The 288,358-nt window shown below is 46.5% G+C and overlaps 2 protein-coding genes and 1 long non-coding RNA gene across 8 annotated transcripts; 1 reads left to right on the top strand and 2 right to left on the bottom strand.

The window, feature by feature from the left end:
- Nucleotides 1-15,792: 15,792 nt before the first annotated feature.
- On the bottom strand, nucleotides 15,793-56,470 carry LOC142571327 (transmembrane protein 164). Its single transcript, XM_075679591.1, has 6 exons — nucleotides 56,336-56,470; nucleotides 53,071-53,192; nucleotides 52,240-52,398; nucleotides 51,174-51,473; nucleotides 35,674-35,911; nucleotides 15,793-23,455 (listed from the first exon to the last, which is right to left on the bottom strand). Exons 2-5 carry the CDS (start codon nucleotides 53,143-53,145, stop codon nucleotides 35,702-35,704), a joined length of 744 nt encoding a protein of 247 aa, XP_075535706.1. The 5' UTR covers nucleotides 53,146-53,192; nucleotides 56,336-56,470; the 3' UTR covers nucleotides 15,793-23,455; nucleotides 35,674-35,701.
- Nucleotides 56,471-60,027: 3,557 nt separating this feature from the next.
- On the top strand, nucleotides 60,028-210,776 carry LOC142571328 (uncharacterized). 6 transcript variants are annotated; one of them, XM_075679595.1, is made up of 18 exons: nucleotides 60,028-60,262; nucleotides 96,202-96,239; nucleotides 96,301-96,335; nucleotides 103,670-103,794; nucleotides 108,610-108,711; nucleotides 110,671-110,741; nucleotides 116,442-116,464; nucleotides 120,446-120,522; nucleotides 128,070-128,109; nucleotides 128,168-128,242; nucleotides 132,309-134,159; nucleotides 163,072-163,682; nucleotides 164,640-165,333; nucleotides 167,694-167,882; nucleotides 169,755-169,904; nucleotides 194,707-194,790; nucleotides 208,309-208,378; nucleotides 209,373-209,416. In XM_075679595.1, the coding sequence occupies exons 1-17, from the start codon at nucleotides 60,215-60,217 to the stop codon at nucleotides 208,374-208,376; spliced, it is 4,281 nt and encodes a 1,426-aa protein (XP_075535710.1). In that variant the 5' UTR covers nucleotides 60,028-60,214; the 3' UTR covers nucleotides 208,377-208,378; nucleotides 209,373-209,416. The 6 variants fall into 6 exon arrangements, with proteins under 6 accessions (XP_075535710.1, XP_075535709.1, XP_075535711.1 ...); XM_075679594.1 differs by lacking the exons at nucleotides 208,309-208,378; nucleotides 209,373-209,416 and adding an exon at nucleotides 209,160-209,309; XM_075679596.1 differs by lacking the exons at nucleotides 208,309-208,378; nucleotides 209,373-209,416 and adding an exon at nucleotides 199,934-200,869.
- Nucleotides 210,777-238,272: 27,496 nt separating this feature from the next.
- On the bottom strand, nucleotides 238,273-239,412 carry LOC142571329 (uncharacterized). The gene is made up of 2 exons (XR_012825852.1): nucleotides 239,348-239,412; nucleotides 238,273-239,178 (listed from the first exon to the last, which is right to left on the bottom strand). It is a non-coding gene; the product is annotated as an uncharacterized LOC142571329 (long non-coding RNA).
- Nucleotides 239,413-288,358: the final 48,946 nt, after the last annotated feature.

The raw sequence follows: 288,358 nt of genomic DNA on the forward strand, positions 1-288,358 counted from the left end.
TTTTAACGAATGATGGACACACTCTTTCATGACCTCAAGTGGTCCATCTGTATTTGTTACTTAGATGACGCCTTGATTTTTGCTCCTGCATTCGCCACGTACCTGGGGTGCCTCTCGCACATTCTTTCTGCTTTTCTCAATGCTGGCCTTCAAATTCATTCTTCTAAATGCCACTTCGGACGCAGTCAAATTACTATCCTCGGTTATCTTGTTGATTCATCTGTTGCGCGCCCAGACCCGGGCAAAGTTCGTGCCGTACGGATGCTTCCCGTGCCAAATGTGCTAAATATATCCGGAGCTTCGTGGGCCTGTGCTCGTACTTCCGCCGCCGCATGCACAATTTTGCGGAGGTCACCCACCCTCTGCTCTTGTGAAGGCAGACGTTTCATTTTCTTGGGGTCCTGAACAAGCAACTGCCTACTCGGAGTTTATCTCTCTCTTAACATTTCCATTTCTTCTTGCGCACTCCGACCAGACTGCTCCAACAGGAGTCCGCACTGATGCCAGTGGTCATGGAATCGGTGCCTGTTTTTGCGAACGTCAACGACGCCACGACCACGTCATTGCCTGCGCCAGCTGTCTGCTTTCTGCAGATGAGTGCAATTAGTTCATTACTGAACGTGAGTGCTTTGCACTTCTCTAGGCAGTGGCAAAATCTCGCCCTTACCTGTATGGTCGGCCCTTTACATTCACGAAAGACCTCCATGCGCTCTGCTGGCTTTCGTCCCTCAAAGACCCTACCGGTCACCTAGGTCACTGGGCGCTACGCCTACAGGAATACTTGTACACGGTTGCTTGTGCCAGTTTACACCAACATGCCAACTGCTAGTACTACCACCTAGACGATGCTCCTGATGTTCCTGTGTGCTATGCTTCTGCTTCTGCATTTTCGCTATGTGCTTCGCTGACCTCGCTACCGAAGAGTGCTGAGATCCGTTATACGTGGCATCATGTACAAGCTCACATCTAGATCATGTGATCCTTCTCTTGTTGATCCTTCTGTCCAAGCTGTACGATCTACCAACTTTTCGTCACTTCGGGGAATCAGTACGTACGACCGTGTCCGGCAACGATTCTTACGGCCTGGTCTGTACCGATCGGCCCGCCGCTACGTCGCTTCTTGTGAGTTGCGTCAACTACAGAAGAAGCCATCTGTTCTCGCTGATGGTTTACTCCTACCTCTTGGCAATCCTACCGAACCCTTTTATAGCGTTGGTGTAGGACTGTTGGCCCCTTTCCCCACATCTTGCTGATGCAACAAATGGACTGCCGTCGCAACTGATTCTACAACTTGGTTCGGGTTCACCAGAGCCCTTCCAACAGACGTAGCCTACTTCCTCTTGCACAACATCATGTTCACCACGGCGCTTCTCGTCAACTTCTTACCGACAGGGGTCGCTCCTTCCTCTCTACAGTTGTGGTCTACTTGCTCCGCTCCTGTTCTACCAAACATAAACTTCGTACAGCATCCCACCCTCAGACGAACGATCTTAGGGGGCGGCTTATTCGATCAATAACGGACAAGCTCTCCATGTGTGTTTCTGAAAACCATCTTGATTCAGATATTGCTATCACTTTTGTCACATTCGCCTACAATTAATCACGCTACGACACTATAGGTTACTCGCCATTTTATTCCTTGTACGGCCGAGATCCAGTATTGCCTTTTTACAATACTGCCTACTACTCAAGAGCCCGTGTTTCAGTATACCCGCCATGTAATTGCTCGAGCCCAAGAAACATGCCTAGTTGCTCAACGTCGCCTTTGTGCTTCTTAGAAAACGCAGAAAAGCATTTGTGACATTAGTCACCGGGACGCCGATTATGTTCCCAGGGATCTTGTCCTTCGGCGATCTCCCAGCCGCCGCTTCGGCCGCTCGAAAAAACTAATGTCCCGCTATTCCGGCCTTACCGGGTCCTTTGTCAGGTAAGCGACGTAACCTATGATGTCTCTCCGACCGCACCTACTACTCGCTCCATCCAGGCATCCCATGACGCCGTACTTGTCGGCTGCCTAAAACTCTACTAGTCCGTTTCAGCATAAAAATCAGCGGAATGGCGCTTCCATGCCAGGTGGAAATACGTTACACAGTTCTGCACAACGCTGAGGAAGATGAGCAGGAGCTTGGGACTGAAGAAGACAATGCTTCAGAAACTAGACTGCAGTAATTGTCTTTGCCAATTACTGTAAATTACTCCTGATTCTGTAACTTACAAAAAATTAAATTATGGAGCTTTACCTGCCAAAACCACCATCTGATTATGAGGCACGCCATAGTGGAGGACTCAGGAAAATTTCGACCACCTGGGATTCTTCAACGTACACCAAAATCTAAGTACAAGGGTGTTTTCGCATTTTTACCCCCATCGAATTGCGGCCCCCATACTGTAAGTACGCTACCCGTCTTGCTTCTTCTTTCAGCAATAATATTCTAAATCGAACCTAACCGGAAGCTTTAGCTCCTACATGGGAAATGAACAATGGTTTCTTCTCACAATCACTGCACCGAAATTAATTAGTTATGTTGAACTCACAAGAGACCGTTAAAATGAGATTGCAGAAACCATGAATTTTTATTTAACTTCCACTTTTTTAAATTCTGAAAATATGCGAAATTTAAAGAAACGCTACCTGAAGTATACAACCCCGCACCTCACCAACAAAAAATAATGTTGCAATTCTCTAAGCTGCACCTAATATTTCATTTATTGCGGACGAAAATGATATAACATATGCCACCCTTAAGTACACCACTAATTCCTGAATGTGGAATTCGCAAAACCTTGACAAGCATTGTAACAACCTCACATACATCATAAATTCATACGTCAAACTTGCCCGATTGAGCTGCTCCAATATAGAGATGTGATACCAGTTTTTGATGCTAACAAGCGGATTTCTAAACTTCGTACTTCTATTCTTTTTTCAGATTTACTGATTTCCGACGTCTTGTCAATACTTCTATATGGCCTAAATCAAAATTATTTCTGCTGCAATCACTGATTTAACGTTCTCTCTTAAATGCTACACGTTCTCTCTTAAATGCAACAATTCTCATTCAGGTCATTGAGCTGTTTTCGCACAAAATCATGCCTTTTACATGTATTTGAGCGGCCGGCATCGAAGATAGGCCCTAGCTAAAGCTTCCTCTTATTCAATCATTCCGGTTCTACCGGAAACCCACGAAACACAAAGCTGACTATATGGAAGCCCACGGCTGCAGTGGTGTACAAATAATAGGAAAATACAACGAAGGAAACCAAAGGGAAGCTTTGCGGGAGCCATTATCTCGGCCAGACATCTCACACGGAATGCCAACGAGCTGTCTGGCAAGGTGTCTAACAAAATCGTCGATTCATTGCCAGTCGGGCAAGTAGCAGATAAGGCCGATACTTGAGCGCGCTCGTTTTCAAGTACCGAGGTGAAGCAACAGTCTCAGGGTGCGCTTCTTTTTATTATGTTTTCTTTTGTTGTGCGTCATGGCATACGTCACGGCGCGAATTTCAAATCATTAAGGTGGATACGCCACGTGGTGGCGAAAAAGGAAACCAAACGCTTGTCCAGAATTCCTGGGTATGTCTCCAAAGGCTATCAGGGGACACAAGATTGGCGAAAAAGAAATTGAAGTCGCCCCCGAGACAGTTCCTTCAGTAGTTCTGGACGACAGAGTTGAGATAGGTGAAATCCGGAACTATTTCACCGATGATAGCTGGGCCGCGCACACTGCAACAATTACTCAGAAGCGTAATCATAGTTTGTGGACATGTAGTGCACGTCGGCAAAGGGTTCATGATAACGCCACTGGGTGTGACGCGTGCCTGAAGTGGCTGCACTTTAAATGTGTGTCTGTCACATCCACGCCAAAAAGTAAGGTGTGGTTTTGTCGGAATTGTGTGAAATTTTCGAAATTATACAAAGCTTTCTTAATATGGGCGTGTTCAGATTACGCTAATCAAAGTCCCATTACCATTGTTTTGTTTTCTATATAATTTCATATGTGATAGGCGAATATGTTGACACAAAGGAATAATTCTTAGCTCTGCATGAAACGCTATAGTTTTCTTGGGAAAACGTTTTATATGACAAGAAATGGAGCATGCCATTTTTGCGATTTAGCAAAGTTACAAGTCTCGGGCCCTCCTGCATGCACAATTTTTTTTTCATGCTTGAGTATTTTCTAATGTAAGCCTAACAACTTGTATTGTTTCAAACACTACGTAATATTTCATTTGTTGTCTTCTTATTCTGGGAAAAAATCCTAAACATTTCTCCACGAGCTACGCGCTACGATGAAGCCACTTTTCAGCCCAACCTTCACGCAAGATGTATCGAGATTTGATCACTGATCGCTGAGAAAATATTCATGCGCAACAAAAATGTATCGTGTATGCAGGAGGGCCCCAAACATGGAACTTAGCGAAATCGCAACGCTATTCTCCAACTTTGTCATATACGATCATGGTCATGGGACCTCGATCACCGTTCTTATATCAACATGTCCATATATATGTTCGTATTTTTGTCATATGTCAATGTGGTTAAACAGCCGGACCCCGTCTCTGTAGTGTGTTAAAGTGCCGGGCCCCGTCACTGCAGTGCATATGTTAAAGTGCCGGCCCCCGTCACTGTAGTGTAGATGTTAAAGTACCAGGCCCCGTCACTGTAGTGCAGATGTTAAAGTACCGGGACCCGTCACTGTAGTCACTACCTTTACTTTATGTAAGTATGCGTCAGTTGCGACGACGAGTGCCTTCGGCTTCAATCCGTAATTACTTCCGAAACAACCCTCCTCTTGGTTGCGAAAATCCTTCATTTTAGCATCCTAAACAAGTGGACACCGCACAACTTGAGTGATGAACAGGTCGTTGAAGACTGCGCGAGACGTTGCAAACTGGAAGCGCACGCCGTCTGCTACAAATGTCATCTTATAGAACCGTCCGCTCGAGCTCAACGTCACTGCTCAAGGCGCTCCGCCATTGGTTGCCGATCTCTCCGCTCGCGAATTTTTCCAAATGTTGGGATCGTGTTCGCAGCGGCGTGCGCCGCTCGGAAAACAGTGGGCGCGCCCACGCGGCGGACGCCGCGCCGTTTCTGGCCCAAAATCGTTTGCATGTGAAACAGGCTGAAATATACCGCGGAACATGAGCATTTAACAGCACACAAGCAACCATTGTTGCGTGGACGCTATCAAAGCTGTTCAAAAATAATTTCGTTATAGACTTCGGCCCCTACGGCGACCGTGATGTGCCGTCGCGACGATTTTTTTTCTTTTAAATTCTCAGGACGTTTCAACATTATTGCTCAAGTTTCTTCGGACTGTATGTTTATCGGTATTCTCAGCGGGCGATTTCCCGCTGCTTCTCTTTCGTAATCCGGTGCGTTAGTTCATAACACAGACATGACCATATGTGTCATGCCTCTTTTTTAATGCGCTTCTTACCGCTCCCTTTCCATTCCAGTGAACTTGCCAGTATCTAGCATCGACAAGTTCATAGACCAAACCGTCGCTGCATTAGCCGGGCAGCGAACGCGGGCGAGTCTCAGTCTCTTCTACTCACCGAACATCGCAGTCCCAGCGCCGTAGCAGAAATCTTGCTGGCGTCTGTGCTTGCTGCATACCCGAGTTGTAGCCGGTGGCTGTCTGCCGGTTCTAAGTGTTCCGGGTGAAGCTTCACGCAGCTTCTTGTTCTGCGGCTACGTGTGAATAAGGCTGACACTGGGCTCCGTTGCGTATGTCTGGCACTGCGGCACCGAGCAGTAGCCTACCATGCTGCACGCCTCCAAAGGCAGCCACTACCTATCATAGTGATTTCAAATGTTGTCAAGCAGACACCCAAGGCGGGAAAGCCTCACCACTTAATCAGAACCGCAGCGCAGGTGGGACTATAAACTTTCGTTATCAGCTCGCTTCGGCGCTTCCGAACAGCCGACGCGCCCGCTGTGTCCACTGTTAGATACAGAACCGTTTCCTGAGCCTACGTCGAGTTCACCAGACCACATCGAATCGCACCACAGCTAATTAAGGAGCGCAGAAGCACGGATACCACATTCCCGAGGCGCGGCACGTGCAAACAAGTTGGCGGCCCCCACCTTGTGTGCCACAGGTGGAGCTATTCACTGCTTGACTCTTCCCGAAAGTGAAGCGAGAGCCTGGCACTGTTCCAGGTAATTTGGGTCCAAGAGGCAAGACGGTTGTAATGCACCGTGAAACCCTGGCAGCGTCGCCCCCATCCGCCTATTGTAACGGCGCATTGCAAGTCAGCAAGGCAAGACCGCAGGGAGAAGTAAGCCCTCGGACAATTGGGGACCAAGCAGCGACCCTCTCCGCCGGGTGTGACACCATCGCACAGGTGCCTACCATTGGCCGAAAATGACGACACCTGAGCGGGCTCGCCGATTGGCCAAACGTGACGTGTCTTCGAGACACCGAAGGGCTTAAAAAGACACAGGCCGGGAGCGGCAAGAGAGCATTCCTAGAGCATTCCTTGATTCATCTCTTTCGAGCTTCTTGCCACAGGCCGCAGCGTCCAAGTTGCTGCCGGCCCGTAATGACTTTTATGACTGTTAATTTCTCGGTCGTCTCACTGTAAATAATGTAAATAAACCTTCCAAGTTTTTCATCCCAACGTCCCCCTCAACTCCAACACCACGTGATCCCTCATGCCACGTCAAGCCGACTCCAATACGAAGCGGCTTGCCTGACTACCGTGTTTACTCAGGGCTTCTAACGGCGTCGGGAAAACTAATAATATTTTCACTGAATAGCAAAATAAATGTTCAGAAATTGATTCCCCAGCAAAATTCGCCGAGGGCCAACCATCAGGAGGTGCTCAGCGGATCTCTGGTAGGTCGGTATGAAGAGCTTAATTGGACCAAGCTTGGCATGATAATTCACCCGTATTTCGTACCTGTCGGTTCCAAATGTTCTTTCTGTTCAGTTTGGTTTACCTCAGGACATTTATCTTTGCAGTAGTGAAGCGGTGCATAACATTCATGCAGAAAAAGAATGCATCATTTCTAATAGCTTCATTCTTTCATCTACGTATTTGCTTGTGAAACAAGCAATGTGATCTCTTCTAGTGTGTAAACGAGCGGACAAATGCTCTCATTTGTGATCTTAATAATACTTTAGCTGTTGACATGCATTGTAGTTAGGCAGACATCAATCTTACGGAGAGTAACAATATTTATTTACCATGCTGCTTAAGCACCCTAGAACAAACAGTGAACATTTGCTTGTGTTCTGTAGTCACAAACCATTACAATGTATATGTCACACCTTTCCGCATTTTATATTGTAAAATTGTGCTTACTCAATTTCTGATGCAGTCAAAATTTCTGTTCCAGACATGCAGCAATGAGGACGGCACCAGTATAAAGCAACACACTCCGTGCACTAAACAGATGCTGCTGCCTGCTACAACAAGGTCATTGTGTGGATTTTGGCTGCTACTACAAAGTAACGCCTGGTTCAGAAATAAATACGCTTGATATATGCTGTATTGGCTTGCTAGTCTTGAGATACATGTCATTTGTTTGTAGCAGATGATATGAATGTTCGTTCATGTTTACAGTTGAGCATAATTAGTTCGAATATAAAAGAAAACACTACATGAGTTTGAATAATGTCTGCTGTATCTCATGTGTCACTGTTCTGCCCCAACAGAGTCTGTGCCAAGTGCATCTTGGTTATCACAGGAGCCCCCATCTACACCAACAGGAAGGGGCTGGAGCTGAATTCGCAAGCCTTTACACCACGAACAAAGAAGCCATTCCAGAATTATTTGGATGAGATATCAAGTCTACGGACAATTGTGTCAAGTGTGAAAAGAGCCTTCGCCATCATTACACCAGCACGGATATTGGCCGAGTCATCCAGGTACCTAGACAACAAAAATTATTTGTCTTCAGATGTACCCGAGACCTCTGAACAAGCACAGACGACGCTGGCCAAAAGAGCTCCGTCAGCTTGCCCTTCCTTCGTGAGCTTCCTGGCCTTGCCAAATTCCATTAGTGCGAAGTATAATTTTTTTCAATGAATGCAAGCTTTTTCATACCACATTCTTGTTAGAGATCATTCCTCTTCCTCGTACAAACATTAAAGGTCAACCAATTTTTTGCTCATACTTATTACCGGTCACTGTTTAGAAGCATAACATTTCTGTAGCAGTATTTTCTTGTGTACGTTGCCATGTGCAATTCCTCTCCTGAAATAGCTGATGCAGCATTGGCGGATGTCTCTTGCATTAGCCTTTACACTGTGTGCTATGCAGCATTTAACCTTTCTTACTGTTTTTGGCTTTCAGTGCTTGCAAGGTAGAGCGGCTTCTTTCTTGAATGCAAGCTTTCTCATTGCCATATTTATTTCCTAGTCTCATTCAGGATTCCTATTCTTGCTCGACAGCCTGTGTTCTTGCGCAAGCTACATTGAAGTGATTGATTGCAGAATCTGGTTTCACTGCTGTCTGACTTGGTACTTGTCACTGTCTTACGTTTCTCGTATGTGGGAGCCTGGTCAGTTGCATTGGGAAACAGTCTCTAGGGGCAAGCACCTGCTCCTATAGTCCGCACAGTGACATAGACTGCGAACTGACACACACCGTGGTTGGTGCTCCCCGTTCCGTCCTTTCCTGCTGCGGCTGTGTGCAAATTTTGCTTGGCAAATCATGGACTTCCTCGGCCATGATTTGGCATCAACAGAGACTCTCATACATGATCACATGGTTCTAAGTGTATGAAGTTGATATCCACATCTGTGGAAAGGCCTGCAAAAGTGGCTGCAAAATGGTGATGCCCACAAAACCGACCATGTCCATATTTAGAGAATGTGGGGCACCAAGTATGAGTTACACATTAGTGGTATGCGAAAGAACAAAAAGAAATGTGCAGGTTGGAACAGAGGCAACGCTAAAATGCCGGGCACTTCACGTGACTGTGTTGGCTGCGGCAGCAGATGCTTGCATCACCCGATTGCTTCTCAATGGAAGTTGCTCATCTTCAACGGCGACTGTCGGTGGAAACACGTGGGACACACTGTCCAATCTGCTTGCGCTGCTGGTTGTTGCTTGTTACCAGACTACCATGTGCGACGAAGGCAAGCACTATGCCTACAGACGGACGGTTGAAGGTGCCGCAAGCGACCCGTGTGCGAGTATGCTCACTGTTGTCATCGTAGGTGGATCGTAGTCAATGTATAGTGTATAGTGCCAATCTATAGATTGTGGGGACCCCTTTTGGACCCCTGTCTCCTGTTCACGCGCGACTTGGGCCATTTGCCCGCGCGATCGCTGGGGACACGCAGTTCCAAGCCTTATTTTGGATAGCGTACAATCACCGCAGCCGCTGGCGCCGGCGCGACGCGGAGCCTGCTGAATGCGCTCACAGCTCACGTTACGCCGCGCGTAAGAACAGTGCCTGAGGAGCGGGCCCCTCTCGCCCTCTTTTCGGCTTCTCTCTCCTTCAGCATCGGAGGTGTGCGGGCGCTTTCGCCCGGAGAGATTGACTTTCGGTGCTCTTGGCTGTCGGACGTGCGGACCCTCTTAGTCCCGCGCCCCTCTGAGCAAGGCGGCCCCCTTTTGTGTGGCGAACCTGCTCGGAAGAGCCAGCGTGGCGGAGCAGACTTCCCGGGAGCTTTCACCCGTAGTCTGCGACTGCCACTCCAGTGCTGTATTCCTGTACTCGCATTTTGTACATAGCAGGGAATAAACCCCCATTCGTTGGTGCCATGGCTGGGGTCGTCTCTATGCCTTGCCGGTGAGTCAGCGAACCCGCCGCGGCGCCCCTTTGCGTGCGCTGCGGAGTGGGGACGAGCTACGTGTCTCTTTAGACCTTAGCTAGCCGGGTACGGGCACGTTAGCCCGAAGCCCCACAAGATTGAGCGTCATGGTAGAGTATGCTGAAGTGATTTTATTGCAGAGTCTTGCTTCTATGCTGTCCCACTTGGTCATGGTTGATGTGTTACATTTCTCAGATGTGGCAGCCTTGTCGTTTGGGCAATGACCTCTTGCGGTAAGCATGTGCTCCTGCAGTCCGCACAGCGACACAGACTCCCTGTTTACATGTGGGTAAACACATGTGGGTAAAGTGTGCTTGTGGCCTTCTTCGGCCGCTATTTCGCATGAACAGAGACTATCATAGAGGATATACATGGTTTGAAGTGTATGAAGTTGATATCCACATGGGTGGAAAGGCCTGCAAAAGTGGCTGCAAAATGGTGATTCCCACAAAATAGACCATGTGCATATTGAGAGCAGGTGGGGCACCAAGTGTGAGCGACACATTAGCGGCCACTGAAAGAACAAAAAAGAATGTGCAGGTATGAAAGGAGGTAATGCTAGAATGCCGGGTAATTCATGTTGCTGTGTTAGCTATGGCAGCAGGTGCCTGCGTCACCCGATTGATTAGCAGTGCAAGTTACGGCAACTGTCAATGCAAACATGTGGGGCACTGTCCAATCTGCTTGTGCTGCCGGTTGTCACTCATTACTAGACTGCCATGTGCGACGTAGGCAAGCACTGTGCCTGAGGTCGGATAGCTGAACGTGCTGTAAGCGACCTGTAGTGTGTGAATGCCCACTGTTGTCATGTGGGTCTTAGCCAATGTACAGTGTATTGTCTGAACCTTACGCGGTGATGGAATGCCCACTCTCATTTGATAATCATCACCGTGTTATGTTTCAAGGATGTGGCGACCTGGTCAGCTGCATGGCCAACAGTCTCTCGAGGTAACCATCTGCTCCTGCAGTCCACACAGCGACAAAGACTCCCAATTTACGTGCACCGTAATTGGTGCTCTCCCCGTTCGACCTTTCCTGCTGCAGCAGCAGGCAAATTATGCTTGTGGGCCTTCATCGGCCGTGATGTGGCGTGAACGAACACGTGATTACATGGTCCGAAGTGTATGAAGTTGATAGCCAAATGGTTGGAAAGGCCTGCAAAAGTGGCTGCAAAATGGTGATGCCCATGTTGAGAACGTGAGGCACCAAGTATGAGTTACACATTACCAGCCCCCGAAAGAACAAAAAGAAACATGCAGGTTGGAAAGGAGGTAACGCTAAAATGCCGGGTAGTCCATGTCCAACGCAAGTGTCCAGGCCCCCGCATCCGACCACAACAACATAGCGACCACAACCAAGTGGGGCAGCAAAACCAGATTCTGCAATCAATCACTTCAGTGCAGCTTGTGCAAAGACCCAGGCTATCGAGGAAGAGGAGCAATCATCAACAAGTCTAGGAATATGGAAAATGAGAAAGCTTGCATTCAAGAGAGAAGCCACTCTGCTCTGCAAACATTGAAGGCTAAAAACATCAAGAAAAGTAAAGTGGTTCATAGCACAGGGTGCGTAGGTTAATGCAAGACGCATGCCGACGCTGCATCAGCTATTTCAGGAGAGGAATTGTGCACAACAACATACACTAGGAGATACTGCTACAGATATGGTACGCTACCAGATTGGTATTAAGTATCACCGAAGAACCGGTTGACCTTTATGTTTGGATGAGGATGAATGATCTCTAATGAGAATGTAAATAGAAAAAAAATTACACTTGGCACAAATGGAATTGACATGGCCAGGAAGCTGACTAAGAGTAAACTGACAGAACTCTTTTGGTCACGAACTATTTTGGCCAGCGTTGTCAGTGCTTGGTCAGAAGTTGCAGGTGCATCTGAACACGAAGAATTTCTAGAAAGTCCTTTTTGAGTTACCTGGATGACTTAGCCAAATGTCTGTGCTGGTGGAATGGTGGCTGAAGCTCTTTTCAGTCTTGACACAGTCCTCTGCAGACTTTCTTCAGACTTCTGCAGACTTTTTTTCTGTTTGCGCTTCTTTGTTCATTGTGTAAAAGCCTTGCAAATTTGGCTCCAGCCCCTTCCTGTTGGTGTAGATGGGAGCTCCTGTGATGACCAAGATGTGCTTGGCATAGACTCTGTTGGGGCAGAACAGTGACACATGAGATACAGCACAGATTAGCCAAACTCACGCAGTGTTTTCTTTTATGTTCGAACCAATTATACTGAAACATAAATTTGAAAGAACATTCATATCTGCTGCAAACAAATGACATGTATCTCAACACTAGGAAGCCAATACAGCATATATCAAGCATTATTTATTTCTGAACCAGGTGTTGTTTAACTTGGAGTAGCAGCCAAAGACCACACAATGACCTTGTTGTAGCAGGCAGCAGCTTCTGTTTAGTGCGTGGAGTGTGTTGCTTTATACTGGTGCCGTCCTCATTACTGCATGTCTGGAACAGAAATTTTGACTGCATTAGAAATTGAAAAAGCTCAATTTTGCAATATGAAATGCAATAAGGTGTGACATATATATTGTAATGGTTTGCGACTACAGAACACATGGAAATGTACACTGTCTGTTCTAGGGTGCTTAAGCAGCATGTTAAATAAATATTGCTATTATTGTCCATAAAATTGATGTCTGCCTAACTACAATGCAAAGATACTGCTACAGATAGGTGTATTTCCTAAAAATCAAGTTGTTGAAGTTAGCACATTGTGGTGTTGTCTCCCTTCCGTCCTTGTTTGCTGGCACTAAATATGCTTTCAGTTTACCAACACGCCCAACAAATGGCAATACAATACATGTCAACAGCTGAAGTATTATTAAAATCACAAATGAGAACATTTATGCGCTCATTTATACACTAGAAGAGATCACACTGCTGGTTCTACAAGCAAATGCCAACTGTTTAATACATTAAATTCTGTACTTTCACTTCATTTTACCAAAGGATTATTCGGTTTTGTGGACGAAAGAAGTTGCCGGCGGACTCGAAAAACAGCTTTATGTGTATATTGATAAGGCTACTCAGTCACCTATGGCCACGGCTACAATGAGATGAAAAATGCGATGCGCGTTCCGATATCGGTCTCTTTCTTTTCTGATTGTGTGTGTATGACAACAGCCTTGCAAGCAAAGGTTTATTTAGGAAACAGCAACGGTGGATGACTGCATATATGTAATGCAGAATCTAGTTCGTTAACATGTCTCCGCCTGTAAGTTAATGAGACGAATACTATGTAACGGTTCAAGCAGCGGTGTTAAATGACTCACCATTATTGCCGTTGTCAGCCGCTGCAGAATCCAGTAAGCACCCGAAGTAATTCTACTATGCTGATTTTATTAGCAGCACCGTGCGCTCGATTTTTTCGCCCTCTGTGGCCATTTTTTTAACTTGAGAGTGTGCTACCCATAGTTTGTACAAAAATTTTTGTAGGAAACTCTATGGCGATACCCCTGGTCGGATCAGGCAGCATTAACGGGGAAGGAACTGGCAAGAGGCGGGCGCGTAGGTGGTGGCTGTTTGGGGTAGCTTTTGACGGGAAGAAGCGTTGCAATGGATCGGCGCAGTTCGCATGCTTTCTATGGCACTGCGCTTGTTCGTGAGAAATGAACATTTCCAGCCTGCTGATTTTCATCTCCTACAAACCTTCACATTTACACCTAAGTCACACATATCGTCTACGCTATTAGATTAAAAAGACGGTGCCGAATACAACAACACACGAAGAAGGGGACACGAGACAAGCACGTAGTCTCGTGTCCCCTTCTTCGTGTGTTGTTGTATTCGGCGCCGTCTTTGCAATCATGTTTAACCAACTAGCCCACCAACACATGCTCAGTGACGCTATTAGAGCTTATCTTTTGTAGCGTTAATGTGGAAGGAGAGCGCATAAAGCTGTGTTTCTTTGTTTGGAGAGCTCTTCTGTGCTTTTCGATATGTTGAAATTGACATGTTGGTAGCGCGGCCTAAATTCGATGCCTTGTAGTCTTTGTAGCTGCACTTAAAGGGCCCCTGAAACGGTTCGGGCAAATTTTGTAGACGCGTAGGGTACAGCTTAAGTAGAATGCTCGCACCACAATATAAGTGAAGCATTACGTATTAATGGAACTACTAGTGATTACAAGTTACCCTCCTCCCTAGCCATGCTTTTCCTCCTCAACTCGTTCGCCGATCGCTCGGCGCTAAGCTCCGCCTTCACTGGTTCTGCATCACGATGCGACGTCACATCGTCCACTTCCGGTTGTTTTGGAGTCCGCCCACACAAAACCTCTCCGCTAGTTGCTTCGCCACCGACCCCAAGCGAGAGCTATCGAAGCAGTGTGCGTTGCGAGCATTCTGTCACAGAAAGTTGAACGTCTCTCGTATTCTGGTAAGCACACACTGGCTGAACGTTTCGACGGAACGGTGGAGGCATAAACTCAAGCTGATGAAGAAACTTTAGTGTAGACGTTTGTGAGCTGCCTGATCGGTCTCCACGGTCCAGCCACCCGTGGCGCAGAGCTTAACCAGCCAAAGAAAGAGCCAATATTGCTCTAAGTGTAAAACATTCTAAACATTTACAAAAACAATGTGTTAACGATTACACTCCTGTGACAAATTTACACCAGCAGCAAAGAAGAATACATTTTGTTACTGCTACCGTGTCTGGTTGAGCTTTATGCCACCAGGTGGCTGCACCGTGCAGACCAGTCACATTTGCGCTTCTGTTCATTCCATGAAACGACATGCAAGGGGACATGGCCAGGCCCAGTCCCCTTGCGCTTGCGTTTACCCTAATGCCGGAATCGCGAAACACTACGGCGTTAGTAATCTTCCGGTGTAAATTGACGGCCGCAATCGCACAAATCCTGGCGCCGATCGGATAGCGGCAGTCTGATGCGCAGCAGCCAGACCGCTCGTCTACTGGCTTAGCAGAGGGACACGATGTCGCAGCTTGACATATTGCCAGTTGCTATGTTTGCAGTCCACAACGTAACAAAGTCAAATCATAGCGCTCGCGAAAATACAGACCGACACTGACGGCGGAGCTCTCGTCAAAGACGGAGCACATTGTAACACAAGCAGATGACACTTGCTGTGTGCCGGAAGTGCTTAAGTGCACTGAAAAATTGTTCTTGTGCATTCCCTTTATGTTATTCTTTCTATACAAACAAATTAATAACATTCCAATTATTACGAACATCATTTGTTTACCATAAAGTTGGAAAAATTATCGATGACGCGCCCTGGTCAGCCAATCGGATAGCTCGCCCCACTGATGTCATATAGGTGATTTGCATCATATGGGTAGGGGCGGCTTAAAATTACGCCACGCAGTGTGCTGCAATCGGCAGCGATGTGCATATTTAAAACCTTATAATAAATTACACGCTTTACGCGGAGAACTTACATGCGTCAATTAATGATCAGGAGGACCTACTCTAACGACTCAGTACATTTGTATAAAATCGTCAAAACTGTTTCAGGGTCCCTTTAATGTGCAAGAGTTCGCATGCCAAAGCTAGTCGTGCAAGCGAATTAAGACGATGTGGGTGCATTATGATATGCATGAAGCACCGATGTGTGCATGCAGTGTCCGTAGCATACTTTATATACCGTGCGCACGATGTAAGTCCGTTGCAGTCGTGGTGACCCGCGCAACATAATTTGAAGGCGAAATTCGCCTCGCTGGCGTAACACTTTTGCGACGCTTATTTTGAGGCTAAATAACGTGAGACTGCGTTTGCATGTGCGATACGTATTTAGTGGTTGTCATGAAAAAGTCGTGGCTTTGTCAGAACATGTTCAGAAGTACAATGTTTATGAGTTATTGTGAGGCCACAAAGCATCTGGTCCAATATTCACCACTTAAGCAATAGTTACACATGTCCCATTTCTGAAACTTAGGTAGTACATGTCTACATTTCAGATACCAGCTAGAGCAGGACCATAGCAGAATCAGTCAATTGTGACCTGGCTACACATTTTCAAGTACCCATACAAGACTGTTGTTAATTCACATTTTATTTTTGGCACAACCACCGATCTACCATCGCAGCATTCCACAACAAAGTATTTTAATTTCGGTTGTTTGTATCTAAATAGTTCAATAAAATTCAACAAAAAATGAACTGTAGTGATAATTTGTAATGAATTAAATAGCAAATTATACAGGGTGTATATTCTTACGTCATTTTTTAAAGATTACTGTTGCGGGTAGCAGCATTTCGCTTCTTCATCTGGGGTTACATTTAACAGGTGGACATTACTTTCGAAATGAGTAGTAGTGAATAAGTTGCTAACTGACAAAATCGTGCCAATTCTCCTTTTCATTAATAATTTTAGTGCGCATGTTGCAATGATGGAAATGAGTCCGTTAACATGCAGGACCTTTTCAGTTGGAACCAACCAGTTTCAAGATAGTATACGTCCAAGCATACGGCAAAAATGCATTGGTGTCACAGCTATTTTCTTGCTGCACTGCAAATATATGCAATTCTCGAGGAAAGTATCAGGACACCGACTCTGACTTCGTACTGGGGGCGAGCTCCACCACTGGAAAAGCTGCCGCCACCGTCGGTGTGACGTGGAATGAGGGATCACGTGGATACAGTGGCCGCGTCGGCTGCTTCGGAAGCGCCGAAGCGAGCTGAAAACGAAAGTAAAGTCCCTCCTGCGCCGCGGTTCTAATTAAGTGGCGAGGCTTTACCGCCTTGGGTGTCTGCTTGACAACATTTTAAAGTACTATAATATGTATTGGCTGCCTTTGGAGGCGTGCAGCGTGGTAGGCTACAGCTCGGTGCCGCAGTGCCGGGCGTTTGCAACGGAGCCCGGTGTCAGCCTTATTCACACATAGCGGCAGGGCAAGGAGCTGCGTGAAGCTTGGCTGGCGAAACTTAGAACCGGCAGACAGCCATCGGCTACAACTCGGGTATGCAGCAAGCACAGGTGCGAGGAATATTTCTGCTACGGCGCCGGGACTGCGCGATGTTCGGTAAGTAGCAGAAAACGCGCACTGAGGCGCTTGTCCGCGTCCGCTGCCCGGCTAATGTCATGACGCTTTATTATGTCTATGAACTTGTTGATACTAGATTCTGGCAAGTTCACTAGAATGGAAAGGGAGCGGCAAAAAGCGCATTAAAAAAAGGCATGGCACATATGGTCCTGTCTGTGTTATGAATTAATGTACTGGATTACGAAAAAGAAGCAGAGGGAAATCGCACGCTGAGAAGACCGATAAACATACAGTGCGACGCAACTTGAGAAATAATATTGAAAAAGAATTTTGAAGACAAGAAAAGATTGAATTGTCACGACAGCTCATCACGGGCGTCGAAGTCTTAACAACGAAATTATTTTTTAACAGTTCTGATAACGTTCACGCAACAATGGTTGCTTGGTTGCTGTCAAATGCTCATATGCTGCGGCCTGAAGCTCACGGCACGGTGCGAAAATGCGCTCACAGCGAAAGCAAAACATCGTGCACGGACATGCATGCAGACACGCAGTCAGTCGTTGCGAACCCGTGCGATCGCTGCATTGAGGCTTCATTTTGTTATGCTCCATTTGGTTATACAGACAGCCCACTATAAGAACATATTTCACATAGTTTACTCTCAGCGCTTGCCTACTTTTCAAGCAAGAAGCCGGTTCGGGAGACTCCACCGCGGCGACCGCGCGTAGTGGCGTTCACTCTACGTATTCGGTAAAGAGATAGCATCTGTAAACGATTCTGTGCTTTCATTTGCCCAATATTAGTATATCGGCAGTCAAAAACTTTCGTCATTTTGAGAGTACCTACGTAAATGTCCGGGACGGCTGCCGCGTGGTGCTTTTATTGAGCGCTGCAAGCGAAACCTATGAGGTGCGCGCTGTGTGTTCCCTCATACCACGCAAGGGAGGCGCTTGCAACAGATGGCGACTCCGTAACTCCTCGCCGCCAATATTTTGAAATTGGTGCTAGTTACGACTGAATAGGTCCAGCACGTTGACGGCCTCTAATTCCGCCATTACAGCATGTGTCGTAACGCGATAAATTAAAATTATAGTTAGCGTGATTTTTTCAATTAAATTCTTCTGCACTTGCAGCTTATCTAGAATGTAATGTCCATCACTTAAGGTGTAGGAACAGAAGGCCCATAAAGAATTGCCATTTATTTATCAGGTCACTGCGTTGATGTCGCGGCTACCATTGTCAAGCTTATATGCCTGATGGTACTAGTAAAATCTCGTTCCCCCGCGGGGCTCCACAAGTATTGTCCACTACACGGCTCCACACCCCCTAGCGATGAAGGCACTGCCATTGAGTGGTTTAAGAAAGGGCACTGCCAGTCTAGATGAGCTTGCTTCAAGCGGTCGGTTGAAACTGTCTCTTCACGTCCGCTGACAAGAATTGTGGAAAACTTGACGTCACACTTGAGGAATTGGAAGGGACTGTGGTAAGGAGTTTGTAAAGGAGCGCGAGTAGCATCGTGATGGATAAATACGCGACTGCTATGAAGAGGGGCTCGTAAACACTTCTGCGGTCATTACGAAGCAGCGGTGGTATAACAGTGGCCATTTTAATGCGAAGGCGATCGGCGTAAGACTGTAGGTCAGCAGATGACGGTTCTGAGGCGAAAGAGCTCATCGGGTATGCGAAGTGTTGTGCCGGAAACGAGTTCTGCTGAGGAATACTGTGCATCTGCTTTCAGAGCTGTGCAAGGACCTAGCAGAACCAAAGGCAGGCGCTCTGTCTATGGAATCATGGAGTCATGGGCACAAAGTGCTGCTTTCTGTTGACAGCAGAAGCGTTCTACCATGTCATTGGAACTTGGGTGATAAAGCTGTTGTTTGTATGTGCATTACACCCAGAAGACGGGAGAGATCTTGAAAGAGGGACGAGCCAAATCATCTTCCTCTGTCTATCGTCATGGTGTGTGGTACACCATAACGAGAAATCCAGGTAGTTAAGATGGCCTGAACTACAGACTCTGCAGTAATGCGAGAGAGTGGCATTGCTTCAGGTCACCGTGCGAAGTGGTCGATACGAATTAGTATGTATCGTTGGTTCAAGGACGGTGGTAGCGGACCAACGATATCGATGTGAACATGGCCGAAACGAACGTCTGGTGGTGGAAAATGACAAGCCGCACTCATAGTGTGTCGCCTGACTTTGGCGCGCTGGCATTGTATGCATGCCCAAGCCCAGCTACGTACGTCAGCGTTCATACGTGGCCACAGATAGAGGGAAGTGGTGAGACCTTGTGTGGCACATACTCCAGGGTGCGATACGGAGTGTAGTGCGTCAAAAACTTGCTACCGAAATTGTTGTGGAACGTACGGTCGAGGACGACCCGTAGAGATGTCGCACATCCCTGTGACGTTGCAGCCAGGCAGTAAGATATCTTCAAAGCACAGAGAATCGTATCAGTTTGAAGTTCACGGTCTGTGCGTTGAGCGGTAGCGAGGCGGACGAAGTCAATGCCGGAACAATTTACTTGGCTTGCATTTATATGGATCCGTGACAGAGCATCAGCAACGGGATTATCGGCACCACTGATATGCCGAATATTAGTAGTTAATTCGGAGATATATGCAAGCTGGCGAATTTCGCATGCAAGGTGCAAGGAACTGTTGCAGGTAATATCATAAATGAGTGGTTTGTGGTAAGTGAGAATAAAGAATTGACGACCTTCGAAGTTTTGACGGAAGTGGCAAACTGCGAGGTAGAGTCCTAGCAATTCGCGACTGCAAGTGCTGTACTGGTTTTCTTGCGGTGTCAGCTTCCTTGAAAAGAAAGATATAGGCTGCCATGTCTTGCCAACTAGCTGTTGAAACACGGCACCAACAGCTATGTCAGAGGCATCTACCATAACGGGCATTGGAGCATCTGGTTGCAGGTGTGCCAGTATAATGGTAGCAAGCTTAAGGGCGTTCTTGGCAGAGATAAAAACAGATTCAGTAGCATTAGCCCACGATATAGGTGTGCTAGCTCATGTTGTGCCAGAGAGTAGAATGTGCAGAAGCTGCAAAATTGATGCACAACGAGGAATGAAACAGCAATAGTAACTGACGAGGCCTAGAAATACCTGTAGTTGCTTGGTGGAAGACGGACAAGGGAAATCTCCAATGGCTCGGACATGGAATGGGACAGCTTGGAGGCCATGCTCGTCTACTCGATGGCCCAGGAAATCGAGAAAAGCAACGCCAAACTCACTCTTCGAGATGTCTACAACCAGGGCATATTGAGGGAGGCATCCAAACACGTTGCGTAGGTAAGATTCGTCCTCCACAGCAGAGCGACTGAATACAAGAATGTCGTCTAAATATACGAAGCAACAAGTCCGGCCATGGAGAACTTGATCGATGAACCGTTGAAATGTTTGAGCGGCATTATGGAGGCTGAATGGCATGTGCACGTATTCAAACATGCCAAAAGGGGCAATGATCTCGGTTTTAGGAATGTCGGAAGGCTCAACAGGAATCTGGTGGTACGCTTTTACTAGATCCACCTTGCTAAATATGCAGAGATCATGAAGCAATGCAGTGAAATCATGGATGTGGAGTATAGGGTACCTATTGGGGAATTGCCACTTTGTTTAAGGCGCAGTAACCACCACACGGCCGCCAATCACCCTTCTTCTAGGGCACCATGTGTAAAGCTGATAGCCAAGGGCTAGCGGAAGGACAAACGAAGCCCAACTCAAGCATGTGTTCGAATTCTTGCTTTGTAATTTTCAGACGGTCTCGTGCTAAGCGGCCAGGTCGGGTGTATACTGGTGGTCCTTTAGTCACAATGTGGTGCGTGGCGTTGTGCACTATTGGACGATCTGGCGAGACTGGTTCGAACAGCTCTGGAAATTCCAGCAGGATGGTAGACCACGGTTTCAGCACCTGGGTGTGTGCTTGTACGAGATGCAAAGGTGGTGCAGACGTGGTGATGCCTAGGTATGTTGAGGAGTCAAGAAAGGTGGCAGTGGCGAAGGTCGATGAGAAGGTTAAACTTCTACAGGAAGTAACTTGGTAGATGTATACAGTCGTGATGTGGCATCACGTCCAAGGTCACCAACTTGTGGGAACAGAAGGCCCACAAAGAACTGCCATTTATTCATCAGGTGACTGCATTGATGTCGCGGCTACCATTGTCGAGCCTTTAAGCCTGATGGCACTAGTTCAGTCTCTTCTTTTTCCACCGCGGGGCTTTACAAGTACTACGAACGTAACCCTGTTGAAGGAGCAGAACACGCTGGTATCTGCGACTAAAGGCCTTAAGAAATCGATACAAGAGAAAGCGCCCGTTATACGTGACTCAAAAAAGAAAAAGAAGAAAACCTAAAGCTGAATCCGACAAAAGAACGCTGGCCGCGGACAAGCCATGCTGTTGCCGTCATGGGGAAGTCGCCGGCCCGTGTCAGCCCAACGCAGTCATGATAGTTCAACCGGTGGTCATGACGACCGCCTGCCAGGGGTCGGCAAATTGGCTGGCCACGTGCAATAACGAAGCTTGGCCCGACCCAGATGGCCGAAATCGGGCCGTCTACTATTTACTTGTGTCAGCCCGATCTTCTGTCGAGCTCTTTTCTTTCTTTCTTTTTTTTGCTTGGGATTCAGCCGAAGAACTTGGGCGCTTTATTACGAGCTGCGGACGCATCGCAAATGCTCTCCGGCCTCGGATAGACGGTCGGTGAGCTAGGCTTACACCGTCTCCTAGCGATCGCAAGTTCGTCTGGCATGCTCGTTCACTTCGGTCGGCGCCAATGAAATCAAATGTATTGCAATTTAAGCGTGACATAAATGTGTACACGTTGTGCCGACTAACATTGAGCTTCATTATACGAGCTGCAAGCGATCGTGTCGCAAGCGCCACTAGTGTCAGATTCGACGGCCAAGCAAGCTATGCCTGCCAGCTCCTAGCCATTGGCGGCTGTCAGCAGAGCTGACACAACGAATGTGGCCTTGCCGAAACACGTCTACGGCATTCGCATAGACGTGTTTACATTGTCGTTTGTTTAAAACGAAAGAGCTGAGCAAATACGTTTGCTTTCACTTTCTGTGCGAAGCTACGCAGCATTCCGAGCTTCCACACAGGGACGCCGGTTCTGGACGGAGCTACGCGCCGCTCGCTTATTCGTACTATGTGTCCTGAATCGTCATATGCAGAAAGCCGGACACGATGCTCTGTACGAGCGATCGCACGCAAAATTGCCCCATGTGCCTCGCGCTTAAATCAGTGAGACTGACAGTGTTCTTTGAAAACTTCATAATAATTAATTTCGTGTTATTTATTAGAAGTTGGGTGGAGTTTTATTAGACGAGAAAATAAAGATCAAAGTCTCACTTGAATTTCGCGCCGAAACTCCAGTGCCGGTACATCAGTGTGACGTAACGAATTAAGAAGTTTCTCGCACTTTGGCTGCTGTAGCTCGGTACGAGTTCTTGAAACTTGCCAAGTTCAGTTTTGGCTCTTTCAGAACACAGTGTAATCAATTTTTAGTGATATAGTGTTGACTAAGCAAATGCCTTCACAAATCGTGACGTCACGATGAGCTGTCGAGGAGCTTGAGATTGCTGTCACAGAGTGCTGGTTGTGCATCGTTTTTCGTCTGTCTCGATGGAGCAATGGAGTGAGTTCGCTGTCTGGAGCCATGCAAACTGAGGCAGCGGCTGAAAGTAGGCATTTTGAGCAGAGATGGCTTGTGTTACACATATTCCCTGTCCCCTAAACTTCACCAAGACAGATGCTGTGGCTAGAGGGATCGCAATTGCGGTCACCATTGCTGTCAGGTGTGCTGACCAGTCAACTTCGCATTAACCGGTGAAAGCCAAGATGGAAAGAAAAAACTTCGGGCCCGTAGAAATGTATGGGTGCTGGCCGGGGCCTTACGTCGAGATCGAATTACCTGGGATCAAATTAATTAACATACAACAGTTGTTGAAATCAAGTGTGCCAAGCACTGCAAACACACAACACTGTTTCTATGTCACAAGAGAATATGCTGCTTTACACCAAACGTGATTTCAATTTATATAACACCTTTATTGACTAGAGAACTTCTTATGTGAATTTATAAAACAGGTATATGTTAACGATAAAAAATGTTAACTTTTCATAACTCTATGCTTAAGATATCCCCATAACGCTTAGCTACCTGTCGCTAACACAAGAAATTATTATCTTCTGACAATGTACACACACAAGGGAATGGCACACAAAATTACATTGATGCAGCATGGCTACCCACCACAATCACCTGCACTGCTCATCAAAACAATGTGGATGGAGAACATCCACAGCAGCTCAGGTTATACTGGCCCCATTAGCACCATTGGAATCACTTTCACTTTAGCTTTCCATACTTGTCGTGTTCTCATATCTATTCAAAAACATTGCAGTGTAGCTGCCAACTTTGCCTATTGAGCATACAGGTGCTATTTTGCACAAGGCTGTAGGTTTCATAGGGCAATATTTGCCATAGATGTGACAATTGCTAGTTCACCCGTGGCAACACTAGTTAGGCTTAAACTACATGGCCAACTTCTAAACTAGGCAGCTATCAGCAGTGGAGCATGAGAGCTGCTAGGTAATGCAGTGCCTTTTCTCAGCTGCCTCTCCCATGGTTCTTAGCAACTGAGCACTGTTGGTGCTGGCCTTGGAGCAGCCACAGCAGCAGGCCTGGGTAGCACGCACCTGCAATGTGGGTGCACATCATCTTCAGATTACAAATCCACATGCAAAAGCCACTTGTGCAAAAAAACGGGAAGTGGACCTTTTAAACAGAAATATCTTCGACAGATTCTCTGGAGAGAAGATGTAACAAAATGTGATCACAAGGTTGACCGGCGAGAATGGTCAAGAGCATTTTAGAGCAAATTCAGAAGCAGCTGTCTTCACTGGAGGTTTTACCACTCGATGCAGTTGTCAGGCTTCATATACAGTATAACAACCAATAAGCTAGGTGCTGGTTTAGGTTTCAGTTCTGTTCAGGTGGAGTTCACATAAACAGCATTATGTTAAACAAGCTTGTTAAGGCAGCAGTCCCATGGCGGCCATGTTGAACAGGGTAGTAGTTTGACCACCAGTTTTTCAAGAAAAGAAATGTGCTGCTTTCTTGTATTTAACGTTAAGTAATGCAAATGAATTTGACATCCTCCAGTGTTCTACATCTGCAGGCTTGGAGTGACACCTGACACCAGTAAAATATGCTAAGAGCGAGTGGGGCTATACTAATCCAGGTACAACCAAATTAGGAAGGCCCACTAAGCTTGAACAAAGACACTCCCTCACCAGAACAGGAATTGGTCTCCCTGGTGCAGTATTCTGCCACTACCTCCCTGATGATTCCTACAATTAACCCATGGCCCTTAGTCCCCTGCAGCTGCAGAGCACCTGGCCAAGGCAGCAGTCAGACCTGTAACGCAGCAAAGGGTGCTAAGAATCTCTGGGTCTGGACAGGCCACCAATGAAAACTGACCCTGCCAATCTTTAACAGTCGAACTCTGTCGAGTAAGGCTCTTTGAGGAACTATCAGACGTTGTTTGGGATATCATCGGCTTTAGTGAGATTAGAACAGGTGATGCTTACACACTGCTGAAAAACAGCCATGTCCTCTGCTATAGAGGTCTCCCAGATAAGAAGCAATAAGGAGTAGGATTCCTAATCCATAAGGACACAGCGGGCAACATTGACGAATTCTACAGCATTAATGAGAGGGTAGCAGTAGTTGTAATCAAACTTAATAAGAGGTATAGATTAAAGGTATTACTCAGTATACTGTAGTAATGGGCGACCTCAATGCAAAAGTGAGGAAAAAGCAGGCTGGTGAACAAACAATTGGCAACTATGGTGTTGATTCTAGAAATGCGAGAGATGCTGGTAGAATTTGCAGAAAGGAATAAGCTGACAATAATGAACACCTTTTTCAGGAAGCATAGCAACAGAAAGGTAACCGAGAAATACGCAGAGTACGATCAGTCTCTCTATATGGCTCTCATAGATTACGAAAAGCCATTTAATTCAGTAGAGATACCAGCAATCATAGAGGCATTGCGTAATCAAGGAGTATGGATCGCTTACGTAAATACCTTGGAAAATATCTACAGAGATTCCACAGCTACCCTAATTCTACACAAGTAGGAAAATACCTACAAAGAAAGGGATCAGACAGGGAGACACAATCTCTCCAATGCTATTCACTGCGTGTTTGGAAGAAGTATTCAAGCTACTAAACTGGGAAGGCTTAGAAGTAAGGATCAACGGCGGATACCTCAGCAACCTTCGCTTTGCCGATGACATTGTTCTATTCAGCAACACTGCACACGAGTTACAACAAATTATTGAGGACCTTAACAGGGAGAGTGTAAGAGTGGGGTTTAAGATTAATATGCAGAAGAGAAAGATAATTATGAATAACCGGGCAAGAGAACAAGCGTTCAGGATCACCAGTCAGCCTCTAGAGTCTGTGAAGGAGTATGTTTACATATAGTCGGGTAAAACTTTAGAAAAATGGGGAGGCCCCGCCCAGATGAACAAAGCGCAACAGCTGATTGCCTCAGCAAGTAAAATAGTCCCGCTCAAAAAGCTGTGCTTCTAAATCTCGTAATTCTCAGTATAAATAAAGACTTTTGTATTTCGATGACTGCTTTGGTAGAGCTCTCGTGGTTGGAATGCTACACACAGCACATGCCGGCTCACGAGAGAAAAATAACTCAGTGCCTCCTACAATGCTGCGTATAGTCTCCTTTTGGCTGACAGACAGCTGGCAGACATTGTCAGCTCCTGACTGGAAGCTTACCATTATCATTGAAAAGGAAGGTGTACAATCAGTGCATTTTACCAGTGCTGACATATGGGGCAGAGACTTGCAAGACTGACAAAGAAGCTTGAGAACAAGCTAAGGACCGCGCAAAGACCGATGGAACAAAGATTGCTAGGTTTAAGAGACAGAAAGAGAGCGGTTTGGATCAGAGAGCAAACAGGTATAGACGATATCCTAATTGACATCAAGAGGAAAAGATGGAGCTGGGCAGGTGATGTAATGCGCCGGTTAGATAACCGTTGGACCATTAGGGTTACAGAATGGGTACCAAGAGAAGGAAAACGCAATCAAGGATGACAAAAGACTAGATGGAGCGATGAAATTAGGAAATTCGCGGGCGCTAGTTGGAATCGGATGCGCAGGACAGGGGTAATTGGAGATCGCAGGGAGAGGCCTTCACCCTGCAGTGGGCATAAAACAGGCTGATGATGATGATGCTGATGATGATGGATACCTACCAAAAAATGTTTTTCTATTGAAACGTGCACAACACATCAAGTATAAGCGTAACCGATGAAAAGAAAAAATATTTCTGGGGACTTTTTCAGCAACAGAAGGGAGACACCAGGCAGAAAACTGGTAGTGGACCTTACCCCAAGCCACCTATTGCTTCATCTGGAATTTGTGCAGCCAGCTCTCGTCATATGTGCACATAAATGCACATTTCATTTGCTTTGCATCACATGTGTGACACCACTGCAGCTGGAGATTTTGCGTCAGTATGTCTCCTCTGACCATGCCTTCAATAGGAAGCCAGTCATGTGCCAAATTTCTTCCTCGTTCTCTGTTCCAGCTCTAAACCAACAAATGACACTTGCTGCATGTGAGTGAGTTTTGGCCAAAGAAATTCATCCAGAAACATCGTACTCAATAATGAAACTCGGAAAGAAAACAATAGGCTTTTTTTTTTTTTTCGGAGTATGTTGCCTGCAGGCAACACTCGTCAATAAAGGGTTAAAACTCGCCCGTTGTGCAGCACTCTGAGAAGCTTCCATTCAGTCAGCGTCACGTGGCAGGCAGTCAGAGGCGGACAACAGAGAAGTCGTTCTTCTGTGCTTTTATAACTACAATCAAACGCTTATACAGTCGAACCCACTTATAACGATACCAGTTTTAACAGTGAGAAGCTGCTGCACCGTCAAATTTTGTAAGTTTTGCATGGTGAAATAAGCCATTTACTACAATGCCCCTATGACGCATTATCGGTTATAACGATGAAGGCTGGCTGCTCGGTGTCCGAGCCGAAAAGTAGTGAAATGCGAAATCCTTGAAAAGAGAAAAGGGAAACGAGAAATTCGAGCCACTGCACAATGGCCTGCTGCTCGAACGGCCACCACACGCTCATTTTCCAGCCTTCTCCGCGTGCCTTTCTCTCGTTGCCCTTCCATGCCTCCAAACACGAATGGGCTATGCACATATCTCTATACTGCGCCACCCTCCAAAACACGAATGGACCACGCCAACTGCGCTGCTCTCATCTTGCTCGCTGGCTCCTCATTCAGCACAGTTCTGCAAACAGTCCTGTGTTCGTCTTTTACGTCGAAATCGTTCCTGGCCACGTGGTGTCTCAGCCTCTTTTGACTCGCCGCCGAGACGGAAGATGACTGACCTGCCCGCTGATAATCGGCAATGCACAATGTTGCTGGTGAAACGAAAGCGCACGGCTGTAGATTTGGAAACTAAGTATACTAAGTGGTTTTAACCGATGAGGCGATTGTTGCAAACGTGCTTGCATCGGATAGAGATGGCAACGACGGCAGCGATGACCCGGTAGGGCAGGCTGCCTCAACGTTGTCCTCACAGGAGGATCACCGATGATTCAGTCTCTCTAGGGCTTCGTTTTTACGAGGAACCTTTTGCTGCACTACGTGGAGCACCTGGATGCCTTGGAGAAGGATGTCGGCAAGGCTGATGGACATATGGTTTTCTCGTGCAATGCAGTGTGACGTTATGTGGCGAGACGTTTGTGGCGATCTTGCCTCTGCGTTTCTTCTGAATTTCTCAAGCTGACAGGCTGCCGCGGCAACCTCCTCGCATTTTTGAAAAGGCCCCTTTTGGGCCCACTAAAGCGCTGCCTCGGCAGTGCTCGCGTATCGCTTGCCACCCGTGACCCCTCTTTGCAGTTGTAGCAGTGGCATTCTTTAACGCCGACAGACGCAGCTTGTTAAGCGTGATCGGAGCACCCAGGAAGCAGTTAAACGAGTGAGCACAATCAGCAGCTGGATGGAGGAAGGTGGTTGAGATATAGTGGGGAGGGGCACTGGTCTCCCCACCATTATAGTTTGCTAAGATCAGCTCTGCCATCCGCCTATTTTGATTTTTTCGTGCAACCTGGTTTTAACAATTATCGGTTATAATAATGGAATATTCATGGCATTTGAAAATTGTTATAAGTGGGTTTGACTGTACAACAAAGTGACCTGCATAATGAAGGATTGCTTATGTCCTGCTGGAATTACAATCTTTCCTATGCATTATAAATGCCCCTAAAATGAAGACCACTGCAACGAATTTGCCTGTGCAAAGAACTAATTTAGGCGAACCCAACGACTTATTTGTTGCTTTACAATGAATGTCACTGCTCTCTGCAGATACCGCTTAGCTGCACCCCTACCTGACGAGCACACCGATGTCAGCGAGTGCCACAGTCCTGCCACACTTCTGCAGCAAATCACTCAATTCCTGCACTGCTGGTAGCAGAGCCGCACATGTGACGGTTGGCAAATACGTCGCAGTGATGATGTAATCGTAACTGGCAACCGACATTTTCAAAGGTGTCTGGAGCTTTTGAAAGAATGCAAATGTCAGCGAAAGCAACAGTGATAAAGAGCCTGTAAACAAACTAAGAATACTGACGGCAAAGGAAGTGATGGCGGGATTTCAGAACTTGCAGCACCCTGCATCGTTTCGCCGCGGAGCATGCCATGAACCTCAGTGCAATAAGGTCAGCTATGGTAGCATGTTCGGTGTCAAAAAGGGTATGGTATGAATAACTTTATTGGGTCCTGAAGGTCAATCCTAGGTTGACGCGGGCCGCTCCCACGTTGGGACTGTCAGGTCGAGCCCTTGAGCCACATCGCGGGCCTTCTGGACTGCCTGTAATTGGTCAGAGTGATTCACTGTGTAGCATTTGCCGGGGTGCACAAAAAGTTAGCTACTCACTTTACTATATCTCTCTTACATTCATGTTAAATAAAATATTTTCTCCTGTTGAACGTGCTTAGCCTGCTCTATCGAGGGCCGTATGGTGTGTAATTTTTTACAACGAAATGACCTGTATGATGAAAGATCTTGTAGGTCTCAAGCACTTTGTTATAAGCATGCTTGAGTAGTTGCCTGGTGTGATCCTAAGCTGGTAGCTGCACTGACTGCATGTGGTGAAACAGAACTGGTTGTACGTGCAATAGTGAAAAGCACGTTTTGGATGAAGATGTGTGTCCTTTGCCACAACTACATTGCGAAGGAAGTCACGAGGCCTTCGCCGCTGCAGGCGCTAATCAGTCACGAGATGATGAGAACCGCTGTTTTTGAACTGCTCTTGAGCAATATAGAAGCAGGATTTGCTGATTCATTTAGTAAATAAAAGTGTAACGATATAGTAAGCATTTGAGTAAAACTTGTTGCAGAGCGAGTTGGTTGAGAACTGATGAATACATTGTTTCGCTAACAGGAAAATGAAGACTTAGGAGGGCAAGTAAGAAACGATAGGTCAAGCGCTGACAGTGTCCTAGACAAAGGGCCAAAGTATAGCCATGAGCCACGTATACCAGCCCATGAACTTTTGGCCTTAAATAGATGCATAAAAAAATCAGCACTCGACCTATAGTTTCTTACTTGCCCTCCTAAGTCTTTATTTTCCTGTTAGTGCAACAATGTATTCATTAGTAAGCATTTGTTTATTGTTTTTTTGATGCCCCCAATAATTCTGCCATGGCCTCTAAGATTTGCGCACGTCAGCTGGTTTTCGTCCGGTCGCCCCAGTTGTATGGAGAGAGCGTAATTTCAGAGGTGGGCGTGGCTGGCTCTTCCTCCATGCCGCGGCACTCACAACAGAGGCATCGGGGAGGCTTTCGGGTGCTATAGTACTGTTGCCGCAGCTTGGATGAGGCGAGAAGGGAATGTTCTTGCACTGGTTTATGATTTTTTACTGATTTGTAAATGACAGTTAAAGGTGTACGAAGGTCAAAGTGCATGCTGGAGCCTATTTTCTTAAATGGTCAATTTTTTTTCTGCAGACATACACTCACTACATTCAAGTGAGTACGTAGAAGTCAAATGTCTCTGCAGAAGATTGTCATGTGCTGAGAACACATTATACTTAGAAATTTGCGGGTTATATATATGTACTTCAGAATAATGGCTAGCCGGGCTTGTTGGTACGAACACATTCTTTAGCAAACAGCGCATATAATGGGACACAAAAAAGAGGCACACGACGCAGGCGCTGTGTCGGCTGTGTCGTGTGCCTCTTTTCTGCATCCCGTTATTCGCGCTGTTTACTAAAGAATATATAGATGTGTTTAGCATTTTGTGAGCCAGTTTCAAAGCTGGCTCACCAAAGCAGCCAGTTATAAAATAGTTTCACCAGCTGGTATCAGCACTTGCTTTCATCTGTGTATTTCACCACCGTGATATGGCGTGAAGCAAGACGTAGCAGGAGCCGCCTACAGAAACCTGCCGCAATCACCAGTGTACTTAGACTGATGTGCACGTGAGAGAACCCCGAGTGATCAGAATTATTTCGGAACTCTGCGCTAAAGCGTGCCTCATAATCATACAGTATTGTTCATTTGCCCATACACCCAGAATATCGTATTGCAATAGCGATTATAAGAACACTCCAGGCAGCGACATCAACATTTCCTTTCAATTACGCTGAACACATTCGAACAAGGCAACAGCACAAACGCTGCAGCATGTGCATGTTACATAGAAAGAAGGTATAGCGCACACTGACGCTAACTGAACTGACCAAACTCGGCACTCAGCACCGAACATGCTTGCTTCTTGCGATGTCATCGGCGCTCAGTGCCGCCAGGTGCAGCAATACCTGAACGTCCTCACCTCACCTTCGTGAGGAGTGTCAGGAATTGCCGGACCCTGAGGTGCCGGCGGTGAAAGTGAAAGCTATGCTTGTATTGTGCACAATGCTTAGCACTCGCCTGTGAGGCTTCCCACATTTCCTTTCCAAACTCCCTCTGTCATGCCGCAGAGGCACGAAATGTGGACACACACTTTTAAGAGCAAGACAAGAAGCACTGGGCAGTGATGGCAGTGAAAGTGGCCGTACGTTTTGCCTGAGTGTTGTCACTGCTGCGACGGCTCCCTACTGGTGCTACAGGCGTGTACGTAAACCTCATATATGTGTGTGTGTGTACGCGTGTGTGTGAAGGAATGGGAAGTTCAGAATATACGCGGGAACATTGTGCTGCCGATAATGCGGTGGTCACGCAGTTCCATCATAGGCCCTTTCCCTCGATACAGTCATTAGAAAAATGGTGCGCGGCGCTTGGATTATAAAGCGTTGACGTTGCCGCTGCCACAACAATTTTAGCGATGCCTTCTTCTTCCAATTCACCATATAGTCAGAAAATAATTGAAACATTAATTTCTTGCTTAACACTCACTCGGACTAAGACTCACCAAAATTCTGCTCAGCCAGCCTCACACTCACGGGTCAGTGTAAGTTTGAGTCAGCCACTCATAAGTGACTTTGCTGACCTATGCCATACTTACTGTCCACTTCCCTTTGAGCTTGATGCTTTCGTTCACAAGGTTGCGGTGACAATAAATTCAAATGAGGATAAAGCACCCTCTCCAGAATTCCTATCTCGAGATGGCATCGAACCAGATGGCTGGCGTGACCAGTTTCCCTATGAAGTTCTTTCCGATGGCAATTGGAATTGTAAAGAGTGGGCTCATTCCTGCAGCCTGGCAGCAGATACTATTTGCTTTCGATAAGCTTCCAGAAACGCATACAGAATGCAAAGGACATAAACTTGCGTACACATTAACAATAATGCAAATATTAAATATGAGGCCGTAAGCAATGAGCGGGTGTCAGGAGTCAGAATGCTTTAATATCTTTCAGAGCTGCCAGCCTTCATTGCACAGCGACCTATGAAGGCGACAGCTGACGAATCCCAATGGCTTTAGCGTTCAAACGAGCTTCTTACAACACAGAAAGCAGCCCTGCTTGGGTGTCCGTACCTCATCAATATCTGTACGTGGTCAAATAATAAGGTGACGTTTCGCGGGATGTGGACCACATAGTCTCAGTGACCACAATTGGCCCAATTTCCAACCAGATATCTCTTGAGCAAAGAAGGATGCCAGAATACCCCTGTTACTTCCCACATCACAATATTTTATGCTGCGAAGAAGCAGACATGAATAAAATAACGTAATACTAACACAGACAAAAAGGTATACCCTTACAACGATCTAATTTCAGAAAACTGAGCAGTTGCTGTGTTTTCTTAGTAAATTAGGCCGAAATAAATGCATTTGGAAGATCTGGGCACTGCTCCTTCCCCTTGATTGTGAAAATGCTCCGCAAAACACAAAAATAAGCCAATGCGCACAATGATATCTCACGCAGTCTGCCTTGTACCAGGGCAGCCGCTGGCGCCATACGCTTCAGCTGACAGCGCCCCCTCAGGGTAGCCAAACAAGCATGCAGCATTACATCTTTTTGCTGGGGAGTGCAGCGAATGGGACGGCCAGAGCAAAACAAGCTGGCGAACGCAAATCTCAGTGGCCATGATTCTACATTCGGTCGATTAGGACACTTTTTTGGGTCCCGTGAAATCTAAATTAATGATGTTTTACTGCATATCGAATGTGGCAATGAACGGGAGTTCGATACATGTGCAGTACAGCACTACACTTTTGTATGGGATTTCCAAGGAGATGTTAGATGGGTTTGATATAGGCAATAATTCTACATGTCCGGGTCTGCTATACAGCTAAACATAGATATAATGAAGTCAGTAAAATCAGTACATTACTTCGTCATATCAAAATTCTGTTATACTGAAATTCAACCTTTCATGCAAATAAGTACAGTCGCCAATACCTTTTTCTTACATGGAAGGGGGGGGGCATGAAAATTCTGCATTATCGGGCAATCGGAAAAAACAAATTTCAAAGACAAAAGAAAGTTAATTTCTTTGAATTTGACAGTCAGGGACCAAAGATGCAGTTTCATCCGTGTCAACAATATCTTCGCATCGGCGCTACAAGGCAAAGCCTGGGAAGCTTTCATGTCCACTCCACTGCCGCCGCTGCTGATGGTGTTGCCCGCAGTAGGATGACACTCTTAGAGGACTGATCTCCACACAGTCTGATAAATGCAGCATCAAAACCCGTTAGACGTCACAAAGAAAGCTTCACTTTAACATTGCCTGAAAGAGAGGTGATGGGTGAAGATACATTGTTCACTGCCACCATGTTTGTTGCAAATTTGCGACACTGCACGCGTGTCATGTCCGAGAAATCGAGCAAGATCTGGTTTGGCACTCTAAATTTCAGTAACAATATATTCATTGTTTCTAGTATTGGTTCTACGAGTAAAAAGCTGCAGTTTGGCCCAAAAGAAACTGGCATTGATTAACAATAGCAATGTAGTAGACAACTAATGAAGGTTCATAGTTTATCGTCTGTATAAATTGCAGTAAACATCCGCTTACTAATTAAATAACAAGCATGGTGGCATGCATGCCCAGGCAAACATGAACAGATCTCATTCTATGACCGTAAACTATCTCTGTCACAATGCTGGTGTGTTGAAGAGCACAGGTAGAAGAGAGGGAACACTTTGTCTGGCTCCCTCTTCAACGTGTCTGCAAAACTAGAGATTATGTGACCTCCAACACTAAATGCACGGGAAGACAGTACATTACCACCAACATAGGGCTCGCAGGCAGCGTATACGCCTAGCTGTGCAGTGCGCAGTGATGACCAGGGTAGAGGAGGGGAGATGTGCAGTGGCAGTGAAAGTTCATTATATTGAAATCGCATATAAACACACTTTGTTATATGGGGTTCAATATACATAATGTTCTAAGGAAAAGAAGTTATAAAAAGTTAAATACTTTGCTATATCGAGAATTTAATAACATTGAGGTTTAACTATATACTGAATCGACTGTAGTTTAGATATACAGTCGAACCCAGTTACATATATCAAACTCGCAAAAAGCACCTAGCAGTTCGATATAGAGCATAATTTGATATAAGCCTGCTAAATAATTGGATGTCATAAAAGCACATACCATTTATAAAACTATTTTATTGATGAAGCTAGCTTAGTTTCGCATAAATTAGTCCTGCATTTTTTTCTGCTTCGGCAATTTCGCTGCTTGCGATGCAAGCACTTCCCCACATTGTCAAAAGGAGTCTGAGCAGCTGAGGCCGCAACATTCCGCATTCGCGCAGAAGCACCGGAATAGTGCGAGTGCACCAATCACTTTGGAGAATGTGGGCAAAGGACTGTCGTTGCTTTCCTCATTGTGCCCACTTTCACTTGTGCTCGGTACGATGTTGGCGATGTAGTCTTCGTTTTCGGGCTCTCCTGTGGTCGCGACATCATCATCTGCACTCACTAACTCATCCACCCTTGATTCGTTAACAGCTTCCAGAAATTCTGACAGCTCACTCCAAACATCGGCAACACCGGCAATGGCTTCATCGCATTCATCAGAATTTAGTCATCACCGAGCACGTGGAAACCGGCACATATGAAGAACCACTTGTACACGGCCGTGCGTATGCGTCGGGCGCCACGGGCACCGGGTTACGAGTTTGGTCGCTTTAGCCCTAATCGTGCCGAGAGTGCTCCTCCGAATCTTGCTCACTGCGGGGACATCCGACTTCTCATCGCGTTCGACCCGATTTATGATTTCAAGCTTCACAACGAAAGGCGAATTCTGCCGCTTCATCACAGCAACACTGTGGGAGAAGGCCCACAAGGCGCAAATACAATGAACCAGAAAAATTGGCAGTGGCTTAGCTCGGCTCTGCCAGAATATATGTAGCGAAAGCTAAGGCATAGCATGGTTAGCCTTGGCTAATCTTGATTGCAAGTCCAGGTTAGTTGGGTTATCTAGCTAGGTTGCGGCGTTTAGGCAGTCGTTCAGCACACTGTTTGTCTGTTTCCTGGGCAATTTGTTTCCTCTTCATTTCACTCCGATGTCGATTGCAGGCCTCCTCCTGCTTATCAATTGTCGCTGTCCATACTGCCGCCTCAACTGTGGTTGCGGCGCACGCGAGCTCTCCTTTTCAATCTTCTGACATGTTATCAGGCATGCGACGCAGTTGGTGACGCGAGCGGAGCCGAGCGCAACGACGAGGAATGTGGTGTGACGTCATACCAAACGGCGGCGGCGGAAAGGCATGGTACTGCGCAGCAGTGGAACACTTGTGGCTCGGTGCTACTAGTGGCGCACGCGCAGTAGTGCCTAGGGAGCGAGAGAGAGAGAGAAATATCTGCAGCGAGGCGCGCATTGTGACGTCATGCGCCTCCTCGGAGCACTCCCACGGCGAAATCGCAAGTTCGCAGCCAGTAAAGCTTTCACTTCAAAAGCAGTGACACAACTTGCACTTTCGCCATCTTGCAAGATGAAAGCACAAGAGCCTCTGATTGGTTGTCTGAGCAAGCGCTGCGGGTGGGCCAGGCTGCGGGTGGGCCCGAGCAGCCCGAGGCAGCGCAGTCAGGGTAAGGAGAGCGGTTGGATGGAGCTGCGCCGCCGGGGTTTCCCTGCTACCGCAAGGGAAAGCCAACTTCTGGGGGCACTTTTCCGCCACTTGACAATCTATATATCGGGAGTCACTGCTATTTTTGTTTAATGTAAGCGCAATTTTTGCTATATATGCTCAATGTAACTATACTGTGACCAGAAATTGATCGATATACAAAATAATTCAATGTAAATGAGTTCAATATAGTTGGTTGCGACTGTATCACCAAAAGCAAGCTAATGGGCCCATAATGTTGGCATTTTTACCCATCACTGGTACACTTAAGTTATGAGGCATTGTGTATAAAGGGTCGCAAGTGTCAACTGCCCACAACATCAGCAACACCCACCTTGAGAATTGCCGCTGAGGTAGTCCCTCTAAGAGGAATGCTTGTGGTCCTGTCCTGTGCTGCAGCAGATGCGCAGCCTGGTGACACGCAGCAGCCAGGCACACACAGTTGTGTACAGCTTGCCTGCCACCAGCACCAGCAAGAACTGGTGGGCCAGTGCCCACAGCCGGTAATGGGGGCCATAAAAAGGGTCTGACACCGCCGGGCACAGCATGCTGTTCAGGTTCACTTCAGTCACCTGCACATGCTTCAGTGCATGAACAGCCTGCACACACTGCTCTAACACTCCACTATTTATACTTTAGTGCAGAAAAATCTAAGGCTTAGTGTCCTCCTACCAGATAATAGAATGTCATGTTCACGAAGGAGATGATTTACTACACAGTCACTTACATTGAAGCATGCAAAATGTCAGTTTGGAACAGTTACTTGTCTCAATTTGTGCCGTCTTGCTGAAACTCTGCGCGATGCACGATAATGATGATGGTCACCCCCATTGGTGTCATGGAGAGGACAGATGGATGAACACCGCAATAACTGCCGTCACAAACTCCCATTTGTGGCAGAATCTATCAGCTTCTACAAAATGACACAGGTGAGCACACCTTCCTTTCCCTCATCGCAGCCTTGCAAGCTAGAGTCATTTGTTTTCACAATTTTTTTTATGACTGCTCTCATGTCGCATCTCAAGCCTCATATTGTTTGACACATGAGCAATTCTTCCACCACCTCTGTGCCAAAATGTGCAACAAAGCTCACTGCTAACGAACACTTAAATTATCCCACTGTTTTAGCTCGGCACAATCATATTACTTTGTGCTGTCATGATCATGTTCATTAGGCATGTGACTTCTATTGACCCTTTTCATGGAGCAGTTTGTTCTAGAGAAATGAGATGGTGCTTTTGGCAGCGCACCGCACGTAGCCTCAGCAACAGCTCACGAACACAAAATCATTACCGCTTTTACCTTGAGTCTGTGTGATCAGCTGTTGTGTATGCAACTGAGTCTCCCCTAAGGCACTATGCTCCAATTGTGCAGCAAATTGTGGACTAATAAGATGTGTTCAGTAGCTGGCTGCAAAAATAGTGACTGGCATATTAAGGGGCCCCTGAAATGGTTCAGACAAATTTTGTAGAGGCGTAGGGTACAGCTAAAGTTAATAATTTGCACCACAATTTGTGCGAAACGTCTCATATTAAGAGAGCTACGAACAATTACAAGTTACCCTCCTCCATACTCATGCATTTTCTCCTCAACTCGTTCGCTGAGTGATCGGGGCTAAGTTCCGCATTCACTGGCTCTGCGTCATGATGGCACGTCGTGTCGTCGACTTCCAGTTCTCTAGGAGCGAGTGCACAAAGCCTCTCCAAACTCTCCGCCAGCTGCTTGGCAGTCGACCCCAAGCAAAAGCCATCGTAGCAGTGTGCGTTGCGAGCATTCTGTCGTAGCGCCAAACGTGTCTGGTATTCCGGTAACGACAGGCAAGCTGGGCATTTCGACGGAACGGTGAAGGCATAAACTCAAGCTGATGGAGGAACTTTAGCGTAGACGTACCAGATCGGTCTCAACGGTCCAGCCACCCGTTGGTGCAGAGCTTAACAAGCCAAACAATGAGATAATATTGCTCTAACCAAGCGTAAAAGATCTTAAACATTTACAAAAACAATGTGTTAACGATTACATACATGCGAAAAATTTGCACCAGCTGCAAAGAAGAATACATTTCGTTACTGCTATACTGTGTGGTTGAGCTCTGTGCCACCAGGTGGCTGCACCGTGCAGACCATTCACATTTGTGCTTCTGCTCATCCTGTGAACGACACAGTCAAACGGCCAGGCCCCGTTTCCTTGCGCTTGCGCTTACCCTAATACTGGACTCGTGAAACGCTATTGCATTAGTAACCTTCCGGTGTGAAGTGATGGCCGTAAACGCGCAAATCCTGGCGCTGATTGGATAGCGGCAGTCCGATGCACTGCAGCCAGTCCGCTCATCTGCTGCCTTGCAGAAAGACATAATGTCACAGCTTGATATATTGCCAGTCGCTACGTTTGCAGTCCACAATGCAACAAAGTCGAATCATAGTGCTCGTGAAAAGACTGAGACCGACTCTGACCGCGAAGCTCTCGTCAAAATGGAGGGCGTTGTAACACAAGCAGACAAAGCTTGCTGTGTGCCGGAAGTGTTGTTTGTGTGTGCCTGGACATGTGAGGAGTGTTATTGTGTATGATGTATCATCATCATCATCAGCAGCAGCCCGGTTACACCCACTGCAGGGCAAAGGCCTCTCCCATACTTCTCCAACTACTCCGGTAATGTACTAATTGTGGCCATGTTGTCCCTGCAAACTTCTTAATCTCATCCGCCCACCTAACTTTCTGCCATCCCCTGCTACGCTTCCTTTCCCTTGGAATCCAGTCCGTAACCCTTAATGACCATCGGCTATCTCCCCTCCTCATTACATGTCCTGCCCATGCCCCATTTCTTTTTCTTGATTTCAACTAAGATGTCATTAACTCGCATTTGCTCCCTCACCCAATCATCTCTTTTCTTATCCCTTAACATTACACCCATCATTCTTCTTTCCATAGCTCGTTGCGTCGTCCTCAATTTAAGTAGAACCCTTTTCGTAATCCTGCAGGTTTCTGCCCCGTACATGAGTACTGGTAAGACAAAATCGTCTCAGGGGAATGGAAGGAATTTGTGTGACCAAAATCACAAACCACTGCTACACAAGGACAGCTTGTGTTGCCGGCCCTTCGTGATGCATGACTTTCCTCGAGGATAAAAAACTTCACTCATCTGCCAGCGTTGTATTGCTAACCTCAAAAGAAGGGACTTCAGCCCCACGTCAGCAAGTGTGGTTGCCGCTTGTTAAACAATGACAAATGGAGTAGCACCACTTCCTGTCCCAGTAGGTTTCACGAGCATTATCTACACACATCTACGCCAACTGGCAAACAGCCACTCTACTGCCAATGTATCAAAAATAAGTGAACAGGCGCCCACTTGAGCATATGCACACTGTATATGCACAATAAATGACGTACTACACCAACAGCACACGATTGGTCGAAGCTGAATGTTTCGTGACGGTCCACAAGAGTAAGCTAGCTACTAACGATAATACCTCTATGCTACAAAGTATTACATTGTACAGAACAGCTAGCGGAAAATCTATCGGAACTGAGCACACCCGCGGGCAATTAGCAGAAAATAATCAGATAGTGACTGCACTGAGGAACTTTACTGAGTCAGAAACACGACAAGCCACTGCTTCAAAGTACCTGCCAAATAAAGAATGAAGCGCAAAACACACTGATCCTGATTCAATACATAAGTGGCAAGTGTGGATAGCTTGGAACACATATTTAGCTCTGCATTTAGAACAAGCACCATATACGCTGCTCGTGCCGTTTGGACATAGCTTAATCAGCTCCGAAAGCCCTTTTACGTGTTCTCTGAATCTGTGGCCAAAGCTACGTGTCATCCACCCTGTCACTGTCTACGGCGTCTCCCAAAACAGAGGTTTGCAAAGCTGCACCAGCATCATACACATCCACTGTAAACATGGAGGCAATGGAGGCAGCTAAGGGAAGCAATGGACATGCCACCACGTGACGAAACATGGCAGCGCCCACGGGATTGCCGCAAGAAAGACCAATATTCACCTACCTCGATTACAACATGAAATATCTAGTCATACCTTTTATTTTTCTGCAAAATCAACTATCTTCACTCCAGTAATTAATGTGTAACGTGATTGGCATCATCTGGCCGAGCCATCAAAGGGCTCGATGAAATCTCATCGTTAATGTTTTTTCTCTTGTACTGCAACTTTGATATTTGAAATCCTGTGGATCTTACTGCTCAATTTTGACATTCTTACCGTTAAGCCATGCATTACACTGATGCTTATCCCAGTTTTCTGAAGATGCTGCAAGCAAAGCTGCATGCGGCTGCTTGTTCCACATGGTCCCTCTCTCGAGACAGCCTTCACCCAGGTTCCAAACAGTGCTAAAATACCAGGTGCACCATGCAAACACTTTTCAAGGAGAATCAGGCGTTCAAACTTATGTAGCTGCTACACAGGTGAGTGGACAGCTTTTTGCCTAACGTAAACTGGCTCCACACCCTGGTGGCCGCTGCAGTTTCATATAAAAAATCAACAGTACTGAATAGAACACTATTACATTATGGGTGAAAAATGGAAATCATGTACAACGTCCTTAACCCTTTGTCACATCCTTTTGGAAAAGGCATTCCCCCAGGATCACATGTTTTTTTTTTATTGCAGATTTGCATTCGCTATAGCAACTTATTTCAAGAAAAAACAAGGCAATATTTCTTTAGGTAACAATAAAGTGAGAACATTTTTGCAATGAGTATAGTTTTATACATGGGTTATTGTAAAATACATAGACAAAATAGCATAAGCAATTTTTTGCACATGTAATAAAATGTAATAACCTCCCTAATGAAATGATCTCCACAATGAAATGGCCCTCAGTCCCCAGTGGCTGCGGAGCACCTGACCAAGGCGGTGGTCAGACTTGCAACGCAGCAGAGGGTGCCAAGAATATCTGGGTCCGGACAGGCCACCAATGAAAACTGACCCTTGCAATGTTTAACACCCAAACCCTCTCAAGTGAAGCAAGCTTAGCAGGACTCTTTGAAGAACTACGAGACATTGGTTGGGATATTATCGGCCTTAGTGAGATTAGAAGATCTGGTGAGGCTTACACATTGTTGAATAACGGCCATGTCCTCTGCTATAGAGGTCTCCCGGATAAGAAGCAATACGGGGTAGGATTCCTAATTCATAAAGACATAGCGGGCAACATTGACGAATTCCACATCTTCAACGAGAAAGTAGCAGTAGTCATAATCAAACTGTTATCGCTCAGTGCAGGATGAGTCTACATGTATCGGAAGTTTCTAGAATGTTATCGATGCTTCTATCCGCTATTTGTTGTCGCCGAACCTTGTGTAATCTGATTTCATTTCATTTCATTTATTGAACCCTCAGGGCCAAAGGCATTAAAGAGGGGAGTGGTTACAAAACAGAAATACATAAATAAATACAATGCATGTTACAGAACAAGTATTATCATCTTCCTGTTATACAATGTTAGCTAGCGCAGAACGAAAATGCTGGTTATCAATTATGTCAACTATATCTGCGGGAAGGCGGTTCCATTCGCGTGATGTGCGAGGCAAGAAAGACTGAAATGCAGTTTTAGTGTTACATGTTTCAATGCCAACTTTGTGACGATGGTCAATGCGATTTGACACGTATCTGGGGGACGAAATGAGGAAATCGCATAGCATGGGGTGATGGTATAGTTTATGAAAAAGGCTCAAACGAATTGTCTGCCGGCGGGATGCTAGAAGACGTAAAGAAAGATTAGCTTTCATGCTTGTTACACTTGCGGTACGGTTAAAGTTAGACAGGATAAAGCGAGCAGCGTTATTTTGAACCAGCTCAAGTAAAGTTATCAGTTTTTCATGATGCGGATCCCATATCGCGGCGGCATATTCCAAATTAGAACGTATTAGTGTTTTATAAAGCAGTAATTTCACAGAAGATGGAGTTTTGGAAAAGTTACGGCGCACGTAGCCCAACATGCGGTTAGCTTTGTTAGTAATGTATTCAATATGGCGCGTCCAGTTAAGGTCAGTAGAAATATGAACACCCAGGTATTTATATGAAGTAACCGCTTCTAACGCAACATTATTTAGGTAGTATACAGGCGGAGAGTAAGTGCATAATTTTGCACTTATTAGTATTAAGTTCCATAAGCCATTCATTACTCCAAAGAGAAATGTTAGAGAGGTCACGCTGAAGACTGTTAGCATTGTCGGGGGATTTTATTTCGCGGAAAACAACACAGTCATCAGCAAACAAAAGAATGTTAGATGATACAATGGAAGGGAGATCCATTGATGTAAATAAGAAATAAAAGGGGTCCAAGCACTGACCCTTGTGGCACGCCCGAGTAAACTTCGCTGAAAGGTGAGTTCAAATTATTAGCGTAAACTAACTGCGATCGGTTAAGAAGAAAGTATTCAATCCATTTCAGAACATTGTAGTCGATATTCAGTTGGGTTAGCTTTAAAAATAATAAGCGGTGACATACCTTGTCAAATGCTTTCGAGTAATCTAGGAAAATGCAGTCAGCTTCTGATGCGCGATCTAAAATATGGTGAAGTTTGATAGTGAAACTGGCAAGTTGTGTTTCGCAAGAAAATGACCTATGAAAACCATGCTGTGCGGGTGTAAAAAATGAATTAGACTCGAGAAAGTTCACAAGGTTAGTGAAGATTACATGTTCTAATAGTTTGCAACAAGTACTAGTGAGCGAGATGAGGCGATAATTTATAGGGGATGTTCTATTTCCTGACTTGAATAATGGAACCACCTTCCCGACTTTCCATTGTGTTGGCAGAGTGGAACTATCGAGAGTCTCCTGAAATAACTTTGTTAGTATTAAGGAACTGTACCCAATTGTATATTTTAAAAATTTAGCATGAATGCAGTCAAAACCGGGCGATGAATGAAATTTTAGGACATCAATAAGTTTAGCAACGCCAGATGAATCGATGAAAATTTGAGGCATAGTTGGGAAATTATACCGGAGTGGAACGGGATGTTTGGTGTTTGATGTGCGCGAGAAGTTGAGAACAAAGGTTTCGTTAAGTTCTGATGTGCATAAATGAGCCGGAATAGGGTCACCTGAAGCGTCAGTTAAGTTGATAGATTCTTCGGTATGCGGGTTGATGACGTGCCAAAATTTTTTAATGTTGGTAGATAGCATCGATGGTAAAGTGTTAGAGAGTAAGTTATCTTTTGCTTGCTTAAGCGCAGTTACATACGCATCAGCGGCAGTCTTGTATGCGTCCCAGTGTGCGTTACATTGTGATAGCCTGGCTGTACGATAACGGCGCTTTTTTCTGTTAGATAGGAGTCTTATATGGGCGGTATACCATGGGGCTTGAGGATTAGAAGTGATGGTGCGTCTTGGAACATATTTTTGAGTTAGTTCGTGAACTTTGGCAGTGAACATATCCCAGTTAGCTTGCACAGAGCGTTCTTTAAAGTTTCTGAAGAAGTTTTGAGTAAAAACTGATAATTCATTGTTAATGGCATCGAAGTCTGCTCTAATATAATATAATCTAGTATGGTCTTTTTCTTTCTTGCAGGTTTAGGACAGGCAGTGTTAATGTTGAAAATGAGCAAAGAGTGATCACTTATGTTAGGTAAATAGGTGATGGCTGAAGCAAAGTCGGCTCGATTGGTTAGGATCAAATCTAAAGTGTTGGCTGTGTTGACAGAGATTCTGGTAGCGTTAGTGACTAATTGGGTAAGTGAAAAAACAGTGCATAAATCAAGAAAATCGCTGGCATCGGATGAAAATGGAGATAGGGTGGGAGGCTGGGTAAACCAAGAAATATTCGGAAAGTTAAAATCACCTAGTAAAAACAAGGAAGCCGATGGAAATCTGGTGTGTATTATGTTAAGTTCAACATGAAGGTCGTTAATAAACGAGCGTGGAGAAGAAGGAGGACGATAGCATACGCTGAATATTATTTTCTGATGGTCACAAGTAACTGATGCACAGACAGTTTCCAAGACGCTATTAGTGTAGATGCATGATGACGGTATGTCTTTCGAAATAGCAAGGAGTACGCCGCCTCCCCGTTGATTAGTTCGGTCATTGCGATATATACTGCGAAGCGGTGTGCGTTGTGTAGGGATGCGCGACTCTCGCGCGTCCCCTGATATGTTTTTCCCGCATGGCGCATCTTCTGTAATCCGGCTTCTGTAATCGCCGCGTGGCCTGCGTGATGCCCGCGGCGGTCGATGTGGTTGAGGCGCAGTGCGAGAGATGGCGCGAGTGTTGCGCTGCTAACGCCGCCTCACGGCGGGGTTACTTGGGGGCGCAGGGGAGGACGGGCTCTTTCCCGGCGGGTCGGGGAACAGCGTGGACGTCCCGCACGCCGACCCATGCTTCTGTGAGACCGCCTCGCGTGGCTGCCTTCGAATGCGCCACGGTTCGCGTGACAGTATGCGCGAACGACCAGGCGTTGGGATCCAGCATGGGGCGAACATATTCGCTCGCTATCCGGTCGTGGTGAGTCGGACTTCTAGATTTGTCGCGCGCCCATCGGCATGTTTTGTGGATAGCAACTCGGCTAGCAGGCATTGATCTATGAAAGGTGCAATAAATGCCCTTGTGATTGTTTGCACTACTGTGTTGTCGTTCCTTTGTCCCAAGAGCATGGAGGAGAACCCCACAGTTGTGAAAGAGTTCGTTATCGTGAATTTGAGATGATAGCCAAGTTTCAGTAAGTGCGATGATATGTGCAGAACAGGTGTCGATTGCCGATGAAAGAGAAAGAGAAGTTTTCTTATTCAAGATACTTCTGATGTTAGTATACAGAATCGTAACATCAGATGGCAATGATGAATGACCACTGCTCCTCTCGCGCCCCTAGGACGCCTCATGTGACGAAGCGCTTGATCCTTGGGGCACGTGTTCGGATGGCTGTTCGATTTCATCGATTGTGTCGTTATAAGGATTGTACGTGAAGAATTTGCCGCGTATGTATAGCTTATTGTAGCGAAGGCGAAATTTGGGTGATCCCGAATGGCCAATTCCAAATTCGGTAAGTTTCCGTCTCGCAGTTCGAGTGGCGGGTGAAAAATCTTCGCTTATTGAAATTTTGTGTTCCTTGAAATCATTGCGATGTGATAGGATTAGTTCTTTTATTTTGTAGTTGGTAAACTTCGCAATGATGGGTCTGCATTTATTAGTGGAAAATATCCCTAAACGATGAACACGCTGAAATGGGTCGTTTGGTGGCGAGTCAAGAACCTTCATTAGTGCAATGGTCAGTGTGCTTTCAGTTTGTTGCCAAGTTTCAGAAGAATCTGTTAGTCCATGGAAAATCAAATTATCGCGGCGTGACCTGTCCTCCATATCATCTAGGCGCTTTCGTAAAAATTTATTTTGTGAAGTTAAGCTTTCAATACATTCTTGCATGCCTGCAAACTCATGGCTGAAGGTATCAAGAACTTTCCCTTTCTCTTCTAGTTCATGCGGACGCTTATGAACGTCAAGTGATTTTTGTTTCGATGCTTTTCTGCCCAGCCTTAATGAATTTAATGTCTGCGGTCAGCTCATGTTGTGCCTTCGAACTTTGTAATGAGCGGGAGTGAACATCTTTGAGCAGTTGAAAAATTACGGTCATCTGTTCTGCAGGGTCTTCAGGGAGTGATTCAATTTCTAATAGGGATTTGGATCGAGTGGTGGGGCCGGGGTTCGTTTCTATGTCGCCGGAGCACAAGAGTAGGAAAGCCATAGAAAAGCAATCATGCACAGTTTCACACAGCACCCCTGGGCATGGGAACAGCAATAAGCAGATGTTATCGCTTTTTTTAGCGTACAAGGAAAACGTACACACCTGCATCGGAGCAAAGCGAAAATCAGGAGCCATGCTTCTTGCAATGTTCCCGTGCCCGCTGAATCCGAGGACGGAGTGGCCACAGCTTAAATTCTTGCGGCGATGATGCAGTCGTCGATGGGGTTGAACGGCCGAAGGCGAACGATTCCATCGGAAGCGCAGGGATGAAATATTTGTTGAAGCGACCACAGTCAGGCAGTGGCGGTGGTAGCATCTCAGCTGATGGGCATGAGGGAGATAGCGATTCCGGTATCAGCCAGGTGAAGAAGAGCGTCAGCGTAACCTGCATCGGAGCAAAGCGAAAATCAGGAGCCATGCTTCTTGCAATGTTCCCGTGCCCACTGAATCCGAGGACGGAGTGGCCACAGCTTAAATTCCTTGCGGGCGATGATGCAGTCGTCGATGGGGTTGAACGGCCGAAGGCGAACGATTCCATCGGAAGCGCAGGGATGAAATATTTGTTGAAGGGACCACAGTCAGGCAGTGGCGGTGGTAGCATCTGAGCTGATGGGCATGAGGGAGATATCGATTCCGGTATCAGCCAGGTGAAGAAGAGCATCAGCGTAACCTGCATCGGAGCAAAGCGAAAATCAGGAGCCATGCTTCTTGCAATGTTCCCGTGCCCACGCATGGGAACATTGCATGTATGCACGATGCGACTGGTGTAGAACTTTGTGGAAGGCACGCGGGTCCCAACGGTTACTCTGGAACATTCGACGACTGATCTACAAAAGCCGACGCGCTTGACCCGTTGATCAGATTTTAACGATCACCGACTGTGTTCGCCGTTGTCACCATTCTTTAAGTGTAGCCTGTTCTTATGGGCACAGGTTCGCCCAATAAAAGTTAGTTTCGTCTTTCACAGTATTGCTACTGTGTTCTTCATATGTCACTCCACGTGACAATAGCGAGGCGAACGCTACTGATCATTGCTCACCATTACATAGCGTTTGGAAAAGGGCAGCACCAAGCCCAAAAGATGATGCGTCTGCTGAAAGAATCATTGGAAATATAGGGCCATATGATTAGCAGAGCAAATTAGGGCCTTCAGCGTTTCAAAGGCCGTGTTCTGAGCAGGGCCCCAAACCCATTCGGTATCTTTTGTCAACAGCCCCCTCAGAGGAGCCGTTATATATGGCAAGTGTGGCAAAAAATTGTCCAAGATGATTCGCCATGCCCGGAACACTGCATAACTCTGTTACGTTACCTGGAGGCTCCAGTTCTTTTACAGCATCTATCTTTGCCCGGTCAGGTTGTACACCATCTCCGGAGATTGTCAAAAAAGATTTCGTTTACACCAAAAACACACTTCGCTTTGTTTAAGGTGGCGTTCTGAACCAATCTAGCTAGAACATTTGTCAGCCTTGAGTCGTGCTGCTTTTTAGTGTCACCGAACACAAGAATGTTGTCCATCAGTTTAACTGCACCAGAGAAGCCCTCCAACATTTCAATGATGCACTTTTGGAAATAGTCAGGCGCTGATGTAATTCTAAAAGGCAACCTCATAAAACAGTAGAGCCCAAATGGTATTATAAATGTGGTTAACTCCTCCGAGTCCTTGGCGAATCGAACCTGATGAAAGATTGAATTTGCTACTTTTCAGAACAACAAGCTAACGAACCTAGCACTTCATCGACCGTAGGTAGCGTGAACCTTTCTCTTAAAACTGATTTGTTTACCTGTGCCAAGTCAATGTATACCTCGATGTCTCCTGAAGGTTTTACATCTGGCACAATACCAGCGCACCAGTCGGTTGGCCCGTCAACTTTGCGTATAACACCCATTCCCTCCATTTTCTCAATTTCTTTTTTCACCTGGTCTCTCCGTGGAATCAGTATCCAGCGTGGTGCACACATAGCAAAAGAAATGGCTTCCGACTTCAGTCTGATGCGATACTCGCCTGACATTGTGCCGAGGCTGCTGAAAGCTTGCGAGAGGAAGGCCTCGTAATTAGTGTGCTTGCTTAAGGGCTCCAAGAACTTAATTAGCCCTAATGCTTCAAGAGCTGGCAAACAGAGAAGAATATGGTGCAAAGGGCTGACGACATAGTATGCTTGATGAGAAGATTTTCCCTCCCATTGAACTTCTGCCTCAAATTTGCCCAAAACATTCAGGTGAGCCCCACTTGCACCAGTCAGAACCTCACCTACCTTCCATAGACTAGAGGGTAAGAGTGGAAAAGATGGCGGTACTACAGAAACTTTAGCACCCGTATCCACCTTAGCAAAAACTGGTACGTTGTTAATTTTTACTTGAAGGAATCGCGACTGTGCTAAAGTGTCCCGTGATACCGCAGCTGTGGCATTTCTGTGCCATCACTGGGCAGGCAGCCCTGGCGTGCACGTTGCCGCCACAGAAGCTGCAGCATTCATCCCGACGTGCTGGACCTTTGTTTCTGAAGACTTTCCTCTGCTGTTTCTTCTGATCACCCGCGGCGTTAATGCCAACCTCGCCGCACTCCAGAGACAAGGAACCGTTGTTGATGCCTTTGTTAAGCATTGTGACTGCACTGGTCCCACGGCGATTACCTAGCACTTACATGTGGTGCAAAGGAAAAAAAAAAAAAGCAAATGGCAGCAGCTGTGCGCTCCGAATACCGAGTTTCAATCGCTCAGCACTGTACATTTCCGACACTGCTTTGTTATGGTCTAGTTGTTCTACCATTAATAAAGGAGCCATTCATAAGCAAGAGCATCATGTCCTATGTGAATTATGTACCTGTCTTCGCCTCCTCAAGTGTAACGGCTCCGGAGCTTGGGCACCAAAGGCAAGCACTCAGATTTGCAGTCATCATTTTGCCGTATTATCAGTGCATCAGTCTCCTTTCTAGAGTGCACTTTTGCTTCTCGCGCTTCCCAATATGGTTGTGTCTGGCACATGACCGTTTGCTGTGCATCAACGGCGAATGCAAACGCACCGGCGTGTTCACACTCGCCACCACCAATGGCTCTCGCAGCGCTAGGCTGTGTGAAATGGGCCATGAGTGAAGATTGGGCTAGTTTCTAAGACATTAAGAATGGTGAAGCATTAAAAAGATAAAAACGTTACAACAGACAGAAAATGGGAACTTACTGACACATGTGCGATAGGTGTAGCAGCTCAAGAAACAAAAAAGGGAGATGTATGCCTCCTTTCTTGGCCCATAATTTCCGCGCTCTTCCTCTGTTTACATGATTAAATACGTGACAATGTTAACATGCACAGCAAAATAACATCTGGAATATAACTGCTGGAGTTCCACATCTTAGCTTACCACAGTGAACTCTGTTCATAGGTAGAAATCTGCATCACAATTTGTACAATTTTTTGCTTTATATATTACGTGATGCCATGAATGTGGCCTGCCTTGTACAAGTAGCAACCTCTCTCAAAAGCAAGCACGTGAAAATGCGTCTTCCAGTATGCCAGGCCTCAAAACCTGCAGTGCGAAATCGCTGGAAGCACTGTGAGCGCCTCGTCGTCTGCTTGACATGCCAGTGCTCTGGACCACTGCCGTTCATGGCGCTGTCCGCCTCTGGTGTGCCACGGGAGCCTTACGATGGCCACCCAGAGCCTCGATAAATCCGTTTTCATGAAAGTGAAGGGGCGGCAGCAGATTAAGAATTTTTTTTCTAGAAGTCACGAAACATTAGAGCACCTCCAGAACGATGCTAGGCAGTGGTTCATACTGAAAAGGTGAATTTTTTCATACGTTCAGTTGCCAGCAGGACCATTTGGGATTAGTTTCTGCCACCTTACATATATGGCAATGACCCTCAAAGGGTTAACGCATGCACTTGACGCATATGTTGCTGGCACCCTCGTGTATTTTGCATGGCCTGGCAAGAGATTTTTTTGGCAGTTCAGCCGCACTCTGTCCCACTATCTGTACTCGTGTGTTTGGGCGTTAGTGCTGTGTTTCCAATTTTCCTCTGCTTAGCATCTGCCCTGTATGGTGCAGCGTTTGCCATGTGTTTGCCATGTTGGAAGAAAACCACCTTTAAACTCTTGTGCACTACAGTACACTTCTGCTAATTAGACTCCGGTTAATTCGATTCCAACCAAAGGTGCCAGCCGGTGCTCATGCACTTCTATGGACTCATATGTTCGTTATTTCAATCCTAAAATTTGAATTTTCCAGGTAATTCAAACTTGACCAGTCCATATGCCCGCATTGGGGTCACTCAAAGGGGTGACCTCAATAACAATTACTTGTGGCAGCATCTGTCTCGGCAAAGCTTCGGGGACTGTGAATGCATTGAACACACGTCGTCTTCCGTCGAAAATGGAAATTTTCGGCCTGCCCTAGGAAGGTCTTCAAGCAAGAATGGTAGCTCATTGATGTCTGATTACAGTACTTACCTGATTGGGCCGAAAACTGCCTGCGCAGTGAAATCAGATACGAAACCAAAACTGCCTTCGCGGCATTTATATGCTTTACCACATAACATGTTTTTATTGCAGGGAGGCTGACTTCGAAAACTGTGCGGCAAAGCTGACTTTAGAAACCCGGCCACCATTCTGAAAAATTGAGTACGCATTACATTTCTAGTCTGGTTAGGAGCTTTCAGCAATTTCTATGTTAGTTTTCTACTTTGTATAAATATGAAGTGGGTGCACGCTTGATTCGGACGCATGTTAAACTCAAGTAAGTACTGCGAAATTAACGAGCAGTGTGTTTTGGCATATTTTTCTGCATCTTGCTTAATTCGCCCCGCCGAATAATTCGCTAAAGTTCGTCGGTCCTGTCAGAGTCGAACTAATGGAAGTTGACTGTACTTTTGCCATGGCTTGGATTCCACTGCTTCTTCGAGATAATAAATAATTTCCTTCAATCACCTTGCCTCAAATGATTCCTTGTTCAATGCCTTAACATAAACAATCTGTGAATGTCTGCAGCTCACTGATTTCAGACAGACGCTGCAGCACCACCTTGACAGCTGTTGGAGCTGCCCACGCTGTATCAACTTCATAACAGATGGCTAGTCAGAAATGTTTGCATGGCCTGCTCTGCTGCACAAGATGTTAAACACAGGCCGGCAGAATAAGCAAACACTCATTCACCAATATCTCTTGTAGGTTATTTACTCACTCAGGTTCACGCCCACTCACTAACACTCCATGTCACCCTTGCGAAACGAGTGCACAGTGAGAATGAGTCGGCGTACCCACGAATGAGCACGCCAACCTATGATGTTGGTGAGAAATATGGTATATAATGATAATCATATGAGAACACACTGATGGCACATACACCCATGCACACTATAAAGCTATTCACAATTTCTCATTAAGCCCTGCAGTTTTCAAGTTTTCATGTCAGGAGATAGCCAGCTCGAAAGCCTGCAAATGAAAAAATCACACGGGCCATGATTGGGAACCTTGCCTCATTCTACTTAGATCCTCTTGAATTCAAGGCAATATGATTGCGACAAGGCACTTGTCCTGTTGTACTAAGTTACACATGGCAGTGGTCACCAGCTGCATGCAAGGTGAACCCAGCATGCATGGTGAACACAAAATGAGATGTAGTGAACATAAACAAAATATGGTTAAACAATTAGAAAGTTTTGAAACAGTAAATTGTACTTTTATGTTTCTCGCAACCTATTTCTATGCTGAGCTAAAATCTCAGTTCTTCATTACATCAGTAATACCTTATCTCCCATCTTGTCAAATGCTCTAGTCAGTTGTTTCTTTAAGGGCTGTGCTAGGGTATAGTACCATGGTAAAACCTCCGTTAGTTTGATTCCTTTTTTCCTTCGGTACTATTCACCATTCGCTTCATACCTAACTGCCATTAATTAGCCACATGCTGGTGAGCTATAGGGATGTTCAGCCTCATGGTGGACCAGGCACGACAAAAAGCATGAGCCACCAAGTATGGCTCCATAAAAGGTTTTGCCAGCTAGAGCAAATCTTGACCAATCTTCCAACTCTGTTTTGGTAAATATGTCATCAGCTTTGAGCATTTTGTAAGCTAATCAATGCCGAGAAAAAAAATTATTCTTTTTTTCCATTGGAGGATTAACTTGAGTGTTCGCAGTACGCACCAGTGCCAGCGCTTGCAGGACAAGGAAGTGGTAGAGGTACTGCAGCGCCAGGCTGAGCAGCCCCCAACTGAGGTCAGCCAGGGGCTCGGTGCTAAACACGCCACCCAGCCGCATGAGGTAGCAGGGCACGGCCAACATCAGTCCATGCTGCACCCAGTACACCTCTTGTTCCAGCGGCAGCAGCCGCGTGTTCAGCACCGGAAACAGAAGTGCCAGCAGGGGACCATTCAGCCAATGGATGTGCACTCGAAACAGCACCGTCAGCAGGCAAGACGTGGGAGGTGCCGCCAGCATTACTATCTGAAACAGGCAACACTGAAATGTAGGTTCTCCACCACCCGTATGGCAGCATTCAGAGCGAGGGCTTGGCAGCAGGGGGAGCACAAAGAAAACACAGTGGCTAAAATCAAAACTCAAGCACTTCAGCTCTCAAGTCTTTATATCTAATATTTTGCCTGGGAAAAACATTTCGCTGATTCTGTCTAATGTCCCAAAACCACACTGTTGTGGAGGGCTCCAAGTACATTTTTACCACCTAGGAATCGTTATTGTGCACATAAAGCATTCTTCTTGCATTCCACCCTCATCAGAAAATGGCTGGCAATTTCATCTGTAAACTTGAGCTAAAGCACTGGAACACCACAGCGACTGAATAAAAAAAAAATTATGGTTTTTTACGTGCCAAAACCAGAATCTGATTATGCGGCATGCCATAGCAGGGGACTCCGGAAATTTGGACCGCCTGGAGTTCTTTAACGTACACCTATATTTAAGTACACAGACCTCGTGCTTAGCAGCGCAACACCATGGCCACTAAGCAACATTGGTGGGTGCCACTGAATTAAGGAAAATGTGTACTCAGCAGTAGTATTTAATTTACCTAGCCTTATATAAAAATTGCCTACACCCTCAAAGACCCTACAGGTGACACCGTGCTTACACAATGGACTCCATGCTCTCCCATATTTGCATTAGCCGTGACAAAGGCAGCCCAAATTTAACAAGTGCAGCTGAGCTCCACAGGAAGCAGTGCAGCAGCAAAGAGCTTGTGGCAGGCGCTCTGCACCTGTAGCATGGTGATGATGTGGCAGGGGTTGAGAATGTAGATGACGGTGCGCGAAGCAAACTTGAAGCCAAGTTCCATGCCAAACACCAAACAGAGCAGCACCAGCAGACACCGCTTGCCCCCACGATCTTCGCGCACAACTTTTGGCGCTGGAGGCACCTGCACATGAACATCCCTTCTGCTTGGCAATGCCATCGTCATACAGGAACTATCTCTGAAACCTGCAGCAAAAAACTTCTACAGCTTTAAACAGCACAGCAGACTGAGTCATGTATATCATTCGCTGATATAAAAAAATATTTGAGTGAACTTTGCGTTGCTGTACCTGAGTAAGATATTGCCAGCTGACACTCAGATTCATATGCATATAAAAAATGCACAGCCCACACTGGCAAAATCGAAAAGGCTCTCAAAAATATTGCCACAGTGTACGCATGCTCATGGTAAATGTTTTGAAAAAATATAATCCTTTCATCCTGCCCGTTGGAAATTTAGTTCAACACATTTCCAGTGCATTCAGCATCATTAAAAGATCACCAACAAAAAATTTCCAGCTTTCAACAATTGAGCAACTGCTATTTAATTACTTTGTACAATAAGTTATCACCCACAGAATATTGCTGGTGAAACTTACCGAGAAATTATTTTAAATAAGAGTTTTAAAACCAAGCCGACTGCTGCCTTTAAACTGCAGCACCTTGCAACATCGACATCAACTTTATGCGTGCTAGCCTCTCTCCGACATTCCACAAGAGCTGCTGATGTTCGATGGGGATGCTCAAATGCACGGACCAGGATGGAAAAATTCCCCTTGCCTGCTGAGCTGCTCACCTGACTGTTTTTTTGGCTCCGTGCTCTCCCGTGTGCACCCTTGTCACACGTGGGACCCAAAGAGGTCCCAGGCATAAGGGTAAGAACAGATGTTTTACATCGAAGCTGTCTATGGCTAGGATCTGGAAAAAAATTTGTCCGAGATGTTGACAAATAGCCTAGTCACGTGGTACACAGCAGCGAGGCGTGAGCAAGCGCTACTGCATCGCCTCTCTGCAGTGGAGCATGTGATGCCATGTCACACCTTCACATTTGCGAGCTGGTGACTGAAGGTCAAACGCACGTCGAGACTGACCGTGGGAGTTGTACCTGGAGGAGTAGAGCTTTCACTCTAAAACAGTACACCGGAGCGATGAACACTGTTGGCCAAACGCTAGTCTATGACGATCCATGTCAAAACATCAGTGTATATGTATAAAGCAATTATTATTATTATTATTATTATTAAAAAGAAAAATTTTAAATTTAGGCAATTAGATTTTTTTAATAAACAAAAAATTTATTTAAAAAGAAAAGGATGAAACAAACAACACAGTTACACAAGTTTGTGCCTTTGAAAAATCATGGGGTCTTACGTGCCGAAACCACTTTCTGATTATGAGGCACGCCGTAGTGGGGGACTCCGAAAATTTGGACCACCTGGGTTTCTTTAACGTGCACCCAAAATCTAAGTACACAGGTGTTTTTGCATTTCGCCCCCATCAAAATGCGGCCGCCGTGGCCGGGTTTCAATCCCGCGACCTTGTGCTTAGCAGCCCAACACCATAGCCACTAAGCAACCACGGCGGGTTGAGTTTGTGCCTTTATTCAACCGACATAGCATAACCATCATATAGAATTGAATATAGCTACCAAGCAATACAGCTTCGCTGGCCTTCCATCTTCACATGGTGGAAGGGCTCTGAATTTATTTCCCACACTTTTGCCCTCCAAAGTAGCAGCACAGGCGTTGCACAAGGATGGGCATTACATTAGTAAATATGGTACTTTTTAAGTGCACTATCCTTGGAGAACAGCGAGCCACTTTGGAAATGTACAAATAAAAATTGGTTGAAGCACATATGGCAGGCATTGGCAGTTTATCCTTGAAAAGAAGAGTGCACAGTCATCGCATAGTACCAACTTTTAGGTATGGTTCCGGGTTTTCAATTACTCCTACGAGATTCGAAAAACACTTCCTGGTAAAAAGACAATTTGGATTCATCCGAAAACCACCAGATTATCAGGGCCCTCAGCAGTGACCATAATAGGGCGCAGTAACAACATTTGCAGGAGTGAGTGAAAAGCTCAAGGCATTTGTTGTGACAGCGAACTCCCCAAAGAACTTGCTGATCAGGTTGAGTCCCTATAAAAACATATAGAAATGATCTGCTCTCCACAAGTACAGAACTAGAAGCTCAGGCTACATATTTACATGACTTTCACTGTCTTCTTGCCGAATGCCTACAGTTGATGCTAAGCTAATGCAATGGTGCATCTTTGACAAACTTTGCAAAGGGCACAGACTGCACGCTTGACATCTTGGGCGAGGAGAAGCTCTGTGAAGTCATTAAGAGATGCTGTTGCAGAAAAGTGGAGCTTTACCGTGCAGCAGAACACTTAACATGACTTGCGGTATACAATAAAGTCACTCTACTAGTACCGCACTCTAATTATTATTATTATTTTATTATTATAAATAATGAAACCAAAGATGAAGGCAAAAATGCACATTCAACACTTATGAGCAGTTGTTCTCTGTCATTCTACCACTGCGGTATGCGTACGTTCTTCGCAAGGGAGTTCACAGAATACAGTCAAACCTGGATATATTGTACCCACATATAACAAATTATTGTGCGCGTCGAACAGCTGTAAAATCCCCTTGGAAATTCTTGTACAAAATTTTTATTTTATTTATTATAGCAATGCAAATTACCTATATATTGAACTTTTTTGTGATCCCCTTCAGATTCGATATATCCAGGTTCGATTGTATCAGGTGCACACTATTAGAGAAATCCTTGAGCCCCTAGTTTTCTCATCGTTTCATACACTTGGCAGGATCTACTGGCTTTTAATATATCCAGTGCGAATGTTGAAAGGGTAATGTTGGTGTTTAGTTTTGTAAAGTAGAAAGAGTGCTGCACAATGACAGGCTCCAACATACATAAATATGCATGTACATATTATAGTAAGTTACAATGGTGATAAACCCCGACACTGTAACTGTTGACTGTAAATGTAAAAAAAAAAAAAAGAACAGGCAGAAAGGTTTATGTGGCTGTACTGTCTTTTCCTCTTTCCAGTCAAGGCTATTCTTGAGGTATGGGGAAGCTGAAAGGCAAATAACAGTCAAAAAGTCGAGAAACATCGAATTTTATTGTGCCTTAAAAGAGATCTCTAATAAACTTGAAGTATAATCTCAAAAATGCAAAACCTTATTTATGGGGAAGATAAGGAAGGACAAGATTAGGAAGATAACAAAAAAAGGCTTGAGAGAAAGCTATGAACCGTGCAACAAACAATGTAATGGAAAATGATAGGCATAATCTTAAGAGGAACCGAGCCTGTGTGAGCAAACATGTGTAGCTGCATTGATATTCAGGTTGCGATTAAGAGATGGAGTCGAGTATGGAAGGCAGACATGGTGCGATTAAATTTGCAGGCATCGTATTGAGTCAGCTGATGCAAGGCAGGTGCAGTAGTAGGAGATCGTTGGGAGTGCGCTTGGTCCTGCCGTGAACATTAAAAAAACAGGCTGATCTGATTTCGCACAGTGTTCCAACGCCTGATGACGGCCATCTCCGCAAGCGATCAACTTTTGAGCCCAACGAGGAAAGAAAGAGCAAGCAGAGGAAAATGTGCAGTAGGTAGTAGTTCTTTAACGAAAGAGACAAAACATTCGATCGTTCTATGCAGATGCCGAACTCTTTATCCCGGTCATTACTGGCTTTTTATATGTGCAGCATGCGTGACACAAATGAACAAATTACAGAAATCAGCCATGGACACCTGTTTTTTGGCGCTACCACTTGTGGAAATTTTCCATTCTTTCAGCGCGTGATCACTGCTATCGAGGAGGAAGTGGTTTATGTGAGGAATAATAACTCTCACACACAGTTCTCGACTGGCCGACTGTGGTGACAACGCAGTCGGCCGCGCCAATGCGCGAAAATGAACGCACTCGCAATGGAATCGTATTATCGACTTTGATCCATCATAGGTGCACTGATCCTGGCTTGGTCGATGGGCCAACAGTTCATTTGCCAACAAACGGACCCACCTGCAGACGCCGCCAGCTCCACAGCGCTAGTGCCGTAGCCCAGAGCACAGCGAGCAGCGTTTCCCAGAGGCGCCTCCGGGTGGATACGAATTGGGCGCACTCGGGCCCGCCGTTGCCTGCCAAGCTGTGGTTGACACCCGCGTATGCCCACCCGGAAACGGCGAACAACGACGAGGATGCAGCAGTGCCTAAAGTGCACGGTTCAGTTTGATCGTTCGCCATGCCGTTCATGATTGCACAAATTCGACACTTGTTTCACCACCTCGAGTGAAAGCCCCGTGAAGTTGCCCAAACTTGTCACGACCCAAGAAATGCGAAAACCACGGTAACTACGACCACCGGTACAACTCCAACATTCATGGAGGAAAAAAAGCCATGCCATAGCCATGCGTTATGACATTTTCCTCACGTCAATCTCGGAGGCTGCAACGCTTCATGCTTTCGGCACTTTCGGCTATTTTTGACGCCCGCTACTGCCACCCACAGAGCCGATTCCTGATTGTTGATATTCAGTAACGTAAACTTCATAACATTTCCTACATTCATTTTTTCTTTTCCTTCCAAAGCAACTTCAGGAGAGGAGGTGGAAAAACTTTATTTTCGTCAGATGTCTCTTGAATTTATCATCATCATCAGCAGCCTATTTTATGTTCACAGGACGAAGGCATAGCACAGAACCACGGCATAGCACAGAAACGTAGAAGTGCGTTTCCATTGAGCGGCCGTGACAGAACACTCTTTATTCTATGGGCAGAGTAGGCACCATAGAGCATAGAGTTTGAAACTCTGTGGTAGGCACCTTGCCAAGCGCGACGCCAATCCGAAGTCACAATATACCGGCATTCCCATGCATGCACGCATGCACTATCACGGCCGCTCAATGGAAACGCACTTGGTGCGGCCCGTCGCGTAGCGCCGGTTTTACTGGGCGAGGGCGTGATGCGAGAGTTTACCGTTTCCGCCGTCGGGGCGCCACTGCTCCAGGACGCTTTGCAGGAGGAAGAGCGCCCGAGCGCCGCAGAGCCAGTGGGTCTCACGCGTCGCAGCGGGTTTCTTTATGATATACGACTGCCCTACTGGTTCTGCGCACGTGTGTGATCGTGTACGGTGTGAACAGACGTTAGTACAGACGGTGCCATGCCGCGCAACTGCTGTGTGCCGCTGTGCAGCACCAACGCAAGGAAAGATCCGACGATACGATATTATGAATTTCCGTGCGATCCTCAACGGCGGGCAGCATGGTTGAAGAACATGGTTTCGCCATGTTTGGCGAAAACAGCCGTTAAACTTCCCATTCAGGATGGTGAAACTTGTCTTGTCAGCTGCCATCTCATCTGCAGCCAGTGAGCTCTCGAGTGAGCTTGAATTCATCACTATGTGGAGTGAGCTTGTAGCTGATAGCTGATTGCGTATACCTGGCCGGCTACGTTGCACGTGCATGTGAGGAAAAGGTGCAGTTGTTCTACAAGTTAAAAAAATTGGATTAGGCGTGCATTCTTTTGTCCTTTGTTTAAGCGACTAATTCACACACACACACACATATACATACACACACACACACACACACATATATATATATATATATTGAGGTATGTCTGTGGCTGATTTCATTACGAATATATATTAGATTATGTTCTTTTAGTACCGTTTTTCAAGCTAAATTTTTATGCTCGTCTTCAGGTGGCTTGTAATTCCTGCAAACTCCTTTTTCATGCAGCGAGGCCAGCTGAAGCAATTTATAGATTGATCCGCAACGTTGATGATGGATGGCTAAGGTACCCAACAATAGAAGCAGTTGGCCTGTGTAAGCTTGTATGCACCTTCGTCACCAAGGTCATGAAGTGCTCAGACGTGAGACGAACCAGCAGGCTATGCAACAACTTGATGTCAGCACTATACTTCCTCATTTCACACAATTTCCGGCGCTGACTTCTGAAAAAGAGGATCGCAACCACGCTGAGGACCTCTGCAGAGTATTTTTGAGCAAGCTCATAAGACTATTGTTGACGAACAGGGCTAGCAGCCTGAATTCGACAGTTGAAAAAATTTTGCTTACACATAAACCTCTCTCGAGGAAAGTTCTGCGCTTGTAACGCTTTCAGCTTCTGTGTACATGAACTTTGAAATGAAAAGAAAAACTGGACTCGACCTACTGACTTCTGGCTTTATTGTTTTCTTTCCGACCATTGATGTAGGCTAGTAGTGCCCATTTGCAAAATATTTCCCGCATATACCCGTGAACCGGCTGAACTATATAATGCAGTACATTTCTGCATGTCCAGAAACGTAAAACAGCGTTAATCATCGGCTCTAATTGTGGACCAGACTGATCAGAGTTCGGACTTCTTAAAACGAGCATTTTATGCTAACCAACTAATTATATGCAACAACTTAGCGGATAACCGACTTCGTGTGTGTCGAACGCTCGAAGAAGCGCACCTAACATAGGTGACTTCCTACACAAACTGTCGCTGACAACTGCAGCGATGCTGACGTACTGCTATCAGTAGCAAATCGCCAGTTGACATTAACATTCATATTTTGTGAAACACCGCTACACAGCTCTTCATCGGAACAAATCAAGCGCTGACCGCGCGGCCGCGGCGGGCGGCGCACAGCTCTCCCCCCGCAACTGTCCCGGAGCAGTGGCGCTGCGGCGGTGGCGACGGGAACTAGGCGCGTCACGCCTCTCTTGGCCGACGCGACAGGCCGCACGAAGTGCGTTCCATTGAGCGGCCGTGCCACCACAGCGCAGCAGTGCCAGATTTCCCTCTAGGTAATATAGTGAGAAACTCTATGGCTTAATGGTTTCAATAGTATCAGGCTTCTGTGCTAGAGTCCCTGTGTTCGAATCCTGCCATCGGGCAATGTTAATGATGTTTATTTAATTATTTATTACGCAATACACTGTTGAAAATGACGAGTTTACGAAGTCACAAATCTGTTTGAAGCCAAAAAGACGAAGTTTAGGCAAATCCATGTACTTCCCGTAATTCCCGTGCTGGAACAGCCATAGAGTTTCCTACGGGAACATACCGGAACAACCGCTCCCATTGCAGCTCCCATAGACCATAGACACTAGCGCCAGAGTTCTCTCTAGTAATTTTTGGCCAGCGATAGGTGTAATCTTTGTGGGGCGGGAGGCATAGAGTTTCCTGCGGGAGGGACCCTCGACCACATAATATGGGAATGTCCATACTCTCCTAGGGAACGCACAAAATAGGTAGTAGAGACACCTGGGAGACCCTGCTGCGCATCTCGGACTTTGAGCTCCAGCTCCGGCTCGTCCAACTGGCTGAAGAGGCTGGGACACAAAACCTCCAAGCCTGCATCTGAGGCGGCGGCACTCGCCCCCTGACCTGCGTGTTGGGGGGTGGGTAGAACACCTTATCCATTGGAAAATAAAGTTTATTCTATCTATCTGTAGGAAACTCTATGGCGTCGGAGACCCTACACCAACTGCATGAAGCTTGGACAAACGCTTCATTCTACTGTATCTGGTTCGTTCTACTGTATCTACTGTGCTCGGTGGCGGAAACAGTAATTTTATTCCCCACCAACGTGTTGTGAATAAAACGGAGAAGCAGCGACGGAGACGGCGTAAGTGACGCATGAACAATAATGCATTGAGCAGACGACAGCGACTAGGCGATGGCAGCGCTACCGCAATTTCAGCGTTTTCTTTTCATCACTTTCGACGCTTGCCATGGCGTGTGCTGGAGGACTCCTTCTTTTACGCTCCAATCATAATCCGTCTCCGTCACGGTCAATGGCGGCACAGCTCACGGGATAATTGTAAACAAATACCACGTGCGTGGTGACTAACGTATAAATGTTCACTAGTATTTGGTGTTTAGTGCGCAAGTGTGGAAATACGCAATGGACAAGTCGCACGGCAATTGCGAGTGTTGTGAAAAATGGTATAAGGTGAGTCGCAGCTACATTCGGACTACGCATGCAATGCGCACATATCGCATGAAACGCCCAGCCAACGTACCGGGAGGTTAACCTAAATGTAAGAGTTAAACACGGACAATGTCAGCATTTATACTAGCTGTAGTTAATGTTAGAAAGCCTTGTAAAATTGGTCAGGACGCCGTGGAATGCCACTATATATAGCGGCCGGCGCAGATGCCAGGGACTCGTCAAACTGACTTCATTAGTCGCCGTGTCTTTTGGTTTCGGCCTCTGTTCTAGCTTAGTAGTAGTATTGTGCTAGGATATAGACGTGATCCACAGCACACACACACAAAAAGAAATGGACGACGACAGTGGTACGTTAATTGTTGCTGGGATTTTGGTAGTAAACTCTCTAGTACAGCGTTTCGTAGAGCGTCTGCCTGCGTTCACTGAGCAGCATGGAACAACGTTTGATCGGTAGCGAGCAGCCTATTGGTTTTTGAGTGTTTAGAAAATTCATATTATGCTCCACAGACGGTGAACATAACTAAGCACACTAGCCGTTCAATGTATACAGTGCCCTAGCTGCGTTTATATTCTTACTACTTTAAGAGAAAACTGTGCTTATTTATCATTATTGTGGTGGAACAAAAAACGAGGGACGGACAGAAGTAACATAGACAGGCGCTCCCCACGTTGCTTCTGTCGTCCCTCGTCTTTTGCTGCGCAACAATTATGGTAATTAATCATGCACTAACTAGCCCAGCAGCGGGTTTTACTTAGTCCTTACCTTGCTTTCTTCTTGCTCGAACTCAACATTGTTTTTTATTCTCGTTCTTGTCTTGTTGATTGCCTGGTTCGCTAGAAAAATAAGAAATAAATGGAAACAAGGAAGAGAGAAAACTCATTTCTATTGGAGTGGTGGTGGTCGTTTTACTGACTCATAAGTCCGGACGAGCCAGGCAAGGAATGATGTGAATTGTTTTTTGTTGAATGACACAGGCAAAAAAAGAAAAGAAAGAAAGAAAGAAATCTTGCTGCGAATATCTGCCAGAAACAAAGCAGCGATAAGCGTAAAACCTCCTTCTGAAGTCATTACACACATATCGCACTTCAAGGTTGGAAAAAATAGAGAACTGTGCAGTGGGGAGTATTTACTAAGATGAAAGCAAAACAGCAGTCCACAAGCTGAACATTGTGGCACATTAATGAACACGAGTAATGACTGTGACTACGTAGAGCCGCTGCACAGGAGCACAATGAATAAGCAACAATGACATACTAATATGTACAATATGTGAGAGAGGTTAACGTTCCTACAAAAACGTGGCACAACTGTGTGCATTCTTTTTTTGCAACTGCAACAGTTGTAAATGCTAAAGAAAAGCAGTTTAAGACAAAATTGTTTTTCTAGAGTGAGCTAAAGAGCAGCAGTGGACATCAGAATTTCTGCAATAATTGGTAATACAGTTGTTAAAATATAACTAATTACTAAATTTGACTGGAAATAAGTGCTTGAAATCTGTAGTGAAGTCCAGTTTATATGAGAGTCAATCAAATGAAAACTGCAAATGTTTAAAAAATTTATTAATTGTACACACACGGCACAAAGCTGTATTACCTTTCAATATAACCTCCCCCATGCTCAGTGCAAGTTTGCCAGCACTTACAGAGTGCCTGTATTCCCGTAGAAAATAATTCATTTGGGAGTGTGCGCAGCCATTCGTGAACCGCGTGGCATACCTCTTCATCAGAATCAAACTTCTTTCATCGCTTAGGGCAAGGTCTGGTGAGTGTGGTGGATGTGGAATACACTCAAATTAGGTTTGTCATTGTCGCAACTGTTGCACAGGATTGTCATGTTGCAACAGAAAATGTGCAGGCAACAATCCACAGAATTTTGATTTCATTGCAGGCCGAAGATTATTTTTTTAGGAGGTCATAGTACGATTCACTAGTGCTGTTGGTCTCTCGCAATGTGTGGTGCTCCAAGATGATGCCTTTTTTTCCCCGAAAGAGCGTAACCTTCCCTTTTGATGGCTGTGTTCGGTCCTTTTGTGGTTTGGGTGATGAGGAATGCTGCCATTTCTTATCCGCTCTCTTGTTTTTTGATTGGTGGTAGCGAACCCATGTTTCATCCCCAGTGACGCTTCTTGCAAGGAAGGCATCTTCTTGTTCAACATGCTGCAGAAGTTGTTCACACGTCTCAACACGGCGCTGTTTCAATTCAGGAGTCAGCTGCTGGGGTGCCCATCTTGCAGACAACTTGTGAAATCTGAGAACACCATGTGGTATGCTGAACCATGACTCATGCTTACAATTGCTGCAATGTCATCCAGTGCCACTCGGTGGTTTTCCATCGCAACGGCTTCAATGGCTGAATGTTTTCTGGAGTCGCAATGAGGTGTATCTGACCTGGTTGTCGGCCAGAAATGTCACAACCTTTGCGAATTTGTGACTCCATTTGTAGACTTGCCACTATGGCACACATGCATTACCATGCTAGGCCTTCACTATACGATGAATAGGCTTCACACCTTCACTGTGCAGAAAGTGAATAACACAACTCTGTTCCTGTCTGGTGCAAGTTGCTAGTGGGGCAGCCATTTTTACACTTATTCTGTGCCGGTGTTTCTGCACCTGTGCGATGCTGCCACCGATGCACTGTTAGGAACATGTCTGCCCATAGACGCTGACTATAAGGGGGCTCCAGGGCCCACGCCCCCTCTGAAAAACCTCCGGTGAAGCCGAAGCCTGCGCCACCCCCACACACATAAACACCTAAAATGTTATTGCCAGAGTTCTGCCACCCATATCATTTGAGGTTTCTGTTGAGTTGCGTCGACCTTTTCACTTAAAATTTTACTGTGGCTAATAGCTTACTGCATCATTGTTGGCGCGGTTAGCACAGATTTTAATTCATACATTGCTTTATTTCTGCAAATCCTGACAAGCGCATTAGAAGTATCAGCGGTGGCTGCCTCATCCATATTTCTCATTTCAACGTTGTTTTAAATTTCCACTGTAAACACCCATGCACATATATAATATATTTAAATATACACACAGGACAAAGCTTATTATATTTTTAAAGGAGGAGGAGGTAGCCAATTAAAAATTATTTCTCAAGGTATGGATAGCCTATGTCTAGAGAATGAATATGTTGCTGTATGTTCACCTCGCTTCAAATTGCTTTGCGTGCTTTTTTGACGCAGCAAAACCTGCAGACTTCGGTGGCCCCTTTGGCCGAGTCTTTTATCAACGGCGTGTGAAATGCACACAAATGATATGTGTCTCAGTATTGCTTCTCCTTTCAGTAAGCAGTTCTAACTAAACACTAAAAAAAATCCTCTTCTAATAATTTACAACATATATTAGGGATGAAAATGTCGTCACTTGCATGCAGAAGTCTAATAGTAATTTTTTTCATTACTGATATTTAATTAGGTAATTGTAATTAATTGTATAACTCGAGACATAATATCCTAATTATCAAAATGTCAATGAGGCCTTTCAGATGGGTTACTGTATATGTTCAGTATAGCCGACTTAAACAAACAAATCGAAGAGCACTGCAAAACCTTGAGCAAGCAACAGTGGGAGGAAGTCTGCAACGCCGCGGATGGCCAACTCCACAATGGAAGTATGTGGCGACTGCTGAGGCACCTGCTGGGCGAAACCCAATACAAATCCAAGCAAAGAGCCGACATGCAGAGACTTCTGCACAAAGCAAAAGGGGTGGCGAGCGAGAAGCAAATTGTCATGAAACTCTGCGACAAGTACCTCCCGCAACGACCGACGGTTGAGCACGGCCGGTACACTGGCAGTCCTAGTCCCAAGTTAGATGAAGACTTCAGTGAGGCGGAAATCAGAACGGCACTCCAAGGACTCAACGACAAGTCAGCCCCAGGACCGGACAGCGTTAACAACAAAATGCTCAAAAACCTAGACGACAAATCTGTCACCAAACTCACGGGCTATAATAACAAGTTCTGGAGAGAAGGCCGCATCCTGGAGCAGTGGAAGAGGTCCAAGGCTATCCTCATACCCAAGCACGGAAAGCCGTTGAGTTTGGAGAACCTACGCCCAATCTCTCTCACGTCGTGCGTGGGTAAGGTCTTGGAACACGCCTTCCTGAACCGTATCAACAGCCATCTAGAAAAGAGGGAAGCCTACCCCCACACCATGATAGGCTTCCGATCCCGCCTGTCCACGCAGGACATCATGTTACAACTAAAGAACCAGATACTTGACGACAAGACAAGAAACACCAGAGCCATCCTAGGACTAGACCTGGAGAAAGCATTCGGCAACATCGCTCACGAGTCGATCCTTAAACAAGTGGCTAATCTGAACCTGGGGGAAAGGGCCTACAACTACGTGAGGGATTTTCTGAACGATCGCAAAGCCATCCTGACGGTTGGCGACCTCGAGTCCAAAAAACGAACGTAGGGAAGTGCAGGTAGCCCCCAGGGCTCAGTTATATCTCCGCTCCTTTTCAACTTAGTCATGCTGGGTCTCCCCAGCAAACTACGGGAAATCGAAGGAATCCACCACGCTATATACGTGGACGATATAACGATTTGGGCGGATCGCGGCAGTGATGGGCAAATTGAACACGCACTACAAATGGTCATTCACAAAGTCAAAGAGTACCTCCAAGAAATGGGCCTCAAATGCTCCCCGAGCAAGTCCGAACTACTCCTTTATCGGCCCACGCGCAGAGGCATGCCACCAAGGAGCTACACAGGACCCCGGGAGTACGAGGAAATCGGCCTGTACACCCAAGACAGAAACGCAATCCCCAAAGTAAACAAGATCAAAATCCTCGGAATGATCATTGAGGCCAACAGAGCTAACGGCGAAACCGTGAGGAAGATCGAACGCAAAGTCACCAGCGCCACGAGACTCATAAAGAGAATAACTCAATAGACATGCAGGCATGAAGGAAGAAAACGTCATTCGACTGATCCACTCATTCATTGTCAGCCTACGTAGCCGCCTACCACAACTGGTACGTCGTGGAAAAGAACAAGATCAACACGCTCATAAGGAAAACGTACAAGATAGCCCTGGGCCTCCTGGAATGGACGAGCCCCAAGCTCCTGGCTCAGCCGGGCATACACAACACCCTAGAGGAAATAGCCGAAGCACAACGCATCTCGCAGCTCGAACGCCTGTCGACCACCACGACGGGAAGGTACATTATGAACACGCTCGGCATAACGTACCACAACCAGCACAGCCAGAAAATTCAAATCCCCAACAAAATCAGAGAGACATTATGGTGGCAACCATCCCAAGAAACGTGCACCCTGATTACAACCGAGGTAGAAGAAAGGCAAGAGCCGAGGCTCTGCTCCGTTCATTCGGCAGGGAGAGAAACACGCGCTTTGTCGACGCAGCCGAATATGCGAACGGCCAAAAATACACCGCTGTAGTCATAGACGCAGAGTCAAAAACCAGAACCACATGCAGTGTATACACCAAACACTCGGAAATAGCGGAGGAAGTAGCAATTACGCTGGCACTCACAGAACAGGAATGTGAAGTCATACTAAGTGACTCGCAAACGGCAGTAAAGAATTACGCCAAAGGTCGAATTTCCAAGGAAGCCCTGTCCATTCTGGCCAAAGTGGGCAGATCCAAAACCGCGAGCTCGAGGATCATATGGTTCCCCGTGCACGTCACCACGTAAGGTGACGCGCTCCCGAACTTAAATGAGACGGCGCACCGGAAGGCGCGAGACATGATCCGCTGCGCCGAACAGGGGAATGCCTCTCGCACGATAGCGAACGCTTCTTGAGCAGAACGGGACAGGCTCACCAGATACTTAGAACGACAGAAAGCTGAGCTAGTTGGTAAGGATTCATTATGCAAAAAAGAGGTGTGTGTTTGTGTGTGTGTTAGTGTGTTGTTTTATTCGGCGCCGTCTTTGTAATCCGTAAACCAGCTTAAGCGACTTGATGTGTTGTTTCTTGGACCGCCGTGTTGTAAGCGAAGGTTACGTACAGCAGAACGGCATCTCAGGTCTTGTGTTCGACATTGACGTACATTGCTAGCATGTCGGCAATGGTTTTGTTCAGGTGCTCCATGAGACCATTCGTCTGCGAGTGGTAGGCAGTTGTCCTCCTGTGGCTTGTCTGGCTGTATTGCAGAATGGCTTGGGTGAGCTCTGCTGTAAAGGACGTTCCTCTGTCGGTGATGAGGACTTCTGGGGCACTATGTCGCAGCAGGATGTTCTTGTCGAAAAGTTTCGCCACTTCGGCTGCGCTTCCTTTCGGTAGAGCTTTAGTTTCAGCGAAGCGGGTGAGATAGTCTGTCGCCACGACGATCCACTTATTTCCGGATGTTGATGTCGGAAACGGTCCCAACAAATCCATCCCGATCTGCTGAAATGGTCGGCAAGGAGGTTCAATCGGCTGTAGTAATCCTGCTGGCCTTGTCAGTGGTGTCTTGCGTCGCTGACAGTCTCGGCATGTCTTGACGTAATGGGCAACGTCGGTGGTCAGATGCGGCCAGTAATACCTTTCCTGTATCCTCGACAGCGTCCAGGAGAATCCGAGGTGCCCAGTGGTTGGATCGTTGCGTAGTGCGTGCAGTACTTCTGGACGCAGCACTAATGGAACAACAAGAAGGTAGTTGGCGCGAACTGGCGAGAAGTTCTTCATGAGCAGGTTGTTTTGTAGTGGGAACGAAGACAATTTGCACCTAAATGCCCTTGGGGCAACGTCTGTGTTCCCTTCCAAATATTTGACGAGGCGTTTTAGCTCCGGGTCTGCTCGTTGCAGTTTATTGAAATCTTCCACGCTTATTATTCCAAGGAAGGCGTCATCCTCGTCATCTTGTGGCGGGGATCGATGGAGGCGCGTGATAGGCAGTCGGCCTCAGAGTGTTTTCGTCCGGACTTGTAGATTACCGTGACGCCGTGTTCTTGCAGTCTAAGGCTCCACCGCGCCAGCCGTTCTGAAGGGTCCTTTAAGTTAGCTAGCCAACACAACACGTGGTGGTCGCTGACCACATTGAATGGCCTGCCATATAGGTAAGGGCGGAATTTTGCTGTAGCCCAAATGATGGCGAGGCATTCCTTTTCAGTCGTAGAATAATTGCCTTCCGCTTTTGACAGTGACCGGCTAGCATAAGATATCACCCTTCAAGTCCGTCTTTCCTCTGGACTAGGACGGCACCGAGGTCTAGGCTACTGGCATCAGTGTGGATTTCGGTATCGGCGTCGTCGTCAAAATGTGCAAGTACCGACGGAGACTGCATGCGTCGTCTGAGTTTTTGAAATGCGTCGGCCTGCGGCATTTCCCACTTGAACTCGAAATCACATTTGGTTCGATGTGTTAGTGGCTCCGCGATGCGCGAAAAGGAGCGCCTATAGTAGGCACACATGCCAAGGAATCTATGCAGTGCCTTCTTGTCGATGGGCTGCGGGAACTTTTCGATCGCAGTTGTCTTCTGCGGGTTGGGGCGAACTCCAGATTTCCTGATGATGTGGCCTAGAAACAGAAGCTCATTGTAAGCGAAGCGGCACTTTTCCAGCTTCAGAGTAAGCCCTGATGACTTGATGGCCTTTAGTACTGTCACAAGCTGCCTAAGGTGATCGTCGAAATTTCCGGCGAAGACAACGACGTCATCCAAGTAAACAAGACACGTCTTCCACTTCAATCCTGCTAAAACCTTGTCCATCAAGCACTGGAATGTTGCAGGCTCCGAGCACAGTCCAAATGGCATAACCTTGAACTCATAGAGGCCATCTGGCGTGATGAAGGCAGTCTTTTCACGATTCCTTTTGTCGACTTCTATTTGCCAGTAGCCAGACTTGAGGTCCATCGAGGAGAAGTATTTAGCGTTGCAGAGCCGATCCAATGCGTCGTCTAACCGTGGGAGGGGGTATACGTCCTTCTTCGTAATCTTGTTCAGTCGACGATAATTGACGCAGAAACGAAGGGTTCCGTCGTTTTTCTTCACTAAGACAACAGGAGGCGCCCACGGACTTTTCTACGGCTGGATGATGTCGTTGCGCAGCATTTTGTCGACTTGTTGTCTTATAGCTTCGCATACTCGCTTCGAAACTCGGTAAGGGTTCTGGTGGAGTGGTCGAGTGCACTCTCGGTTATTATGCGATGCTTTGCGACTGGTGTTTGTGAAATCCTCAATGACATCGAAAAGCAGTCTTTGTATCATCGAAGCAGTGTTCTGAGCTGTTGCTGCTTAACGATGGGGAGACTTGGATTTATGTCGAAGTCTGGCTCGGGAACTACGGTCGTCGGGGTAGATGCGGCAGAATCCGAGAGGAAAAACGCATTGCTAGTCTCCAGGATTTCCTCGATGTATGCGATTGTCATGCCCTTGTTGATGTGCTTGAACTCCTGGCTGAAGTTTGTCAGCAACACTTTCGTGTTTCCTCCGCGCAGTCGAGCGATCCCTCTTGCGACGCAAATTTCACGGTCAAGTCGTAGACTTTGGTCACCCTCGATGATGCCTTTTATTATGTCGTCGAGGTAGTCTCTTCGTAGTCTTTGTAGGCAGCGGAGGATCTTCGTCAGTTTGACGAACAGCAACCGCACCTCTATCGGTTGCGGCTTTTAGTTTTCCGAATATGGGCTCACGGACCGGCCCCGGGTTGGGCCAGTGTGTGCACGGCGCTGCGGCGACAGGTAACGGCTTGGTGACGGTGAACGAGACAGTCGTTGAGGGCGCCACTGAGTAGTGGTGAGGCAGTCGGCGATGTCACAAGGGCGTTCTCCTTCTCTCGGGTGCGTTGACAGCGAAGCCTCGCAATCCCAGGTCGCGGTATGGGCATCGGCGGTACACAGGGCCGGCTTCGCCGCCGTGATAGCAGAGTGGGTGGTGGTTGGGGGATGCTAAATGTCCGTCTTCCTTGCGTATGTGCGCTGGGTGGGCGTGCTGGCGGCGGTGGACGACGGATATGTGGTGTTACAGGGCCCTGGCGTGGTCGTGGAGGGGGACCTTGACGGCGTGCGACGGTGGCGTAGGTCATCGCTTCTGCCTGGGGCTGCGGTAATTGAGGTTGCACCTCAGGAACTCCAAGCGATCACTGAACCTCATCTTTCACGATGTGAACGATGGAGGCCACTTGAGGCTGCGACGAAGGCAAGACCTTGTGCAGTTCTTCGTGCACAATGGCCCTGATGGTCTCTTGGAGATCACCGGAGCCCAGTGCTTGGATGGCGTATTGAGGCATCAGCACTTGGCGGTTATATTGCTAAGTGCGCATTTCTAAAGTTTTCTTTATCGTCGTTGCCTCTGTCAGGAACTCAGCTACCGTCTTCAGTGGGTTTTGGATTAGTCTGGCGAAAAGTTCCTGCTTTACACCTCGCATCAGGAAACGCACTTTTTTCTCTTTGGACATTTCCGGGTCAGCGTGCCGGCAGAGACGGGTTGTCTCTTCTGTGAAGATGCTGATGGTCTCATTGGGTAGTTGGCCTCAGGTTTCCAGCATAACTTTGGCCCTTTCTTTTCAGACAATACTCATGAACATCCTCAGGAAGTTACTGCGGAACAGGTCTCATGTTACAAGGGTCGACTCCCAGTTCTCGAGCCAACTCCTCGCGGAATCTTCCACTGAGAAGTACACGTGTCGTCGCTTATCGTCAGAGGTCCAGTTATTGAAGGTCAAGATCCTTTCAAAGGTTTCGAGCCAGGTTTCCGGATCCTCCGACATAGCTCCACGGAAGGTAGGGGACTTTCTGGGTTGTTGAAGTATGATGGGTTACACTGGGGCTGCCATTGTGGTTGTCTTGGCCACAATCATCTTGGTCTTCTCAGGTAGAAGTCCGTGCTCTGGGGGCAACTGTTGTAGAAGGTGAACACATGCTGACGCAACGACCGCTGTGACTGTGAAGAGTGTGCGGAGTGGTGGATGAGAGCACGTGACAAAAATCAGTATGCCCGCTGCATTGCAGTGAAGCATGTCTTCTCCTCTGCAGGTGTGCGTTCTGGCGGTGCCCGAAGCATACCGTGGACTTATTTTTGTTCTAGCAATACTACTGGTCGGGCGCTTTGTCTATAAATAATCGCAATTGCTATATGGCGTCACCTCACAGCTCCGAATGGCTGTCGTTTAGTCGGGGTTGTGGTAAAATAGGGATCTGGAATTGCCGCATAGAACCCCAAATCTTCGTATTAAGCGGGTTGGCCTAGGCCGCTGGTTCGAATTATCTGGTCAAATTTACAATGGAAAATACGGGACCGCAGAAAACCTTCGAATTATCCGGGATTTCGAATTAACGAGGTTGTAGAGGATCTGATTCCGGCGCCGGTGCCGTGAATGTCTGCACAACGAGCGGATGTTTATGTTTGCGGTGCCCAGTTGCTCTCAAAGTTCGCTCTCTCCTCTCTGCGCGCGTCTGTCTATAGCGGACGCATTTCGCTCCCCTATAGCCTGGTGACCCGGACGTAGCAAGCACATGCGAAAACCGTGTCCAAGAGAAGCTGCTTGCAGCAACTCCTCAACGCGGAAGAACTTGGTGATCGCCGACTGTCGCAGCTATTACATTGGATGCGACAGCTACTCGGCGACCATACCCAAGACTCCGAGAGTCCACTATTGCGTGAGCTATTTCTGCAATGCTTGCCCGAGACACTTGTGGTTTTGGCAGGTGCGAATGATATGCCTCTTGAAAAATTGGCAGAGCTCGCGGACCGCGTCAATGACTACTCTGGCGCAAGCATCGTGGTGTCCTTGACCACTGTCACATCAGACGTCGAGGCCTGGCAATTTCGCCTTGAGGAGAAAATTGACAGGCTGATGGACACCGTGGCAGCAATGCAGATGGATACGCCTCGTCGCTCACCACTGGCTAGGGGTGGCTCACGTTCGCGTTCCCGTTCCTGCCCAAGACACACTTCCAATGGCTTCTGCTGGTGCCACACCAGGTTCGGCGCCAGTGCTGCAAAATGTCGACAGCCTTGTCGCTGGCAGGGAAACGTAGAAGCGAGCCACTAATGGCGGCGCGTGACTCAACCACTACGCGAAACCGCCTATTCTACATCACAGACAGGATCGCAGGACATCGCTTTCTTGTGGACACTGGTGCAGAGGTGAGCGTCATTCCTGCCTCCCGCCACGACTGACACTGTTGCCCGAGGATGGCACCTTTGCAAGCTGTGAATACATCCCCAATCGCAACATATGGCCAATGCTCCCTCACCATTAACCTGGGCTTGTGTTGCATATTTCGGTGGATTTTCATTCTCGTCGACGTGCGCTTCACCATAGTAGGTGCGGACTTTCTTACCCATTTCAGTTTGAACGTGAATCTCTGCTCCCGTCAACTTGTGGACTGTACGACCAGCCTCTCTATGCAAGGTATCCTCGCACCGCTGTCCGCCTCTATGCAAGCAGCTTCACATTTGCCATCATCAGAATTTGCCTCTATCGTCAGTGAATTTCCTGAACTTACCAAACCTAGCAACCTGGAACTTCCGGTGCGACACACTGTGACACACCACATCGTCACCACGGGTCCTCCAGCGTCCTGCAAGCCACGACGTCTTGCTGGAGACCGCCTCGCCACAGCTCGCAGAGAATTTGACCACATGCTGCAGTTAGGCATAATCCACCAATCGTCAAGCAGCTGGTCATCTGCCCTGCACATGGTGCCCAAGTGTGACCTTGGAGATTGGCGCCCAAGTGGAGACTATCGTGCATTGAATGCCCCCACCGCCCCCGACCGGTACCCGCTTCCGCACGTTCATGACTTTTCTGCCACTCTTGCTGGAACAACCATATTTAGCAAGATTGACCTAGTCGAGGCATATCATCAAATTCCTGTGGAACCAGTGGACATACCGAAGACTGCCATCACAACACCTTTTGGCCTATTCGAGTACGTCCGCATGCCTTTCGGGTTATGGAATGCAGGCCAGACTTTTGAATGTTTCATCAATGAAGTCATACGTGGTCTGCACTTCGTTGTCGCCTATCTTGATGATCTGCTGGTGGCAAGTTCTTCACCAGAGCAACACGCTGACCATCTGTAGTTGCTTTTTTCGCGACTCCAGGAACATGGCTTGACTATCAACACAGCCAAATGTGTCTTTGGTGTTCACAGCGTAGAATTTCTTGGACACCTTGTCACACCTGAAGGAATCAAGCCATTGGACAGGAAGGTTCAAGCTCTGTGAATTTCTCGGGCTTCTGAACTTCCACCGTCGGTTCCTGCCTAATATCGCCCGCATAATTCTACCTCTGACAGACATGCTGAAGGCTCCAAAGGCACCATCTGTGATCTTGGAGTGGACATCCGAAGCAGACGCCACCTTGCAAGAATTCAAGAATGCCCTCGCACACGCCACCCTCCTAGTGCATACCCTAACTGATGCGCCCATGCGGCTCATCACCGACGCCTCCTCCAGTGCCGTCGGTGCAGTTCTGCAACAATTCCAGCAGAATTTGTGGTGTCCACTCGGTTTCTTTAGCAGAAGATGAAGCCGGCAGAAACTCGATACAGCACTTTTGACCGCGAACTCCTGGCTGTACGTCTACCTTGGCATTCGCCACTTTTTCGAAGGTACCGTGTTCCATGTACTGACGGATCATAAGCCACTGACATTCGCTTTCCGTGGAAACCATAGCACACACACATCCCAGCAAATTCAGCATCTGCATTTTATCTCCGAATTCACGGTCGACCTACGTTAATCGAAGGACCCGTTAATGCGGCTGCCGATGCCCTGTCACGTGTTGACACGTTTTCCACTGCTGCTGTGGACTTCGAGATCATTGCAGAGGCACAACATTCTGACATCGAGCTGCGTGACCTGCGTGCAAGGTCCATATCTCTCTCGTTTGCTGAGGTGCCACTGCTGTTCTCCTCCGGTACGATTGTCTGCGACATGTCAACAGGCTGTGCCCGTCCATTTGTGCCTTCCTCGCACCGTCGTCAAGTCTTTGGCAAAATACATGGCTCGAGCCATCCTGGTGTTTGCACCACTCAGCGCCTCATCACCTCCCGTTATGTGTGGCCCGGCATCAATGCAGATGTCCGCCACTGGGCTCGAGAATGTCAGCGCTGCCAACATGCAAAAACGACCCACCACACCAAGTCACCACTTCAACCCTTCCGTCCGCCTGACTCCCGCTTTGACCACATTCACATCGACATTGTCGGTCCGCTGCCTTCATCGTGTGGTAAACGATACATCCTCACCTGCGTTAACCGCTACACGTGCTGGCCTGAAGCATTTCACGTAGTACACAATATTACGGCGTCCACCGTGGCGTCCATTTTCATAGCCGGTTGGATATCTCGTTTCAGCTGCCCCAGCGTGGTAACAACCGACCGCGAACGACAGTTTGAAAGTGAGCTCTTCAGAGCGTTAACAAGCATCCTCGGTATCCGCTACATCCACACAACTGCATACCATCCGTCAGCAAATGGAATGGTGGAAAGGCTTCACCGCCAGTTAAAAGCCGCCCTCATCGCCCGCGACGCACGGGTCAACGACCTGCTGCTAGTTCTACTAGGCATTCGGTCGGAGATAAAAGAGGACCTCGGGTGTACTGCTGCCGAAATGGTCTACGGGACGACACTACGTCTACCCGGTGAATTCTTCGCAACACCTGCAGTCCCCAACCTCTTGCCTCCTGCCTGCGTTGAGCAAATTTGGTCGCTCTTTGAGTGCTTGCGACCAACATCAGCTCGACAGCCCCCCACTTACGACGTTTTCGTAAGCAAAGACATAGCTGCCTCAACTCACGTTTTTGTGCGCTGTGAAGGCATCCGGCCCGCCCTCAATGCACCACGATGGCCCGTTCGAAGTGCTACAGCGCGGAGAAAAGACTTTTACTGTTTTTGTGAACAGCCATACGTGAAAACGTGATTGCAATCGACCGTGTGAAATCCGCGCACGTGGCAAACTTGTGTGTTTGTCTTGCACTCCCCACACCTTCCCCGCCCGATTCTCCCCCATCCGTACCCTGCCCCGTGAGTAAACACGTGTCCTGGGCATCAGCGTGACAACAGCGACCTTTGTATCAAAGGGGGGGGGGGAAGCCCTGTAGAGGATCCGATTCTGGCGCCGCAGCCATGATGGTCTGCACAACGAGGGGATGTTTATGTTTGCGGCGCCCACCTCGTTGGCGTGGAAGGCATGTGCACTAAATAAAGACACAGTTTCACCGCCGCTCGGCTGCTCGCCGGTTGCTCTCAAAGTTCGTTCTCTTCTCTCTGCGCGCGTCTGTCTATAGCGGACCTCTATAGAGGTTTTACTGTATATATATATATATATATATATATATATATATATATATATATATATATATATATATATATATATATATATATATATGGTGGACCGATCTTCATCAGGATTTACAAAAGAAATGGCAGTTCGGCCCTGGTAGCAAAGACACCAGAGCGGGTGCCCGGTCGTTCTCAGATACATCAAACCGAGAGGGACAGTAGTGACAGTGATTGACTTTCTCTCGCCGCTTTGGCAGATTTACAGCTGCCTTTGGCAACTATGCAGGGCAAGAGGAAGGCGGAGTCCCATGTATGTAGAGCAAGGAGGTCAGTGAGAGAAAAAAGAAAAGAAAAACACACAGAAGGAGGGAGACATAAGTCGGAGAGTGAAGGGGGCGGGAAGTAGCGGCAGCTAGGTTCCCGTTGACCCAAGGCAAGAAGGGAGAAAACGGTTGCTGCGCAGCACCGGTGCACGTACTGCCATTGTAGCGGGACAGAGAGCAAGTTGAATTGGGTGGTGGGGGGGGGGGGGCACAATAGAGAAGGGACCCAGAAGGAAGACAAAAGAGCGGCAACTTGTGGAAAGAAACACAGTGTCACAGTACATATATACAAGGCACGGCCCGTTCCGGCAACTCTGTGGTCCAGCTACGGTGCGAAAAAAATATATAGTTCCAAAAAGAATATATGCGTGGAATTCGTGAAGCAATTGCGCCCCTGGGCTTAGGTTTAGGGAGCCGAGTTAAAGAGCCTCCTTGTGGTCCAGGTTTTGAACGTTTAACCGACAACTGACATCAAGTCAGCTCGTGTGGATTCCAAGAAGGGGCAATAGGTCACTCAGAATGACCACTTATCAGGGTGCACGAAACTGGATTTATATTAGTGTTCCGCTCGCCCCCTTGAGGTGCATGCGGAGGGACGAGCAAGCAGTGGCCAGCGTCTCAATTTTAGAGTACAGAACATGTATTCGCGCTTCCCATGCACTCTCACAGCATATCCCGGAGGTATGTCAGCCGCCCCGGACTCTCATTAATTCCTTTAGCGTACGTTCCAAATTTATGGATGATAAAAGATTCTCTCTGCTCGTGTGCACGCGTGTGTTGGAAACCAGACTGCAAGAGCACAACGCTCACGCGTTCAAAGGAGTGATCTGGCAGTCGAACGTGCCTGGAGAAGGATAAATTCGGGAGACTTTTCACATGCGCACGGTGATTGTTGAATCGCAGGCGGAAAGGGGTCTCTGTTTGACCGATATATTCCTGCTTACACACCTCGCATTGAATTTTGTGCACGACAGTACTGGAATCACAGTCAAGATTTTCGTTAATTTTATATACGAAGGACGAGTTCGATGCCTCAGCCATGTCTGTTGTTGTCATGTGACGGCATACCTTGCAAGGAAGTTTCCCACACGGTCGACAGCCCTTGGGCGTGTTTGACTTCTGTGTCCTTGCCCTGACTAACAAATCCCTTAAATTTTTGTTTCTTCTATACACAACCCGAGGCGGCCGCTTGAAGATAGTAGCGAGTCGGATGCTCTGTTTCATGATGTTGAAATGGCGGTTGAGAATGGCATTCACCCGCAAAGCACTGGTAGTGTATGTGAGGACCAAGTTTCTACACATTTGAGGACCAAGCTTTTTTTGCTACACATTTGTGGTTTTCTAATTGGTAGCTCTTGACATGGATTGTATTCTGTCCTTGGGGCTTAGTTTAATGCTATGAGGTACTTGAACAAGGCAGCATTTTAGGACCCTTACTATTTTTAATGTACATCAACGACCTGCCTACTAACATATCTTCTTCCATCCGTTTTTTTGCTAACGATTGCATAATTTGCCGTACCATTAATTATGTCAATGACCACATTGCACTTCAATACGACCTCAAAAATGTTTCTGATTGGTGTAGTACCTGGCAAAGGCATCTTAATGAATCTAAATGTTACAACTCTTTTAGCCGTAAGCATGTCAATTCTAAGTCACCTACTTTCTAAACCACTCTCAGGTCTCGGAAGCATCTTCATATAAATATCTCGGGAGTTCACCTCGCTTCTAACCTGTCCTGGGCATCCCATGTCACCGCCATTTGTGCCAAAGCCTCATGAACTTTGGGGTATTTACGAAGAAACATAAGAAACGCCCCAACCAGAATCCAGAAGCTTGCATATGCAACATTTGTCCGACCTCAACTAGAATTTGCAAGCCCTGTGTGGTCGCCTCATCAAAAATATCTAATCAATGTACTAGAAGCCGTACAGAACAAAGCAGCACATTTTATTTCTTGCGATTATAACTGTTCTCATAGCATAACTGAGATTAAACAGAATAATGACATCATTTCACTTGAAACTCGCCATTGAATCGCACTTCTCTGTTTGTTTCACAAGTACATTTATGGTAATAGGCTGTCTGCGCTACCTCTCGAAAAGCCCTTGCGCATGTCAAAACACCTCCATAACAATTTCAGTTACTCGCGCATTTTCGGTCACACATTAACCTTCAACAGCTCTCGCTTCCACGTGCCATTTCTCTGTGGAATGATTTGCCCAATAATATCGCTTTCTTAACAAACCATGATTCCTTCCACAACCAAATCAGCAGTTATCTTTCAATTACGCCCTTTTAATCTGTTCACCGACTTAATGCTTTTCATTGTTATTTCTCAGTTGCATTCTGGTTTGTACTGTGCATCAGTTACATCTTGAAAGTATGCTGTATCCCTTGCGTTTCAATGCTTTGTATTAGAAATGTATGAGAAGTGCCACTTGCTACATAATATGTTTACTAGCTCTTATAGTACTGTTTCTGTTTATGCCCCCCCTTACATTATGCTCCTACAAGGGGCCTGTAAGGTCTTTGTATAAAAAATAATAATATAGTCGTTGCTCCATAGTTTTCCTTCCTACAAGAGAATTTTATTTTGTAGTTTTCAATATGAGCACACCATGTGAGGGTGGCATTGCAACATCTATCGTGTGTTAATGGATACACACGTATCTTTACGAATCAGATCATGCTGTGTGCAGTCGAGGTTTAATTTTGTTGTCATTCATTGGAACACATGAGAACCATCTTGAAATAGCTCCCATTGTGCACTATTTCAAGATAGTTCTCATGTGAAAATACCAACTAGCCCAACATTCAACTTTTTATTGAAACACATGTTCACAGAAAGCTTGATTTGATGTGGAAAACTGGTTAAGACAATGCTTATTTTAAAAAGAAGTTTTAGGGCTTGCATCTACTAACATCTACAGTTTTCAGAAAGCACCCGTCACGATGGCTTAGTGGCTGTGGCATTGCACTGCCGAGCACAAGGTCGTGGGATCGAATTTCGGCTTGCACTTCGAAGGGGGCGAAATGCAAAAACGCCTGTGTCCCACGAAATGGGGGCACGTTAGATTGCCTGGTGTTCAAAATTAATCCGGAGTGCCCTGGCATGCCTCATAATCAGATCGTGGTTTTGGCAGGTAAAACCCCACAATTCATTCGCAGTTTTAAGAGAAGCTGTCACTTCCTGCTCTTTCATTATTTTAAAGTTTTGTAAGAACATCTCGTTTTCTCTTCGTAATTAAGTGTCTTTGTTTGTCTGGTTCACCAAGAAAAGTAAAACCATTGTTGCGTGCACACCTCATCATTAGAGGAGGCACAGACTAGACTGTTTTCACTGCCAGTCGGCAAGTCCAGGAAAACCAGGCAGACAACAGTTTTTATTGAATGATGTTAATCTGAAGATATAGTCCTGTTAAAAAGCCAAAGCTGTGGTGTAGAAATGCTCTCATTGAGGAACTGCGTATTTGTTGTAAAGGAAAAGTCATGGTAACATTATTAGTCCTCAAGCTTTTCACAGAAATTGCTGATAATTATAAGAATGAGCCATCAATTTTGAAACTACTGAAAGGGGGTTTATTAAGGTTGGACGGCAGGCAGAAGGGATCGCACGACGAGCACAGCAAAGATAGTCTCAGCCGGCAGGAATAGTTCACGATCTGTGATCGCACCTGCCTCCCAGGCAGTGTCCCACTGCTGCTTGCATTGCTTTATCCCCACTACAGTACCCCGGCGGTGAACGGAAGCCATCCTGGCGACTCAAGGATACGTGAGAATAAGGGGGTCAGGTTATGGCTGCTCACGTAAACCACCTGGTGGCCAAAACAATGTTTGTCGGAGGGTGGGTTGATCGGCTCAGTAACATAGGTGACGGTAGATAGGCACTTGGTGACGTGATACAGGCCTTGTTGCTTGGGGGCAAACTTAGGAGTCAGGCCAGAGGAATGAAATGGTGTGCAGAGCCAGACGAGGGAGCCGACGGCGAAAGCTTGTTCAGTCAAATTGTGGTCATGGTGATCTTTTTGGAGGGCTTGGTTGTCCGAAGTAACAGAGCAGGCCAGCTGCCGACACTCTTAAGCATATTGAGCCATTCCAGAAACTGGGCTGAATTCGGAGGCGTCTGGACGATACGGCAAAATAGTGTAAAGTTTGGTGCATGGTTCGCGGCCATATAAAAGAAAGAATGGGGAAAGCCTGTTGTCGACTGTGTCACGGTATTATATGTGTAAGTGTCAAAGGGAAGAACGACGTCCCAGTCAAAGTGGTCAGAAGTAATGTACATGGACAGCATGTGTCCCAGCTTGCGGTTAAAGCACTCCGTTCATGGGTCTGCGGGTGGTAGGCTGTAGATGTGCGGTGAACTGTACGGCAGGAACAAAGGCGCTCCTGTAGGACATTGTATAAAAACACACTCTGTCGCTGAGTAGTTAGCGTGGTGCGCCATGGCGGAGGACGGAATGACGTAAGATGAAGTTCGCAACATCATGAGCACCAGCTGAAGGAAGTGCAGCCGTTTCCGCAATCCGCGTTAGGTGGTCAACAGCGACTATGACCCATCTGTTACCAGTGACAGAGCATGGAAACAGGTCATGAAGATAGATTCCGACATGGTGACGGGGCTTGCAGGACATGGTAAAGGCTGCAGGAGGCCGGGCGAATGGGGAAATGGTTTCTGTCATTGACACAATCGGCAAGACTGAATGTATTTGCGGGCATATGTCACATACCACGCCAGTAATAACGTTGTCATAGCCACTCATATGGTTTCAGCGCACCAGCGTGAGCATGTTGAGGGTCAGCATGATAGTATGCGCTGACATTGGACTGCATGTGGCTAGGCATGACGAGCAGCCAATTACGGCTATCAGGTTGATAGTTTCGATGATATAATAGTTCGTCCAATATCGCAAAATGCGTGGCTTGGTGGCTTAGTGCACGTGGGTGTGCAGAAGTTGGTGGAGTGGAAACAACATTCAGGAAGGAGACGATCCAGGGGTCTTTTCACTCTTCAGAAGGCATGTTTATGGCAGTAAGAGCTGCCAAGGGAAAGGCACCAGTGGAATGCCGTTCTTCAGTAAATTTCACAGGAGATCGGGAGAGTGAATCTGCGTCAGAGTGTTTTCGCCCCGATCGGTACACCACACCACGCGAATGTGAAATTCTTGCAGGCGAAGAGACCAACGTCCAAGGCAATCAGAAGGATCCTTCAGGGATGCCAACCAACACAGTGTGCGATGGTCAGTCACCACATCGAAAGTGTGGCCGTATAAGTGGGTCGAAACTTGCTTATTGCCCACACAATCGTGCGACACTCTTTTTCAGTTACCGAGTAGTTGGATTCCGCCTTGGTGAGGGCACGGCTAGCATAAACGACAACATACTCAGAAAAGCATGGTTTGCGTTGCGCAAGTACTGCACCAAGAGCGACACCGCTGGCATCCGTGTGTAGTTCGGTTGGTGCAGTTGGGTCATAATGGCGCAGAGTGGGTGGTGAGGTAAGCAGATGCCGTAATGTAGGGAAGGTGTCATTGCAGGCTTGAGTTCAATTTGAAAGGTTACCAGGGCCAGCAAGTAGCTTCGTAAGCGGTGCTATGATGGAGGCAAAGTTCTAGACAAAGCAACAAAAATACGAGCATAAGCCCACAAAGCTGCACAGTTCTTTTATGGTGGTTGGCTTAGGAAACTCTGCGACAGCGGGAAGTTTGTCAGGGTCAGGGTTTTGAGACTACATGAACTAGTATGGTGAGCTGGCGAGCCCTGAAGTGACACTTCTTCAGGTTGAGTTAGAGGCTTGTATTGGTAAGGCACTGGAGAATCGTGCGCAGGCGGGTGAGATGTGTAGCGAAATTGGGGGCGAACAGGACTACATCATCTATACAACACAGACATATCTGCCATTTTAGACTGCATAAGATGTCGTCCATCATTCGCTTGAATATTGCAAGCGCATTGTAAAGTGCAAATGGCATGACTGTGAATTCGTACAGACCATCCGGGATGACGAATGCCGTCTTTGGATGATCACACTTGGCCATCGGGACTTGCCAATAACCCGAATGCAGGATGAGTGAAGAGAAGAATTTGGCACCTTGTAGACAATCGAGGGCATCGTCTTTGCGGGGAAGAGTGTAAACATCTTTTCTAGTAATATTGTTGTGATTCTGGTAATCCACACAGAACCTAATCCAACCGCCTTTTTTCTTGGCCAGCACCACGGGGGATGACTAAGGACTACAGGAAGGCTAGATGACTCCATGCTGAAGCATGTCATTAACTTGCTCCGTAATTATATGACGCTCCGCTGATGATACATGGTAGGGACGCTGTCACAAAGGGGCGTTAGTTCCGGTGTCAGTTCTGTGAACAACAGTGCTCGTTCGACCTAACGATGCTTAGTGGAAGTCAAACGAACTTCTGAACTCGTTCAGAAAGGTAAGAAGCTGCGCACATTGATGATCTGAGGCGAGGTTGTTGTTGATGGAAGAAAAAAGTACGTCCGAGGACACGTCAGCGGACGCAAGATGCGGTGTCAACGCATTCATCTCAGGCTTTGGAATTGGCTCGGAGGAATCAGCAGACATGATAACATCATCGACAACTGACTGAATGTGGCCAAGCATCTCATTACGGCGTAATGTGAGAGGGCATCAGGTAGTATCGGAAATAAGTATTCCGACATCCTGGTGAAGGGCTAGGATGGCAATTGGTAGCATGCGTAGTGGCGGTGATTGAATACGTCAGACGGTGTGAACAGAACTGTAGTTTCAGAAAAGGCAGCACAGTAAACAGGAACAACGACGGCAATGAGAGGGGGAAGAGTAGTGTCACCAGCCATGACAAGCTTGTCAACACCAGGCACGGGCACATGGGCAGAAGGGGCATCACGAAACACAGACAGTTCCACTTGAGTGCGAGCACAGTCTATAATGGCACGATGGCAGGATAAGAAATCCCACCCAAGGATTACATCATGTGAACACGAAGTCGACACAGTAAGCTCAATGTTGTACAGTACGTCTCCAATCACAACTTCAGCCATGCAGGCTGCAACCAGATGAATTCGCTGTGCGCTTGCTGTACTGAGGGAAAATGCTGTACGTGGCGTCATCACTTTACGAACAGAGCGGCAAAGTTTCTGACCAATTATGGAGATAGTGGCACCAGTATTGACAAGTGCAAGGATACGTGAGAATAAGACACCTTCAACAAATAGTACTTCAACAAAATTGGTGGGGGACAAGCAAGGACTTACACAGGTTGACGACGATGGAGCTCGTGCCTCTGGGCTGCGGCAGTCAATTTTTTGTCTCAGTGCTGGGTTGGCGACATATAGGTGACAAAGAACGGCGGCGTGGTGAGGGTTAGTGACGGGAAGGGAAGGGCTAAAAGGCAGAGTCAGGCTGGGGGTCTCCGACGTACACATCAAGTGGCGCGTCCTGTGGCGTGTAGTACTGCAGCTGGAAATAATAGTCACGGTATCGGGGTGCACCCGGAACTGCCACGAAGCACTGACAACAATAGTGTTCAACATGACCTGGAATTCCGCAAGCACAGCATATTGATCGGTTGTCAGCAGTGCACCACAGATTTACAATGTGCTGCTGTGCACCAGGGAATAGGGCTGGTGGCTGTCGGAGAGGTTGAGGGCCCAACCCTGGCAGTCCGCGCGTTGCCTGTGCAGTGGCAGCCGCATACATTCTTAGACAAGTGCATACCCTTTGGTGTGTATATTTGCCTCACAACAATAATTGTCATCTGCCTTGCTTGCATTTCCTTTCTTGAAAACTCTGAGCTTGCTACTTTCTTGTGGAGAATGCTCTGTCATGCTGATAATTCGCATGCCGTTCATGACACTTGGAAGTACCGGGCTCACAGTGTTAAGGAACCGAAATGTGGACAAGACAGATGACGATTATTGTTGTGTGGCAAGATACCACCCAAAGGGTGCAATTTTTTTAAGAATGTAAGTGAGTAGTGCGGCAACAGGTGTTGGCTGAGAGCCAAGGCAGGAGCACCTTGGAGAACTGCTCCTGAATAACTTTTATGATAGATGATGCTATTAATTAATTAATTTGTTTATTTATTTCCTCAAAGGTCTCTTGTTGAGACATTACATGAGGGAGAGGGAGGTTAGTGACAAAGAAAGATACTACGAATTACAAAGGCATATTTTCGATGAGCCGCTTGAATGCAAGTGGTTCGATGATAGTGGCAACTTCGGTAGGCAGGCCATTCCAGCCTCATGTTGTGCGCAGAAAAAGTGATTGCTTGAAAGTCACGGTATGGGCTTGTGGGGGATATACTGTGCTAGAGTGACTGGTGCGGGCAATGCGATGTGCTCTTTTTATGTACAGGTTGTCAAAAGGCAAAGAATAGAAAAATTTATGAAAAAGGTTAAGACATGCTATTGTATGGCGTGAGGCTAGAGAGGGTAAGTTTATTTCGGCTTTTAGTGCTGAGATGCTTGAATTGGGTACGAATAAGTCCACAGAATAAATTGCGTCGTGCGGTTCTGAACCGACTCGAGGGTGTTAATAAGGTTATTGTGGTGGGGGTCAAAAATAGCATCGGCATACTCCAGCTTGGGCCACACAAAAAAAAAAAGAAAAGCAAGTTGTGTAATAGAGGGAGGAGCGAGGAAAAGGTTACTGCGTACATAACCTAGAGTACGATTAGCACAATTTATTACGTGGTTAACATGACAGGTCCAAGTTAAGTCACGCAAGATATGCACACCAAGATATTTGAATGAATCAGTTTTTTTAAAATTTATTTATTTATCATACCCTCAGGGCCTTTACGGCATTATAGAGGGGAGTGGTTACAACCAAAACGGGTAAATTCAACAAACAGGAGTTACTAGTGCAGAAAATTATGTATATAAATATGTATAAACAAAACTATTTAACAAATGGCACCTAGATATACAATGTTAGCTAAGGCGTTTGTGAGTACAGGTTGAACAATATGAAGAAAAGGTTCCTAGTTATACAGTGCTAGCTATGGCATTCTTGAATAATAGGTGATCTGCGATAGTGGCTATCGAGGCGGGGAGGTGATTCCACTCACTGGAAGTGCGTGGTACAAATGACTGTAAAAAAGCATTGGATCTGCAAAATGAAATGCCAACCTTATGAATGTGGTCTAGTCTGGGCGATACATACGGAGGCGGAGAAATAAGTTTGTTGCGTAGCAGTGGGTGATGAAATAATTTATGAAAAAGGCACAAACGGAACAATTTTCGACGTGATGACAAGGACGGTAGGTTAAGGCTAGATTTCATGGCACTGATACTCACGGTTCTATTATAGTTAGAAAGAATGAAACAAGTTGAGTTATTCTGAACCATTTCCAGTGAGATGGTTCAGAATGGTTCAGAATGGTTCAGAATGGTTGTTGCAATCTGCATGTTATTGATGCTATAATTGGGCATATCGTAATTACGACGACGATGAGTAGACATTAACACGGTTTTAGCTGCATTTAATGACGTGAGCCAAGTGTCACACCAGTTTTGTATGCGATAGGTCATTTTTTAATGCCAGATAGTCGGTAGGGTTAGTAACTGCTCGAACTGCTCTGCTCTGCTAACTGCTCTGCTGTGAAAAGTTGGATATGAGAAGAAATATTATAAGGCAGGTCATTGATGTATATTAAGAAAAGGAGGGGGCCAAGTACGGTACCTGGAGGTACGCCTGAAAGCACGGGTGTTAAGAATGAAGAGTGTGAGTTAACGTATATGAACTGCTGACGGTTAGTTAAGAACCCTCGAATCCAGCTTAGAACACAAGGATGAATGTTAAGACGGGATAACTTTATTAAGAGACGACCATGGAGGACCTTATCGAACGCTTTTAGAAACCTAAAAATATTGTGTCAGTCGGGATGTTACGACCTAGGTTTAAATGTAAGTCGTGCAAGAAAAGAGCAAGTTGGATGTCACAGGAATAATTTTTGCGGAAACCATGTTGACTTGGGTGAAATAAATTGACGGATGTTAGGAAGTTAGCAAAATGCGAGTATAAAATATGTTCCATTATTTTACAAGACATGCTTGTTATGGAAATAGGGCGGTAGTTATCGGTGATGATCGGCTTCCTTTCTTGAAGACTGGGATGACCTTGCCCACCTGCCAGTCATGTGAAATTGAAGTGCTGTTAAGTGATTCCTGGAATATGAGCGATAAAAACAGGCTACACAAATGTTTAGCATCTTTTAGCACTTTAGCATTGATACCGTCTACTGCTGTAGAAGACTAGCTCTTCAATGATTCAATTACTTTGACGATGCCGATGCGATTGAATGTGATATTTTGCATGAGCGTATACGCGAAGTATGGTGGATTGGGAAAGCCGTCAGGCAATTCACTAGTAAAAAACCGAACTAAATGTTGTGTTAAGAAGATCTGCAACCTCAGTCTCGGGGATCGGGAAGTCCGGAGCTATTTTTAAGTGAAATCTTATTCCGTTGGTTAGGATTAATAGTTTTCCAAAATTGCTTCGGGTTAGTTTGTAGCATAGCTGGTAAAGTGGTAGAAAGAAACTTGTGTTTAGTTTGAGAGGTTAACTTGTCATATTCTTTCTTGGCTGCGTAATACTTCCGCCATGTCGAAGAAGAATTAGGTCGTTTGGCTGATCGAAACAGCCGTTTTTTTATGATTTAGTCGTTAGAGGGATACATTAAGCCATGGTGATGTTCTTTCTGTTATTGTAATGGTGGGGATGTAAAGTCGTATAAGGTGATGCATCTCTGCTTCGAAAATCTGCCACTTCGACTCGAGAGAATTTAATGGAAAGTTAGTGACGAACGTATCGAAGTACTCAGATAATTCTCGGTTCATGCTGACATAGTCCCCTTTATCATAGAGTGTAAGTGTTTTTCGATTTTTTTGTTTGTTTAGTACATTGCAATGAAACGAAATTTGTACTGTCAGTTGGTCGCTCAAACCGGGCAATAAGGTGACAGGGGTAAAGTTATTAGGGTGAGTTGTTAATACAAGATCTAAAACATTGGACAAGTGAGCAGCAACACGCGTTGAGTCAGCGACGAGCTGCGTTAAGCCGAATGCTATACACATGTTTAAGAAATCGCTAGCGGGGCTGCTTTTTGATAATGTAGAGGCAGGATTGGACCAATCAATAGTTGGAAAATTAAAATCACCAAACAGAAGGACAGCACTGTTAGGATATGTTTTTGTTAACATATTTAAGGCTTCATGAAGTGAAGGCGCGAAAGAACTGTCGGCCCTAGGGGACTGCTAGCAAATACAAATCAGAATGTGCAGGTGTTTAGCAACGCATCGAATCCGAATCATTTCCATTTGTGAAGAGAGGTTTACAAGTGAACAATGTAGGTTCTGCTTAGTGGCGATTAATAGACCCCCACTATGCGAGTTATCGGGTCTATCGTTCCGGAAAATGTCAAAATGCGAGAGGTAAGGGAGAATTTCAGTATCATCGATTGATGTGTTAAGCCATGTTTCTGTTAGTAGTAAGACATCGCAAGAAGGTGAACCTATTAGACTGCACAGCGCATCACGCTTGGGAACAACACCTCGAATGTTAGCGAGCAGGAATGATAAAGGCTGACAATTTGGTCTCAATGATGGCTAAAGGTGTTCCTCAATGACCTGGCTAGAAGTCTGGTCGAAGCAGCAGGTTTTTTTACCTGAAATAAGCTTTTCATGTCGCAACTTGTACCGCAATTTACGGGCCCTTCCAAACTCGATGAGGCATTTCTGGGCAAGCCGTGTGTTTGCGGTGAGATCTTGTGCAACGGCATAGCTCGTATCTTTGAACTTCCGAGCCGAAAAAAGGACATGGTCTTTGCTTTTAAAGTGAGTGAACCTAACAATTATAGGCCTGCACTTTCCAGTTTGGAAAGACCCAATGCGATGTGCACGCTCAATATCAGGCGGTTCTATTTGTACATCGAAATATTGTTTACAATGTGCACAAATGTTTTTCTCAGAATCAGACCATGATTCTTTTTGGTTTATCAGCGATGCTGTAAAAACAAGGTTATTTCTTCTAGATCTATTTTCGGTATCGTTTATCCAGGCAGACAGTACACCTATCTGGGCCGTATTTTCGGTGCTTATCTCATGAAATTTGCCCAATTCAATCTGCATGTCGTCGATACCAGCACAGGCTGTCTCAATTTTGTCTAACTGTGCTTTAATTTCACTGAACATTTTATCATGATCAACTAGTTTTTTTTCAATAGACTTTAGTTGTTCTAGCATTACCGTCTGCCCAGATTGCAATTCAAAACATTAAGAATCCCTTTGTCGAGGCTGGGGTTAGATTCGATATCACCAGGTAACATGAGAAGCTTTAACAGCACATGCGCACAATCAAACACAATGGAACAAAAGTGCTATGGGCCCGGCAGCACTAAGATTGCACAGTAGCTACTAGGCTTTGCGTAAAGGCAATAAGAGTTCGTTACCTGCGCCAGGAAGAAGCGTGGAACGGGCCATCGCTAGTTTGCTGCCGGGCCCACTGAAGGGCGCGCAGCTCGGGCGTAGCTTTTTAAGAGAATTCCACGCATTCGCAGAATGCACAGGGTTGGTTCCGGTGTTCAGATGACTGAGTGAATGCCACGATGCTTGCAGATATAGTCGGTGGCCGTGTACAAAGTGCGCGGACCGCGATGTGCTGTCAGTGAGCCGCTGATTTGAAGCCCAGGACGGCTCCACTGGCTCCACCACAATACGCCCGTAGAGCGGAAGTGTTGTGCCTGGACTTAACCTGGCGACATTGCGTAGGCACTTCTGGAGTCAGCAAATTCGACAAACACGAGAGCTGCAGTGCCACTTCCTCATGCACATATTCTTTGATTTGCAACAGTAGCATATTGTGGTCACTACGTATGGTTAAGGTGGTGAGAGAATCGTCTGTTGTTGTCGGCTGGCGAACTAAGACACATTGTTTATGTAGCTCATGAAAGCTGTGGCACAAGGTCGTAAAGTCAAGAATGTCGTGTGGGCCCTTGGTTAGCAACATTTGAAAGTCATCGTTGTCAATACCGTTCAGGGTTTGTTTAATCTTCTCTTGCTTGGTCACAGAAGGATTCAGGGGCTTACATAAGTCCATCACGTCTTCTATGTAGCTAGTAAAATTTTCGCCTTGCTGCTGCACACGTCTGCGGAGGTGCTGTTCGGCGCGAAATTTGCGCACGGCGGGGTGATCGAACACGTTTGCGAAGCATTTCTTGAACACACTCCGTGTATTGAAGTCGGACTCATGGTAGTGGTACCACAGGCTTGCGACATCTTTGAAATAAAACGTGACATTCTGTAGCTCGATGGGTCGTCCCACTTATTGTGGCCGCTCATCTTTTTGAATGTTGCCAACCAATCTTCCACATTGTGGTCATCTGTTCCACTAAAGAAGCGAGGGCCGTGCTGGCGCAGCACGCTGGTTACGAAAACCTGTGGGGATGAAGCGACGACCTGCTGTGTGGTTTTGTCGGGCATTGTTGGGGCAGTTGGTAACGTCTGACTTCAGAGTTCCAGGTTTGAATACCCCACACATCCACCACTTTGAAAGGGAGTTTATTAAGGTAGGACGGCAGGCGGAAGGACAGCACGACTGGCACAGCAAGGACGGGGTCAGTTGGTGTCAACAGCTTGTGATCTGCGCTCGCACCTGCCGTCCAGACAGTATCTCACTGCTGCGTGTGTTGCTTCACCCACACTACACTACACCCGACTAGGGTGTCTAAAGTGGAAGCAATTAGTATGCTAAAAAAGACAGCCTGTGGTGTTCACTAGTTTTGAATAGTACTTATGCAGAACTTGCACATTCAGGGTGACATTTGTGTGTAAACTCTGTATTAATGTGTTGATCTCATGTGCTTGAAATGCTCCATCAGGTGGGGCTGATAGAATAGTGACATTCGTTTCTATTGCACAGTTGAGTTGAAAGCTTCATGCTTCGATATTTTCAAATGCATTTTCCAACTTTTATTAATTTCTGCAAAGTTCTTAGTCTCAATGACCACTTTTAGCCCAACGAAAAGTATCTGACTTTTTCTATTAAATATGGAAAGTTTTATTGTTCTTGCTTAGGTAGTTGCTGGTAATAGCATTTTGATGTTTCACATGTATATTTAAATTCTTTCTGTTAAGGAGCACTGACACAAATTTTCAATCTTATTTTTGTGCTGTTTGATTCCACTGAATACACACCTCTGACTGAGTAATAATGGCAAACATTGCCTTTGAACATATTTTATAATAATTTTAAAGTGTGAGTGGCTGTTTCCAAACTGTAGCACCTCGAGACATTGTCATCAGTACGACATGTTCTGTGGCTTCTTGAGCTCACCAAGAATATCTATAAGCTCTCTGTGTATGCCATAGATTAATATGCTTGTGTGGAGATGCTTCTTCACTCTCCAATGTGCGCCAGCATCATGGTGGCCAATGCACAGTTATTTATTTTACCCCGAGAGTAAAATAAATAACTCTGAGCATGGTGGTGGCTTCATTGCATGGTGCCGCAGTGTTCTTCAAGATGGCATTGCAGCAGCCATATTGTTTGATTAGGTAGTTTCCCTACACAGGGCCGTGACAACAGTGGGTCACTTTCGTTCACAATAGTAGTTGGAATGAGTGGACACCAGGGAAAAGTAGCTGAATTTTCTCGGCTCATTTTGTGTCACAGCGACACATGCGAAAATCTGGGCATTAATGTTTCCATGAATATGTGTGCGCCTGTGATTCTTTCTGTAGGATAGGGGTGCATAATAGCTGCCTGCTTTTTTAGCACTAGTAGAAATTGAAAGTAAGACTACAGATTATTGATTCATACGTTTTGATAAAGGACATGTTTATTGTTGAAAAGGAAAACAGAGAAACAGAAATGACACAGATGGTACTAGGCACAATGATTTCTTTGCACATGTTGTGTACAATAACAACAGGTGCTGCAAAGACAAAAGATCACAATGCCAAATATGGCATTTTAGAAAGTTGTGTTGAATGACTTTTTTATTATGCAGGTACTCTTTATCCCTCAAGAGAAAAGTATATAATAGCTGTGTCTTACCAGTACTCACCTACGGGGCAGAAACCTGGAGGCTTACGAAAAAGGTTCTACTCAAATTGAGGACGACACAACGAGCTATGGAAAGAAGAATGATAGGTGTAACGTTAAGGGATAAGAAAAGAGCAGATTGGGTGAGGGAACAAACGCGAGTTAATGACATCTTAGTTGAAATCAAGAAAAAGAAATGGGCATGGGCAGGACATGTAATGAGGAGGGAAGATAACCGATGGTCATTAAGGGTTACGGACTGGATCCCAAGGGAAGGGAAGCGTAGCAGGGGGCGGCAGAAAGTTAGGTGGGCGGATGAGATTAAGAAGTTTGCAGGGACGGCATGGCCACAATTAGTACATGACCGGGGTTGTTGGAGAAGTATGGGAGAGGCCTTTGCCCTGCAGTGGGCGTAACCAGGCTGATGATGATGATGATGATGATGACTCTTTAGAGTGCATTACATAGAGGTACACAATAGCCAAAGAAAATCAAGCAGTAAGTTCTACAAAACTTTGTTACAGCAAGACAGGAAAAAAGAAAATGCAATCTAAAGCCCAATATACAATGTAGAAGTCAATATGGCCAACCCAGAAGTCATTTCGCATAATATACAACTGGTGTACAAGTAGTGCTCATATAGTGTCAACAAATGGCAAAGTAAAATATCAAGCACAATGTCAGCTAACATCACCTGTACTTGACTTACCATTGAGGGTGGCCAATGGGCAAATTTTGATGTTCACTTTCAATGCTGCTTGCAGGGCTGTCAATTTCTGACATGCTGCTCGGCAGGGGTTCAAATTGAAAACAGTTTGCGTTATCCATAATGGCAGCGATTTCAACTTGCACAAATTGTCAGCCTCACTTGACAATAAGAATGACCATGATTCTGAAGATGAGTACATTGTGCACAGAGTGCGTATCTAGCAGTTGAATTCTGCAACTAATGTGCTCCTCAATGTTGCTAGTTTGTGCGCTTGCGTGATCAAGTGCCTGATCAGCTGCAAGTGGTCATGGCGCTCAGCTAGCTATGTGCTTTGGCACTCTTGTTGGATACAACTTAAGTCTGCAGTGAAGCCCCACCCATGCCCTCATAACCGCCAGTCACTGGTCCTCCGCGAGGCTGCAAATAATTAGTACTTCAAGCTTTTCCTGTTATCTAAATAAGGCGGTAACCACAAAAATAAAATTATAAGTGCATACTTTTATATGTTTTCACTTGTCTGTTATAGCAGAATGGTGAAAGCCTAATTCTTTATTGAACTAAAATAAAATGCTTGCTTCACTGCAACTATTTATTGTCAAGTTTCACTCTAGTTGGCTGGGAAGTTTCACGAGTGTCAGCAGTGAAATGAACTGTACTGTGGGAACTTGAAGAGTGAACTGCTCAGACTCCATACACTTTCTCCGTGTCTGTTGCACACCTCATTGCTTCCGTCAATGAAAAGACTCTTCAAGAACAGCACACGCTCAGGAGGTATCAAGTACGACGCCATTTTGAAATGGTCGCATTACGATGATTTTGTTTGCTTCTGTGATTGGCTGGCAGAGTAACAACCCTGTGCGGTCCGTGTGCCTTGGTTGCCAACTGCTGTTTTTTTAAATTGTATCCTACTATAGTTTCATTATGTGATTATTTGACATGGATCAACTCATTAAAGCATATAAGTCAAAAGCAACAAGTTTACTGTCAATGCTCTCCTAACATAGTAACTGTGAAAGTCAAGGTGCGTTAACAGTGCCTTAACCAGCTCTTAGCTAACAGGGACGGGTCAAAAAAGCAGCGTGTCCTGTCTGTTACTTCCTTGCGTAAATAACCTACCATAATTGAACACTAACTTGCCTGTTTTTCTCCGTGAACATAACTTTTTTATTTATTTGGCATCTGTTGGACCTTGTGAATAGTGAGTTCGTTGTTGCAGTACCAGTACTGTAGGTTTTACCAGTGGTCCATGTTAGATGCATCTTGGAAATTTTTGGCTATATATGAAAAGCGGGAGCAAATGTAAAAGTGTGCAATGTGCATATGTTTCCGTTGTCCAGAGGCAGAACTTCACTAGGTCGTTGAACGAGCAGAGTTGCATGTGACGTGTGACAGTCTATGGAAAGTTGTCATATTAGTGTACTCAAAATAAATATACAGGACCTAATTCCTTTTATTTCAGTCTACATTTCAACAGTATTTTTTGTGCAAATTATTATGACTTCATGCTTGCATCTATTCTTGAAAACAAATCTCATTATTTAAGTCTAAGGTTAAGAGAAAACTTTAACTTGGGGGCTCCTGTATAAATAGATAAGAATGGAGAAATCGTTATTCTCTGCAACCACTGCACCAAATTTGATGAGGTTTGTTGTACTTAAAAGAAAAGGTTAAAATGTAGTGGCTGCATGCAGCAAGCAGGTTTTTTATTTGGGCCATAGATGGTTTTATAAAAATTGTAGAAAACAAGAAAAGGGGAGGGGGGCAGGGCCATGTAACTAGCCATGTAACTCAGCAATGAAAAATAATATGACAATTCTATGAAGTGCACGTAATATTATATATCAAAAGCAGACAAAATTGATGTATTATACACTGCTCTAAAATATACCACTAGTATATGAATGGAAGTGTTGCATAACTCTTGTAAACGTTACAGCAGATTCATGCAAGTTGGAGAGAGAGAGAGAGAGGAAAGGCAGGGAGGTTAACCAGAGGCGAGTTTCTGGTTTGCTACCTTGCACTTGGGGCGGGTGGGGGGGGGGGGGTAATAGGGATTGTAAAGATGACAAAGAGCGAGAAAAGGGAAAGAAAATGAACAAAAAAATGGAAAAGAAAGAAAAAGAAAATGTATAACAGAGAAGGCATTCCAATCACAGGCGTTCACACAGGTGGGTCGATCTCAAGAAGTACAGTAGTGCTTGCATGGCCTTCTGATGTGATGTTAAGCCACGTTGACATTTCAAAATTCTTTCTTCCGACAGATTCTTTCTTCCGACATCCAACTGGTTCAGCACGATGGAAAGCAATTATCTCACTACGGGAATTGGCAAAGAACATGACAAATTGTTTCCGCGTCGCCGCAATTGTCGCATACTGCGGTGTCGGCCATCCCTATGCGCAACGCGTAGGCATTGGTAAACGCGATGCCCAACCATAGCCTACACAAAAGGGTCGCGTCTCTTCGGTGAGGTCTTGGTGGAAGTTGGAGGTTTAAGGTTGGATCCAGGGTGTATAAACGAGCTTGCATACAATGGGATTCATTCCACTCTGACGTAGTGCATTGGTGTGCAAGTAGGCGGAGCATCCTTGCTCCATTTGTCCTAGACAGCGGGATCGATAGGCGGTTGTCTTTTGCATGAGCTGAATGAGCAGCTTGATCGGCATGTTCATTGCTGATAGTAACACAGTGACTTGGTAACCACTGAAAAGTTATTTCATGCCCTTTCTCAGTCAAGTGGTGTATGACCTCTGTGATTGCAAATACCAACTGCTCATGCGGACCATGCCATAAGGCTGACAATAAACACTTTAGTGCCATCTTCTAGTCACAGAAAATCAACCATTTATGTGTTTGTTGGTTCTTCATTAATAAATTGTAGTGCAACTCAAAGCGCTGCGAGTTCTGGTGCCGTCGACGCCGTCAAGTGAGATGTTTTCAACTTTGTAGTGGTGGCTTTTGCTGGAATGACAACAGCTGCGGTAGAGTTCTTTGGCAGGACGGAGCTGCTGGCGTATAGTCGGTGTAATATCGGTACTTCTCATTTAATAGGAGTAAGGTAAGCTGTTTAAGAGCTGACAATGACATAGTATCTGCTTTTTTTTTTGGACGCCAGGTATTGTCAGGTTGATCTTTGGTTGAATGAGGCACCAAAGAGGAATCAAAGGTCTTGAGGCACGAGTGAAGCAAGGTGGTGTAGCCTCACGATGTGAGGACACCGTTCGGCAGAACGAGGCACGTGGTCTCTCCACAGATAGAGAGGCCAGATGTTGGCAATGATTGCGGGCAAGGTGCCTTATGTGCACTCTTAGTGCTTCAGCTGTGATGGGGGTCTTGATGAGGTAGTCTCTGGCAGTTGCAGTAGTTGCCGCCGTTGACGCACTTCGAGGAAGACCTAGACAAATTCTGAGTGTCTCAGTCTGAACACTTTGAATAGTATGTAGGCTTGTTTTACTTGCATTATTCAATGCTGGCAAGCTGTACCATAAAAAGCTGAGTAGAAGCTGAGAAAAAGAATTACCCTATATAGTTGCAGCAAAACGCTTGTGGACATTCCTCAGGTCTTTTCAGCCAAGAACTTGAGAAGGTGACAAATGCCTGTCAACCATTTCTTCATGTACAATACATGAGGGCTCCATGAGATATCCCTGTCAATTATGACACCCAAGATTTGTAAGACCGTACAAGTGGTATCATCTGGCCATTGATTAATACACTGTAGTGCATCATGGGCTTGCATGTAAATGCCACAACTGCACATTTGTCACGGTCTCAGGGTGGTAAACATGACACAAAGAACGTTTGAGTTAGGAAGAGCCTTTATGGGGCATGAGCATAAGAAAAATACTTATGTCCAGAAAGCACTCGTTGCCAACCCAATGGCAAAACGCTAACATACAACAAACTATATACAAAGCTAGTTAATTGAAAATATTGTCTTAAGTCCTCACATACGACGTATTATGAAGTTGAAAATATTTACATAAAGTCTATTGACGTGGCCACGTCACCTCGTCGTCGCTGCTCCTGACGACACTTCATTGGGCCCGCTGATGCGTCGTAGACTTCACGTCGCTGTGTCCGATGTTCGGCCCACGGTTGGCCTGGAGGGTGGAGTGATCTAGGTGCCTGGATTGCCCGGTCAACTCCACAAGCTGCGGATCGTAGCCGCAGGGAATCCGGGAAGCGGCGCCATCAGCCTGTAGCTGCGGCTTCCGGTGGGAGGTCCACTCAGCTCGTGGGTCGTGACCGCGGCAGCTAAAGAACTGCTTCCACTGGGTTGCCGCCGTCTCTGCAATCCACCCGTCCTGTTCGACCTCCAGCCCTTTCTCCTCGCCTTCGTCCCAGAGCGTAGCCAAGCCGCTCCCTTCGGCTTCGTGTCCCTTCTCCCATTGGCCACCTAGCTACGCGTGCACTTTTATGCTTCTTCTTCTGCTTTCATATTGTATTCTTTTTATTCGTATGCTCTTATTTTCTATCTTCTTTTTTCTTTATTTCTGCCACCGACTCCTCATGTCTAGTTTTCTTCTTAACTTCTGCTTTTTATTTTTCTTTCTTTCTTCCTTTATTGGCTTATGACAACATTTATCCGATGAGATCTCCAGGACTTGAAGGCAGAGGTGGAGTGTAGTCTGAGTGGCGGCTTTTTGGAGCCTTGTGCGCAGCTGTAAGTGTGTCTTACCGGATGCCCAAACGCATATGTCGACTGCGTACATTGATAATATAACTGTGTTTGCAAAGTGATCAAGGAGGCCAATCAGCGTGAGGTTAAACAACATAGGGCTCAGTATGCATGTAAGCTGTAAATTGATATATTGTTTATATAGTTTACAGAACTGCAATGTCTGTTTTTGGTGCCAAGTTACGATTTGTAAATTGCACACTTCCATTTTTTAAAAAAATTTTCGGCAATTTCTGTAAAAAATTTCTAAGCAATAAATCAAAATTTCACTAGTATTTAACTATATCTCTCAAATACAAAAAAAGAAATTCATTCAGGTTGGTCTAGGGGCTGTCTTATAATAGCACTTCGACATTTTACATGTGTTTGAATAATAGCACTTCGGCATTTTACATGTGTTTGAATAGGCGATGTCAAAGTTGGCCCTTTGAAAAACTTCCCCTTAAAGACAAACTGCATATCCATTACATTTAGTTAAAATAGTAAATAAAAAATGTTTCTTTTTTTATAAGCCCGGGGAAGTTACCTATAAGGCTTATGAACATGGCTGTTATGTTAAAAGGTGTATTTAGCAGCACTCATTAGCTCTGCAGTTCCATGACAGTAATATGCTCAGGTGGCATGAATGGTGACCGAGAATGAAGTAAGCATAAAACATTGATTGCATTTTAATATATCCACACCTGCTACACTATCTGGGATTTGTGCATGATGCGGCTTTTCAGGCTTGGATCTGCTCCCTATGATTGAATTAATCACTGAAATTTCAGTAATGCCACTTGTTTACTTTTGAGCTGTAATTTTATCATAAGGCATTGCTGAAGTGGGTGGGTGTTTCTCAGGCATTACAGGAATTGCAATTGCCAATTAATTTCACAGGTGGCCCCCAACCTTGGCAAGTCAGCTGCAGAAATGATATGCCTTGACTTGTCGCATTCAATGCTGAACTGTCACTTTATGTTCGCTCTGTTCTCTTCCCACAACAGAAACACATAGTATTGAAGAGAAAGCTTGCTGAAACAAGGTAAGTGCAAGGCCGACCTTTGAGAACCGCAGAGCGCTGATGTCGTCTGCTATTCTCGCAGCCTCCAGATTGGCAGGTTCCTGCAGCTTGATCAGGGTATGTGCAATCGTTTGGAATGGATGCTTCTAATGAAAGTGTAAAATCCTTGATAGTTAGTGCTCATTGTTCAGCATTTGTGATATTTTGCTGCTGAGCATCAAGTTTCAAGGTTGATTTTAGGCATGATGGCCTGTGTGGGATCCCTAGCTGTTAAAAATGATACTGAAGCCCTGCATCGCTTTTGCTTGCTGTCTTAAGCTATTTGTTCAAATTGAGATTTACTTGAGAAAGCAGCCACAGTAGAGATTTTTGCCAGCGGTGTCATGCTAGGAAAAGAATGCAGTAATCATGCAACTTTGGTACTTGCAGAACCTAGGTTCCAGGGCTGCAGTGTTTTGGAATACAAATATCACATCAAGGATGAGTATATATAGGACTTGGGGAGAGTTGGTGAACATTAATTTTGCTTCTCTTGAATAAAGGGATGTAAGCAAACAAGAGGGAAGCGCACAGGACTGATCAACACTGACTTGGCAGTGCTAGGCTGCTTGCTAGTACAGATAGATAAAGAAAGGAGTGGCGACACTGTTCGAGTGTTGCATTATGGTGTATAAACTTGTTATCATTTGGTATCATCATTGCATGGACTTTGCTGCTGGATTGGTGTAAGAAGGGACATGTCATGTAGGTTGACATGGTGTAAATAGGAGAGTAATAAACATCTAGGTTGAAGCTGCATGTGAAAGTACTTGCAAGTTCAGGTCTCTCTTGCACATGTTTTACATGTTATTGCCCTTCAGTCACCACTTGAGGGGCACATTGATATACCCGTGTTAGCCTCAGAGTTTTCTGTGAGTATTAGGAGCCTGCATGCTTTCTGTCTCCTTGGCTCCATGTTGGGTGGGGACAACTGGAATGGCGGACAGCTACTGCAGCGTCCCCCATGGCGTATCCTACGAAGAGCACAACTGGTGTGCCGGTATACAGCAAGTTTTTCATAACTAAGCGCTTTTGCATGATAAAGAGCAGCATTAATATGCATGGCCGCCCTCTCTGACAGTTTATAGTATTACGATATTATCGGTAGATACCCGAGAGACGAGCCGCCGCGAGAACGACAACGAAGTGGGTCTGTGCCCTTGGCACGACAAAATGTCGGCCTGGCGCTCTGGCTCCAGTCCAGTGTAAATAGCTTGTAAATAGCCTCTTCCGTCTGTATCTTTCTACACGTAACATTCTGGTGGAGGTGAGCAATCCCCGTCCTCACCACGGAACTCCGGAGTGGTTGGTACATCGAGCTTTTCACCATGCCTCCCGGTGACGAGACCACCTCTGCAACGACTTCGGCTTGTCCGACTGCTCCCGTCGTCACGGTTGCCCAACATCGCGATCCTGTTGTGTTCTCTGGCCTGGAGGGACAGGACGTTGATGAATGGATCAAGCTATATGAACATGCCAGCGCTAATAACAGGTGGGACCCAACGATCATGCTCGCCAATGTCATCTTTTATCTCGGCAGCACCCCACGTGTGTGGCACCAGACGCATGACGACGAGATAACCAGTTGGAACAATTTCAAAGAAAAGCTCAGGGAACTGTTCGGCGACCCCATTGGCCGCAAGGTTGCCGCGAGAAAGGCTCTTGCGTCTCGTGTTCAGACATCTGCAGAGCCGTACGTTTCATACATCCTCGACGTCTTGGCTCTATGCCGAAAATCTGATGACGCTATGTCTGAAGCTGATAAAGTGTCACATGTCCTAAAAGGCATCGCCGACGATGCTTTCAATTTACTTGTTTTCGGCAACGTCTCGACAATCGACGCCATCATTAAAGAATGCCGTCGCCTTGAACAGGCTAAGAGCCGCCGTATCACACACCACATCACGCAGCTACCCAACACTGCTGCTACGTCGACATGTGAGGGTCGACCACGTCAGGCTACCACCTGTAACGACGTCACCCGTATTGTTCGCCGCGAGCTCAAGGCCGCCTGTCCGCCAGCTTTCGCCGCGACGCCTCCCGATCCGCCACCAACCATGATTGCGATGATTCAGGCCGTAGTGAGACAGGAATTTGAGAACATGGGTCTGAACTCCGTGTGTACAACGTCTCAACCCAACGTTCCCCAGTTCTCTGCCGGCCCTCCTCGTCCCCGACAGTCCTTTTCTGCCATATCTCGCCGCAACCCGTCCGGATGGCGTACCCCTGATGACAGGTCGATCTGCTTGCATTGCTGTCGCATCGGCCACGTCACTCGTCACTGCCGCAACCGATGGCCACCACCTTCTCGGACATGCGCCGCCACTTATTCCCGCACTTTTGGACCTTCTGTTCCCTATACCACCCGCCATAAACCCACTGTTGCTGAAGCCCCTGCTCCGAACCTTTGCTACAGCCGCTCGCCCTCATCTCGACGCCGTCAGTCTCGTTCGCCCCAACCCCGCCGCTTCTCTTCACCACCTATCGCCTCCTGGACCCAGCCGGAAAACTAGGCACTGCAGCTTCTGGAGGTGAAGCTGCGTTGTCGACCCTGCCCTCAAATCCTCTGCTCACGTTACCAACGAACCAAAACCTTCTTGACGTTGACGTTGACGGCTATCCTGTCACTGCACTCATCGTTGCAGGCGCACATCTTTCTATTATGAGTGCTGCCTTCCGATGACGACTCAAAAAGCTTCTCACCCCAGCGTCGGCACGCGTCGTTCACGTTGCGGGTGGCGGTACTGTGCCTATTATCAGCATGTGTACAGCATGAGTCAGCATTGTCGGCCGCCACACCCCTGTCCTCTTCACCGTGATTGCTTATTGCCTCCACGACCTAATTCTCAGCCTCGACTTTCTCTCCGCGCATTCTGCCCTTATTGACTGCTCTGCCAGTACCCTTCGCCTTGAGTTGCTGATTCTCACATAACCTTCTGACGCACCCCAGTACCGCCTACGCCCCACCGGCTTTATTCGCCTGCCGCCAAAATCAATAGCCAATATTGAACTCTTGTCTTCCCCACCAGTCCCTGATGGCGAGTACCTCGTCACTCCTCTGCCCGACATTCCACTACAGTATGACGTTACCGTGCCTCACAGTATACTTACTATTACTGCGAACCGCACTCGCATACCTATCTTTAACTTTGGATTGGCAAAGCAAATTTTGCCGCAAGGTATTTGCCTTGCCAACGTTGATTGTCTCGGCAACCATCACGTGGCAGCGTTATCAACCGATGCTTCTTGCGAGCTTAGCAGGCCCATCATGCCAGCCTCGGCCGCCGATCCCAAGATACAGAAAATGGTTGCGACGGACCTGTTCAGGATGTTCAGGATTTGATCTGTCTGTTGTACACTCAACCACAAAAGTTCACAGACCACAGGATCTCAGAAAACTATCAATTTCTGAGCAGCGTGTAACAGTAGTCAGTAAAAGGGAACATCACAATGTTGTTCACATATACTAATAGGGGCTGTAAATGTGAATACTACGCTGTGTTGTGAGGCTGCGCAGCTATTCAGCTTTTTCTCAGATTTTGTGTTCCATAAAATTTTGTAGTTGACTGTGCGCTAAATCATGTTGCCGCGTCTAATCACAAGGGTTGGCAGTGGCACGGTCAGTTAGCCGCTTCGTAGGAACTTTCCCACCTGGTAAAAAGCTGCGTAAGTTCCTGTTGCCACCTAGGGTACGTGCCACCATTTCATCATACATTTCGGTGATGAAAAGAGTGTTTTTTACCTATGTAAGAAGTCGCTATTTACAGACAAAACACTGGGAAGGCAGGAGATGGAAATTCAAGACGATGAGCAAAACAAAAACAAGGTGAAAGCAGGAGCCAACGTTTCGACAAGTGGACTTGTCTTCTTCAAGGTGACATATGCTTTCCTCGCCACAGTATATATAGGTGGGGTTCTTCTAAAGGGTAGAGGGCGTAAGGCAGGTGGGTTTGGCAAAGAGTGAAAATGTGTTAGCGGCGAGGGTGTCGAAATGAAAATAAAAGAGTGCTGTGCACAAGGCCAGGGACACGGCCGTCTGTCAATCACGTGTCAACGCCCATGTGTCAGCCAGCGTGTCAACGGCATGCACAGCAGCCCTCTATTACCCGTTTTGCTGGTGGTCGTGGGCTATCGTATCTCTGTATTGTGGTTGGAACTAACCAGATCATAATTTTGATGAATGTAAACTCAGTATTCACTATTTTCTATTATTGTATTATTATTATTTTTTTTCACGAGCACTGGTTTTTGCCGCTCCTTCTATCATCTCTTTCAGAGACACGATGGCCCACGACTTCTAGTGAAACAGGTAATAGAGCACGTGCTGGTGGGCGAGTAGGTTATGCATGATTACAACGAAGGTGCAAAATAAAACAATGGACGAAGGAAGGAGACACGAGACAACCATGTAGGTGCCTACGTGGTTGTCTCATGTCTCCTTCCTTCGTCCATTGTTTTATTTGCCGCCTCCGTTGTAATCGGGTAATAGAGAGCTGCCATGCACACCGTTGACATGCCGGCTGACACACGAGCACTGACACGGGATTGACAGATGGCGGTGTCCCTGGCCTTGTGCACAGCGCTCCTTTATCCTCAATTCGACACCCTCGCTGCTAACACACCTTCACTCGTTGCCGCACCCACCTGCACGCCCTCTCCCCTTTAGAAGAACCCCACCTATATATATATATTGTGGCGAGGAAAGCTTATGTCGCCTTGAAGCAGACAAGTTCACTTGTCGAAAAGTTGGCTCCTGCTTTCACCTTGTTCTCGTTTTTCTCATTATATTTGCAGATAAATGTGACATGTGAAGTGCCAAACTGCATTCACTAAATGTTTCTTGCAGCTTTCTATGCGACATGCAAATTAAGATATTTCTTGCAGCTTTTTAAGAAAGATGGCTGTAAATGAAACTAACTTATAGACTTGTTGCTAGTGTCGTTAACATCACAGATTTTTACAGTGTTTCTTTGTTTGAATTGAATTCTTGGGTTTTACATGCCTATAGCACAATTTGATTATGAGGCATGCTGTAGTGAAGTACTGCGACTTAATTTTGACCACCTAATTCTAAGTGTATGAGTGTTTTTGCATTTCACCCTCATCAAAATGCGGCCGCTGTGGCAGGGATCGAAGTCATTGAAGGATTGCAGTCTTTGGAACTACTTTTGTAGGGACCATTTCAGAACTTCTTAGTTGTACATGCATTTGTTAATCTTGCTTATCTATTGAAGTATGATGATGTAGATTGCTTTTGTTGTTGTTGTTGTTGTGCTTGTTTGTGATGCAGAATGTCACAAAGCAGCATTTTTATTTTTTTTATTTTGATATGGGGGGATTTTGTATTATTATGTGTATATGTTGCTGACTGCTGCCTATGTATTAGAGCTGGAACGATGGGCTCGTCAAGCTGCTTATGTAGTGTTTCTCAGTGTTTCTCATGAACTCAATGTTAAATAAACAAATTTTTCCTAGCACTACTGTGACAATGCATTGTTTACAAAATGCGACATTTAGCATTAAGAGGAAGCTTTAGCTCTGGTGCTCCTCTCTAAATACATCTAAAAGGAGAATTCATTTTTATCAGCAGCCAATCCCCCAAATTTGATGCGGTTTGTTCCATTTAAAAGAAAAACTTAAGATCTAGTGACAATTGGTTTTGAATGTTTGATTTAGGTCGTCAATTTGTTATTAAACATTGGCAAAAATTTCAAATTTTCAGAAAATGAAACTATCAAGTTTACAACTCTAACTCAGTAATCAAAGATGATATCACAATTCTGTGAATATTGTCTAATAGTACGTCTAAAGCAGACAGAATTGATGTTACACACGAATCTCAAAAAATTTAGTAATGTGGAAATACAGCTTTTGCAGAACCCTTCTACACAATGTAAGAAAGGAACATAAGATATAAATTGACACATCTAATTTGTCCGCTTTGAATTATCTAATCGATGCTGTTTACAGAACCGCGATATCTGTTTTTGATGCAGAGCTATTCATTTGTAAACTTCGTGCCTCTGTTTTTTGAACTTTCGAATTTTTGAAAATTCTTGTAAGAAAATTCAGCCCCTAAATCAAAATTTTGCTTCCAGTAGTATTTAACTTTCTCTCTCAAATGCAACCAATTTCATTAAAATCGGTCCAATGGTTATCTCAGAAAAGCGTTTGTACATTTTACATGTATTTGATTAGGCCGCGTTGGAATTGGGTCCGAGCTAAAGCTTCGTCTTAAATACGTCTAAAATAAAGGAATTGAGAAATTAGAAGATCTGTTAAAAATCTACGAACATATTTTACGCTAGGAAAGCAGTCCACTTTGGTTACACACTAGGCTCACTTTTCACATATCTTGTTTGCCTTGACACTGTGCACATCATTAGGTTTAAGCTTTTTCCAACTGTTAGCTGGGTGTTGCTCAAAACTGCTTACGTTACAGTGAGCCTGCACATTGGTCTGAAACTGCGAAGTTGTGTGTCTAGCTAGCTGTATTAAAGTAATGCATTGAGCACAACAGCTAGTTTTAAAGAATTTTGTGGGCTCCAATAAACAGCAGATGTCTATTCTGGTTAGTATACAATTCATGCACAAGCTGCCCATGGGAATAGCATGACTCAAAAATGGTACTATTTCGAGATACGCCTTGGCTTGGTGTCGCATGTTTAATGAATGCAACAGATTGCTTCAAATGAAGCTTTTTGAGTACGGCAGAATTGACACAATATCACTATATGCATAACTGCAAAGAGTGTATTGCCCAGTAACATTCTTGAAAGGAAAAGGGGGTTGCCATATTTACAATGCACATGGATGACTACTTGGTGGGCTGCTTCTTGGCATTATTAATTTTCATGATCCACTGTAATTTTGGGGGGAATGTGTTGGAAAATGGTACAGCTTCCAACCATTTCTGAAATGGTTCATGCAGCAGCCATGCATGTTGCTGGAAAAAGACTGGCCGAGCAACTACAGCTCTTTTCGAGCTCATAGCCACAGTGCTAACAGGGATCAGTATTGGCAGGGACTGCTGAGCCAAACCAGTCGAGGTGGCAAGTGTGCCTTTGAGGCATGTCCTTACCCTGCACGAAGGGGGGCAAGAAGGAGAGCATTCAGGCACCCTAGTGAGCATCAGGGTGCCTCAATGCGCACCTCTTTCCCTGCTTCGCAAAGGTTGGCGTTTCTCTGTTTTGCTCCAGCATTTTTATTCCACTCGGAGCAGTCATTATGAAGCTAAAACATCTTTTTTTCCAAACAGCGTTGGCAATTTTTCACACATTTGCTTTCATACCAGTTTTAGGTGCAATGGCTGAGTGCATCGTGTAGATAACTTTTGTGTGCTGTGATGGTGTAGGATTTTCTTCTTACTGAAGGAAAACCTCTGCGTGTTTTGTGCATGATGCCACTTGCAGAGAACAAGAAGCTGAAGGATAAGCTTCGTGACATGCATGAATTGTCACAGACGTTGCGTGCTGATTGCGCGGGTTACCAGAAGGACATGTGTGCCACGCTGGCTGAGCTGAATTCACTCAAGCAGGTCAGTGGATTAGGCCAGGGGCCTGAAGCATGCAGTCCTTGTACGTGCATCTTACATGTAGTATCGACTCTCTGGGCCACCCTCTCACTCGCATCCTTTAGTGGAGCTGCAGATTGCATGCATAGATTAGATGTAGCAGAAGCTTGATGTGGGCGAGTTGGTTTTGCACACTTGATGAAAAGAGCGCTACGAAGACACGGACTAAAAGAACAACATGTACGACGGACAAGGCGCTACTTCCAACTAAATGTTTTTTTGAAGAAACAGGACTTTATAAATAGATACAACCAAGAATGGCCCATTGTGACATCACGACCTCCCTATCTCATTAGAAAAGCTATCTCTTTTTTGGTAAGCGTCACTGAAGGGCAACTAATGCACGTGCCCTCGGTCTTTGCAATGTAAAAAGCTTCTAATATCTCCCGTTCTAGTCTATCTCTAGACTGTGCCAGAAACCTGGTGTCGCGAAGATACGGACGGCAATTGTGACGTTTACAGTGTTCTGCCAGATGGCCCCCCCCGCATTGTTATTTACGGCCCAATTGTGCTCATGCGCCCTTTCATTAAAACACCGTCCGGTTTGACTGATATAAACCTGTTGGCAACTTAGGGGTATCTCATATATGACATTACTTTTGCAAGCAGTGTACTGCGCTGCATGTTTCTTAGAGCATGATTCGGGTTTTGCTTTTGTCATCATAGGGCATATCTTGGCCAGCTTACATGGTGCACTGAAGAGAAGATTGATACTGTGCCTTTGTGCCACCTTCTTGAGGTTGTGGGACACCCTGAGCCAATAAGGAATCGCATGTAATCTCTTCATATCAAATGGCTTGCTTGTGTTAGTGCCCTCTCTTGCCATTTCTCATTTCTCATTTATCAAGCAAGCCATTTGATAGGAAGAGATTACATGTGATGCAGCACAAGCCATGAAAGTAATTGTGCATAGACAAAGATTTACATTTGACGTAATAGTTCCGCAGAAACCCGCAAGGTGGAGAGAAGTAATTAATAAAGGGAAAATGAGACATCCACCCAAACGCAGCTAACTGCTACAAAAGAAACCCATATGGTTTCCTCGAAAGAAAAGCTTCGCACTTGAAGAAAAATTCGTCCTGGTTTGGGACTCGAATCCGGGACTACTGCCTTTCCGGGGCAGCCGCTCTACCATCTGAGCTAACCATGCGGCTAGCAGATGGCAGCACGTATTCAGGCAGCATGGCATGGGCCTTGATTTTACTTTCCAAGTCCTTAAAGATCATCAACTGCAGTTTCTAGACCTGAGGTTAACCTTTGGTAAAATTCATATGTGCTCGAAATATTATCCCAGGTTAGTTAAGCCCATTTTGAACTATAAATCCTGTCATTCTAAGGTAGTGAAGTGGGCTATAGTGAAGACTATCCTAAATGCTGCATTAAAGAAGTCGTATCTTCATATGTCCCAGGCTGCTTTTTCTGATCAGGTAAATCATTTACTGGACGCTGGTTACTCTGAAATTATTATTTCATCTGTGTGTGAAAGTGTGGTTCTTGGCATCAAGAGTATAAATCACCAAGGTGATAAAACTAAATTAGAGGAAAAAAGAAAAAAAAATGCAGTAGTACCATATGTACACAAGTTGACGCACAGGCATAAAAGAGGGTCGGTTCAAGGTACACCAACAATGTGTTTTTCTGCGAAACATAAAATGGGTCGCATATGCCCTTTAGTTAAATAAGGTTCCTGTCAAGTCATGTCATATGCCCTTTACTTGATAATATAATTAAAGATAACAAGCAAAGGGAAAGTGCACTGTCGACCATGTGAACGGTTACATCACTTGTGCTAAGCAGGTTGCATATGCCATTCCTTTATCTTGTGGTAGAGACTGTGTGGGACAAATGGAGCACTGTGTGAATGTTCGAGCATGAGCTATCTCTTGAAGGGTTTGCGCCACTTCGTCTCCCGGAGCATTGCAAGTCGTACAGTTGTTGCCCTACTTAAAAAAAAAAAAGTCATTTATAAACACGCAATCCACTTCACTAGAGAAATCGCTGAGGCTTACAATATAAAGATTAGGGACAAGGCATGTATCGGAGAACTGTCTGTCGCTTTTCATGACAAGGAACTGTATTACCTTTGTCGCTTTTGATTAGGCGTCAGTTGGTCACAGTTGCCTAAAGGTATCTCTGTGTCTCGTGCATGTCATGGTTTATGAACAGGCACCTGTATATATATATGTTATAACCATTTTCAATAAAATATCAATCTCAGTGCCGTGTCGTCGTGTTTACCTTCCTTTTGTCTGTGTCATGCATTGCGCTGTTACGAACCTTACAATGAATCCTAACCAACTGGCCCAACTTACCATTTGATGCAGCCAGGTAAGACTAGAGAAAAACAAAAGAATCTGGAACATGACAAGATGCAGCTTTAACCTGAATTTGAAGCTACATCTTGTTATCGCAGTGTAGGAAAGAAAGGCTAGTCAGAGGAGGAAGCTTGCAACGGTGCTGAGGGTACCACCTACGCAGCAGGAGAATTTTGAAGTTTTATACATTTTCCAGAAAGACTGGTCTGCATCCTGGCCTAATTTTGTGCAAACTCATCGTGTGTATAATAAGCATGTTTAGAAACAATCAGCTTCATTTTTCTTTATTTTTTCATCCTGATGCTGTTTTTACAACTTGTGCACAAAAATTCGTGTACTTAATGTGGCTCAATCTTGGTCAAGTTTCGCATGGATATGCATAAGAATGCATGAAACTAAGAATATCCAGTGTTGCACATTATAAACAAATGCAAATAAGCTCAGAAATTGCTTTTCTGTGTTTTTAAAGAAAACATTCTGTTTATTATTTAAAGCAAACATTCTTTTATCTTGAGTACATTAGTAAAAAAATATTGAAGATTTCTTGATTCATATACAAGATAAAACATGTTTTATTTAAATAATAAACATAGAAAAGTAATTTTTGAGTTTATTTGCAGTTGTTTATGAGGAACAGTACTGGATATCTTTAGAAAACTCTCTTAGGCTTGGTAGGAAGCCCAAACCTTACACGAGAGACCCTTCTTTTCCCACTTCAAGAAATCACGAAAGATAACCACATAGGAGATTCCGAAACTAAAATAAAATTTGAGAATACACTAAACTCTATTAGTACATAAATTACATTCGATTAGCCTTATTATTGACAAAAATGTATCTATGAGGTGTACCTCCCCTTGAAGGTATTTTCTTATGATTGTTTAGAAACCATTTGCAAGTATGGGGTACACAATGAAGTTTCACAGGGCTACTCCGAGAAATGCCTTGCTCAGTGTAAATGTGTAGGGACACCACCCACAATAGGTGGCGTCCACATCCACGATGGCCCTTTCTTAATAGCAAACGCAGATCTTGAAGGCCATGCTTTTGTTGGCTGCATGTGGCATCAGTGGTTATGGGAGCTGGCAACATATCACTGATGTCAGGTTTTGGACACCGCATACAATGTGTGAATGAAACCAGAATATATTGCTCACCCCACATCAAATTCGTTCTGTACAAAGTGTTCCTCATTTGTTTCTGCCCATAAACAATACAGTTCACTGCTGTATCTTCGCCGCATATTGGTGTCGCCCGGCTTCATGTTAATGAACATATGTGTACTCTTGTTCCAAGCCATCCGTCACTGAATATGAATGATTTCTGGTTGCCACTGTTCTTCACTGTATTAATTCTTGCACAGCTAAACACTTGTGAGTTTGCAAGTGTTTGCAATCAAATAATGCATACATTTAATAGGTGGCCACATGGCAAGTCTGTGTTATCGGATTTCCTAATTTGTGAGGGCTGACATAAGCTTTTAGTAAGTAATTCTCAAATGTTACTGATGGCCATCGGTGAAGGAAGCCGTGCCGTGCAGGTGCTCTTCCTTTGGGCTAGTCAAGAAGAAAGAGCAGTCATGCACTCAGGTCTATTACTTATTTGATGGCATGAGACTGACTGCCAGACATACGCATCTTACCTGTCGCACTAACTGTCCAACTGTAATTGCAACAGAACAGTTCCCTGTTTTCACTATTTCTGTGTACCATCACTGCAAATTTATTAGCTGCATACAGATCACCACGCTTTGAATGTCTTGTTTTTGTGCACTCTTTTCTTTTTCTGCATCGGAAGGGTAGCTTGGGAGGTGGTGCGGTGGACTTATGTGTTGCCCACAAAGTAAAACAGGTACGAGCGGCAACTCTACTGTCCCGCAATGCATCTGTTCTAGTTTTCTTCCTAGTTTTCTTTTTTTCTTAATTTTTGTATTTTTAAAATTTTCAGTGTGTTTCTTGCTCTTGTGCCTTGCACGAATCCATGTAATCCCCTTTACTAAATGTACTGTGAAAGGAAGATGTGTCTCATCAGCTAGCATCTCTGCGAATTGCAAGGAGCAAGAGCTGTGCGGGCTGCAGTCATTGAGGCGTGCGTCAATCAGACGACAGATTGGATGTGCAAGCAGGCCTGGGATCACGGCCATGCGCCGTTGCTAGAGCAATGGCAGAGAGACGGTGGTTGTGAGCTGTGCCTGGCCCTGCATCTGCTCCTTCAGAGCACTTTTCCTCCCCCAGTATTTTTCCTCATGCATACCGCTGTCTAGTGGATGCACTGTAAAACGGCACCCAGCAGTATGTGTCCCTTCCAGACAAGCTGAGTCTGTGCTCCTGTCTATCTTACTCTGTGTTCTTGCCTATGTGTGGCCTAAAAGAAGGTGTGGAAAAACTGTGCTATGGTCAGCCTAATCAGTGCACAGCTTGAGCTGACCGGGAACACTGGTGTAAACATGATGCTTCTTGTGCAGCTTTCCAGCAGCCAATGTGCGGAGCTGGCACGCTTGAACCAGGAGCGAGATGAGGCGTACCAGGCACACCAGGTGGCACAGACATCGCTGCATAGTTGCCAGGTGCACTTGACATTTGTGCAGTATATATTTGTCGTATATGCTCATGTAATGGCCGCAGGTATTTTTTTGAGATTTGGGGTGAAAATCGGGGGTGCAGCCATTACAATACGAAAAAAAAAGACACAACATTTTTTTTTTTTCGTAAATGTTTTAGGTGGTACTTGCCTTTATTGAACTATAGTACTCGCTTGTATTGGCTCTGGATATTCTTGGCTGTTCCCATAGCGTGTCACCTGCCACTGACCAGCGATGGCAGTGTCTTGGAAGCAGCTGCTAGATCTCGGAGGCTATGCTTTTGCTACCTGGAGGTGCCGAACGCTCGGCACGGCTGCCTTGTTTTGCCACCAACTAAAGAAAGAAGCTTCGCAACTTCCACTCCATACAACATATAGCATATAACTTCTTAAATATCAATGGTGCAGCCTGTTCACGAGTAATTTGTAAATAAATTTTTTTGGGGGTATTTTTTTTACAAAGTTCTGGGTGTGGCTTTTACATAGGTGCTGCCATTACACGAGTATATATGGTTTGTGCGCATGTTGCTGGTGATGTCGTCGTAGAAACGAACCATGCATGCCTCGCTGTAGTGTTCCAGGGAAAACATGGGGAAGGTGGGAGATGAAATTCAATATGATGAGCAAAACGAGAACAACCATGAAAATAAGGTTAAAGAAATAGCCTGCAAAACTGAAGCGTTTAAAATGTCATTTTCCCCAGAACCATAAGCCAATGGAACAAGCTACCATCCGATGTCGCAATGATTCTATCAAATGATGTATTTTCAAACTGTATACGCCCACTGAAGTAAGATAGTGTTTTTGTGTGTATGTGCGAGTATGACAGCATTCCGGGTATATGTTATGTTTTGCCTGCTTTATTTATTGGTTCTTTGTTTCCTTTTCCCCCCCGCTGTAATGCCTACGGGCGCTGTGGGTATTGTGATAAATAAATAAATAAATAAAAAGGTAGAAGTGGGAGCCAACGTTTTGACAAGTAGACTTGTCTTCTTCAAGGCGACATATGCTTTTCTCAGCACAGCATATATAGGTAGGGGTCTTCTAAAGGGGAGAGGGGGTAAAGAGGGTGGGTGAGGCCGCAACTGGTTTGATATGGACGCCAAAATGTCAATATATGTTTTATTTAAATTGGCGAGTGTATCCTTTCTTCTACTATGACCTTCTCTTGCCATATGATTTCCAGTCTAACCAGTCAAACCCTTGACCTATTCATTATATTAAGGATCCAACTTCAAAATGCATAGTGTTCGATGGACAAGAAGTTATAAAACTTCTTGTCCATAGAGCACTATGCAGGATAAAGATCAACATTGCACGAATTCTCACACTGGATAGGGTGAAAATAAACACAATTGTATGCATCTGCGTTAGTTGTATATAATTTAATAGACACCCTTTTACTTTTCATAGATTCCAACAGAATTTTGCTGAATCTGCAGAATTTTGGGGGTTATTCAAGTGCAAATTTTATTGAGCCAGTAGGTGGCCTTTGTCTTACATTGTCATGGTAACATCTGCAGAGTGTCCACTTATCTACTTGTCTTGGTTGCATATGGAAGTACCCTGAGATTGTTATCAAATGGTCTATAAGTGCTTCAGGTTGCACTTGACCATTTTATGCATGTTTTGGTTCTTGATGAAAAGCTGTTGTACACATGTTTTAGATATGTGAAGTTTCAGCTAAACATCCTTTTTTTTTATTTCTGTGAAACTTGTAAAAGTTATATTTTACCATGTATTACAATTTTTACTAGAATAGTTAAGGGTGCATATTTTGTGCCATTGATTTCCAGTTAGTGAGCTCAAGTTTATGCTCTATGTTTCAGTGCATACATTCAGGGTCTGCTATGGCTTGTGCCTTTACAAAATGCTTTGCTGAATTCATTGCTCAGCACCTGATCAACGGCTGAGACAGGGGTAAATGCAGTGTTTGTGATTTCAGGCCGCCCTGAAGCAGTATGAGGCACTTATCCAACAGCAGCAGAAGGAAGCCAAAAGCAAGGCTTGGCCCAGGTGAGGATCATTCATTCATTCAAATAACTTTATTGATTGCCTTGCGATTTGGTGGGGTGGGCCTGGACGTCGCCTAGGTTTCGGCCAAGTGTTGTTGGCCCTTGGCGGCTTCCTTGGCTCGCTGGACGGCCCAGAGTGTGTGCTGCAGGTCCGAGCTGAGCAATGCAGACTCCCAGTGCGCGGAGGCTGTCGCTGTTTGAAGCTGCATCACCGTTATTGTGTATTACACCCGTACATTCCCATAGGATATGCTCTAGAGTGGCTCTAGAGTTGCAGTGTCTGCACTTGTCAGTCATGTATAAATCTGGGTGTATTAGGTGCACGGTAGCTGAACTCAGATACGATCTGGTTTGTAACTGCCGTTATTTGACAGACTGATTTTTGCTTAAGTTTTGGAAATTTTGTGAAAGAAGTTTCATGAAATTTAGTCATTCGATCTTCCCACTCCCACTCGTTGGTAGTCGGTGAACCTTAAGGGGTTAACTGAGGCTCGGTGTGTAAGCTCTCGACCTATGCGGTGCGCCACCTCATTGCTACCGTCGGGTAGTGCGTGAGCGGGTGTCCAGATGAGACGGACACTTTTGTCGTGGTTATTACCTAATTTTAGTAGTCATAGTGCCCGTAGGGAGATTCGACCGTTGGCAAAGTTTTGTATCGCCGTCTGGGAATCACTGACGATTATGTCTGCTTGTGTTTGTGCTATGGTTAACGCAATAGCTATTTCCTCTGCAGTTTCTATATGTGGCGTGTTGGCTGTAGCGCTTGTTGTGCATTTTCCCTCATAATTTATCACCACTGCTGTGTAGGCGTGCTTGTGTCTGTATCTAGCTGCGTCTACAAATGTGGTGTCCTTGCTGTTACCGAATTTCTTGAGTATATTGCATGCTCTGCTTTCCCACCTACCCTGAGGGTGGGTGGGATGCTTGCAAGGTTTTCTGCACTCAGAAGATGTGTTGCAGCCAGTGTTGGCTCACAGTTCTGATCTGAAATTTGCAACCTCCATTTCTTTTAAATTTAGCATATTTAGTTAATCTTTATTCATTAATATTTTGATAGCCTAAATATAAATTCTGGTACCATGAATCACTACAATTTAACAGCCTCGCTTAAATGCCAATAATTTAATTCTAATTGGCTCGGCAGTTGCCCAAGGACAGTATCTGCATTTCACAACATGTTTGAGCGGAAAGGGTAATCACTAAAGTTTCATCTTTAGGGACACGTCCAGCATGACATCCTCTGTCTCACATTCCGAAGTGCTTGCAGTGTAGCAGCAACTGCAAATCTTGTGCCAATTCACAGTGCTGCTCCGAAAAGAGTTATCCAATAGGGCGTCTTGGGCGCCCAACGCCCAAGACGCCCTGTAGGGTCCTTCAATGAGGAGAGCCAGCAGAGCAAGTGGTGGTTGGTAATTATGCGGGAATGGGGACCAAATAGGTTTGGGTGAAACTTCGCTATCGCCCAAACCAGCGCTAGGCACTCTTGTTCCATGATAGAATAGTTGCGCGCGGCCATGGACAGAAGACGGCTTGCGTAAGTGATAATGCATTCTTGACCATGCTGAATCTGGGCAAGAACAGCACCAATGTTGTGACCACTAGCATCTGCACAGATTTCAGTAGGTGCTGAAGGGTCAAAAGGGGGATAAAATTGGGGAGCTCGTCATGAGTGCTGTGAAGGCTTCGGCCTGCTGCTGTCCCCATGTGAAAGCAACGTCATTCTTTAAAAGCTGTGTGAGAGGGCGAGCAATGTCACAAAAATATTGAACAAAGCGACAAAAGTACGAGCATAAGCCTGTGAAGCTGCGAACGTCCTTAACTGAGCGCGGCACAGGAAAGTCTTGCATGGCTCGAACTTTGGCTGTGTCGGGCTGAATTTCATTGGTGTTTACAAGGTGCCTGAGAACAGTTATTTCATGATGGCCAAAGTGACACTTTGACCAGTTGAACTTAAGTTTCCCAGCATGAAACACAGCAAGGACAGTCGAGAGACGCTCAATGTGGGTTTCAAAAGTAGGAGCAAAAATGATTACAGTGTCGAGATAGCACGGACAGATGGTCCACTTCAAGCCTAGGAGAAGGGTATCCGTCATTCTCTCGAATGTCTCTAGGGCATTGCAAAGCCCGAAGGGCATGATTCTGCATTGAAAAAGTCCATCAGGCATAACAAAGGCTGTCTTCTTGCTATCCTTCTCATCATCAATAGCGATCTGCCAGTAGCAGCAGGCAAAGCGACTTCGCTTTGAATAATGCTGTGCTCTGCAACAGACACGCGGTAGGGGCGGCGATGGACGGGACTTGCATTGCCGATATGAATCACGTGAGTGACTATGGCTGTCTGGCCGAGCGGACGGTCATCGAAATGAAAAATATCGCGGTAAATAAGCCGAATGTGCCTAAGGTCTTCAGTTTGAGCTGGAGAGAGATTGGTAGTGATCATTTTATCGACGTTGTGATAGGGTCACGAAATTGAACGGGAACACGCGACGATAGGGCTTACAGAGGCAGAAGTAGCCGGCATGAGCGGAGATATCTGGTATTCGTGCACAGGTTTCAGACAGGCCACTGTCATGTTACCGGGAAGAGCATGTGCGACAGACCCAAAGTTGAGAGCGGGAAGCCAAGTAGAATTATTGACAATGGTACTTGGGAGCGCCACGCCACGCTGTAGAATAACATCGACAAGCGGAGAGACAATGTAGTTGCCATCAGGAACATGTGGTCAAGCGTTAAAAGGTACAGTATTAGCAGCTTAAGGTGGTAACCAGGTGAATTTGGCAGAACACAGTGACGGATGATGTGCATCACAAAGAAAGCAGCTGTCAGAAGGAAGGTCCAACTGCACAGCACCTGTAGCGTAGTCTATTAGTGCAGATTGGTTCGAAAGAAAGTCCTGCCCTAAAATCAGGTCATGTGGACAGCGCTCTAACACGATAAATAGGATGGTGGTTTGATGGCCGGCAATCGTCACTCATGCTCTACACATGCCGACAACCGGTGGCGTACTACCGTTGGCAACACGTACTGTGCACGGCATGGCGTGCGTGAGGACCTTTCTGAGTCTTTTGCGAAGGGTGGCACTCATTACAGACATCTGCGCACCGGTTTAGACGAGGGAGTTGACTGGGACTCCATCCACCTCAACGTCTAATATACTTCCAAGGGTTGGCAATGTGATCAGAGGATTTGCAGGTCGGGTCGTTGATGCAGCGCCATCTCAGGGAGCTGCACTGACTTAGTTTTCCTGTGGCACGAATGAGGGGGAAGAAGAGCGGCGGGCCTGTGGTGAATGAGACCGACGACTTAGGGGCGATGGTGACTGGCTGCTTTCGAAGGTCATAGGTATGTTGTCAGTATTTGTAGATGAAGGATGCACAGGAAAACGAGGAGCACCTTGATCTGGATGCTCGGACGGGAAGCTCCAGCTAGGGGGTGATGACCAACGACTACGAAATCGGTCTATTGTTCGGTGTTCTCCAGTCGGCCGGGCTACGACGGCGAGTTGGAACCACTTAAAACGGGGAAGCAGTGGTTGAGCGGGGCCGGTCCTGACTGACAGCGGCATCACGAATGGGGCAGAGAGATGGGAGGCCGAAATTTGCCATATCTTGTTTGACATCGGCCTGTATAAGCGAGACAGAACATGCATTGTCTGGGCAATGCTGACAAGGAACGGCGGGAGACGTGGCCTCGAGCTCGTGACGAATTAACTGTGTCAAATATTCTTGTCCAGACCAAGGAGGTCCACGTGGCTGTTCATCATACAAAGACGTCGAAGCTGTATTTGGTAGCCTGCTGAGCTTCTGCGTAATATGGCGACTTTTCATCAGTTCGAAATTGCGGCACTCTTTGATGACTGCATCTACCGAGTCATGGTTCTTACAGATAAGCAGGTTGTATGTGTCATCTGCTATGCTCTTCAGGATGTGGCCAATCTTGTTGGTCTCATTCATGTCTTTGTCAACTTTACGACAGAGCGTGAGGACATCTAGGATATATGCCACATAAGATTCTGTCGACATTTGAGCACAGGTCGATAGCTCCTTTACTGCCAGTTGACGGCCAAAAGGCTTTCCTAAGAGGTCCAAAAGCTTCTGCTTGCAGACGTTATGTCATGTCAGGGGGTCTTGTACCATGCTAGTGCTGTGTCTCGGAGGTAGAATATCACATTCACTAGCATTAGCGTTGGGTCCCACCCATTATTTTTGCTTACATGCTCATACCAGAAAATCCAGTCTTCAACGTCCATACCATCGATGCCATTGAAGGTCCCTGGGTCACGCAGCTGAGACAACACAACAGAGGTCAGAGTCTGCGGCACCAGTTGTGGGCGGTCGGTCATTGTGGCGCTTTGGCTGTCGATCATCATGTCAGGGCTCATGCGACGACCACTGTGGAGCTCCCTATTGGTACCCCGCACGTCCACCAAAATGTCGTGAGGCAGAGACAAGCATGAATGTTGTTTATGGAAGGCAAATGTTGAAGGTACCAACCAGCTGACACCAGAACATGACGGCCGAAGCGCCCCAGCAACAACACTTCTTCGTCATCGTCTCTTGCCAGCACGTCCTGTTCTGCATCGCGACAGTATTCTGTGTCCTAGTCTGTAACATAGTCTGTGTCCCTTCACGCTACAAACCAAGAAAAATGAAATGTTTAATGTGGAAATGTAAATGGAAAGGAGTGAAGTGCGTGCGCATATTTGTGCATATCAAGATTGATATACACAAAAGAATTTGCACTGGACGCCTGATTGGGTTGCTAACATACAGCATGCTATATGGCCATGCTGGCTGTAGTTAGGAATGCATGTGTTGATGATTACAATGAGAAGCTTGTTCGCTACAGCAGAGCAGCGCACCCAGTCATTCATGGTGTCAATTTTGCAACGCTTTGCATCAGCTGCATCCATGGCATCCGTGGCTCCAGTAAATTCACGAAATCAATACTAATGGTCGTAAACATGCTTGTTTACAAAGCATGCTTAGACAAAGTATAAGAATTGACTCACAATCCCATCCCTGCGAAGCTGTTGAAAAACCACCACTACAACTGCTGAGGGTGGTATGCAATGCTTTATTGCTTTAGAGTAATAGTAGTAATGGTAGTTTAAAGTAATAGTAATAATGGGAGTAATCGTAATTTTGACAGCATGCTTCTGCCCATAGTGAGGCTGCTACAATGTTGAAATCAGTTGCTAGGCTGGTTCTTTTATATACGAAAGGCTAGGGACGTCACTCTCCACGTTGCAAGCTGCTGTTGCCGCGGTTGCTTGTGCAGCAGTAATCTTTACTAGGAAACATATGCGGGGAGTGCTATGTGCTTGCCATTGTTATCAGGAGTGCCTCATCATCAATTATGTGGTTTGAATGCTTGTTTTGTGCTTGTTATTGATTGAAAGTATGCCGTTCTGTATGTTGTATGCGTGATTCCAAAGAATGTATGCACTGTTTGCTTCACTTTGCTGAGCGCTTGTATAGCCTCTGCGTTAAGGGGTATGAGACGGTGCATTTTTGCTTGCCTACGGAGGGATGAGTTATTGCATATTTGCTTGCTTACGGGGGTATGAGCCATTGCTGATGATGACAGATGCTTGTTTTGAGCTTGTCCTTTATTTGAACGTACGCTTGCTCATATAGTTGTCAATTAGCCCCAAAACAGTGAAAGCAGCTGTTTACTGTTGGTCCTCTCCACATTGCAGGTCCAAGACCCAGGAAAATCGAGGCAAGTTGGCCCTCACCTTGTGCAGTTGTCCCAGCAGTCGTTTGCTTCTGGCCAGAGCTGTCGAAATAGTGAACTTCTCCAGTGCTTACTTGTCCTGCATGAAAATTGCACGGTCACTGTGCATAAGAACTGATTTCAAGTCAGGTTATCCTTGGGCAGTGATAGCAGGCCTTAAATTGTTACAGGTGCTTTGTGATTTCGATGGAGCTTGTCATGGTGATTTGTCTGTGTGCCAATGGCACAGAATGGTAAAATGTATGAGAGAGCTTTACCCTGATGTATGTATATTCATTGTTGTTACCTTATTGCTGGTATACACTCTATGAAATGTTTACACCCTTTGCACTGCCCCTTCTGCCACACAACAATAATCGTCATCTGTCTTGATGCGTTTCTTTTCTTGAAAACGTCGCGCCCGCTACTTTCCTGTTGGGAATGCTATCATGCTGATAGCGCATGCTGTTCGTTACTGGAAAGTACCGGGCTCGCAGCGTTCAAGAAAGGAAACGCATCTAGGCAGATGACGATTAGTGTTGTGTGGCAGAAGGGGCACTCCAAAGGGTGTAAACATTTCTTAGAGTGTACTGGAGGCCTGAAATAGCAATGCTGTTGGGATGCTGTATTTAGCCACTGCACATCTGATGATGTTCTCAAAAACTGTGGTGCATGCCTTGTTTTTGTCTTCAGTGAGACTACTCATCCAATGAAGGAGCGCTTTTAATGCATAATGATAGAATGCTACATTGTGTAGTGTTGCCTCCATCGATGTTGATTCCTTTGTATATAATAATAATAATAATAATAATAATAATAATAATAATAATAATAATACTTTGACCACCGCTAGGTGGTGGCTGATGAAGAATAAGTGATCACGCACGATAAAACAGAACGACAGAAAGCTGAGCTAGTTGGTAAGGATTCATTATGCAAAGAAGAGGTGAGGTGTGCAGACAGGACACAAGAGTAGAGAAGTGGACAACATGAATGCCAATGCACTCGGCATTCGTATTGTCCACTTCTCTACTCTTGTGTCCTGTCTGCATGCCTCACCTCTTTTTTGCATAACGATAAAACAGATTTAGTGCATGAATAATTGGCGACACGCTTTGTCAAGTACAGTTCTCGTTTCTGCCTCACCCCTTTATTGCTACAATAGTATGGTCGTTGCTCAAATTTGCACTCAGGTGATGCTGTTTTCTGCATGGCCACACCACAAAAAATCAGGCTTTTGCTTCCGTAGAAGGCAAGCCAAAGATGTAAAGTTTTGTGTTTAGTCAACCTTAGCGGCCATATGACGGTCGGAATCAAAAGTTTGCAGAAAAAGTGAACCTTTGGAATTGTGTTCGCGGCAATGATGTTCACGACACGATTTGCACTGACCGAGTCCAGATAACCCATCGTTTCGCGCACAATATATCGTTTGCCATTTTGCATTTGCTTTATGGTGCCTGTAACGGAACCATGAATAAGCCCGAATAGTCGAGCTTATTCAAAATATTTGTTGATGATGCAGACTGGAAAGCCATATAACATTTTTATCTCTTTATTGTTTTCAAAAATATCTTAGAGTTTCTCACTCAGCAGATGATGTGAAAAACTGGCCAACATGCCATGACCAGTATGTCACTCCACATTTATTCTGCGGTGTTCTGCTATCTTAACTGAAGGTTGCCAAAAATGAAAAATTACCAGAGTGTACTATGTGAATGATGTTCACTGTACCATGATGGGTGTTGTTCACTGTGAAAATTTTTCGTTCATTGTGCAGAAATAAGTTTAATTAGCTAAATTTATAAATTTACCTAACCCATGAGATGTCAATGAAAAACTTGTGGGTGACATTGAGAAATGGCCACTAACAGCATTTCAAGTGACAAAGGCTTCGGGAAGACCTTTTTTTAACGAAAAAGAAAGCTAGTGAAATTTTTAAAAAGTAAAAGAAGTACATTGTGACCGTGACGGCGCTTCTGCACATCAAAGATTGCATAAATCTTTATGCAACCCTCATCAAATTTGGGTACTGGGAATGAGTGCCCATGCTTTTTGCTTGACACATCAGTAGTTTTTGGTGCAAATCTTCGGTTCTTATTAAACGTGAGGTAGTACGATCTTGTAACGGCTTTCTTTCCAAACTGTTACAAGACGGTGCACGTTCGTAATATACACAGTGTACTAGATGACGACGTGTACGTCTGAGACCGCTATTATTACTGGCGTGGGGTTACATTGTCATGTGATTTCTTTTCATTTCACGGGCTTCTACTTTTTTTTTTTTCGCTTTTTGTTCTTGTTGGAAAAAAGGAGCACACAAGACCTAGGTTGCTTTGTACACTGGTATCAGTAATTTCTCGACATGTTCTGCAACCTTTGCATTGGCACCTTATTAAATAAGTAAGGTAATTATTGATAGCTCGTATTGGTTTCCCTTGTAGCTTTGTGCTACAGTCAGATCGATGAGAAGTTTTTCCTGTTATGAATTCTTTTCGCCTAGTGGGCTTCCGCAGAACTGATTTGCCGGACCTAATAGTGTTCTGCAATGTAAGATAAAGAGCACCTTTTCTTAATCTGCCTTTATTTCACTCATATTGATCTTTACCATGCTGCTCCAAGATGCTTAATTACTGTTCTGAAACAGACAATTCATGCTCCAAACCTGCTCCAAAGTGCCAAATTTGCTGCTCCCAGAGCTGCTCCAAAACTTCCTTGGCCGCTTCCATTCCTAAAGATGTGAACTACTGGAGAAATTCTTCAAGCGCAGTGACATATGCCTCAGTGTGCCATCACTCGCCCTAGCTGGAAAAGATTGTTCATGTCTAGAACCGTGATTGTGGTGAGAAGTCCAAGTGCGTAACCGTGGTGGATGTAGTGTTCCTCCGTGCTGGCACATGCGCATGGTGGGAACTTGTGGGGTTACGTCAGCAATAATGTCCAGGTAGTTTGGCATACGTCATATGTACTCCTTGTACCTTGTGTATACATTTCTTTCACTGGTTTTTGTCTTGGTTGACCGTGTTCCTACTCTCCCAGGACTTGCAGCTTGAGAAACACCTCGTTTCATGTTCAAAACATGGTTTTGAATTTTCTTCCAAGGTTCAAGATTTGTCTTCTTCATTTTCACTTATCAAGGCAGAGCGGATTGAGCCAGCAAGAGTGGCGGCCGATTCAGAGCTGCCTTTCCTGCAACACTAGCTTTGCAGAAAAGCTCACCCTTATGTGTCCAAAGAAGGTTAGAAAGGCTAACGTATGGGAGGGGCCATAGGTCTGGTGCAGAGGCCAGCAATGGGAAGCGCTCTTTAATGTCAGCAAGGGTGGTGTGTGTCAGCATAGCTGTGTGAATGCAACTGTGCTGGCACACTTTGCATCGGGTCTTTCTTTCTACAGTGGTTCTGTGGATCCTCTGCCTCGCTTATGGCAGGATGTCATTTTTACACTGCTTCCAAGAAGAACAAGAACACCTTGCGCTCAAGTGTTCTGCTCCGATCTCGTGGCTAAGTCACATTGTGGCATTACTTTGTATTATTAACTGCAATGTTATCTTTTTTTTAAATTTTTGGCGCCAACAAAAGTAAACCATTTGTCATCAAATTGTATTCATACAAATATGGTGCATTTTTCATTGCAATGTTGCCTATTACGCATGCTTTCTGACTGTTCCCTAGGTAAGTTTTGCTAGTGGTACAGTCTTTTTGTGCCATGCTGTGAAAAACATACTTAAAATTTGCATCACTTTTTCCCTGTTGTGACCGCTTAATTCTCCCTATCTACTGTAACAGTTTAGAGAGAGTGAGATGTCAGTCTCATTCGGTGCCAGAGGGTTTGCCTCAATATTATTTCACATTTAAATTAAAGGTCTATGCAGCTCTTGATAGTTCAATAAAGTCAGTAAAGTAGCTGTGCATGGTCCCATGTACATCTCGGATCGTGCATGGTGTGGTGCTAAAACATTCCAGTAAAGGCCTCATGATGTTTTGTCTGCAGTATCTGTGCTGGAAAAGAAGCTTCAGGCATACACCCAGCAAGTGAAGCAGGCACGCTCCCAGCGCAAGAAAGCAATGGTACGTTCCGCAACCAGCCTGGCTGCCATGCAATTCCGAGTTATTTCTTTTTCTTCCAGTGTCTAGTGTCAGTGCAAAGCAAAGGAAGGCCTTGATATCTTTCCACTATGCAGTTGGAAAAACAAAGTGAAAAGTCACTTTGGTTATGACTTTGGGCATTGTGTAGGTGTGCTTGTTTGCTGCCTACTGTTATGGTTGCTTGATGCTTAAAAAAACAAGGAGAAGCTGCAGAATTTTGAGCTGGTTTATGATGGCCAGTTTCCTAAAGTTGGCTTCACTGCATGACTTTTCATATTCAGTTATGTCTCAATACATTCCTGTTATTGCACAGGGTGTCTACCAACCGGGAAAACCGGGAATTCTCAGGGATCTTGAGTAGTGTGGAAAAACTCAAGGAATTTGTGCCTCTATCAGGGAAAATTAGCTGTAATATTTTTCAAAGGGTCGAAAGTTGCGGTAATGCTGGCTCGAGTAACAGACGGGAATCGTAATGAATTGTCTTTGACGCCCTGTTGTCAGCTGGAGGAGTTGCCAGTGTACAGTCAATGACCGACTTTCCGGATTCCCGATAATTTGGACGGCTTTGCGGCACGACCACGTACCCCATAGAGTCAATGTATCGGAACATCTGAAATTTCAGATGCAAGAACTCTTCGCCGCCAGATTTTCCGGACGTTTTTCTGTGACCACAGGTCTGAATGGCATTAATCAAAGCCGCCACCGCTGCCATTTTGATTACCTCGCAGCTTCGAACCGGCACTATCGCACGCAGATCCGCTGGCAGCCGTAGCCACCACTGCGGAAATGCTAGGCCTAGATCCTTCGACGTTCGCTATGAAGCTTCTTGCCGTTAGATGCCAGTTTTTTATTGAAAGAATTCGGTGCTGTCAGCAATGGCATGGACTCATGTTTGTGGTATTGGAGATTGGCTTAGAAGCTTGGGAATGCGGTGTGTTGCATAACGCCGGTTCCCGAAAGTCAGCTTCGCTTCTGCACGGAAATGCTACTTGGTGAAGCATATGCAAAAGTATTGCAGTGAAGCATAACAAGCGTGGGAAAGGGCTATTGCCATGGGACAGTATGTATTCCTTAATTATACACGCGCGCACCCGGTATTTCCTGTCACAGTACGAGCATCGATATGCCTAATATGTGTACCGACAAGCCTTCAGGGCGTTTTTGAATGTGCCTGTGGCAGTTTGAGCCCTTAAGGGCAGTAAATCACATGCATTTATTTTTTCCAACTGGCCGATTTTTCGGACGTATTCACGGCCCCTAGGAAGTTCGAAATATCGGACGTGGACTATCCAACTGACCAAGAAGATGCTTCAAATGATCCGTGGAATGAGTGAGTGTCGGAAGGAGGACAAGAACAGAAAGGACCTACGCATTGAGGAATGAACTGGAAAGGAAGCCTGCTGCCGCCGTTTTGAAGGAGCTTGAGTTCAAAAAACAAAGTGTTGGCTGATGCCGAGATGCAGGTGTCCCTCATCCAAACCAAAATAAACTTTTTAAAGCAGTAAAACACAACGCTGGGGCGTGGTGCGCAGGCTCAGAGTATGTCAGGACAGTTGAGATTTACTTAAAGCTTTTGAGAGAGAATCTCAATTGTGACAAAGTGCGGGCCTCAGACCACTGAGCTTGCTATTAGGTGTTAGAAACAGCTCATATTCGAAAATATCTGCTTCTGTATGCATCTCCTTTTAATTCGTATTTGAGAATGTGTGACTCGATTTGCAATTTTTTTTCGAAGACATCTTATTTGCTGTGCATTTTACTAACCCCTCCCTTCTATTCTCTTTTTGAATAACATAAACACTGCTCCTTAGTATTCAAATTAGATTAAGTCGTCTTTTTTAAAATTTTTTTCATATGCTTACTAGAGAGTGACAGCATTGGGCGATATGGTTTCAGCCTGTCTTGACATAAAACATAGTTCTCAATCACTCAGGGAAAACCTGGAAAACTCGGGGAATTTGGAAATGTCAACTTGGTAGACACCTTGTTGCAGTAAAGCATACAAACTCCGCGAAGGCGAATTTGGTTTCATATGCAGTTGTACAGTGCAGGCAATTTTTGGCTCAATTTTCTTGAAAAATAAAAAAGGCATGTTAGAATTGGGTAATTGCCATAATCAGACAATTGTGAGCTACAGTTATTCCTTGAGAATCTTTCTAGGGCATGCTGAAAATAGACGCTGCCAATAAAGGGGTTGCTTGATCTTGAATTGTAGCATGAAGTGACACAGACAGAGACTGGAAGCAGACAGGACGAGCGCTAGTACTTTCTGCTTCTAGTCTTTGTCTGTGTCACTTCGCACTACAATTCAAGATCATGTTACCGTACCAACTCATCCTTTTGCAAAAGGAGTTGCTATTGGGTACCATAGAGGTCAGGTGAGTGCTTGCTGACTGGTCAAGTTCAATTTATCTGGCAAAAGCCAGTTCTACAAATGTTTGTGTGCATAGAAAAACATGGGTGCCAGCCGGAATACAATTATTGAAAAATCGAATTAACCGAAATTGAATTAACAGAAGTCTACCGTATTCAGTCGAACCCGGCTATATTGAACTCGCAAATAAACACCTATCAGTTCGATATAGAGCATAATTCGATATAAGCCTGCTAAAGAATTGGATGTCATAAAAACATATACCATTTATAAAATCACTTTATTGATGAAACTAGCTTAGTTTCCCATGAAATAGCCCTGTATTTTATTCTGCTTGGACAATTTTGCTGCCTGCGACGCTCGCACTTCTTCGCATTGTCTAAAGAGTCCGGAGCAGCTGAGGCCACAACCTTCCGCATTCGCGAAGAAGCACTGGACTAGTGCGAGTACACCAATCACCTCGGAGGAGTTGGACTAAGGACCGTCGTTGCTTTCCTCATTGTGCCCACTTTCACTTGTGCTCGGTACGATGTCGGCAATGTAGTCTTCGTTTTCGGGCTCTCCCTTGGTCGTGACACCATCATCTGCACTCACAAACTTATCGATCATTGATTTGTCAACACCTTCCGGAAATTCTGACAGCTTGCTCCAAACTTCGGCAACACTGGCAACGGCTTTGTCGCATTCATCAGAATTTACAGTCGTCACTGAGCATGCAGAAGCCAGCATGTCTGAAGCAGTTTTGGATCAACCACTTGTACACGGCCGTGTGTACGCGTCGGGTGCCATGTGCACTGGGTCATGAGTTTGACCACTTTAGCCCTAATCTCCCCCTTATTCTTCAAGATCGTGCTGAGAGTGCTCCTTGGAATCTTGCACACTGTGGGGACATCCGACTTCTCATCGCGTTAGACCCGGTTTATGATTTCAAGCTTCACGACAAAAGGCGAATACTGCCGCTTCATCACGGCAACACTGCGGGAGAAGGCCCACAAGGTGCAAACACAATGAACTAGAAAAGCAGCGAGACAACTCGCACTTGCACCGTCTTGCACAGCGAGGGCCCAAGAGCCTCTGATTGGCTGTCTGAGCAAGCGCTGCGGGCGAGCCAGGATCATTTTTTTCAGGGGGGTGTCGACAGATCGCTCGACACAGCGCGGTCCCAGTAGGGAGAACGGTTTGATAGAGCCGCACTGCCGGGTTTTCCCATCACCGCGAGGGAAAGCCAACTTCTAGGAGCACTTTTCCGCCGCTTGACGTTCGATATATCGGGAGTTGCTGCTATTTTGTTCGATGTAAGTGTAACTTTTGCTATGTATACTCATTGTAACTATACCGTGTTCAGAAATAGTTCGATATAAAGAATAATTCAATGTAAACGGGTTCGATATAGTTGCGTTCAACTGTAGTGTAATTTCTGTGCTCTGTTCTCTGTGAACTGCTGGCATGCACGCAGTTTTACTTGCTTTAGTGGCTCAACATTTAGGAATATGTTAATGAAAATCGTGCCACACTTACCAGCCAAGGTGAGCCTTGGCCACCTGGCCTTCCTCCATCTCACTTTAATAATTAACAGTACAGTTGGCTTGGTTGACTTGATGGATGTATGGAACGGGGACATCATGTCACATTGTGCACTGTCCCAATTTCATTTGGATTGGCTTTCATAAACACAGTGACCAGCAGAGCTGAACTGTTGTGAAAATCTGGTAAGAAATGAAAGCACTACTTAGATTATGCAATATGACCATGAAATGCTAAGCTGCCACTCCAACTGCTAAGTAAGGAATTTATTGACAGCTTGCGACACCTTCATCATGGCAAGAGGAAACTATTGATGAAAACGTGCAGTAGCTGTCCTTGCATAAACTTTGTAAGCTTATAAACTTGTGGCATATATTTCTTTGTTTGTTTTAATGTTTCAATATTGTGTTTTTTTTAGATTCAGTTTGACATTTGCTTAGTGAATTTTACTCCTTAGTTAAAATAAATGTCAGGATTGCAGAATTTAATAAGGGAAGCTTTAAATGAAGGCCAACTCGCTAATCAATTCAAGCCTCCATCCTCATGAGACCTATTTCTGTTGTTTGTATATTTATTTATTCAGGTTATATTTATCCAGATTGCTGTCTTTGTTGTGTTGTAGCTGAACCATATAGTCTGACCGTTGGAAAATGTTGCGGATCTGCTGTCTTTGCAGCAGGAGGAGGCTCACATAGCATCCGTTTTGCGAGTCTATGCTCCCTAGGCTTGTCCGCAATATGTGAACAGATGGCCTCAGAGGCCTGCAACTAAGTGTCCTTGCTCAAAAGGTGAGCGTGGCAGTACATAGCATTGGGACAGCAGAATACTAAACTGTTGTTTTGGCAGGGCAGCAGCAGCAATGAAGTTGAGCAGAGTAACCAGTTGGGCATGTTGGTTAGCACAGTAGAAGGCTATTTTTTATTGAAAGTCAGTGCTGCGTCTGTTTACTTTGTGTGCCTCCTTTCTCTCTGTTGGTTCCCGCGCTGTAGCCTTCTACTAGCAGCAGCAAGCAACAACCACAAGCGTGTTAAAGGGGCAGTTGAAAAACCCCGGTAAAAGAGCATAGACTGGGAAAACATTCTTTGTTTTTATTCGTTTGACAGAACATGGTTTATTACCACTGGAGAAAATGACAGGCCCTTTCTTGAATTTCATGCCACAAGCTTTGCACAGGTGCGTCAGTGTGATGTGACATATTTCGGCATATTTTCTCATATTTGGGCTGCTTTGGTGCTGCAAAATCTTATTGAAACCTGCTAGGTTGAGTCCGTTAGAATGCTATGCAATCGATCTTAACGGACATCTTCAGGGTGTCTACACCAACCGGGAAAACCGGGGAGATATTGAATAGTCTGGAAATTCTCAGGGAAAACTCGGGGAATAATGCCTCTGTCAGGGAAAATTAGCTGTAATTTTATTAAAGGGAACGAAAGTCAACGACATACAGTCAACGACCGACTTTCCGGACGCCCGGTCATTCGCATGGCTTTGCGGCACCACCACGTACCCCATAGAGTCGGTGTATAAGACGTCTGAAATTTCGGAGGCAAGAACCCTTCGCCGTCCGATTTGCTGTACTTTTTGTCGTGAGCACAAGTCCGACACGGCATTAAGCAAAGCCACCACCGCCACCGTTTTGATTACCTCGCCCCCTCGAAACGGCGCTCTCGCACGCAGATCCGCTGGCAGCCGTAGCCACCACCACGGCAAACGCTAGGCCTAGCTGCTTCGACGTTCGCTATTAAGCTTCTTGCCATTCGGCGCCGTGTTTTTCATTGAAAGAATTCGCCGCTGTCAGCAATGGCACCGACTCTGCCTTTGTGCTCCTCGCGATTTGCTTCGAACCTCGGAAAGCACGGTGCGTTGCATAATGCCGGTCCCCGAAAGTAAGCTTCGCCTCAATATAGCAATGTTACGCGGCGAAGCATAACAAGCGTGGGAGGGGCAATTGCCACGGGACGCAGTATGTATTCCTTAATTATACACCCATGTACCCGCCATCTCGTGTCACAGTATGAGCACCGATATGCCTAATAAGTGTACTGGCAGGCATTTTCGGATGGGCCTGTGGCGATCTGAACCCTTAAGGACAGTAAAAGACATGCATTCATTTTTTCGAACTGCCCAATTTTTCGGACATTTTCACGGCCCCTTGGGAGGCCGAAAAATCGGACGTTGACTGTACAACTGACCAAGAGGATGATTGAAATGGTATGTGGGGCGAACGTGCAGCGGAACGAGGACGAGAACAAATTACCGTCGCATTGAGGAATGATAGGGAAAGGAACTGTGAAGGAGCTTGAGCTCAAAAAGCAAAGTATTGGCTGACGCGGAGGTGCAGGTGACCCTTATCCAAACCAAAATAAACTTTTTAAAGCAGTGAAATGCAACACTGAGGTGTTGCGCGTGCGTGGGCTGAATGTCAGGACAGTTGAGGTTGACTTACCAGCTGTTGAGAGAGAATGTCACTTGTGACAAAGTTCAGGCCTTATACCAATGAGCTTGCTATCAGTTGACAGAAATAGCTCATATCCCCTTCAGTCACAGCATCCACATTTGTGGACAGGACCTATTTTTGCCATTTCTGTGCAGTGATAGCAAGGAATAGAACATAAACATTAAGCATAGAGTAAATTAAGCATTCTGATAACCTAAATTACTTACATTTTACTTCTGAGCGATATGTATCGTTACAGAGTACCGCTTTGGTGAAGGCACTACCGTGTTTTATGTGACGTTTGACATGGGGCATGTCTGTAGCAATCTCGGAATATTTTTTTTCTTTATTGAAATGCTTGAGGCCAATGAATAACTTTTGCATGTAATTTGAGCAGGGGATTTAATGCTTTTTATGAAGAAATGGAGCACGATTGACTTTACAATATTCAAAATTTAGTTACTCTATAATTATGATGTCTCATCATAAAATGCTCAAAGAGTCATTATACTGTCTTGGTTTACTTTCAGTGTAGTCTCAAGCACCATCTATGTTTCACACACGTATTGACAGTTGATCATAATTCGTGACTGAAGGGGATGTTCGAAAATATTTGTTTCTGTATGCATCCCCTTTTTTATTCATATTTGAAAATGTTCGATTCGATTTGCAATGGGTGTTACCACTTTTTTCGAAGGTATTTTAATCAATGTGCATTTTGCTAATCCCTCCCTTCTGATTTCTTTTTGAATAATATAAACACTACTCCTTACTATTCAAACTGGATTAAGTTGTTTTCTTTGTTTTTTAGCATGCTTGCTGGGAAGTGACAGCATCGAGCGACATGCTGTCGGGCAGTCGTGACATAAAACAAAGTTCTGTGTCATTCAGGGAATTTTGCAAGGGCACTCAGGGGAAAGCCTGGAAAACTCACGTAATTTGGAAATGTCAACTTGGTAGACACCCTGAATCTTCTGTGAAACATTGGGGGAAGGGAGCTGGTGGGTGTGACTGTAAGACCGTGGTGGGGAAGCAGTGACGTTGTTACTGCAGAGCAGGCACTGTATGCCTGGGTGTGTTGCACTAGTCATGTGCAACACCTTGTGCAAGTGCTGCAGTGCTGTGCAAGAGGCAGTCCCTGCCACTTTCTGTGTTGGTCCTGCCAGAGGTGCTCACCAGTTTGCTCCGCTGCAGGGCTGGCTCCGAGGCTTTGTTGAACTGCTGGGACATCCAGGTAAGCGACACCTCTGTTGCCCGTGCCATGGCAGTTCCAACTCCCTTGCTGTTTGCAGAGTCTTGGACAAGTGCAAAGTTGCGGCTGCAAGTGGAGCGCCTCTCCACCCTTGTGCATGCTGAGGAAAGCCCAGGTAGGATTGGTTCATTAGGCCTTGTGGCAAGCAGTGCAAGCTGAGCCAACTGATCCCACCACAAAACCAGTGTGGACATACGGAATGCAAGAGAATAGGACCCACACAGCTGCTTCCCCCGCTGCTGTAATAAAAGTGAACCTGTTCCTTGCGTCCTGCGCATCCACCCTGTCATTGTGAAGGCACAGTCAGTTGCAACCTGGCCCAAAAATTTATTTTACTACTTTGCAGATTGACTGGCGCAGACTAGATACAGTTGTTTGAAGCAACCAATTGTGCTCAAGACAACAAAGTTATGGCATGTAGTCAATGCCTGTGGTACCCTTAGGCTGGTTTGCTTGGAATGTGACATCAGCCAGACATGCAACTTTCTCGTAATGAACATGCACAAAGCATGCTTTCCTTAGATTATACTTTAAAAGTCTCAATTGTAAACAAGCTATTCAGCTAACTGGGGGAAGGGCTGGCTTTGAAAAAAATAATGTGTTGAGTTATCTGAGCAACAGTGAAAGGTAATTCTTGTGTGCATAATTTGAATACGAAGGTTCATGACGAGCACCCAAGCCTTGGGAATGCTGTGCACTCTCGTCAGTTCAAATTGTGCTGCAATTCAAGCCTTGCTTGAATAAAATTTGGCTGAGACACTGCTCGCATGTGGCAATGTGAAAGCTTTGTAGCCCTCTTTCGTGAAACGTTTCTTTCCGCACGTTCCCTGCAAGCTCTCGTGTCCCTTCCAACTGCGCTTCGGTAAAGGCAAATCAAAGCACGCTCGCTTGCCCGCGAGGATTTCGTAACTGTTAGTGGCGTTCAGTTGCACATTAATACTTTTTTTTTATACACTCATTTTTACACTCCTGACGTAGTGCCACCTCCTCCCCTTTAGCTGTACTATAATCGCATGCCTAATGACGCATGTACTAGGCCACACCTTTAGTCAGTGGCTGTGACGTGACTGTTGCAGTGATGCTTGCCTCATCTTTACATAACTGCACCTTTAGTCAACCAGAACCGTGGAGATGCTGTGGCGTCGGGGAACCGTGCTCGTCTCGCACCCCGGAGGCCTGGGTTCGATTCCCACCCAGAGCGAAACGAACCAAATTTTCTTTTGAAAGCCATTCATATTCATTTACATTATTTACAGGAACCTCCCTGAGAAATTTGATGCCATTCTGAGCATTTTCTTTTACGTGTTTTTTACTCTCTGCGCCATCGGTCATTTTTGTACCATCTTTCGGTCACGCCGTCTGTGCCTACTGATTTTCTCGTAATGGGGCATATAATGCTTTCACATTAAAAGCCATGCTAAGGCTAAAGGCAAACATTTCAATATGTGTGAGTGTACTGTGCTGTTTACAAAGTGGTTGGTGCATCATATTGGACATTTTTGCATATACATTCACAAGCTACCATGATATAGTAGGCTCGACTAATACGAACACAAACAAAAATGGACATGAACAAACACTGCGCTTGTTTGCATCTGTTTCTGTTCATGTTCATATTCGCACCTTCTATACTATGGCATGTAAGCACCAACTCACCCCACAACAAGCTTTCCCAGCATTCACGTTAGTTCAAGCATTGTAGCAAGTATAATTTTAACTTTTGCAATTTGTCATATACATATTTGTGAAAAATAAGAGAAATGTGTGCACTTGCACATTCGTAGCATAGTTTGTAACTATAATGTGGATATGCGCCCATACTGTTGATACTTTCGAGATTGTATTGTGATGCACGAAGCAGGTTACATTTACTTTGATCTCCCAAATCAATAAAATATGTTATATTAGTCAGATGTGTTATGGATGGATGTGCTCTGGCAAAGCAATGCCGCTGGTAGAGAGGAGCAGAAGTCTCCTCAACAACACCACTGCACTAATGCCATAGCTCTAAAAATTGGCCAGCGTGACAGACATTCACACCATCTTGAAGTTATGCTTATACAACGACTTGATGCACTGATGGGTGATGGTGGGCTTCCTTATATTTTAGCCTATCAATGTAGCTTAGATTGCAATTTGTCATTCGGTGTATTGGGTATAACTACAGTGTTGAAGAGCAGGATCTGCAGTTATGCAGCATGTTTCAGCATTAATAATACACTGAAACCTCGTTAAACCGTAGTTGGCCGGAGCTCGGAAAAAGTACGTACTAAACGGTAGTACTGCTTAACCGAAATAGCGTGAGATCGCCCACTTACCTGTCAAAAACGGAACTCTGAAGAGTGCGATGAAAGGGAAAAAAAACAAGCAGTATTTATTTACCTTGCGCGAGAAACGTATTACTTTCGTTTGATGCCGCAATGGCCTAGCAGCGACCACAGCGGCCTCAAACTTGCTGAAGCTGTGAGCCAGCTTTTCAGCCAGCGCCCTCTTCTCGGCAAACACTCGCACGGCAGATTCCTCGTTGGCGTTGCATATTCTCTGTGCACAGGCGCGGTAACGTTGCAGAAGTCACGGGGCACCTTTTCATTGCGGGGTGCTGTTCCCGTCGCGAAGATTGCATTCATGAGGCTAACGTAACGCGTAACTTCTGCCACTGCCGGGCCTGAATTGCCCGTGCTGTCACTTTCCGTGTTGTCCTTATCACTGTCGCTAGGCGACACTTCGGCAACAACAGAGTCAACGACAGTGAAAAGTCGGACCTCTTAGCTGACATAGCGGTCGCAGCAGCGCTGTCGAGCAACTTCTTCGCATTCCAAATGCCACACACCATAGTCAACAGTAGACCCATGTCGCGTGCCAGTGCCGACTTTTCGCGTCACAGGCGATAGCACGAACAATGTCTAATTTTTCTTCTATGCTTTGCACCCGGCGTCTTTTTTATCCAAGTTTCGGCATGATGCGAGCTCCCACTTGCACGATGCCACAAAGCTCTGTGGCACAGCGCCGAAATGATGATGTGGCTTCATGCGCAAATGCACAGGGCGCTTGGAGGCCGTGGTGCTCATCTCTGAGGCTTGTTGTTCTGCCTGGCCTCCCGATAGAGACGATGCACTGCCGTGTTTGCACGACGAAAAATGGAAACACTACGTGTTAACTGATACATATGCAATAAGCTGGTACGGCTTATGCAGATACAAAATACATTATGTTCAATGGCTGCTGAGTTGGGGGTTTGACTTTACTACTTTTAAAACGAAACTACTCTTTAAGCAGGTACAGTTTAACAATGTTTTACTGTATTAATAAGCCAGATATTCATGCACACGAAGAAGAAAGAAAGATGGGTATGCACGAAACGAAAAATTATTTAAAAAAATTATTTTCAGGTGTAAATAAAAACCAAGGAAAGTATGCTGAATCTTGGGAAAATAAAAACTTACAATGCTAGATGGTATGCATTTGCAGGGCCAGCTGTTGCACTGCACCAAGGAACCTACATCTTCTTGCCTGCTGATGTGGCATTGTTAGGATCACTGAAGTAGGGTGGCATGGGCATGGAGATTGTCTTCCTATTTCTCCGCTGGATACCTGTTATCGGGTGTCTGTAGGCTTTTATGTCTGCACATACTCTAATAAAATGTGTATACAATATGTGACACATCTTTGAGCTGCAAAAAGGAATAAGCGATTTATCTGCATATGTTGGGCCAAAGAGCAGCTGGCTGTTGATTTCGTCATATAAGCCTCCTCTGAAAACATTGCTGCCGAAATCTAATACAAGAAATAAATTAGAAGTACCAAACTTAGAAAAAGGAATCCCTTTATTATGTGCAGGATTTTATAATACGTAGTAACATCATGCCTCAGCAGTTATTTAATGTTTAGTGCAGTCTTGCTGACTTGTTCAGTCCTCAAGACAACTAGAAGGCTTTCTGCATGTGCTAGTGGAGTAAATTGAGGTAGTTGTTTTTGCTGTTCTGTTATGTCATCATCAGCTGCTACTGCAGACTTCTGAAAGTCTGGTTTTGCTTTTCTGCTCATTCCTATGTATTCTCAAGTTATCTGCAAACAACTTGTGAATAGTTGTCCTGCACCTTCCTTCCTGTCATTTTTTTTTTTCATGTCAACCACCACCGGTTACATCCTTTTAGAGGACATTTATTTACATTTATTTTCAGATGAAGACTTGCAGTGTGGTGCACGTCAGCTGGAAGCATTTCTTGAAAGTTATGCAACTTCAACAAAAGAATTAACTGGAGAAGATCTCATTGCAAAAGCAAGAGAAATGCAAGTTCCAAATCCATTGTCTCCATTGCCTCCATCACCACAATCAGATTGGATGCTTGTGCCAGATCCAGTGCCATTTGTGTCATCATACTCCACGCTACTATCAACCTCATCAGAGCCAGAGCCTCCAACACCTTGGCTTGAGCTTAGCCCATCAGCAGTTCCATCAGACCATATGCTACCAGCACCATCATCTGAGCAAATGCCATTAGAATGCGCATCAGAAGTAGTTCCAACTGCGCCTATGTATAATGTAAATACTTTAACACCCCTGTCAGAACTTGTGCCACCACCTGTGCTGCCAACAGTCACACGCAACACTGCTTCTGAGGTGAAATTGTTGGACTCAGTTTCACTAGTGCCCCATCTAGAACCATTTCAGCAAGCATGCCTGTCGAAACCAGTGCTGCTAGGGCCTTCCTTGGAGCCATTGCTACTAACATCATCGTCGGATGGGATTCCACCAGCAACCCCGTCAACATCAACACCATTGTCATCTATGTCGGATCCTGCGAGGCTGACACAACATTCGGAGTCAGCACCACCTGCTTTATTGGAATCAGAATCAACACCGGTGACTGCCATTTCGGAACCGGCATCACCCACTTCTTCATTTGGACAAGAGCCAACATCGGTGACTGCCCTGTCAGAGCTGGCATCACCTGCTTCTTCATTGAAGCCAGAGCCAACATCGGGGATTGGGCTGTCAGAACCGGCATCACCTGCTCCTTCATCGGAACCAGAGCCAACGTCAGCACCACCTGCTCCTTCATTGAAACCAGAGCCAGAGTCAGTGATTGTGCTGTCAGAACCGGCACTACCTGCTGCTTCATTGGAACTGGAGCCAATGTCGGCACCACCTGCTTCTTCATTGAAGCCAGAGCCAACATCGGTGATTGCCTTGCCAGAACCGGCACCACATGCATCTTCACTAGAACCAGAGCCCACATCGATGATTTTCCTATCAGAACTGGCACTATCTGCTTCTTCATTGAAACCAGAGCCAACATCGGTGATTGCCCTGCCAGAACCGGCACCACCTGCTTCATCGAAATCAGAGCCAGCATTGGCACCAGCTGCTTCTCCATTGGAACCAGAGGCAACATCAATGATTGCCCTGTCAGGACCGGTACCATTGGTTTCTTCATTGGGACCAGAGCCCACATCGATACTTGCCCTGTCAGAGCTGGCACCACTTGCTTTCTCATTGAAACCAGAGGCAACATTGGCATCACCTGTGATTTCATCGGAACAAGAGCCAATGTCGGTGATTGCCCTGTCAGAAGCTGCACCACCTGCTTCATTGGAACTAGAGCCAACATCGGTGACCGCCCTGTCAAAACTGACGTCACCTGGTTCTTCATTGAAACCAGAGCCAGCATCGATGATCGCCCTGTCAGAACTGATACCACCTGCTTCTTCAGTGGAACAAGAAACAACAGTGGTGGTTTCTGTATCTGAATTGGCACCACCAGTATGCTTGTTGAGGCCAGGGATGCCAGTACCCTCACCAGTGCTGGCCATAGCATCATCTTCATCGGACTTAGCGCCGACAGCACCTCTGTCAAAACCAGTAGTGATTACACCTTCGTTGGAGCTGGGGCGGCAGGTGTCTGCAGCAATTCCTGCAAAGCTGATGCAGCAGTCAAAACAAGGGCTGCCACTGCCATTGCTGGAACCAGTGTCACTGACACCAACAGAGCCAAAGCTACCTACATTGACATCAGAACCAACATACAAGGGTAAATTTTCTTCTATGTCCTTAGACAAAGTCTTGGGTGCTGCCTCTTGGTCTCCTGTGATAAGCAAGAAAGCTTTTTAAGGGTCTATTGCAATGATATTTCACTTTTGCTAAATTTGTTATAAGTGAGTAGTATATACCGCTGAAGCATCTTGGGAAAGCTGTGCAGGGCTGGTAATTGCATAATTTTCTTATCAGCAGTTTCTAAACAGCACCTAAGCAGATCACATATGCACCCAATGGTTAGTGGCTATGGCCTTTGAGATTCTTCTTCGTGCTGTGGGCAGCCGTAGGTTCAAAGGTCACACTGAGGAGCCACCCATTCTAGGTCATATATTACTTCTGGTGAACGATAGTGGCGCTGTTGTTTTCTCAGTTTCAGTGTCAAAAATGGCCGTTTTTTCTATCCTTTTGTGATGCTTCCACTGATATTTCAAATTTAAAATATTGCACGGAGCAGGGTGTCGAACTGAAAAAAATACCGGTTCGGGTTGGACGTGCTCTGATTTCATTGCAGTCCAGTTCCGGTATGGAGAAATAAAAATTGACAGTGGTTTGCAAACCGGTTTGGCACAGTAAACTTACCATATGGTGACCTGCTGCACTGTGTTATTGACTTGTTCACTAGGCACATGCGCGAGTTTTGTCAGAAGGAGGAAGAAATATGGGCTCTCTGATGCCTGGGAGACTTCTATAGGTGTATTTACATGTATATCAATGTATTTTCAGTTTATACAGTAGCAGCAGGCATACACATAAAGACAGCCATCGCAGGCAGTGGCATTGCAAGAGCGTGTGGTAGGCAGTGCGGCACCTTGATGAGTTTAACCCTGTGACTCCTCTTTCCTGCATTTTTTTTTATTGTCATTCATACTGAGTATGGGCAAAACAGCAGAAATTAATAGAGGTGGTCGAATAGCAAGATCTTCTAGTTTAATTGAATATAAATATTAGAGAAAAATGTTCTTTGAATATTGAATATAATATTGAATATTCCCAATTTCTAAAACAGTGAAATGAAATGTTTAGTGAAGTTAGTTCAGCAACAATAGGGTTGTTTACATTATTTGATACATAATATGTAATGCCATTAATGACTAGATGTCAGGGTAAGTGAGAAGCTCGTAAATGAGAAACAAAGCAAAGTACGATTATGTCTGGTGCACAAAGACAATGAAAGTAATGAAAAAATAAATAAACAGCACTTCCCATATGCATGCATAGTAGTGCGCAGTGCTCATTGAAAGAGCTAAGGGCAATACTACAGCACCGTGCATTATTTCGAAGGGATCCAAGCACAATGAAATTGGTCGTGTAATAAACTTTGTCTAAATCCAGACAGTGCCACCTAAGATGAGGCATGCTTACCGAACAGCCCAATGCACAAGTCACCTTCTCCATGTGCTGGTTCAGGAACTTGATCGTCTGCGTGACAGCTGCAGTCCTGCTAAACCAGAATCATTCAGCTGAGTCTCCATCAGTCTTTCTTGCATTGGGGTTACATCGGGGTTGTAGCATAATGCTCCTCATGGGGGGAAGACCAGAGGACCACCCAATATAAGCACGCTTGATTAGCATTCCCACAGTATGCGTGCATGACCTGTCACAAAGTTGGTTGCTGCAGAGCTCTGGCCCTTTGAAGGTTTATTTATTTATTTATTCAAGTACCTACAGCGCCCGTTGAGGGCATTTTTGTAGGGAGGATACAGTTGCTAAACATACATTGTCATGCAGATGACACTGTGTAAATAACAAACAACAAACAATAAAAATGCAACGCATTCCAATACTGAGCAAACTGATAACAAAAGAATCATGAAAGCAAGAAAGATGTAAATATTGTCATATGAACAAGCGTATACAAAAAATTCGAAAACGCACAGCAACACAGCACAAAAAAATTAATTCAACAAAAGTTAATTCAACAAAAGGCGTGACAGAGCATTTTCAAAAGAAGATTGCGAGGCTAAGACAACTTCTTCTGGCAATTTATTCCAGTCATGCACTGTTTTGGGAAAAAGTGAGTTTTTAAAGACATTTATACGGCACTGGTATTCTTGAACCTTTAAAGAATGATCTAAATGGTAATATATATAAAGCTGGGAGCTTTCATGTATGAATCTTTAGACAAACCGGTTGCGCCTATAAAAATATTGTAAAATAGCTTAAGTCTAAGGTATTTGCGTCTGTCTTGCAATAGAGGCCAGCCCAAATTTTGTAAATCTGAGAGCTGCTTTTGGTGAAATCATAGTTTGCGGACACAAACCTGGCTGCTCGTTTTTGAATTCGTTCAAGTTCGCTGATAAGTGTTTTTGTTTCAGGGTCCCAAGTTGCACACCCATATTCTAAGATGGGACGCACGTTTGTCAAGTAGAGTGTCTCCTTCAAATCAGCAGGTGCCTGCTTGAAATTGCATTTTAGAAAGTTTAACACACGGCTATCTTTGGCAGCAATATGGTTTACGTGGTCGTTCCAAGAAAGGTTGTTGGCGAAGATAACATCCAAGTACTTGTAATTCTTAACAAATGATAAGTTTCTGTCGCCTAAAGAGTACTGGGTAGGTAATGGATGTTTCTTATTTGTAAATTGCAGAACTTTACATTTTGAAAAATTTAGTGTCATGTTCCATGTTTTGCACCATGCCAAGACAGAGTAAAGGTCGCTTTGCAATTCATAAGAGTCGCTTATACATGTGATGTCACGGTAAATGCAACAATCGTCAGCATACAATCTGACCTGACTGGAAACCCGGTCAATTATATCATATCACTGATAAATATTAAATAAAGAAGAGGGCCCAAAACTGTTCCCTGGGGAACACCCGATAAGACTGCAATATCAGATGAACTTGTGCCTTCAAGAATAACGCGTTGCTTTCTACCGACGAGGTACGCTTCGACCCATTTCAGCAGGGTGGGTGGAACTTTGAGGGTAGACAGTTTCAGTAATAATAAATTATGTGCGACAGAATCAAAAGCTTTTTGAAAATCCAAAAATGTGCAGTCAACCTGGTTACCATTGTTAATTGAAAAAGCGATATCGTGAACAAACTCTTATCAGTTGCGTATCGCGAGAAAATCCCTTTCTGAAGTCATGTTGCATTGGACAGAAGAAGTTGTTATCCTGGAGGTGCTTAAATAGATAAGTGTAAATGATGTGCTCTAGCGATTTGCAGATGAAACTTGTAAGGGAGATAGGCCTATAGTTTACAGTTTTTGTTTTGTCGCCACTTTTATATATAGGGACTACGTTGGCGCTTTTCCGGTCATCGGGAAAGGCGCCGACATCCACCGATTTTTGAAACAGTGTTACTAAGAAAGGAGCAACAGAAACTGCACAGTTCTTCAAGATACAGTTCGGAATACGGTCAGGACCAGGGGCCGTGTTTACCTTGAGCTTCTCCAAAAGTAACACTATTCCACGTACTGAGAAATCTGTGCCACTCATCTCCGTAAACTCATTTACAATATCTAAACCGTCGGTAGGCCATGCCGATTGAGAAAAAAACTGACTGAAAATAACGATTAAACTGTTCAGCCTTGCCTTCCAGATCCGAGCTATAGTTAAAGTCATCTATAATATCGGGAATGTTGTCTCTTACGCCCTGCTTACTTTTGACATACTTCCATACTTGCTTTGGAATATTCTTTATTTTCCTGCCAAGAACACCCAGATACGCATGTTCGGCCCTGCGCATCTCCCGCGTTATAATCTTGTTCAGCTTTCAATTCACAATGCAAGGAAGGCTCTGGTGATTGGCAGTACCTATGATATAACCAGTGCCTTTTGTTTATCAAGGTTCTAATGGCGGCGTTCATCCAAAGCTTATCTGTTCGACACTTCGACGAAATGGTGCGTGATGGAACATATGTCTGCACTAAGGCCAGAAGTATTGTCTTCAGTGGGTGCCACGTGGAGTGCGTACCAAGTCTGGAACTGTGGCGCCTGAATCCCGGCGGAAAGGCATCGAGTGCATGTGACGGCGAGGCACAGCCTCCTCTGCCGTAATGAAATACCGCACGCGGTGGCGGCGGCTTTCTGCGGTGCTCAGCAAAACAGGATAATCTTGCAATTACCACTTCATAGTCGCTTAAACCGGGAATTGTGGTGGTTGAAGAAACGAGGGTGTGATTGTTGCAGAAAATCAAATCAAGTACATTTGCACTACTACAGCCTATTCTAGTTGGGCATTCCACAAACTGAAATAGGGAATGAGTGTTAATCATTTCACAAAAAGCAGTATGAAGAAGCAATGTGGTCTTTATATTCGGCTTAAGGGAGACCCATTCTACATTAGGTAAATTAAAATCACCATCTAAAATAATTTAAGATGCATGCAAAGTTAGTAGGATGTTGCTCAATTCAAATAGGGGTTGCGGTGTTTTAAGGGCTGGAGGTCTGTAAAATGAACCAATAGCCATTGAGGAACCCTTAGCCAGTATGACCTTACACCCGATCATTTTGCATGTCTTGCTTTCTGTGTTAAGAGGTATGCTGTCCAGTCCATTATCAACAATTACAAAGACACCACCGCCATGCTTGTTACGGTCCTTCCGGTATACATTGTAATTAGACGGAAATATGTTGCAGGAGCCTATTGTTTCGTCCAGCCGTGACTCGGTGCCAATGACCACTTGTGGTTTGACCAATTCCAAGAGTGCATCCAACTCTTCATTTTTATTCTTGAGGCTGCGGCAGTTGACAGCAATAATTATCAAGTCGGATTTAGGATCTGCTCTTTTCTGCGATGCAGGATTCCTTGATGGCTATTGGTTTATGCTTTTCACGGTATCAGTAGCGCTGTCATACATGTAAGCTTGTTTTGCCAACTTTAGTTTGTTGACATTAAGTTTGAAGTCACAGCCACGTTCCTTAGCAAACTGTATCAGCTTTTTCCGCTCATTCCTTACTTTATTCGAGTAATCTTCACTGATAGCAAAACCGGTATCTTTTAGTTTTGAGGCAGCTGCAAGTAAGCATTGCTTGTCTTTGAAAGATAAGAATTTCACTAGAATTGGCCGTTTTTTTTTCCGGTGAGTAACGCCCAAGTCTGTGCGCTCTTTCCATAGCCATCGAGCTAAGTTCTACATTTAGTTTCTCAGCGCAAAAAGTCAGAATCCATTCTTCACACAGTGCCCATGTTTCATTCTCGGAATCTGGGTGGCCATGAAAGATCAGGTTGTTCCTTCTTGCTCTGTTATCTAGATCGTCTTGGCCTTTGTGGACTGTCGCAAACGAGGAAGCAACCGATTTGACACGAGACGAGATCATTTATATCGATTCTTTTAACTGTGGGACACATGATATGCGGTCTTCAGCGCACACAACCTTGACTGCGAGCTCCTCTACTTTTTGTTCAATGGCCTGCTGACTACTTCGAAGCGAATGAACTTCGTCAAGAATATCAGATTGTTTTTTCAAGATTGATGGTATCTGCATAATAGCCTTAAACATTTCCTGTTCTTGTTCGGTAAGAGGACCAGGATTTAGCTCGACATCCCCGGCAAGCAGTAAGAGCAACTTAGAAAACAAACAAAAAATGGCAATAGAGCCGCACAATCCTAAACGGAACATGCCACATGCAAGCATGTACAGGCATTTGGTGGAATCTGATGCCAGTTTTCTAAAAGGTTTGCCATTTACACAACGATAGGAATAACCAACCTGTAGAAACATGAAGCGTAAGTGCCTGGCAGCCATGGCGGAGCCAGGTCCCGAAATGGTCGGCTGCGGCGGCTGCTTTAGTAGTCTTTCATCCGAAGGTGACCATGGTGGCCAGCAAGCGAGAGAAACAACCGCAGGCAGCGCTGTCATTTCCAGTGGTGATTTGAAATCCAAGGTAGTGCAGATGAAGGGCGGACACATACAGTCCTTGCAAGTGGTGCAATCAGGAACGGGACACTTTGCATCGATGCTGTCTTGATAAGCAGTCACCATCTGCATAACCTGTAGAAACACGAAGCGTAAGTGCCTGGCAGCCATGGCGGCGCCAGATCCCGAAATGGTCGGCTGCGGCGGCTGCTTTAGTAGTCTTTCATCCGAAGGTGACCATGGTGGCCAGCAAGCGAGAGAAACAACCGCAGGCAGCGCTGTCATTTCCAGTGGTGATTTGAAATCCAAGGTAGTGCAGATGAAGGGCGGACACATACAGTCCTTGCAAGTGGTGCAATCAGGAACGGGACACTTTGCATCGATGCTGTCTTGATAAGCAGTCACCATCTGCATAACCTGTAGAAACACGAAGCGTAAGTGCCTGGCAGCCATGGCGGCGCCAGATCCCGAAATGGTCAGCTGCGGCGGCTGCTTTAGTAGTCTTTCATCCGAAGGTGACCATGGTGGCCAGCAAGCGAGAGAAACAACCGCAGGCAGCGCTGTCATTTCCAGTGGTGATTTGAAATCCAAGGTAGTGCAGATGAAGGGCGGACACATACAGTCCTTGCAAGTGGTGCAATCAGGAACGGGACTCTTTGCATCGATGCTGTCTTGATAAGCAGTCACCATCTGCATAACCTGTAGAAACACGAAGCGTAAGTGCCTGGCAGCCATGGCGGCGCCAGATCCCGAAATGGTCGGCTGCGGCGGCTGCTTTAGTAGTCTTTCATCCGAAGGTGACCATGGTGGCTAGCAAGCGAGAGAAACAACCGCAGGCAGCGCTGTCATTTCCAGTGGTGATTTGAAATCCAAGGTAGTGCAGATGAAGGGCGGACACATACAGTCCTTGCAAGTGGTGCAATCAGGAACGGGACTCTTTGCATCGATGCTGTCTTGATAAGCAGTCACCATCTGCATAACCTGTAGAAACACGAAGCGTAAGTGCCTGGCAGCCATGGCGGCGCCAGATCCCGAAATGGTCGGCTGCGGCGGCTGCTTTAGTAGTCTTTCATCCGAAGGTGACCATGGTGGCCAGCAAGCGAGAGAAACAACCGCAGGCAGCGCTGTCATTTCCAGTGGTGATTTGAAATCCAAGGTAGTGCAGATGAAGGGCGGACACATACAGTCCTTGCAAGTGGTGCAATCAGGAACGGGACTCTTTGCATCGATGCTGTCTTGATAAGCAGTCACCATCTGCATAACCTGTAGAAACACGAAGCGTAAGTGCCTGGCAGCCATGGCGGCGCCAGATCCCGAAATGGTCGGCTGCGGCGGCTGCTTTAGTAGTCTTTCATCCGAAGGTGACCATGGTGGCCAGCAAGCGAGAGAAACAACCGCAGGCAGCGCTGTCATTTCCAGTGGTGATTTGAAATCCAAGGTAGTGCAGATGAAGGGCGGACACATACAGTCCTTGCAAGTGGTGCAATCAGGAACGGGACTCTTTGCATCGATGCTGTCTTGATAAGCAGTCACCATCTGCATAACCTGTAGAAACACGAAGCGTAAGTGCCTGGCAGCCATGGCGGCGCCAGATCCCGAAATGGTCAGCTGCGGCGGCTGCTTTAGTAGTCTTTCATCCGAAGGTGACCATGGTGGCCAGCAAGCGAGAGAAACAACCGCAGGCAGCGCTGTCATTTCCAGTGGTGATTTGAAATCCAAGGTAGTGCAGATGAAGGGCGGACACATACAGTCCTTGAAAGTGGTGCAATCAGGAACGGGACACTTTGCATCGATGCTGTCTTGATAAGCAGTCACCATCTGCATAACCTGTAGAAACACGAAGCGTAAGTGCCTGGCAGCCATGGCGGCGCCAGATCCCGAAATGGTCGGCTGCGGCGGCTGCTTTAGTAGTCTTTCATCCGAAGGTGACCATGGTGGCCAGCAAGCGAGAGAAACAACCGCAGGCAGCGCTGTCATTTCCAGTGGTGATTTGAAATCCAAGGTAGTGCAGATGAAGGGCGGACACACAGTCCTTGCAAGTGGTGCAATCAGGAACGGGACACTTTGCATCGATGCTGTCTTGATAAGCAGTCACCATCTGCATAACCTGTAGAAACACGAAGCGTAAGTGCCTGGCAGCCATGGCGGCGCCAGATCCCGAAATGGTCGGCTGCGGCGGCTGCTTTAGTAGTCTTTCATCCGAAGGTGACCATGGTGGCCAGCAAGCGAGAGAAACAACCGCAGGCAGCGCTGTCATTTCCAGTGGTGATTTGAAATCCAAGGTAGTGCAGATGAAGGGCGGACACATACAGTCCTTGCAAGTGGTGCAATCAGGAACGGGACACTTTGCATCGATGCTGTCTTGATAAGCAGTCACCATCTGCATAACCTGTAGAAACACGAAGCGTAAGTGCCTGGCAGCCATGGCGGCGCCAGATCCCGAAATGGTCAGCTGCGGCGGCTGCTTTAGTAGTCTTTCATCCGAAGGTGACCATGGTGGCCAGCAAGCGAGAGAAACAACCGCAGGCAGCGCTGTCATTTCCAGTGGTGATTTGAAATCCAAGGTAGTGCAGATGAAGGGCGGACACATACAGTCCTTGCAAGTGGTGCAATCAGGAACGGGACACTTTGCATCGATGCTGTCTTGATAAGCAGTCACCATCTGCATAACCTGTAGAAACACGAAGCGTAAGTGCCTGGCAGCCATGGCGGCGCCAGATCCCGAAATGGTCGGCTGCGGCGGCTGCTTTAGTAGTCTTTCATCCGAAGGTGACCATGGTGGCCAGCAAGCGAGAGAAACAACCGCAGGCAGCGCTGTCATTTCCAGTGGTGATTTGAAATCCAAGGTAGTGCAGATGAAGGGCGGACACATACAGTCCTTGCAAGTCGTGCAATCAGGAACGGGACACATGGCATCGATGCTGTCTTGATAAGCAGTCACCATCTGCATAACCTGTAGAAACACGAAGCGTAAGTGCCTGGCAGCCATGGCGGCGCCAGATCCCCAACTTCTCCAGCACAGACACTCAAAGAGTAATCAGCGCAGATTAATTATATTGTGGTAACTTGCCAGAATGCTGTTGCTTTTTCAGTCCACATCATCGGTTGCACTTTGAGAATCTAGCATACCAATGACAGATTCACAGACATGATAGAACAATAGCACACACACTTATGTTGCAACCTTTGCATGTGTCAAAAATTGAAGTGCAGAGAAATTATGCATTGCACTGACAAAATATTGCCAGATCTCTGCTAACTATGTGCATATGCACTAGCACAACAATTCCTTCATTGCACCTTTGTGCAGTTGCCACAAAGCAAGCCATGTGAGGTGTACCCAGCAACATGGGTGAGAAAAGGGCTCCTTAAATATTCTTTCCCTCTCATGACTTCCATGGTGTATGGCTCCGGTCATAGCTTCCATGGACATGGCTCTGCAGTACTCAAAAGAGTACCAACCACCATGGGTTTGAGCCTTGCAGGTGGCAAGGACGCAAGGTTGCAAATGCCATAACTGCACAAATACTGGAATGCCTAAGTTGCACATGCTCATCCTGCTAACAGCCTTGCATCGCAAGAAATGTAGCATTGGCAAACTTAAAGTTAAAACTGAGAACACAGTGTAGTTATTACCATGCTTATCATTGCATATACTCCCGCAGAAATACTGGAAAATGATTTTATATTTATTTTTTATTTGTTTTATTTATTTTACAATATTGCCGCTCTCAACCGAGAGCCTAGCAGACGGGCATGAACACTTTCTTTTTTGTACATAAATACACAGCTACACAAACAATGAAAAAGAATGAAAAAGCAACGATATTCAACAAAATACAAAAGATAAGGTAGATAAGGTATACAAATAGAACACTAAACAACGCAGAATAATATAAACAACTGGGGCACGCCATAGACAAAGCAAAATCGTGAAATATTTGGGAACAAACAAGTGTATACAATTTTTTTTCTAAGTACTGTCAGTTTAACATAAGGAGAATAGGGAACAAACATTAGAAGTCGTTAATAATCTCTTGTGATGAGCTCCAGCTGTCAAATGAACAGGGATAAAGAGTTTGTTGCTGTTAATGATGAGTTAAGTTCATTCCATTCTCTGATTACCCGAGGAAAGAATGAGTACCTGAATGCATCATTAGAAAAGGAATACTCGGTTAGCGTATGCTCATGTTGATGCCGTGTTATTCTAGATTGCGAAGGTGAAATGTACTGGGTGATATCAATTTTATACTGATGATGCAGAATTTGAAACAAGAATATTAGTCGACCTTCTTTTGCTCTCATCGATAATGTGTTGAGGCCTGAGGAAGCAAAGAGACGTGAAGGTGAGTCAGGAGAACAATATTTGCTATGAATGAACCTTGCGGCTTTGTACGGCTTCAAGTTTAGCTTTGTTAGTTGCTGTGTAAGGAAACCAAATTGTGTTAGCGTATTCTAAAATAGGTCTCACAAATGTTTTGTAGGCCAGAAGCTTAATGTTCGTTGGAGCGATCTGTAGGCATCTATTTAGATAAAAGAGCTTTCGCAGTGCAGTAGTTATAATGTTAGTTATGTGTGTTTCCCAATTGAGGTTTGATGTCAGCGTTATCCCTAAATATTTCTGTTGCTCAACCATCGAAAGAGGCATGCCATTAACGATATAAGTGAAATGAGAGGGTTGCTTTTTTCTTGTTATTGTCATTGCCACTGATTTATTGACGTTAATAGATATTTGCCACTGGGAGCGCCACTCGGCAGCTTGTTAAGGGAGTCAGAAAGATCGAGATGGTCGTTACGGCTGTTAATTTCTTTATATATCACGCAATCATCCGCGAAGAGTTTGATTTTGCACGCTATATTATTGGTTATATCGTTAATAAAGATAAGAAATAACAGCGGCCTGAGTTCCGAGCCTTGTGGTACTCCAGATGTGACAGGAACGAAATCAGATGGCATATGGTAAAACATAACAAATTGTGAGCGGTGTGTTAGAAAAGCTGTTATCCAAGCAGAAACTTCTCCTTTCCTGATGGCTTCCTCCACTTTTGCTATTAGCTTAGTGTGACTCGCGCAATCAAAAGCTTTAGATGAGTAAAATCATGTCAATTTGAGAACGATTATTAATACCAGAGTCCTTCCATGTTTTTTCTGGTCACGAAACTGCCGCCTCAGTTTCATATAGCGCCAGCGCCCGCCGCTAGAGGCGCAACCGTGCATGAAAGGGCATGCGAACGCCGCTGCCGCTGTGGTTGTGTGTGGGGCAGCCTCGGTATTCTAGCTTCCTCAACTTCCTCAACCATCGCTTTAGTTTCGCGCTTGTTGTGAAACTTAATAAGAGGTACAAAATGAAGATTGTACAGGTCTACGCCCCTACATCCAGTCATGATGACCAGGAAGTTGAAAGCTTCTATGAAGACGTGGAATCGGCGATGGGCAGAGTGAAAACTAAATACACTATACTAATGGGCGACTTTAATGCCAAGGTAGGCAAGAAGCAGGCTGGAGACAAGGCAGTGGGTGAATATGGCATAGGCACTAGGAATAGCAGGGGCGAGTTATTAGTAGAGTTTGCGGAACAGAATAATATGAGGATAATGAATACCTTCTTCCGCAAGCGAGATAGCCGAAAGTGGACGTGGAGGAGCCCGAACGGCGAGACTAGAAATGAAATAGACTTCATACTCTGCGCTAACCCTGGCATCATACAAGATGTGGACGTGCTCGGCAAGGTGCGCTGCAGTGACCACAGGATGGTAAGAACTCGAATTAGCCTAGACCTGAGGAGGGAACGGAAGAAACTGGTACATAAGAAGCCGATCAATGAGTTAGCGGTAAGAGGGAAAATAGAGGAATTCCAGATCAAGCTACAGAACAGGTATACGGCTTTAACTCAGGAAGAGGACCTTAGTGTTGAAGCAATGAACGACAATCTTGTGGGCATCATTAAGGAGTGTGCAATAGAAGTCGGTGGTAACTCCGTTAGACAGGATACCAGCAAACTATCGCAGGAGACGAAAGATCTGATCAAGAAACGCCAATGTATGAAAGCATCTAACCCTACAGCTAGAATAGAACTTGCAGAACTTTCGAAGTTAATCAACAAGCGTAAAACAGCTGACATAAGGAAGTATAATATGGATAGAATTGAACATGCGCTCAGGAACGGAGGAAGCCTAAAAACAGTGAAGAAGAAACTAGGAATTGGCAAGAATCAGATGTATGCGTTAAGAGACAAAGCCGGCAATATCATTACTAATATGGATGAGATAGTTAAAGTGGCTGAGGAGTTCTATAGAGATTTATACAGTACCAGTGGCATCCACGACGATAATGGAAGAGAAAATAGTCTAGAGGAATTCGAAATCCCAAAGGTAACACCGGAAGAAGTAAAGAAAGCCTTAGGAGATATGCAAAGGGGGAAGGCAGCTGGGGAGGATCAGGTAACAGCAGATTTGTTGAAGGATGGTGGACAGATTGTTCTAGAGAAACTGGCTACCCTGTATACGCAATGCCTCATGACCTCGAGCGTACCGCAATCTTGGAAGAACGCTAACATAATCCTAATCCATAAGAAAGGGGACGCCAAAGATTTGAAAAATTATAGACCGATCAGCTTACTGTCCGTTGCCTACAAAGTATTTACTAAGGTAATTGCAAATAGAATCAGGAACACCTTAGACTTCTGTCAACCAAAGGACCAGGCAGGATTCCGTAAAGGCTACTCAACAATAGACCATATTCACACTATCAATCAAGTGATAGAGAAATGTGCAGAATATAACCAACCTTTATATATAGCTTTCATTGATTACGAGAAAGCGTTTGATTCAGTCGAAACCTCAGCAGTCATGGAGGCATTACGGAATCAGGGTGTAGATGAGCCGTATGTAAAAATACTGGAAGATATCTATAGCGGCTCCACAGCCACCGTAGTCCTCCATAAAGCAAGCAACAAAATCCCAATACAGAAAGGCGTCAGGCAGGGAGATACGATATCTCCAATGCTATTCACAGCGTGTTTACAGGAGGTATTCAGAGACCTGGATTGGGAAGAATTGGGGATAAAAGTTGATGGAGAATACCTTAGTAACTTGCGATTCGCTGATGATATTGCCTTGCTTAGTAACTCAGGGGACCAATTGCAATGTATGCTCACTGACCTGGAGAGGCAAAGCAGAAGAGTGGGTCTAAAAATTAATCTGCAGAAAACTAAAGTAATGCTTAACAGTCTCGGGAGAGAACAGCAATTTACAATAGGCAGCGAGGCACTGGAAGTCGTAAGGGAATACATCTACTTAGGGCAGGTAGTGACGGCGGATCCGGATCATGAGACGGAAATAATCAGAAGAATAAAAATGGGCTGGGGTGCGTTTGGCAGGCATTCCCAAATCATGAACAGCAGGTTGCCATTATCCCTCAAGAGAAAAGTATATAATAGCTGTGTCTTACCAGTACTCACCTACGGGGCAGAAACCTGGAGGCTTACTAAAAGGGTTCTACTCAAATTGAGGACGACACAACGAGCTATGGAAAGAAGAATGATAGGTGTAACGTTAAGGGATAAGAAAAGAGCAGATTGGGTGAGGGAACAAACGCGAGTTAATGACATCTTAGTTGAAATCAAGAAAAAGAAATGGGCATGGGCAGGACATGTAATGAGGAGGGAAGATAACCGATGGTCATTAAGGGTTACGGACTGGATCCCAAGGGAAGGGAAGCGTAGCAGGGGGCGGCAGAAAGTTAGGTGGGCGGATGAGATTAAGAAGTTTGCAGGGACGGCATGGGCACAATTAGTACATGACCGGGGTTGTTGGAGAAGCATGGGAGAGGCCTTTGCCCTGCAGTGGGCGTAACCAGGCTGATGATGATGATGATGAAACACCGCGCATTCGCAACAAAACGCCAGTGGTCCCACTTATCACAAGATGAGTAAGCGCCAGTTCTCCGTTGCGCATAGCGCCAGATTGTTCGTCGAGCACAGCTGTTCAGTTTCTGTTAAACTGTGGCAGAGAAGGACTCTGTGGGCAGTATCTTATAACGAGATCAAAAGAATGAAATTGCTATTGCAAAGGGCTGCTACCGTAGAATACTTCATGACAAAGAAAAGCGAACTGAGCTGCTCCATGCGCTTAAGATTTCTTGCAAAGCGATGCCATTTCTGAATAAGATAATGCAAGACGAACTTCGCTACTACATGTCTTCGGTGCGGCTTTTAACAACGGATTAAGGCGAACCTGAAGTGTTAGGTTCAGTTGAAACTAGCTGTAATTAGGCAATTGCCTTAGCAAGCAGTCGTTTAGAAGCGTCAGTAAGCCCAGCACTTATTCACGCTGCTCGTGGTTTCGACGCAGAAACGACGAGACTAGGTATTTTGGTTCTTAATTCGCAACTATTTACAATGTGTTAAAATGTTGCAATCACCGGTCGTGATATTCTTATCATGGTGGAAAAATGAAAAAAAAAAAAACTTTATAATTCGATTAAGAAAAGAAATAAAACGTGTTGGTGCAAAAACAAAATACAAGCACGATCATTTATTTATCATGTAAAACAAGCGGAGCGAAATACAGATAGTACAGAGGCGTCCGGTCATAAATGGTCCACCATTCACAATGCGAGAAGTTTGTTAAAAGCATCTTTGAAACGGCGTTAGTCTTCAGCGTCGGCTTCTCACGCTCCAGGCACACGTCGTCGCCGTTGATGTTGAAATTGTACGCAGTGACGATGTCCGAGGCGTCAAAGTGTTTCGCGCACACACGCGTATACTTCGATTCGAAATTAAAACCGCCACTTTCCTGCCGTGGTATGGCCCGCTTCCATTTCTCGCGCTGCTCCTTGTTATTAGGTAAACAAAACAACGACACCTTTTCGGTCGTGCCCTTGTAGCCGGAACGGCACCCAGGCACGCAACACGTGTTCGGCATCGTTGTCCCACCCCGCCACTTCAACTAAACAGCCCAGCACTCGAAAAATAGCGCAGCACATGCACATAACGCACCCGATCACTCAGCTTGCCTCGCACTGCGCGCGCGTTTCTGTACGCGAACGATGCCCTCTGTGGCACAGTGGCGCCGCGTCGCGGCACCTTTGGGCAGCATATGAACCTCTCCCATAGCGTGACGGCGGAGTTTCGTGACCAGAAAAACATGGAAGGACTCTGTTAATACTAAGAGCAAGGTCATGAACTACCTCTGTTAGTTGAGTGATGGTTGATAAGCCAGATCGAAAACCGTGCTGGTGAGGCGGTAGGATATTTTCGCGTTCTAGAAACACTGTCGTGTTTTAGAATGATGTGTTCTAGTATTTTGCATGAAGTGCTTGTGAGAGATATGGGTCTGAAATTGGCAACATTATTTTTGTCTCCTTTCTTGTGGATCAGTATGCTTTTAGCCTTTTTCCAGTCGTGTGGTAGATTAGTAGTTGCTAGTGACTTACGAAAAATCTGTCTCAAATATCTACTGCACCACTCAGCATATTTTTTAGGAATTCGTTTGGAATTTCGTCAGGGCCGTTTGCTTTCTTAGGGTCAATGTTGAGGAAAAGATTGTGGATTCCGGCGTTCATTATTATTATTAAGGGATCAAGCACAGGTACAGGATGGTGGAAGAGGGGGAAGTGTACCATTGTCTTCCGTGAAGACTGACTTGAAGAAATCGTTAAATTTATTTGCCGTTGCACTTTTTTCTTCTTCAGTTAGTTTCATTGTTGTCTGCTCGGTACTGCGCAGATGTTTCCAGAATCTTTGTGGGCTATCTTTTAGGAAGCTAGCAAGAGTGACACTGTAGTAGTATTGTTTCGAATCTTTCAGTTTCCGCTTGAAATGCATAACTGCAGATTTTAATTTCAAGGTTGTAGATGGTTTCGGGTTATTCTTGTCTTACGAAGCCGATTTGCGCGCCGTTTAGCATGGATGACTTTGCGTGTGATCCATGGATTCTTAAGGTGCTGTTTTTTCTTTTGCATTAGAATATAATTAGTTATACAGTGTAGGACAATGCTTTTAAAATGTAGCCACAATGCATCTAAATTAGTAGATTCCTGAGATGCTTTTTCCAAAAAGGGATCGAATTCATGCAACAGATAAGTTAGTATGCTGGCATCATCTGCTTTATGAAAGTTAAAAACACTTTTTACTGTAGACAGGGTAGTAATACAATGATCAAGCTGGAATGTGCACATAGGTGTACTGTGATCAGATATCCCTTCAGTAATATCCGTTTGTACTTGACTTGTAAAAAAATGGTTGCTAAGAAATATGAGGTCGAGGATATTTTTCGTTGGGCCTTGAATGCAAGTAGGACGAGTGACAAGTTGATGTAGGTTAAAATTTAGCATTAAGTCTATTAGCACTTCTGAGGCTTCTGTGTGTGATGCATTGTGGGCCAGTCTATGTCAGCAAGGTTAAAGTCGCCCGCAAGAATAATCCTGGATTGATGGACATGATGCTGCATATATTCTTGAATTGCTGAAAGGCATGCACTGTCAGAGGAAGGGCTCCGATAAACGCAGCCAGTTACAATTGACATCTTGTCACACAAAAATTTGCAGAAAACGGCTTCAGCGTTGTCCACCTCAGGAAGAAGGACAAAGCGAAGACAGTTTTTTAGCAGTACGGCCACTCGTCCACCCCATGAAGGTTGGTCTTTTCGGCTGATTGTGTAGTTTGGCGGAGTAGTCTTGTGGTCGAATATAGTGCGTGATAGCCATGTTTCCGTGATGGTCACAGTATCGGGCTCGTAGTCGACTAGAAGGCTTTCCAAGGCTTCTGTTTTATTTAGTGCACTGCGGGCATTTACATTTATCAATTTTAATCTTTTGATGGTGCGGGTTGTGCGGCTTGTGCGCCTTGTACGGCTCGGTGGGTTATTCGGCGGTTTGTTTCTGTGTCGTTTTTCTGCATCGGTACTTCTTCTCTTCGTCCCAAATATATGCGTGTTTGTCAATGTAAAGCTTGTCAAAATAAAGCGATACTTTTTCCTTTTTTTCACGGTCTCATTTGGCACTATCCCAAAGTTTTTTCCGTATGTCTCTTGTTCTTTTAGAGAAGTCTTCACCAATTGAGTAGTCAGTTGTTTTTAGTTTGAAACCTCGGCTTAAGATTGCTACTTTTTCTCTGTAGTTAAGTAACTTCATTATTACCGGCTGAGTTTTATCTGTGGCACGTTTCCCCAACCTATGTATACGCTCGATGGCAACTTTTTCTAGTCCCAGGGTGTCTTCGATAATGTTTGTTCACAGTGTGCTCTAACGACTCGTTAGTTTCATTGTTTTTTTCCTTTAGGCCATAGATAATTAGGTTAGATCGCCTACTGTGGTTTTCTAGGTTGTCAATTTTTTGTTGAAGTGTGTCTATAATTTCGCTCATACAGGTGATTTCTTGTTGACAGGATTCAACTCTATTTTCAAGGACTGCAAGGAGGTCAAGCTTGTTTCCTATGTCTACTAAATGTTTTTCTTTAATATCTTTGATGTCAGCTGCAATATCCTTCAGCTGTTCTGAAATTTGGGTTAGATCGGGGCCAGGGTTAGTTTCAATATCACCACCTAATAGCAGCAATTTTCTCAAGGCCAAGGCGACATCAAGAACCAGAATACAAAACGGTGGGCACGGTGGCACTAGCAAGAAAGGGTCACTTTGGTGGATGCAATATCCAAAATCCCTTCTCACCTGTACAATGAATGCAAACGGGTTGTTAGCGTGCCGCATGCTGGCAGTGCCACCGTGCCCAGTGGCCGAGTTGATCCCAGGCAGGCTACTTAAAGTGGTGGAGAGCAGTGGCGCTGAACGCAGATCACGTGCCAAGATCTCTGAACATGCTACCTTCCGGTGTTGATGGTGCAATTCCCACGATGAGTATGGTGGTGGATCCAGCACGTGGCGTCGGGTAGCGTAAACCCCTGCGCTGCCCTGGTCGCCTTGGCTTGCGCAGTGCCTCCATCCCTGGAATGAAGCAGCAGGCCGAAGGACAGCTGTACAGTGAATGCAAATGGGTTGTTAGCGTGCCGCATGCTGGCAATGCCACCGTGCCCAGTCATGGAGATATAGTGAGTGCAGTGTTTACTGTCCCCATCCCTTCTCAGTACAATGTTTTCTCTCTGATGTGGCGATACCGATAGCAATTTCCTGCTTATTGCTGCTTTCTGTCTTCTTTCCCACTAGGCACTTATGGTAATCCTCCAAGGTTGGCATCTGGCCTGGGGGCCAGAGAGCGACAGTAACAAGGCAACTGGGGAGAACCACCACTTCCTTGCTGCTTAAGGATTGTATTGGAGTGGTGTGCATTTGTGTGTTTGTTTTTACATGGGAGTAACCAAGGTATTGGACTGGAACTGAACCAGAATGTTAAGATATTTTTCACTTGGTAGCAAAACCAAAAGGAAAAGAATATGGTTTCTGGCTCATGTTGGGCCACCTTTTCTGAAGCTTTCAATCCAAGCATTGTCTGCACTTGTGGCTCAGCTGTGCTACCTCCATGTGTAAATACACACCATATTCCTGTGATCTTGAAAGCAGCAGCACCGTTAGTACGGTGTTCAGCATACTGTGTCAAGGGGCAGACTAAGCGTTGTGTTAATGCGGCAATATTTGCATCGCATACAATGCGTGGACTCACCACAGACTTTGATATGTGCAAAGTACCTGAGACTGTCGAGCACATATGCTTGTGGCTCTTTACTGGCACCAATTAAGAACAGGCTGCGCTCAGTGAAAGTGTTACTGGGCCATTGGTTTGATATATCAATGAAGCAAGCCATCAAGGCTCTCTTAGAATATCTAGTTAACACAGGCATTGATTCAATGCTGTGAATGGGCCCTTTGAGCATGAATGCGTATACAGTCGAGCCCAGCAATAAAGGAACCGTTGGGGAAGGAAAGTTTCTTGTTCTCGCAAAAATGGGCAAATAAATGCACCTATTACTTTCCAGAACCAAAATATAATGAAAAAAGTTGTTTATTTTGCTCTGCTTCACCTTGCTGTGCAGGAGCTTCACGACTCAGGCCTCACAGCTTGATAAGATACGCATAACTTTGTCGTCGTCGCGGACGCCGAGGAAAGTCCAGATAACGTCAAAAGCATCAGGCACATCATGTGAGCAAGCTGGCTTGCCATTCTTGTGCTTGGTTTTCACTATCCTCGTTGTCACTCGCCTCATGTCCTTTGATACTGGTGTCATTGCTAAACACCCTGTGCATGATCAAGTCGGCGTCTGCACACAAAAAATAATCCGTTTCAACAGCGTCTGGCACCATTGTATGCACACTGCAAACCATGCCCCATGCTTTGTTTAGTGGCTGTAGATTGTCACAGCTTGCAGAAGCACTCACTTCCGGCTCTGGCAAGGCTGCCGAGGTGTGCTGACCAGCTGCAAAACTGGCGTGCCTGAAGTAATTCTGGGTAAGGGCGGCTGAAGTAACAGTTCACACCCTGGCAAGCATCTCCAGCACCATGAATAGATAAACCTCCGTGGGTTGCTTCATTTCTATGTGTAACAACATCTGTAGTATGAATGTCCCCCAGTATGCAAACTTGACACTCTTAATAATCTCTTAGTCCAGAGGTTGGATAACAGATGTGCAGTTTGGGGTGAAAAAAATCAAGCGGACACTTTTCAGGACGTCCTTGGTGTGGTGGGCACTGCAATTATCCAAAAAAAAAGGCGGACTGTTCTGCTCCAATTCTGCATAGCTGCATCAAAGGTTTCCAGTCAGCTGGATAATATCGTGTGCATCATCCAAACTTTCTGATTAGCAGTGTATTCGACTGGCAGACTTTGGTTACCTTTAAATCACAGTGGCTTTTTGCTCTGGCTGATCATGAGGAGGGGACTCTTGTTGGAGCCATCCATGTCGTTTGAGCACGAAAGAATGGTCAACCACTTTTTGCTCAGCTTGCTGCCATTACATTTTTGTCCCGTCAGGTCGAGCGTTTTTGACGACATTTCATAGAAACAGCCACTTTCATCTGCATTATAAATTTTGGAGGGCTTGTATTCATCCAGTATATTCTCGTAACTTTCCTGCGTCCAGGATGATGCTGCTTCAGTGTCAACGCTCGCTGATTCCCCAGACAACACCTTTGTGACGATGCAGTGCCGTGCTTTGAATCAGCTTAGCCATCTGCCACTCACCTTAATGTTGTTGTCTCAGACTGCGTGTGAACAACAGCCTTCTGCTGCAGAAGGCTTCCTACTTATAATCGCATCCTACTTCCTACATATAATCGTGTCATACTGTGTGTCCTCATCATTATTCCTCACTGCTGTATTTCTTTCTTCTTCCATTTCCCCATGAGCATAGTAGCAGGCTGGAGTAGCAGGCTTTGTTTTTCCTCAATGCATTCTCATCTCTCTCCCTCTATAAAGCTTTGTTTCACATTGATTGCAGCATTGATGTTGGATCCTGAAACATACACAGTTAAAGATGGGACAGCATAAGAAATTTGACAAGGACAGGCACAGACTCGCAACTGGATTTATTGAAAAGAAATGCCAAATATATACGCTGCACCAACCTGTCCAGCTGTCCATACTTTTGATGTAGGATCTGCACAATTATTTTGTAACTCTGGGCAGCCTGAAGAAGAAACAACAGGCATAATCTTTCAGTGCTGCTTAGCAGCAGCGTTTAGCTTTTGTACGAAGTAAATTTGTGCTGTTTTCTTGTACATATTATTTGTTTATGCAAATGAACTTGGATTAGTTCTAGTCAGATTGAACTATTATTTTTTCGCACTGGAGTTGAATTGGGAGTGAACCGTTTTTGGTGAACCGAAATAAAAACCAAAGCTAATAAAGTTTAGATTCGGCACTCTGGGAGTAACAACCATGAACAATCGCCCATTGTTTGATGTCTTTAGGCTGATGCATGGTTCTGCAATATCATAGGCAGGGAGTAATAGAGGGGGCCTCGGAAGTCACAGGGAAGAAGAAGAAATCTTGTATGCAAGGTTGTGGGCTCCCTATTTGGCAATACAATATTTGGCTCACATTTTATGGCAGTGTTTTTACAGAGTGCAAACATTTTCTTATCATGTTCAAGAAGTGTTGAAGAGCCTCTTTAATGAAAAACAGGTTTATTGGATCTCACCCTCTGGCGACGCCTGATCCCAGGCAACGAGGGATGCCAAGACCCTCTGCTCCAAATTCAAAATGCATGCCGCTTGCACATTGTTGCAGGAGGAATCCGCTCTGTGGCTGTGCCACATACTCTTGCAGTGCCAGTTCATAAGTATGTAGAGCAGTCTCTGTCAACATTAATCTAAAATGGTTGCATGCTGGCATGACCATGATTGAGCACTAGGCATTGCTCTTTGACTTAGTGTTCATGAAGGAACAACACAAAGTGTGCATTCACTTTAGGTGGAAGACACCGTAAATGAGCTCAAGCCCTAAAAATGCCGAAAATGGCCATTATATGAGAAATGCGTATGCACCTTGTGCTGTTACAGAGAAGTCTCCTTTGTGTTAATGTCATGACTGTCCTGTGCTCAACGAAGAGAGCTACGGCTCAATTTCCAACAACAGAGGTTCTATATAAACTGACTATTGAACCATCCTGGCCAAATGGGAAAGGAAAAAGAGCAGGAGGGGAAGAATAAGCAAATGCCTGTGCAAATGGCTATTAAGCATGCCACCATTTCCACGAGTTGCAGAAATGTTGGGAAGCAAGGGGAGGGCCTTCATTGTGGACTAGCCACTTCTATTGGGGAAACAGGGTATATAGGTTATACAGAGTGACTCTTCAAGCCAGGACTAAGACGAAAATGGGGCCATCTTGCACAGATTGTGTTGCTGCACCAGAGTGTGCCAAAGAGTACCTGCTGTGCAATCCTGGTAAAGAGCAGCAAAATTGTGCCAAACTGTGTCGTAGCGGACAGAACACATCGAAAACAAAACCATGCCGAACCCAAGCGGAACAACAGAGCTCGCGATGCTCAATACAATGCTACAAATGATGGCACGACTTATTGAAAGGCAGTTGGGAACAACATCAAGCATGTTAAACGACAATAGTACCAGCCTTCCACTGCAAATAACGACAACACCGGACCTAACAAGAACTTTGCCGACATACTCGGGAACAGAGTCAGAGAATTTTGAACAGTGGAAAACCATGGTGGAATCAAAGCGCGATCGTTGCGCATGGACGGAGGCAGCGACGTTAAATGCAGGCATTTCACAACTTAGGGGCCGTGCAGCCACTTGGCATCTACAGGTAACCAGTACAATGACTGGACATCATGGGTGATGGCATTGAAAACTGAATTCAACAAGCCGCTACTATTTTGTCAATGGGTTGCCTATGTTGACGCAAGAGCACAGCGAGAAAACGAAAGTATGACCGACTACATGTATGCACGGCTCCAGCGCATAAGGCGTGGTTCATGCAAACTGTCCGATGACGACGTGATCGACTGGCTCATACAGGGAGTGCGTTCAGCAAGTGCAAAGCCAATGTTGGCAGCCTTTCACGATCTCCGACGCGGAACCATCAGTGAGTTCTTGCATTTATGCAACAGCTAGACCGGCGAGATGTTGGACTGAACGACGACAGAAAACCTCCAAAACTTGGTAAAACTCCAAAGGTGACTGAGAGAAATACAACCAACTCTGCTAACACTATGGTGCCAAAATACACACGTCTACCGATTGACACATGTTCCCGTTGCAAAAGGAAGGGAAACAGAGCGATAGACAATCCAGACACATGCACGGAAGACAAAAAAGTAGCAGCCGTGCGACGACGAAAGTGAAAAGCTCACCACAAGGCATCAACAGTGTTGCTACCCCAGGCTCAGGTGGGCGCAGAATCATACTACTATAAGCTAATGTAAACGGCATCGCGTCACATGCACTCTTGGACCTAGGCTCTGCAGTAACGTTAATTGACGAAAAGTTTGCGCAATACCACATCTTTGAGGTTGCTACGGATGTGGACTGTGTATTGGGTGGTCCATTTGGCAATTCGTACAAACCTACTGATGTGATTCAAGCGAGGATTGCTATTGGCAGCGCTTGTGCGATAGTGAAAGCAGAAGTAATCAAGAACCTTCCATATGAGGTCATGGTAGGCCTTGACTGGCGACAACCCATTCCATTTGATACATTGAGCGCTTTGACAACGGCATCCACACGATCGAATATATTCCGAGACGGAAAGAAAAGGATGCATACAAACTGACAAAGAATGCTCTGGAACCACGGCCCTCGATGTCAAACTTTGTAACAGAACTTATAAAAGCCTGTATAACCTTGCAAAGCATGAAAGCATCGAGATCTCGAAGCAAATTTGCAGTGAGGCAGAATTTCCCTCAACAGACCCCATTGAAGTGTGTGGAGCCATTGACACGAAGACAATGTTCACACGGGAATCACCCATACTGCCTTCAGCAGAAGAAATTGCCCAGTTGATTCAACAGAAATCTGTTCCTGCTGACTTCATGAAGAGTCATACAGAAATGTTGAAGACTTCTCCGCTGAAGAACATTAACGTGTTTGCTCTCCCTAATAATGACTTGTGTCTGTGCATACAAGTTGAACACACAATTGAGCCCACCGACCAGAAACCGGTTAGGATGCAGCCCTACAGCATAAGTGATGCAGACAGGAGGTTCATCCAGCAAGAGACACAAGAGTGAATTAGAAGAGGTATAATCCGCCCATCAAAGTCCGTCTATGCCTCTCTAGTAATTGTTGTTGACCAGCCGCATACAAGACCATACCAAAACGATTGTGTGTGTCCTACCGATTTTTAAATGCGAAAACAGCCAAGCAAGCCTACCCCATGCCAAAAGTCGACACACTCGTTTGATAAGTTGCAGGATCGTGATATCTGTCAATGCTTGAGGTTAAGAAAGCCTTCTTGAACATACCACAGTATGAAGAAGACATACCTAAAGCTGCTTTCGTAACAGAAGATGGGCACTTCGAACCATTACAAATGCTCTTCGGCCAATGCACTGCTCCCGCAGCAATGCAGAGTGTCATGAAAGAAGGTTTTCGAGAGCTCATTGACAACGGCCACGTGATTGTCTACATAGACTATGTGTGCATCTTTGCAGACACCGTTGAGGAACACATTGAAGCGTTTGACAAAGTGCTGAAGGCTCTTCATGACCTAGGACTGTATGTTGTGTACAGCAAGTGTATGTTTGCAGAAAAACAGATACCATTCCTTGGATTCTTGATATCACAAGAAGGAATGACGATCGATCCACAGCGCATTGCAGCGATAACAAACTATACTGTGCCGTAAATAAAAAGCGAGATGATGACATTCCTTGGACTTGAGTCACATTACTGCAAGTACATAAAAGACTGCAAGAATCGCTTGACCATTGACATTTCTCACAAAGAAAGATGCCATTGTTCAGTGGACACCTGAATGCCCAGTTGCCATGGACACACTAAAGGAACAACTAATCAAGGCGCCTATCCTGGCGACATTCAACCCAAGTCTACCGACACAAGTACATGTCGATGCTTCCCACACAGCGCTGGGAGCAGTCCTTACCCAAACACACGGTGACACCACACTAGTAGTCGAATATGCTAGCAAGAAGGTCACCAAGAGTGACAGCCACAAGCACTCGACAAAACTTGAGGCAATTGCAGCTCACTAGGCCATAGCAGAATGTTTCTATCCTTACCTCCAAGGACTAGAACACTTTGAGCCCATTACAGACAACTGGGCTGTAGCACACATTATGTCGATAAAGAACCCCAACAGGTGATTTGCAGTCATGGTTTTAGACCTATCCCCATACCATTTCATAGTGCGTCACATGTCTCGCAAGACAAATACGGTAGTGGACGCACTATCAAGAATGGTCAACACAGTGTACGTGCTGAAGGCAAACGATTCTCGCCTTTGTGAAGCCTAGCACAAAAATTCAGAACTAATCACCATTATTGCAGACATCGAGTCAGCTGGTGAAATGGGAGGCCAATGTAAAGCTGGGAAAAGTTACTAGGGCCGCTATTTTGTAGCGATGCCTTATGCCTTATTCTATGCTATTCTTATCATCCACCACACACGGCCGCCTGATCCCGTTGATAATGTGGGCAGACCGTCGCTCTGACCACTGGCCGAGCGCGAAAAGCCTGAAAAGGCATAGAATCGGAAAAGGCATCGCTACAAAATACCGGCCCAGATCGCCAACGGCATGCTAATGCACAGTAGAACCCATCCTGGCAAGATGATGTAGCACGTCGTGGTATCCAAATCACTTCAGTCCGCTGTAATAGAAAGTCACCACGATCATGCAGGTCACGGAGACGCCCTGCGAACAAAGTCCAAGATGTTCAAACAGCATTACTGGCAGAATATGGACAAAGACATTGTGCAATATGGCAGAGAATGCCGCACGTGTCAACAGCACAACGATGCTACCGGAGTACTACCAGGAACTCTCAATCTGAGGGAAGTCCCTCGAACACCCTTCCATACAGTGGCCTTCGACCACGTAGGGCTGATCAACACAGCCGATGAGAACAAGTACTTCATAATGGCTGTAGATGCTGCAACAAGGTTCATTGTAACACGGGCAGCACCGAGCAAATGTGCATCACACGTAGTCCAATTCATTGAGGAAGAAATCGTTATGAAATTTGGCATTCCGAGAACCATAATCAGTGACAGTGACAGTGAATTCACGTCAAAGACAACTAATAGCTACCTCCACAATCGTCGCATTGAACATGTCTTCACCGTGCCGTATGCACCATGGACCGACAGAATTGTTGAGAGAGCAAATGGTCGAATTCTCCCGCCTTTGCGCAAAAATGTCAATGGAGACATCGACCACTGGAGTGAGTACCTTGCCAAAATAATGTTCGAAGTCAACACGCAGCTCCACGCTGGACTCAAGACTTCACCTTTCGAACTGTTGTTTAATTATACACCTCGAAGGATAATTGACAACCAACTGGAAGTAGACATCCAAGAGCCCCAAGAAGACATTGACATGGCCAGGGAAGAAGCGTTTGACAACATAAGAGTCTACCTAAGTGGCATGAAGGCCAAGCACAGCAAAAAGCACCCACCAGCACCGTATGAAGTGGGCGATCAAGTATGGTACGAGACTTCTGCAAAAGCTGCGATCTTTGCTATGATGGACCATACACAAGAACTCATCATAAGAAGGAAACATTCACTATTACCAGAACGAAGAATCGCACAAGAACAAGGTTGGCTACCGCAACGCAGTTAAAGTGCTTCCATGAGAAAACTCAGGACACAACTGCACAACTGCAAGACGACACCACCTAAGCTACTCAAGTCCCAACGGTTGCTTATGACTGGCACAGACACGGAAAGCCACTGCGTTGGCTTGGAAGATTTCGTGATAGATTAGCATAATGCGAGGACGCATTATTTAGGAGCCCGGGTGTGTTAGGGACCGCATAAACTATGGACAGCTGGCACCACCTGGCATCAAGGAGGTCATTTAATACTGGTTCGTGAGAGCGGCCACGAGGTGGTGGGGAGGAGATCAGGAAGGACGTGCTGAGCCAAAGTTCATGGCACCGCTAAAGTTCTAGTTTTTTATAATAAATACCCTTTTGTTTCAATTAAAGCGTGTCGTCATCACTCACGGCTGACAATGGTCACATCTTCATCGCTAACCCGAAGAAAGATTAACCTGTGATAGCTCTTCTATGAAAAAGCTGGTGTTATGACCACTTCCACACCAAAATGTTGGACACCTAGCAGGTTTTCTGTAGTGTGAGAAAATTGTCATTCCTGACCTCATATAGAAGCAAGCATTAATATTGTTACGTAACCATAGTGCTTAACAATTGTGACGCAGTAAGAGATACCAGCTCCATATTGCTACGGAACAATATGGAGCTGGTATCTCTTACTGCGTCACAATTGTTAAGCACTATGGTTACGTGGGAAACACTGTGGCTGCTGTTTTGTGCATTCTCAATGCAATTTTAACTGCAATGAAATTTAAAACCACATAAAAAGCCTATTAAATATAGAGGAGCCTCTGAACGTTTGTTCTGATACCCAAGCTGGAAAAAAAAAAAAGCCATGCTGCCATTACTGCTCATGCGAAATGACCTAGAATGCATGGCTCCTTGGCATGCCCTCCGAGGTGAGGCTGTGCTGGCAGCTGCCTGTGGTGCGCTGTAAAATCATGTAGGCATTGCTCAGGGACTTGCGTAACAGCTACTACTCTCCAGGTATAATTGGCTTAGCTGCTGTTGAGAGGCTGCTAATAAAAAACAAACTATTACCAGCCTTGCAGCTTTGCCAAGATTGCTTAGGTGGTATATGCTACTCATTTATAACCCATTTAGCCAAATAAAAGTTTTGCTAATTTGGCCCTTCATACTGCACGAGTCGGGGATATGCACGATCATCTCTGTGTAGTCAAATGGCCTCTGTTGATTTTAGTTTTAGTGTTAGTCAGTACAGTTTAAGTTCAGTGTAAGGATCTTTCAAGCGGACAGAAAATTTTTCTCTTTAATGACTTTCTTTAAATTTATTTCTCATGATTAAGCAAGGCAACAACATCCTATTTTACAAAGCCTCCATTATGCATCACTGTGCTATTTGTTCGTCCAGCATTTTGATAGTGCCCACACTTGGCAACTTTCTTGTGCCTGTCAGTGTACTTAGCAACATGGATGGAAGTTTCAGCTGGCACACAGTGACAGCTGAGTCTATAACATGGCTTGATCAAACAGCTATCAGTATCAAATGACACTGATTGGGATTTAGTGGCAGTGTTGTAAATGTGACATTGGGTGTCTTCTCCCACATGGTTCATGCATGCAGGTGTATTGTCAAGCAATGAATGTGGCTAGTTGGTGGACGTTCATGATTGTATTGCGCTTAGTGTTACACTGACAGAAGAACTAATCTGTCACTAATCTAAATTTATCTCTGTCATGCAAATGGACATAGATAAATTTAGGCAACTTCTGAACATGTAGTTTCTGTCCTAAAAATGTGTTATACTCTGTTTACCTGTGTAACGACACATAGATTTTTTATCTTTCATGTTTTAACACACATTTTTATAATGCGCGTGAGCAATGTGCATGATAAAATTTATCAGATGTTTTGTACCCTACCCCGAAATGCAATTTCTGCTTATCTGAGTATTGTTAGTATTGTATTTTTTCTCCTTTTCATGCTTTAAACTATACTTTTTTTGCACAATGTTTGATTATGTGTGCAAGCAATGTGCGGGATAAAATTTATCAGATGTTTGTTTACTACCGCAGCTCTGCATTTGCAACCCTGTTTTTCAATGATTATTCCCACTCATTTTTGCGGTATTCTCAGGTACAACTTTCTTGCAGTGATGCCCCCCTTACTCAATGCTCCTCATGGGGCCTGTAAGGTATATTGAAATAAATAAATAAACAAACAAATAAATAAATAAAAAGAAAGAAAACGAACAAAGGAAGCAAAAAAAATGTATTCCTTTTTGTTCATCCATTAGTTCTTCCGTCTGTGCAACACTAAGTGCAATACAATCATGAATGCAGGTGTTTGCATGAAAATGCCTTCATGAAGACTGTCATGTTTTCACCTTTGCTAATTTCTACATTAGCTATTAGAAGAGTGTGTTACTGGGAATTGACCACCGATATGTATCCTGTAAACTGCGTAAAGTGCATTGTCGCTATGCTGTGTATGCCTTTAGGCTATATTTTTTAGCAGTAGCATGAACATTTTAAATGTAAAAGTGTATTGTATTCTCTGTGTTTAAAACGTATAATTTTTCAACAACCATCACATTACCGAAAATACTCAAGGGACTTAGTACCACATGGCTTGCCTGACATAATGTGATGTCATGGGTAGCTTGTCGTTCCGTGTGTGCTTGTAGAGTGGTTGCTGGAAGAAGACAACTGCTATGCAGAGAGGCCTAATCTGTCCGTAGGCTGCACTGGGTGTGCGAGGAAAACCTGTCGCAACCCGTTCTTAGGGACCCTTGTGATGTTGTGTGCCCCTACTTTTTGGGAAATTTGAAAGACAACTGGGTTGTTTATACTTTCTTTGTCAAATAACACTTTTACGCCATGCTAGACCAAAGGGAAGTAATCTGGTAATTTTGTGATCTTTCATCTTTCAGGCTTAAAACCGCTTGCCAATCATTCTAAGAGCTCGCATGTTGTTGGCACAACAAACAATAAGCTTCTGAAAAGATCCAGTGGCCTTGAGCAACACTTGTGTGTGCAACAAATGGAGGAGAGGCAAGCTGGTAGGGAGCAGCAGAGATGCATAAGCCGCATTGGAGGAGCTGGTGCTGTTACACGGCTGAGCGAGGAGCAATCAGCCGGGCCAAATATGAAGGCGTGTAAGCCCTTGACAGATAGGAGCAATGTTCAGCATGAGAGATTGGCGCTGGAAGGAGAACCACCCTTGGAGGCAGTGCAGAAGGTGGCCAAAGGTATGGACACGGGCTTGTCGCTTTGCCCTATGCGAGAACAGCAGTCGTCTCCTGAGGTGCTAGTGCATGAGGGGCAGCACGCACCGGTCCCGTGTTCAACTCCAAGACAGCAGGAACAAGACCTGGAATCTATGGTAGAAGTGCTGCCAAAGAGGAAGCAGTGGTTGGCCAGGAAGAGGCAGTCACCAGACCCCCTGTCAGCAAGTGAGAGAAAGCGTGCTCTGCATGGCACTGGTGAGGACCAGCAATTGATGAATCCACAGCTGAAGCAGGGAGGCCATGAGCAGGAACAGGTGGGCCATTAGAATGACCTATTTTTGTGCTTTAAAACATAGCAAAACATAGCATGTGTTACGCTTGCAGTATGTACGTCTATATGATGTTGAACGTACGCCTTCGACAGAATTGCCTGTCTGGCTGTGACACTGAAAAATTTAGCAGCGACTCCAACCAAAAAGTTGACTTATTATACCCAATCTTTTGGAACCAACTCAGCTCCTTCCTCAGGGGACTAACGATCGATCGTGGCAGGGTGCAACTTTAAAAGTCCTTCATAATAGGAAGAGGTGGGTGGACAAAATGTTTTGCCAGGGATGGTAACCTTTTCTTGCGTCCTTGACTGATGGGGAAGCTGAAGGAGCCCAAAGAGAGGCATTCGGGCCAAGCTGTGGCGGCACTGGCGACGGGAGGCTATTGTTGTGCCACGATTTCTTCCCCTTTTTGTCGCAATGCACAGGCCATTGACATATGCAGTGGGGAGGTTGCCCTTTGAATGGCTAATGTTGTTTGTCATGTTCTGTACATGCTGTGGACTTTTTCAAGGATTTGTCTGTAGCATTTAGGTTTCATAGAAGGCAATCTTGTGATTGGCATCTTCTGAATGTTTGGTGATGGCACTGCGTACTCAAGGGAAAGTCTGGACATTGTTCTTGTGTTGTCTGGTTTTTCGTATACGTTTTTCAATTTCCCAATGTAAGCAGCTGGACAGTTGGCACTATTGATCTTGTGTCATATACCACAGCCTCAAAGTGCCGATTAAACTTATCTCGTTCTCGAGGTAAAGAATATTTTATATTGAGATTCATTTAGCATTGCCTTGTGTAACTTAGCCATGTACGTGTTCGTGATGTTGTTTACAAATAGAAATAGTTATTTGCATAGGGCATATTTTATGTTGCTGTCTTTCAAGCTCTCTTGGCTGTATAACTGTATGATGTGTTGCTATGCATGCTCCATGGGACAATGACCAGCCACAAGACAGCAAAAAGCGTCTGGCTGAAGTGCAGGATTACGCACCCACCGGCAAGAAACCCCGCCTCAGCAAGCGCCAGCTGCGTGAGCTCTTCTCATCCAGCTCGGAAGAGGATGAAGCTTCAGTAGCAGAGGAAAGTGCATACACCACATTTCTTTTGAGTGCTGAGCACAAAGTCCTGAGTAGAACAGCATCTGGCAGACTGCTTGCCGCAAAGACAGCACACACAGCGATGTCCAAGTTATCGTGGCTCGCAGTGCAACCTGAGGTGCGGCCAGGAGTGGTGGCTTCCTTTGTGCGCAACGTGAAACGCGATGCGCTCGTATATGCCGCTCTCCTCTACCTAGGCCGCTGCAAGGCTAACCCAGTGGCAGCATATTGCCGTGGCGAGCAGGCACCGCCACTCATCACCAAGCTTGAAATGTTGCTGATTGAGGCAGTGGCGCTCAAGCCAGATGGGTTCGCTGCATTGTTGTCTTCTTTGCGGGCACGATTGTGGAGCCCACGCAAGCCAACACGAATGTTGGCACAGGCATCGTATGTGCGTCTACTCTGTGCAGTGTGCAGCCAGCTCAAAGAGCACAAGGTGGCTCGTGTCGCCATTTGGGACCTGGTGTGCTCTGACCATGCTCCTTTTCTGGTGGCGTCAGCTGTGGGTGCCTGGCCTGGTCTGCTTTCTGCATTGCCACCTGGTGAGTCATCCAGTGTCAAACTAACCATCTACTACTAGACCCATCACCCATCTACCAAAACCTACTAAACTAAACTGCATGCTTAGTCAGAGAGTGGTCACTTAAGGTAACGTAACGAGCAAGACATCTTAGTTGAAATCAAGAAAAAGAAATGGGGGGGCATGGGCAGGACATGTAATGAGGAGCGAAGATAACCGATGGTCATTAAGGGTTACGGACTGGATTCGAAGGGAAGGGAAGTGTGGCAGGGGGCGGCAGAAAGTTAGGTGGGCAGATGAGATTAAGAAGTTTGCAGGGACAACATGGCCACAATTAGTACATGACCGGGGTAGTTGGAGAAGTATGGGAAAGGCCTTTGCCCTGCAGTGAGCGTAACCAGGCTGGTGATGGTGATGATGATGAATTAGCAAGATTTTTTCATGAAGACTGTTGCAGGATTTTTTATGTAATCTATGGTCCCGAAGCGGCCATTTTGAACAAGGTAGTAGTGCCACGGCAAGGGTGGCTCTGCTTGTGGGAGAGAGGCCCTTCAGTGAATCTTGCAGAGGTTTGCCTGGGAGCATGCCCAGCATGCTACTCCAGACGGGTATGACGAAAAATGCACAGTGCCTGTCAGACACACAACCTGCAAAAAATGCACCACAACACAAGGTATGTCATTGAGCCCAGTGTCTCTGACGAAACTTACAAGTGCCTTTGTTGTGCGAGATGTGCAGGCAGCGTTAGTCCTTAGGCCGCGGACACGTCTTAGCTTAAGGTACAGCGCCAATTTGAAAACAAATTTTTTTTTTTCAGAACAGTAGAGTCCTTGTTTCCTGGCCTAAATATATGTGATTCTTTTAAGAATATTTTACGTTGCTGTGCTGTCTCATTGAAAACATATGGTGGAACTTGTAACCCCGCCCAGCGTTTATGATACTGAAACTTAAGGTACCTGTGTAAGTTGTTTAATATTTTCTTATTTTTAATGATAATATTAAATTCAAACAATTAATAAACGTTCAAAAGCATTTAGAACTTGCTTCCATCTTTGATGAACATATGCTTTCACATGGGGAATTCACTCCATTTGAAACATGTTGTCTACACTCTCTGCACTTTTTGTACATTAAATGAGCAACAAATTGCCTTTTTTGTTTTGTTTGTACACACAGTTGTATTCTCATTTATACTAGTAGCTATAGTATGGTGAAGTTTGGAGTGCAAGGTTATTGAAAAAAATGTTTGCTGGGAATCAATACATGAAAATCACAGCGTGCGAAGGACCCGATGACAGGAGTGCTTTTATAGTTAATGCGGATGATAACTGCAGCATTCTAGAATCAAGCTTTGCATTGCAAGGAAACAATCATAGATTTGGACATTCTGTCAGATGTCCTGCCCTGAATGAGTGCTTCAATAATATGAGTTGTCAAACCAAGGACACCTACGTGAGCTTTCCAACTCTCAAGTTTGCTATATCTGACCCTCTCTGTCATTTCAGCAATGCCAAGAGAGGCACACTTGATAGGATGAAAGCAGTTAGAGTAGAACCTAGCATTTACACAACAATAACTTGTCACACAATCACTGGGTGCTCAATGTGAAGGTCTCCTGTTACAGTACTCATGCTGAGAAACAAGCCAGAAAAAGAAACATAAGATGGCCCATTGACAAAATTAGACAGAAACAAGAATCGGGAGACCAGCTACAAATTTAGTGAATTTTGTCTCCTGATTGCTTTTTAGGATTACTGCAGGGGTTCAAGTATGTTTTGTTGATTTTCTCGGAACCGATTTCCTCACAGTTTTGTAGTATGCCAACAAGGAAACTCATTTTCTAAAAAAGATTTTTCAATGAAACTTTGTACACTTAATTTTTGCATAGTCATGCATGCAATGAACCACCAAAAAGAAAATCGTAAGAAAACTTTTCATATGCCTTTATTTTATACCAAGGCAGATCTGTCAGAAGAGCATGTTTTCTTTTTTGTTCATTTCATCATTTCACTTCCTGGATTCTTCAGATCTCATTAGTTACCATTCACTGCACAGATCAATGTCTCTCCTTTGTGACTGCCAAACATTTTTTGTTATGGTCAGCTGAATTTATAAGTGCTGGCATGAGACCTATATCTGTTAGCCACATCTTAAATAGAAATTATCAAAAATGTTTACACATTATCTAAAGCTTCCATTTGCCTAGAAATTGTGCTCTATAAAATTGATTAATAATCTGTGTTCTTACTCTTCTCCAAGAAAAATTTTTGTTGAACTTGGTGCCATATTTTAAGGTATGATGATCAGGAGATTTTTGTAAGTGCAAGTGTTGATAGGTGGTCAGTTTGAGGCCTCTACTGACTGTGTAGATGTGCATTGCAGGGCCATTGCAGAGGGCTGTCAGCTACATTCTCCTCCACAGTCCGGCGCACTCTCTCAACAGCACACTGATGTCACAGGCCCACAAGGTGCTGTGTGAGCTGGGTCCCCTGGAGGAATTTGTGGGAGATGAGCAGACGCTTGTCAACGAGCTGCTTGGCCCACTTTTGCCTCCACACCGGCGGTGCGGAGGTGAGGCATGGCTTGCACACGGCGCGTAGTCAGCTCCTTCGGCTGGCATGCGCTGCCTTACCAGTGCAGTAGAAGTGATGTCAAGCACACCACGGGGTTCGTGCACTGAGTGGCTGAACACGCACCGGCGCATGCCATTCCTGTTTCTTTTTTTCTTCTTCCTCTACGGCCACCTCCCTGTGCACAGCCCATGCCTTGTTACTGCGAAGCAGTTTACCTGCAGTGTCGGAAAGGAATGGAAACTCTGTGTCATGTGCTCCCCCTGCTGGGCAGCACTCAGTCTGCTGGCTTCATCTCACACCAGTGGTGCCACCCAATGAGTGCTGTTACAGACTTTCGCTACCCTTCATCTCACCTTGACAGTAAAGTTGGGACATTATCTAGGCGGTCTTCTTGAGTTTGGTTCACATAATGGACTCATGAAAGCCATGCCTATGGGCGCGTCATCATGTCACTGGCTTGGATTGGCGTGGCCTCAGGCAGCGTACATTTTCCTTTGTTCATGGTAGCTTATTGACAAACACACAGATGCGTTAATAAATGCAATGATTAGAAATAAATGAGGACATAAAGACACATATATGTCATTGTAAGGGCCTTCTCCTAAATGGACATAATGTACACTAAAAGCACTACTGGCACTTGTGGCGTACATTGTATGAGTTTTTATGTCCTTGTTTGTTTTCTGCCATTGCCTATGTTATAAATACAGTTAAACCTCGATGTGACCAGGTCGATAAAATTGGCAGTAGACGTAGTTATATTGAAATTCGACCTTTTAGTACAGTCGCTGATAGATTTTGTTTTACATGGAAGGGGCCGTAAAATCTTCCATATAATCAGGTAATCAGACAAAAAAAATTTCTCTGAGAAAAAGATATTTGGTTTCGTTGAAATAGAAAGTCGGCAACCAAGATGCGGTCTCATGCCACGTTAACAATATCTTTATATTGGCAGTATGAAGCAAAGTCTGTGGAGCTTTCGTTTCCACTCAGACGGTGTGGCTTACAGTGTCGCCCGTAGTGGGACAATGCTATCAGCAGACTAATCTGCACACAGTCAGACCATTAAAGCATCAAAACTCGTCAGATGCTGCAAAGAAAGTTTAGCTTTAAGATCTTATGAAAACGAAGTGACGAGCAACAACCTGTTGTTCATGGCTGTCATGTTTTTGTAAATTGGTGACATGTGAGCGTGTCACGTCCAATAAATCAAGCAAGATCTGGTATGGCATCTTAAGCTTTGACAGCCATTATCCATTGTTTTTAGTATTGGCTCTGTGAGTGAAAAGTCGCCTGCCAATACCTGTGCCAGTGGCCTACCAGTCTGTGGCTTAACAGGCTGCTGTGCTAGGGGTCCTCTGTTCCAATTGGCATGGCCCCCTGGCTATGCCCCTACATGACTGGTTGGTGTTTACTGTTGCCAAGTGCTCTGGGACTATAATTGGGATTGGTTTGGAAGAATGATGATAAAATGCTTGATTGTCTTTATCACTGCAACAGAAGTCTGTAAATTTCGCACTAGTCCATCATCATCTTCCATTTTACTCTGTCTCAAGCTGCCATGCTGATGCTGTTAGTGATGCCCGAGGGAAAATTGATAATAAAACATGCAACTGCATGGCTGCTTGTGGTAATGCACCCATACACAAGCGTGTCATCTCAGAATCTCAGGCTTATGTGCTTGCTTGATTTCCATGAGGCCACTTATAAGTTCATGGCTCTACTTCCTCATAGCGTACTTGGTGGAATGAGTAGCACATAGCGTTCTTGTGTAAGTTTATTACAGCGAGGGATTGAAAAGAATGCCAGCGCTAGTTGGTCCCCTGATTTTTCTTTTTCACTCGTATAACAGATCGGCATCCTTTTACAGATGTCTGCATGACACATCGCCTGGCACTGGAGCAGCTGTGCAGGCGTTCGCCGGTGGACCTGCTAGCTTGGCTGCTTGAACAGCGGCTGGGCCCCCATCTGCAGTCCGTGCTAGACCAGCCCCACGCTGCCTGCCTCGTCAGGCTGCTGGGTATCTACAACATTGATTCAAATTTTAAAGCAGATTTATTAATACAACAAAAAAATCTTGCAGAAACTCCTCTGGGAATTGTCTAAGTATGTGTAAGCATTGTGCCACTTGCTCATCTCCATGCAGCCCGGTGTCATTATCAGTGTTATAGAACTTGATCCGGCAAGTACAAACGACAGCTCTGCGGCGACACGAACTGGCGCGGACAGCACCACAAGGAGCATTGATGATGCGAACAAAGTACTGCAGGTGGCGGCACCAGGTGCATGGATGATGTTCCGATCATTATACATCGTTATTGCTTTTTAGGGCCTTATCCATCCTCATCGAACCATTATGAACCATGACCAAACATACTCGGGCCACCGCCTCGCGAACCGTACCTTCAAAGCAATCTGTGATTCCGACAAAAAGGGCCGACTGCTGATAGCTTCGTGCGCTATGTTCTCGCTGCTTACTTAGCTTTGAAGAGAGATGTGTGGGCCCGTATCTTGAAAGCAATCTGCAAAAATGCCTTAGTGTGGCATGTGCTGATAGCTCTGTGAGCACTGTGTTGTCACGGCTTCGTTGGCGTTGAAGTGAGAGGCAGCACGAAGGTGAATTTGCTCGTTGCTGCGGGTACTATCTTGAAAGCGGTCGCCTTACGGGATGGACGGATGGAGGAATAGACAATTTTCTCGTTGGGTAGACATAGAAATGCTTACGTATTTAAAAGCCAAAATATAGGCGGTTATTTAAAAAAAAAAGAAAGATATAAAGTGCTCCATTGTCTTATATAGTGGTCTGGCGTAATTTCTCTTGTCATCTGGTCACTATGGAACAAGGAAAGAAAGCATATCACTTAAAGAGAATTAGACCGTGATATAAAATGGTTGACAGGGCGTTCGGCAGCTGCTCTGACTGGCATCCCCCCCCTCCCTCCCTTTTTGCTTCTGAAGCAGAAGGGTAAGACGACACTTACTAGGTGCTTTTAATTCTGTGATTCAGTGTGGAAGAATACCACGGGAATGGAAGGGTGCCCACATAAGAGCGATCCTATAGAAGGTGCTGAAACATCTCTCCCAGTTAGCTATCGACCCATCTTAACACCTGCCCTGTACAGGCTGTTTGCCTGTATTCTGCGAGTAAGACTGCAAAGATGGACTGAGGCCAAAATCATCTGGAAGCTGCAAAATGGCTTAGAAGACAATCTTTTCGTTGTCACACACACACAACTAAAGTCGCTTTGAAGGAATCCCACCCTGTCTTTGTGGCTTTTCTGGACATCGCAGGCTTATCATACTGTGGAGGAGATGAGCTTGGAGTCCGCTCTGTCAGGCCTGGGTGCTGCAATTGCTGTAACACTGAATTGCTGTAATTGCTGCAAATGCTTGTAATACTCAAGGCATCCAGGCTGAAGACATCCAGGCTGTCATCCAGTAAGGAAGAAAGATCTTAGACCCTGTTCCCAGTTTCGGTCAATAAGCTTATGACAAAGATGCCATATGTAACCTTTGATCTTCATGCTATGTCTTGTGCATGGAGTCGTAACGGACAGGAAGGGGGCAAGGCTTCAATGTAAGCTATGTGGAGGAAGGCATCACCAACACAAGGATGATACCAGCACTGTTCTACGATGATCACATTGTGTTCATGGCAAAGAGTCTCGATGAGCTGCAAGAACTCCTTGTCATATGCGGTGATGTAGGCACAGAGTTGTGGTTCAATGTCAAGAAATCCGTGGCAATTGCCTTTGGTACCATGGCTTTCCAGGAAATCTTGGAGCTCTACATAAAAGACAACTTCACGGTTTGGGCCAATGAGTACTACTAGTGCCTAGGAGTAACCATTTCAGTGGCCCCAAAATATATGCACAGCTATGACTAAGAACTATGAACAATGGCGAAGACCTGTTTCTCTTCTTTTGACTCCAAGGCCCTATAGTCCTTCAACCATTTGGAAGTCTTCTGTGGTTTATGGAAAGGAGTAGCTGTAACTGACCTCACTTTTGGATGTGCAGTGCTATGCCTGTCTTTCCGCACATGAAAGGCCCTGGAAACCTGACAAAGGGAAGTTGGCCACACTTCTCAGAGCATACACAAAGGTACACCCAATGAGGCAGTAGAGGGAGATATTGGTTGGTCCTCCTGTGAGGTGTGTGAGGCTGTGGCAAAAGTCTCACATGAATGTAGTCAAAGTGGAGAGACTAAGGACAGATGGGCTCGACACATCTACAAGTATGTCCGCTTGCAATCAATAAATAGTGGGTGACTTGAGAAAAACAGCCCACCAAATGTTGCAACGTCGAGAAGGTCCAGCTCACAACCCCCCCACAACATGATAAAAGACACAAAGTGAGGCAGCACATCATGACTGTTGACCTAGACACATGGAAAGCGACTGGCACTAGCAAAGCCAGCAATGTCAGTGGGCCTCTTTGATTTGTTTGTTCGTTCGGTAATTTGTAAAACTTTATTGGCAACAAGGATCAACAGGTCACTAAGCGGCCAGGAGCCCACAGGCCCTGGTGGCCTCCTCAGCCCACTGGACGACCTGATATTGTTGGTCTGGGTCCAAGCTGAGCAGAGCAGCCTCCTAATCCTTGGCATCTAAATTGCGAGCTCTCGTGGTGGGGGGTTGGCCGGGCAGGCCCATATCATATTGTGACAGGGCATCAATTAGATAAAAGCGAAGCACTATTTATAAACAGAAACTATTTACAGGGATGGCCAAGATCACTGAACACGTGCAATGTCCCGACCATCGTCGTCTTCATCGTTAGTCCAAAGAGGTGGCTCGTAACATTTAACCTCCTCGGTGGGCGGAGTGCCGTCTCAGCACGGACTAATTACACCAGGAGGATGCGGCGGAATAGTATGGCTTCAACTGGGATACGTGCACGACGTCACAAGATGACAAGGTAGATGGTGAAGAACTGTCCAGTGGCATGATCTCATAGTTTACGTCATCAAGTTGCCGTAATACCTTGTAAGGTCCGGTGTAAGGTGACAAAAGATTCTCAGAACGACCTACATGGTGAGATGGGAGTGCAGAGAAGTACAAGAGATCCTGGAGAAAAGCAGAGGTGTTGGTAGTTGTGATCATAGCAGTTCTACTGAAGTAATTGCGAGTCGGATAGTCGCTCATGAGTGATCTGACGTGCCAGATGGGCTCACGCCACAGCATCGCAGGCATACTCTGTGCTATTTTGTATGCCAGCAGGTAGCAATGTGTCGAAAGGCAATGCTGACTGGTGGCCAAACAGTAGGTTGAATCGCAAAAAACCGGCGATGTTGTGAAGGAATGAGTGGTACGTGAGTGTGACGTATGGCAAAGTACTGTTCCAGTCGCGATGATCGTCAGACACGTACATCGCCAACATATCGGTTAAGGTGTGGCTCAGCCTCTCGGTGAGCTCGTTGGCCTGCGGGTGGTATGCATTACTGAGCTTGTGCTCCACAGAACGGGAACGAAGGAGGTCATTGGCAACTTTGGACAAGAAGTAGTGGCCTTGGTCTGTGAGCAGTTGCCTAGGGCACCATGATGAAGGATAATGTCATGAAGTAGAAAATCAGTGACATCAGTAGCGCAGCTAGTCGGCAAAGCTCGCGTGATGGCATACTGTGTAGCATAGTTTGTTGCAACTGCGACCCGCTTGTTCCCTGAAGTAGACGTAGGGAATGGGCAGAGGAGGTCGAGACCGATGCGGTAGAAACGGCTCCTTGGATATGTCAACGGGCTGTAGAAGGCCTGCAGGTAATGCTGAGGGCCGTTTATATTGGTGCCTAAGGTCACACACACAGCAACGTAGTGTTGGTACCAGGCCAGGCCAGAAGAACCGGCGCTGCACGCGGTTGTATGTGCAGGATGCCCCAAGATGGCCAGCAGTTGGGGCATCGTGGAGTGCTCCGAGGACAGTAGCACGAAGTTGCTTGGGGAGAACAAGCAGAAGCCCTGAGCCATTGGGAATTTTACCATGATGGTAAAGAATATTGTCGTGAAGCTCAAACAGACAGAGCGATGGGTCGGGCTGGAGGCAGTCTATTATAGATCGTAATGTGTCGTCGCTTTTCTCTTCAGGACGGATATTGGCCAGATCCGAAATAGCCATGACGAAGTCACCGGTATCGCTCGTCGGTGTCGGGAGGATCAGCAGGGTAGCGTGACAACAGTCAGTGTCTTTGTGCATCAGGCCAGACTTGTACAGGATGTCAAAGGTGTACTCCTGCAACTGTAAAGCCCAGCGACCAAGCCTTCCTCTAGTATCCTTCAGTGACGAGAGCCAGCATAGGGCGTGGTGGTCCATGACAACAGAAAATGTGCGGCCTATAAGTAAGGGCAGAATTTTGACACAGCCCAGACTAAAGCGAGGCATTCGTGCTCGGTTATAAAAAAATTCTGCTCCGATGACGCGAGAAGGTGGCTGGCATAGGCAATGATACATTCCTGGTCGTTCTGGCATTGGGCGAGAACTGCACCTACGACATGGCCACCAGTGTTGGTGCGGACTTCTGTAGTGATGAAGGGTCAAAATGCACCAAAATGGGCGGTGATGTAAGTAAACTGAGTGTGGTGAATGCGGTAGCTCGCTCATGACCCCAAGAAAAACAGACGTCCTTCTTGAGTAGGTCAGTAAGCGGCCGGACAATGTCGGCAAAATTTCTGACAAAATGGCGGAAGAGCACAAGCCGGCAAAGCTCTGGACATCTCTGACTGAGTGAGGAACAGGAAAATATTGGAGGGCACGTACCTTGTCGGGGTCAGGTTGGACACCACTAGCACTAACAAGGTGACCAAGAACGGTGATGTGACGTGAAGCGAAACGACACTTAGAGGAATTAAGTTGCAGGCCAGTGTGGTAAAGCTCATTGAAAATGGCCAACAGGCGGGTCAGGTGGTTCTCAAAAGTAGGTGAAAAGACAATCGCATCATGTAGATAGCATAGACAAGTACACCACTTATAGCCCCTAAGGAGAGAATCCGTCATCCACTCAAAGGTTGGGGGGGGGGGGGGCATTACACCATCCAAAAGGCATAATTTTGAGCTGGTAAAGTCCATCAGGTGTGATAAACGCATCAACGGTAATCTGCCAGCATCTGGAGTGCAGGTTGATAGAGCAAAAGTATGTGGCTCCATGGAGGCAGTCCAAGGTGTCATCGATTTGGGGAAGCAGGTATACGTCCTTGCGCTCAATGTTGTTCAAGTGTCGGTAGTCAACGTAGAAGCGCCAGCTGCCATCTTTCTTTTTGACTAGCACCAGAGAGGACGCCCATGGACTGGAAGAAGGCTCGATAACATCTTTTGTGAGCATTTTGCCAACTTTGCCTTGGATCACCTGATATTTAATGAGGGAGACGGTATAAGAATGCGGCGGATAGGCATCACGTCCCCTGTGTCGATTCGATGCTGGACAAGAGAGGTTCGTCTCAAAGACGATCGTTGAAGTTGAAAATGTCATGGTATGACTCCAGGAGGAGGCGAAGGTCGGCAGCTTGAGCAGGAGAAAGGTCAGCAGGAATCATTCCGTCAAAGACATCGTGCGACGAACTGGTTGTGGTATGAATGAAGGATGAATTAGAGGGACTGGAGAGATCCAGCGGGCAAATTTTGCAATCTTCGGCAGCAGTGATGGCGGCGAGTGATATGCCTGCTGGAATTAGTTGAGGAGATGCGCTGAAGCTTAAAAGAGGAATACAGTTGCGATTGCCGGTTACAGTCACGAGGGTGTTAGGCACGGCGAAGTTTCTGGTGAGCAGAACACCTGTTACTGGGGAGAGCACACATAATTACCGTTGGCTGCAGGTGGGCTCGAGGTCATGGATATATACATGGCCGTTTGGGGGGGCATGTGTACATAGTCAAGAGAGCAGAGACGGGCCGAAGGCATGGTTGGAGCATCGGCTAGGTGAGGTAGTTCAAGCTATAGGAGGTCAGTCGCACAGTTAATTATGGCAGAATAAGTTGTTAGAAAGTCCACACCAAGTATAATGTCATAAGGACATCGCTCAAGAACAGCAAATAAAACAGAAGTTGGGTGACCAATGATGGTAATGCGGGGGGTGCACATTGCAAGGATGTTGGGAGGTCCTCCATCGGCCACTCTTACAATGCGGGATAGAGCAGGTATGACCACCTTTTTTAGGCGACAGCAAAGACCAGAGCTCATGACAGAAATATAAGCCCCAGTGTTGACAAGTGCAGAGACGGTCACGCAATCGTCAACGTTAGCATACATAGTCAAGTCAGCAGAGTAACTAGAGGGTTTTGTGGCGGAGTCGTGGATGCAGTGTTACCTCCGGGTGCTGCATCGTCTAGATTTCTGGAGTGAAGGAGCCACGGCTGCCCAGCGACGTCGCGCGGCGAGGTGGCTGCGAGCGGAAGGACAGACAGTGTAAAAGTTGCGAACGCGACTGGTAACGTCTAGGTGATAGCGAGTGGCTGGACCATGTCATGGCAGCGTCAGGATTGTATGGGTGTGCTGCAGATGGGAGGGGGGGCTCGAAAGGGCTGCGATCAAGGCGGCGAGCATGGGCAAAGGATGGAGTACATTGTGAGAATGACTGGTGGTTACAGTAGTGAGCAATGTGCCCAACATGGCGGCAGTTAAAGCAGATAGGTCAGTCCTCTTCAGTTCTTCTATCTGCAGGGTTCCAATATTGTGGAGCAAACCTTTGATAACGAGGGAACGATGTCGGGGTCCCAGAAGTGGACATACAACTGTGCACGGCGCAAGCAGCGTGAACCCCAAGATGAACTAGTTTGTTTCGTACGATGGCTTAGATGAGTGAAACCGCTAGCGCGTTTGAGTTGCCGTCATTAGAGTTGGCAGAGAGATGGCGGTCAATCCTCGTCAATTCAGCCGAAGGCAGTGAAAGGTGACATGGCAGTCGCTCTGCACACAGAAGACATCATGGCAGTTTTGGGAAGCATGGCAAATGGTCGTTCAGTACAGTGGCTCTTGGCCTGCATGAAGCGCTGGCACTCCACGATCACGGCATCGATGGTAGCACAATTTCTCCATGTGAGCAGATTGAATGCATCATCGGCTATCCCCCTCAGGACATGGCCACCCTTGTCAGACTCTGGCCTGTCGGTGTCAGCCACGGAGGAAGAATATTTGTGTGCGCTGAAACTCCCGTCAGCGCGGGCGACCAGATTAAGTCACAAAAATAGCATGCGCTGACGGGGGCACATGCAGTGGCGGCACCTTGCGGTACGTCACGCAAGCCGCAGTGAAAAAAGAAAGCAGACGTCCAGGCGCCAGCTTGGGCGCGCTCTCTTCGGCAGCATCTGTGTCTTCCCCTCAAAGCAGATGACAAGCAGACGACATGAATGTTCGCTTCAGCAGGCATGCCATAACATTGTATTTGTGCACCCTTAAGAGGAAGCTTTAGCTCGGGGCCAACTCCGATGTGGCCTATTCAAGTACATGTAAAATGCAAAAACGTTTTTCTGTGATAACCCCTGGACCGATTTTGATGAAATTTATTGCATTTGAGAGAGAAAGTTAAATTCTAGTGACTGTTGGAAGCAGAATTTCTATTTAGGGCCTGAATTTTGTTAAATGAATTTTCGAAAATTCGGAAGTTCGAAAAACATACAAGCACAAAGTTTACAAATTAATAGCTCTGCATCAAAAACAGATATCGTGCTTCTGTGAACGGCATCAATTAGATCATTCAAAGTGGACAAATTCTGTATGTCAATTTATATCTTACTTGAATTTGTTAGGTTGTGTACAAGGCTTCTGCAAAAGCTGTACTATTTCCATATTAGTAAATTTTCTTAGATTCCTGTATAACATATCAATTTTGTCCCATATATCTGTACTATTAGATGCAATTAACATAATTGTGATGTCATTTTTTATTGCTGAGTTACCTAGTTGTAAACCTGATAGTTTAGTCTTTTAATATTTACGATTTTGCCAATATTTAATGAAAAATTGGTGGTGTAAATAGAAAATTCAGAACCACCAGTCACTTGATTTTAAGTTTTTCTTTTAAATGCAACAAACCTCATCAAATTTGGTGTAGTGGTTGCTGAGAAAAACGAATTCTCCTTTTACATGTATTTAGATAGGAGCACCAGAGCTAAAGCTTCCTCTTAAGTCAAACAGCTACAGTTCTTGTTGGTGTCTGTTAGAGGGCCATAATACTAACAGGGCTGCTACGCGCAAATGCCTTTCTTCGGAATTTGCTAGCCTAAGATGGGACGCAAGTGTTTCATTGAAAACTGCAAAACTGGTTACAAGTCTTAGAGGGAAAATGTGAGTGTCTTCGAGGCTCCGAATGATCCTGAACGACTGCTAGCATGGGCTGCGGCAATTCCTGGGGACGGCTGTCAGCTCACATAGAGAAATAACGTCTGCGAGAAGCACTTCATGAGCAACTTGATGAGGTGGGATAAATACTACGGTGAGCTTAGAGATGAGGTATTCCTGGACCACCAGAAAAAAACCCGAACTGCATCCATAGGCTGTTCCTTGCATCTTTCCTCCATCTCCCGCATCTTTGATATCCTCGAAAAAGAAGCGGACGCCCCAGGAAGTGTCATCAAATATCAATCATACCACCGTTAAAAGATCAAGAACGAGTGTCTACGACAAGCCAGGAACATCAATGGCGGTGAATGTCAGCGATGTTCACACAGCGTGTGAGGGCCATGGGCTTGAGGAAAATCAGCTTGGTCATATATTCGAAGAAAGTGAAGGCATGTTTGCTTTCGACGAACGCCAGCAGCGCTTGCACCCATCCAATCAAAGTCATCGAATGGGTGTCAAGGAATATTGCTGCATACAACCGGAATCTACAGATCATCTTATTATAGCGGTCATCGAAAGGAATGCATTTTATTTTTTACTGTGCTCAAATGATTAAAGAGTAGCACCAATCACTGTCCAGGCTACCAGCACTAAAGAAGCATGCGACTGCCCTCAGTAGAACTTGTGCTAGGTGCGTAGCTGAACGCAAGCAACACACTTGACTGGTTGCCTTGGCAACCGAAATGGCGGTAGTTTCTTTCTTGGTCGCCAAGTACCGCCAGCATGATAGTTGCTCCACAAGCTTGTTACCTTTCCTGGTCGCTGAAAACAGCGGAGTTCCCACTCCTAAATATTTCTTGCTCTGTGAGCTTCACAGCAGAGTGCCAGCACATCCTGTATGTACGACAGGTACGATGACTCCGTGTATGTTTGGGCTCGCCTTGACAGCTGTTTCTTCACAGCAATATTGCGATTGTAGGCCTTACCAAACAGATCATGGAGCTTTTGCTTAAATGTGTTCCAGCTCCCAAGTTCGGTCTCATGATTGTCATACCACAACTTTGCCATTTCGCTCAGATAAAAGACATCATAGGCCAGCGTGACCGTCAGGTCACCCATTCGTATTACTGTAGAAACCCGCGTATAATAGAAACTCGCATATAGTATGAGGTGAAATTTTTGGGACGCAAAATTGAAAAAAAGAAGTTTTATCCACGTATAATACGAGTGAGGAAAGCTCCAGGAAAACATTTATTTAAATTGCACTCCGCACTTTAATCACTGCCTTCCTCAGCTGCGCTCTCTTCGGATACTTCTTTGTCGGACATATCTTCCCAGAAGTACTCATCCTCTGTGCCATAGAGCGTGTTCGAGATGCTGCACTTCTTGAATGCGCGACGCACGAGGTCCTCTGGTATGCTGGCCCGTGCATCCACAATCCACTTGCATAGCGCGGCTGGCGAAACCTGCTTCAGCCGCCCGGTCGGCGTCACTGCAAGGCTCACCTGAGTGCATCTAATCTGCGTAACACCTCCCTTCAGAAGAGTAGGCAGGCGTTGTGCCCCTTCCGGTGGCAGTTGCCAGCCTGCTCCTCGCCTTCCCTTTCCTGTTAACTGTGTATATGTGTATATGTTCAAAAACACCGCTTGACTGCGTCCTTGAATGGCTTGTTCATGCAAACGTCTAAAGGCTGCAGCTGAGATGTCACCCCACCCGAGATAATGACGAGTTCAGTGCCAGATTCAGTCAACAGCCTGGACGCAACACTGAGTCGGCCAAATGGCAACGAAATGCGTCCAGCACGAGGATGGACGGGAACGACAACAGTGCGCCGAGCCGCCTACACCAGACGGTCTTTATCCAGTCGAGCACAAGATTCTCGTTCGTCCAGCCTTTCTCACAGCATCTCACGACCACATTTTTTGGCAGCTCCTCACCTTTAGGCACTGTCTTGCGCTTGAAGACGACATAGGGCGGAAGCTTGCGTCTGTCTGCCGTGCACGACAACATGACGGTAACTCATGTTTTCTCGTTGCCAGTGGACCGGACATAAACTTGTTTAGAGCCCTTTTCGTGCACGGTGAGGGGCGATGGCATGTCCAGATGAACCAGCATTTGGTCAGCATTGCCGATTTGCCCTAGCTGGAAGTTCTTGGACTTGCACAGCGAAATAATGTGGTGCTGGAAAGCCACAAGCAGCTCTTCGAACGATTCGGGCAGCTTTTGCGAAATCGAAGTTAGGCTGCGTAAAGAAAAACCAGCATGGCACATGTAGCGATAAATCCAGTGCTTGCTCGCTTTGAAGGCTGAGCTCGGTAGCCCTTTTTCTATTGCAAGCTCCTTAGCTTTTGCCTGCATAAGCTCCATTCTCACAGCTAGATGCGCGGCTCGCTGTTGGCTTACAAATCCGTCAGGGCGAGTTTGATTTCTGAGAATGTCCCACTCTTCGGGCCGCGAAAGCTTCTTTGTGTTCCGCTGCACGCGAAAAGGGCTTCCTTCTGTCGACGCCATCTGCGAATGCTTCCCTTGTTGACGACAAACTGCCTCCAGGCCGCACTGTTGCCGATGTCCTGTGCGGCTAAAGTAATCTTTCTCTTGAAAGCAGCTGAGTACTGTTTTCGTGGTCTGGACACCTTGGTCCTTCAGTGCAGAATAAAAAAGGTGCACTTTGTGAAGTGTGGTTTGCACGTGTGCTGCCAAGATGCACACTCAACAATAAAGAAACAATGCTGTAGTCACGCAGCAATAATGAAACCAAGCCGTAGCCACGCAGCAATAAGGAAGCCAAGCCATAGCCACGCAGCAATAATGAAACCAATTCTTCTAGCCCTAATTTGTGACTCCGGAGAGGCCGCCATTGGAATATGAACCTGGCAACGTTTAACGCTAGAACGTTATCTAGTGAGGCGAGTCTAGCAGTGCTATTGGAGGAATTAGAGGGCAGTAAATGGGATATAATAGGGCTCAGTGAAGTTAGGAGGCCAAAAGAAGCATATACAGTGCTAAATAGCGGGCACGTCCTCTGCTACCGGGGCTTAGCGGAGAGAAGAGAACTAGGAGTCGGATTCCTGGTTAATAAGAGTATAGCTGGTAACATACAGGAATTCTATAGCATTAACGAGAGGGTGGCAGGTCTTGTTGTCAAACTTAATAAGAGGTACAAAATGAAGATTGTACAGGTCTACGGCCCTACATCCAGTCATGATGACCAGGAAGTCGAAAGCTTCTATGAAGACGTGGAATCGGCGATGGGCAGAGTGAAAACTAAATACACTATACTAATGGGCGACTTTAATGCCAAGGTAGGCAAGAAGCAGGCTGGAGACAAGGCAGTGGGTGAATATGGCATAGGCACTAGGAATAGCAGGGGAGAGTTATTAGTAGAGTTTGCGGAACAGAATAATATGAGGATAATGAATACCTTTTTCCGCAAGCGGGATAGCCGAAAGTGGACGTGGAGGAGCCCGAACGGAGAGACTAGAAATGAAATAGACTTCATACTCTGCGCTAACCCTGGCATCATACAAGATGTGGACGTGCTCGGCAAGGTGCGCTGCAGTGACCACAGGATGGTAAGAACTCGAATTAGCCTAGACCTGAGGAGGGAATGGAAGAAACTGGTACATAAGAAGCCGATCAATGAGTTAGCGGTAAGAAGGAAAATAGAGGAATTCCAGATCAAGCTTCAGAACAGGTATTCAGCTTTAACTCAGGAAGAGGACCTTAGTGTTGAAGCAATAAACGACAATCTTGTGGGCATCATTAAGGAATGTGCAATGGAAGTCGGTGGTAACTCCGTTAGGCAGGATACCAGCAAACTATCACTGGAGACGAAAGGTCTGATCAAGAAACGCCAATGTATGAAAGCATCTAACCCTACAGCTAGAATAGAACTGGCAGAACTTTCGAAGTTAATCAACAAGCGTAAGACAGCTGACATAAGGAAGTATAATATGGATAGAATTGAACATGCTCTCAGGAACGGAGGAAGCCTAAAAACAGTGAAGAAGAAGCTAGGAATTGGCAAGAATCAGATGTATGCGTTAAGAGACAAAGCCGGCAATATCATTACTAATATGGATGAGATAGTTGAAGTGGCTGAGGAGTTCTATAGAGATTTATACAGTACCAGTGGCATCCACGACGGTAATGGAAGAGAAAATAGTCTAGAGGAATTCGAAATCCCGAAGGTAACGCCGGAAGAAGTAAAGAAAGCCTTAGGAGATATGCAAAGGGGGAAGGCAGCTGGGGAGGATCAGGTAACAGCAGATTTGTTGAAGGATGGTGGACAGATTGTTCTAGAGAAACTGGCCACCCTGTATACGCAATGCCTCATGACCTCGAGCGTACCGGAATCTTGGAAGAACGCTAACATAATCCTAATCCATAAGAAAGGGGACGCCAAAGACTTGAAAAGTTATAGACCGATCAGCTTACTGTCCGTTGCCTACAAAGTATTTACTAAGGTAATTGCAAATAGAATCAGGAACACCTTAGACTTCTGTCAGCCAAAGGACCAGGCAGGATTCCGTAAAGGCTACTCAACAATAGACCATATTCACACTATCAATCAAGTGATAGAGAAATGTGCAGAATATAACCAACCCTTATATATAGCTTTCATTGATTACGAGAAAGCGTTTGATTCAGTCGAAACCTCAGCAGTCATGGAGGCATTACGGAATCAGGGTGTAGATGAGCCATATGTAAAAATACTGGAAGATATCTATAGCGGCTCCACAGCCACCGTAGTCCTCCATAAAGCAAGCAACAAAATCCCAATAAAGAAAGGCGTCAGGCAGGGAGATACGATATCTCCAATGCTATTCACAGCGTGTTTACAGGAGGTATTCAGAGACCTGGATTGGGAAGAATTGGGCATAAAAGTTAATGGAGAATACCTTAGTAACTTGCGATTCGCTGATGATATTGCCTTGCTTAGTAACTCAGGGGACCAATTGCAATGAATGCTCACTGACCTGGAGAGGCAAAGCAGAAGGGTGGGTCTAAAAATTAATCTGCAGAAAACTAAAGTAATGCTTAACAGTCTCGGAAGAGAACAGCAATTTACAATAGGCAGCGAGGCACTGGAAGTCGTAAGGGAATACATCTACTTAGGGCAGGTAGTGACGGCGGATCCGGATCATGAGACGGAAATAATCAGAAGAATAAGAATGGGCTGGGGTGCGTTTGGCAGGCATTCCCAAATCATGAACAGCAGGTTGCCATTATCCCTCAAGAGAAAAGTATATAATAGCTGTGTCTTACCAGTACTCACCTACGGGGCAGAAACCTGGAGGCTTACTAAAAGGGTTCTACTCAAATTGAGGACGACACAACGAGCTATGGAAAGAAGAATGATAGGTGTAACGTTAAGGGATAAGAAAAGAGCAGATTGGGTGAGGGAACAAACGCGAGTTAATGACATCTTAGTTGAAATCAAGAAAAAGAAATGGGCATGGGCAGGACATGTAATGAGAAGGGAAGATAACCGATGGTCATTAAGGGTTACGGACTGGATCCCAAGGGAAGGGAAGCGTAGCAGGGGGCGGCAGAAAGTTAGGTGGGCGGATGAGATTAAGAAGTTTGCAGGGACGGCATGGCCACAATTAGTAAATGACCGGGGTTGTTGGAGAAGTATGGGAGAGGCCTTTGCCCTGCAGTGGGCGTAACCAGGCTGATGATGATGATGATGATGAATTTGTGACTGAAATTTTAGTTCGGATCCGCATATAGAACGAGGCGAAAATTTGGGCAGCTAATAATAGGAAAAAAACCTCGTATTATACGCGGGTTTTTACGGTATGTCATCGACTCCTCGACGTTGGTATCATCGGTCCCATTGAATGTTCCAGAGTCTCGAGGGTGGGCTAAAACAGTTGTGGTCCACGGTGCAGACACAGTTTCCAGCTGGTCTGCCATAGTGGCCGCACTACAGCACTGACCACTTCGAAGCTCCGTCGTGTGGCGAGAGTACCCCACAACTCCACCAATGTGTCACGAGGCAACAAATAAATGAAAGCGAACCACGGTTTATAAACGAAGACTATTTACAGGGCTGGCCAAGATGGCTGAACACATGCAATGTCCCGGCCATCGTTGTCTTCTTCATTAGTCCAAGGAGGTGGCTTTAACAATACGATTAATGTCCACTTGTCTGTCAGCACAAGGGGCAGACTTCAGAATATTCCCCAGGATAAATTCCGGAATATAGCTTTTAAGTTGGCAAAAGTACTTGTTTAATTTCTGCCAAATGATTTCTTGTCTCTTACTTAGACATTTGTTGCCTGCAGGCTATAGCTTCCTGCTCAGGCGATAGTGGGTGGGGATCTCCTGGAAGGAGACCATCCGATTCCTCACCGATGCCAGGTCATTGTGGGCAAAAGCACAGTCGGCTCAGCCTCCTTTAGCCCTGAATGGTTATTAGAAATTCTTTGCAGCAAACATTGTGTTTGCTGTACCGGTGTGTCCAGTTTGTTTATAATCTCAGTATTTAATCCGTTACTCTATATTCTGATCCGGGGGGAGCACTGCGCCTTCTCTGTCTTCTCTTTTGCCTGGCTTGGGGATGGGACCACGTAGCAGGAGAAGCTCGGACTTTTGTGAAGAACATGTAAGTCCACACGTTTGTGTGTAAACCTGCATCCGTATGACTGCTTCTTGGAAGGTTTCTTCTACCCTCTGTTTACCCAGAAGGTAATGTCGTCCTCATAAAGACTGTAGTGAAGATTGGGGATATGGTCAAGTATCTTGGAAAGCAGGGACATGGGCACATTGAATAGAAAAGTGGACAAAGCCAATCCTTGAGGTGTGCTGCTACTTCCTAATCTTATGGTGTTGGATCTTAGATCGCCAAGATGGAGTTCTACCGCTCCATTGGTGAGGAAGCTACGGATGTACCTGTAGGCCTTCTATCCCACACATAACTTTTGAAGCTGACTGAGAATTTGGGAGTGTTTGACTCGGTCAAATGTTGTCTTCATATGGAAGGTTGTGGCCAAGTACTGCACCAGGGTGGCCAATTCTGCTCTGGTGAGGGAGTGCGTTACCGATTCCGGTCACCGGGATCAGGCTGCACTCCAGGCCTGTTTGTGCAATTTTATCAACACGCAGATTTTTTTTTCTTAATTCGGTGGAAAATTGCGCGGCACCGGGATTCGAACCACGGTCCTCTTGCACGCGAGGCGGATGCTCTACTTCTACGCCACCGCTGCAGCCGGATCTGGATCATGAGACTGAAATAATCAGAAGAATAAGAATGGGCTGGGGTGCATTTGGCAGGCATTCTCAGATCATGAACAGCAGGTTGACATTATCCCTCAAGAGAAAAGTATATAACAGCTGTGTCTTACCAGTGCTCACGTACAGGGCAGAAACCTGGAGGCTTACGAAAAGGGTTCTACTTAAATTGAGGACGACGCAACGAGCTATGGAAAGAAGAATGATAGGTGTAACGTTAAGGGATAAGAAAAGAGCAGATTGGGTGAGGGAACAAACGCGAGTTAATGATATCTTAGTTGAAATCAAGAAAAAGAAATGGGGCATGGGCAGGACACGTAATGAGGAGGGAAGATAACCGATGGTCATTAAGGGCTACGGACTGGATTCCAAGGGAAGGGAAGCGTAGTAGGGGGCGGCAGGAAGTTAGGTGGGCGGATGAGATGAAGAAGTTTGCAGGGACAACATGGCCACAACTAGTGCATGACCGGGGTAGTTGGAGAAGTATGGGAGAGGCCTTTGCCCTGCAGTGGGCGTAACCAGGCTGCTGATGATGATGATGATGGTGGTGATGATGATGATGATGACTCGGTCGAACTCTTTTGTAAGGTTGAGACCAACAATTGCCTTGGTTCCACCCCCGGTGTCAGTGTTCAAAATTTGATGCAGGATTTGCAACATGATATCCTGTGTGGATAGTTCCTGTCGAACGCCAGTCATGCAGGCAGGGTAGAGATTGTTATCTTCGGCATATTTCTGTATTCGGTTTAGGATAACGTGTTCCATTACCTTCTCTGCACATGATGTAAGCGAGATGGGCCTCGGGCTATCTGAACCTAATTTTTTGCCTGGCTTGGGGATGAATATATAATTTCGGTGTGCTTCCATGTTTCAGGCATTTGACCATTGTCCCATATAGTGTTCAGGTATGTTGTGAAGGTACTGATGGGACCTGTCGTCATCATTTTTCTGGTGGAGGTGCTGGGTAAATGCGACCACTCCCAGATCGAACGCCGTCTTCAGGTCCAGTACGAAGTCCAGTCGAGCTGACTCCTTTTCACGTACGGACAAGCTGTCAACTTCAAGGACTGCCACCTGAGCATGAGCCTCTACCCAATTGAGTCGGAAGGATGAGTACATCAGTTCCATCTTCTTCCTCAACGGCATCGACCGAGGTCGTCCTTAACCAGCCGTGAATCCCCACATCCTTTCATGGGGACACCTTCAAGGATGTTGAGGACTGGCTCGATCACTCTGAGCGTGTCGCAGAATTCAACGGCTGGACTCCAGAGCACAAGCACGCAACGCCTGCTTTGCCCTCGAGGACCATGCGCGGACATGGTTTGAGAACCGTGAGGCGGCCTTATCGACATGGGATGAATTCCGACGCCAGCTAATCAGCACATACGCCAGCCTTGATCGCAAGGAGCGAGCTGAATCTACAATTCAGGCGAGAGTACAGCGGCCGAACGAAAGCGTTGCATTGTTTGTCGAAGATATGTGCCGACTTTTCCGACGCACGGATCCATCCATGCCGGAAGAAAAGAAGGTCAGGAACTTGACGCGACGTCAAGCAAGAGTTATTCGGTGGCCTAATACGCAACCCACCAAAGACTGTCGCAGAGTTTCTCGCGAAAGCCATATCAATGAAAAAGGCACTGCAGCAACGAACAAGGCAGTACAACCGCGACGTGTCAACCCTATCGCGTGACCCTCTCGCTATACCCTTGGACAATACAGACGCCTTGCGGGAGCTCATTAGGCTTGTTGTCCGAGAAGAACTCCAAAAGCTTCAGGTGGCTCCGGTATCTGTACCGCGACTCGCTCTGGCTGAGGTCGTCCGAGAAGAAATCAGGCAGGCATTACAAGTCCCGGAGCAAAGCGAGACACCACAGCATGAGGTACGACAGCCACAGCCTCGCATGTCGTATTGCGGAAGCTGCGCAAAGTTCGTTGTCTCCGACTTTTTACAATGCGCACGATGTCCCAGACTCTCATGGTGTGCGCGCCGTTGAACAAGCAACTGGCGCACTGCAGACCGGAGACCTTTGTGTTTTCATTGCGGTGAAGCCAATCACCTCTACAGGGCGTGTCCTTACTGCTGAGCTGGGCTCCGTGGATTTCCACTGAATGCGCCGTGCCCACGCAATAGTGAACACCCCCTCGAGATTGAAGCCTACCTTGCGGACGCCAGGAGCTCGTTTGGCCCACGTTTCCGTGACTCCCGGTCACCGTCACCTGCCCTATACAGGTCTTCAAGCCCCGTCTTCACGCCGAGCACAACAAGGCGTCGCTCACCCAGCTCTGCCTCCCGGGAAAACTGAGTCCAGCGACCTGCGTAGGTGAGGTCGCTGACGTTGCGAACGCTTGAAGATCCTCCACTACGACGACCGCAAAATGACGTAATTGAGACGCAGAGGAAGCAGTGTAGTTCGGGGTCAGTATTTTGCGACGTACCAGTTACCATAGATGACCGCGAAGTCACGGCACTAATCGACACGGCTGCAGACACGTCTGATATGAGCCAGAATCTCGCGCGCACACTGAACAAAGTTTCGACGCAATGGACCGGAACCCAGATTCGTACTGCAGGAGGGCACCTCATAACTCCAATGGGCCGGTGCACAGCACGAGTCAACATTTGGGGCTTCACGTACATCGGCGACTTCGTCATTCTTTCTGAATGTTCAAAGGACCCTATACTCGGCATGGATTTCCTTCAGGCGAACGGTGCCATCATCGAGCTGCAAGAGTCCAGAGTCAGTTTCACTACTACGCAAGCCATAGCGAACAGTAATGGCAATGACAGTGACATCAGTTTCGCTACTACGCAAGCCATAGCGAACAGTAATGGCAATGACAGTGACATCGCGCTTCGCGTAGCTGACGATTACGTCACGTTGCCACTCAAGAGCAGCGTGCTTACCCTTGTCCGATGCGACATGGAAGACAACGCCTAAGGAATTGCTAAGGCCAACATCCCCCTGCTTCTTGATCGCCACATTTTCATAGCCAGAGGGCTTCTTCAGGTGCGAAACCAATGTTCAGTAGTTTTGCTAACAAACTTCAGCAGCGAGCATCGGCATGTACCGCGAGGGACGACAATCGCATTTCTTCGTGAAATCATTGATGGTACTGACATTGCCACATTGGAAATCGCATCGTCTCAGCAAGCTGAGTTACTCAGCCTAAAAGAACGGATTCACGTTAACGCTGCTCTGCCAGAACATCACAAAGACCGTCTACTGAGTCTCGTGAATGAATTTGTGGACTGTTTTTCAATGTCATCTAAAGCACGGCGCACGTCCATCATAAAGCACCGCATTATTACGGACGAGTCTGCATGTCCTGTTCGTCAGCATCCTTACAGAGTGTCTTCAGTGGAAAGGGAAGCGATCAAGCATCAGGTGAAAGAGATGCTCCAAGACGACGTGATCCAGCCATCCACGAGCCCATGGGCCTCCCCTGTAGTGTTAGTCAGAAAGAAAGATTACACTCTACGGTTCTGTGTAGATTACAGAAAGTTGAACAGTGTCACCAAGTGCGATGTTTATCCATTGCCATGCATCGACGACGCATTGGATCGTCTACAACATGCCAACTTTTTTTCTTCGTTGGATCTTAAATCAGGGTATTGGCAAATCGAAGTTGATGAACAGGATCGTGAAAAAACAACGCTTCCTTGGTTTGTGTGCATACTATAGGCGCTTTGTCGATGGATTCTCGAGAATTGCTGAGCCTCTGACACGGCTTACACGCGACGATGTGCCTTTCATTTGGGCGGACCAGCAGCAGGAGTCGTTCAATGAATTGCGCCAGTGTTTGCAAGCGGCCCCGATACCTGCTCATTTCGACGAAGACGCAGACACCAGCAATACGAGTCTCGGTGCAGTTCTTGTGCAGTGGCAAGCTGGTGCGGAACGCCCCATTGCTTATGCAAGCCGCAGTCTCACCAAGGCTGAGAAGAACTACTCAACCACTGAAAAAGAATGCTTAGCGATTGTGTGTGCAATTGTTAAATTCCGACCCTACTTGTACGATAGACCCTTTAAGGCTGTCAGCGATCACCACGCCCTGTGCTGGCTTGCCAACCTCAAGGATCCTTCAGGCAGACTAGTCCGTTGGAGCCTGTACTTACAAGAGTACGATATAACAGTTGTCTACCGATCTGGGAGGAAGCACAGCGACGCTGACTGTCACGTGCACCACTGCCTACGACATCATCGGACCCTGACCATGACTTGCCATTTGTCGGCATTATCGAAGCCATAAAGATGGCTTAACACCAGTGCGCTGATCCTGGGCTGCTGCCGCTGATCGAGCACCTTCAAGGAGTTGAAGGTGTTTTACCCCGCTCGCTCGCGCGCGGCTTATCATTGTACTACTTGCACAACACATCCTTTACAGGAAAAACTGCGGAAGCGGTCCCAATACGTACCTCCTTGTTGTGCCGTCGGCGCTGTGCCAAGACATTTTGCAAGCCTGCCATGATGAGCCATGCCTGGGACACCTGGGATTCGCTAAAACATTAGCAAGGATGCGACAGAAGTATTACTGGCCCCTGCTTTTTTCTTCTGTGAAACGGCACATGAAGACCTGCCGCGATTGTCAGTGCCGCAAGAAACCGCCAGTTAATCCGGCTGGCTTTCTCCACCCTGTGAACCCTCCTCAAGCACCGTTCCAATAAATAGGAATGGATCTACTTGGGCCATTCCCAGTGACCTCTTCGCGCCACAAATGGATAGTCGTCGCTACCGACTACTTAACCCGGTATGCCGAAACCGAAGCTATTCTGCAAGCAAACTCGTATAAAATGGCCAAGTTCTTCGTATGCCACATCGTCCTACAACATGGTGCACCATCTGTTGTCATCACCGACCGCGGTACAGCATTTACAGCCGAACTTATGCAGGATGTTCTCCAGCTGACGCATTGCTCTCACCGCAAGAGCACTGCATATCACCCTCAAACCAATGAATTAAATGAACGTCTGAACAGAACGCTGGCTGATATGCTCTCCATGAATATCGACGTAGAGCACAAGACGTGGGACGAGATTTTACCCTATGTGACCTTCACGTATAACACTGCTGTACAGGAGACTACATGGTATATGCTGTTCGAACTTGTATACGGATGCCACGTCACGTCCACACTTGACGCCATGCTACCTCTGGCTGATAATAGCCCGTCCAGCGAACACGTAGAAGAGTTGGTACAAAGAGCTGAAGAAGCCCACCAGCTTGCTCGGCATTGTATCCGGAGCCAACAGCATGCCGACATCCTTCGGTACAATCAGGGTCGACGCGACGTCCATTACAATACCGGCGCCTTTGTGTGGGTGTGGACGCCCACCCGTCGCCGTGGACTCTTGGAAAAGTTACTCCGCCGGCATTTTGGTCCCTACAAGGTTACACGCCGCCTCAGTGACGTGACCTACGAAGTCGTCCCCTGCAGTTCTGACCCCGGTTCGCCCCGTCGTCGTCCTCGCGCTGAAGTTGTTTATGTAGTGCGCATGAAACCATACTATGCACGTACGTGAATGCCGCGATGCACCTGAGGAGCTCCATTTCTTGTCGTCGCTGCAAGAACTTTTTCATGAGACCGAGACGTTCGCTTTTCGCATGGGGGTAGTTGACATAATGATGTGGGGCTCCCGCACCACGGGACGGCGCGCGCAAAGGCCGGCGCCATGGAAGACGACGAAGCGCGTAAGCTGCACGCTCTTCTTCTGGCCCGCCATTAAAGAGAAGCGTCAATTTTGTAAGACTCCGTCTTCAATCTATGTTACAATATAAATCGGGGTATGAAATAGCTGTTGAATGTTATGATGGCTGTTGTACTGCTGCCCAGCATTCTTGCCTGTGAGATCATCTCCACCCCGTGCGGATGCGACGCTGGGCCATTATTTATTAGGGGAGGAGGGGAGGTCAACCCCATGTATGACTCCCCATGATATATGCCGTTCCCGCTAGTAGCAGATGCATAATTTTTTGGACCGTATCTGCCACCTCTTGGTGTGGGGTACTGATTGCTAAGATGTTGGAGCCTGGTCACACGGACCAGAAATTGAGGATCTTGTAATTGCCCGTTGCTGGTGAGGACCACTGCTTTGGAGAACTGGTGAGTGGCATAGTTCTTGATTGTGAGTCCCTGCCTGGGGCGCACAGTGACTTTAATATCGCCCCTGGGCAGGGGCAGGAGTCAGTGTCCTTCCTTACCGTCGGGTGCCGGGAGCGATGGGGTGTTGTTTCTGGACCCGGCCAGGTGGAGGGTGACACCTGCTATCGCTCCCGATTCCCCCTGGCCAATTCCTTTTTTGTTCAGCGAGTGAGATTGAGTGTCCAATTGCTGTTGGGGTCTTCCCTCATTGATCCAAAGGTAGAGTCTATTCTGGTAGACGACTCCGTGCCGCCCGAATAGCTTTCTTCTCTGCAGTCCATTTCTGCAGTTTCGAAGTCAGGCTTGCCTTATGGAGGGAGCAATGATGACTGTGTGTTACTATGAGGCGCAGGTGGGCTTGTTTGAGCTGACATGTGACATGAAACGTGGTGCGCTAGACCCAGCAGCTCACCGCTGACGTGGCTGCGTTAGGCCTAGCTTGGTGGCGCGCTTCAAAGACTTGAAAACGCCTATTTACACAAGAAACTTGCTGCTCACAGCTTCTGCCGGCTTACATGGGACCCGGAAATCTTGAAGGAGGTCTGGCTGACAAGAATTCGGGTGTCTGAGAGCTTTGAATGCATGAAGCAGCGAAATTCCAGGGACCCCATGTGAAGCAGCCCCGCTGCACATAACGCCCGTAGCGTTCCTTCGATTTGTTGTACTAGAGTGTCCAGGACTGCCCAAGATGCTGCGTATGCAAAGCTCATTGTTTGAAAGCATAATCCAGGGAGCCCAGTACTGTCTGGGATGAATAATCGAAGAGGCCCAATGTACTCCTCTTTCAAACAGAACATTGAAAAGGAGCGCCTTCACTATAACGTCAAGGAAAGTGGTCTCCTGTGCGAAGCCCATGGTGGTATACTCCGAATTTGCCATTTGCAGGCAAAATACACAGTGGACATGAGTACAACCTGCCTCTACTGCAACGTTGCTATATTCCACGTTGTCCTGGAGTGCACATACCTTCAGCTGAATGTTGTGCTCTAGCCAGACAAAATTAATGCACTGGCACTGGTGTTGGGCTTTTGCAAACATACCAAGTGTCCTGACTGGAGAGCCTTTGAGGCTATGAGATGGAGACTTGAACACTGGTGGCACACTCGGAAACAGCCGATTGGTTGAGAGAATGGGCAAGAATGCCAATAAAAAGAAGTCTTTGTCATTGTCTGTCTTTCTCTTTTGGCAAATATTGATAATTTAGAGGCCATACAATGGTGAAACCATCTCGTAAATGTTGAAACCATCTACGATATGGTTTTACCTTCTCGTAGATCGCTCAATACAAAGGGAAAGGCCACAGTGATCATCATCATCATCAAACGGAGAAAGTGTCAACATTTTTTGTTGTTGTCATTGCGATGCATGAACGTCAATAATAATGTGCTAATGTGTTACTGCTGTCTCGGGGTGCAAAATTAGGAGGTCTCGGCTTTATTTTAGAGCTGCATTCGAAAATGACGCTGTGGTAGTGGAAGTAAACTGGAGCATGGTGGCACTTTACCGTTTGGTTCTCACAAAAGCGAAAGTGAAATGGAGAAACCATGGAGGGTGAAACTGTTAAATTTCATTTAAGATGTCATTCTGCGACCACTACAGTGTTCATACCGAACATGACATTGTGGTGGAATCTATTTGTGAGTATCATGCAAGAGGCTGACTACCCATGGGGCAAATCAGCAGTGTGGTAGGGAGGTCTCATTGACCACTGCAGGCTCTTAACACGGAGCGAAAAACCTGAAGCTGTTATTGACAGAAGCTAGACCATCAAAATGAATGAATGAAGGATGGGCAGACACGCGAGGGCACCTGTGGTCAGCTGCAGGCATAGCTAACGTGGATCTTGAGCACGCAGTGCGTGCCGCTCATTGCCTGATGCCTAGTCCTGCATAAGAAATTCCTTGAACATCACCGATGATCTGCTGTGAGATGTCATACGTGACTCGCGGCCATTCCTGGACAAGAATTCTAGCAGTTATTGTTAGCTGTTTGTCTCTGATGATGAATGAGTCTATTGATTGAATGGAGTCTGTTCTGTAGTTAACTGCATTGAAGAATCTTTTTTTCAATTCTCTACATCTCAAAGCCAGTCATCGACTTGTATTCCTGTTTTTATGGTAATTCAGACTTTAATATTTAACCGTGTCAGTGGGGGCTCCCTATTTGCTATATCCATATGTAACATTATCAAATGGACCAAGGAAGAAACAAAAAAATGTTCACTAAATCCACATTCCTGTATTTAGTGAAGAAATTAATTACCCTTGCTTGCATTTTGCATGAAATCAGCACAGAAAGTGAAATTTTTTTCATTTTGTGCAAACAGCAAGTGTCTACAACCTGTTAGGAGAATATGCAGAAAACTTCAGCAGTACATTGAGTACTTCACAACTTCACCATGTGGCAGTGATGGTGCAACATGTGTCTTATTCAAATAGACATGCATTTTGCTGCTGTGTGCAGCTTTCACCACAGGCCAGCAACTAACCATCGCATCACATTGTTCTCAGCAAGTTTGTTAGTAGCTTGTGCACTGCAATTTGCCATGTTTATTCTATCACACAACTCACACTTAATCAAAAACGTTCTGCTAGAACTTAGTTGTCTAATTATAGTAACAAGTTGCTCTAGCAGTCAAAAAGGAAGCCTCAACCGAGATGGTGATTCTGTGGAGCCTCTGAAACAACATTTTGTTGGCAGAACACAGCTGCAATGGCCAAGTTCACAAGCTGACACGTCGCTGCCGAGGTGGCTGTAGTTACTAGTACACACCCAAGGTCTGTCCCTATTATCGCACGCACTCCCGAGCCGTAACAATTGGCTATTGAGGGGAGCCGACTGACTAAGCAGTTTTTCAAAGTATTACAAATCTATGCAGCACCTGTTATTGCCCTATACTTATTTTTTCCTATATCTCTAATTCCCGAAGGGGCTTTTTTGTAGCTTTTTGTATTGTGGGCATTAGGCCTCATGGTGATGATACCATTCCTGGCTTTATCCTGTTGTAGCCGCTGGTTACACGAGGCCAGAAAAGAGGAGCACTGCAACAAGGTGCACCTTGGCCTTGTAGCCACTGAGCTGCTTTTCATTTTGGAATTGGTGGTGCTTGGCCTGTTGCATTGCAGCACTTTTCAAAACCTTTATGTTAGCATGTGCTAATGCCACCACTGGTGTTGCAGGGTCACTGTGGAAGCATTATGAGAAAGCAGCCATCAAGCTGGAGAACCTGCTCAGTCAGCTGGAAAGCTTTCTCTGCCATGGAGGTGAGAGGGCTTACTTGGCTCCACTGTTCAAAACAACTTGCTGCATACTATGGCATTGCAGTGGAAGAGAACACTTATACAGATTTAACTGATTGAATTAACGGGGGTGTCACTCTCTTAGCCTTACACATTTATCCAACCTTCTGCACCATCCTGCATCGGGTGCTACGCAGTATGGGACTTGCACCATAAATAATTGATTTCACCATGATTCCCCAATAACAAAATTCCAGGCCAAGTAATATTTTAGTTTTGTTGCGATAGCAATTATAGGGACACTCCAACTCAATTTTTGCCGTCATCGGCAGCATCAGTGTTTGCATCGCCGTGGGGATCTACATGTATTTAGGTATATGTATGCTATATGCTTATCCGTGCTGTATATGCTAGTTATGTTGCTAGACTATTCAATCACTGAAGTTGCTCATACTAGGTATTCTGTTCTTGACTAAATATTCCTCCGAATTTTGAGTATGGCAGCCCACAAACAAATGTCATGAAATATGACATTCACAGTGCATGCCTTTGTCTTTTCTCAAACCATTAAATAAGTGCAGAACAATAGCAGTGCTCAAGCCTGAAAGTGATGTAATTTCACTGGCGTGGTTCCTTACAGGCAGCATAGTGGTGCTTGTTTGATGTCATTACAGACCTCACATGGTGTGTAAAAGCTTTTAAAGGTGCCAGAAATTTTGGCACAGCTGTGTACTCACGTTTGTGTTAGTCGGACCTGGGTATAGTTAGAACACAGTCTGAGAAATTTTATTTATTTATTTATTTATTTATTTATTTATGAATACTACAATCCCTATTTGGTATCTTAGAAGGGTGGGAATCAGCAGGTACAAGATCTTCCCAAAAATATATACAACTAATGCAAACATGTCACACTTTGTCTAATATGTACAACTTTTGTAGACTGAACATACTACAATTGAACCCCTTTATAAGAGACACAAACCGGGGAGCAGTTTGTTTGTTATATGAGAGGTCTCTTATAGCAAGGTACCAAGTTCTCATTTTCTAACCAGCCCTTATTTCAATATTGCCATCATACATTTAAAACAAGCACAAAAGAAGGCTATAACCTGTTGAAAAAGGTTTATTATTTGACATTTGTTGTTTCACTACGTTACTGGTGAAATAGTTCTCAAGCCTGGTTTGCTTCATGGCTGTATTGACAGTGTTCTTCAGCACAGCTTCTTCCAGCTTGGTGACAAGGTCAAGCATTCCTTCACGGTCACTGGTCCAAAGCTGTATGTGGTGACGAACTCAGCCAAGTACTGTCATGACTTCCCCCCAAAAGTTATTGGTGCTGCATAATCACTTTCATTGTCAGACACATCTGTAGCACTGTCTTCACTTTTCTCATTTTCGTGCACCATCCTCATTATGTTGTCATCATAGAGGTCTTCTGTAACAGCAAGATTGTCATCCGCTTCAACAAAGCCCTGAAATGTGCCCGACTCATTAAATTTACTCTGAATGATGGGCCAAGATTCTGGCTCCTCATTCACGTAATCGAAGTCTTCGTCTGCAATATCCTCGTGTGTATCTTCTTACTGCAGATTAAAACCCTCTTTACGGAAGCACCCTCTCACAGTGCTCTTCTTAATGTTGTTCCAGGAGCCAGTTAGCATTTCAGCTGCTGTCCTCAAGTTGATTGTTGTTTCTCGCTTCTGCAGCATGTCAAAAAGCAGCCGTTGAACCAGCCCTCCTCTGTACTTTGCTTTAACAGCTCTTATGACCCCTTGATCCAGAGGCTGTAGCAAGAATGTACAATAGCTCAGCTCAACAGCTTTCAGTGGCAGAGTTTTCATGTGTGCCGAACAGCTGTCTAGAAACATGAAAATTTTTCTGTTTTTCAATGCCATCTTCTGATCAAATCTAGACAGACATTTGTTAAAAATCTCAGCTGTCATCCACGAGGCCTTGTTTGCAGTGTACTCGACATTCATAGAGTAATTCTTTAGGCAGCATGGGTTTTTGGACCTGCCAATGATGAGAACTTTTTGTTTTTCAGTTCTGTTCATGTTAGTACAGGACATACTATCTTTGGGCTTTTTGCCTCCACTGCGATCTTGATTAGCAAGGGCAAATGTTCTTCCAGGGAGCATTTTGAAAAATATTGCCAACTCATCCAGGTTGAAGACGTCACAAGCTTTCCTTCCTCTCGGCAATGTTGGCAATGTCTCGTCTTTCCACTGCCTTACGGCATTTTCGTGGGCAGCTTTGCTTTCACCACAAGCAGCTTTGTAGCTGATTCCATGCCTACGCTTGAAGCGCTCAAACCATCCTTGACTGGCTTAAAACTCAATGCCAAAGCCAAATGCAAGCTGCCTGGCTCTGGCTTGAACCAAAGGTCTGCTGAGCAGTATGTTCTTGCTTTGTGCATCCTGTATATACAGAAGAAGCGCTTCTAAGGCAGGATGGGATGACTTACGCAGTTTTGATCTGCTTGCTCTGGTTGGAGCTTCTTTTAACAGCTTCTCTTGTCTGGTCCAAATCCTGCCAATTGTCTTTCTAGACAACCCAAATTTCCTAGCGGCGTCCGCTTGCTTCATTACACACTTTATATCCACAATGATGTCCAACTTTTTTGCGACAATCAGGAAAGTACAGCGCTTGACGGAGCTGTCTGCCATAATGACAGCCGGGCAACGACAGTGAGCAAAGACAACAGCACATGGAGAAAGAAAATTGGAACAGTAGGGCGATGGCGATTTGACTATACACTGTGGACTGGGTTGATCGGGTCCCCTGCGAGCTTGCCCGGCAAAGCCCAAGCAAAACTGAAACTAAGCATAATGCAACTAAATAAAAAAATATACAGGGATGTACGAATGGTGAAAATGATCAGTAAAATAAACAAGTTCTAGAAGCATAGCCTTTGAGATTTGTAGCTTGGACTGTCGTCATCTCTAACCACAACAGGCTTGTTTTCGTTTTGACTTGGTTATTGCCTCGCTTTCTGCTGATTCTTAGCTCGCTCAAGTGCCCGCACGTGCGGTCGGGCCCATGCCCTTGGCGTTAAGCTTGGAGTGCTTCTCTGTGGAGCATTCCCATTGCAGTGGCCATTGATCATTGTTTTTTTGCTGACTGATCCACTTTGCGCACGTCTGTCACTTCCTTTTGCTTCCACAGTGGATTTAACTGCAATCAGTAACCAACGGCACTGCATGTAAAGTTAAAATGTCTGTTACAAACGAGATTATTGACCAGTATTCACAGACAACTTGTTCTTTACAACCGATTGTCTTCTATATCCTGTGTCTCTTACAAAAGAGGTCCAATTAATGGAAGAGATAGGGCGGCCAACCATGGTGGGTGAATAGTGTCAATTATACCCAATTGTACGTTCTATTCGTGCCTCTTATAACGGGGTTAAACTGTATTAGGTAAACATGAACACTATGAAGACAATCTGACATTACATGACATATGCAACTCAACATTACAAATGCATAAAAATTGATCGAATAACTAAGATGACAACAAAAGAATATAGGCCCAAGTCATATCAGGAAACTCAACATGAACATAGACAAAGAAGGTTGCAGTACTTGCCGGTTTGTTAGTGAATTCCAATTCGTTACAATTCTTGGAAAAAAAAGTATGTAAAGCAATTATCACGAGTTGGGTAAGGTGTTCAGTTGTTCCATTGTCAGTCAATGTGTCAATTGAGTGCCATTGTGTCAATGTTCAGTTGTGCCATTGTCTCGGGCTGCAACCTTAGGAAAAGGAATAACAAAATACATTTCTATCTTAAAATGACCTGTTAATGCCTGATATAAGAATTGTAGACATGAGGAACGATTTCTTTTAGACAAAGCGTGTAAATTTGCCCTTGTTATTAGCTTGCTTACTGATGTGTCGTCATAACGATGGTAAACAAAGTGAACAAAGTTATCTTTTGAATTATTTTCAGCCTTTCAATATTAGTTATGGTGTATGGGTTCAAAATAAAGCTGCGTAGTCTAATGTGGGTAAAGTAATGAACGAGAAAAAAGAGGGTTAACCGAGGGGCCCGATTTTTATTAATCGCATCAAAAGAAGCCAACAAACAATGACACCAAGGGCAACACTGGGGAAATCGTACTGACTAATTGAAATGGACAAATTATAAATTAATGGAATTGAAAGTGGATGAAAAATTATTTTTCATCCGCTTTCAATTCCATTAATTTATAATTTGTTTATTTCAGTTAGTCAGTACAAGTAATTTCCCCTGTGTTGCCCTTGATGTCTTTGTTTGTTGGCTTCTTATAATATGGGTGAAGTAACAGATTTATATGCAAGGAGAGAAGCTGTTGGAGTAGAAGTTTAAGTGCTCTATGAAGAAAGAATAGCTTACAATATATGTTAGCTGTAACATGAACAATGTGTTTATTCCACCTAAGGTCCCCTGTTAACCAAAGTCCTAAGTATTTATATTCTGTCACTTTTGCCAGAAACAAGTTGTTGATGTTGTGCTGATAGAGCAGGAGAACTTTCTTGTAATTCTAATTTGTACTGCTTTTTCAAGATTTAAGGATACTTGCCATTTATCGCACCATTTATTGCTGTAAGAATAGTTGATCAGATACATCTGTAACCTAAGTGTACAGCATGCAGTCATTGACATATAGCCTAATTTTAACAGTTAGTCATCAGTGATATCGTTTGTGAATATAAGAAAGAACAGTGGGCTAACTGAGCCTTGTAGGATGCCTGAATGCACTGAAACCGTAGCCGAATTGTGCTCGTGAAAGGAAACAAATTGTTTCCGCTCAAGAATATATTCTGATATCCAGGATATTAGTTTTAAGTTTGCAGTTTAATTAAATCATTTTTTTTTGTAAGACTGTTTTGAAGGCTTTGTAGAAATCGAGAAAATTTGTGCCAGTTTGATTGCCATTGTTTATGGAAGTCCCAATGTCATGAATTATTTCAATTAATCGCATTTGTGTAGAAAAACTCCTGCGGAACCTGTGTTGATATTTGGCAAAAAAGTCATCCTCTTCAAAAAAGCTCCAAAATATACTTATGGATTATATGCTCCATCAGTATACAAGTGGTCGAAATTAATGAAATGGGACAATAGCTTTTAACACAGTGTTTTGTTCCACTTTTGTGAAATGTTTTCACCTTTGCTACTTTCCAGTCATTTTGGACTTGTCCTTCCTGCAATGACTTTGAAAAGAGGATGAAAAAGTATTTTGCTACGCATTCTGCATATCTTTTTAAACATTCACTAGGGATGTCAGCAAGGCCACATGCCTTCTTGACATCAAATTTTAGGAGCATATTAAGTATGCCTTGTTTGCTAATGATAACATGAGATATAGCTGGCAAACTGGATGTAAAATTTGGTAGTCTGTTGTCATTTTTAGTGAAAACAGATTGGAATTGATCATTAAAAGCACTGCCTATTTTTGAACAGTATTGTGTTGTACAGCCGTTGACATCAAAAATGTCCCAGCCATGTGGTGAAGGAACTATCGCCCGATGAAATTCTCCTGGGGAAGTGGAAATGGTGTTAGATAGGGATACACCACAGCAATGCTGTCTGTTGCGCACAACTTGACTCTGGGCTTGCATGGATAAAGTAGATCTTTTGTGTTTCAGCTTACTATCTTTTAATGAGCGTCATTTCTTTTTTAATCTTTTAAGTTTTCTTCTTAGCTGCAGTGTGGATTGAAATATCCAACAATTCTTACATTTCTATGTTCTTGCGATGATGGGGACAAAACGATCGACACATTTGCTAACAATGCCTTTAAAGCAACTCAAAAAAGAGTTTACGACAGCAGTGGAACTTAAAAAGGCATCAAAACTAAAAGACAGCATATCAATTATTGAAATATCTGCCCTAGAAAAGTGTGCAAAATGCGAATGCCTCGATTTTTATCTATGAACATGCCAGAGAGCGTTAGTAATATTATTTTGTGATCAGAAATACTGGGAAGAATGTCATAACGTGCATTGGAAACAGGAATACCGCTGATAAGAAATAAATCGAGTATCGATCCGACATGACCCTGTGTTTGAGTAAAATCATCTACAATTTGTGATAGATCAAACGCAAACACCAGATCAGCAATTGCATCCCTGGGCTGGCCATTTTGGTTCTTAATTGATAATGGTTGCCAGTCGATTCTCGGTACATTGATGTCCCCGGATAGAACAATGTCGCAGTGTTGCCCATAAGGCAAAACATCGATTACGATAGCAAATTAGTAGACAGCTGTACGAAGTAAGCGTGGTAAAGTTCTCTGACATGTAAACTTGTGCATATTGGCTTACCAACTAAATGAACAAGCATGGTATCATGCACACACAAGCAGACATGAACATGTCTCGCTTGATGACCGTGGAAACTGTCAAAACACTGGAGTGAGGAAGTGCGGCAGAAGCAGCGAGCAAATTGACCTTCATGCTGCCTTTTGCTTCATCATGGACTAAGCAGCAAGAGCCTAGCGCACACTAAGCTATCGGCACTCAGCGCAGTCTGTCCCCATTGCTGGTCGCTTTCGAGGTAGGGCCCGCACGTCCATACGCAGCAGCCACAGGAGTAGGGACCCCTCCCCTCGGTGCCTTGTGTGCAATGGAACACAGCACTTCCTCCCCGCTTTCCTCCCTTACTCACTAACCTGCGAGATTGAGCTGCCATCGCCAGCTCACCCTTGCATGCTTTCAATTACACATACAGCATACGGCACGTGGTGACAATGTGATCACCTTTGGACTTTATACGGAACATAACTGTGACGATGATGCCGACGGTGATGACAGAAATGCGCCTGGAGTGTCCATATAACTGCTATTGCAATAGTAATCCGGTCAGCTTGTTTTACGTGCATGTTCATATAGTTCTTCAATTCTAGAATAGTAGTGGGGTCAGGGAAGGCAGTCTGTACACCACTCCAATAATGTACTTAATGTTTCGGTGACAAGCTTTACAAAAAATGGACTCTACATCTAGGACATCCGACATTCTTAATATATCGAAAGAATTCCCGAAGAGAATGCATGCCCCCCCCCCCCTCCCGCTACATGGTCCCATGACCATTTCTTCGCATCATAAAGTGATCATAACTGCAAAAGCAGTATACGTGCTCACTAACCTGTGCCAAGAAACAGAACGGGTTTGTAGAATAAAAACAGGAACAGCGCAACACAGGACTCGCTCGTCCTGTGTTGCGCTGTTCCTGTTTTTATTCTAAAGATGAACCAACCAGCCCCATTGCACACACTGAGAACGGGTTTCGTAGCATTCTGCCGGCTTTGCTACAGCCCAGCACTGTGTTCAAATGCAGCACTAAACCTTGTCAACCTTTAACCGGATCTAACAATGTCTGATTATGGTAGTTACCCAACTCTAATGTGCATCATTCTTTTCCACGAAAAGTGGGCCGAAAATTGCCAGTGCAGTGCAATCGGATACAGACCCAAAACCGCCTTCACCGAGTTTGTGTGCTTTACCGCCTAGCACGGATGTATTGCGGCGAAGCTGCCTTAAAAAATAAAAAGAAGGAAAAGACATGCGGCACTTTTAGAAAATTGGCTGCCATTGCGCAACATGTATTTGACCCTTTGTCCATTTTTCTTGTTAAAAAAATCGGGAACGTGTTAGATTTCTCCTTTGTTTAAGAGCTTTAATGTAATTTCTATGTTAGTTTTCTACTTTAGACACATAAAAAGTGGGTGCACATTTGATTCAAGGGCCTGCTATAATTGCACAAATACTGCCAAATGAATTAAGCGGTGTGCTTTGCTGTTTTTTCTGCATCTTATTTAATTCGACTCGAATGAGTGTTACACTATGCTCCATCATTTGACCCGAATGATGTAGCACAGTGTAACACATCCTAATTAGCTGGATGAACACAATATGAATGCAAGCAGCACCAAGTACCAACAGCCCATAATTGGCAGTGCTATAGAAAAATTGTCATTTGGGGGTAGGGGGGGGGGGGGCTATTTTGTAAGGGTCCACCTAGTGGACTGTCCGTTTTGGCCACTGTTCATTGGATGCAGCTGTATGAGAGAGGAGGAGACGAGCGGCCTTAGCCAATGAGCAGTGGCCGAAATGGACAGTCGTCTAGGTGGACTTACAGAATACTCCCCCAGGTGCCTCCTGTTTGAGTCTTGGAGCATTTAATCTACCCCACACCATTTAACATTGTGAAAGAATACTGAGAGCAAATACTTTTAAGCATTTTAAGAGCTTTGAGAAAGAACTCTTGAAAGTGAGCACATGATTTAACCATAGGACATTATTGGTGGCATCACAGTGTACCTGCTAAGCACTCGACCAATGCTGCTACTATAGAATCCAGGGAAATATGCATTACATTGTAGACAGTGAGCATTTGCCAATATTCTCTCAATTGCTTTCACATTGTTGGTAGTTCAGGACTGCTTCTTGCATAGCGAAGGTCACAACCTGTACTGCTCTGCTTTCAAGACAGCGGCAGAGAATGGACAGGATTGACACTGAGTGGAGCACACAGCTGTTTTATTTTGTAAAAATGTGGTTGGAAAAGTTTTATTAGATTATCACATAGAAGAAGCCTCTTCATACTGCTCTGTTGGTGCAATTTGCTGGAATGTGGCATTCTGACTGTAAGCAAGCAGTAGCGCTTGGAGAGCATAACTATTCATATGACCAGGACTGAGATTTTCTAGGGATTCCTTCTGCTCGGTTCTATGCTACTCTTATCACTCACCATTCACGGTCAGCTTATCCCATTGATAACATGGGCGAAGCTCACTTTGACCACTTAAAAGCTTGAAAAGGATATATATATATATATATATATATATAGCATCGGCAAAGAAATCACTGACAAGCACAGCTCACTACCCCCACATCCCCACTAGTTGCAAGTATTTGCAGTACTGCATTTATGTACTGCCGACTCGATCCTGTTTCTTTCACTGCTTTTTTTTTTCTCACATATTCCCTAATGTTTTGAGTTGTGAAAGAATTGTGTGTCGTTCTGGAGGGATTTATTCTGCAACAAAGTCATTTCTTGGTATAAAACAAATACTTCAAGAGTTGTATTTTTAACATTCTATTATCCGTCTCACCAACTCCATGCAATGCAGCGAAAGGCTTAGCCAACCACAACCTCTGTGCAGCACCAACTGAATTGAAGCTTCATGGAAATATAGTTAAACCTCAATATAGTGAAGTCGGTAAAATAAGCACTTCGTTAAATCAAAATTTTGTTGCGTTGAAATGAGACTTTTTATGCAAAAAGTATTTGCCAGTGAACTTTTCTTACACTGAAGGGGCCGTAAAAATTTCACAATTATTGTGCAATCAGAAGAAAAAAAATAAAGAATTTCAGTGAGAAAGAAGATTTTAGAGTTTGAGAGTTGGTGACAAAGATACGGTTTCATGCCGTGTTGACAATACCTTCACGCAGCCGGTAGGAAACGAAGCCTGCGAAGCTTTCGTGTCCTCTGCCATGGTGGCTGATAATGTCACCCATAGTGGGAAGATGCTATCAGCGGACCAATCTCCAGACAGTTTGAACAATGCAGCATCGAAACCTGTCGGAAGCCGCAAATAATTAGCTTCACTTTAAAATCGCTTGAGAGTGAGGCAACAGGTGGCAACCTGTTGTCCACGGCCACTATGTTTGTTTGAAGTTGCAATATTGCATGCGTGTGTCATGTCTGAGAAATCGAGCCCGATCTGATATGGCATATGAAATTTCAGCAGCCATTATGTATCCTTTCTAGAATTGATTTTTGACCAAAAGGAGAAGCATTTGATACCACAGTTAGGAAACTGCATCAAGGTTCATAGTATTACCAGCCATATAAATTGCAGTAAACATTTGCTTAGTAACTAAATTATCAAGCATGGTGTCGTGAACACACAGACAAACATGAATGCATCTCACTCTATGACTGCAAACACTCGCTGCCACAACGCTAGCATGATGAGCGCAGGCTGAAGGGAGCAGACGCGCTTCCCTGCCTCTCGGATCAAAGCTTCTCCGAAATTAGAGATTGCGCAACCTCCAGCACTAAATGCACGGAAAGACAGCATACATGAAGCCAGCAGCCATCTTGGCTCGCTCAACCCTTGCAGATTAGCTCCAAGATAGGGTGCGTGGGCCCTATCTTGTGTATGCGCTCAGTTGCGATTTACAGCCGTGCATAGTCACAGCCAGCAGGCGCTCATCAGCAGGCGTGCCTAATTGCCCCCCCCCCCCCCCCCCCGGCATGTGCTTGATCACTTTTAGCGTGCGCTCACCCAAGGCTCCCCACATTACTGGCTCTGGCTGATAGGAACTGCACTGCACTGAGTTGCGGTACATGGATTCAGTGTTGATGGTCCTCTTAACTATGGGCAGCAAATGTAAAGAGCTAAATGTTGTTTTACAGGGTGTGGAGGATCATGTTTGCCAGCAAACAGTGGAACTTGGATTATACGTCCCCCGCTCATGCAGCAATTCACATTTTACGACGAATTGGTTTGGTCCTGGCAAAACCACCATAGTAGTAATGTATTAAAAACCTCGATAATACAATGCAATGCTAATCCGATCCCACCAGATGCGATGCCTCTTTGGTACCATCTGAGAAAAAAGAAAACCCTAAGCTCATGTTGGGCGGCATGTAAGCACATTGCAGCTGGCTGATAACAGGTCTGCAATGCCGTGTTTACTTGATTGTAACGCGAGCTCTTTTCATAATTTTCATTGCTTGAACTCAACTCTCGTGTTACATTCGAAAAATGGTAAAGTTCACCATTTTAAAACAAATGTCCTACCTAAATTCCACAGTTTTTAATGTTACGTTGGCAACCTGTACCTTTATGTCTTGATCCAATCCATAGAGAAGTCGACCGAAGTCAAAACTTGTTTTTTTGTTGGAATCGACACCATTTTTGCTGTACTTGTCTTACGGTTACGGTGCTGCAGTACCCTGTTATGGTGGCTAAAGGAGTAGGTGTGCTGATCGAGCGTAGTTCACCACTTCTCCGCATCATGGTGCAAAAATTGTGCTGCAGTCAGCAGAACAGTTCTCCTGTGTGCATTGTCATCCATACGCAACGAAGAGGATGTTTGACGTGTGTTTGAAAAGGGAAGACAGAATTCCTGTTTGAGGATATCGCTCCCGCTGATTTCAGCTATGATGTATGCTTCAAATATCATTTTGTAAAGTGTAAGGAAAGCTGTATGGGCAATTGTGCTAGTGTCAGAAAACACGAAGTGCTGGAACTATTTAGCTTCTATGCAAGAACCTCACGCTACAGCTTTAGCGGTTTTGAACGAGTGCGGAGTTATTTTGGAGCTTTAGGCTGTGAACCAGTGGGTAGTTTCTTCATAGATTTGGTGCAGCCAAGTATACTTGAATAAAATTAATAAGTTTTAATGTCCAGAAGCACACGGGCTAGCTATGAGAGATGCTGCAGTGGGGCATTCCATTCTGGAATACTTCTAGCTCCAACTGAGAGTTGTTAACGTGGGTCTAAACCTAAGTACACAGGCATTTTTGTTCTGACCCAATCAAAATGCGGCCGCCATGGCACATAAACGAATCCATGACCTCTTCATCAGCAAAACAGTAATAACCACCAAACCATCATGGCAGGTAAGAATACCATTTGGCGCAAGGATATTGCACTTTGTGCTGTATTTACAGCTTTTGTGTAATTAAGTCTTGTTGTTGTTGTTCACCTTTCCTAATGCTTAGTAATATATCCTTACAACCATTCACGCCGTAGCTGGCAATATTTCGTATATTTCAGCAACAAGTGAATGTACCTTTCCTGCAGAGTTATGGGGTGCAGCCGTCGGTTCCTAGCACAGAAATCACACGTTTCCAATTTAACTTTATTGAGCTTGATGCTAAAAACTAATTTTGCTCAGAGAAAATGGGGCAGCTGTGGAACCTTCCACTTCAAGATCCAGTGACTGAGCATGATGCAACACGCGCCCGATGGAAAGCTCCACAAGGCAGAAATCTTGACATTGTAATTTGCATAGGGTTCATTCGCAGCTTGTTGCTCTGATCTCCGATTATGATTTACTGCTCTTTACATTTGTTATAACATTGTCACAAGGATTAAAGCTCTGCCTTATGTAATGCCTCCAGGCCTTTAAGGTGAAAATAAATGAATGAAATGCATGCACCGACTGTAATATCTTTCTGAGGGTTTGTGGCCCTAACCACGTTGTGTGCTCACATCCCAAATAATGTTCACTCTTATTTTCAAGGGAATCATGTCATAGAGATGAGCAGAAGCACCAGACTTATTGCATCTCTGGTAAACTTTTCTTCGTCGACAACATGGTCGAAATAGCACTTGAAGAACTGTACCTAAAAGTGCCATTTGCCCACAATTGGTGTCCACTGCTGCTCTTGTCGGTGCTGAGAACAATGCTGCTTTAGGCCCTGGGGATTTGTAGTTCAGAGCGGAGAAATGAGTACGCTTGTTGATCTTCTCTGAAGCAGAAATTCAGCCACTACTTTGTGCGGACTCCAATTATTCGCCATTGGAGATGAGCTTTGCTAACCATGCCGCCCACCTTTTCATCGTAGAAGCTTCAACATATATTAGAAACTTGAAAACATGCAATAACAGAGACCTGTATCTCCTAATTGTACAAACTGAGGGCTACAGGTGACAGTTTTTCACTCTGCGTGCTTTATTTATTGGGTGCTGTCTGTCACGAGTTCCAGACGACATGCACCACTGAGAACCGTTGTGCCGAGTGCAGCGCCACTTGTGCGTCATGATGCAGAGAGAGGATGAACTGCAGATGGGTCAGTCGGCACACCTACTCCTTTAGCCACCATAACCTTGTGGCATTTCGTGCATCGACTCCACTTAATCGCGATGTTATGGAGATGTAGCACATTTTATATGTTGCCCACTTCAAGAGATGAGCAATTTTGATAGTCGAGAAGGAGGGAAATTCTGCCGTGGCTGTGTGGCTCAATGTAAATGATTCACGGATGGCAGGGCCAGTGGTCGGCCTTCTTTAAATGATGCGAGGCTGGTCGGAAGGGCTCTGTGGACTTCATAGTGGCCTGGTACTGTCTCCGAATGAAACGGTTGTGCAGCCTTTTAATAAGTACTTAATCTCAAACGAGCTGAGAGGTGACGTGATCTTGTGCAATCACTTACGGAGATGGATTCGCTTTCGCAACACTCGGCTTCTCCCGGCACCGAACTCTTCGAAGTATATAGCTGATAGTGCTCTTGGCATTGATAACGAGCTTGGCAAAGTCAGTTCCAAAAACACTGATCAAGTATCCTTTCGGTACCGAGTCACACGAAATTGTGAAACTAAAAAGGGATCCCCCAAGAATATTGCCCAAGGAAAGCTGTCTCCATTTCGGGCCTTGACGATACGGTGAGTGTAGAGAACTTGTTTCCAAATTGTCTGTTCGTTCCAACTTACGTGTCTGTTCCAACTTACGCGGACGTGTTGCGCAGCGTCGACAACATTTGGCAGTTTGTTTGTGTATGCGGCGATGTTGGCGACTTGCTGCCAAATGTTGCAGCTCTCGAGAGGAAAATGATGCATCGTGACTGGGCAAACATCTGGAAAAAGATCACTGATTTTTTTTAAAGGTGAGAATAAAGATTCATCCACACCTACTCCAATTAAATGCTTGGTTGTCATTTCTGAAAAAAAATAATTTAATCTACCTTCCTCGGAGCAGTGCAGGTTCATGCTGCGGGCTTATTCAGACGGTCTGTACTTGTTTTTTGGGCAAGACCAAGGGTCACTGCCTGTATTCTTAGTTTTTGTGATTATATAATGCCTTGATTATACAACGGTTTTGTATGGTCCTCTCAATGGTGTATAATCAGGGTTCCACTGTATGTGTTTGAGCTGACGATCATGAGTTACCTGTACTACTGCCACATATTGAAAATAATGACTGCCTTTGTTGTCCATTATTTGGTGAGCAAATGCTAGCATAAGTTCACACACAAAAACATACATAAAGCTCCTCGGCAGCTTGTCCTCAATTAAAGTTAATTCCACAGGTGATACTTTAAAAGGCACATGTGGAAGTTGTGGGAACTTGTATACTCGCAGCAGTACCTGACCACCATGTCAGCCATTACTGTCATGTAGTCTAGCGCACCGATGTATGCGTGCCCAGCTTCCAAAGGGCACCGAGCTCTGCGCTGCAAGAAACACGGCATTGCCTAAATTAACGAAGGGCAGGCTCATTTACCTGGGGAGGCACCCAGCGTTGTACAAATTCCCAGTGCCGAGTGCCATGGGAAGCATCAGGGGCAGAAACACAGGACCCACACATAGATGATGGAGTGCACCATAATCTCCACAGAGTGTGCCAAGAATTTATGCACTCTCTCTCTATATTTGCACATCCTTTAGGCTTGGCTTCGACTCTTCACAATCATTTGGAGCTAGGAGTAGGCATGAGTAAGTGTATAGAATTAACAGTTTACTTACTTCTTTCTTTTTGATGAGTGTTTGCTTTGAATTTTGCCAGTGATAGCCCTTTGTCAGATGGTGTTTCGTTGAGCTATCTACTGCTACATGTATCAGACTTCCTACAATGTGTATTTTGTTGCTGTATCTATGCAGAACCGGCAATGCAAGGGGCAATTGTTCAGGCACTTTTGCTGCTGCCTGGCCTTAAAGGCAGTCGCAGTGCTGGGGCCCTGATTCACTGGCAGCAGCAGCAACCATCTTAAGCTTGTATATGCGGCAGGCTTCACAAAGCCGGTGATTTGTTGCCATTAATGTGTGGTGCACAAGAAAAACAAATAAAAAATGGCTGCAACCTGAGTAAACCACGTAAGTGAATATGGTGGCATCCACAAGGCAAGACTGCTGCTGAGGGTCTGTCTTGAAGCGTATGGCTGGCATCTGTGCACCTTGCCTAGGTGGCAATATGCCAAGAAGGAAATGTGCAAATTGCCATCTTTTGAACGGCATCTGCACGTGCAACTGGAACTGCACTGTGTTCCTGGAAAGGCCTCCAAACCCTAGTTTTCAGTTTCAGGCTGCCACTAACAAGGGGCACTCTGTGCTCTTTGAACGTGTATATATATATTGGTGCATGAAATAAAGAGTGGGGACATGCAGGTGCACTTGCTCCTGTATGTACGGGCCCCGAAATGTGCGGACTTCTTTACATGTTCTTGCCCAATGCTACATCTCTCGCTTTATACTACACGTTTGCTCATTTCACCTAGCACTTTGTGCATCTGAACAAGCTCTGCGAGTTGTACTTGAAAAGGTATGTCCAGCAGTCCGACAAAACTGTTAATGTGTGCTACGCTAAGTTGTGCTGGCTTTTAAAGTGCTGCACCCACCTGAGGTTAGAACAGGGGCTAGTACGTGACAGCTTCATTGTTAGTCTTCATCACACCCATCTCCCAGCCCTGCTAGGAATGTGGAGCTGACACTCGAAGAAGCATAGGTGCAGGCACACGAGTCTGCACTGATTCTGCACTGACTACTGCCCCATTACCGCAAGGCTGTGCCCACTTCAGAATGCAATCGTGCTGTCAGCATGTAAACTCTGTGGCCACTTTGCCTCGTCTGCCAACACAGTGCCCGGCGTCCAACTTGCTCTGCAACTTTTGAAGGAAGGGGCACTTCGTAGAAGCTCATGAAAGTGTTGGGTTGGTGCTGTCCAGCTGCACATTGTCTAGACACCAGCCAAAGCAATATTCTTGGAAGTCAATGTGGAAAATTGTGCAACACATTTTGAGGTTGACTCCAAAGCAGTGGTGCTGGCTTTCCCGAGGGGCCTCCCCATGCTTCCAGCCAAGCTCTTGAAGGTTGAATACACTCTGTAAAGAACTCGAAGGCCAACCACTGCATGTACTCGGCTCCTACTTGGGACATCTTCCTTGGCAATGGAAGATGAGCCTGCCAGTGGCTCTGTCGTTTAATCCCTGTCTGTGCCTCTTCTGGGACTGTCCTCAGTCCTCAGTGTTGTGAGATATTTGGGTAGAGTAAAATACCCTGAGACACCATTTCACGCCAGACTTGTTTGTAGACTTGGCATCATCAAGGAAAAATACCAGATTCACCTGAAATTGGACACCCTGTCATACACTCTCAATGTACCTTGTGAGATCCTGCTCATGAAATCCTGAAATGGACAAGCTTGAGGGCATGGCTTGTCACATTGGCAGGCCAACGCTGTACTTGTCCCCACATCACCAGGATACTACTGTATCTGTGTTGACTTGATATGGCTAAACCAGGAGATGCTATGAGAACGCTGCATCCTTCAGTTGAGCATGTCATGTGCCTGCTTGAAAACACAGCAGTATTCCTGAAACTGGTGGCCACCAGGCGAAACTGTCTGCCTGGCAGGACTGACTAGCAGGAACTGACAACTTTCATAGTATCCCCATTTGACTGGTAGTGCTCCTGAATATTTCTAGAAGCAGATGGCCACAATCTCTAAAAGGCAAGAAGGGGTCATGAACATATTTGATGACATACTAGTCTTAGGATACACTTGCCAATATCCTGTTTTGCCAGATGCAAGGTCACACTGAATCAGCACAAATGCCTGTTTGGTGTGACTGAAGTATCTTTCTCTGGCACCATCAATTCTGCAGAAGGCATCAGGCGAGATTGGGTGAAGTCAAGGCCATCAAGACTATGGAAGCACCAAAAGACATTGCAGTAGTAGAACAGCTGCACCATAGAGTTTCTAAATAAATACCCTGGAGGGAAATGTGGCACTAGTGTCTACGGGGGCTCTCATTAGCATTGCCTCAACCTAGGGTGCTATTCTGGACATTCCGCCATTTTATTCGATGCATGACGTAGACACGACGCGAATAAAATGGCGCTGATGGCCCCATTTTGCTTTCATAACGTGACGCCAACTTCACGTTTTGTCTAAGAAACTGAAATGAAGGCGCTGAACGTAAGGTTCTCGGTAAGGCAAAACAGTTTTCCTCCACAGTAAAAATAAAGCAGCTAGCTCAAAGCGCGTAATTTTTCCGTCGATAACGCTTCTCGCTTTCGTCGTCTGCTTCAATAGCTAGGATGCGCGTCCCCGGGAAATGGAATGAGTCATCGTATGTTGGCGCCAATACGCTTGTTTTCTTCCTTGAGACAACATATGCGACCTACCAGAGGTGATGCGCGCATGTTCTAGGCCACGTTATCGGTATCTCGTGAAACAAATGACTCAGCCCGACTCGGCTGGCTGAGGAACGGCCGAATATCACCGATAGCGTTGCGGGCGCCAGAGATATCCACTAGCGCGACGCAAGCGCCGGCCCTGCCATCTCTTGTTCACTTTGCTGGTTACTCGCACCGTGGGAGGAAACCTCAAAGCTCCGCCTTGCGTACATTTCTTTTTATAAATTATAAAGATGCCGTTGTCATAAGTTTTGATTGTGCGAAAAGGCATTAATCTTGATAGCAATACAAATGCAGTAGTGAAAAGTGGACGACATTGCCGAAAGTTTGCTATGTTCAACCAATATTATTTCGTATAAACGCATTCTTTAAAAGAAATGATGGCCCTAAACACAAATGCCACCACTAGCCGAGAGCGATTCAAATACTATGAGCACGCGTTATGAACAAAAGATTTTCATGGCGCCAAACGACGGGGAAAATGTGGCAATACTTCCTCTGTGGGCAATACACATTCCTCTCGGCTGCCATTGCATATGGCTGCTCATTATCATAATTCGCGTAGCTCGTCGCACCAAAAATGGCGGTAAATCTCAGCAATGGCGGCCCAGCGCAACGTCATGCATTGTCAAAATGACGTTTACGAAACAGCCCTTCCTGTGACGCTCCTCACGGGATATTCCTTCAGCCCATCAGCAAACTGGCATGGCGCATATCTTGGATCGCCACCACAGGTTGGCAAAATCGCACATGCATTGCACTGGCTTCTGTGCGCTGCCGCTCACATTTTTTTGAAGCGCTAACGTCGCAATATAGCTGCCAAAGACCAAAGAAGTGTATTAGTCCATAACATTTGCAGCTCGACGTCATGTTTTGTCATCTTGATGAAAACGCAAAATTGCATTTTGCAAATTTTCCGCTTCCCGGCACAAATTTCAAAGCACGTGACCTCTCGACAGCCAATCAGAGAGTAAACATGGCGGATAATGGCGGCCGTGCAGCCGCCATGCGTGTCGAGAATAGCACTTCTACATGGGAATGACGTAGAGTTTCCTACAAAAAATTTTTGTAGGAAACTTTATGGGGAATGATGCATGGAATGATGGAAGTACAGGCTTCGTATTGACTTCGATCTTTAGACTAGTGGCATTTGCTTTCGGTGCAGTAAACGAAGCTATACATAAGTATTATCACATAAAATCTAATTTTATTTCTGCAATATCTTATATAATGTACAACACGTTACATAAACTTTGTATGACTTTGATAATGAAGCACGGTTTACTATGCTTTATCAACAGGGCACACCAGGGTATGCATTCTTGTGCGATTCTGTTCCCGATTTAACGCCACAGAGTAATAACTTATTTATTTTTACAACAGCAACACCAACCTTGCATGTACTTATATAAAAATACTCATCAAGTATTTATGGAAATAAAAATGTTGCATTGTGAGAAAGTGTTGTGCCCTTGAGAGGAATGCTACAAGTGTCGTCTGCTACGACGCCTGTTCGCTGCAAACGCGAGACTTTTCTCGCAGACGACAGGTACTTGCGAACTCTCTCGCTCTTTCGAAAGGCTGCGTCGGCTGTCACGATTGCTGAACGTATTCAAGTACTTTTAAGCACATCTGCTGCAGTGTTAGCTAGGACGCTTGTGGCCTCCTACGAGTATGCTTCATTACATATTATATTGACGTACCACTTCCGAAGCGTTATGGCGTGGCTTTGCACTTATCCATTTGCGACACTAGGCTACAGCCAGGAAGCAGCAACCTTTCCTACCACGAGTAAGTTTGTGTTCTCAAAGTCCTCAAACACGCATTTCAATGAGCACATAAACGAACAAAGCATAATGAAGCCCTCAATAAAATTTGATTGTCAAGCCACTAGAAGTACAACTGTCTACGTCTTGTATCAGTAGTACCTTCTTTTTCGTATTCTGAAGTTTCATAAAGCATGTAACGCTACAAACCAAGGTCCAAACGGTGAAAACATGTTCTTTCAACATGTACGATGCCGTCGCTTCCTCGTCAGGGCTTCGACACCACACCACGACACAAACATCGTCCCAGCGCGCTATTTCCATTTCGAGCAACAGAAGATGGGCAGAGAGCTTTGCGTTGCACTGTCCCACTGTAGGTCATAGCAATTGCGCTTGGAAGGAAACCAAAACTGCCAAAAAATACTTGTAGACTAGTTCGCCAGTCAACAGAATGTCAATCCGTAACCTGTACTTCCCATCATTCCCATGATGGTTGAACGATCGCTGCGTCAGATTTCCCTCTAGTTATACTAATATGAAACTCTATGAGCTGCACAAATTACACCAAGTTACGCTAAGAGTGGACCTTTGCGCTATCTTGCTCCAAAATGGCATTTTAGCAGACAATTGTGCCATGTTGTGATAACAAGGACTTTTCAGTAGAGTAATTTTATCTTAACCTGCTTCTTCTTTTCTATAAGTTAGTAACAAGTCAGCTACAGTATAACTTTATTTATACTGACATGCTCAAAAACAATAATTGTGCAAAATTTGCTATAAACAATGTTTTTGCTCCCCAGAGCTCACACTAATTGTGGACAAATGACTTCAGCATGCACAGCAATAAGACATTGGAATAACTTACCAAGCTCTTTAATGTGATCATCCTCATCTTTTAAATAATCACTAGAGCATGTACAATAAATTGAGATATATTCATTTATACCCAGTTGTATGATGTACAATGTGTAGTAGTTGCACTGTTATTTGTGAACTTTTGTTACTTTTGTTTTTAACTACTAGATGATCATGTTTCAGAGCTCTTGTTACTGTCTGGATAGATTTTGTTGTTTATTTATATTCAACAATACCTGTTATGCTGCTTCTAATGTATTAATTGCTTGGATTTCCTGTTCGGGGTCCCGGTGCAATCTTTGATTTTGGGACCCTCTCCTGTATAATGTACTACCTGTATCTTGCATTTTTGTAACGAATAAACAGTGCTTAAATAAAACGAAGCATAAGAACGAAAGCCTCCTTACATCGACGCTGCCTCGGGAGGAAAACTTAAATCAGTGCGTAAAGCAAGCTGCTGTTGTAGTCGTCATCATCATCATCGTCCTCACCATCATCCTAGATTTCTATAGCACGACTATTATCATAGCCGGTACCATTGGTTCTCCATTCACTGTTGTCGCACTTTGGTTGTATTTCTCTACAGTGGATGTTCCACTGTAGGGTAGTTGGGTTTGTGCTGTTTGTGCTGCAACTCGGTGTTCTTCATATCAGCATGGCACCTAGCTCATCGAAGGAGGGTCTCGAACCAAGAAAAAGTCTCTGGTAATGTCGGGGCACACACTTTTCAGCATAGTTGCATGCGGTGCCACTGTAAATGCAGCTTGTAATATGTGTGATCAACCGCTATTAATTAAACAATATTAATGTGCTTATTAGGAACCTTCCTTGCAGCCCTGCATGATCAGAAGAGCAGATTCTGTGAACCTGTGGACATCTTGACTAAGTTTAGTTTAATTCCGGACGTTCAAGACCGGACGGTCTTGTTGACCTGCCCATTTCGACTGCCTCCTGCAAGTCGAAATGGTAGGAGGGTGATTTCACGAGATCAACCACGCATGTCCGCTTGATATCTTTGTCTTGTCTGTTTTTATTTTTTTTGTCATGTAGGAATGTTCAAACTGCACGGAACCGAAAGTTTTGTTCCTGAAAAGTGTTTCCAGCAAGCGAAAAAAATATTCGAAGGAGGTGGCGGCACGACCGTCCTCCTGTCACAATATTTTCGAATTTCACGGCACAATTAAATGCAAGCCAAAAACGTGTTGACAAACATTTCTGCTCATTTTAATACGCTTCACAGTAAATTAGTTCCATGCGTTTTTTTATGCTGTCCAGAAACGAAAATAATATGAACAAATTCCAAACATGGCCCAAAATAAAAAAAAACTTGTAACTGATGCGTCTTGGCGCGTTTTCTATTTCACACGGAAACTTGAAAAAAGTGTGAAACACTGAACATTATCTTTACAACATTGATGCAACATATCTTCCTGCATGAAACAAGAAAAAGAACAGCTAAATGAATTTTTCAAAAAAACATTTTCGAAAAATGAAATAAACTCCGGTTCCTGTTTTCGGAAAAAATTTGAATGGAAGTCTGCCTACGCCGGGAAAAACGTGGGTGCAATAATATGTTTCCTCATTTGCTTTGTTCACAAAATATAACGGGCCAAAATGGCCAATGTTGATCATGCTGGCTTCAGTACGTTTGCTGGTTCTCTATCAGTTTGCATTGCACTCAAATCTAGTTTTAATTTCGTTGCTGCTTCAGAACTTCGCTCTGGCAGCTTGTTTTCAACAAAAGTGTATTGTCAGATTTTATTTGTGTCCAATTGGGGGGGGGGGGGGGGTGGAGCCTGCCGCCCTCTTAAAGTGCTAATGCCTACTGAGTTTGCAGCCTACAACCTCTGTGGTCCGGAAGAACTTCACTTTGGCCTAGTTGGTATTTACTGCATATCATATTGACCGCAAATAAAGACGGGGACAGAGGAAAGACGGGGACAGTTGAAAGTTACCGCCCGTGCTGTTTATGTGTTCTCTCCCTCTGTCCCCGTCTTTATTTGCGGTCAATATGATATGCAACCTCTGTGGTCATTGCACTTACGGCTGCATTGTTCACTTGTCAACAGCATGCGAGACACCGCGAGTGCAAGTTGTGGCTGACTTTGCCAAAACCTACTGTGTGCCTGGTGCATACAGTAAATTGCTTGTAAGTCTAATACAGTAGACTGCCTGCAAGGCTAATCCGTAAGCGACGGAGCGCTTCCTGAATCAGCAGGGCCATCACTGTGGAGGTGCTACTTCACTGCCTGCTCCCCATCCCCCGCGTTCAATGAATGCTGGAACTTTTTTCGGCAACACTGCATGCGACTCGCACTGTGCCTTTCTGAAAAATCTGAGTCATTTCCCGAGCCGTTTATTTAGTTTCTCGTCATCACATGTTGTCCACGTCGCTCACCAGGGGCGGAGCCAGGGGCGGGGGAGAGGCATGGAGGGGCGGCCGCCCCCCCCCAAAAAAAAAAAAAATCCGCCTGCACCCCCTTTGCCTCCCCCCTCCCCCTAAGAGAGAGTGCCGAAAAGCTGACCCAAGGCAGACGGTAAGAAACAATGTCAATTTTGGTGTCTTATAATTTGGAGGCAGATGTATGAGAGCAGCACCGCTTACAAAGGACGGCCTTATTTAAGCATAATTTATTATAGATAATTTCTGATCACAAGCAATCACACTCACGCTTGTAATAGAATAGGTGCTCTAAATACAGCGCGAACTGTCTCAATATGATATGGTTCAAATGGTTCTAAATATGTTTAAAACTGGGCTACACACTTAGGTGTGCTTGCGTGGACCGGCAAGTTCGTGTCTCGGAAGTAATAGCCTCGGCCACAACATTGCAAGTGGGGTCAAACGAGTTGACAAACCAAGCCGCAGCTTTTCTCACAGAAAGCCATCGGGACAACATTGCCTAATCTAAAAAAAGACCTGGTAAGCCCTTGCAGGACACCGCCACTTGCACGCAACCATCCGCTCCGCGAACCCGATTGCCTGTCCGTAGCACTCGGGGAGTGATGCGGCTTGAAGTGGAGTTTGAGCCAGGTATCCACCAAGGCAATCGACGAGTACGTCCGGCAGTAGGAATGAAGGAAAAATTATGCAGATCCCACACACTGTGGGAATCTATGTAAGCGAAGCTTTCTGTGCTGTTCGCTTTGATTGACGATAATTAATGGTGACGTTGACGGCGAATGTTTCATTTCTTCAACGCTCGGTCCAATGCGAGAGTGCTGAGTTGACCTTAAATGTTACCTTTCATGCGTCCCTGCTGTTTGTTTGCGTAGTGCACAGAACACACAGGAGAGGTGTTTGCTTGAGGCATTGTTGTTTGCCATACTTTATAACCTCTGAGAGGGTTGAGTATTGTCATTGTCTCGCATGGCACATCGCACATCGTGGCAGAAGTATTAAACTTTAAATTGAATTATGGAGCTGAATGTGCCAAAACCACAATCGAATTATGAGGTGCGCCGTAGTGACGGATTCCGCGTTAATTTTGACACCATGGTGTATTTTAACATGTCCCTAAGTCTAAGTGCACGAGTGTTCTTTTATTCCGCCCCCGTCGAAATGTAGCTGCCGCAGTCGAGATCAAATCCGCGACCTTGACCAATTACATAGCCGCAAAGCTACCGGTGGGCATAAAGGTGTTGATTTGACGTGCTGATGATTCCGTGGTGTCGCCTAGACCCTGCGCCGTGCCTTAATTACTGCGGCTCTTTTTCTGCACATATTTGCATGGTGTTTATTTTTCAGAAATAGCAGAAACGTATCGTACTGTACCTTGTACTTAAATTTATCCCGGCTCCTTACAACCGGTGTCGTGTCTACAAGCGTTTTGTGGCCTTCTCACGTCACCTTTTCCCTATCCCCCTCTGCCTTCCCGTTGAATGGGAACTGCGAGCTAAGAGTGGAAAGGCTGTTACTCGTTTGGCGATGGCGTCTGTTCTACCGTATCTCTCTGCTTCCTCTCCCCCCTCCTTTCTACCATTCTATCTAGCTACCCTCTGGACTTGCACGTTAGTAGAAAGGTAAGCGCCGCAGTTTCTGCGATGCTTTTGCAGGGGGTCACGGGTAATTACAGCTGTCAAGAGGCTATAGTGTGGTGACACCTAGGGAGCTCCAGAGGGCATTGTGTACATTTGGCACGGTCCAAAGGTCGAAACGAGTTTATCTCGTTGCCTTTCGTCTCTGCCACAACCCTGTTATGTATACGCGCGCTCTGAACCACCCCCCGACACGGTGTGCCAGACAGCAACAGCAGCAGCAGTGAGAAAGTTGAAGGAAGAGGCAAAGAAAGCTTCGCCTTAAAAGGGTTTATATACATTATGTACACTGGCTCCAGGCACGGAAGCCCACTCCACGTGGGAGCAAATTAAACCTCTGTGCTCACATCAGGACACGTCAGCCTCTCAGCAAAAGGTCGCCGCTTTTTATCTCTTCGTCTTAAGCGACCAGACTAGGGAATCTGATGACTGTATCGCCGCCAATCACAAACGTCGAATCGGTCGCAATATCCAGCCCAGAATTTCACGCCGAAGGGCGTGACCGTATAGCAACATGGGAATCCAAGGTCGGCGCCGTTGTTTGGTAGGCGTCGACTTGGGCCTCTTTTATCCATTAGTTCATTTACAGGTGGAGGGTCTTTTCTTGACCCGTCAACGGTCGGCGTCAAAGCTGCGTTGACTTCTGCATAGACGGGTGATGAATGGGGTGGGTTGCCTCTGGTAAACGTTTAGAAATGCTCTTCGCCGTATCGAGACGTAACAGCAGCTTCAGTAGGGAGCGACGGCAGCGCCTAGCTAAGATCGCTCCTGGGCGCACCATTCACGATGCGGCGCAGCTTTTCCGCTCATTGCCGCTAGCCCCTTCTATTTCACTGTAGTGGTGGCACCAACCACTTCAGCCAGTTCGTGTGCCCGCTCGCAAGCAGCGTTCGTGTCGCGAGAGGAAACGCCAGCACGTCTCGTCACCGAAAGAGGCTCCGACGTGTGGTCGACGCCACAGGACCTTTGGGTTGCCTCAGGATGTCACAAAAAAGGTCCATTGCCGACTTTTTCGAATGCAAGCGAGCGGGCCACGCAACAGTGCATCTACACCGACCTTTCTGCTTCAACAGTGGGAAATTCTAAGACGCGCCATGAACAAGAAAATCCTTCTCAGCACTCCGTTTTGATTCCACTTGAGACTGTGTACAGCATCACTCCTGACGACGCTTGTCTCTGCTCGTCGGTGCAAATGGACAGTCAGAGAGCTGTCTGCATGGTGTGCAGCAAGGGATGAACCTGATTCTGCGACCGAATTCACCGCCTGGATGTGGATGTCGACCATGCAGGCCAGTTGGACATTTCGAAATTTAAGACAGAGTCACCCACACCAATACTGAACCCATTTCCATCTAATAAGTACGGCAAATAGAACAGAAGCTTCCGCTCGGACTGGCACCGCATACCGCCTATTTCCTTGGTTGCAGTACAGTGCGCAGGCTGACGCAGCTTTCTGTTACCCTTGCAGAAACGTTTTCTACTGGTGCTAATGAGAAATCTGCATTTGTCAACGGTTGAAACAGTAACTGTAAAAAAAGCCCTAGAGAAAGGTGCTGGTTTCAGAAAGCACAAAAACTCACACGCGCATAAGTCTGGCCAGACATCTTGAGTTTCCTACACCCAGATGAAGTTGGGAGGACAGAGTAAGTCAGTTGCAACACATCTCAGTGACGCGCACTCCAGGGAGGTGCAGGATAATCGCCTCTATATGGCAAGAGTGGCAGGTATTTTGCGATCCACTGCCGTTCACGGAATCGCTCAGAGGGGCCACGATGAAAGTGCCACAAGTGAAAACAAGGGAAACTTTACTGAGCTCTTGAACTTGTTTGGCAAATATGATGATATTGTCGGAAAGAAGCTGAATGGTGCGGCAGCGAACGCGAAGTATGTTCATCATTCGATACAGGACCAGATCCTCGAAATTCACAGACACGTCACATCAACAAGTACAAAGGAAAACATGAATAGCTCCAGTGCTTTGCACTTATTGTCGATGAAACCAAGGACCTAAGCAAGAAGGAACAATTATCAGTTGTAGTAAGGTACTTGTTAGTGGGGCTGCCTTTGAGTGGTTTCTTGGATTCCGCAACGCTGAGCACTTGGATGCAAAGTTGTCCTTAGGCTATGTAAGGGAAACATTGAATCGCTGCGCCATAGATACTGAGCTGTGCAGCGCTCAAACATGTGATGGTGCGACTGTTATGAGTGGCACCTCAAGCTGCGTCCAGGCGCTGTTCAGGCAGGAAATACCGCAGGCAGTGCACGTCCACTGCGTGAACACCGCCTCAATCCTGCCATCGTGGATGTAAGGCGATAAAACCGGTGAGGGATTTTCTTTCTCTTTTAGAATGCCTCTAGGTTTTCCTGAGTGGATCTGCAATTCACTCTATGTACGTAAATGTGCACAAAAGGTTGTCTTTGCCAGTGATGGAGCTGCAGTGTCTCGGCGATACACGATGGGCCTGCCAGATAGCGGCTTGCACAGCGGCAATGAAAAGTTTTCCTAACTTTGTATGCCTCGCCGAAGTCATCGCTAAAAAGAGCAGGCGGGCAACGGAAGCTGTCTGCTTGAGGGAATAAACTCCTCGTTTCTCTTCCATTTAAGCCTATTTACCAAAGTGCTGATCTGCCTTAGGGTTCTTTCGAACCTGTTTCAAAGTAGAGACTGCAATATTAGTCAGGCATATGCCTCATGACACGCACAGTCATTTAGAACGGTACGTATTGAGCGAAGGACGGCCGGATGGAGTCTCCAGAGTCAAAGGAAACATTCAGAGTCAAGGTTTTTCTACCCATTTTGGACCATCTGATTGCGGAGCTGACTTGGCGGTTACGGATAATAATTATGTATTGTGCAGAATTAGCACACTCCACCCCCGAAGTGAGAATTTTATGGACATCTCCTTATTCAAGTGTTTCGGCAAGCACTATGTATGCGACATCGAAAGCGTTGAGGTTGAGTGCAAGCTGGTAACGAAACTTCTTCATCGCATCAAAGCCGAAAGGAAGTGCAAGATAGAGACACTGCTGCAATTTGTGGCTGTCTTGGGTGAATATAAACTAGTTTTCCACGAACTGCGCAAGCTAGGTGTTCGATACCGACATCGTCATCATCTTGTGAGCGCAAGTTTTCGTGCCTTCGAAGATTGAAGACATATTCGCAGCAAGATGACGAATAACCGTCTGAGCGGCCTAGCTGTGCTTGCGCTTGAGCGATCTCTTCCCAATGAGATAGATATTCGGCGTGTTGTCGACATGTTTGGTGCTGGGCACAGTAATCGACGTATACGTCTGCACTTGTATGCCGATGTAAAGATACCCCACCAAATCCCTGTGGCGCTTTCGTGGGCAAATTGTGCGGCACGGGTGTAAGACCGATACCGGTATCAGAACACTCGCTTCACCATCGAATAAATTCCGACTGTGTTATGTCTTCTGCTGTCACAGCGCAGGCATCTGTGGTTGTGACGAAACCTTCTTCTGTCCCTGTCATCGCTTTGAAAGTGACTCCATAAAGGGCGCTGTCCGATGCCACATCGGTGGCCTAGCTTGCGTAGCGAACAGTGTATCGTCGGAGAGCTGTTATTTGCATTTGTGAAACCTGCTGTATTGCATGGCCAAATGTGACACTGACTGAAATGCCTATTGCGTGCACTATTTTTGCAGTTCTCTCCTCTCTGCTATTTGTTTTTGTTATTCGTTTCCCATACACCTTGTTGTTATTCTTTTTCCCATTTTCGACGTTTAGAGTGTGTTTAGAAGGCCTTCAGCCCAGTTAAACATAGTCAAAACATAACGCATAAAGTCCTCCCCCCCGAAGTAAAAAAATTCTGGCGACGCCCTTGTCGCTCACAGATAACGCGTTCCTGTCTTACCTCGACCTCCACGTTCAGCTCTCCGAAAAAGTGCAGTGTGGCATGACTGCGCCAAAGGCTGCCGAAGTTGTCTAACCTATGAAATTTTGTAAGCACCTTGCTGACGCGCCTTCCCACGCTGAGAGCAGCAGAGGTCACTGGTGGCGCCAGGCGGACATTGTCCTTCGATAACGAATAATTAATTTATCCGCAGCAACTTACAAAGCGCGCTACCGAAACGTGCTTCCTTAGATGATGCAAAATTTCCGCACAAAAGAAACAGAGGAAACTAACCAGAAGGCTTTACAGTATTCAAGCAAAGAATAAGGAAAAAGCACGTAACGACACTACTTGTAAAGTTAACGCAGTTTGTCATCACGTCAGAACGGTCGTATTTGCGTCCATTCCTTTCTAAATTTGCATTTATTCGTGCTTGCGTGTTTCCGTTTGTGTTCCCGTGAATTGCATTGCGAGCGCGGCGGTAGGGTCGTCAATTCATTCCACGCGTGAAGTGTACAAACCATGTCTGACTGATAGCAGACGCGCTTGCTGTAGCTTAAGTGAAGCATATCATTCCTGACTTGCTAGCGTCTGGGCCTGAAGCGTTCCCGTTATGCTTAGCAGCCCATTCCGCCATTTCTTTCTTCTCATTAGCTCTGGTATAAGCACTAGTTGTCCAAGCCTGTTGTCCAAACCAAGACACCCAGCCGCTGTCAAGGCCGCCTGTTCTCCGCGCGGCTCACAACCATATTGTTCTAGCTGCCCGTCTCGCCACTCTTAGTATGTGCCCTGTAGCGAAAGTCTCAGTATATATGCAAACGATGGCCAGAAATCGGCCTCAACAGAGGCAGGCAGACGCGGCAATAAGTGGACGGTTGTACCTCCGCGCACACGCGACTTGGGGCTTCCCGGTGAGCGCTGAAACCTTTGCCCCTTCCTTTTTTTTTCACACACGTTTTACGTGCTGTTCAAACTCGTCGTAAATGCTATATCCTGTACCAAGCCGCGTTCATGCCCGCATGCGTCATGAGATTCCGGAACCACAATGTTAGGGTACCACCGAGCCAATGGCGGATGAATCAAGGGATATTCAGGCATGTAAGGCCCTCTGGGCTGGACCTCTGCGCGATAAGGTAGCCTGTCCGCCTACAGGATTATTTGACTGAGTTATGTCGGTTGCTCGGTTGCCATAGGAGCTCGAATCCTCGTTTGACAAAAGGTATTTTTATATCTGATGATGGTTTTGCGCCATACTCCGAGCACCACGTGGCGACCACGAGTCGACGGGAGCTGGCATACTACATGCACCATGTGGCTACTACGAGGCGACGAGAGCTCCCACTTCTCCGCGACGAATCAAGAATTCGACACGGAAGGCGACTTCAAGAAGCGCCCAGACCTTTGCCACACGTAAATGCTAAGGACCATTGCTCAAGTATTCTGAAAGGGTTGTACTGGTTTTGTCTTAGTTCGCTTCAGGCCTTGCATAGATTTCCGGCTTCGGAAGCAAAGCTAATTTAGAGGCAAAACAGGAGCCGACAGATCGCGATGGAGAAGCTCAGCACACAGGACCTTCTCGATGTTTGTCAGGAGATGGACATTTCAGTTGCCGCGGCAAGGCGAAAGACATTCTGGACGTTATGAAGGCACAAGAGGTAACTGAGGAGGAAGTCGAAGAAGTTTGGGGAGAAATTCTTGAGGGCAGAAGCGAGAAAAAAATGCGCGACGAGGCGGAAGAAAAGGCGTGAAGAGGCAGAGGAGAGAAAAAGGAGCGACGAGGCAGAGGAGCAGGAAAGACGCGAGGAGCGAGATTATGCTCTTAAAATGAGAGAACTGGAAATAGAGCAAATTCGAATCAGCTCGGCGCGTTCAAGTCCACTTTCCGGTGGAGATGATACGCCCAAACTGAGCATACAGGACCTGATGTTACCGTACAGGATAGGCGGTGATATCACACTTTTTCCTGTGAAATTCGAACGCACGTGGGAAAAAATCGGGCTGGACGCAAGCCTTTGGTCTCAAAAACTTCTTTCGGTTGTCCCAGGAGAGGTCGCGGATGTTCTCGCACGCTTTTCTAAAGAAGACTACGAGAACTATGGAAAGGTAAAAGCCGCGCTTCTTCTCAAATACCGCACCTCTGCGGAGGCATTTCGACAGCGGTTTAGACAGGCAAAAAGGGGCAGCGAGTCGCACACTGAGTTCGCGCACGAGTTAAAGTCCAACTTAAAAGAGTGGCTCAAAAGTGCAGAAGTGTATGGCAACCACGACAAGGTGCTTGAATGCATAGCACTAGAGCAGTTTTGTCGAGTTCTTCCAGAAGAAGTTAGACTGCAGGACAGGCTCCCAGAGGTAGACCTAGAGAAGGCAGCGCAGCTCGCGGAGGAATATGACACGCGCAGAAACTTCCAAGGAAAACCTATTCAGGAAAATAGGCTAGAAAAAAAAAGGGCTATTCTGGAAAGCGGTTTTCCCCACGCAACGCAGTTTCGCCGAATAAGAAATCATCCGCGAGCGACGAGTTCAGCAAGGGAGGATCGACTAAGGCTGAGGTGGCGATGGAAGGGCCAGCAGAGACAGTCCAGTCAGCTGGGGCCGCTAAAGCTAAGGCAGACCTAGAGCGCGCGTTCGAGGCCCGGACACCAATTATCTGCTTCCGTTGCCGAAAGGCAGGCCATATTTCCTCAAATTGCAAGGAGCAAACCGCGTTCGCCAGCATTATGCAGTCGGACGAAAATCTGAGGCTGCTGGAGCCATATATGCAGGATGTTGTGGTAAACGGAAAAATGTGCAGGGCACTTCGCGATTCCGCCGCCACCATGGATGTCACTCATTCGTCCTGTGTTTCTGCCGGAGACTATACAGGGGAAGGCGCCTGGATCAGACAAATCGCAGAAGAGCGCGTGCTTTCCAGTTGCCAGGGTAACTCTCGAGGGCGCGTTTGGAAGGTTGCAAACGGAGGCTGCCGTGAGTCCCAAGTTTACCCGCACACTTTTCATGTCTTTTTTCAAACAAATCGGAGCAGCTTTTAGAAAAGGAGGGCCGGTCGTTCTCTGCCAATGTCGCTTGCATGGCATTAACGCGATCGCGGTCACGTGCCCTCTCAAAGAAACGTGAAAACACATCTTCAAACGAGGAAACTGACAACGTAACGTCCTCACAGCGGCAGTCTAGGCCGGGAGATACGGCTGATGAAAAGCAGATGACTCAGACTTGTGATGGGTCAATTACCGGATCAGTGACAGTAGGTCAGGAGCCTTTCGAGACGGGAAAATGGGGCGCCTAGGGCTGAAGTGGAAGGTTGACTGCTTAGTCCCGCCTCCTTTTGCTGGGAGCAGATTAGCAGCGTTGACCGAGAGGCGCTTATCGCGGCACAGAAAAGTGACCCTTCGCTAACTGTGTTGCAGGCTAATGTAAATGAAGGAGTGGCCCGAAAGAACATCTCGTTCTACACTAGGTCAGGTCTCAAGTACCGGAAATATCAGGATTTCAAGGGTCGGACATACAACCAACTACTCGTGCCAGAAAAGTACCGACCACAGCGTTTAGAGTTAGCGCATGGGAATGTTTGGGTGGGTCACTTCAGTATCCAGAAGACAAAGGCTAGGATAGCGCAAGATTTCTATTGGCCAGGATGATAGAAAGAGTTAGAAACACTTGTTCTGTCATGCGACGCATGTCAGCAAGTTGGTAAACCCAATGGCAAGTGACAAATTTTACTTGGAGTGAGACAGGGCAAAATATAAATTCTCTTCGATCGCTGTGCCTTGCCTGCCCCAATGACTGTTAAGAATTGCTTTGCAATCTATTCTTTAGCTGTTTATTCTCTTTGAATGTGTCTTTGAGAGCACTATTTGTGGAGGTCTGTATCCCCGGCTCTTTATCGAGTGCGTGTTTCGTGTTTGGTACAACAACCGTAATAGAGCTGTTGAGAGCGCAGAGGGGGTTAGAGCGTTTGTTTTCCTGGAGTTTGGTCTGGCGTTGTGGAGAGCATTCAGAGGGTGCTCACTTTCACCGAAGTGATTGGCGTTGTTTTTCGGTCACTCCGTGAGCTTTCTCAGATCCAAGCAAAGGAAAGACCAGCCGATGAAAGGGCGGCAAAACGATTTCCTTGGCCCCATCAAGGACGTCACACAATTAGCACATCGCATACATCGAGCCGCGTCGAACAGCTTGACTTCTGGATGTACTATCTGGCGGCGGGGGTGCTGTTGTGCCATAGTACGAGCACCACGTAGCGACCACGAGGTGACCACGATGCGATGGGAGCTGCCTTACTACCTGCAACACGTGGTTACGACGAGGCAACGAAAGCATCCAATTCTTCGCGACGAATCAAGAATTCGACGGGAGGCGACTCCAAGAAGCGCCAAGCCATGTCCGCGGCGAATCAAGAATTCGGCGTGGGCGAGGTCATCACCTTGCCCCGCCTGGTTCCTGCCGACGAGAACTCGCCCAAGCCGGTTCCTGCTGACAAGGGGTCGCCGAAGGGATTTAAGGGCGAACCGGCCCATTGTGAGGACAGAGAGTCGCTTGCAGCCGCCCAGTCGGTCTGATGCGCTCCTACCTGTACGCTATAATCTACTATCTGTAAATATTGTATAAAGTTTTTCGTTTCTGCTTCGTCCGCGGGAAGAGTCCGTCTTTCGTCCTGAACCATGAAGTCACAACAATGGTAAGCTGCCGAGTGCCCGTGGGGCTATACTAATCCAGTTGTAACCAAGTTAGGAAGACCCAGTAAGCTTCAACAAAAAACACTCCCTCACCAGAACAGGAATTGGCCTCCCTGGTGCAGTGTTCGGCCACTCCCTCCCAAATGCAAATTCGATCAACCAATGGCTTTCAGTCTCGAGCATCTGCGGAGCACTTGACCAAGGCGGTGGTCAGACCTGTAACGCAGCAGAGGGTGCTAATACCCCTGACACACGGGCACTCTAAAGTCCTTTAGGTAAGGGGACATCTACCGGAAAGGCGTTCAAGTGCAGTGACACACGACAAAGGAGTATCTCCTTTACGGCAAAGTTACTTTTCGGGAAAGGAGATCGTGCAACTACTTTTCGAGCGGAAAAGGAGTTACTCTCGCACACAGCGTGCACAACTCCTCAATAGAAGGAAACCAGCCACACAACTACGGTGCCCATAGGTATTTTTTTTACCTTGAGAAAATGTTTTAATTGTTAGCGTTAATACAATTTGTCGAATAGTGGAGATTTCCTCTAGCTATACTCTCAAACGCTCGCATAACGTCGCTAGTGCCGCCATGTTGAATTCTGGCAGTGTCGTCGTCGTTTGCTGCGCGTATATGGTGTGTTCACGTCGCGAGATGGAGACTGCACAATCAGCGCCCACAGGAAATACCCAGAAGACACCACAGTTGTTGGAATAACATATTGAATAAAACGCGTTACGCCTGCGCGCACAAAGGAAGGGACGACATAGACGTGAGAAAGGACGACAGAAACGTGGGCAGCACCAGAATAAACAGCACGCACAGCAAAACACCGGCTGCACATAGTTGCTGGATCAAGTTAAATGGCTGCTAACAACGCAAAAACGCGGATAAAATAAACGACTATAAGCATTATTAGCCATCAACAATGAAAAATATATTTTTAGGTTCTACAGTGGCTAAGTGTAATTAAATGCGCAGCTTGTTAAGAATGTTTTCTCTCTTGTGGCTTTAACAGCGAGCGCTATTTTTCTTGCGGCGTTCATCTGAAGAACTACCTAAAGAATTTCAGTGCAGTGCCGTGTGTCATCGGCGCAACTCCTTTCTGCAAAGGGTCCTTCAGGGTAGCAAAAGGGGTTTACTGGAAAGGACTTTAGTTTTGCCCGTGTGTCAGGGGTATAAGAATCTCTGGACCCAGACAGGCCGCCAGTGAAAACTGAGCCCTGGCAATATTTAACACCCGAACTCTCTCGAGTGAGGCTAGCTTAGCAGGACTCTTTGAGGAACTATCAGGCATTGTTCGGGATATTATTTGCCTTAGTGAGGTAGAGGAACTAGTGAGGTTTATACAGCGCTGACTAACGGCTACGTCCTCTGCTATAGAGGGCTCCCAGAAAAGAATCAATACGAGTAGGATTCCTAATCCACAAGGACATAGCGGGCAACATTGACGAATTCTACAGCACCCAGGTAGCACAAAAGAGATACATAACGTTTTTATATCGTTTATCCGAGACTAAAGAAACGGTTTAAGGAAGAGACGAGTAAGACAACTTCGCTGGTAAAACGTCGTATATGCCTGTTAATGTCCGGCTTAATTACTTTTCTCAGACGATCTAGAACAGCTCTTCAAAACGCGTTCGAAAAGCTGGTCTTGAAATAGGGTTGGGAAAGACGCAAATAATTCCTTTTTCAGGGCTCTTCATATATGATTTCTAAACGCTTTTAAGACGTTATCTAAAAGCTGGTCTAGAATTAGACTTGAAAGGTTTACGATCATCTGAAGCTAGTTTTCGTGGTTTCCATATGAGTCAAAGCGTCGGTGTCTAGTGCTATTGAGCTCCTGGCGCAGTGCCAAGCACTGTTGCCTATAGAGGCCGACGCATCCTCGACCAAGCCACCTGAAAAGGCATATGTCCACGAAAATGAATTCGCAATGCCGCTTTTGGTATGCAGCAACGATGTTTATAAACAAAATGGGAATGACATCCCGCTAAGAAATGGGCGCGTCTTGACAATCGGTCAAACCAGGATTTTTGTGCTAAGCACATGAAACGAGCATATCACATACCAACGCTTTATTGCAAAAATAGTACTTATGCAAGGTCAAATATATGAGAAATGCGAGGTAAATCGAATTAAAAGCACATCAAGAATCACTGAAGCTACCAGAAACAATTCTTAATGAACTAGAAATTGATCAAGAATGGCTAGAACATGCATAAACAAAATTATTAAGTACGCATACAATGACGAACAGCAAGAACGCGAAGTGTGCTAAAGTTTTTTTTTTGTTTTGCGCAGTAAAGAGCACATGCTATCATATGAACAGACTAGAGTTATTTAGAAATTGATATCACAGCAACTGCAAGAAGCAGAATAAAAATGAGAGATTTAATCGCATGGTATCTGCCTACAAGCTATGTTACCAATAGTCTAGGAGCTTGAAAAGAACACAAAAAGGAACAACGACACATACGATCAAAAATCATTGCTGTGGTAAAAACCAAAAAACGGCAACATGTTAAGCTTGAAAATATTGCCTGTACGGTACATGAAATATAGTAACGGTGAGAGAATTAAAAGAACCTTAAAACTAAGGAAAACACTCTCGTGAATGATCATAAAGAATACTAAAATAAGGAAATCTGTGTAACAAGTGAGCAGCACTGTAATGCAGAGTACAATGAGACCGAGTAACGCTATACATAACTAAAATAATCATAGTACTCTAGTACACGAGAAATGAATGTGCAAGCCTTATTATTACAAAATTGTATAAAGCTGGAAATTTTCTGGCCGCGGCGGCCGCATTTCTATGGTGGCTAAATGCGAAAACACTCGTGTAGTGTTTTCGGTTCTCTGATCTGACCAAGCACTCGTGTGCGCAGGCTGTGACGTCATTGAGGAAAGGGTTAAAAAGCGGCTGTCTAATAAACACGGGGCTCTTTGGGTTCGTGCCTACATCGGAGTGGCGTCAGTCCTTTGCTCGCATCACCGCTCCGGCAGCGGACACGACATGGAGTCAGTAGTGCGTCCCCATCCTTGTTGCCCTTGCGGCACTCACCCGGCGTTCGATCTGCGCGATGACGGCTCCGCCAGCGGCAGCCCCGCCACCGGCAGCCCCGCCACCGGCAGCCATCAACTTCGACCGGACTGATGGAATGACCAGAATGGATTATGTCATTCGATGACTACCGCTACGCGTCGGGGCTCAACGACAGAACGGAGGAAGCCCAGGTGCGAACGCTTTTGGGCACCATGGGCAGGCAGGCCAGAAATTTTTTCAGACATTCGGCCTTACCGAAGAGGAGTCTCGAAGCTACGAGAAAGTGAAGAAAAAGTTCGACGCCCATTTTGTGGCCACGAAGAATATAGTCTATGAAAGCGCAAATTTCCATCGCCGGAAGCAAGAACCGGGGAAAATGCGGACAACTTTGTGACAGCCCTGCACGAACTTGCCGACCTCTGTGAATTTGCAGAATTCCGACATCGAACGATCCGCGGCAGATTTGTGGTCGGCCTCGAGGACACACAGCTATCGGAAGCGCTCCAGATGGATGCCACCAGTTCACCGACAGCAACTGGAACTCCGGGCCGTCAGCAACGAGGCGAATACAGGCGAACTTGACGTGGTCCAACGGGCAACGAGGAAGCCGTCCAGCAACTGGGAGGCCGGCGCCACAGCACAGCAACGGCAGGGGTGGTCGCTGGGACAGCGACGACCGCAAGGGTGCCAGTTCTGCGGACGGTCGAGCCACCCGAAAGCCCAGTGCCCTGCACGTTCAGCGCGGTGTGGCCACTGTGTAATCAAGGGACATTTCGCTGTGGTGTGTCACAAGAGAACAGAAAACAACCAGGTGGGCGTGTCTATGCTAAAAGGCGACGGACAAAACTTTTTTGTTATGACACTCAACGGCTCAAATGCCAGATACGCGGAAGTGCCTATCAATGGTGTACGCGTAAGTGCAAAAATTAATTCAGGAGCCGAAGTCACTGTTGTTCCGCCAGATTTCCCCGGTGTACCGCCTCGTATAGACGGGTCACAAGCGGTGTTGAGAAGCGCTACGAATCAGCGCCTCGAAGTGAATGGTTGTTTTTCAGCAGATATTGTTTGGAAAGGCAAAACAACGCGACAAACACTGTACGTTGTAGAGTCACTGCAATGTGTCCTATTAGGGCTCCCAGCCTTGAAGCATTTGGTGTAGTAAAATTTCTTGATGTGGTTGACTATAAACAGTACGAGCACATGTATCCGCAGCTCTTCTCTGGACTGGGCATGTCAGGCGAATACACTATTCGCATGAAAGAGGGCGCGGTCCCCTTCGCAATTTTCGCGCAGCGGCGGCCATCCATCCCGTTAAAGCACCCCATAAAACTAGAGTTGGCCAAAATGGTCAAAAGCAAAGTCATTCGTAAGGTAGATGGCCCGACTGCATGGTGTGCAGTAATGGTGCCAGTAGTCAAACCAAGTGGGGAAGTTCGAATCTGTGTGTATCCAACCCAGCTGAACAAGAGCATCCTACGTGAACCGTCCTACGTCTTGCCAACCGTAGACGACGCACTTGGGCAATTGGTGGGGGCCACATACTTTTCGAAATTAGATACCAATTCAGGATTTCACCAGGTTAAATTGCCGAAAGAAAGTCAAGAGCTAACAACATTTATCACCCAGTTTGGTAGGTACTGCTTCCAGCGACTGCCGTTCGGTATCACCTCGGCCCCGGAATACTTTCAAAAGCGAATGGCGGAAATCTTAGATGGCCTTCACGGAGTAGTGAACCTGATGGACGACGTTCTGGTTTACGGAGCTACGAAGCGTAAACGTGATGAACGGCTGCACGCAGTGCTCAAAAGGTTGGTTGCAGCGGGGGTATAACACTCAATAGGGCAAAATGTTTTTTGTGTCAGCAGAGTAGCGTTTTTAGGCTACGTGGTCGATGCGTCAGGAATCACGTCGGATCCCAATAAAGTTCGAGCCATAAACGAAATGGCTACGTCATCAAGTGTTGATGTCCGCACGTTTTTGGGCATGATAAACTATCTGGCAAGGTTTATGAACAACCTAGCCGACATGTCAGCACCGCTCCGTAGTCTTCCCTTGAAAGGCTGTGAGTGGCACTGGGGCCTGCTTCAGAAAAAATGATTCGAGTCTCTTAAAGAATCGATCACCTCGGCGCAATGCGTCGCAAAATTCGGCCCTAAGCTGCGCACTATTGTGTCCGCCGACGCGTAGTCATTCTGTCTCGGCTGTGTGCTTATGCAAGTGCAATCAGATGGGGAAAGGCGGCCGGTTGCATACCACTCTCGTTCATTAACGCCAACGCAATAACGGTACGCGCAGATAGAAAAGGAAGCGCTTGCGCTGACGCGCCGTGAAAGGATCGTGAAAGCGACGCGCCGTGAAAGGATCGCAGGTCAATATCGCAGGCCGATCGTAACAGCTCCTCCATGGCCCGGAAAATCTCGACTGGCCAGTGCTGACAACCGCTGGGCAGGAAGAGAATGGCTGGCGAGCAAGAACCTGGCTTTGCTCTCTGTAAGCCCTGCGCACTTGGAATCCCTTAAACTATCTGACAACAACCGGCACAGAAGAGTCGATCCCGGCAATACCACTCAGCGTGCAAACGCCCGGAATCAGCTGTTAACCCACCAGGCTTCCTATCAAAATTTCGATGCAAGCCGCTCAACTGGGAAACCAAAATTTAGGCCGCAAAATTTTGTGCCGCCAAAGCGGGCGTTCACGTTCCCCCTGAGTTCAACCAAACCTGACCGTCGCGCTGCGCAAGAGTAAAGGTTTACGCAGAAATATACCGAAGGCTCTCAACCACCAATACCCGAACATAACTTAAGCAGCCTAACTTCACTGAACCGTCTGGTCAACTCCCCAGGTACGTAATCACAATCGCGCTAGCTTTGTGCTCCCTATTCAGATCGGGTACTTGCGTCGTAGGCAAATGTTTTATTACGCTTACTCACGTTTCTTCCTCTAGTCCGTACTGAACACGTACCTTAAACGACCAACTAAACTTGCGTAACTTATGCATTCCGCAGAACCCTTAAAAAAATGCGTCTTCTATAACTAGTTCCACGCATGCAAGTCAGAACGCGGCCGCCCTCAACACACATGAGCAACCCAGTCATAAACGACGCTAATTAGGAGTAAAATGGAATACACTTCATCAGTTTGGGACCCATATGCTGAGACACTGACCCAGTCTCTCGAGCGTGTTCAAAATAATACCTCGCGTTTCATCTTAAGCAGTTATAACCGCACGGCTAGCGTAGCTTCTATTAAAAACATCCTCCAATTTCCACCGCTTTCTTCTCGTCGCAAATGCTCTCGCCTGGCTCTGTTTCATAAAATATACTTCCATAATTCATATCTGCGTGATAATCTAATTTCATCCCTAACCTACATATCTCCTCGCATTGATCATCATCACAAAGTTGGAGTTTTGCAGTTGCGCACTAGAGCTTGTCATTAGTCTTATTCCTAGGATGTGTCAAGAATGGAACCACCTTCCCGCCGCGTTGATTGCTATTGAAGACCACGCACAATTTCGTACGGCCATAATCGACACCATCGCTTGGGGCTTCGCATGTCTATGACTACGTCACTTGCTGTCTTCGTTTTCTTTGTTTTTTAGCTTTTTTTTACACCACTCCTCTCTGTAATACCTTGTGGTCTTGAGGGTATAATAAATTAAATGAAGTGAAACGTTCTGCTTCATTCCGTCCGCACAGGACACGTGCTAATGGAACTAAGAACGCTTTTCCGTGCAAATTATGCACTTACTGAAAACCTACGCGCTTCAACTTAGAAACTTCGAAAACTCTTCTAAAAATAAAGAAGGTTAACTAATACACACGCGCGTTACCATAGGCCTCTCATCGACAACCTTGACCTTCAGGTTACTCACAAAAAAATAAAAAAAAAAGAAAGCCTGCTACTCATTATTTAAAACCTCGCGAAACTAAGTGTTTACATAAAACGCATCTTTCAAATCTCGGAGCTTCTCAAACAAAACAAACAGAGCTCATACCTTACATATTGAAAGAAACTCTAATCTTAAATCGCGAAATTTTTAAATGCTCAATAATAAAACAAAACAGCACGTTTTACTTCTACGGAAGCTGTCTTGGTCTCCCGTTCTAAACGTTTACGACGGACTCATACTTTTGAGCCGTACTTGAGGTGGTCGCGGTTCGAAAGCTATACTGGACACCCAGGAACAACAAGGAGACCGACACCCTATCAACTCCTTCAAGACGTGTCAGTGTCTTGCCAATTTGCGTCCTGGCACCAGGCTTTCATGATAAACTCGACTGACCGCGTCGCGACTCCCCGCCACCTCGTCTCGCCACCTTGCGCTCCTTCGCACTGCATGCTGCACTCCGAAAGGAACGACGAGGAACATAACTGCCCGGTGCCCTTTGTCCGCGCAGAACATGCCTCTGGGTCTCTTTCTGACCGGTGGCTCGAACGTGCTTGATGCGCCAACGTCGTCAATGACGACCGCACCTTTGTTTTCCTCGCGCCCTGGCTTTTTGCGTCTGTCGCCGTCTTTGGTTGCGCTACATTATTCACCGCATTCCTATCTTTCCCGCGCTTCTTTCTACGGCGCTTTTTCCTCGAGCTCCCTTTCATGCCGCCTTCTCGCGCCACAAGCTGGCCGGTACACATTTCGCCGGCCCGGATCGCTCTCCTACCCGCACAGTCTGAGTGATTTTCATTTAAATCAACTCTCTCCTTCCCTCGACTGGCGGACAGCTCAACCAACTCTGAAACAATGCAGCGGTCTTTACTCGAGCTATGCAACTCGCTTTCCTGCGAACTGCCCTCTACTGCATTGTCCAGCTCACGCTGTGCATCGGCACGCAGCTCATCGGTCTCGATCGCTGTCGCACAGTCCGAATGATTAATAACTAAATCATCCCTCTCTTGGCTACCCAGACTGGCGGACAGCTGCACCGATCCCTGAACAATTCAATTGTCTTCCCTGGAGCTAAGCAGCTCGCAATCCTGTGAACTGCCCTCAACTGCATCGTCCAGCTGGCACTGCGCTTCGGCACGCAGATCTGACTCAACATGGGTGCTCGTGTCTGTCGGGTCAACAGTACTCTGTTCTTTGTTAACAACCTCGTTAACCTTACATGCGACGCACACGCATGGTGACTGTGCCAATTCATTCACAGCTGGCCTAGCTGTCTCTACAGTGCTCTGTTGGCACAGCACCTCGTCGCTCCCACTACGGCCTTTAACGGCCTCTGTTGCCACTAAGGCATCTTTAGCTGCTAGCACTTTGAGTTCACCTGTGAACGTGCTGCTACTCTCACAGGTACTACTACTTCTCTCGGCTTTCGACCAAAATCTGCTATCAACTTCCTCCCACTTTCGCTGCGTCCAGCCTACAGATTTATCAAGCCGCTGTTGTCCGCGTTCGATTTCCTGCTCCAAACCTTGAATCTTTGTTCAACGCAGCAGCGTACTGCCTCGTTACTTCTGTTAGGCCTTATTCCTGCGAAATTCTTTTCAGTTTCTACCTAGCTTCTTCCTGTTTTTGCCTCATTTCTTTCTGTTCTTGTCTAACTGCTTCCTGTCCCCGTTTTTTTGCTTAGAATTCGTTTACCCAGTTGTTCGATGAGTTTCAAATCATTGCCACTTTGCAGAATGGTCTTACGAGTTTCTGTTTCCTTCAAGTCCTCATCTACGTCTATCCCAACCTCTTAACACAACCACAACAGGTCAGCTCTCGTCAAACACAATAGGACCATGGTCGCTACTTTAAGCTTTTGCTCTGCTGTCACACAATACTTGTTGCGATACCCACGCAAATCAGAATACAAGTAAAAGATCCCCAGCGATTCAAATCTACAAACACAGAGAAATTGAAGCCTGGTAAATACTACAGCCAAAACCAAACGCTTACCCACTCAAGCAGCACCATATCACCAGTCCTTCTCCTCCGTATCCAGTCAGTTGCAAGAGGTAGTCAATCCCCTGTCAATCCCCAGTCGGGTTGAACCACCGCAAGGGGGCCAACTCAGCGGACTTGTTCCACATGAGCTCCCGATTCAACGTGTACTTCCTGCGGACTGCAACCTGGAAGCGCCAGAACGTCTGCTTCATTCGACGCAGCTCGAAAAGCGTCATTCTGAGAGACCATCCGCAGCGCTGTGAGTTCATTTTTCACAGATTTACACGCTTTGACAGCAGCAAGGCGGCGGCCGCCAAGCTAAGCCCATAGATGCTAAGCCTACGGAGGATTGCCAAGCTTTGCTCCCCGAGGCCACGCGCCTCGCGCCTCGGCCACGAGCCTCCTGCCCGTGCCCGAGCTTTGAGACCGAGCTTTTCGCCTCGTGAACCACCTGCCCGCCGCGTACTGGCCCTTTGAAGGCGGGGTACGCTTCATTTCTTACTAAAGATGGAGTATCAAGTGGCGGGGGAGGATATCTCCCCGGTAGAGGTTATCCAAGATCAAGGCTGGCAGTCTGCGGGGGCCAGAAGAGTTAGCGCCAAAACGCGCACGGCTGACACTAATGCGCCATCGCCCCAGCCGGGAGCGCGCCGTAACAAATCGGGCGGTGCTGCGCTAAAATTCAAAGTGATACGAGCGGGACGAATGCCTTCACTTCCGCGAGACGATATCAAGATTGTGATCAGGCCGCGAGGTGGACTCAATATCTCCAAGATTGGCGTTGTTACGGTGGCTGACGCAATACTCGCCGCCGCTGGCATCAGTCAGGAAGATCTATGCCAAGATACTCTATGCCCGAATCTACAGCAAAATATGGTTGCCAGTACTCCCAAGCGCGAGAATGCGAACCGCCACGTCCGGATGAGGCAGATGCTCATCTCGGGCAAGGTATATGAGCTCAGTGCCTATGAGACGGCCCCGCACTCCACATGCAAGGGGGTGATCCGCAACATCCCTCATCAAGACGGCCCTGACGTCATCGGTGCCAAGATTGCCAACGCCAATAATCCACTCGCCTTAGCAGCGAAGAGAATAGCTCAAACCGGCATGGTCATCGTTGCGTTCGACGGGCATCGTGTACCGAACTTTATCAGGTATGGACCGTTACTCATGCAGTGCTCACTCTACCGCAAGCAAATCGACGTGTGCTATACGTGCGGCCGCCTCGGTCATCGCGCCGACGTGTGTCCCAATCCAGGTGACGCTATTTGCCGTGGCTGTGGTGCCCCTAGTCCCGATGAGCAGCATCAGTGTCCCCCCAAGTGTAAACTCTGTGGTGGCCAGCATCTCACGGCTAATAAGGACTGTGCTCAAAGGTTCAAGATCCCATACATCGTGCGTCGTCGTCGCAGTGAGCGCGCCAAGATGGCCGGTGCAGCGTCACCGTCCCCTCAGGCAACGTTCTTAGACAAACTTCAGTTTCACAGCTCCCTATGCGAGCCCATTGGCCGACGTGGCCGAAACGGGTGTCACTGAAACTACCGGCGCTGCAGTCGCGTCTTTCGTCATGCGCCGCGCGTCGTCTGCTCCTGCTGCGACGCGTCGTTTGCACCAACAGGCCTGTAGGCGCTTATCCGACGGTAAATGTAGTTTACATCCGCAGTCTGAGTTTTGTGAAAAACCTGCCGCGCGTAAGTAACGGGGACTTCACGGTGTCTATGCACTATCGGCGCTGTAGTGACGCATCTCTCACGCAGCGCGCATCGTCTACTCCTGCGATGTCATCTCTGCGGTGGGTCGTTTTCCCCAACTGGCCTGTGCCGTTCGCTCTTTGACGACTGCGTTTTGGCTGCTGAACAATATTTTATGCCAAGGACCTTTGAATGACATGTCTAGCTAGTATTTAGAGGCTGCAACTACACCGCAAATGAGCGGTCGTGCACTATGATTCCGCTTTTCAACCAACTTTTTCCCTATAAAAGCGCTACGGTGCTCCCTTGAGCGGGGGCTTTGTTTTTTGCTGCTTATTCTTAAGATGTGTATTAATTGAAGACGGCGAGCGCCTGTGCAGACGTAGGGACATTAACGCATCACGCCCAGCAGTCGCTTGAGACAACGCTGTGGTGAATTGATCCATCCCCGTCAACGCTTCTTCGCCTAATAAATTTAATTGACACATGTATTTTTTATAGTTGTCCGCGGATATTATGGGACGTGCAAATGAGTTGGAAGTGATCTGTGAGCAGTGACAAGGACGAAGTTAAATACATATGAACAAATATTTATTTAGGTCAAAGCTTAATTCATTTTCTTTTTAACGAACAAAACAAACAACAAACACAGTGACACTTTTTATTTACTTTGTGCACAAAAAAGTAATTTTGAGCTACTTTTGCTCGAAGCAATTTTGCTCTCTTTCTGGCTGCTTGCACCTGTTCTGTCAGCGATGCCTCACTGTTCATTTTTTTTGGAAAAGAAGTGCATGCGCATGACAAGATAGAACTTGATGACATTAGCAGTCACCTCCTCATAATGATTGTCACATCCTAGTGCCGGCACAGATGCTTTGTCTAGCCCGTCCAGGATGCTCCAAAATAAGTCACCAAAAATTGCGTTACTGTCGAGTGTGTGACGAATTATTTCTTCTATGTGTTTGATGACGGTGAACATTCTGAAAGAAGGTTCACGTAAGCACCCTGGCTTGAATGACCTCAGCTCTGTCAAAAGGCTATGCGAGGGTCGTGGGTCACCCGCACTTGGTGGCACAGAAGCACTTTCCAGTGATTTAACACACCGTTCGCAAGACATGGATTTCGTAACTTTCTTCAATGTATATCCAGCCAGGTAGTAGACAACCATTTCTTGTGTTCCTGCTATCTGGTACCCGTGGTCGCCCAAGTCATCCATGTGGCCTACTGAAAGACTCATCCCACAGAGCTTCTTGTATAGCTTTGCTTCAACTGCACCTTTCAGCTCAGCAGCAGCCTTCGCCTTTTGCCCCAGGCTGTCGTGAAGAGACACCAGTACACCATCGGGAGCGCCAGAGCAATTTCCTCTCACTGCATTTTTCACAGGTGTGAACAAATACAACAATCTATAAATCTGGCTGAATTGAACTACGGATGGGTGGTCATCGTCGCCATGAAATGAACGGACAACTCCGAAATATTTCTGAAATGAATAAAGAAAGCATTCTGTGAGTGATTTTGTTTGCGCACTTTTTAATTTAATGGTGCAGTAATAAAAGTAATCACGATACGACAAACTTTGCATTTGCGGTTTGTGCATGCATTAAAAATTCAACAGCTCTCTACATTTTCAACAAGCATTTGCGCATTACCTCTAGGGGATCTTGGTTGACCTTCACTGTCAGTATGTAGGGGACACCAGCTTCGTGGAGCTCATCAATTATGTCGAGTACCAACATTAGCGTAACACGCAAAGCTTCGGTTGTCTGTCGCGAGGCAAACATAAGCATGTTTCGGTGGTGGTAGTTGTGTTCCGTGATGTTGAGCAGGTCGAGAAACTTCTTGATTATCTGCGCAAATAAATGAATTTATAGTTTGCACTAACTGTAGGGCTTCCATTAAAACGTCATGTACACTGGCTTAAACCGTACCTCAATCTTCGGTGAGCCCTTTCGTATTCCCTCTGCAGGATGCTTTGTGTTGAGTGCATCAACGACGTCATTCATTGTTATTGTAAACGCTTCTGTTCCCTCCGAGTCTTGGAGACCTTCAACGCTTTCTGCCCTGTATAACTTCAATCCAATAGCAGTACTGCGGCTGAACAGCTGTGGAAGGCAAACAAAGTGTAACAGTTGTAGTTGAAAAAACTTACAAAACAACAGAGAGCCACCTTCTATATTTTGGCATATTACTGTTTTTAATCGCTCACCTGTGCAGCGAGTCGCACGTTCATTCTCTGCAAGTTTGTGGGGTTTACGTGCACTGCTGAGAGCTTGGGGACGACTTTGAGATGATGCTTTCTTTCGCACTCATAGAGGAGTTGATAGTGGGCAAAGTTTATGCGGTAATCTCCAGCCTGAAAAACAGTTATCGACGCCAATCAGCACAGGTTATATATGAAATAAACTACGCTAGCTCACCTGTCCATATTTGTGCTTGAGCAAATGGTTGCGTACACACTTCAGGGCATGTGGCACATCACACAGGAAATAAAGGTACGCGCTCTCAGGCAGGCATGGAGGTGGAATCTTGTGAGAAGGTGAGGTTACGCTGCCGCTGATTCCCATCTGCTGCCACATCGAGCGATTGTTCCCAGCCCCGTCACTGACTACGGCGATCACCATAGCACCATGTTTATGCAATTGCATTACTGCTTGCAACACCAGCTTTGCTAAAATCTTGCCAGGCGCAGCACCTTTCATGGCAAAGGTGGCAATCGGTTGCACCCAGCTCTCCAGAAGTGGTACGAACATCAGCACGAGCGCATGATCTGCAAATTGGTCAGTTCCTTCATTTGAAATACCGCCGTAGTCCACAAAACCATCAAGTTTGAAGGTTGACTTGTTGAAATCGTACGCCTGGCGTAACTTAATTTCATCCAAAATCAGTGTGCCGAATTTCTTCCCATCTGCTCTGTTGCCCAGTTGTTTTCCAATAGCTTCGATACAGAGAGGATTGAAACCATACTTGCATGGTATTCCTTTCAGTATTTGTGTGAGACGGCTCAGGGAGGGCAAGGGCAGCATGTCCATGTCAGACAGAAGCTTATATGCTCGAGGGCTCGCTATCCTCAGCATTAAACAATTAAGAAGCCAGTCCGCATTGCACCGCGCGCCACACGGAGACTTTGCTTTCAACTGTTTAAACGATGTCATAAATGCAAGTCGCTGCAAAGGCGGAAGTTCGGCCAACGCTTCCTCGATTCTGTTATCGGGCATTTCAGAAAGCCTTTTCCTCAGAGCCAAAATTTCCTTCTTTTGCTTTTGATGCGCAGCAGCCGCCCTAAGCAGCCTCTTCTTCACATTGCGTAGTTTCTGATATCGCTTGAGCGTTGCGCTCGGAGCCTTAATGCTCAGTCGAAGTTTCCTCTGTAGACGGAGACAACGCGCGCAGACTAGTTGCTTTGTAAGTACATTGCACTGCTTGTGATGCATAATATCTGATGTCGCCGAGTCACGCTGGCCTGCTTTCACGCCCGCACATATGTTCAAGCTGTCTGCTTCTCTCAGGATTCTTTCCACACTTGCAATGCTAGTCGCAGCTCGAAATAGCCTCTTGTGAATTTTGCTGTGGCCGTTTATGCAGCAAGTACCATCCTCTTCAAGCACAACAGTTTTCATTACTCGCAGATGCCCGGCTACCAGTTGCCTCATATAAAAAATTCCGCATCACTTCTGTGTTGCGTCGTCCTCAACAATTTCGAACTTCCAGAGCGCAGAAGGCAGTGTCACGTTCGTGAGATCGTTGAGCGCAAAGTGTGTAGCGCATATTTCTGAAGTTTCTTCTTCCAAGCCCAACAGCAGGTTTGAAGTTGAAGCGCTGTCACTACTAGCTTCGCCCGATGTACTTGCCGGCACTTGCGCGCGTTCTTTTGGTGGACGTCGCTTTCGCTTCACATTTTTTGGCTTTGAGATGTGCTCAGGCAGCCCAGAAAAGAGCCGAAGAAGTGCGCCGGGAGCAAGCATCCATTTCCCGCGAGGAATCAATATTTCTTTGTTACCCACAACATGCTTGCAGTGTTTCAAAATGTCGTCATCCTCAAAGTAGAGTTCACACACTTTTGATTTGTTTGCGAGGCGTTTGTCTTTTCGGAGTAGCATGCGTTCCCAACTTTTAAACTCTCCAGCGTCTCGCGGCGGTGTGAAAAAATGGTGACCAGCGGCATCGTGTCTTAGGCCGTTGGTGCAGCCGGGGGCAAAACAGCACGGCATAGGGAACTTCTTGCTGTCATGAGACACGGAAACGCTTCTTCAAGAAGCTTATCAAGAGTGCAAAGCACGACACATCACACAACACCTACAAAACGGAGAAGGATAACGGCAGACAATGCAGCGCAACCAACATGAAACCAGAAGTGAAAGCAGAAGTCAAGTTTCAAGTTCCTTACCAGAAACGCACTTACAATACAGAGCTCAGATATCACAATATTTCACAAAGAGGCTCAAAATTAAGAACTGTGAAATAACTACTTCTCAAAATATAAAACAGAAATCTACCAGAAATGAAGCAACTCCTATCAGAAACGAAACAAAAAGTGACGAAAGACGCGATCGCAGCGCCGCTAGTTCGCGTGACCACCACTTCGGCCATCTCCCGAGCGGAGCTGCGAAACTGAAGTATGTCTAAGAACGTTGCCCTCAGGGGCGCTCGGACACTGCGTAACTCGTCCAGGCTTCGTCCACTCCGGGGGCTCAGCGCACAAGACGCTCCAGTTCCAGGAGCCGCTCAAGCGTCGAGCGGTAGAGAACAGACAGGAAGACGGGACTATAAAATTGCTCTCAGAACTCAAGAATGCCTTCGCCAGCATATAGGCTAGCTTAGCAAAGGTCCAGGAAGCTATAGCGCACCCAAAAATGGGCTTAGGTGCACTCAGTGAACGGATAAGCAAATTAGAGGAGGTCGATGCCAGGAGAGAACCCAGCCCCGCTCCTTCGCAGGTCGCAGCACGACGTCATGTACTAGCACCACTGACGGAGGGCGCGATTCTCAGGGCCGTTCAAGCCTCCTCTCAGCCTAGCCATGGATAGTGCGGACGAGAACCTTAGTATCTGGCAATGGAACTGCGGAGGTTTTCCCAACAAGAAGCCGCTTCTGCAGCGATATTTAGGAACTCCCACAGTTAAGCCCCAAATCATCGCTATTCAGGACGTTGCAACTGGTGCCTCTATCAAATTCGCAGGTTATCTGGTAGTATCCTCACATTCAGGAGGTGGGGGAGTTGCTACCCTTGTCAACAAAAGGTACAATTGCCTCTCTCGCGACCTCGGCGCAGTTGGCAGCCAAGGCAGCTATTAAAGCCTACCAAACCGGTATGGTCTCCCCCCAGGCCCTCCGCATTCTCCAAAGTGCCAAAAGTATCTCTCCGCATTCTCTCATTTGGTTTCCCGCTCACTTGGGGTCGATTGAGGGTTCTCCCTCTAACCCTAACGAGGGCGCGCACTTGGCCGCGCGAAGACTCACTGACCGCGCCGCCTCAGCAGTCCCCCTGCCCCGCAGGGAACCCTTGCTCACGTTTAATGAAATCACCACACACTACTATCTCTCAAGACGGGTATTCCCCCTCCCGCACCCCGCCATATGCAGGGCGCAGGCGGTTACCCTTCGACTTTTACAAGCCGGTGCGTACCCTAACCTCGCGTTCTTCATGCCATATACCCGGAAAGATATCCCAGTGCGGACTGCCCTGCCTGTGGACTAAGGGAAACATTGGACCATGTGCTGTGGGAGTGTGAAGCCATCGGCTCCTCCTTCAGCGAGGATAGGTGGGCTGCGCTCTTGGGCAGCCCCGAACTCAGCGACCAAGCCCTGGCCGTCCAGAGTGCCCGCGATCGGGCCGTCAAGCTCGGCTTGGCGGTCCCTACGTGGGACTAGCCGGGTGGCGCGGGGTCCCCATGCGTCTTCTCTGGCCCGAAATAAGGTTACTTCACTCACTCATTCACTCAATCCCCAGTCGCCTCCAACTTGATCGGGATACCGGCCGGTCACCATGTCCCAAACTCCGTGAGATGTCATTGCTGTCTACGAGTTGCAGGCCGATCTCACCGCTCCCATCCAGTTGTAAGAGGTGTAGGACGATCTCACTGCAGGCGACCAGTTGTACTGTTTAGGCGTAGTTGAAGGGAGGAACTTCCCATCGCTGGCAACCAGTTGTAAGGGTTGTAGTCGGGCATGAACTATGTGGTAGGCGGCCCATGCCGACGTCCAGCTCACTCACGCTTGAGACGTGGTTGTAGGGAGGAACTTGCTCACATCGAGAACTAGGAGTACAGGGTTTAATTACAATATTTAGATTAAAACCGGAGATACATTTCAACAGCCTAGCATGACTGCAAAAAGGAGCGCGAAGCTCCCACCACGAAGCGCACACCACACAGCACACGAGCACAAAGCTCCAGGCACACCGCTTGTCGAGCACACAGCTGCTTAAAAACCCTCAGTCCTTCCTAGATCCCTAGGTGAGGGAAAACTGCTGTCCAGCCTTCGTCCAATCGGACCGTGCACAGTCGTTGGAGGCGCAGTCGACCCGCCTTTGAGGGGGAGGGCTCACACACTCACATACGCGCTTTGGATTCCCAGAGCCCATCGAGTTGAGCAGGTCCTCGTTGCCAGATTGTCACGCGTGACCCCAGCCGGCGCCTCTTAATTCCAGAACTGACTTCTCCGGTAGCCGCCACGACTGTCAGCAGACTGTGACGAATTCTGCGGCCCGCGAAAATGCACCGAAAAACACCCTTTTCCGAGAAGCTGTCTTGCTACAAATAGATCATGAAGGCGACAGCGAACCAGGTAGCAATACACGGTCCGCCAAACGTGGCTTGACTTGCAGGCGCCATCGACTCGATGAAGGAGGCGCATGGTTGATTAACTTTGCTGTTGTCTCCAGTTCTCCGAAGGAAGTGCATGGTTGGTTAACGTTGCTAGCGTCGCCGGTTCTCTGAAGGAGGTGCATGGTTGGTTAACCTAGCTGGCGTCGCCGGTTCTCTGAAGGACACCACCCCCGCAGAACGACGAAACTACTGCAGCGGGCCGCGAAAGGTTCGCAGGTCAGTACCGCTGCAGGTCGATCGTAACAGCGCGCTGTAGGCCAGGACACGGAAATACGACGGGCACTTCACCTCATGTCTTGCGCTACCGTACTCGTGATGAACATCAACAAATAGCGCGTTTGTCAGTTCTCTTGTCTGCAACATTCTTGCTAAACGGAAGACTGAAATGCCACCGTGACTGCTGTCGAGAGGATATTGGCAATGTGCGTAGACACAGCATTCCCACCTTCGCATCCTGCAAGACTTGCTACACTCTTAGGCAAAGTTACACCCTTCGGGGTGTATCTCTGCCACACAACAATAATCGTCATCTGCCTTGCTTGCGTTTCTTTTCTTGAAAATACCGAGCCCGCTACTTTACTGCCGGGAATGCTATGTCATGCTGATAACGCATTCCGTTCGTTGCTGGGAAGTACCGGGCTCGCCGCGTTAAAGAAAGGAAGTGCGGACAATACAGATGACGATTATTGATTATTGTTGTGTGGTAAAAGGGCGTAATTTTGCTTAAGAGTGTAGTTTCACGCATTATGGCCGATCCTGATGCGAGGGACCCAAAAGCAACATTTCGTCTCTAACTTTCCACTTCATACTGCTCTTAACGCCTTAATTACAATGTCACTGAAAAGGCTCCTCATATAACCATAGCGACATGACAATGAGCTTGAAGAGCAAATTAGTGCCCTCCACTCGGCGCTCTCGAATGAAAAACTCAGCTGCTCTCCAAAATCATACACACAAATTGCTGCACATCTTGTGCCAAGTAAGGCACCAAAGCACAATATTTGCTTCAGAACGCACAGCGCAACCGAAAATAGTGAGAAACACACGACTGCCCAAAGGGCACAATTGCGGAACTATACACAGACAGCTTTCACACGGCAGCCCTCGCCACACGCTTGGTCATGTGACCGATGGGACAACGGTATCGTATCGCCACCCTGCGTAAGGTTGGATTGTGTTGACGGACTGTTGAAGCGCCGCGGTGGGAGCGCTTGGTGTGCGCGTCGGCGTGTCGTGCGCGTTGTGCGTTTCTGTGTATCGACTGTGAATCATGTCGCGCAGAGCCAGACGCTGCCCTCCCTTCCGTTGTTCCTACGCGCGCTGGCTCGCTTGCTGGATATGCCGCTCCGAGTCAAACCAGAGCAGTGCGCTGGCCGTTCCTGTAGTTAATTTCGCAGGCCTTTCATTTCGGACGCCGTCAGTGCCGCATCATTGTGGTTACACGATCGGCGCGTCTGACCATGCGCGATCACACCAAGCTATTGTTAAGAACGGCCCGCTCAGGTGCAAGTTTTGCCAGCCAGTTGCGACAGTGGCGGCAACATTTGCTTGGAACGCCACCGTTACGCTCTAGCCTTGTCGCCATTGTGACTAAACGTGGTCGGCGGACCAACTATTGTTACTGAGCCCGCAACCGTCCACCTGGTCGGCCGCGAGCGGGGGAGTGCCCGCGGGAACGTCTACTGATGCCTCTTTCCACGCGCCGTTCGAGACGCAAGACAATGGGTTACCGGCCGCGCTGCGGGGGTCAGCTTCGAGTTCTACGAAGTCCATGTGACGTCGGTTCCTGACCGTGAACGTGTGTGTGTGTGTGTGTGTGTGTGTGTGCGTGTGTGCGTGTAAGCCGTCCCGCGGAGAGGCGGCTTGTTTACGATGCCTGGACGAACATTTCCGTCACCTTGGAATCGAGGGGGGGACCGAGTGTTTATAAACCGCTGTTGTGCGGATACTCGAGGTACTTTCTCAAGCAGTCATGTTAGACTGATGCACTTTTCTCTCGCAGTCATGTTAGACTGATGTACTTTTGCTCGCAGTCATGCTAGACTGACGTTGATAATGTAAATAAACCTACATTCTTCGTTCTCGATGAGAAGCAGTCCTTCCCTTCAACAACGTCCTCAGCGTGGATAAGTTGGACGACGGCATGGGTCAGCTACCTTCTAATTCATGCCCGACTCCAATCTTGACAACTGGTCACGAGCGGTGGGATTGAGCCCCCATTCCTGACAACTGGCTGACAGCGGTGAGATGGACTTTGCGATGTGGTGCTGTGTCTGTGGTGAGTGCTTGGTTCTTGCTTTGACTCTCTAGGCTTCATTTTGTGGTTGTTCTGTTTAGAACAGTAGAGAAGCTAGATTGTTGAGTGTTAGCTAGGCTGTGTTTTCCTAGCTAGATTTAGTGAGCAGGACCAAGGCAGTAAAGCAGCAATCATGGAGTTAAAGAAGCTGCTGAGAGACGAATTGTTGATTGTTGGTGAGGAACTGGGCCTACATGTACGCAAGGACATGCTAAAATTGGAATTACTGAAGCTAATTTCCGAACAGGCCAGTGAGGAAAATATTGAAATGGTGTTGGAACTTCTGAAAAAAAAAAAGAGAACAACGGGACAGAGAGAGAGAGAGAGAGGAACGCGAAAAATGCAACGAAGTTGAAAGCAAACGTTTGGAGTTGTCTCAAGGAAGTGAAGGGGCTCTGGGACGATCAAGTGAGGCAGAATCATACCGCATGGACAGGCTATTAAATCCATTTGAAGTCGGGACCGACATAGGCTTGTTCCTAAGCAATTTTGAAAGGACTTGCGAGAAGATGAACTTCGATCCGAGTTCATGGCCACAGCGGTAGCTGTCTATGTTGCCTTGTGAGGCTGCGGAGGTAATCGCCAGACTCAGTGCGGAAGAGGCATATGATTATGTGAAGGTCAAGGCCAGTCTTCTGAAGAAATACCACCTTTCTGCCGAAGCTTTTCGGCAAAGGTTTAAAAGCACAGGCAAGAAAGATAGCGAGGGGAATCCGCAGTTTGCATACGGTTTAAAGGCCAACCTAGTCGAGTGGCTTGAAAGCGGAAGCGTACGAGAACAGAGACATGATTATTGACTGCATGTGTCTAGAGCAGTTTTTCAGAAGCATCCCACAATCTGTGAAGCTGTGGGTGCAAGACAGAGGAAATGTAAACACTGTGGAAAGGGTGGCTGAATTCGCGGAAGAGTACGCAACACGTAGGAAGTTGAACGCCGAGGACAGAAATTGGGACGGCCGAAATGGACCACGGAAACCATTTTAATTCAAAAAGGGTTTGCAGACTAGACGACCGGAGCCTGTAGACGTGGAGGAAAAGCCCTCAGAAAAGAGCGAGGAGAACTCAAACGGGGAAACACTACCAAAAGAGCAGGAAAGAAAATTCGAATCTTTTAGACCGATCCGCTGCTATAAATGCCACAAACTGGGACATATCGCTGTGAACTGCGGAAAGCTAGCGTAGTTTTTTCCTACGTAGATGAAAAAGACGAGAATATGGAATTTTTACGCCCATATCTTCACGACCTGCAAGTTAATGGCAAACCATGCAGGGTGCAAAGAGACAGTGCCGCCACGATGGACATTGTCCATCCGTCTTACGTGACGGTAGATGACTTCACCGGAGAAGTAGCATCGATCAAACAGGTTGTAGAAGAACACAGCGTATGTCTGCCCATGGCCAAAGTCAAACTCAGTGGACCATTCGGGGAACTAGTGACCGAGGCTGCAGTTTCCAAATTTTTGTCACTGCAGTGCCCTTACATTTTTTCGAATCGTTCAAATCAGTTACTGGGTTAAAAAGGGCTTAAACTGGGAGAGGGCGAAGTACAGGCATTGACGCGAGGCCAAGCTCGTAAAATCGCGTCGTTTTCGGCTGAAAATGCACAAGCTGCTCCAGCGGAAGCAGAAAAGGGATAACTTGAACACCCGAATCCGAGCTAGGCCTTGTGACGTCAGCCTGCAGATAAAACACGAGCACACTTCTTTGGCTGTCATCCCGCACTTATCACAAAAGTCATGTGACTAGCGCTTCTGTATATATTGCACATCATCGGAATAAACGGAGAATTCCCTTTATCACCGCCCTACGATGCGTGTCTGACATGGCGTCAGAAGTGGGATGGGCCGCTCCCGAAATAGACCGTCAGGGGCGTATGCAGTCCGACAGAGCGGAGTAGTAGCTTGCAAGTGGTGCAAGTCTTCACGGAAGGCACGGCAGCAACGAGCGTCCAGCAACGAGCAACAATGGCTGGGATAAAGCCTCCGCAGTCATTTGATTTCCACAACGCAGCAGACTGGCCCTCTTGGATTGAGGAATTCGAAGACTACAGCTTCGCATCCGGTCTCAGCGAGAAAACGGAAGAAATTCAAGTAAGAACCCTTCTTTACACAATGGGCCGGAAGGCAAGAGAGATCCTTCGCTCGTTAGCGGTGAAAGACGAAGACCTGAAGACTTTCAAGGTCTTAAAGGCAAAGTTTGAAGCCTATTTCGTTCACACGAAGAACACAGTGTATGAGAGCGCCCGTTTTAACAGACGTCGTCAACAGCCAGGGGAAACTGTAGACGAATTTGCAACCGACCTCCACAAGTTAGCAGAGCGATGCGATTTCGATAACATGAAGGACCGTTTAATAAGGGATCGCTTTGTAGTTGGCCTTCTAGACGAAGCGCTGTCGGAAGAGCTTCAAATGGACCCTAAGCTAACATTGGCCACCGCATTAGCAAGGGCCCAAACAAGCGAAACGATAAAGCAGCAGCAAGCAGACTTGAAACAGCGGGAAGGTACGAGCGCCGAAACATGTGTTGCAGCGGTAAAGAACAAGAAAACAGAAGAGAGAATGGAATGCTACACTTGCGCGTCGCAAGAAGACTGCTTCTGTAAAAAGCTGCACTTATTGCGCAGGTTCGATGCACCCGCGAACTAGTTGCCCAGCGAAGCAGCAAAAATGCTTTTACTGCCAGAAGCTAGGGCATTTCGAAAAGGCTTGTCGAATTAAAAACAGAGAAAGAAAACTTGACGGGGTAACGGCACCGGGCTGCCCAGATAACGGCTGCCCAGATAACGAGCGCCAGTTCCTCGGCACAGTTACACCGCGACAAAGCAAGTTGTCTGCGCACTTCGTGACGGTACAGATAAACGGCCATGAAGTAAAAATGAAAGTCGATACTGGAGCAGAAGTCACGGTCGTGGGGGAAAATTTCCCAGGAATGCCAAGCTATCTTGAGAAAGCAGGAAATCTAAGGGGACCAAGTGACGCAAGCATTGACACGTGCGGAAAGTTTCAAGCCGAAATCACATGGAAGGACAATCGCTGCGAGCAGACAGTGTATGTCGTAAAAAACTTGCACATGCCTTTACTAGGGCTACCTGCAATAAATGCCCTTGGGGTAGTTCGATTTTTAGATGAACCAGAAACGTCCGACGAGGTCGCGAGACAGTACCCAGGGCTATTTCAAGGAATCGGATCTATAGCAGGAGAGCACACGATACGGTTGGCAGAAAATGCAATCCCCTACGCAGTGTCAACCCCGCGCAGGATTCTTATCCCGATGAAGCAAGCGGTTAAGGAGGAACTTGACAGGCTTGAGCGGGAAGGCATGATTAGGAAGGTCGAGGATCCGACGGAATGGTGTGCGCCAATTGTGCCGGTTTTGAAGCCATCCGGCTCAGTCAGGATTACCGTCGACCTCACTCAACTAAATAACTTAGTAAGAAGAGAGCGCCTCCAATTGCCAACCGTAGAGCAGATCATGGGAAGCTTTCAGGAAGCCTCTGTGTTCTCGAAACTAGACGCAAGCTCAGGATTTTACCAAATCCAACTTGCGGAGTCGTGCCAAACACTCACCACTTTCATAACACCATACGGCAGGTACTGCTATCGCAGACTACCGTTTGGTATAACCTCGGCACCAGAAGTTTTTCAGAGGAAGTTCACGCAAGTCTTGGAAAGATTAGACGGTGTTTTGGGCTACATGGACGATATTCTGGTGTTCGGCGCAAATAAGTCAGAGCACGACTCTCGCTTACGCAAGGTGCTCGGAAGACTACAGCGGGAAGGAGTGACGCTGAACAAAGAAAAATGCTGTTTTTCAGTGCAAGAAGTATCCTTCCTTCGCATGATCTTTGGCGCTGGTGGCGTGCGGCCGCATCCTGAAAAAGTGCGGGCCATCAAAGAATTTCCGAGGCCGCAGAACGTAACGGAAGTTCGCTCTCTTCTGGGAATGATGAGCCATCTTGCTAGGTTTCTTCCAGATGCAGCGTCTATAAGCGCGCCTCTATGCAGCCTTCTGTGCAAGGACAATGAGTGGTCGTGGGGACCGCTACAGGAACAAGCGTTTTGCAAAATCAAGGAAACCATCAGCTCGGACAGGTGCCTCGCCATGTACCACCCTCTCTACGAGACAAGTCTCGGCTGATGCTTCATCGTATGGTCTTGGTGCTGTATTATTTCAGATCCAACCATCCGGGGTACGACGACCGGTTGCTTATGCCTCGAGATCGCTGACAAAGACGGAACAAAAATATTCTCAAATAGAGAAGGAGGCGTTAGCTCTGACGTGGGCAGCTGAACGTTTCGACGAATTTTTAAGAGGTATGAAATTTTTGTTCGAAACAGATCACAAGCCTCTACTTCCGTTGCTCGGTCGTGATCCTCTGGACGCTATGCCGCCTCGCATCCAAAGATTCAGAATGCGTTTGATGAGGTACTGCTTCACACTAACGCACGTTCCCGGCGAAAGCATTGCGACAGCCGACACCTTATCAAGAGTACGAGCGAACGCTACTAACCATACTCTAGGCGCCTTGACAGACTCAGACGTATCTGCTTTCGTCGATGGAATCGTTCAGGGCCTACCGGCTACAGAAAGCATGCTTAATCCCATACGAGCTGAGCAACAAAAAGACCAGGAATGCTTGTCATTGCTGAAAGCCTGCCACCACGGGTGGCCAAGAAAAAGGCTCCCAGACGTTTTGAGGCAATTTTGGCCCGTCCGTGCTAACATTTCAGTTTGCAAGAACCTGTTGCTGAAAGATGCTCGCATTATTATTCCGCGAAGTCTGCGGAAGGAAATGATCGAACGACTACACGAAGGGCACCAAGGTATCGTTCGCTGCAGAGCAAAAGCAAAGGAATCTGTTTGGTGGCCGGGGCTCAGCAAAGAGATAGCAAAAGCTGTAGCTGATTGCCATGTGTGTGCTAGTGAACGTGTTCAGTTCGCGGAACCAATGATTCCCTCGGAAACGACAGAGCTACCATGGCAAAAAGTCGGCGTGGACTTATTTCAAATAAAACGCGCCGTGTATCTTGTTGTTGTGGATTATCATTCCAGATATCCAGAGCTGGCCTTGCTGAAAGGCGATACGTCATCAGAAGCGGTTATCAACCATCTGAAGAGCATCTTCGCCAGGCACGGTATCCCAAACACCGTGGTATCCGATAACGGACCACAATTTGTCTCGTTTGCTTTCAAGCATTTTTCAAGAGTGTACGGGTTCAAGCACGTCACAACTAGCCCGCTCTTCCCGCAAGCCAACGGCGAAGCTGAGCGCATGGTAAGAACGATAAAGCTACTTTTGAAGAAAGCAGAGGACCCCTACATTTCTTTGCTGAACTACCGGAACTCGCCGGGTCCCACAGGTTACAGTCCAGCACAACTTTTGATGAGCCGTCGATTGCGCTCAAGAATACCTTGCGTTCAATCTCTGCTAAAACCCTGTGTTAGCTCTTCGTGGCAGAAAATGGATGAGGAATACAGAAACAGGCAGAAAAGATAGTTTGACAAGCGTCATGCTGCCAGGTCTTTGCCCAGACTTTCTGCAGGAAATCGAGTGTGGCTGAAAGATAAGGGTGCTCCCGGAACTATCCTGCGGCCGTCCCAAACGCCACGGTCCTACTGGGTGGGGACCGACAAAGGCGCCGTTCGCCGGAACAGACGCCATCTCCTCCTACTGCCAGAGACGGGAGACGATGACAGTGTTCCATCGGCGGTTCAACGGGATCACCATCAAGAAGAGATCGACGTAACATCGAAGCCACAAGTTCCCGAACTGCCCGCCAAATTACCGGCTACAACGCCAGTGAAGTACGCCGGTGTGCAGCAGCCGTCGGATGGTCACGCCAGCGAAACCACCGGACATCGTAGAACCACCCGCTGCGGTCGCATAATCAAGACGCCAAAACGACTTGGAGTTAATGATTAACTATGAACTATGTTGTTGAGTTATTGTGAATGTACTTAGCTTGCAAAAAGGGAAAGATGTGACGTCAGCCTGCAGATAAAACACGAGCACACTTCTTTGGCTGTCATCCCGCACTTATCACAAAAGTCATGTGACTAGCGCTTCTGTATATATTGCACATCATCGGAATAAACGGGGAATTCCCTTTATCACCGCCCTACGATGCGTGTCTGACAGGCCTGAGGGACAAAAAAAAAAAAGAAAACAGTTGAGGAGAGCCTGCCCGCTGACCAGCTCAATGAGAGCGTAGCACTAGAGTGTCAAAGTTCAAGCCTGCAGGAAGAGCAAGCTGACGCAATCGCAAGCGAGACAGGGTCGTTATTATCACCGGCCTCAAAGAGCTTTGATAAGCTCTTACGTGTGGACAGAGAGTCACTGGCAGCGGAGCAAAAGAATGATGACAGCTTAGCTAAATTACCCCACACAGCTAAAGAAGGCATTGCTAGGCGCAACGTGACGATACCAGAGAGAGGAGGATTGTTGTATCGGCACTACAGAGATCGAAAGGGTAGGATTCTAGATCAGTTAGTCGTACCTACTAAGCACAGGGAGGACCTTTTGAGTCTCTGTCAGGGAAATGGGTGGTCCAGCCACCTAGGCATAAACAAATCAAAGGAAAGATTGCTTATGGAATACTACTGGCCTGGCTGTTTCAAAAACGTAGAAAACTTTGTAAGATCATGCGACGCCTGCCAGCGCTCGGGTAAGCCAGGAGAGACATGGAAAGCTCCACTAAAGGTAGTGCCCTTAATAGCAGAACTTTTCAGACGGCTTGTGAGAGACACGGTAGGGCCTCTACCAAAAACAACATCGGGTTACAGGTACTTGTTTACCATGCTGCGTCTGGCTACAAAGTTTCCAGAAGCAATCCCTCTAAAAGAGCTCAGCTCCACCGAAGTAGTAGACGCGCTTTTGACAGTGTTTGCACGAGTTGGCTTTCCAGCCGAAATTCAGGCGGATCAAGGGCCAGTGTTCACCAGCGCACTCACTTCCACATTATTGAAAAGTGCGGGGTAAAGTTAATACACAGTTCCGTCTATCACCCTCAGTCAAACAGTGTAGAGACGTGGCATTCAGTGCTTAAGCGAGTTTTTCGTGCGCTCTGTTACGAGCACAAGGAGGACTGGGAGAACTGTCTGCCGGAAGCTTTGTTTGCTTTGCGAACGGTTCCACATGAAGCGACAGGGTTCTCGCCAGCAGAACTAGTGTATGGGAGGACACTCCGTTTTCCACTGAGAATGTTAAGAGAGATGTGGGAGGAAAGAGGAGAGAGTCCTACATTGGTTGAATATGTGCTAAATTTGCTGGAACAGCTAAACGCAACCCAAGAACTAGTCGAAAGGAACATGGGAGTAGCTCAAAAGAACGCCAAATTCTATTACGACAAGAATGCGAGGCTTCGTACGTTTAACGCCGGAGACCAGGTAATGATCCTCAAACCTTCAAGAAAAAACAAGCTTGAAGTTCACTGGGACGGGCCCGTTAAAGTGTTGCACAAACTTTCATATACTAACTATGCTCTGAAAATGCTCGGTCGCAGGAAGGAGGTGAGGATATATCACTGCAATTTGATGAAGCCGTATGTACAGCGGAGTGGAGTCGTTAACTATGCCATCAAAGAGCAGGATGGCACTAGTACCAAGTTTAAGGAGTATAGGGCGACCTCCAACTCTGAAATCGGCCTAGAAGAAGTAGTAAAACACTCGGTAAGCTCGCACGCTCTAAGACCCGAGCAACTAGATGAGCTAAAAGGGGTGTTAGGGGAATATCTCGGCAGATTCAGCGATCGGCCAGGTAGAACCGAACTAATAACGCATGAAATAGAGCTGAAATCAACCGAACCCGTAAGATGAAAGCCTTGCAGGGTGTCTCCAAGGCACAGATAAATTATGAAGGCAGAGATACAGCGCATGCTAGAGTTCGGAGTTATTGAGGCCGCTTAGAGTGACTACACGTCACCGCTAATACTGATAGAAACCCCTAACAAGGACCCTCGTCCGTGTGTTGACTACAGGAAGTTAAATGCCATCACTAGGGAGCAGCTGTACCCAATACCCAACATTGAGGAACGAATTGAAAGAGTTAGCGCTGCTAAATACATTTCAACTATAGATCACGTGCGGGGGTACTGGCAAGTTACCCTTTCAGAAAGTGCCAGCCGCTATGCCGCATTCATCTCACCTGTAGGCTTTTTCGCCCTCTCGCACTCAGCTTCGGGCTCAAGAACGCGCCGTTAACTTCTCTAAATTAATGGATATTGTCCTAAAAGACTTGCAGGAGTTCCCCTTGCCATATCTTGATGATGTAGCAATTTTTTGAGACAGCTGAGAACAACACGTATCGCACCTCAAACAGGTGTTCTCACGCTTGAGGGAAGCCGGCTTAACGATGAAAGCGGAAAAGTGTAGATTTGGTCGTTCGCAGGTTACTTATCTGGGCCATGTTTTAGGCCAGGGCACGAGACGGCCGGCCGAGCTGGAAATAGCTACGATTGGAAAATTTTCTCAGCCGCGCACGAAAACAGACCTTCGTTCATTTTTGGGGCTTGTGGGGTACTATCAACGGTACATTCCGAATTACTCGCAGATGGCAAGTCCATTAACGGACGCCCTCCGAAAGGGAGCACCGAGTAGCGTACACTGGGATAAGGACAAAGAGAACGCTTCCCAAAGTTTGAAAACGCTATTGGTTTCTGGTCCTGTACTTCGCGCGCCAGACTACACAAAGGAATTCATGGTTCAATGCGACGCAAGCGACAGATGTATGGGCGTGGTACTTAGTCAGGTCGGTGACGATAACAAGGAACATTCTATCCTCTATGCTGGCCGTAAACTAAACGTAAGAGAGGAATCCTAGATCGCTTCAGAGAAGGAATGCGCTTGTTTAGTTTGGGCCGCCCAGAAGCTGTCGTGTTACTTGTACGGAGCGAAGTTCATCTTCGAGACCGACCACTGTCCTCTGACGTGGCTCAATCAAATGTCACACAGAAATGGCCGCTTGCTCCGATGGAGTGTTACTCTTCAAGAGTACAACTTCTCCGTTACATATAAGATGGAAAAGTTGCATAGCAATGCGGATGGTTTGAGCAGGCTAATTCGAATACTGCGTTTGAGGGTCCCGCCTAAATTTTAGGGTTACTAGTGTTAATTTTGTTGAGCTAAGAAGATCCCCTCTGATTTAACAGGATTCCCTCCATGATTGCTAAATTTGTCAGCACGAAATTGCTTCAAAAGATGGCCTAGCGAAATGCAGCATTTTTTGTTTCTGCACTTATGTTTTCTTTGAAGCCTAGCGAGTCTAAAGTGAGATTCAAGTACGTCATCTCGGTGTGGAGCCGTGTTGTGGGGTTCGTTTTGCAGTTGCCTGTCCTTGTCGGATGTTGGAAGTGGTCGCTGCGAGCCAAGGCATCAACCCCTGGCCACCAGCCGTTCTCTTCCTGCCCAGCGGTTGTCAGCGCGGCACAGTCGAGGTTTTCCGAGGCCATGGAGGCGCTGTTAAGAACGGCCCGCTCAGGTGCAAGTTTTGCCAGCCAGTTGCGACAGTGGCGGCAACCTTTGCTTGGAACGCCACCGTTACGCTCTAGCCTTGTCGCCATTGTGACTAAACGTGGTCGGCGGACCAACTATTGCTACTGAGCCCGCAACCGTCCACCTGGTCGGCCGCGATCGGGGGAGTGCCCGCGGGAACGTCTACTGATGCCTCTTTCCACGCGCCGTTCGAGACGCACGACAATGGGCTACCGGCCGCGCTGCGGGGGTCAGCTTCGAGTTCTACGAAGTCCATGTGACGTCGGTTCCGGACCGTGAACCTGTGTGTGTGTGTGTGTAAGCCGTCCCGCGGAGAGGCGGCTTGTTTACGATGTATGGACCAACGTTTCCGTCACCTTGGAATCGAGGGGGGATCGAGTGTTTATAAACCGTTGTCGTGCGGATGCTCGTGGTATTTTCTCAAGCAGTCATGTTAGACTGAGTGAGTGAGTGAAGTAACCTTATTTCGGTCCAGGGAAGACGCAGGGGAGATCCCGCGCCACCCGGCTAGAGCCACGTAGAGACCGCCAAGCCGAGCTTGACGGCCCGATCGTGGGCACTCTGGACGGCCAGGGTTTGGTCGCTGAGTTCGGGGCTGCCCGAGAGCGCAGCCCACTTATCCTCGCTGAAGGAGGAGCCGATGGCTTCACACTCCCACAACACATGGTCCAATGTTGCCCTTAGTGCACAGGCAGGGCAGCCAGCACTGGGATATCTTTCAGGGTATATGGCATGAAAAACCGAGAGGTTAGGGTACGCACGGGCTTGTAAGACTGATGCACTTTTCTCTCGCAGTCACGTTAGACTGATGTAGATACTGTGAATAAACCCATATTCCTCGTTCTCGATGAGAAGCAGTCCTTCCCTTCAACAACGTCCTCAGCGTGGATAAGTTGGACGACGGCATGGGCCAGCTATCTTCTAATTCATGCCCGACACCAATCTTGACAACTGGTCACGAACGGTGGGATTGAGCCCCCAATCCTCACACCATTTCCCCGAGCGTGCCGAGACCATACCATTGAGTACCATGAATATTAAAGTGAATAGCTTACTGTCTCCGGCTTTTTTATGCTTGTTAAGAGGTCAGTGGTCGGTCGTAAGTACTGTTGATGTGCAAGAAGCTTGTTTGTTTGTTCTTTTGCTCTCTCGCTAACTATATTTCGCCCACTCTCTTTCGTTCGCTCGCTCATTCGGGCTATTCGCTTGTACTGACATTCATTGATGGTTGTTTCTGCACATTGTTTTTGTATACATTGTGTTCATAGTAAATTCACCGCAACACTTTCTGGAGAGCACCGTTGCTACAGTAACGGATGTGCCGATATATTCCTTCAGTGCCATCGGAAGTGATGTTCGCTCTTCAACTCGATACCTTTATTCATGCGTAATATAGTATAAGCCTTATAAATACACCGCGTGAGAAGGCTTACAAAATGGAACAGGGAAAAGATTAAGATGCCATCGGTAAAATACATCTCATTGTGTAAGAAACTGAAAGAAAGAACGCGTAAAAAGTAAACAAATCAATTAGGTCGGGCACTACGCTCTGTGTGTAACAGCACCTTGAATTTAGCTGCGTATCCTTCAGTGCCTACGTGCGATGGCAAGTTTTTCTATTCTACGATAGTGCGCGGTATGAATACATTTGCAAAACGATGAGAGTGAAATAACGATCGTTTCACATTTGCACTAGTGCTGATGATAAAAAAAATTACTGCAGGGCACGGAAAAAATCGTCAGAAAGAATTGAATGATGATAAAGTTTATGCAAAAGCCAAAGCCGTTGAAGTAGAGGATGCGCTGTCAGAATCAGCACTAACACCCGCGTGGTCTACTGACTGGCAGCGCTCCTCCGAAGTCGATGTGGGGCCGTTTTCCGCGTCGCAAAGGGCGGCTTCAATGTTAATGCACTCGCGCATCATTCCTTCTTGGGCTGTTGCAGTGTCAACTTCGTTTGCAATCGTTCGTCTCTTCTGAGGTGAGGTAAACACCACAAAAGGCTTCTTTTTCTTAGCCGGACTCATGCTTATGCAGGGCGAATACAGCAACAATTGACACGAGTGCCGCTTGATAAATGGAGAATTCTCCCGCCAAGAACGGCGGCGACGAAAACCCAGCACACTAACTGAACAAATACGGCCAGACTTATGAAAACGTTTTCGAAACGTATTCACCCATCGTTTTTAAGCTATCCTGCTTGCGACGTTTTTAATGCGTCGAGTTTGCTCAAAAATCTGTTTGAGACGTTGAATTCATTAATACGACGTTTTGAAGACTGTGTGCTACCTGGGCATTAATGAGAGGGTAGCAGTAGTCCTAATCAATCTTAATAAGAGGTATAGATTAAAGGTAGTACAAGCCTACGTTCCAATATCCTGTCATGATGATGATGAAGTAAATCAGTTTTATGAAGTTGCTGAATTAGCAATGACAAAAGTGTAAACTCAGTATACTGTAGCAATGGGCGACTGCAGTGCAAAAGCGGGGACAAAGCAGGCCTGTGAACAAGCAATTGGTAAATACGGCATCGATTCTAAGAGCGCTAGAGGAGAGATGCTGGTAGAATTCGCGGAAAGGAATCATTGCGAATAATGAACACCTTCTTCAGAAAGCGTAGCACCAGAAAATGGACCTGGAAAAGCCCTAATGGTGTAACAAGAAATGAAATTGGCTTCATACTTTCTGCTGATCCCAGCATAGCACAGGATGTAGAAGTGATAGGTAGGGTGAAGTGGAGTGATCATAGGTTAGTGAGGGCTAGGGTTCACCTCAACTTCAAGAGAGAAAGAGCAAGATTTGTCGAGAAGAAACAGGTCAAGCTAGAGGCAGTAAGGGTAACAGGACAAATTCAGGCTAGTACTTGCAATCAAAGATGCAGCCTTAGAACAAAGAGATGATGATGACATAGAGGTAATGAATGAAATCGTAACTAGGCTGGCTTCAGAGGCAGCAATTTAAGTGGGAGGCAAGACATCAAGGCAACTAGTAGGCAAGCTCTCTGAAGTAACAAAGAACCAAATAAAGAAACAACAAAGAATGAAAGTGTCCAACTCAAGAGACAAGATAGAATTCGCGGAGCTGTCAAAACTGATCAACAAGGCGAAAATGAGTGATATTCGAAACTACAACTTGAGAAAGACTGAAGAAGCCGTAAATATTGGACGCAGCCTGAAATCAATGAGAAGGAAACTTCGCATAGGAGAAATCAAGATGTATGCACTGAAAGGTAAGTAGCGTAATATCATAAGCAGTCGCGAATGTATAGTAAAAGAAGCGGAAGAATTCTACACTGGCCTGTACATTACCCAGAGGAGTCAGGATACCTTTATAAGAAACAGTAATGAACAGGATGCAGAAACTCCTATAACTAGCGATGAGGTCAAAAGGGCCTTGCAAGACATGAAAAGAGGAAGAGCGGCAGGAGAAGATGGAATAACAGTCGATTTAATGAAAGATGGAAGAGACATAATGCTTGAAAAACTGGCGGCTTTCTATACGAAGTGCCTATCGACTGCAAGAGTCCCAGAAAACTGGAAGAATGCTGATTATATGTTAATCCATAGAAAGGGAAACGTTAAAGAATTGAAAAATTATAGGCCTATTAGCTTACTCCCAGTTTCATATAAAATATTCACCAAGGTAATCTCCATTAGAATGAGGGCAACACTGAACTTCAGTCAATCAAGGGAACAGGCAGGTATCTAAAGGGACACCACAATGGATCACGTCTATGTCATCAATCAGGTAATCAAGAAATCCGCAGAATACAATCAGCCTCTATATATGGCATTCATAGATTACGAAAAGACATTTGATTCTGTAGGGATACCAGCAGTCATAGAGGCATTACGTAATCAAGGAGTACAGACCGCTTACGTAAATATCCTGGAAGATATCTACAGAGATTCCACAGCCACCTTAATTCTACACAAGAAAAATAGGAAGATAACTAGAAAGAAAGGGGTCAGACCAGGAGACATAGTCTCTCCAATGCTATTCACTGCGTGCTTGGACGAAATGTTCAAGCTATTAAACTGGGAGGGCTTAGGAGTAAGGATAGACGGCGAATACCTCAGCAACCTACGGTTTGTCGATGACATTGTTCTCTTCAGCAACACTGCAGATGAGTTACAACAAATGATTGAAGCCCTTAACAGAGAGAGTGTATGAGTGGCGTTGAAGATTAATATGCAGAAGACAAAGATAATGATGAATAGCCGGGCAAAGGAAGAAGAGTTCAGGATTGTCAGTCAGTCTCTACAGTCTGTGAAGGAATACGTTTACCTATATCAATTAATCACAGAGAACCCTGAATGTAACAATGAAATTCACAGAAGAATAAAAATGGGTTAGATCGCATACGGCATACATTGTCAACTCCCGACTGGAAGCTTACCATTATCATTGAAAAGAGATGTGTACAATCAGTGCATTTTACCGGTGCTGACATATGGGGTAGAAACTTGGGAACTGACAAAGAAGCTTGAGAACACGTTAAGGAACGCGCAAAGAGCGATGGAACGAAGAACGCTAGGTATAACATTAAGAGAGAGAGGTTTGGATCAGAGAGCAAACTGGTATAGCCGATATTGTAATTGACATGAAGAGAAAGAAATAGCTGGGCAGGTCATGTAACGCGCAGGTTAGATAACCGGTGGACCTTTAAGGTTACAGAATGGACGCCGAGAGAAGGAAAGTACAGTCGAGGAAGGCAGAAGACTAGATGGGGCGATGAAATCGAGAAATTCGCGGGCTCTAGTTGGAATCGGTTGGCGCAGGAGAGGAGAAATTGGAGATCGCAGGGAGACGCCTTTGTCCTGCAGGGGACATAAAATGGGCTGCTGCTGCTGATGATGAACATGCGTGGCCCACACATTCTCACAGTGAAAAGCTTGAAAAACGTGAAATATGAAAAACGAGAAACTGTGATACATTCTAGCGGCTCAGTCACGACAGCGGCGCAGAAAAAGCAACAGAAAGAGTGCGGTGCTGTCCAATATAAACGTTTCCACTTGATCTAGCTGTTCACTACACGCGATGCATGCGGCTTATAGCTCAGTCCGAGTATTCTGTGCCGATTATTTACGTGTTCATGCACCGGAAGAAGGTTGCTAAGAAAACAAATTCGTTGCGTAAATGTTTTGGGTGTTGCCTTCCTGCGGAAGCTATACTGCCGGAGGCTGAGGATATTCGCGGCACCGACGAATTCTGCCAGCACTGCTTTACGCGCCGCAAGGAATTCCTGTCTTCATCTAGTCATACCCGAGATGAAGCAGACGAGGCGTTCCTTAAGGAATAAGAAGAAGCGCTGATGACTTGAGCAGGTACGACCATCCTTCTTCTGATGTTTCACCATTGAAGCCACCATCTTACGTTCACAAACGCAGCAGATGATCTCACGGAAAGAGAAAACGGGCCGATATTGAAAGTGTCGTTGCGACTAAGATACGCTCAACATTAAGCAGTTGTTACGTCTCAACACCACAAAGGCGTTAATTGGATGTTTGCCACGTGTCAAACCACCACCTCTCCTATCCAGACGTCAACGCACCGTGGACACCGACTGTTGAAGGTTCCTACGAAAGGCGCTCACCACACCATTACTTAGAAACCTGAGCAAAGTATGAAAAGGAGGGAACCACGACGACGAACTGAGAGGCTCAGTTAATTAAACGTTTGCGACGAGTTAACCCCCCCCCCCCCCCCCCCTATGCAGACATCAACGCAGCGTGGACAACGACTGTTGAAGGGTTTCGCGAAAGGCGGTCACTTCACCATTACCTAGAAGCCTGAGCAAAGGATGAAAAGGAGGGGGACAACGACGACGAACTGGATGTCACCGGTTGCTTTCTTGCCACAGATTCCAAACCAGTCTCTTCGCAGGCGGAGTTACTGCGGGTTATTGCGATCATGGGCGCGATATCGCAACAGAGTCAACGATTATGATTTGCTGTTGGACAGTCTTCAGATTCCCTAGTCGGCTCGCGTAGGGAAGACGACGGCATTAAAAGCGAATACTTTTCGAGAGTGAGGACAAAGAGGCCTGATATAAACTTGGAGACATTTAACTTGCTCCGGCATGAAGTGGGCTTCCGTATCTGGAGCCGTGTAACTAAGCTAAAAGGACCCTTTTTGCTTCATTTACTATAACCTGATGTAGTAGTTGATGGGCTTGGTGGATTCCCTGCCCGGAACGTCACCCTAGCCGCAACAATATGGTTGGCAGCGGTGAGATCTAGAATGCAGTCCTGACGACCTTCGATCGGCGGACCTGTGTACGTGGGTCCGGGAGACACGAACTTCGCAAGATCGAGGGAAACTATGGCCGGTAGGGCGACTTCTGAGCTGAGGATCCGAGATCAGCAGACCTCCTCTTCGTGGCTCAGAGAGGCACAACCGTCGCAGTAACGGCGTGGAGTCTTGGATGACTCGAGGAATCTGGAAGGAAGAGCAGGAGAAGGCAGTTCCACCACCTGGGATCGGCGGACCTGGGAACGTGGCTCCGGGAGACGCGACCTTCGCAAGCTCGAGTTTGGGTGTGCTTGAGCGACTACATTTTGTCGGACGATAAGGACAGGGTTCTATCGGGCAATTAACTCTAGTTGACCGTCACCGGGTGTGCGGTCAATACAGGAGAAGTTGTGGTCAGCTCACGAAAAGCGTGGATATTTTCAAGCTGTTGTTCTTAGCAGCAGAGTTCGGTACGGGATTAACCATACGTTGAGGAAGCCCGAAATTCGTACGGTGATTGACAAAGTGGCTTTAGATGAGGACGAACTTGCAGAGGCCTGGGAAAAGATATGTCGCGAAAAAGAAGAGAAGAAGCGCGAGATGAAAAAAAAGCGGTAGAGAAGCAGCACGAGAATGCAGGAAGATATGCAGCTTGAGAGGGAACGAAGGGCAGCACCAAATTGAGCTCGCGAAAATAAGGCGCGAGGAAGCGAGAATCGCAAACAGTGCGGTTGCGGCGCCGGCACAAACAAAGCATGAAAATGACGAGTTTGCTTCGGCCGTACAATACAGGCGATGACATCGGTCTCTACCTGATTAATTTCACCAAGACACATGGCTGTAGTGGTTGCTGGCGTTGTTGCCGGGAGAGGCCTAGCAAGTCGTAGCCCAGCTGAGTGCAGCCGAGTCTGGCGCGTACAGTTTCGTGAAGTCGAGTTTGCTCGCAAAATACAAGCTTTCCACGGAAGAATTTCGGAGGAGATTCCGGCACGAAAGATAGAAGGTTGATGAAAGTGTGGCGACGAGCGACCATGTAGACCGGTAAAGTCTCGGACTCTCGCAGGAGAGAAGAACCGACACTCGATCTCTTAGCGTAGCATTCTTTTTTAATGATCTCATTCGGAAAGCTAGCCCGTGCCGGAGCGTGCCAGCCGCTCGTGCCTCATGTAGACGCGAGCGTCTACGTCATCTCTCGTGCGACGCCGATGCTGCTGCCGCTACAAAAGCTTTGTTGAATTTGCATGTAACCTCAAGGATAATTTTGCAGAGTTGGTGCAGAGCAGAGCACGGCCGGATAACGTCAGTAAACTGTCAGATTTAGTCTGCTTGGAATATTTTTACGAGACCCTGCCGGATAACGTACGCCTTTGGGTTAAGGACAGGCAGGAAGGTGCGCAGCACAGCTGGCCGATGAGTACGTGGCAAGCCGTGACTTTAGGCCACAGAGCAGTACCGCACATTACCATGCAAGGCCTCCCCCCACACCACAATCTTACCCTCGAGGGCAGCAAACCAGCCAAAAGGAACGAGACGACGCTAGTCGCAGTTCGGCGCTCAGCGAAGTCACAGCGAAAACACCTGAAAAGAGTAGAAATAAACCTACAAATCATTCGGAAGAGCTCGAATCGAGAGTGCAGTCGGCATGTTATCACTGTAGGGAAATGGGTCACTTCGCCCGAAACTGCCCAAACAAAAGGCCAGTATGCGCTTGCATAATCAATCATAAGAGTAACAGCCATCTTCTAAAGCCATACATGACGGATCTGATGGTAAATGGCCAAGAGTGTAGGGTACTTTGGGACTCCGCGGCCACCATGGACGTCGTCGGTGCAAAGTATGTGAAAAGTGAAGACTTCGTGTCCGAATGCGCATGCATAATGCAGTTCGTGAGCTATGGGAGGACGATCGGGTGCCCACAAGTGTGGTGGAGTATATGCTGGACCTGATGAAAAGGTTACATGAGTCACGTGAGATTGTAACCTAGAGGCAGCGCAGGACGCTTCAAAGCAATATTAGGACATAAATACGAGGTAGTGATCAGTTGACACTGGCGACAAAGCGATGATTTTGTGTCCAAGTCGCCAGAATAAAATGGAAGTTCACTGGGATGGACCCGCCGTGGTTATTGATCGCATTTCAGAGGTGAATTACACCGTGAGGTTACCTGGGCGAAGGCGGGAGGAACGAGTTTATCATATAAACTTAATGAAACCTTTCTTAGAGTGAACAGCTATTGCTAGCATAGCTATGAATGTTTCAGAGGACGTTCCTCTAGAGAGAGAGAGAATCAACTTTTGTGCTGAGCCCTTAGTGACGGTTGGTGCGTGCTGGCACCAGATGGGGTGGAACCTTCTTCTCAGGTCCCATATGCGTCCAGCAGTTCCTGGCCCCTAGCCGCCAGCGCGAGCTGGGTCGGTAGGTCGGGGCTGGACAACAAGGTCTCCCATCGCTCGGGGGGTTGGGCTGGGGAGGGTGGGGGGTTCTTGAGCTTAGTGCACTCTGCAAGGATGTGTGCTAGAGTGCCTTTTGACCGTCTGCAAAAAGGGCATGAAGTGTCATGCTCTGTTGGGAACATCTTGTGCAAGAGCACGGGATGCGCTAGCGACCCCGCTTGCGTGCGTCGCACGATCGTTTGCTGCATTCGGTTGAGTTGCGGATGCGGACGGGGAAGCCTACATCTGCCGCTTCTGTACATTTGCGTGATTTCTTTGTAGCTTGTCACGGGGTGCGGTAGCTCTGGCTCGTCCTCGGCCCGGATTGATAGTTCTCGGGCATAGTGGTCGGCGAGTGCGTTGCCTTCCACTTGCGAGTGAGCCGGGACCCACACGAGCTCAACGGCCCGTCCCGGTGATTTGCATTTGGTGAGGATCGCTAGTGCCGCGGGAGAGATGTTCCCCTTGCGGTAGCTTGCGTAGGCGGTCTAGGAGTCTGTGACCACGGTCCTCACTCCCGGTTTTGCGAGTGCGAGGGCCACGGCCACTTCTTCTGCTTCGGCTGTATTCGTCGTCCGTATCGACGCGCCTGTGACCAGTTTATCAATGGTGGTGACGACTGCCGTTGCTCTGGTTCCGTGCTTGGGAAGCGAGGCGTCCGCGTAGAGGACCTCGGGGTCCTCTTCCAGCTGCCGAGCCAGTGCCTTGGCCCGCGCAGAGCGTCTCTCGCTGTTCCTCCCCGGCTGCATGTTCCGGGGGAGGGGCTTGGTTTTAATAATGTCTCTCCACGTTGTGGGGAGCGGCTCCGTTGTCGGTAGCTGTTCAATTTGCCATCCTATCTTGCGTAGGACGGCCCGACCGTGCTCTGTCCGGCTCAGCCTTACTCTCTGGTGGGATAGGTGTGCTTCCACCAGCTCTTCCACCGTGTTGTGGGCACCCATTTCCAGCAGCTTCTGCGTTGACGAGTAGACTGGGATGCCCATGGCGAGTTTGACTGCTTTCCTTATCGTGTTCAGCGTCTCGCGGTTCACCTTCGTAAGCTGGAGGTATGGGGCGGAGTACGTTACGCGTGACACGACGAATGCCTGCACCAGGCGCAGTGCGTCTTCTTCTTTGATTCCTCTGTTCCGGTTGGTGACTCTCCGGATCATGCTCAGGACTTGCTCGGATGTGGTCTTGATTTTGTTGACGGCTGCGTGCGCCTTGCCGTCGCTGCGCAACAGCAGGCCCAGTATCCGGATCTGCTGCGTTGGTTTGATCTCTGTGCCGTCGATGGTGATGATTATGTTCGGCGGCGGCTCTTTCTTTGGTCTTCCGGGCTGTAGCATGAGCAGCTCCGATTTCTGTGGAGCGCAGCTCAGGCCGCAGGTCCTGGCATACTCGTGGACGGTCGTTGCCGCTCTCTGCAGGGCTTCCTCCGCCCAGGCATCGGACCCCGCGCGGTTCGTCCACACCGTTATATCGTCGGCATAGAACGCGTGGTCCACGCCCTCGATCTGATTGAGTAGTTCGGGCAGGGGCAGGAGTGCTAGGTTGAAAAGCAGAGGCGACAGGACAGACCCCTGTGGGGTACCCCTGTCTCCGAGCTCCACAGGCTCTGACCGTTCATTTCCTATCCGGATAGTTGCTGTTCTATTGGTTAGGAAATCTTTAATATAGCCGTAGGTCTTGCGGCCACACCCCGTCTTGCGCAGGTTCTCGAGCACGCTGGCGTGGGACACGTTGTCAAAGGCCCCTTTGAGGTCCAAAGCCAGTATACCCCGTGGCGCGTGCCTCGTTGCTCTTTTAATCACTAGTTCATATAATTGGAGCAGGACGTCTTGGGTACTCAGGTGCTGGCGGAATCCATACATGGTCGCCGGCATCTGATTTGTCTCGTCCAGGTGTGCTTGAAGTCTTCTGAGAACCATGCGTTCCATGACCTTACCCACACAGGACGTGAGCGAGATAGGGCGCATGTTCTCGATCGTCAGATGTTTGCCGGGTTTAGGTATGAACCGTACCTCGGCCTCTTTCCATTCTGCGGGCAACTTCGAGCTTTCCCAGGTTCTGTTGATGTGACCCAGGAGCCCGCGTGCCGCCGCATCACTCATGTTATTGAGCAGCTTGTATGTAATGGCGTCCGTTCCGGGTGCGCTCGTCTTATTACTCCCGTCTATGGCTGTTAATAACTCCGTGATGGTGAACGGTTCATCCAATGCCGGATTTTCCGGGCCTCTGTACTCCTCCGGTATCGGAAATCGCCCTCTCTCCGTCTTGAGGTAGATCGCCTTGAGGTCTTCAATGAGCCTTTGGGCGTTGCCATCGTAAGCGTTCAGAACTTTGGTGAGGTTGCGGTTGGTTGCGGTCTTGCTGCTCAACGGGTCGATCAGGTGTCTGAGCAGGCACCAGGTCTTGCGCGCCGACAGCTTTCCCTGCAGCCCGTCGCACGTACTCATCCAGTTCTCTCGGCACAGCTTGGTTGCGTATTCAGCGATCTGTTTGTTGAGGAGCGCGATGCGTTTGACGAGCTTCTTGTTTCGTCGTTGACGCTTCCATCTTCGCGTGAGCGAGTGCCGCGCCTCCCACATGTGTGCTAGTTTGGCGTCGACGAAGGGCGTCTGCATCGTTGTCACAACTTCTTGAGCAAATCTGTGGAGCGCGATCTTTTGTTCTCGCGCCCATTCTGCGTACGTTTGATGTCTGCCCTCCTCCGCGTTTTCTCCGGAGGTCTCGTTTTCTTCGTCCGTGTGCTTGCGCATTCGGTCCCAGTCGGTGATCCGGGCTTTGCCGAGGGCTGCCCGGTACCTCGGTCCCTTGACCGTTACACTTATGATGCTGTGGTCGGAGCCCAGGTCTACGTCTTCGTTCCGCCAGGCCACTTCTAGGGAGCCCGCCATCCACGACAGGTCCGGGGTGGTGTCCCTGTTGACGCTGTTTCCCTTTCGGGTGACGACGCCCGGTTCATTAAGGAGCGCCATTTCTTGGTCCTCCATTGCCTTTGCTAGAGCCTTGCCTCGTTTAGATTGGTATGTGTAACTCCATGTAGTGTGAGGGGCGTTGAAGTCGCCTAGGACCAGGAGCGGCCTGTTCCCCGCCAACCTCTTCGCCTGGCTCACTGTTGTTTCAAAGTCGTACTGCCTTTGTGACGGCCTGCAGTATGCGTTCATCACAAACAGGTTTCCGGCACTGCCAATAGTCCTTGTGTGAACCTCGACCAGCGTGTGTTCGCAGCCCTTTTGCGCCGTGAGGTGCTGGGTGGCTGCTATGTTGGTGCGCACCAGTAACGCCGTCCCGCCTTCCGTCGGATCCGTGTAGGTCACGTAACCCGGGAGTCTGGGTCTGCCGTGTCTCTTGTAACGCGATCATGTCCGGTTTCTGGTCGAACCCATCTATGTGAAGTTGTAACTCGGCTCCCTTGGTGCGAATGCCCCTGCAATTCCATTGGTAAATGATCGTTATTTCCCCCCCGCGGATTTGCTTTTTACTGTTCGGCGTCTGCGCCATCTTCCTTTGACGTTTTGAAGCGACCGCGCCTGTACGCGATCGATTCCTTGACTTTATTGGCGCGTTCTTTCCTTAGCGCTGCGAACTTGTTCTTCACGGTTATCGTCGCTGTCTTCGCCGCCAGTCGTTCGTGCTTGACTGACAGGATCTTTATTTGACCCTCGAAGACCTCTAACCTGGCATTCATATTGTCGAGATTCTCGTTAATTTGACTGATGGCTGCGAGTATCGCTGCCAGTTTGTCCTCTTGCGGCGGTTGCTGTTGTTGATGTGACGTCTGCGGTGCCGCTGCTGCCGTCTTGCAGTCAGCTGTGGTTTCAGCGTCCATCGCTTCTTGAACATACAATGCTTGTTGGATGGGCTGCGCCTCTCCTCTCCGCTCTTGGCGGGGCGAGAGGGGGTCCCTCCGCGGCACCTTGCGTTTCTCGTTGGCGTCCTCGCGCGCAGTGCTCGTTTTGGTTATTTTAGTAGCTGAGCTGGCGCTAGCTAGCGCATCTATTTTACTCATGAGTGCTCTTATCTGCACATTCTGTTCCTGAATCTGGGCGTTTTGCCTTTCGATTAGTCTTTTAAGTTCTGTACATTCGCCGCACTGTTGGCGTGTTGCGGCGTTTTGGCTAGAGGGGGGAGGTGGGGTAGGGTTGAGGGGTGGGAACTCTCTGTCGTTCCCTAGAGCGACGGAAGACCTGTTGGTCCAGCCCACCTTTCTCTCGGCGAGTATCCCTCGTTGGTTGGACTCGACCCGGGTTCTTGATCTGGTCCGGGACCTCGAACGGTATCCCCGGCGTCTTCCGCTCGAGCTACGACTGCCTCCTTTCCCCATCGTCTCCCAGCGGCAGCCATCCTTGGAGCCAGCCGATGGCGCCTGGTCGGCCCTGTTCGGGCCATCCCGGGAACGGGATCTCGATCGTTGGCGGCTTTGGTGGCTGCCCTTGCGGGCCGGCGTTCTCGAACGGCTCCGCGAAGGGGTGCTGCGTTGGGCACGGCCTGCGGGACCTCTATCTTCTTGGCTACTGTCGTCGATGGCCCGGCGCCGCTCCCAGCGCCGGCGCCGCACCACGTACGGCGTCTTGAATTTTGCCTTACAGGCGCGGTCGGCGGTGAGATGCTTGCCGCCGCACAGGCCGCACTTGGGCACGCACGCGTGCTCTTTGTCCGGGTTGGCGATGCCGCAGCCCCGGCAGATGCGATTTTGGGGATTGGGGCACACGTCCATTCGGTGTCCGACGCGGCCGCACTGGTAGCAGACGTCGATCTACTTGCGGTGCAGTGAACATTCAACGAGCAGGTTCCCGTAACGCACGTAATTGGGAACCTTGGGTCCCTCGAAGGCGATCACCACGGATCTGGTCTTGCCAATCCGTTTCGCCTGCAACGCCGTCGGGTTGTGCTTGTGCACCACTAGGTCTTGAATTTCTTGGGCGGTGTCCTCTAGCGGGATGCCTCGTATCACTCCTTTAACTGTTCCGTGAGGTGCCGATTCGTAAGTGCTCACCTCGTGGGCCGTTCCTCGAATGTCGATGCTTTTCACCATGGCGTACTTGTCGGCGTGCTCCCTCTTCGAAGTACTCACGACGATTATGTTCTGTTGATGGTTTGGACAAATAATATCTTCTCTTGCTGCAATGGCATCGACTTGGGCCGCCCCAGTAATGGCTCGGCTGATTTCGACCCGGGCCACATCGCTCACTTGAAGCCCGCCGCGTGGCCGCATTACGATCTTCACGTCTTCGCGCGGGAGGTCCGGCATTCTCGCGCCCTTGAGCAGCTTGCCCTTGTTTACTCGCTTCATCCTGTGACGAAGGCTCTTGTCGGTGGTGCCATAGATGTCATCGCCACGTCTGTTGCTGACGTCAACTGCGGCTTCGGCGCCATCTTGGCTTGCGTGGCTCCTTTGCTTCAACTTCTCGCCGGCGGTTTTCCACCCCTCGGCTCTCGTGAGCTGATCCGGGGAAATTTCTTCGCCATCGACCTCAATTCTCATAGCGGTCGACATATTTGGTCACTGTCCGCTTGCCAAATTAGCGATTGGTCGGTAATTGGCTGCGGCTCGATGCGGCCTGAGAGTAGGCCTACCGCTTCCCTCGGCCGAAGCCGAGGCCGGTGGGCGCTCTTCGTGGGTCACAAAATCGGCTCTAATTACCGAAGAAATGGACGCCTACCTCGGAATTGGGTATCCCGGTGGTCCACGTAGGTTCATACCTCCGATAGATGCACTTTCATGAAGATCCGCGTTGAATAATCGGCGCAATTAGTGAAAATTCAGAGAGCTGACGTGGAACACGTTCATTCAGCAACGCAAGGGCTCATACCCTCTAGAGCTACCTAATTTTCGCAGGAGAACAGACGCTAGTGTAGAAGAATAACGCAGGCTGTTAAAAGGGAGGAGCTGGGAACCGAGAAAGTGGAAGATTTGAAGAGCCTTATTCGGAAATATGTGGATTATTTTGGGGAGGAGCTAGGAAGGACTCATTTGATACAACATGGCATCGAACTAACAACGGAGGTTCCTTTTAAGTCCAAAGCGTACTGCCTATCCTCACGGCAGCTAGACATAGTGAAGGCAGAAGTAAAAAGGATGCTTCGTCTAGGGGTGATCAGGAAAGCGCATAGTGAGTATTGCTGCCATCTAATGCTAGTTGAAGTAGCAGGGAAAGATCCACAGCCATGCGTGGATTATCGAAACTTAAATGCCATCACGAAAGACCAAATATACCCCTTACCGATTATAGAGTTGAGAGTAGAGCTCGTAAGGAGGGCTGCATTTATTTCGACCCTAGACTTAGGGGATATTGGCAGGTGTCCTTAACCGAACGAGCCAGTCGCTATGCGGCCTCTGTAATCCCTTTCGGGGTTTGTCAGCCAGTTACCATGATCTTTGGCTTGAAGAACGCACCGTTCTGTTTTTCAAGGCTTATGGATCAGTTGCTTCAAGGACTACAAGAATTCGCGCTGCACTATCTGGATGATGTGGCCGTGTTTTCGAATGACTGGGAGTCTCACTTGCAACATACATGAATCATGCATGAAAGAATCCGAGGTGCGGGCTTAACAATCAAAGCCGAGAAGTGTCAGTTCGGCCACGCTTGGGTCACGTATTTGGGGCACGAAATAGGACACGGGAAGCGGGAACCTATGAAATCCAATGTGGCGGCCATAGTTCTCTATCCGAGGCCCGTAACAAAAGAGGATGTGCGGTCATTTCTGGGAATGGCTGGGTGTTACCAGCACTATATTCCAAATCATTCGGAGCTTACCAGTCCGCTGACAGCCTCCGGAAGCGTGAATCAGAAGGGGTCACATTGGCGCCTATAGGGAAGAGGCTTCTCAGAATCTGAAAAAAGCCTTGTCTTCACGGCCTGTACTTGTCTCGCCAGACTTTTGCAGAGAATTCTTTCTCCAATGTGACGCCAGCAGCCGTGGTCTAGGTGTCGTCCTTGCCCAACTAAATGAACGCGGAAATGAGCATCCTGTGCTGTACCTCAGTCGAAAACTGACACAGCTAGAAGAGGCGTTTAGCACCACGGAGAGTCTTTGTGCATAGTATGGGCCATTCAAAAGCTAGGATGCTATATTGAAGGCACTAAATTCACGGTTGAGAGCAACCATTGCCCTCTTGCATGGCTGAAGCAAATGTCAGGAAAAAACGGGAGACTACGGAGATGGAGTCTCCAGTGGTGTAGCCAGAAATTTCGTTCGGCGGGGGGGGGGGGGGGGGGGGAGGGGCTCACCTTGCAGCTCGGCCTCCTCCTTAAGAGGAAGCTTTAGCTCGGGTTTCCCTATTGAAATACATGTAAAGGGGAATTCGTTTTCCCCCGCAACCACCGCAGCAAAGTTCACGACGTTTGTTGCATTTAAAAGAAAAACTTAAATTCTAGTGACTGTTCGTTTCAAATATTTTATTTAGGTGGTCAATTCTTTATTAAAAATTGGCCAAAATCGCAAATTTTCAGAAAACGAAACTATCAAGTTTAAAACTCTTTAACTCAACAATGAATAATGACATCACAATTCTGTGAATTGCATCTAATAGTACGTCTACAGTGGACAAATAGATACGTTACACATGAATCTCAAAAAAAGTTTAGTACTATGTAAATACAGCTTTCACAGAACCCTTGTACACAACGTAACTAATTCACGTAAGATACAAATTGACAGAGCAAATTTGTCCGCTTTGACTGTTATAATAGGTGCCGTTTACAGAACCACGATATCTGTTCTTGGTGCATAGCTATTTGTTTGTAAACGTCGTGCTTATATTTTTTCTAACTTTCGAATTTTTCAAAATACTTTAAACAGAATTCAGCCACTAAATCAAAATTCCTTTTCCAACAGACACTAGAATTTAGCTTTCTCTCTCAATTTGCAACAAACTTCATTGAAAGCGATTAGCAGGATTATCTAAGAAAAGTGTTTCTGCGTTTTACATGTATTTGAATAGGCCGCGTCGGATTGGTCCCGAGCTAAAGCTTCCTCTTAAACAATTTGTCGAGGGATCAAATACGTGAATAATAACTGCATTGACATTGCCAAAGATGCTGCAAACGAATTATTGAACGCTACGCACTGTCAAAACAAGCAAAATATGTATTTGTCCATCAAAGAATATACTCTATGTATCAAAAATTGTGCCTAAAATAACTGATATCAATGCTTCCATGTTTTTTGTCTATTTAATAAGTAACGAAAATATCCCAAGAACTTTAGAACTATATCAGTTTGAAACCAGGAAAGCAGTGCATGCCGCTTATATGAAAAATGAGAACGCCATGAAATGAACAAGTTGAGGACAAATATGTTAATGAAACTTTGTCATACAAGAACCGTTTTTACATTCTTGTACATATGCAATGGCCAGTGAGAAATCTCAATGACGCTGTCCTTTGTTCGAATGTATAACGCAGGAGCAGTTGTCACCGGTCGTGTATCGTGAGTAATTGCACCGAAATTATAGTCGCAACAGAGAGCACGTATAAAAAGCAGGAGTTCTGCAAGATATACAGGGCGAGTCAAATGAATGTGAGCCAATGCGAATATATTGACACGTATACTTATCTTTATCGGGCACCACGTTTCGCCGCCTAACAAATGTAATCGCACAGCGTGGGACGCGCCTGCGTGTATCCGAAGTTTCTGGAAAGTTATCGATGCTTCTATCCGCTGTCTGTTGTCGCCGCACCTTATGTTACCTGATTTCATCAACTGACGCGAATGGTGTAGAACTTTGTGGAAGGCATGCGGGTCCGAACGATTAGTCTGGAACATTCGACGACTGCTCTATAAAAGGCGACGCGCTTGACCCGCTGATCAGATTTCCGACGATCGCCGACCGTGTTCGCCGCTATCGTTGTGCTATAAGTGTAGCCTGTTTTTGTGGGCACAGGTTCGCCCAATAAAAGCTAGTTTTGTACTCCACCGTATTGCTGCTTTCTTCACCGTCACTACCACGTGACATCTGGTGGAGGTGCTTGTGCGTTCATGTACCGAACGCCCCCGCAAAGCCGCGATCCAAGCCCGAAGCCCGAGGACAGAACCAACATCGCCCAAGACCAGCGTGCTAGCCGCAGACTGCAAGGACTGCCCCCAGAACACGGACTTCTACCTGAGACGACAAAGAAGATCGTGGTCAAGACAACCCCAATGGCTGCCCCAGCGTCCCCCGTTATCCTACAACAACCTCGGGACCCACCAACCTTCCATGGAGCAGCGACTGAAGACAGGAATCATGGCTGGAGACCTACGAACGAATCGCGACATTCAACGACTGAGACTCCGACGACAAGCTGCGGCATGTCTACTACGCCTTAGAAGACGCCGCCAGAACGTGGTTTGAGAACAGGGAGTCGACCTTGACAACGTAGGACCTGTTCCGTAGCGGCTTCTTGCGCACCTTTACAAGCGTCGTGCGCAAGGAAAGGGCCGAAGCTATGCTGGACGCCCGAGTGCAGCTACCAAACGAGAACGTTGCCATCTTTACGGAAGAAATGAGCCGTTTTTCCGCCACGCCGACCCGGATATGGCCGAGGAGAAGAAAGTCCGCCTACTCATGCGTGGTGTAAAGGAGGAACTTTTCGCCGGAATGGTAAGAAGCTCACCGAAGACCGTCGAAGAGTTTCTTCGTGAAGCGACGAACATTGAGAAGACACTCGAGATCCGAAACCGGCAATTCGATCGCCGCACGAACTCTACAAACTACGCCGGGGTTCAATCACTGGCTACCGACGATCTACGCGAGACTATCAGAGCGGTCGTACGGTAGGAGCTGCAGAAGTTCTACCCAAGGACGCAGTCCCAAGTGGATCCAATCGCTGGAATCCTCAAAGAAGAGGTTCAGCGATCGCTTGGAGCCCCTGAGGTGCAACCACTATCACCGCAACCTCAGCCGGAAGCGATGACCTACGCCGCCGTCGCCCGCCGTCAAGGTCCCCCTGCGCGACAAGGCCACGGCCCTGTAACGCCGCAATTCCGTCGTCCACCGCCGCTGCCGCCAGCACGCCCACCCGTCTCCCAGCGCAGCTACGCGAGGAAGACGGACATTTGGCGAGCCCCCGACCACCGCCCGCTCTGCTACCACTGCGGCGAAGCCGGCCATGTGTACCGCCGATGCCCATACCGCGACCTGGGATTCCGAGGGTTCGCCGTCGATGCACCGCGCCCTCGGGAAGGTGAACGCCCTCGCGATATCGCTGACTACCTCGCCGCTACTCAGTGGAGCTCTCGACGACCGTCGCGTTCGCCATCACCAGGCCGCTACCTGTCGCCGCTGCGCCGACTATACACTGGCCCAGCCCGGAGCCGGTCAGCGAGCCCATATCAGGAAAACTAAAAGCAGCCACCGATGGAGGTGCGGTTGCTGTTCGTCGAACTGACGAAGATCCTCCGCCGCCGACGAAGACGCCGAAGAAACTACCTCGACGACATAACGCCACGCCGCCGTCCCGACGAAGTGCGGAAGCAACGAATACGACGACGAAAGACGACCTGACGACGTCGCATACCAGCCACAGGTCCACGCGACGCAGTCGTGATCCGACGCCAAGACCGAACTGTAATGCAAGACAAAGAACCACCGACCTCGACGTGCTTCTCGACGGCCACGCAGTCACCGCCTTAGTCGACACAGGGGCTGATTACTCCGTCATGAGTGGACACATCGCCGCCCAGTTGAAGAAAGTTAAGACTCCGTGAGAAGGCCCACAAATTCGGACCGCTGGAGGACACCTCATAACGCCGACTGGAATGTGCACGGCAAGAATTACCATTCACGACCGGACTTACCCTGTCACCTTCGTTATCCTCCAACAGTGTTCACGAGACGTCATTCTCGGCATGGACTTCCTGGACCAACACGGCGCAATCATCGACCTGAAGTCGAAGTCAGTAACGCTGTCGGAAGATAAAGCGATGCCGCCGTAGAGCCCTCGTAGTCACCACGCCTTGAGTGTGCTCGAAGATCAAGTGAGCATCCCGCCTCGCTCCAGCATTGTTATTTCGGTCGGCACCGAAGCACCCGCTGACGTAGAAGGCGTCATCGAAGGCGACCAACGTCTACTGCTAGACCGCGAAATTTGCGTCGCAAGAGGGATCGCTCCACTGCATGGAGGGAAAACTGAAGTGTTGCTGACAAACTTCAGCCGGGAGTTCAAGCACATCAACAAGGGCACGACGATCGCGTACATCCAGGAAATTCTAGAAACCAGTAACGCGTTTGTCCTCTCGGATTCCGCCGCATCTACCCCGACGACCATGGTTCCCGAGCCAGACTACGACATTAATCCAAGTCTTTCCGTGATTAAGCAACAGCAGCTGAGAAGTCTGCTCCGATGATACAAAGGCTGCTTTTCCACGTCATCGAGGATTCGACAAACACCAGTCGCCAAGCATCGCATAATCACCGAGGAGTGCGCTCGACCACTCCGCCAGAGCCTTTACCGAGTTTCGCCGCGAGAACGTGAAGCTATAAGAGAACAAGTCGACGAAATGCTGCCCGACGACATCATCCAGCCGTCGAAAAGCCCGTGGGCATCCCCTGTGGTCCTGGTGAAGAAAAAGGACGGAACCCTACGTTTCTGCGTCGATTATCGTCGTCTGAACAAGATCACGAAGAAGGACGTATACCCCCTCCCACGGATAGACGATGCATTGGATCGGCTCTGCAACGCTAAATACTTCTGCTCGATGGACCTGAAGTCTGGCTATTGGCAAATAGAAGTCGACGAAAGAGATCGCGAAAAGACCGCCTTCATCACCCCAGATGGCCTCTACGAGTTCAAGGTTATGCCATTTGGGCTGTGCTCGGCGCCTGCAACGTTCCAACGCGTGATGGACACGGTTTTAGCAGGATTGAAGCGGCAGACCTGTCTCGTTTACTTGGATGACGTTGTTGTCTTCGCCGGAAATTTCGACGATCACCTTAGGCGGCTTGCAACAGTACTAGAGGCCACCAAGTCATCAGGGCTTACTCTGAAGCTAGAAAAGTACCGCTTCGCTTACGATGAGCTTCTGTTCCTAGGCTACGTCATCAGCAAGTCTGGAGTCCGCCCCGACCCGCAGAAGACAGCTGCCATAGCAAAGTTCCCGCAGCCCATTGACAAGAAGGCAGTGCGTAGATTTCTTGGCATGTGTGCCTACTACAGGCTATTTGTCAAGGACTTTTCACGCATCGCTGAGCGGCTGACAAAGCTAACTAAACGTGACGTCGAGTTCAAGTTGGAAACGCCGCAGGCTGACGCATTTCAAGAACTCAAACGACGCATGCAGTCGCCGCCCGTACTTGCGCACTTCGACGTGCGCGCCGATACCGAAATACACACTGACGCCAGTAGCCTAGGCCTTGGTGCCGTCCTAGTCCAGAGAAAGGATGGACATGAGCGCGTGATAGCTTACGCTAGCCGGTCATTGTCAAAAGCGGAAGGCAATTATTCTACAACCAAAAAGGAATGCCTCGCCATCGTTTGGGCTACAGCGAAATTTCGCCCTTATCTCTATGGCAGGCCATTCAAAGTGGTCTGCGACCATCACGCGTTGTGTTGGCTAGCTACCTTAAAGGACCCTTCAGGACGGCTGGCACGGTGGAGCCTGAGACTACAAGAATGCGACATCACTGTAACATACAAGTCCGGACGAAAACACTCAGATGCCGCTTGCCTATCACGCGCCCCCATTGACCCGCCGCCGCAAGATGACGAGGATGACGCCTTCCTTGGCATAATAAGCGCGGAAGACTTCGCCGAACAACAACGAAGGGACCCGGAGCTAAAAGCCCTAGTCGAGTATTTTGAAGGGCAGACGGACGTTCTCCCTAGGCCATTTAAGCGTGGATTACCTTCCTTCACGCTTCAAAACAACCTACTCGTGAAGAAGAACTTCTCACCAGTCCGCGCCAACTACCTTCTTGTTGTTCCATCGGCGCTGCGTGCAGAAGTACTGCACGCACTACATGACGATCCGACCGCTGGGCACCTCGGTTTCTCCCGGACGCTATCGAGGATACAAGAAAGGTATTACTGGCCGCACCTAACCGTCGATGTCGCCCGTTACGTCAAGACATGCCAAGACTGTCAGCGACGCAAGACACCACCGACAAGGCCAGCGGTATTACTACAGCCGATCAAGCCTCCTTACCGACCTTTTCAGCAGATCGGGATGGACTTGTTAGGACCGTTTCCGACATCAACATCCGCAAATAAGTGGATCGTCGTGGCGACGGACTATCTCACCCGCTTCGCTGAAACTAAAGCTCTACCGAAAGGCAGCGCAGCCGAAGTGGCGAAATTTTTCGTCGGGAACATCCTGCTGCGACATGGTGCTCCAGAAGTCCTCATCACCGACAGAGGAACGGCTTTTACAGCAGAGCTCACGCAAATCATTCTGCAGCACAGCCAGACAAGTCACAGGAGGACAACTGCCTACCATCCGCAGACGAATGGTCTCACGGAGCGCCTGAACAAGACCCTCGCCGACATGCTAGCAATGTACGTCGACGTCGAGCACAAGACGTGGGATGTGGTCCTGCCGTACGTAACATTCGCTTACAACACGGCGGTTGAAGAAACAACATAGATCACGCCATTTAAGCTGGTGTACAGCAGGAACCCGACGACGACGCTCGACGCCATTCTGCCGTACGTCACTGACGAGGAAAATCTTGACGTCGCTACCTTTCTCCAGCGCGCCGAAGAAGCCCGACAGCTCGCCCGCCTGCGAATAAAGAACCAGCAGATGACCGACAGGCGACACTACAACCTCGGACCCGACGACGCTTCGTCGAGTACCAGCCCGGTGACCGTGTTTGGGTTTGGACCCCTATACGCCGACGAGGACTGAGCGAGAAGCTTTTGCGTCCCTATTTCGGGCCGTACAAGATCACCCGACGTATTCGCGCTCTGGACTATGAGGTCCTGCCAGACGGCATTTCACTATCACAGCGGCGCCGCTCACGACCTAATAGTCCACGTTGTGCGACTCGAGCCGTACTACCAGCGTTAATGGACTTTGGGGCTTCTGACCTTTGGACTTTGTTTCTTTTTGTTGTTTTGTTACTTATGTTAATAAGTGTCCTGTTGTGTTTCGCTCTCTTATATTTGTAGCATCGGGACAATGCTTTTTAAGAGGGGGCTATTGACACGTGTACTTATCTTTATCGGGCGACCACGTTTTGCCGCCTAACAAATGTAATCGCACAGCGTGGGACGCGCCTGCATGTATCCGAAGTTTCTGGAAAGTTATCGATGCTTCTATCCGCTGTCTGCTGTCGCCGAACTTTATGTTATCTGATTTCAACTGACGCGAATGGTGTAGAACTTTGTGGAAGACATGCAGGTCCGAACGATTAGTCTGAAACATTCGATGACTGCTCTATAAAAGCCGACGCGCTTGACCCGCTGATCAGATTTCCGACGATCGCCGACCGTGTTCGCCGCTATCCTTGAGCTATAAGTGTAGCCTGTTTTTGTGGGCACAGGTTCGCCCAATAAAAGCTAGTTTTGTATTCCACCGTATTGCTGCTTTCTTCACCGTCACTACCACGTGACAGTAGGACAAACGGGGTATGTTATTTAAAAGTAATCTTCATTAAAATTTAGGCATTTGTCCCATTGACTAACGAGTCGCCTGATTCCCGTCTCATAAAACTCGTTGGGTTGCTGTTTCAAAAAGTCTGTAACTATTTGACTCATCGTCCGGCACGAATCTGGTTCCCTTACGCTGTTTTTCGGTTGCCCCAAAATGTGGAAGTCGCAAGGCGACAGTTCGGACTGTATGGCGGATGTTGCAGCGTTTCCCACTTGAACTTTGCCAGTTTAGTATTAACCACATCAGCGACGTGGGGACGGGCATTGTCGTGGAACAAGATGACCCCATTCGTTAATTTTCCACGTTGTTTGTTCTTGATTGCGACACGCAGCCGTTCGGGCGTTTCACAATATCGCAAACAATCGATAGTCTCTCAAGATTTAGCAAATTCTATCAGTAATGGCCCCAGACGACCGAAAAAAAAGTCAGCACCTTTCCGGCGGAAATGCCGGCCTTTGCGTTCTTTGGGAGTGGTAAATTCAAATGTTTCCACTGTAAGCTTTGCCGTCGTGTTTCAGGCTCCTAGTAGTGGAACCATGGTTGGTCCCCGAGCACAAATGCAAACAAGAAGCCGTCATCTTCATTGTGGTACCGGATCAGATGAGTCAAGGCAGCGCCAAACTTCTCCGTCTTCTGGCGGCGGATCAAAATCTTGGGCATCATCCCATTGCGCACACAAGAGCCGATAACCGAGGTGCTCATGAATTATGGCGTCAACCGAACCATGACTGATGTTCACATGATCTACCAGTTCATCGATACTTATCCTTTGAAACTGTCGAAACGTCGAAACTGTGAAACGTCGAACCTTTGAAATTGTGTGGGGGGTAATTGCACGATGGCTTTGACCCGGTCTTGGATCGTCTTTGCAACTTTCACGTCCTTCTTTGGACCGTTTGCTCCAACGCTTCACAGTGGCCAATGAAATCCAATCTTCAACGTACACGGCAGCCATACGGCGACTAATTTCTTTTTGGGAAACACCTTCAGCTGTCAAAAACTTCGCGACATCACGCCGTTCAACTTTTGGAGGGTCCATTATGTCACGCAACCATGTTCAATCCAGTAAATGAGAGCATTAAAAACATTTATCCTCACACCTGCGTGTCACTTTTGTAAATGAGAGATGCTTGTGTGCTACGCGCATGCCTCGCAGATAATGAACCAAACCATTATTGCGCGGTGAGGGTAGGCTAGCTTTCATTTGACTCGCCCTCGTATATTAGAAATGCAAAGATACAATGGGATATACAAATGCGAAAGTGCCGATGGATAAAGGACAAAAAATGTCACTGGAAACAAAGTTCACTGCACGTATACACAAAACCTCTCAACAAGATATTTAAATATACGTATAAGTCTCCAATAAATCTACGTATGTAAGAAAAAGTCACGGTATATAATGCGCCAACCAAGGCAAATAAACATGTTGTGAAATCACAGATTCACAGAATCCTAGATCGCGTCCCCATTCTATCCACTCCCCTTGATGTATCGCGTGGGACGGAAGGCGGCGCGCTTGCACCCCGCTTTTCTCCTTTGCGCACACAAGACTGAGTCACCATCGTCGGCTCACCCATTCCACCCCCCCTCCCCCCACGCTATCACTCGCACATACAGCATGCGGCGCGGGGTCACGATGTTATCACCCTTGGACTTTATACGAAACATGAGGGCGAAGGCGACGGCAGGAATGCGCTTGGAGTGTCCATATAATTGCTATCGCAATAATATAATAACAGTATCCGGCAACTGAAGCGTCCCGGGGCCCATTACTTTCCGCAAAAGAAGAAGTAACAAAATAGAACTTTCACCATGCGACAATTCGCTGCGTCGCCTCAATGTAATTTTCTTTTCCTTCTGTGGGGCGGGGGCACCGAAATGAAAAAAAGAACGCATAGGAAAGTATATGTTGGCCACCATCGAATGCCTACTTTGGGCACCTAATGTGGCTGCGGAAGGAATATCAAAGACAACATGAGACGCTTGGTCCACCGAGCGCCATACGTATACTGCTCGATATTCTGTACACCGGCGAGACAAGACTTTCCGGAGAGGTTCCGCTCAAGCGAACGCGGTGCAATCCGTCGAGTCCCCACAGTGATGGCGGCGAGCGACCATTGTTTCTTTTTCTCGTCTGTGGCCAGAGAGCGTCCAAAATTCCGCCTGGCGAAAATCCACTCGGCCAGAGCAAACCGAACGCGCACCGAAGTGCGCCGCGCGGTGGTCGGGGCCACACGAGAAAAACGTATACGCTCTGGCTGGCTCTGGCAGCCCGCGGGTAGAGTAGCGAGAACAAAAAAATTGAAAAGAGGCTCAATGGTGTCCTTGCGAATAAATGTCAATGTAGAAAAATAAATAAAAACGTAGTTATAATGGCTGGCTTTAGTGGCTTGACATGGATGTTTTGGCGTAGGTTAAAAATATTGATATTTTTTTATGTGATATGGACGGCACAAATGAACCACCACAACGCTTCGTCTCATTGGACCTCGCTGCGTGCTTTGCCAACTTGTCTGCTAGTGCGTTGATTTGGCTTGTCTCGTTGTATGTTCCGATGTAAGACTTTAGAAAAGTCAATGGACATTTGGCGTCAAATGTTTATAACAACATTAAACCCACAAAGTGCCGCAGTTGAAAATCTAAAGCACAACTTTGGAAATGTCAGTGCACCTTTCACATCAAGAGTTTGTGAGATTTATACCCACAAAGTTTCGGAATTGACATCCATGCGCTCCATAGATTCCGCGGCCTCAGCGAGATGCCGCGGCGAACCCGCTCGCCATCAAAACGCCCTCGAAACTTTGTGCTCGGATGGGGCTGCTTGGCGTTATGTGGCTCTTGGTGCATGGGCATTGCCGCGAAATCCAGCCCGAATTCGCAATCTGCGTGGGTGAATGTCTTTTGGAGCGTCAAAAAACATTCTAGACAAAATATAGAACGATTTCCGGCGCCGAGGCTTGATTTGGTCGCCAGTGCATGGACAGCACGAAAAAATTTCCCCCCGGCTAAGCCCCTGGGAGTCTCATCTTGCAGGAATACAACTTGGAGGTCAAGTATAAGAAACGGAGCCAGAATAAGAATGCAGATGGTCTGAGCCGGCGATTTTAAGCAACGAAGTCAGTGCAAATTTTGTTAGAAACGTGTTTTATACGTATCGCTAGTGATGTTATTCAGTTAGGCAACCTATTTCTTTCTTGTCGAGAGCTGACCACAACTAGAAAAGAGATAGAAAGAGAGAGGGGTAAAACATTGTAAACGATACGGGGATCCGGTAGGCGTCTCGCTCGGGCACGCTCACGAGTGCGTGCGTGCCTGTGTATTGCCAGGGAGGTCAACACACCGAAGCGAGGGCTGGGCCATCTCGCTGCCGTGTGACATCAGTTATCACAACTATTATGGAACGATCCCCGAGGCCGCGACTGAACATCGACGCTTCGGGCAACCTGACATCTCGTCACCCCCAGGTCGAAACTCTTGGCGGCGGAGGTGTTCGTTACGTCTCAACACAACAAAGGCGTTAATGTGATGTTTGCCGCGTGTCAAACTGCCACCCCTCCTATCCAGACGTCAACGCAGCGTGGACTGTAGAAGGCGCTCCCCACCACCACGAAGGCGCTACCCACCGACTGTTGAAAGGCGCTCACCCCACCATTACTTTGAAGCCTGAGCAAAGAATGGAAAGGAGGGGGACAACGACGAAGAACTGGGCGTCACCGGTTGCTTTCTTTCCACAGATTCTAAAGCAGTCTCTTCGGAGGCGGAGTTACTGCGGGTTATTGCGATCTTGGGCGTAATATCGCAACGGAGTCAAGGATTATGATTTGCTGCTGGACAGTCTTCAGATTTCCTAGTCGACTCGCCTAGGGAAGACGACGGTATTAAAAGCGGAGACTTTTCGAGAGTGAGGACAGAGGGTCCTGATGTGAACTTGGACGTTTTTAACATGCTTCTGCATGAAGTGGGCTTCCGTAACTGGAGCCGTGTAACTAAGCTAAAGAAACCCCTTGCCCTTCATTTTCTACAACCTGACGTAGTAGTCGATGAGCTTGGTGGATTCCATGCCCTGAACGCCATCCTAGCAGCAACACGTTGCATACGGAAGCGTCAGTACACCTGAACCGTCTGCGACAGGATGTCGTGCATGCGCTGGCTGGTTAAATAGCTTGAAGCAAGCGTACGAGGCTTCAAGGTGCTATCGAGAGTGCCTCCGTATATTAACCATCGCGCCCCCAGAAGTTTAACACAAACGCGTTCAAAAGGCAATCTCAGCTGTCACAACATACATGCTCAGAAAGGCCCGAAATTGGCGCGAGAAACATTGAACGTGTTCAGATTTTGATCCGTACACGAGGTCAAGGTTGAGCCATGGGATGTACAAGCTGCAGTCGACTATATCACCAAGTACGAATTTGGGTGCTCTCGGCATAGCCCGAAGAAGGACGTTATGTCAGTCATCATGAACGGCCAGGAAGAGTACATCTCAAAGCGGTTTAGGACACGTTCTATGGGTCATTAAAGCGGTACTCTGACACGTTCTCTTGCTCGCACCACAGCAAGAGGTTTGCGTTTGCATTTATTGCGTTAATGTTACCATTGTTACCATGTTATTGCGTTAATGCTACTGTTACCTGGTACCAGGAGGACGGACGGAGCCGAGACGGACGGATGCCGACAGCTAAGTTCTATTTCTATTTTTATTTCTAATTGCAGCGGCGGGAAATCTGAATGGAGGTAGGGCCAGCATAGAAACGTAGGTTGCAGAGAATTGGAGCACTTCGAAGCCAGGCGAACACTCCAAAGTAGGGCGATAAAGTAGGTCGTGGCCAACACATAACAGTTAGGACTAAAAGTTTAATAGTTAGGGCTAAAAGTGTGTTTGTTTCCTTGTCCTTTTTTTTCTTTTTTTTCTTTTTTCCCCCTGGTTATTGGTTTGGTTATTTTACTAGCTGTCTTTATTCTTCTAGAGATTCCCAGTGGTCATTATTATAGTTAATTTTTTTCCTCGCTTTTACACTGTTAAATAACAGTAGGACAAGAGAATTCATGGGACGACCGGCTAGAAAAGCCAAGGAGGAAGGTGGGGACCTCGTCCAGTGTGAGAGGTGTGAACGATGGTGTTATTTGGATGAAACGCCATTCAAAACCGTGGCGGAGGCGGAAGGGAACGGCTTCGTGTGCAGGCTGTGTAAGGCGATTGAGAATTTGGAGAAGCAGCTAGAGAGTGAAATGGAGAGGACAAAGGAGGAACTCGAGAAAGAAAAAACGAAACGCGCAGAGTTTCAGGAAAAGGTCGAGAGGGAGTGGGCCTCAAGAATGGAGGCTGTAGAACGGAAATGGAGTGAGGAGCGAGAGAAAGGGCATCGATTGGAAAAACTATTGAAACAGATGAGAGAGAGAGAGAAGCTGAGAGGGAGGCACAGCAGGAATTGAAGGAAAAGGAAGCGGCAGGATCACCCAGTGGAGCAGAATGGGGGGTGGACACGATAACGTGGGGACCGCGGGAGACACAAGTACAGAGGGATGAGACGACAGGAGGCAGAGAAGGCGAGCAGACAGGGAAGACCCGGCCGACAGAGACAGGAGGGAGGCAAGATTTGCTTGAAGACAGAAAGGTCTGTGTCGTTGGAAGCTCCAACGTATCGCGAATGCAAACAGCACTCCTCAGAACAGTGCAGTATGACAGACGGGTGAAGGTCGAATGCATGCCGGGGGCTCGATTCGAAGCTGTGGCGGAGAGAGCCAAGAACAAACTGAATGAAAACAGAGAGGGAAGAAACCTGGTAATTTTGCACGCTGGGGTGAATGACGTCCTGTAGAATAGGGGGCGAATGCTGGGCAGACAGATTCAAGAGGGAGTCGCGAAATTAAGGGCGACCTCTGAGGCGGTGCACATTGCCCTGTGTACTGTCCCAGAGGTCAGGGGACAGGGCCCTTTCATTGAAGAACAGGTAGTGGCGGCAAATGTAATGATTAGGGAGTTGGGGCGAGCCCTCAGGGGTGATGTGGTGGAGGTGAACAGAATGATCGGGGGGAAAAACTTCCCCCCTTTCGGCCCGGATGGCACTCACTACACTGCACCAGTGGGATGGCAGGTAGGAACGAGGGTGGGTCGTAGGGCTCAGGCTTTTTTGCAGGCACGCAGGGCGACCCTGCATGCCAAAGCATAAAAGATAAAGGACAGGGGAGGGGGGGGCAGGACAGGAGCACGGAGGAGGAAGAGGAAGAAGAAGGCAGTAAATATGGGGTTCATCAACATGCAGGGGTGAAGAAATCGCATGAAGTGGGACGAAATAGAAGAACAGTTACAAACGGAAAATTTTCAGGTATATGGAGTTGCCGAAACCCATTTAAGAGATGAGGAAGAGCCAGCATTCATTGCGGGATACACCTGGGTTGGGTGCAACAGAAAAAGGAAAGAACGCAGAGGAGGAGGCCTTGGGGCGCTAGTGAAGGGACAGGACTGGGAAAGGGTAAGGGAGAGCTGCAGTGAGCACATGTGGCTCAAGGGCACCGTAGGGAATGTTGAGACAATCCTGGGAGTTGTGTATCTGAAAACGGGGAATAAGTCGAAAGAGGAGAATGCAAAACATTTCAAGTGTATGGCCAAGGACATCAGGGAGTTAGCTATGAAACGGGAGATAATCATCCTAGGGGACATGAATGCACATTTGGAATACTTTGACGGGGCGACAGATGCAACAGGGTAGATGTTAGTAGATTTTTGTGAGGCTCATGATTTTGTGATAGTTAATACTGAAATTAAATGCGACGGGAAAATAACATGGGAAAGAAATAACACCCACTCGACAATCGACTACTGCCTAATGTCCCACAAGCTGTATGAACGGTTGGGATGTATGGAAATTGATCAGGAAGGTACAAAAAGCCTGGGGAGTGATCACAAACGAATCAAAATCAGTTTTGGAAGGACAGTACCACTGGTAGAAACTAAAGAAAGGAAAGGTATGAGCAAATTGAATGACAGGCAGCTACAAGAAGTGGCGAAAAACATTGAAAGCATGGTATCCAAGCAACCGCAAAGGGCATGGACATACAACGTGTTAATAGGTATTTTTAAACGAGAGCTAGAGTAGGGACAGATTAGGAAACTAGGAAGTAAGCAGGGAAAATATAAACCGAAAAGCTGGTGGGACCGAGAAGTTAAGGAGGCCATAGAGCAACGCAATAATGCGTGCAGAAAACACAGAGCAGCGAAGAAAACGGGAGCCACACCAGAAGAGGTAGAGACAAAATGGGAGGATTACCTTGCAATGAAAAGAGAAGCATTGGCATTATTTCAAGCCAAGATAGCAAAAGTTGGGATACAGTGGATGTTAGAGATACGAAAAAAAGACAGAAATGCCTCTAAGAAATTTTGGCAACACATAACGCAACAGAGTAAGAAGACAGAGGTGGTTCAGCACTCACTGACCCCACCAGAAGGAACAAAGGTAGAGGGAGAGGAAGCTCAGGAATATATTAGGTTAACAATAGAGGCAGCATTTGCAGAGCCAGTGGGTAGCGAAATGGAGAACAATGACAACAGCAGGACAGAATTAGAGGAGGAGTACAGAAGGATGACAAGTAAGGAATGGGACAGAATTGAACACAAGGTCCCCGTAGGAACAGCGACAGGACCTGATGGCATACCTATGAAATTGATAAGCATATTAGGCCAGAAAAGTAAATTAAAATTACGACAACTTATTGAACAAATAGTAGTAGGGGGAGATGTTCCACAGGACTGGAAATCAAGCAGAATGATATTAGTTTACAAAGGTAAGGGAAGCAAGGACAACATTAAATCCTACAGGCCGATAACTGTCCCATCAGTCATATACAGATTAGCAATGCAGATGGTGAAAAAGAGAATGGAGGAATGGGCAGAACGGGAAGAGATCTTGGGAGAACTGCAGAATGGATTTAGCAGGAACAGAAGGCTAGATGATAATTTATTTGTTATAACACAGTGCATAGAGATAGCGACAGCCAGGCAGAAACCGCTATGGATAGTTTTTTTAGATATTAGAGGAGCCTATGATAATGTAAACCAAGAAAAGTTATGGAGCCAGTTGAGGGAATACGGTCTAGATAGAAAGATGATTGAGTTCCTACAAGAAGTTTATACAGATAATGAGGTAGAGATAACATGGGAGGGGGAAACTACAAAGCCAGCTAAAATAAAAAGAGGTCTCAGGTAGGGCTGTCCATTGTCGCCTCTGCTTTTTATGATTTACATAAGCCAAATGGAAAAGAGACTAGAACAGAGCACAGTAGGAACCGACATAAGCTATATGCTGGAAGGGCAGAAGGTAGCTCAAGTACTAGCCGGACTGATGTATGCAGATGATATTGTACTACTTGCTGACACCCGAGTAGGGCTACAGGAACTAATGAGCATATGTGGAGAGGAGGGAGAAAAATTGGGACTGCAATTCAGTAGTGAGAAGTCTGGGATAATAGTATACAATGAAGAAAGTGGGGAACCATTGGAAATACAAAGCACTAAGATTGATCATGTTGAAAAATACAAGTATTTGGGCATATGGCTAAACGAGGGCAAAAAGTACTTGGAAGAACAGGAAAAAATTATGATTGAAAACGTGAAAAGGAACTCAGCTATAATGAAACACAAGGTTAGGGGCGTATGGAAAGGGGTTATGATACCTGGCCTCACATTCGGAAATTCAGTACTGTGCATGAAATCGGAAGTTCAGGCATGCATGGAAGCGAGACAGAGAAGTGTAGGCAGGTTGGCCTTAGGAGCACACGGGAACACTCCTAATGAGGGAGTGCAGGGGGACATGGGATGGACGTCAT

The sequence above is a fragment of the Dermacentor variabilis genome, chromosome 2 (genome assembly GCF_050947875.1).
Source record: "Dermacentor variabilis isolate Ectoservices chromosome 2, ASM5094787v1, whole genome shotgun sequence".
Lineage (NCBI taxonomy): Eukaryota > Metazoa > Arthropoda > Arachnida > Ixodida > Ixodidae > Dermacentor > Dermacentor variabilis.

Coding starts and splice junctions, on each gene's coding strand:
- LOC142571327 (XM_075679591.1), bottom strand. CDS start 53,145: ATGCCTGGGACCTCTTTGGGTCCCACGTGTGACAAGGGTGCACACGGG. Junction 52,399..53,070: donor GGAGCCAAAAAAACAGTCAG/GTGAGCAGCTCA, acceptor GTTCATGTGCAG/GTGCCTCCAGCGCCAAAAGT. Junction 35,912..51,173: donor TCCTGCAAGCGCTGGCACTG/GTGCGTACTGCG, acceptor AAGCATGTGCAG/GTGACTGAAGTGAACCTGAA.
- LOC142571328 (XM_075679593.1), top strand. CDS start 60,215: ATGGACAAGTCGCACGGCAATTGCGAGTGTTGTGAAAAATGGTATAAG. Junction 165,334..167,693: donor GCTTTCTGCATTGCCACCTG/GTGAGTCATCCA, acceptor TGTGCATTGCAG/GGCCATTGCAGAGGGCTGTC. Junction 169,905..194,706: donor CTGCCTCGTCAGGCTGCTGG/GTATCTACAACA, acceptor CTGGTGTTGCAG/GGTCACTGTGGAAGCATTAT.